The following is a 288,358-nucleotide window of genomic DNA, read 5'->3' on the forward strand; positions in this document are numbered from 1 at the left end:
TAGTTACGAAAAATGAACGAATTTGCTGAACACGTAATACACATTTTCAGCTCGATGTGCAATTCACGATCGCCCTCTGGCGGCGCGGTCCCGTACTGCGCCGGCAGTTTGGCAGCTGGCATATTTGCATATAATCTGGCAGAAGGGCTGACGCACAGCGGCGTGTGTCGCTGGTGCATAGCGAGCCTTGATCCGCCGACCAAGGTCTTCCGCGCCTCGCGCCGCCGCAACGGCACGGGAGAAAGGATAGACTAAGAGTCAGTGCACTAGGCTGCTTTGTTCCTGCGGGTGGCCACAATAGCGATATTTTAAAAATTCAACAACTGTACAATACCGTGTACTCTTCGTTACTGTGTTTTTATTTAAATAAAGCAAAGGGCGCGCGTCGAGGAATTTGTCTTCTGTACGTCTTAGTGCAAACAGGCACACTTCTCAAGCACCCTAACTAACACGCAGTTGGAACGGATCAGAAGTTCCATTACGATTGCGTTTCAAAGTTATACAATGACATTAATCAAATTACAAATGTATTTCTAGCAAATGAATACTACAGATAAAGAACATTGTCTAAGGTACTATACATGCTTACGGACCATCTGAGATAATAGATTCGATGGCAATAAAGTTTTTAAATCCGATCTAGCACACTGCAAAAGTGTATCAAGGTCTTATCGGGATTTTGTATTTTTTTTACATCATCACTTCTAATCCTATTTATCACTTTGATTTGAAAGGGCGAATACACCCAAAACAGAAACAAACAAGCATGATTGTCACATTCAAACATATAACTATTTTTAATTGTTCATCAGCATTCATATTTCATTCATTTACCGTAATTTTATTTTTTATATTTTAGTTTGAAAGGAATAAGAAACAAGCTTTAATTTACTTTTATTGCGTACTTTGACACTTAGCACTTACGACTGAATAAATGAAATATTTCTTTGGTTCAAATGGCTCTGAGCACTATGGGACTCAACAGCTGTGGTCATAAGTCCCCTACAACTTAGAACTACTTAAGCCTAACTAACCTAAGGACATCACACACATCGATGCCCGAGGCAGGATTCGAACCTGCGACCGTAGCAGTCGTGCGGTTCCTGACTGAGCGCCTAGAACCGCTAGACCACCGCGGCCGGCCAAATATTTCTTTTTTCGGCATTTTGAGTTAATGAAGAGGCAACCTCAAACTTCCGACAGTCTCATAAGAGCATATAAAATGTCGTTGATAATTACGGAGTTCGGCAACAGTTAGGTTATTTTACAAATGAGGCACTCGGGACTGCATAATGGTAAGCCGCTCACTAAGAAATATTGAGGTTTATATGCTTTTCGTATCTGCTAGAGAATGGCAACCCACTGGTGCAGTAGTGAAACTAAAAGATGACGGCATACAAATTTCCTCGGGCGACGATGACGTAATGTGTATTGTCAGCCAAATCCATATATTATTATAGCATCATTACAGGTAAGCAGCAACAAAATTTATATCTGTGGTATGCCGTATTATGCAGTAACATGTGACTATGTGGCTTACCATGAAAATGCAGTGCATGTGGTACTCTTAAATAATACTAATATTTAATGGAACAATGAACTATGGGGCAATATCTGAGACATTAATCTGGATCCCATTAATCATAAACGATTGTTATACTTGCGATGCACATCATTAGGCGTCTGTTATAGGGGTCATTGTGGCTCTCCATTATACAGCTGTTAAGTTACCGCACTGTACAGTGTAGTTTCATAAGTTCATGCGTTAGTAATTTTTGAATATTTTTTTCTCCTGTAAGGAGGAAGACTTACTCATTACACAACAAAGTTAAATTAGTAACGGTTGGACATTCTATTAACTTTTCAGAAGCTACAATGTTCAAATTCTTCGCCTTAAATCTTTAATCAGTTTTCCTGAAGCATGATGTTCACGGAGCCTCTCTGAAATTAATGTCAAGAAGCGTGACTGGCCTACACAGACATCATGGATTATGAACTTAACGTGGCCTATTCCTGTACAGCATAAGAAGCTGCTTCACATCACTGATCTGCTTCCCTATATCAGCGGTGCATCATAGAAATTACTTATCCCTTTCTCAGTACAAACCAGTACAGCAGATTGATGAACCTGAATTAACTGATGACAGTATTGTAGATTACGCTGAGAGCGACGTGAACTGCGATCAGTGAAGGCAATTGTTGGCACTGAATTTTTGATGATATACAATGACAAGCTACAAGATTACTTGTATTCTTTGCACATTATATTGTTTTTCGCTACGTGCAGTAGTTAAAAAGGTTTGAATTGAAGTTACAAGAATACCTTAATACACGGAGTACTTTATAATATCTCTAATGTCTATCACCTGATTACGAAATTTTTTGAACATTCATCTGTCTCTTCTATAAAATTTACTTAATGCGGTTCACCATCATGTAGCCCCAAGCGCTTGAAATATATTACTCTAAATTTAGTTCATTTTATAAGTCACAACTAACAAGCATAATAGCACTGTTTAAGTAATCTGGACACAGCAGCTTGGAGCCAGTCTGCCTTCAGCAAGTAAGTGACATGTAAGATCAAAAGATGATTACATGCTCAATGGTAGTACTATAATTCACTAAGCAGCCATATTTGACTGCCATGTCTAGAGATTGTTGAAGGCACTGTCAAGTATACGCAATTAAAAGCAGTAATAGTAAATTCGTCCTTGCTATTCCCACTGAAAACCCCCTTTAAACTAATGAAGAAATATGTTCTGGTAAAAAAAAAAAAACACATCGAACTGCAGTCTTGGGCTGAACTTAAGACGTCTTGTGGAATTTCTTGACAGCTGTAAAGTACAAATTGTCGGTATAGTAAGCATGAACACTTAACATCGATAATCTCATACCTTCAGCACAAACTGTATTTTTATATTTTTGGATACGAGGGTGAATAAAAATATAAAGCATCCTGTGCCATAACAATTTTTATAATGAACTTATAACAGTGGAATTAGTATTCATTATTTCCTGAATTGTGTTCTACAGAACTTCAACTTAGTCCTCATGCATTTGTACTCCCTAAACGAGGAAATCATTGTCCTGCCGAGCTCTGTCCAATGGCATTATCCCCATGCACGGAGCAAATGTGTCAGAAGACTACATGTAAACTCTAACAGCAATAGTGAACCACAAATAAAAAATGACAATCGATAAATAAACACACAGCACTCGGAATACCAACATGCGAAACAAAAACGCTACGAACCTATGCACTAACCTAATTTATTGGTCAATAATAGTAACGCATCATAAGCTCGCTATTCCATTAAAATCACTGAGCCTATTAGTAATTAACTAGTGTTTTCAATTAAAACTTAGTATTCACCGACACTGAAATATCTGAGATACAACAACACGGAGCATACTAAAATTCTAAAATGCTCTAACTTTCTCAAAATGTACCTTCTAAGCAGAAGAGTGCGGAAAAGTCACAAGACCACGCTTACCATCATCGACACGTTTGCGTTACAAAGAGCCCTTCAGAGTATAGCACTGCTCCAGACCAGAGTACAGCATCGGAACTTTCGGATATTTTCCTTCAGTTGCACTACGAAATTTTGTTTCTTGTCAAATTTGATGATTCTAGATCAACGGATTTGGCCGAGCGGCTCTAGGCGCTTTAGTCTGGAACCGCGCGACCGCTACGGTCGCAGGTCGAATCCTGCCTCGGGCATGGATGTGTGTGATGTCCATAGGTTAGTTAGGTTTAAGTAGTTCTAAGTTCTAGGCGACTGATGACCTCAGATGTTAAGTCCCAAAGTGCTCAGAGCCATCTGAGCCATTTTTTTCTAGATCAACGGAAGAGCCCTATCGGTTTTGATGAGTAAGTTTGCGAGTATCAAAATATGTTACATAACTGCCCATGTCATTGATAACATTGATTTAGCAGCTTACATTTATTATACCATCAAGCAACTGTAGACGTTAGTATGTGATATGAATTTCAACTTGATACGTCTACCCGACGCTGAAAAGGGGGTTTTAAGTATTTTTAACACTCGGACAGATAGATAGACGGACAACAAAATGACTCTATAAGGGTTCCAATTTTATTGACTGAGGCACAGAACCCTAAAAAATGGCTCTGAACACTATGGGACTTAACATATGTGGTCATCAGTCCCCTAGAACTTAGAACTACTTAAACCTAACTAACCTAAGGACATCACACACATCCATGCCCCAGGCATGATTCGAACCTGCCACCGTAGCGGTCACGCGATTCCAGACTGAAGCGCCTAGAACCGCACGGCCACACCAGCCGGCACAGAACCCTAAAATGTATCAGAAAAAAACACCACTGTTTTGAATACTTCATAATAACATCGTATGTTACAAACCCGTAGTAGCACTGTCTCTCAGTCTCTTGTTTACAAGGTATTGGTTTACAGAAAATTTCTTTTACAACTCTTTCACCTGTTTCTTCGAATCTCTGTCGGACATTTTATTTCACGAGAACGCAGAGAATCCGTAATAACCTCAATAAGCATAAACCGAAGGTACTGAATGAAATATCGTCTTGAAAATAACGAAAAAAAAAAACTTTACATTAAAGGAAAAGTCGGTTAATAGGTCGTGTTCGAGGAAAATCGGTTTGATGTTCCGAAGCCTGATAATTACGTAATTCGTATCACGCATGGAAACTGAAACTTTAGACTAGCTTGCCGCTGAATGTAATATTCGTGGTATAGTTGGATACAGTACAAGGAGACCGGTGACAAAAGAGCACATTGCATGTGTCATGTGAGCTCGCGCCGATGATAATGAACGCGGTGCACCAGCAGCGGCAGGCGCGGTTTATTGGGTTTCTGGCTCACGAGCTGTAGAGCAGTAGGTGAAGGTCTGCGGGCACTGCGATCCGCCTGCAGATCCCTCGTCGCCCAGACCCACTTCGCCAACGACCGCCAACTCTGCACACATCCCCCCTCGCCACGCGGTTACGTCACTCCGCGAATCAACGCTTGTCCAAGAAATAAGTATTAGCGGTTGTGGGCGTCGTAAATCGTAACGCGACGAGAAAAAAACAAACAGCAGGAACCGCTAACAAAAATATTTGTGAAGTAGGCCTCCGGTAACACCATTAATGGATCGGAGAATGTACGGTTTACAAAATGAGAGCTGGTAGCCTCAGAAACACTAGGAGAAGGAAAAATATAACTATCGATTGCTGACTTCAAGAGTACCATTTTAAAGGTCTGTGCAGAGAGAGAGAGAGAGAGAGAGGGGGGGGGGGAGGGAGAGAGGGAGGGGGGAGAGACAGAGCGAGAGTCCTCACATCTGCCTCTTCTGTGTCCATTCCATTCTGGTACTATTTTAACCCAGAGGAGGAGGAGGAGGAGGAGGAGGAGGAGGATCTTAGTGTTTAACGTCCCGTCGACAACGAGGTCATTAGAGACGGAGTGCAAGCTCGGGTGAGGGAAGGATGGGGAAGAAAATCGGCCGTGCCCTTTCAAAGGAACCATCCCGGCATTTGCCTGAAGCGATTTAGGGAAATCACGGAAAACCTAAATCAGGATGGCCGGAGACGGGATTGAACCGTCGTCCTCCCGAATGAGAGTCCAGTGTGCTAACCACTGCGCCACCTCGCTCGGTTTTAACCCAGCGTGAATGAGGTGAGAAACTGTTACACCAGCTATGAGGTGGATATGAGATACCCGAAACTCTGATGAATTTTCGACACTATAATCGTGTATTAAATATTGTTTTTCTTGGGATATTAATAATGGTGCCTATTAAACAAGATGAGTGAGTAAAATAAAATATTTAAGATGTAAAACCTTTTTTTCCTTGTGAAATAATGAAGTGTCCATATTTTCTCAGAAAAAGTACACGTTTCAAAAGTGTAATATTTTTTCATACAAAATTTTAACACAATTAAAATTCCCTTGATTAATTAACATAATGATATTATCTTCTAATACCTTTTACACCTGGAGAATTGGTAATAATATTCTCTGAACGAATACGAACACTTTGGCTAGAACAATCCTTCATCGATTTTGTACCATCTTTGGACGTATAAACATCCCACGTACCTCAGGTGACTGACTAGGAGCTGCTAAGGCAGATTTTGGCTATTCCAAATCATACAAATTGCCCTCTTGCTCTAAATCACTTTCTTCACATTTTTTGAGAAACTTTGCAATCTCTTCTTCGCCCTCGGAGTCACAGGATCTAGCATTTGAACAGTTTTCTAAAACTACTTCTAGCAGTTCTTGTAGCCGACGCTCATTTTCTTCATAAGGCATCTTCAGAAACATAAAATCTAAAAATATATCAAAGAATACTATAAATAACTATATCTCATAAACTTGCTGAATGCTCAAAACTGTAACAGCGACTACGAGGTCGGGTGTGACGTAGCCTAGCCATCTGCCACCTTTGTACACGTGTATCTCCCTCTGGCGCTGGCGCAACAGTAAACTCAACATTGCATCTTGCCCCTCTCTCCCTTACCTCCAGCTACTGAGACAGCAAGATTTGTGTGACAACAATGACACTCAATAATCAGTGCTTCAAAACACCTCGGGTATGACATACCCGACCTCACTCACGCCGGGTTAAAACTGCTGCTATTCGCTGAGCCTTATCGATTCTGACAAATATTGGTACATTCCCGTCTGTACATTCTTATTGTTTGTTGGAGACAGAAAAAAAACACACAAATTCATAAAGCAACCAGTTTACTGTAACTAAATATTTCTTTGTCACTGACAACCCTCGCTTAACGTCTAACGATGGGCGAGGTGGTTTGCGTGCTCTGGATCCTGAGGGCTATGACGGCGGTAGCGTAGCTACTAGAAGGGTCACCCATGCCGGATTGGCCGAGGGGAAGGAGCCAAACGAAGTGTGTCCCACAACGGCCAACTGGTCCTTTTCACCTATCCCAAGCCTGTCCTTACCCTGTCCTTTTCCTGCAATCTCAAATCATAATTAAGAGGAGGGGGGACTGTTAGGCGTAGGGAAGCCAGTCGCCCTAGGGGAGTAAACCCTTAAAAGAAAATCGGGCAAGTCTGGAGGCTCTTAGGTGGCAGGCCCACCATCAGGTTAGGCACTCCCAAAAACAAATGATTAAAGAAACAGCAAAAAAGAACAGCCGGACGGACTCATATATGACGACCTTTGGAATGCAAAGGACAGCAAAAATAGGTTTATGGACTATTATAACATTTAGAGAAGCCAGTAGACTGAAACAGGTTACAAAGGAGATGACGAGTTACAGGTTGGACATTCTCGGACTTAGTGAGGTGAGATGGCTAAATTTTGGAGAAATCCAAACACAAGATGGATACAACTTTTTATGCTCGGGACCCACTGGAAAGCATGCACAGCACAGAAATGGAGCTGGACTTCTCTTAACCAAAGGAGTGAAAAAGAGCCTTGTGGAATGGAAACCGATTTCAAAAAGACTACTGACAGCACGTTTTAAGACAAACATTCAAATGTCACAGTCATCCATTGCTATGCTCCTACGGAAACCTCAGATACTGAACAGAAAAAAAAAGACTTTTACCTCTCCTTAAGTGACACCATTAAAAGTACCAGTAAGAGAGACATGTTGATTATTGTGGGAGACATAAATGCAGAAGTCGGAAAGAACAATGAAGGCCTTGAATGAAAATGAGGATACGTTTTCAAATTTCTGTGCCAGTCACGATTTGGTGATTGGAGGTACATTATTCCCACACAAGAATTGCCATAATGTTACATGGGTATCCCCTGATCACAGAACGGAAAACCAAATTGATCATATAGCACTAAGCAAAAGATTTAGAAGGTCGCTGATGAACGTGAGAAGTAAAGGTGGGGCTGATGTTGGATAGTGATCACAACCTTATTTGTTGCAAATTTTAGACTAAAAATCATGGTTACAAATAGAAAGTTCGAACAACGGAACAAAAAATATGATGTGGGAAAACTCTGAAATACAGCAAAACAAGACGCTTTCTGTACTGAGCAGAGGAACCGCTACGAGGCACTCCAAGAAGCACAGGAAAATTATGAAAATAGTGTTGATGATACATGGACTCAGATTAACGACGTCTATTGCAATTTGAGCAAACAGGTTAAAAACCATTTGAAGAAAGATTGGATGTCTGAGCGTACATGGAATTTGATCAGTTGTAGGAAGGAGATTAATGCAAAAGTAAATATGAGTAAAACAAGACAGCAGAAAACTCTAATGCAAGCTGAGTATACAGCTACTGACTCTCAAATGAAGAGGAGTGTGAGGAATGATAAGAGAAAGTGGATGGATGAGCAAGCTCTGAGAGCAGAGGCAGCTGCAGCAAGGGGTGATGCAAAAGAACTGTACCACATCACTTGAATGTTGTCCAAAAAAGGTTTCAACGAGAACAGACCTGTAAAAAGCAAGGAGGGTCGTCTGCTGACGACAGAAAAAGACCAACTTAGCAGAAGGAGAAACATTTTTCTGAAGTCTTAAACAGAGAGCGATCTGAAGAGAGGGTGAGACAATGGAATTTTCCAGATGCCAATGACAGAATCAGTGTAAACACACCAACTAAGACTGAAATTAAAATAGCTCTCAAAAGGCTCCAGGAATGGATAATATTGCACCTGGGGTGCTAAGAGCAGACATTGACACCACCGTAAATCTACTGCATTCATTCTTTGAGAAGATATGGTCAGAAGAGAAAATACCGAAGGATTAGAAAGAAGAGATGATTATTAAGTTGCCAAAGAAAGGGGATACTACCAACTGTAATAACTGGCGAGGCATCACCCTCTTATCGGTACCAAGTAAAGTACTCTGTAGATTGATGCTAAATCGGATCAAGGACTCAGTCAAGGCACGACTGAGAAAAGAGCAACCTGGGTTTAGAGAGCACAGAAGTTGTGTCGATCTCATCAACACTCTGCGTATAATGCTTGAGCAGAGTGCAGGTGCAGAATGGCATAACATACTCTACCTTACATTTATTGGTTTTGAAAAGGCATTTGAGTCTCTTAATAGGAGAGTTACGTGGCATACTTTTGAAGAATATGGAATATCATCAAAGACAATAAATAATATTAAATCCATGTATGATGGATATGAATGTAGGATGCTACACAATGGGAAACGTACTGAATCTACCCAAACAAATGCTGGGGTGAGGCAGGGATGTATTCTGTCACCTAGCTTGTTCTTGTTGGTACTGGACAGCGTAATGAAAAGAGCTGTTGATGGTAGGAGAAGAAGTATTCAGTGGGGAATGCAAGACAGGCTTGAAGGCCTTGACTTTGCTGACAATATCTGTCTGCCCTCGCAAAGATTGCGTGACATGGATGAAAAGTTGAAAGGACTGAAATAGGAAGCAGAAATTGCAGGACTTAAAATAAATGTTAAGAAAACTAAGGAAATGAGAATGCGATCTGAAAAAGAAGCGAAGCTTACAGTGTATGGAAAGGAATTGGAACAAGTAGACTCCTTTGTATATCTAGGAAGTACCGTCTGTAAAGATGGAGGGGCCGAGGAGGATGTAGAGAGTCGGATACGGAAGACAAGTGGAGCCTTTGTACAACTGCACTTTGTGTGCGTAATGAGAATATCTCGAGGCGAACCAAGCTGCGCTTGTTCAATAGCAACGTAAAGTCAGTCCTCATGTATAGCTACGAAACATGGAACGTAACAAACATGAATGTATACCAGCTGCAAGTCTTCGGAAAATTATAAATGTGAGGTGGCCAGATGTTATATCAAATGACGAAATGTGGGAGATGACAAACCAGCGACCAATCCGTGAACAAATAAAGGAAAGAAAATGGAAGTGGACTGGTCACACAATACGCAAACAACAATGAGCTGTTGAAAATGCAGCATTGGATTGGAACCCACTAGGAACACGTAGACGTGGCCGCCCGAAAAAGGCATGAAAAATAACGGTGGAAGAAGACCTGAAAGCTGGTAAAACATGGAATGAAATGTTTGGCTGCAAACAGAACCAGATGGAAGGTCTTTACTGCTGCCCTATGATCAAACAGGACCAACAGGAAATAAGTCAAGTCTGCGAGTTTGTCGGAAATGATACATTCATCTTGAATACTTCAATCTGAATACACCATTACTTCTTCATAACAACTTGCGATGAGTGGACATAAAAACATCAGCCGCGAGGAAAACTGACGACATTTCGAGCCTGAAGCAAGATGTAGCTCATAAGAGGTGGACTACATGCAGATGCGTAGTCTTAAACTCAACAACTGAGGTAAGCTACGAAAATCTTAAAGTTTGTTACCACACCTTGTGTTTCAAAGAACAAAACATTCTTTCCTGACGTTCATACCATCGTACAGGCTACGGCGTTTCTCATCATTTGGCAAATTTATTTTATTTGACTTTGTAGCCGTACGCCCTTCCTCTCGCCACATCTTTCGCTAATCTGAGGGAGGGAAATAGTGTCCGACATCTGTCTATGAATCGTGTATAGTTTGTTCTATGTTACTATATTTAACTGTCTGTGAACCATGTACGCATTGTTCTGTGTGTTATCCTGTGTGAACTGTGTGTGTGTGTGTATCGTATTTTATGACGCGCACATTGAGGGAAAACCCAGCATTTGCCTAAATGGGCGTAAAAAACATTCTACACTCACACTCAGCACAGCCGCCGTATCAGTCCAGCGGTTGTTAATCCGCTGTGAGGACTCGATTCGAATCAGGCTCATAGCACCGTCTTAGAAAATAGCGCTTGTGTCTTAAGCTGTACGAGGAAGTCTTCCAACGAATAATACTGAACAACAGAAAACCTGTTTCATCGTCTCTCTCTTCTTTTTTTAATGTTACGATAACTTCTTTCAGAGACGGTCTTGCTTTGTGACATTAGTTGAAACTACTTCGAGAGCCCGGTTGCTGCTGATTTCCTTATCAGATACCTCAATAACTTCTTTTCTGGAGAAGAATTAACTGGGCTATGGAACAGGGATAATCTACATTATTTAAGACAAATATAGATGTCAGACGGACTGGGGCATTGGATTAAATTCAGTAGCTACAAGTGAAAGTGTGGCGGACCGGGACTCGAACCCCGCATTTCCTGTTTTACGCGAGCGGTCGCCTGAACGGCTTCGGTTATCCGGACACGCTTTCTGTCCAACCCAAATTTTCAACTTGTTGCACACTACACATGTAGCGTCCCCCGTCCACTGTTCTCACTGCTCCAGCTTTATCTGATTTCCTCAAGAGTTCGTGCATAGTGTGCGTCCGCAATGAAGCTATCATTACCGTCAAAGCGCACACATATCGGAAATGTCCGTCGGAACAGACACCACTCATATAATAATGATCGATATTGTCACTTGTAAACTGTCAAGCGACTTAAATTCTCTTCTATATTTCGCAAGCCACCTTGTGTGTGGTGCAACTTCTTAGACCATTATCAGTTCCTTCGTTTCATGCACCATTTCAGAACGGGGCGCGGGAAGAACGACTGTCTAAAAGTCTCAGTGTATACTCGAATTTGTCTGACATGGCCCTACCTTGCAGATTTCATTGCTAACTGACGATAGGTCGCAGTAGCGAAGGGTGACTAGATGAGCGGCAGGACGGACATACGGCCGGGCATCGGGATTAACAGAGCCACGGAAGGTAGGGTCAAGTGCAGGGCTGCTACAGACACGCCACACGGCCATGGTTCTCGTTTTGGTTCCCGACCAGGAGCTGTCTGCAGCGGCAGACGGACTCCATCAACATGCGCAAGGGCGATCACATCGGACAACTGTCAGCGTGCGGTTACTTTGTTTTCAACGACACGAGCAGAAGCGTTAATCTCTTCGTTGTGGGTAGAAAAAGGCGACTGGGCTTCGAAAAGCCGTTCTTACACTGACTTGAGCTCAGTAGTTATCCTGAAAAAGATAATGACTACCTTTGAATTGAAGATGGCGTAGTGAGATACCCAGCCTCAAAAGTTTCAACATAACCAAATTGTAGAAAAAAATGTGCTACTAACAAGACAAATACAATAATGTGCTAACCAGGCTGTATCTGCCACGTATCAATAAATAGCTCTTTTTATTTGTTTTCGTTACCCTTAATGAATATAGCACATATGTTTCCTCCAGCTCAAACAGCCAAAAGTGCTTCGCTCAAGAACTTCAATCACTACCGTCATACGCCTATACTACAGTTCCATTGACACTTCGCGTTACGAATAATGACTAAATAAACAGTTTATCACAAACATTGTGCCTTAGGACACAGCAGAAATCTCTGTATATAAAGGGAAATGTCCAGACTGACTGGCTCATCATAGTCCAAACCAAACTGCTAAATACGGAAACTTTATATTTGGAGAGGATGTTGGTCTTATACTGCAGGCATCGTTTAAGAAGGAATTTTCCGAATTACACACCTAAAGTGGTGAAAATAGAGGATGAAAATTTTTAAGGAAGTATTTCGTTATGTTAAAACATTTTTAAAGCTATATGTATGCAAATTGGTATTACATATCTTGATTAGAAACAAAGAAATGTGTTCGGGGGGCGAAAATGTCTACAGAAATATCACCATAACAACTCAAAAGGCAGGTTTAAGAAAAACATCCGACTATAGCTATAAGAATCGCTCTTTGGTCCGAAGTACATTCGGAAAAGACTATGCTTGTATGGCCTTAATGAACGTGATTAGTTTAGAAAGTGTTGCAGTTTGTGAACAACATAAAAATTCCATTAAAGGAAAAATCTGTGCACGCGACGAGAGTCTAAGCGATCGAAGCAGCGGGCGCAAGCTAGTATCTTCTAATGCTTGGAGTTGGCCAAATGAAATCTGACGAACTGCGACATTAACTTACCACTTACAACTTGGTTTCTGAGGACATAACAGCGTAACAGGTAAAGAAGGGCAGCGGAAAAGCCAGAGAAGAAGTCCTAACACTGCTCTAGCATGTAAGGAAGCAGTAATACAGCTAAACTGTTGGGGACTGCAAAAGATGGAGTAAGTGGCAAACGTTAACGCGTTAGTGGCCTCGGCTATGGAGGCTGCTACATTTAAAAAGAGCAGTATTACGAGGTTGCTGACTGTGGTCACCTACCACTCATATTAAGAGTCTACGCGTAATTTCCCATATATCAGTTTAAAATAATTTTCCGGACTGCAGGAAAAAAGTAATTTCTAAGAAGGGTCTATAGACAATTTTTAATATGGCAAACTGATAATATTTCAGCTACCAGCATTGGCAACTTTGCGTCACACAAAAAGACGAAAAATCTCGTCACCGGCTATTTTGACAGACGGCAGAGAGTATTTTGACGCGTTCAGCACGGATGATGATCGTTCTGGGATTTTGTGAAAAGGCTAACTTCGCGATAATTGTTAACTGCTACCTCCTGCACTGACTTCTTTAAGAGTACACATTCACGATTTTAACAATACCCGCGACATTATCCACCTTGCACTAGTCATAAAACACAAATAACGAGATGCCTTTAGAATAGTTCCGAAGGACCTTAAACATCGTACCACATAGTCGACAACTAGTCAAGAAGCGACCACACGAAGTACCTCGGCACATATGTGGCTGGCTAGAGGAATATTTGACTAACGCAACACAGCGAGTAATACTAGACGGCGAATGTTCCAAAGAAACGAAGGTAACATTGAGAGCGCCCCACGAAAACAGAATAGAATATAAACGGCTCATCCGATAGGTTGAACACCAGTTTAATACTGTTCGCTAACGATGTTGTTGTCTGCAGGAAAATATTGTAGCTGGGCGATAGTAAAGAAATGAAGAAAGACTTGGACAAAAATTTTAGATCCTTTAATAAATGGCAGCTCTCTTTAACTGTCGATAAACGTAAGATAATGCTTACAATAACGGGTAAGAACGGTGTAGTATCTGATTATAAGATTAGCATTGAACGTCTGACGTATGGCACATCGTAAAAGTATTTAAGAGAAATAACTAAAAACCATGTGGAATGCGAGCGACCAGCGCATAAAATCATGAACGCCTGACGTATGGCACATCGTAAAAGTATTTAAGAGAAATAACTAAAAAGCCGTGTGGAATGCGAGCGACCAGGGCATAAAATCAGTATAAGAAAAAGCGAATGGAAGACTCAGTTATGTTGGAAGGGTTCTAAAAAAAATAGAAGTAAATAAAATAAAAAAGGCTTTAAAGTAAATCTCACAAATTATGCTAATTTGATCAATTGTAGGATCTTGTTCAGGAGTTTCGACTACTCTTCAAGTAGCCATGACTATACACATCCAACTAATTCAGAGACGAGCTGTTCGGACACAAAAAGGACGGTTTAGATAGACTATATGAGAGTGTAACAGAGATGCGAGGCTGCTTTACCAGGAACCCTTGCAAGAAAGGTCCAGCAACGCTCGCGAAAGCCCGCAGCTACATCTGTTCCTACTTCGACATCTATCCATCGCAAGCAACCGTACTTCTCCCCGTTCCAGTTCCAGTCGCGAATGGTTCCCGGCAAGAACGACTGCTGGTACGCCTCTGTGTGAGCTCGACTCTGTCTAATTTTATGTTCACGGTCTTTTCACGATATTTACGTAGAAGGAAGCAGTATAGTGATTAACTTTTCTAGGAATGTACGCTTTCCGAATCTTAACAGTAAATCGCCCCGCGATATATACAGCCTCTCGTGCAGCGACTGCCACTTAAGTTGGTTGAGCATTTCCGTGGCGCTTTCGCGCTTAGTAAATAACACGAATTCTTTACAGACGAATGGAAAAATTAGTAGAAGCCGACCTTGGGGAAGATCAGTTTGGATTCCGTAGAAATACTGGAACACGTGAGGCAATACTGACCTTAAGACTTATCTTAGAAGAAAGATTAAGGAAAGGCAAACCTACGTTTCTAGCATTTGTAGACTTGGAGAAAGCTTTTGACAATGTTGACTGGAATTCTCTCTTTCAAATTCTAAAGGTGGCATGGGTAAAATACAGGGAGCGAAAGGCTATTTACAATTTGCACAGAAACCACATGGCAGTTATAAGAGTCGAGGGGTATGAAAGGGAAGCAGTGGTTGGGAAGGAAGTAAGACAGGGTTGTAGTCTGTCCTCGATGTTATTCAATCTGTATATTGAGCAAGCAGTAAAGGAAACAAAAGAAAAATTCTGAGTAGGTATTAAAATCCACGGAGAAGAAATAAAAACTTTGAGGTTCGCCGATGACATTGTAATTCCGTCAGAGACAGCAAAGGACTTGGAAGAGCAGTTGAACGGAATGGACAGTGTCTTGAAAGTAGGGTATAAGATGAACATCAACAAAAGCAAAACGAGGATAATGGAATGTAGTCAAATTAAGTCGGGTGATGCTGAGGGAATTAGATTAGGAAATGAGACACTTATAGTAGTAAAGGAGTTTTGTTATTTGGGCAAAATAACTGATGATGGTTGAAGTAGAGAGGATATGAAATATAGACTGGCAATGGCAAGGAAAGCGTTTCTGAAGAAGAGAAATTTGATAACATCGAGTATAGATTTAAGTGTCAGGAAGTCATTTCTGAAAGTATTTGTGTGGAGTGTAGCCATGTATGGAAGTGAAACGTGGACGATAAATAGTTTGGACAAGAAGAGAATAGAAGCTTTCGAAATGTGGTGCTACAGAAGAATGCTGAAGATTAGATGGGTAGATCACATAACTAATGAGGAAGTATTGAATAGGATTGTGGAGAAGAGAAGCTTGTGGCACAACTTGACCAGAAGAAGGGACCGGTTGGTAGGACATGTTCTGAGGCATCAAGGGATCACCAATTTAGTATTGAAGGGCAGCGTGGAGGGTAAAAATCGTAGAGGGAGACCAAGAGATGAATACACTAAGCAGATTCAGAAGGATGTAGGTTGCAGTAGGTACTGGGAGATGAAGAAGCTTGCACAGGATAGAGTAGCATGGAGAGCGGCATCAAACTAGTCTCAGGACTGAAGACCACAACAACAACAAATGATCCTGTAACGAAATCTGCTACTCTTCTTTGGATTTCACTGTTTCCTCTATCATATCTGGTATGGATCCGTGAATGGCAAATAATAAACAAGGGCTGGTCGAACGAGAGTTTTGTAAGCCGATTTCTTCATTGGTGTACTACACTTCCTAAGGATTCTTTGACTGAATCTCAGTCTGGCATCAGCGATTAATTTAATGTGATCGTTCTGCTTCATCCCTAGATTACTAAACACTCGTAATATTTATGATTGCAACTGGTACCAATACGCGGTTCCCGTCTGTGTGTCACTATAGTGCGTAAAATAGGAGATTTTATTTTATTTTGTACGTGACATACCACTGGTAATCTTATAACTGTAAATAAGTAGTACATAAAGTATAAACTATAACTTATTTTGAATAAAATAGGGTAGAAATATTTAGGGCGGTTTAGTAACAAAGTAACATCCTCCTCCTCTTTTTTAGTGTACTACTGTTAAATCGCTGTGTACGCCTACTCCTCGTTATTGTTTTCAGTGATTGCTCTGGAATCGCATGATCACACAAGAATGGGTCTTTGTGTTTGTTTACGGAAAATACAAAATGGCTCTGAGCACTTTCTGACTTAACATCTGTGGTCATCAGTCCCCTAGAACTTACAACTACTTAAATCTAACTAACCTAAGGACATCACACACATCCATGCCCGAGGCAGGATTCGAACCTGCGACCGTAGCGGTCACGCGGTTCTAGACTGAAGCTTCTAGAACCACACGGCCACACCGGCCGGTTGCAAAATACATTATATGTGTTTATGTTGAGGGTGCGGTCTTCCTGCATTTCGCCACCCAGCATTGCGACTTCTGTGTACAACAGCCTCATCCGCGAAAATCCTCATGGAACTTCTGTTGTTATCCACTAATCAAGTTGATTCTTATTAAAATTTAAGAAACCCCGAAGCGATGTAGATGACGATGAGACAAGTAATTTAATATAAGACACGTGGGGACGGAAATGTCGCGAAATATCCCAAAAGAGGATGACAAATGTCGAATATGTGACGTGCGCCGAAGACGCACGTCGCCGTACATACAGCGCTTGGGCTTGGGTGTGATGGGATAACTGAGCGACGCAACACTTCCATTCGAGAAAACGGTGTAAATTTCGAACACTTTTTGTAAATTTGGCCTGTTGCAAAACGTACAAGCTACAAAATTATTGTGCTCGTTATAACCAAGTAAAAGCTGTCCTTATATCGTGTTTCCTTCCTTTTGTCCATTCCCTTTTCGTTCAGAGATTTTATTTAGTAAAGAAAACGTAGGTTGTCAGGCGAGTAGCGTAGTCGTCTCGTAGCAACGTTTCGATGGAATGCGTCTCCATCATATTCGCCTGAAGACTTCATATATGAAATTCGCCGGGAAAGGCTGCAGTCCCATAAAACGTAGGTTGTTTACTGTTGCGACTGGTGCGGAAGCTTATACCCATTTACTTGTGACGCAATACAGTAATTTTTGTTGCGCTGTACTTTGCAATAAACCAGCGGATACCATGAGACCGGCAAATAAAATAATATATCTTACCTCAATGTAAACGCGTAACTGTCACAAGTAATAAAAAATTGCTGCCTGCCAGATGCAAGACTGGAACACTGAGCTCCACGCGCTAAAGTTGCGGACGTGGGTGCGCAGCCACACTGAGGCGGATACTTGGGTTGGGATAATCAGGTGCGACAGGCCGATAGGCTCAACCGCTGTACGTGCAGCGGGGTGCGTCATCTGGTGACGTCACATGTCCAACATTTGTCACCCACTTTTGAGGTATTTCCCGACATTTTCGACTGCGTGTGTCTTGCATTAAATTACTTGCCTCGGGGTCACGTCACTTCAGAGGCTTTTAAACTTTCAATAAGAATCACCCTGTATACAAATTTAGATAACCTGTTTTCGAGAAAACTTTACTTTCAGAACAGAATATCTCGCGTAGGGATCTCGAGAATAATATAAAACAGATTTCCCTCGTGCAGAGGCATGTGGTCACTTTCCCCCGGGCAATACGCGAATGGAATTAGGACGGAAAATCGATAATATTAGTACGATGTACCCTCCGCAATGTACTGCATGGGAATTAAATGGATAAATGTTCTTCTTTAGAATACTGTAGTCACTTTAGAGGAAAATTTGGCACACAGAAATACGGCAGTGTGTTCGGCCCTCGGCGGCATGTGGAGAGACTGCTGAGAGGAATCAGCCAGACGGCTGGCAGGCAGCTTGTCGGCGTAAGCGGCGAATGTTGGCGGCGGGCGTTGCGCAAGAGGCGGTGCGCGGCTGGGCACGCGAGCCGCAAGGCCGGCCGGCCTGCCTGCCTCCAGCGGCGCGCGGCACACTGCACTAGACCCACTAACACTCTTCCCGCCCCGCCCCGCCGCGGCACGGCACGACGCTGCTCACATTCTGCTAAATTAATTGCGCCCTACATATTGCTCAACCGCCTGCGTTAGTAGCGGTCGAGCAGGAAAATTAACATCACTTGCTCGCAAAGATTCGGCTCCCTATATACGAGAACTAATCTACAGTTAATTGTGATTGGCATCTAAGTAAAGCTTCAGGGGGATGAAAAACGAAAGCTGTACGAATATTTAGTCAAATGGTTCAAATGGCTTTGGGCACTATGGGACTTAACTGCTGTGGTCATCAGACCCCTAGAACTTAGAACTACTTAAACCTAACTAACCGAAGGACATCACACACATCCATGACCGAGGCGTAATTCGAACCTGCGACCGTAGCAGCAGCGCGGTTCCGGACTGAAGCGCCTAGAACCGCTCGGCCAGAGCGGTCGGCTATTTAGTCAGAACTTCATAATATATCAAAGTGATCTAAAGATTGGCGACTTGCCTAAAATGCGAAAAACATAAAACAATGTCTTCAAAAAACAAAAACAAAAAATGGCCAGGTGCTAGCAGCACTCGCGCATTGAGGGTTACCTAAAAACTTAATTATATACTGTATATAGGCAGTTCATCCATTCCGCGAATAGAGGAGATCCACGATTTTTGTCTGTTACCGACATTAGTAGTGGTAAGATATCGGTCCAAGACGTTCGAGAATGTTTTAATTTCAAATTTCCAGTCGCATAACGAATGACAAAAGAAACATTCTTTTTGTGTGATTTAATTGAGAAGTATTAATTTTCTGATTCTTTTCCTGTACCTGTACTGTGAAACAATTCTTCTTGCCAAATTTCCTGAGCCTAGACAAACGGTAAGTACCCTACTGGTTTTGGTGAGGGAGATTGCAAGAATCAAAATCTCTAACATAAATGGTCGGACCTTGATCTTTCACTGACTTAGAACTTGCATTTATTACACCGCGAAGTCACTATAAACCTAAGCATGTGCAATAAATTTCAACCTGATACGCCCACCCGTTCCTGAGTAAAAGAGTTTTTAACAGACGGTTGGACAAACGAACGGACACGACAGTTATCCATTGACGATTCCGTTTTTACACAGCGAGGCACGGAACCCTAAAACATGTGGTATTCTGTGATTACAACATCAATGAATCAAAAACGGAATCAGTTAACTTATATAAATATTTGAGTGCAACAATATGTAGTTGTCTGAAATGGAGTTACCAAATAGGCCGAATCAGAAGTACTGCAGGTGTCAGACTCCTGTCCGTTTATGGTGTACTAAGAAAATGCAATCAGTCTACATAGGATACAGCTTACAAAATATTCGTGCAATCCATTCTAGAATATCACGGAAGTGTGTTGGGCCCTTACCAGATACCACCAACAGGGATACCTAAACGTAGTCAAATAAGGGCAGCACCAGTAGTCACTGGTTTCTTTGGCCCTTGGGAGAGCGTCACGGGGACGCTTAAAAACAGCCAGGAGGATAAAAACATACGCCAACTATACAGCGAAAACTAACTTACAGAGGTTCAAGAAGTATGTTTCAGTGAGGAATCTAGAAACATACTACATTCCGGTATGTGTCGTTCATGTAAGGGCGCGAAGACAAAATTAGACTGATTACAGCTCGCACAGAGGTGTTTAAGCAATCATTATTTCCGCGCTCCGTACGCCGATGGAACGGTAAGAAGCCCTAATAACTGGTACAACGGGAAGTCTCCTCTGCCATTCACTGCACAGTCGTTTGTAATGTGCTGGTACAGACGCAGATGTACAACGCCAAGGGGTTGCTTTTAATAGGTCACAGCCGAATTCCCTCTTAAAAGCACTTTAGCGAATTGTCTCTAATGTGACTATCCGATGAGATCTTACTCGAACCTCTTTCCTGTCTATGACAAATGATTCAAGACGGCGTCCTATATTAAAGGTAAAATTCTGATAATCAGTTGTCAATAAACATACAGATAATCATCTAAGATCATTAAGAAATTGTTACTCGGGCATTTCAGTAAAATTGCGTATTTGCCTTGTACCGCTTGTGAATGCAATACATACAAAAGAAACATCTTTTGTGCAAGTAGGAGAATTAAATATACTTCGCAAGGTTATCAAAAGGGCATATAATAAGTAACTACGACAATGAAGGCACAATAAATTATACTGATCATTAATATTTCTCTAGCGCTGCCAACATCGCGGTTATACGGGACCTTACACAAAAATATTCCCAGACAAAGGTGATGAAATTTATCAATAAAATCCTACTAAACGTTTCGTTTCCTAGCTGCTAGACTCCCTTACTCTCACATTCTTTTTCCTCAAGCACACCAAATTAACTAGTCACACAGTCTTCCTACATCAGCTGCTCTACGGAGATACTCTGTTAGGAAGAATATTGTAACAATGTAAGACAGGAAAAGCAGTCCTTAGGATTCACTGTTACATAAGTTTTCAAATATGGCAGCAAATACCACCAACCCTACCCCTCACAAAGTGTCTGCTTCGTAACATCTGACCACTGTGCAGATACACGATGACTAGAGCATCCTGTTTTCTTCATGCATCACTTCTCTGTGCAAACCAGAAAGTTCGCATCTCGGGATGTGCTACGAAAGCAATCTTATAACTCATGCAAAAATTTACTTGCCCATCTTCTTTGTTTCACGGGTTCTGGCAAAGTGCGAGAAAGTGAAAGATGCACAAGTAATACCACTGTTATGGTCTTAAAATATAACTTCATTAATCACGTCACCGATCGGAATATTGTCAACCACCACAGAACACTTCGTTTATCCACTGTGTCAGGTAAGGAATATACGTATATCGTGCGCCTTGATTTCAACTACATATGAGGAAGGTAACATAAAACCCACACGTTCGTTATCGGAAAATTTAGGAATGACGTTCTGGTCTCCGCGCATTGATCCAACTTCACTAGGGCCACTCGATACGCATTTCAAATTGATTCATATCAACTACGACCTATTCTTTGCGTCCTCATACGCGAAAACCACTACTCCGTTTTCAAAGAAACTGGTAAAGAGACAAAATTGCAAACCGTAATAAAACGGAAAATAAAACCCTATTCTAGAGGCGTATCCTTTATTATGGTTCCAGAACGCACTGCAATGATATTGGACATTCTCTAGCAATATCCGACATGCGATTGATCTAAGTTTTGCAAAACTCTTTCTGAAGTTACCTTCCAAGTTTGCAGATTACAATGAGTACGTATAATATATTTCGAGACAGTTTTAGTGTAGTTTATGGAGATTTAGCCAGATATTACTGTGAAAATAACCGAATTGAGATACACAAGTTCTGACGCACAGATTCCATTCGAGACACCACGAATGTAAATTGCACCACGAATGTAAATTGCACCACGAATGTAAATTGCTTGTTTTCAGGATGTGTTTCTAAATACCGCCAATGTAATTTTTTGTTTCATTATTTACTGTTTTGATTAGCGACCTTGCTGTTTCGATGATTTCATCTCTTATCGGACTTGGACATTCAGATTTTCGTTTACTTTCTTGGTCCACTTGCTATAGCAGTGAAATTTGTGATCTATTCTTGAAATACTTCCGAATTGCATACTGCGTATTTGCATGTTGCGTATTTGAGTAAAAAGAGGGCTAAAACATGCAGCCTAAAACACCAGACATCTTGGCCAGTGAATCACATTAATCTGATTGAATTCCGTGGGAAGCGCTTGTACCAAGTGTATTTACTTTTATGCGAACGTTTTACATATGCATATCTTAAATCTTTAAGGATTTTTGGAGGTAAAGGACACAGAAGTGATGTTGGACTAACCTTGCAGTAAGCCTGATGTGACCTCCGCCGCAGACGAAGATTCGCCATCCATGACGAAGAACCGGCCCCGTCCTGTGAATAAACCAGTAATTAATTCGTGAACAACAACACATCCCTGCTACTTAGGGTATAGACCACTATTTAAAAGTCTGGTGGATTAAAGCATGCCGTAGCAATAATACTCACATTTACTATCACAATGTTCGAATTCATACCTGACATCACTCTATAAACTAGTATTGTGAGGAGATCGATACACCTCTGCATCATTTCAGCTATAGTCATACACTGCCCTGATATGTTACAGCAAAAAACAATGTACCAAACTGCTCCAGTACAGGTGATAAAACCTTACGAAGGTCCGTGGAAGTGACTTAGACCACTAGTCACCTGCTCCAATGGATCAATACATGTATATTTAATGGGATCATCACAAATGGTCGATGTCAACAAGCACGCGGTATTTGTTTCCGATATATCGGAAGAGAGAGACAGGGGAAAATCTTATTGCATTCTGACATTAGCGAAGTTTTAGTAGTTCATAGCTTTACTCCACTGGATGTAACAAAAATAATGAGTAACTGTGAGAGACTGTGCTGTCAACAAAGACTCTGACACCATTACACTGTGGTGTCTCTATCGTGGAAATCAGCAATCCGATAAATGAGATTGGGCCATGTGCAGAGGGATATCATTCGGTGTCAATGAATCGTAGGTGTTATGCTTCTGAATTTGTTTGTGCAGTCCGCGTGTATTCCGCGTAGTTGAGAATTTCCTCCTGCAAGTTAAGTGTGATACTTCGCTCGTTGTGATAGCTGTCTATCTGTCAGTCTTGTAATTAATGGAACAGTGCCGTCGGAATGTGATGATCTGGCTTGGGGTATCAGTTTTTCCTGCTCTGGCAAACGCCGACTATCGTGAAAGAACATATGTCACACAAATAAAAGACGCGAAGGCTATTTAACTGTAATTATACCCTTTATTCCTCGATCAATATGTGATAACGGCGACGTTGAGTGAAGCAACTCTTTAGTAGCGTAGTAACTGAAATATTTATTTTTATATAATTTGAGTTATTTAGATGAGTTATTATCTCAATTTTTGTTTGAAATTTATAAGTTTATTAATATAAGAAAATACCCCCCCCCCCCCCCCAAATAGTGCGTCCCCAGGTGGCGGATAGGGGAATGCCAGGCAGATTTGCAGGGTAGGCGGGAAATAAAATACCACCCTTGGACCAAATTGACAAACAAAATCAGTGCCGCGTCTGACTTGGAGTAAGTGGCAGTACAATCAGCATCTGTTCACCTTGAGGAATGACTGCAACGTGTGCTGCCGACCGACGTGGCCAAGCGGTTCTAGGCGCTACAGTCTGGAACCGCGCGACCACTACGGTCGCAGGTTCGAATCCTGCCTCGGGCATGGATGTTGTGATGTACTTAGGTTAGTTAGGTTTAAGTAGTTCTAAGTTCTAGGGGACTGATGACCTCAGAAGTTAAGTCCCATAGTGCTCAGAGCCATTTTTTTTGCAACAGCTGCTCCAAGAACTGACAATCCCTGGTTCTAAAAACCTAGTGGACACCCGCTGGACATCATTACTTACGAACAAACATCGCTTGTGCAAGTAATAACAGCAATACCCCAGGTGGTAAACAATCCAACTGCCAATAGACGGCAACCGGGCATTCGGATTCTGGGGGACCAGGGCTTCCACGAATACAAAGAAAATCAGAGCTCTCTGGCAAACTCCCAAATGATTCAAATGGCTCTAAGCACTACGGGACTTAACATTTGAGGTCAGCAGCCCCCGAGACTTAGAACTACTTAAACCTAACTACATCTGAGGTCAGCAGCCTCCTAGACTTAGAACTACTTAAACCTAACGAACCTAAGGACATCACACACATCCATGCCTGAGGCAGGATTCGAACCACACACATCCATGCCTGAGGCAGGATTCGAACCTACGACCGTAGCAGCAGTGCGGTTCCGGACTGAAGCGCCTAGAACCGCTTGGCCACACCGGCCGGCGCAAACTCCAGCTCAAGACAACAACACATTTTGGGACTCTCAACATAAACACTCTCATACAGCCTGGATAGCTGCACGACCTAGTGACAAAACTCGACAGGCAGAAGATTGTAATCCTTGCGCTTCAGGAGACACGTATTACAGACGAAGACACTAGGACTGCGGCAAATACCGCATCTGCAAAAGCAAAATTGGCATGCGCGTTGCCAAAGGCGCTCCACAACTGGGGATGGCCTTCATGCTTCACAAGACCATAGTCGAATGCATAAAAGAAGTTACACCAGTAAACAACCGACTGATGACTATGCGGGTTCAGTGCGCCGACAAAAAGTACACACTGACCAACGCACACAATCCAGCTAACCAGAGTAACAAGAAAAGACCCACAGGCCACAGAAGAATTCTGGTCGACCATCGAGAAAGTGATGTCCTGGGCAACTTTAATGCATAGATCAGCAGAGAAAAACGAAACAGGAATACAGTCGGAAAGTATCCAGCTCATAGATTTACTAACGAAAATGGCACACAGCTCATAAACTCTGCTAATGCAACAACCTCAAGCTCGTGTCGACATCCCTCAGAAAAGACCCCAGAAAACAGACAATGTGGCGCTCACCAGTTCAGCAGTTAGATGAGTTTCAAATCGGCCATGTAACAATCTCATACCCAGTACAGAAAGAGATCCCCAATGTGAGGTACGCAGGGGAGCCAGCATCGATTCGGATCATTACCTGACACGTATCAAAATCAAATTCATCCCAAAGAGAACTTTCAGCAAGAAAACCCTCTCACCAATATTTGACACAAAGGAGATCGCAGAATCATGAGTGAAATAAGCATGGGAAAAGAACATGCAAATGTCTGGCAAAATTTCCACCGAAAAATTACAGCAAAAGTACAAGCCCTCATTCCTCTGAAGAACACCAAACATCCTTGATGGGACACCGACTGCGGGAATGCATTCATCACTAGGAAAGTTGCATATCAGAAATACAACAGCAAAAAATCCCCAGAAGATTTACATGCTTTCAACGAAACAGAATAAACAACCGCTTAATTATCAGACAAACCAAGAGAATATTCATGAAAGAACAGTTGGACTCCATAGAGGACAACTTCTGTAACTATAACACAAGAGATTTATACAAGACGTTTGCAGGACAAATCCGAGGATACACACCACCGAACCTCTGCTTCGGAAAAATGATGGAAAATTGGCACTGAAGAATAAGGATAGCCGCAAGGTGCTGGCGCAGTATTTCTCAGAACTTCTGAATTTCCCATAACTCACACAGAGATTCCTAGAAGAAGAACCGACATAGAAGCACACAGACTCAGTGCCCCCGACATAAGAGGAGGTACACACACACTTCCTCATACTCAAAAACAACAGAACACCTGGTGAAGACAGTATAGTGACCGAGCTACTGAAAAACCTTGGACCAAACTCACTTAGAGAACTCACATAGATTATCACAGACATCTGGACATCAGAAAAGCTGCCAGATTACTGGAAACAGCACCGATTCACCCATTACATAAAAAAGGCGACCGCACAGATGTAAACATTTACAGGGGCATTTCCCTACTACAAATCACATACAAGATCCTTTCAGCATGCCTACTCAAAAGGACACAGGACCAGCTGTAACACAAAATCGGTGAGTACCAGGCCGGCTTCCGACCTCGACGCTCCCGCTCAGAGCAAATGATCAACTTGAAGGCTACGCTGAAAATCAAAGCCCTCAGAATTACGCCAGTCATATGCACTTTCGTTGACTTTAAGAAATCGTATGACTCCGTTGATCGCCAGTCATTGTTCAACATCCTACACGAACAAGGTCTGGACAACACGACACTGCGACTGATCAAACAGACACTGACAAACACGAAGTCAAAAGTTAAATTTAGGGGGGGGGGGGGGGATTTCTGAATCCTTTTAGATTAGGACAGGCATGCGTCAAGGTGATCGACTCTCAACATTCCTCTTCAACCTAGTGTTGGACAAAGTCATTGTGGAATGGGAGAAAGAGCTGAAATTATAAGGATGCTGGAAGCCAGTGCGACTACGACGGCCCAAGGATGAACTGGAAGTTGGCTATATAGCTTTCGCGGACGACCTGTCACTGCCCGCAGACAACGAAACCACAGCAACTAGGAAGGTAGAAGTACTCAAAGAGTGGGCAGAAAAAGTACGGCTATAGATCTCTGTCTTCAAATGAGAGTTCTTCTGCACGAAATTCAACACACTGTATTTAGACACAAAATATGGAAAATTCGTCACTACAATACTGTAACCAAACCTTAGATGCTTTTCGCTTGCGAGACACTGACACTACACACCACGGGCGACCTAGACAAGATCCTCACACAGGAAAGAAAAATTATCAGGAAGATTGTTGGACCAAAATTCACAGACGAAGGATACAGGCTTCACGCCAGAGACGCCACAGAGAAGTTGCCCTACCTCGCATCTGACATCAGAAAAAGGCGACCAGAATTTTACGGTCACATCAACAGACTCCCACAGACCAGACTCACCAACAGATTACTCAGATACATACAGAGGCTCAAAATCACTACACCTTGGATGGTACAAGCCAAATTCGATCTGGAAAAAGCATAGGAAGGTTCAGCGGACATCACATACATAAACGTCTGTAGGCACAAAGTACAAAAGTGGGAAGTATGCCAGAGAAGACAGCGTCCAAAGACCAAAGTGGACCGAAGAAAGGATGAGGGCCTTCAGCGAACGAATGAAAGAGTACTGGAAGAACAAGTAGTCACAAATGCTTCGCGTGGTTTGATAAAGGCCTGTAAGGTGTTTAATAATAATAATAATTATAATTTATCATACTAACAGAATCTTCCGTCGGTTCTTGGTAGAACAACATTATAGTAATAAATGAAAAGCACCAGTTCTACAGTATTGTAGAACAAAAGCAAACTGGTGCTTTTCATTTATTTCATTTATTTTCTCGAGGAAACATATTTGTAAATTCAAGAATTGATTTACCGGAGTGAATCCTCGAATTCTCTACAGCTACTTACGCAACGCTTTCACAATAATCCTTGATATAAAAATAGGGCTAATAATAGTTTACGCACAGACATGGAAGCAATCTCTGTTGTTCCACGCCCCATCTAACAATAGGACGGGGGAAAACATGAGTATCCGGTACAATAAAACATGACCTATATGACGTATTTAATTTTGGTTTTTAAAAGAGAAATATACGTGCAGACATGGTAATAAACAATGTTCAGACTCACATTTGATCTGTTTACTTTGATGACGAGTGTAGAACATAAAAGCAGCAGCCCAACGATTTACAGATCTACAGTAAGTGTCAATGGGAATATATTTATGTAAACTGTCAAAAATGACCCAAGCAATTATAAATTCCGCCTATTTTCCTCTGCACTATCATCCTCCTTTCATGGGAAGACTTTGAGGAACTTCGTCGATTTGCATATTGGTGGAATGAATAATCCAGCAAGTTTTGGACCATAGAGCAGCAAAAAGGAACAGCGTTCATGCGCCCGGCCCAGTTTGGACTGCGCCAATGTTTACCAGACGCTTCAGTCTTATGTGTGAAAATCAAATTGCCAGTTTTTACAAAACAACGTATCACTGGTCGTTACCCGCGCATATTTATGATATGGACTCGCCGTCAAGCGTCAGCACACGCGGAGGCTTTGAGAGAGACCACCACTCCGTTTCGCCGAAACGGCCGGCACGGTGACGAAACGCAGCAGACGGCGGCGGCGGCGGCGGCGGCGGCGGCGGCGGCGTACGACTCGCCCAGCGGCTCGCTCGCCGGCCTTGAACTGCTTTGCAGCCTGGCTTCGCGAAAGAAAAGAAAAAAAATGGCGCTCTGCGAACTGAGCAAGGACGCCGTTGGTGCTGATACCCGTCGCTAAAATTTAAACAATGCCGCTCTTCTGGGCGAAAAGCCTGGCTGTACACCACTCACGAACTAAACCGATCTGTATTTCCCTCTGTGGAAGGCCAAGCAGCTATTCCCTAAACTAGTAGCGGCAAATCCATATTTTAATCCTCTTAATTATAGCATCTTAAATCCTTTAAATCCAATAATCTCACCCCGGAACACCACGACACCAGTGCCTCATTCTAGTCCAAAATGTAGTCCCACTTAAAATGGATGATTTGATAATCTCTTACCACAGAATCCACTTCAAACATCCGCGAAACATAATTGGTAACGGCCTCACTGCCCTGTAGACTACCTGTTAAATTTATTATTATTATTATTATTTCTTTCTTTTCTCAGACGTTATGTCTGGTTAAAAATGGAAAGTGACGCGGACCTTGATCAAGCGTGACTTCCTTTTAACTGTACGGTATATGTTACATTGCATTTAGGAACTTTCGGGAAATTGAACATGTATCAATAATTACAGATTTCTGTAGTTGTATATATACGTTTCGATGTAGCTGTATTGCGTTGATGTACTGGTGGATAATGTGTGGTATGACCCCTGTAGTTGATAGTATAGTTGGTATAATGTCAACTTTATCCTGATGCCACATGTCCTTGACTTCCTCAGCCAGTTGGATGTATTTTTCAATTTTGTCTCCTGTTTTCTTCTGTATATTTGTTGTATTGGGTATGGATATTTCGATTAGTTGTGTTAATTTCTTCTTTTTATTGGTGAGTATGATGTCAGGTTTGTTATGTGGTGTTGTTTTATCTGTTATACTGCTTCTGTTCCAGTATAATTTGTATTCATCATTCTCCACTACATTTTGTGGTGCATACTTGTATGTGGGAACGTGTTCTTTTATTAGTTTATGTTGTATGGCAAGTTGTTGATGTATTATTTTTGGTAATTTGTCATGTCTTCTGGGGTATTCTGTATTTGCTAGTATTGTACATCCGCTTCTCATGTGATCTACTGTTTCTATCTGTTGCATTTATCTGTTGTGGTATTGGGATCTTTAATAATATGCTTGCTGTAATATCTGGTGTTTATTGTTTGATCCTGTATTGCAATCATGAATCCTTCCGTCTCACTGTATATATTGCCTATTCTTAGCCATGTGTTGGATGCGTCTTGATCGATGTGTGGCTGTGTTAGATGATACGGGTGCTTGCCATGTAGTGTTTTCTTTTTCCTATTTACTTTCTTCGTATCTGTTGATGTTATGTGATCTAAAGGGTTGTAGAAGTGGTTATGAAATTGCAATGGTGTAGCCGATGTATTTATATGAGTGATTGCTTTGTGTATTTTGCTAGTTTCTGTTCGTTCTATAAAGAATTTTTTTACATTGTCTACCTGTCCATAATGTAGGTTTTGTATGTCGATAAATCCCCTTCCTCCATTATTATTATTGTTGTTGTTGTTGTTGATATTATTACTTGTAACTACGTATGGTGTGACTGGACTGATTCGTAACAGGTTTCACATTCAAACCACTGAGAAATGTGATGCAATAGTTAGAAACACAACTGGACTTATCTTAGTGGGATATGATGTACAACGTACATTAACGGAAACATCCCTTAACGAACAGCGACAAGTGGAAGCGGAGTGCAACTTTCCAGCATTACATGTGACACATCTATCACCGTCTCTGTGCATTTCAACTGGAAGAAATCCACTTAAAACTTAACAAAAATATGTAAGCAATTCTAAACGGCGTTCGAAAAGACTAGTTTCAGTGGTTAATCTAGTTATTTAATTGTACGCAGCCACGCAGACAAACACACTTTCCCTGCTCCGCATCACAACGTACTAAGGACAGAAACAGTCGTCTCCGAAACAAAAATCCTACGTCACTTCGTTTTGCCATCAATATCAATGGATGTCTGTTATAATGTGATTATGGTTACATACAGAGTGCAATTTCAATATACAGGCATGTCTTTTCAGACCTCCTTATTAGAAGGTGCTCTAATTTGACCTTACAGAAAATTCTGTACGAGATAACGGAGAACATGTACTAGCACTCAGATCCAAACTTCAATATTACCTACACTAGTGATCAAACTGAAGAACGCTTCTTTTTATACCATATGGTTTAAGTTTAACTGTTTGTGCTGCAATAGACAGACGAGGTTTAGCATTTAATTTGTGTCACATGGACTCATTTCTGTATTCATAGAAAGCTCTAACAATCAAATACATCGAGACGACAGTATAGAACGTTCTCCATGGAAAGTATCCTCCTCCTTATATCAACAGAGGATTGTGGAGCCCTAGTAAGAATGTACACTGTGCAGTCACATTAATGCGACCACCTGTCAAAAGCTCGAGTAGTCACATTTTGCTGCAAGGACCGCTGCAAGATATGGAGGAAGAGAGTCAATGAGGTTCTGGAAGGTACCCATAGGGATGTGGAGTCATGCAGACTCGAGAGTCGCGGACAGCAGCGATACGTTTTTCGGTTGAGTGTTCATGGAGCAAACAGCCCGATAGAGATAGTCCCGCAAATTCTCGATTGCGTTTAAATTCGGGGAGATGGCTTGCCAACGGAGTACGGTCAACTCATCCACGTGCTCTTCGAAGCAGAACGTACACTACGAGCTGCGTGACATGGGCACTGACCTGCTGGTGGATGCCACCGTGCCGAGGAAAAACAAACTGCATGTTGGAGTGGACATGGTCCCCAAGGATAGATGCACTGGGCTTCCAGAAAGACGAGATCACCCAGAGAATGCCACTAGAACATTCCCCAGACCATAACACTCCCACCTCGAGCCTGCGCAATTCTCAAAATTGTTGTAGGGAGTTTGCTTTCTGACGTTTCAAGCCGTACTCTCCAACCGATACCTGTCCGATAATGCATAACACGTGATTCACCTGAAAAGGCCACCTGTCGCCACTCAGTATACGTCCAGTTGCATTCTTCCTCGATGAAAAGGTGTCATCATGGAAGGGGGAGGGGGGTGAACCAGGCGCCTGCTGCGAAGGCCCACACGCAATAAAGGTCGCTGAACAGTCGTTGAGGTGGCACTGCTGGTAGCCCCTCAGTTAATCTGGGCGACAGTTTGCTCACCAGCTGCACAACCACCCGAACCGTACGTATCTCCCCAGTCGTCGTTTACCTCTGTCATGTATGACCCTAGGTGCACCACTGCTGCCTCGGCATCGGTTGTCAACAGCGCCGTTTTGCCATGCATGGTATACACAGAGGTGTGAGATACCTCCTAATATTGTCACGGACATCCTTTTACACGACGTAATGCAACTACACGACGTAGCATGGAGTCACAAGTCGTTGGAAGTCCCCTGCATAAATAATGAGCCGTGCTGCCCCTATAGCCGTTCACAACCACGAAAATATTGCCGCTGCAGGATTTTGTGCACGTACTGACCTCTCGATTATGCTCCATAAATGTTCGATGGCATTCATGTCGGGTCATCTCGGTGGCCAAATCATTAATTCGAATTTCCCAGAATATTCTTCAAATAATCGCGAAAAATTGTGGCCCGCTGACAGGCGCATTGTCATCCATAAAAATTCCATCGTTGTTTGGGAACGTGAAGTACATGAATAACTGCAAATGATCTCCAAGTAGCAGAACAGACCAGAGGACCCAGTCCATTCCATGTAAACATAGCCCACGCCATTATGGCGCCAACACCAGCTTGCACTGTGCATTGTTGACAACCTGGGTCCATGGCTTCGTGGGGTCTGCGCCACACTCGATCCTTGACAACAGCACGTATCAACCGAAATCTGAGCTCATCTCAGCATCCCACGGTTTTCCAACCACGAGCCCAGGAAAGGCGCAGCAACGGATGATGTGCTGTTAGCAAAGGCACTCGCGTTGGTTGTCTGCAGCCATAGCCCATTAACGCCACATTTCGTCGTACTGTCCTAACGGACACGATCGTCGTACATTCCACACTGATTTGTGCGGTTATTTCACGCAGTGTTGCTTTTCTGTTGGCACTGAGAACTCTAAGCAACGACTGTAATTTGGTATTCTCGGCACACTCTTGACACTGTGGATCTTACAATATTGAATTTCATAACGATTTCCGAAACTGAATGTCCCATGCGTCTAGCTCGAACTACTATGCCGCGTTCAATGTCTGTTAATTCCCTTTGTACGGCCATAATAACGTCGGAAACCTTTTCACATGAATCAAATGTGTACAAATGAACAATCCCTCAATGATCTGCCGTTTCATACCTTATGTACGCGATGCTAGCGCCTTCTGTGTGTGTGCACGCGGTATCGCACGATTTTTGCCACTCAGTGTACTTTAAACACCGCCGCATGCGAAGTCTTTACAAAATTAGCGGTTTCGGAAATATTTCCACCGTTGGTCCGAAAGCCAATGGTCATGCTCTTTTGGACGTCAGATAAATCACTCCGTTTTCGCATTACGACAACAACTGCACTATTTTCCACTTTCCCCCGGCACGATTTTTATACCCTTCATTGCTAGTGCTGCCACCTCCCGTCTCTGTTATTGCACGTTGACGTCGGAACATAGGCGGTGGTCACATTAACGTGACTGGACCGTGTATATTTAAACGCTGAATATGGGCATATCAAGTTTCTCATTTCGTATGAATGACGAAACACGTCGGTTTGAACAAATTTACATCAGGATGAAGCTACGTGAATTATTTTTGGGCTTCATTCCTTATTTACGTATTATTCGCAATGTATTATTTCTCAGTTTTGTTAATTTAATCTTCTTTGTTTCCAGTCTGCACATGTACACTATCTGATCAAAAGAATCCGAACACCTATTATAGGACATAAATACGGCGCGTGTATACTTTCGCCTTTATGATGGCTTCAACTCTGCTGGGGACACTTTCAGCGAGGTGTCTGAATGTCTGAGGAGGGGTGGCAGCCCAATGTTTCTCAAGAACCGAAATCAGATAGTGGTGTTGGGCGTAGGTGTCCGGAGAGAAGTCGACTTTTTAACTCATCCCGAAGGCGTTCCATTCGCTTTAGGTCGGGACTCTTGGCAGGGCAGTTCATTACGGGAATTTGGTTGTCCACAAACTACACTCCTGGAAATGGAAAAAAGATCACATTGACACCGGTGTGTCAGACCCACCATACTTGCTCCGGACACTGCGAGAGGGCTGTACAAGCAATGATCACACGCACAGCACAGCGGACACACCAGGAACCGCGGTGTTGGCCGTCGAATGGCGCTAGCTGCGCAGCATTTGTGCACCGCCGCCGTCAGTGTCAGCCAGTTTGCCGTGGCATACGGAGCTCCATCGCAGTCTTTAACACTGGTAGCATGCCGCGACAGCGTGGACGTGAACCGTATGTGCAGTTGACGGACTTTGAGCGAGGGCGTATAGTGGGCATGCGGGAGGCCGGGTGGACGTACCGCCGAATTGCTCAACACGTGGGGCGTGAGGTCTCCACAGTACATCGATGTTGTCGCCAGTGGTCGGCGGAAGGTGCACGTGCCCGTCGACCTGGGACCGGACCGCAGCGACGCACGGATGCACGCCAAGACCGTAAGATCCTACGCAGTGCCGTAGGGGACCGCACCGCCACTTCCCAGCAAATAAGGGACACTGTTGCTCCTGGGGTATCGGCGAGGACCATTCGCAGCCGTCTCCATGAAGCTGGGCTACGGTCCCGCACACCGTTAGGCCGTCTTCCGCTCACGCCCCAACATCGTGCAGCCCGCCTCCAGTGGTGTCGCGACAGGCGTGAATGGAGGGACGAATGGAGACGTCTCGTCTTCAGCGATGAGAGTCGCTTCTACCTTGGTGCCAATGATGGTCGTATGCGTGTTTGGCGCCGTGCAGGTGAGCGCCACAATCAGGACTGCATACGACCGAGGCACACAGGGCCAACACCCGGCATCATGGTGTGGGGAGCGATCTCCTACACTGGCCGTACACCTCTGGTGATCGTCGAGGGGACACTGAATAGTGCACGGTACATCCAAACCGTCATCGAACCCATCGTTCTACCATTCCTAGACCGGCAAGGGAACTTGCTGTTCCAACAGGACAATGCACGTCCGCATGTATCCCGTGCCACCCAACGTGCTCTAGAAGGTGTAAGTCAACTACCCTGGCCAGCAAGATCTCCGGATATGTCCCCCATTGAGCATGTTTGGGACTGGATGAAGCGTCGTCTCACGCGGTCTGCACGTCCAGCACGAACGCTGGTCCAACTGAGGCGCCAGGTGGAAATGGCATGGCAAGCCGTTCCACAGGACTACATCCAGCATCTCTACGATCGTCTCCATGGGAGAATAGCAGCCTGCATTGCTGCGAAAGGTGGATATACACTGTACTAGTGCCGACATTGTGCATGCTCTGTTGCCTGTGTCTATGTGCCTGTTGTTCTGTCAGTGTGATCATGTGATGTATATCTGACTCCAGGAATGTGTCAATAAAGTTTCCCCTTCCTGGGACAATGAATTCACGGTGTTGTTATTTCAATTTCCAGGAGTGTATTTCCTCACACAGCCGACATTGCGACAGCATGAACTGCACGCTGATACGATCAGTCACCACCTTCGGACAGTTCCTCTACTGTATGTAGTACAAAATGGTGTAAAATGTGTTAATATCCTACTGCATTTCGCGTTTTCTTAACTACGAAAAACATCACCCTTCCGTAACATAACCTCCTCAATACTTCACTACTGGCACTATACATAATGGCAAGAAACGAATTTTTGTATGTTCCCTCCACAATGCCCTATGCTTATCGTCAACGGGCACATAAAGTCCGCTTGCTCTTGGTTCAGCTGTAGTGGCTCCTTGCAGTTTCCACGTCACTGCCACACCACCAACAGTCCACTTGCCGCGCGGGATTAGCCGAGCGATCTAAGGCGCTGCAGTCACGGACTGTGAGACCGATCCCGGCGGAGGTTCGAGTCGTCCCTGTGTGTGTGTTTGTTCTTAGGATAAATTAGGTTAAGTAGTGTGTAAGCAGAGGGAGTGATGACCTTAGCAGTCAAGTCCCATAAGATTTCACACACATTTTTGAACAGTCGACTTGGGCAGCTTTCAAGGGCTGAAACGTCCCTGATGGATTTTTCATTCAGGTGACATCCGGTGACTAGTCCACGTTCTAAGACTCTGAGCTCTCCTGCCCGTCCTATTCTGCCGCTACTGCTTCTCTGCTGACGACACAACATCCCCAGCTGCGGTTTGTACTGGCGCGAACACATGTTGTCGCAAGTGTTTCGAGAACACTGCAGAGGTTTCGCGGGGAAGCCCTTACACATCCTCCCTACAGTCCCGATCTCTCCCGATGCAGTTTCCATATTTTTGGAACCCCGAAGAAAGATATTCGTGGCGGTCGATTTGCTTCGAACGAAGGCAACCGAAAACATTTTTTTCATGAAGGCGACGACCTTCTTGCCACGCAGCACGACATTACTGAAAGGACTATATAGTATGCGGCTGACAAGTCACTACCTCAAAATTTCCATTTTGATGAATTGGGATTTGGAAAACTCACAGAATTCACTACCATACATGACAACACAACTTAAATGTCGACTTATATTGCGGATGTCTGAACTTTGAATCTTAAGGCAACACCCACAATTTCACATCTCTGAGTTCCCTAAACTAAGTCAGCTAAAATACAGGATGGTACACTATGAAAAATTATGCTACAAAACGTTCTTGACTTTCTGGCTTTGTTCAGTGATATTTATTTATTCTCTGACGCAAGTAGACGGCCGCACCCGGCGGTGGTTCGAGTCCCCCCTCGGGCATGGGTGTGTGTATGTTTGTCCTTAGGACAATTTAGGTTAAGTAGTGTGTAAGCTTAGGGACTGATGACCTTAGCAGTTAAGTCCCATAATATTGCACACACATTTGAAATTTTTTTGAACGCAAGTAGATGTTTCGGACGCTATCTGGTAATTGTAAATTTTCTACCTCTGATGAGATATTTTGCTCTCAGTAGTTTATTTACTAACTTACGTCATTCCTCACTCTGTGGTGTAAACTTTTGTGGTTAACAACAATTGGTTGCACGTGTCTCGCTGTACAACAAGCAGTTATAACCAACGCGAATGAGATACAAAGAATCTGGGAAAGTACAAAAAGTATTCATGCAGGAACAGCATGTCCTTATCTTGCGGCAATGACATGTCTGCATCATTTTACTAGCCACAGAAAAATGAAAGTAGGAGAATAAATAAGCAAGTTCTTTTGATCAAGAGATGCCGTAGCTCTGCGCACTGTGATAACTGTAGTGGTGGAATGGGGCGGTTGCAGGGCGAGGTTGCTGGAGTCACTCACTGCGGTACTGACGAATAAAAGCACAACTTCGACGGATGCTCTACTGATGTTAGATGAAGCTTGAAGCTATTCGAGGCAATTTGGTGGTGATAAAATGAAGTGTAGTGTTTCCCAATCTACTTTCAACATTACAGACAGAATGTATTAGGTTAGTTCTCCTATTATGATACTATTTCTGCCATACAAACAAACTTTTTATCAATATTATGCCCTTTTTAACAATATGGAATCAGTCGGAAATTGCTCAAATTATGCTAGTTCTTTTCCTGAGAACAGAAATGTATCAGTTCCTTTACCGCAGCAACGGAGTTGAACGAGTGGGACACGATTTTTTTCGGTTATGCATTAGCTTTACCGAAGAATGCCGAAGAAATAGGTAAAGTCGTTTACTGCGGAGCTAACTACTGAAATATTTTGTGAATAACTGGCGAATCTCGCAAGCTCATTGTGAGAATCAGTAGCATCGCTTAACTCGTTGAGGAAAAGGTATGGATTGTGCATTAGTGTACGGTACATTCTGGTACTAAAGAACTAGTTGCGTTATAATGTTAAATTACCGATCTAGGATATTGTTCGAAACAGTGGCTGAATATAAAGCAATTAAAGCTGTTGTTTTGCGCATATTAAGAGCGGCTCGAGGTGCCATCACCACAAGGACGGAATTTCCTAGTCATGGAATTCAATAGGAGCCATTTGGAAGAATTCTACACGAGAAAAATGCATTAGTGTGTAAGTTGTGTAATTCATTTGTCTGCATTCTTTATTATTCGGGGTGGACTTTCTCTAACCTGAGCTCGCTTGTGGGAAGCTTCTCAGTGCATCTTGGATGCTTCTATCAATGTTTCTGAGCTGGTCTAACTCTCGGAAGATTTCACTCTGTAGCAGTGTTGGAAAAGTATGTCACATGCCGCCTATCGGGAATCAGCACGATGTACAGATGTGAATTGGCAGAAGTTGTGCAGAACCATCATGAACGTCATTTAGTGGGGAAAAGACAGTCAGTCTGTAATCATTGCACGAATTGCTTCAAAATACTTCTGTTAAATAATTTCTAGTTTTATTCTGGACTGTTGCCATTGGAGAGTTCGTCGTGGACCCTCATGATCGACAGTAACTTCTGCCACACGATTCAGCACCATAAAATTTTACCGCGCGAATAATTCTTTCCAGTTATCTGAGGTTCGCACGACTAACTTCCTCAAAGTTTCAATCCATGACGATGAATCTCTTTCACTCACATAACGCCTGCTGTGAAACTTTTCTCCTGTGCTTCAGATTTACAGGTATGGCATCCTGCAGTACTAGACATTAAATGCATCACGAGGAGCTGCTGCCGGATGGTGAGTGGCGGTTCACCAGCCTCAACACAGAGACTGGTCTTATAAGCACCTGTGGCCAGCAGAATGCACCCATGGTGGACAGGGTCACTGATGTTCAAACAAGAAAGCCCCGTCGATCCACACACTGTGACTCACGTACGAAAGCCCTATAAAACTAGAACAGAGAAGCCCCTTCCGCTCCAAAAGACTGGTGGCTACGGCACTTCATGATATTTGGCACCTTGAGAGATCTGGCCTTCATATCTCTTACATGTGGTAACGACGATAATTTATGGTTAAAAATTAGGTCCAGAAACCTTATCGAGTCTATAACATGTAGGATGGTGTTCCTCAAATGCAGGTAAAGTACATTAAAATTACTACGAGAATGGTTAAAACGAACACACACACACACACACACACACACACACACACACACACACACACACACTTATCTGCAGAAAACTGAAATCCCGTCCTTGGAGCCCACTCCTCTAACCTCCGCGATGTAAGTTGTAACTGAGCACTGCAACACTGGAGGAGGAGAACAGCACCGCTGTAGTAGGCACAGTCCTAGCGGAGGTGGTTTGCCATTGCCTTCCTCCGACCGTAATGGGGATGGATGATGATGATGAAGACGACACAACAACACTCAGTCATACCGAGGCAGGTGAAAATCCCTAACCCCGCCGGGAATCGAAGCCGGGACCCCGTGCTCGGAAAGCAAGAAAGCTACCGCGAGACCACGAGCTGCGGACTATTCGCTCCGGGGTCTTGCCTATACACCTCGTTAAGGTGATACTCCTGTAACTACTCGGGCATGTGCGGTCTTTTCCTGGTTTGAGGACAGGTCACAAAACATTCGTGGAGGATTTCCTTTGACGCCGCTGACAAATGACGAAGCATGCAGTGCCAGATTTGGTTGTGACTGGGTGCAGTGTCATGAGCCTCTGGCAGTACTGACTCCAGCTCCAACATGGAGAGAGGGGAGTTGCCGGAATCGATACTGTCGGATCTTACGTCCAACTTGCCCCTCTCTATAGTCGCACGGTTTCGACGAAACGCTGGATTCGGGCTTGCATTGGCAGTAGGTTTTGTAAAATGCTCTGCCAGGATCTGTCTGATATCTCAAGGTGTTATTTGTAAACGACTGTTCTTACCTGAAATCCCCCAAAAACTTCCAATAATTTCGAGGGCAAGTGAGAAAGATTACAGAGTCGAGGAACGCTTGCCATGACCTTTTCTTGCACTCCGTAAAGATGCGTCGAGCCTTGACACGTGCGACTCGAAAAGCTCTGAGGTGGTCTGCTGTAGGAAGGGCTTTAAATCGTCGAAGAGCTGCACGTCTGTCACAGATTGCTGAACGCTCATCTGTCCACCTAGGTACAGGTCACCACCCAAGATGACCTGAGGACTTGGGGATGCTTAAGTCAGCGGTATGATGGAACTCAGGTGATGTGGTCCACCCATTCCTGAACACTGTTGCGATGTTCAAGCACAGGCAGCTGGCTGAATGGTTTCCAGTTAGTCCTGATGGCCATCCATTTTGGTGGGTTCTGTTGACGCAATCCTCCATCTAACAGGTTAAGAAAGAGTGGGAAGCTATCACTGGAATGAAGGTCATCAATGACTTCCCACTGAAAAGAGTCTTCAAAGGCTGGAGAGCAGAGAGAGAGAGGTCGTTAGCTGAGGATGACCCAGTAGCAGCACAGAAATTTGTGGGAGTACAAGTGTTTAGGATGAACAGTTCTTGGGATGTCATGAGGACCTCAAAAACTCGACTATGAGAACAAGTGGAGTTCGACCCTCACAAGACATGGTGAGAATTTAAGTCTCCCAAGAGGAGAAATGGCCGGAGGCATTGTTCCACAAGATCTGTGAGAGCCTCAGTGTCTACTGCATAAGATGGAGGTAAATACAGTGAACAAACTGTGATCCTCTGACACATGTGAATTTCAACTGCAACGCTTGCAGGTCAGTAGCCAGGGGGAGAGCAGATGAGTCGTCGTGTGCGTTATTTACAAACACAGCAACATCTCCCTTGGCCATTTCCCCAGTCAGGTCAACCTTGTGATTGACTGTATATCCCTGTTAGACAGGGGTGTCACACGCTTTAAAATGCATTTCCTGCATACAGATGCACACTGGGCGTTCCTGTGTGAGGAGCTTGAGTTCCTCCAGGTGTGTCTTGAATCCATTAACGTTCCACTGCAAGATGGGAGCCATTTATCATGGGGGTTGCACTTTCACTGTATCTTTCTGTCTGGGAGGGGAGCCTACCATATGAGGAGGTTCTTCTTTGGGGCGGGATGATTGCCCCAGTCAGACATCGAGTTCCATTAGCTCTAATGAAGAACCAGGAGATACATCAGAGAGGATGAGTTCGACATCTTTGGACAGTTGACTTCCTGGCTCTTTCAGTGGTTGACGCTTTGTCTTGGATTTTTTGACCTGAGGGGGCACAACCGTAGCCTAGGTAGTAGCAGCACTGGACTCCTCTGAAGGGGCAGCCTTGTCTGAAGTCTTCAGTGGAGGTAAGGGCTTAGAAATAACTGCAACATAACAAGGGCACTGGCAGAGGCAGGTACTACTGCCGCCGTCACTGGCAACCTCCGGCTGTGTAGCAGCATCAGATTTAGGGACTGGCTATTTTAGGAACAGACGCAAAGGAGGTAGCGAACATCGGGCGCTCTACGGTGCTATAATTGTTTCTGGGTTTGTTTTCTTCAACAAAGACAATGCAGTCCCTTCTCCAGAGGGGGAGATCCCTAGAGCAGTTGACACACTTCACAGGACATGGAAACCCAGCTCCTACATGGGCTGTCTTCCCACATTCGCCACAAGTGACTTTTCCCTTACATCCGACAGTAGTGTGTCCAGAGTGCCGGCACTTAAAATTGCGCATTGGGTTTGAGAAATAAGGCGCACACTGAGGCGAATGAAGCCAGGCCTAACGTGCTCTGGAAGTTCAGTGCTGCTGAAAAATCAGTATACACGAGTCTGAATTCACAAGAACCGAGGATGTGTTGTTGGTTTGGCGTAACGCGTAACGTTACTGACCTGTATTGAGTTGTTTGTTGGGGCGGTGGTTCGCGTTTTCCCACTTCCAAATTGTTTTTCCTAACATTTGCGTTTTATTAGGTTCTGATACTTTATTATTAGTTTAATATAAGTATATACTATAATATTTGACGTTATGTAAATACAAGGTTTTTTTTAAGGAGTGACTGGACAGCTTGCGCTACTTGTATAAAGATATTTCCTCGCTTCGTAGTTCACATGTTGCAAAGATTCTGCTGCTGGGCAGGAACAGTGATAAAGTAAGACTGAACTTGGGGTTTTACTGATACATAGGAATGACGAAATAATGTTTATTTTATGCGGAGAAGTATTCCAAAATTGTACCGCACTATTTGTAATGGCACTTTTATAAGCCTGTGTACTTATTGATTGGACATGGTATTTTCATTTCGTGGACGATGCAGGGAATGTGCGTTTTAATGGAGCTAAGGTGGGAATTTTACGCGCGCCCGTTGAGTAAACAGTGTGATTTACGAACTGGAAACATCCCTCAACTGCCGTTGGAGTGCGTAGCGATCGCGTATACCACGTTGGGGCCCACGTACCGTATGCACAAGTCGCATCGTTCCTGTGTATTCAGCAGCACGTTGAACTTCGCACGCTCAACGTTAACGTTCGACAGCACGGTCCGTGTGCCAGGGGCTTAAGGTAGGCCTGCGCTGCGAGAAATGAGGCTTTATTTCCCATTGAACCAACTTACGACCTAGATGCAGGTTCACCTACGAATGTTGTATATGGAAATACGACATCGACTAGAATCTATCATATCACAAATGGATTAGGAAAACTATTTCACATTTGTGTGTCCTCCCAACTTTCTGTGGGCTGAAAAAGAGAAATCAACTGCTCATTCTTCAAAAATAAAGAGTTATTACACACTGCAAAAAGCAACTACTCTATTAAATATATACATGCTAGAAGGCAGAACTAACCTTTTTTTGCAGTGCGTTGTGTGTTTCTTAGAGGTCAAATGCATGTCGTCGGGCAACTGTCTTTGCCTACATTGCTCTAAATTACATTATATAGGATACGTTCGTTGAACGAAAAATTTTATTAAAAATTATTTGGTGAGCCCTGTACAACGAAAAACAGATATTCTTCTTCACGAAACGTCACTTCATGCTGATCGTAAGCGCGTAATGACAGTGTTACCATCAATGTGCAATACACGCTGTCAAATTATTTGACACTACAGTCCAAATTCGCACACACGTAAATGAAAGAAACAATTTACTAACAATGATTTGTGGTAACCATCCAAATCGGATTCATAAATTTTGTCTTAAACAAAATTATCCTTTATTGAAATATTTGTTCAAACTGTTCACACTGGCTGAAAGACCACTTTTGCAATCGCTGTTCAAAAGATCGATGTACATATGTAACTGCACTGAATGATATGGTACAAGATGTACTGGAGGTTCGATGAGTCATATCGTCTGGCGTAGTTGGGGCTTCGTCATAGGGTGCATTTTTGTGCTCCCCTAAGAAAGAAATCGAGGAAAGTCAAATCGCTGGGGCCTCACAAGCCATTTGACAACAGAATTTCGCCGGCCGGAGTGGCCATGTGGTTCTAGGCGCTGCAGTCTGGAGTCGAGCGACTGCTACGGTCGCAGGTTCGAATAGTGCCTCAGGCATGGATGTGTGTGATGTCCTTCGATTAGTTAGGTTTAATTAGTTCTAAGTTCTAGGCGACTGATGACCTCAGAAGTTAAGTCGCATAGTGCTCAGAGCCATTTTGAAAGGAATTTCGTCCTATCCAACATCCAGGGAATTTCTCATTCAGCATTTGCATTGCAACATGCGACAAGTGAGCTGGACAACCGTCGTGTTGCAGCCACATACTGTCGAATACCCAGTGGTACGGCAGAATGTTCGTGAGACAGTGTGCTTACGAATGTCCATTTAGAACGCCCGAGGTGAAGTAAGTCCAACAGTGTAATCTCCTATGATGCCGCAATTTGTTTACGCGCACGGCCATTGCTGCTGCACCTGACGAAGCCAGTGTGGATTTTCGGCTGCCCAGTAGCGCATATTACGTGAATTTATATTAGCGTGGTTAGTAAACGTTGCTTCATCGGTAAAGAGCACACTCTTGAAAAACATAGGGGTGTCTCTCAGGGCAAACCGACAAACTTCTGTAGGAGGTTCGAAGTCACAATCGTCGAACGCCTGATGTCGTGACAGATGATAGTGATGGAAATTCTGTCGATGCAGGATGCGAATGACACTCGTCTGGCTGATTCCACATTCCCTGCAATGTGTCTCGTACCACTGCGCGAATTCATTAGCGTCGTGGCCAGGACAGCTTCTTCGTGTTCTGTCAGTTGCAGTACTTTTTTGTCCTCTTTTTGACGGTCACGTGGCCTGTCCGAACTAGCGTCTAATAATTCGTCAACCGGCTGGTGCGTCAGATATTAGCGATCCAGATAAATAGCCCTATACCGCTGTATTGTTTATGTGGCATTTCTTTTACATCCACCATATAAAAGTAGTATATCCAACTCCCCCTCATTGGTACACATGTCTGTACGCAACGCATGTTGAAACAGAAATGTGGAGCATGCAATGCAGACAAGTAAATTCGTAGACATTCTAACACAGCGTAGCACGAGAGCTCTGCCTGGCGGTGTTTGCACCACTAATGACCATTATGGCCACGACACTCTCAAATACTAGGACATTTCTCGAATTTTTTACGACAGATTTCAACATTAACATACGATGTATCGCTGTAATTGTCTTCTCAAAAGCTAACGAATACAGTTATAAAAGTATATGGTGCACTTAATACATATTTGTTTCAGTATCTCCATTGATACCAGCGCTAAAACATTAACCACATAAAAAATACGTGCCGCTTGACTATATAACATTTGCCAAAAACCGCGTTTCGATATGGGTATCGCTCACGAAATGAAAGATGTGTTAAGTCTTACGTAAGTCATCCTGTACATATAGCAGAGAAGACATTAGTTTGTTAGTTACGGCTTATCTGTTTATATCTGTATTGCGTTTAATTCATTTAGAATGTGTATATAAATTCAAGTCGCCTCCTGTCGCCCGTCTGTGCGCGCACGCTAATCTCAGGAATTGCTGTAGGAATTCTGATTGTTTTCACCAACAGATACTGATTCGCGAGGAGGGGTTTTGTACATAATTTATAAATATTTCGTACAGGTTATCTAATTATGAACAATTAAGGTTAAGTTGTGAAAACTATTCCAATGCCACCTACGTAAAAGCCGCCATAATCGAGTGAGCAAAAGTGACTTAAGACAGCAGAAAGCGTGACCGCCTTTGCAATTGGCGTGATGGTCTAGTGGTGTAGCTTAGATTTTTTTTTTTAGGATTAAACTTATCTAGAGATTTAGATAGCTAAATGAAAAAAAAATTAAAAAGGAGTCTCTAGAACAGAAAGGGTGGGGAGAATAAAGAAAAGTGGTAAGCGTCACGCAATGAAAAAAGGTCAAGAAAAAAAGACAAAACGTGGTAGAGCGTTTGGCTGGAATCCGAATGATTGTAAGATAGATTCCCAACTGATTCACTTCTTTTCACTCTACTGCTTAACCTAGTATTCGCCTCTCAATGATGTGGGGATCCAACAGAAACGAAACGTGGCTCGGATTGCACGTTACAATGTAGCTCCCGTTTACCTGGTTGATTAGGACGAGCGAGTCGCCTCCTCAGTGACGTATAATTGATTACAACTGCACAGCGAGAAAACATGATCGTAAAATGCAACGTGGGATGCAGCTTTCCGAGTACTTCGCTTACATAAAGTTTTGCAGCAGCGCAACAGACGACTGAACTTCCAGCTTTCTGCTTCCCTTACGTCAGACACAGACGCGAACGCGAGTCTCTGCTAGGTGGGGCGAAAGATCTTATTTGTTTGGACATTTTCAAATTACACAATAGACTGATAAACGACTCTCCACTGGCGAAAAGGAGATTTAGACCTTTTGCAAATCATTAAGACAATAACACCATCTTCTTGAATGGAGTTCAGAAATTTGTTGCGGATCACTACACAATATTTCGAAGTACAGTCAGGCAGCAGTAGCCGGCCGCGACACAAGCAGCAACAGGGAAGTAACTGATTTAGTGACTTTTACGAGATCCTAACCAGTGGCGAATTTTATAATGTCATCTGTGTGCTTCAACAGTTTGCTTTCTTGTGTTTCTGCATGTTCATGTTCATGTTTCAAAATGGCTCTGAGCACTATGGGACTTAATATCTTAGGTCAGCAGTCCCCTAGAACTTAGAACAACTTAAACCTAACTAACCTAAGGACACCACACACATCCATGCCCAATGCAGGATTCGAACCTGCGACCGTAGCGGTCGCGCGGTTCCAGACTGAAGCGCCTAGAACTGCTCGGCCACCCCGGACGGTTTCTGCGTGTTTGTTTAATATCTAATAGCCATTATTCTCGCGTTTTTGTTTGCGTCGGAAAGTAAATCGATTTGTGACATACCACAAGTTCCTAATTAGGGGCGAATTATTTCGTTTCACCTGATTGCTTCGGTAATTAGGTTTTTGAATCTCTGCGTGTTAATCTAATTTATTAGACACAGTTCCTGCGTTTTCGTCAGGGTCTACAGTAGAGTTGCGCAGCACGTGCCGATAGTCCGTTTATCAGCATAGTTTAATTTTCCACGGTCTTTAGTATGGACAAGGACTGCGATTGTTGTGTGCGGATGTGAGCCGAGTTGGTGACACTTTGCTCTCAGCTTCAGGCTGTGATGACTTCGGTTACACAGCTTGAGGCTGCAGTGGTTGGGCATCACTGTTGTGGGCCGGCTGTGGGAACCCAACGGACGTCCAGCAGGGCCGAGTCCTCAGATTGGTCCTCACTGGTGGACAGTCGAGTTACTGCTCGCACTAAGGTTGACCCCTCACCTGTGGTCCAGTGGGAGGTCGCCCCGGGACATAGCAGGCGGCGAAAGACTTCCCAGTGGCCGCTCCTAAGGCCTCCGCGCTGTTTGTCTGACAAACAGGTTCCAGGCGGTGTCTGTTGCCGACGCTTCGCTGAGCCAGATGTTGTCGCCTGTCCTGTTGCAGAGGAAACTTCTCAACCTGCAAGATCCGGACAACCGCAAAGGGTGGAATTATTAATAGTTGGGAGCTTCAATGTTAGGCGCGTTATGGGGCCGCTTAGGGACATGGCTGCCAAGAAGGAATGAAAACCAATGTGCACTCCGTATGCATACTGGGTGGAGTCATTCCAGATATGGAACGGGTCCTCACGGATGCCATAACGTGCACAGGAAGCAGCCAACTGCAAGTGGTTGATGGCACCGGTAGCAATGATGTCATTTTGGAGCATAAGACATTCTCTCTGGTTTCGAGCGGCTAACAGAAGGGGTAAAGGCTGCCAGTCTTGCTTCCAAGATGAAAGCAGAGCTGACCATTTGCAACACAGTCGACAGGACAGATTGCGGACCTCTGATACAGAGCCGAGTAGAGGGTCTGAATCAGAGGCTGACGGTTCTGACTACCGTGTAGGCTGCAAATTCCTCGACCTGCGACAGAGTGTAGTTGGGTTTAGAGTTCCGCTGAATAGGTCAGGTGTCCACTCTACGCAGGAGGCGGCTACACGGGTAGCAGGGGCTGTTTGGCGTGGACTGGGCGCTATTTTTCGGGCTTCAGTCACAAAGGGTGCAAGCCGAACACAGGAAGAACGTAGATACAGGAACCATCGGTATAACAGTTGTAAATTGTCGTAGCTATGCTGGGAAAGTACCAGGGCTCCAAGCGCTAATAGAAAGCACTGATGCTCAAATCCTTACAGGCATTGAAAGCTGGCTAAAGCCGGAAATAAGCTCAGCTGAAATTTTTGCGAACAGCCTCACGGTGTTCCGAAAGGATAGGCTAAACACAGTTGGCGGTGGCGTGTTTGTTGCTGCAAGAAGTAGTTTATCTTGTCGCGAAATTGAAGTAGATAGTTCCTGTGAGTTAGTACGGGCAGAGGCCATCGTTGGCAACCGGAATAAAATAATAATTGGATCCTTTTACCGGGCTCTCAGTTCAGATGATACAGTTGCTGAAAGGATCAAAGAAAACTTGAGTTTGATTTCAAACTCGTACTCGACTCATACGATTGTAGCTGGTGGCGACTTTAATTTAGCCTCGATATGTTTGGGAAAATACCTGTTTCATTTCGGAGGTACGCATAAAACCGCATCCGAAATAGTGCTAAACGCATTCTCTGAAAACTATTTCGAGTAAGTTTATGAGCCCTCGCGAATAGTAAACGGTTGTGAAAATGCACTTGACCTCTAAACAACAAATAATCCTGAGTTAATAAAGAGCATCACAACGGATACAGGGATTAGTGAACACAGGGTTTTCGTAGCGAGAATGAATATTGTAATCCCCAAATCCTCCAAAAATAACGAAAAATGTACCTTCTCAAAAAAAAAAAAAAATCAAAATTCACTTGACGCCTTCCTGAGAGACAATCTCCACTTCTTAAAAATTAATGACATAACTGTAGACCAGATCTGCTTGAATTCAGAGAAATAGTATCGGCAGCAATTGGAAGATTTATACTAAGTAAATAAATTAACGACGGAGCTGATCCTCCTTGGTACACAAAATGGGTCAGAAAACTGTTGCAGAAACAATGAAACAAACATGCCAGATTTAAACAGACACAAAATCCCCAAGACTGGGGATCTCTTACAGAAGCTCGAAATTTAACGCAGACTTCAATGAAAGATGTTCATAACAGATGCCACAACGAAACTTTCTCGAAACCAGGCAAAAAATCCAAAGAGATTCTTTTCGTTTGTGACGTATGTTAGCGGCAAGAAACAATCAATGCCTTCTCTGCGCGATAGCAATGGAGATACTATCCAAGACAGTGCTGCCAAAGCAGAGTTACTAAACAAAGCCTTCCGACATGCCTTCACAAAAGAAGAAGATGTAAATATTCCAGAATTCGAATCAAGAACAGCTGCCAACATGAGTGACGTAGAAGTAAATATCCTAGGAGTAGTGAAGCAACATAAATCACTTAATAAAAGCAAGTCTTGTGGTCCAGACTGTATACCAGTCAGGTTCCTTTAACATTAAGCTGATGCATTTTCTCCATACTTGATAATCATATACAACCGTTCGTTCGACGAAAGATCCGTACCCAAAGACTGTAAAGTCACAGAAATATTCTAGAAAGGTAGTAGGAGTAATCCACTTAATTACAGGCCCATGTCATTAACGTCAATATATTCTGGAACATATGTGTTGGAACATTACGCATTACCTCGAAGAAACGGTCTACTGACACACAGTCAACATGGGTTTAGAAAACATCGTTCTTGTGAAACACAACTAGCTCTTTATTCGCATGTAGTGTTGAGTGATATTGACAAGGGATTTCAGATTGATTCCGTATTTCTGGATTTCCAGAAGGCTTTTGCCACTGTATCACACAAGCGGCTTATAGTGAAATTGCGTGCTTGAGGAATATCGCCTCAGTTATGTGACTGGATTTGCGACTTCCTATCAGAGACGGAAAGTCTTCGAGTAAAACGGTAGTAGTTTCTGGTGTTCCACATGACAGTGATATAGGCCCTTTGCTGCTCCTTACCTACATAAACGATTTGAGGGACAATCTGAGTAGTCGTCTTAGGTTGCTTGCAGATGACGGCGTTGTTCATCGACTAATAAAGTCATCAGAAGATCAAAACAATCTGCAAAAGATTTAGAAAAGATAGCTAAATGGTAAGAAAATTGGCAGTTGATCCCAAATGACGAAAAGTGAGCTCGTCCACATGAGTGCTAAAAGAAATCCGTTTTACCTCGTTACACGATAAATCAGTCAAATATAAAGGCCGTAAATTCAACTAAATATCTAGTAGTTACAGTTATGAACAACTTAAGTTCGAAGGAACACACAGAAAATGCTGTGGGGACGCTAACCAAAGTCGGCGTTTTATTGGTATGACACTTAGAAAATGTAACAGATTTACTAAGGAGACTGCCTACACTACGCTTGTCCGTCCTGTTTTAGAATACTGCTGCGCGGTGTGGGATCCTTAACAAATTGGACTGACAGAGTACATCGAAAAAGATCAATGAAGGGCCGCACGTTTTGTACTATCGAGAAATATGGGAGTGTGTGTCACTGAAATGATACAAGATTTGGGCTGGACATCATTACAAGAAAGGCGGAATCTTCTCACGACATTCCAATCACCAACTTTCTCCCCCGAATGCGAAAATATTTTGTTGACACCGACCTACATACGGAGAAACGATCACCAGGGAAATCAGAGCTCGTACGGGAAGACATAGGTGTTCGTTCTTTCCGCGCGCTATACGAGATTGGAATAATAGAGAATTGTGAAGGTGGTTCGATGAACCCTCTGCCAGGCACTTAAATATGATTTTCAGAGTATCCATGTAGATGTACTTCTACAGCCGGTTGAGACACACATTTGGAAATATGACGACATTATTTCATACTTCCAAATTTTGCTTCTCCCAGATTACCAGTCACAATTTGCGCTCATAATTTACTGCAAATTCTACGAACAACGAGCAATCAGTAACTTAACTCTGAAGCCTCGTAATAAATATGACCAATAAGGAAAAGATGACCTCATCGTGTTAAAGCTGCGATGTGAGACTTATAAATTTAAACAGTCAAATAGTTTCCCTGTAATCGTTTGAGAACAATTACATAGCGAGAGAAGATGCGAATCCAAAATAGGTTGTGTTCTATTGTTTATGCCTCAAGTAAAATGTTCTTTCAGCATCTTCGCTTCGATTGCGTACAGTATGTTGTTTCAGTTTGCACAGAATTTGAATCATGAATTAAACCTGGATGTGAACACGGATTTTTTGAGTGGCACGGCGAAGTAGTCGGGCAATAAAGAGACAACAGCGATGAGTATTAGTAATGCATCACAATGCGTACTAAGCTTCACAAGAGGAGTGCTGTAATACGGACTTAAACATGTAGCTAATACTTGTTTCTTCCTATTTTTAATTGGTGCCACCTCAGACATCATTCATTTAATACATAACGGTACCATTCACACACACACACACACACACACACACACACACACACACACAAATATATATATAACTTAGATCACGATGCTCTCTCATCATTGCTATGAGATGTCACTCCAAATGCTAATTCAATATGGAACGCACGACGTTCCTGCCTCTAGACAACTTTCCTGGCACGCGTAACTCACATCGCGTAAGTTAGGTGAAAGCTCGCTGCACAACTGTACAGCTCTGTAGGTAGTGCTGACACATGCGTACACCAGTGGGGCTACTCAAAGGACTGTGCCGGCTGGTTTCCTCGCCACCTAACAGAAGACCGTAAAGAACAACCTAGAACTATCTGTGCGGAATTGGTTTCGCGTTACGTGGTTGGTGGTGAAATTTTTTTTGTCTAACATCGTCACAGGCGCTGAAACATGGGTCCATCATTTCGATCCGCAAAGAAAAAGGCAATCCATGCCACACTACCTTCCCTCCGAAGAAAAAGCTCAAAGCCGCATCCTCAACCGCTAAAGTCATGGGGACAGTCTTCTGGCACTCTGAAGACCTTATTCCGTTTGGTTTCCTACCCCATGGTACAACAATCAACTCAGAATTGCATTGTGCTACCCTCAGGAAATTGAAGAAACTAGTTGAATGTGTTCGTCGCCACAGAAATACAAACGTACTTCACCACCTCCATAACAACGCAAGGCCTAACAAGTCTGCGCACAAGAGAGGAACTCACAAAATTTCACTGGACTGTTCTTCCCTATCTACCCTACAGCCCAGATCTCGCACCTTCTGACTTCCATCTGTTTGGCCCAATGAGGATGCACTCCGCGGGAAGCAATACGTGGGTCATGGAGACGTTATTAATGCAGGAAGACGTTGGCTCCCAAGTCGAACAGTAGAGTGGTACCATACGGGAATACGGGCCCTCCTAGTAAGTGGCTTAAGGCTGTTTCATTGAACTGAGATTAGATTGAAAAATAGGGTTTTGTTGTCAGAAGAGTGAGAAATAATACGGTGAACTAGAAGCCTGAATAATTCTAACCTGCCTTCAGAATAAAAATGTGATGTATTTTTACTGAACACCCCTTGTATCTGAGCAGACTAAACATATGTCACACGTTTTGACTAAACAGAGACAGAAACGCACTGGATGCTCCGATAATAACATGTACAGTCAAGTCAACGTTCTCAAAAAGTGTGTTAAATCTTATGGGGCTTAAATGCTAAGGTGATCAGTCCCTAAGCTTACGCACTACTTAACCTAAATTATCCTTAGGGGGCGCCTTCCCCCCCCCCCCCCCCCAAACACACACACACACACACACACACACACACGAGGGAGGACTCGAACCGCCGGGAGCAGCCGCACAGTCCATGACTGCAGCGTCTTAGACCGTCAACGTTCTAAAATTACTGAAAGGACTAGAAAGGGTAGAGTATTGCTTCTCATCAAGACTGGATTCGCTAAGGAGTGAGGTACTATTAATGACAGAGTGCACCACTAAACTAATATCAACAACTATAAGCCAATAACTTTGAGAACCTGAGAGACAACAGCGTACGTAGATTCCTTTGTCTGTTTAGCCACTGTAATAGTCTAGTTCTTATTTATTGATAAAGTTGTGTCTGATGAGGTGAATATGGATTTTCGTGTCCTCTCTTTCTATAATGAGTACTGTTACTTCAATTGAAGCCCTTTTTTTACATTACGTAAACGATTCAGGACCGATATTAACACTCCATCTACGTGTGAGGGGCGAGACACCAATGAGAATGAAATGGTGATCTGCGTCAAATTTTTCCTTCGCCACTAGTGAATACATGTAGTGCTAAAGATTTTTTACAACTCTGGGTTAATCAGCTTTATTGTAAGCACTAATTACATGTTTTATAGTTTTCGAAGGAACGCAGTTTTTAATCAATTTGTTTACTTAGTTTTAATTTTTTTTGTGTCAGTCAGCGAATATTCATACTCGTCTTATTATCATGAAATTTACACCGTTTTACGATTGTATGTGAGTGTCAGTATTTTTACTTTTCAGAGTTTTCTTTACCGTGATTTATTTTTTTGGATTTTAATATAATTATTTGTTAAAATTTGTATTGTTTCTTAAGCTGATCGTTAGTTTTGATAAGGTAACTGATATTTTCACTTTACCGCCAACCTACATATCTCACGAGCAACAAATTTTTTCATATTTTATTTGCCAGCAGCAAGCGTAATCTGTCCGTTATGCGAAGTAATTGCTCATAACCTCAAATGGTTCGTCCATTTGCCATATGGTCGTTTATTTTTTTTATTTAGAGAACTAGCTACTTGAACCCACTGTCGTTTTACTATGAACACAGGCGAATAGAAAATTTACTCTATTCCAACTAAGGTCAGTTGTACACATAAAACACAGGTGCTGCTGCTTCCAGACTGCAAGACTGGCATTGTTGCAGCTTTCGGCCACGGGGAGATGGGGCGCGCCGTCCTTGGGAGGCGCAGCGCGCTGGGCGTGCCCGCGCCACAGATTCGCCGCAGCTGCAGGTAAACAAAGCCGCAAAGTGTGTCAAGGCCGCTCGGCGCGGCACGGCGCGAGCTATCTGCTGACCTCCGGCGCGGCGGCGCGGCTCGCACTTGCGCCACGCCACGCGAGTTTCCCACCCCGTCAGCGGCCTTGCCGTCTACTCGCTCTCTTCTTTGGCGCCTCTCTGACACATGCTCCCCTTCCGGCGCCACGTCATTTCACTAGAACCATCTCCAAAAGTGCAACTATTTCACGAGAATATCTCCACGGTCGAATGTTACCCGGCGAAAATACTGCACATCTAAACTACCTTTTCTGCGAAACTGAAGTTCGGCGCAAGACATCTGTAACAGTACAAAATAGGTAGTACACAAGCCGCTTTTTAAAAACTAAGAAAAATACTAAAATTGATTGCGAAAGCGTCCCGACGATTGTACGAAACACATAATGACGGGAAAAAATCGTCGAATGTAAACTTTCACGGCCGGAAATGTCACAATTAATAAGGAGCTGATATGCCGAAGTCGAATGGATTTCACATTTAAACCCTGTTTCGTCCCCATCTGGCTTACTTACGAATGTTATTCTTCCGCCTACGTACAAAGTGCAGAAATCACAGCGATGCAAAACCGCGTGTAAAATCCGAAGTTTCCCTGCCTTTCGTTAAGGACGTTCCAGGCCGCATAGGAAAAATCCTGAAAGAACAGAACATCCCTGTAATCTACAAACCCACCCGGAAGATACCAGAATACCTAAAATTGGACAAGGATGCTCGCAAACTGCTAGAAAAAGCAGGAATTTACAGGATTCCGTGTAGTTTATGTAGATGTACATGGGTACTACAATAAGAACAGTCAAAAAATGATTAGAAAGGCACAAGAGCAGTTTCAGAAAAGGGGAGACAGAAAGATCAGTTGTCGCGGTACATACTTTTCAGCCACGAGACCATTACAAACTTACGCACTTCAAACGAGGTCATGTAATAGGGCTACGAGGAGCTGGATGTTCTTCTGAGATTGTGCAGAAAGACTTAGCACAAACGTAGCGACCGTACATAAGTGCTGGTAGCGGTGGCCACGAGAATGTACGGTCACAAGATGACCGGACTGTGGACGGCCACGTGGATTTACCCAGAGGGAAGACCATCGGGTTCGGCTCATGGCTCTAGCGCATCTTACTTCATCTACAGCAGCAATTTTTGGCAGCAGTTGGCACAACAGTACCACAACAAACTATTAAAAAACAATTACTTCAAGGCAGCTCCGAGCCAGATGCCCTGTAGCGTGCAATCTGCTGACCTCAAACGAGTTCGGTGGAGGACTGTTTTGTTTCCTGATGAAAGCTGGTTCTGCCTCCGTGCCAGTGATGGCCGTGTGTTTGTTATGAGGAGACCAGATGAGGGCCTACAAACAACCTGGCTCTATGCTACACACACTGGACCTACAGTTTGCGTTATGGTCCGGGTTGCGATTTTGTATGACAGCAGGAGCACCCTCGTGATTGTCCCACGCACCCTGACTCCAAATCTCTTCGCCACCCTCGTGACTGGAGCTGTTATGCTTAACAGTATACCATGCAGTGTTTTCCAATACGATAACACTCACTCACATACCGCTGTTGTAAGCAAACATGCTCTACAGTGTATTGATATGTTGCCTTCACCTGCTCGAACACCAGATCTGTCTCCAGTCAGACACATATGCAAAATAATCGGTTGAAACCTCCTACGTTAACCACAATCAGAATTAACCGTCCCTGTATCGACCGATCAGTTGCAACAGAACTGAAATTCCATCCCACAAACTAACATTAGAGACCTGTACACCACAATGCATAAACGTTCGCATGTTTGCATTCAATATTCTGGTGGTTACATTGCGCGAAATTCACCATTTGCGTTCATATGAACCTATGATCTTGGAATGTTAATCACTTGCCGGCCGCGGTGGTCTCGCGGTTCTAGGCGCGCAGTCCGGAACCGTGCGACTGCTATGGTCGCAGGTTCGAATCCTGCCTCGGGTATGGATGTGTGTGATGTCGTTAGGTTAGTTAGGGTTAATAGTTCTAAGTTCTAGGGGACTAATGACCACAGCAGTTGAGTCCCACAGTGCTGATATTTCATTACTATAGATTAATTATTTTTGATGTTGAGATTTTTTTCTGTCCATGTACTTTAACGTATTCATGAAAAATCTGAATGGTGTGAAACAAGGAAATAAGAAAAATAGCCCACATTCCATACAATTCGGACAGCGTCCGGTAGATGGTTCAACAATTTGCTTTTTGCCATAGTTTCCCAGAAGAAATTATTAAAAGGAAAAACTTCTAAATATTAGTAGTTGTCGAAACGGAAACTAGCTTCAGGGATCTGAAACAGCATTAGATCTGTAAACTAACAGCATATCGTTACATATCTACATAAATATTCCGTAAGACTACCAACTCTCGAGTAGCCATGTCTGTGTATCTCTAAAAATATTCTAATTCGTTTTCCATTCTCTCCTAACACAGATTACTTTTCAGTCTGACTACAATACTCGTACCAAGTGTGGTGCTGTAGTAATTCAGACAATGAACTCGCAATTGGGAGGAACGGTGCTCAAATTCCCGTCTGACAATCCATATTTAGAATTTAAAGAATTCATAATGGTTTCACACAGGGACATTTATATTTTATGAACAAATATCCGTCGATTGTCTCGATTTCGGTTTCTTTACGTTTTTATTTCTGGTAAGTATTGCGGAGCGAAAGCCCCAAAGTCAGTGCTCCCAGGATTTACACCTGGTGAAGCAGTTGCACCTGAGGGATGTTATACAAACAGAAAAAAAGTATGAGCGCAATCAAAAAGAAACTATAGCGCTATAAAACACCCGCTTATAGGGAAAAATCTGCTCTACTGGTGTCGATATAGAAATTCCTCTAAGTTCTTATGTTTTCTTTGCACATATACCATCAACATAACATTGAAAATAAACATACTATGGTCTAAGGCGCTGCAGTCATGGACTGTGCGGCTGACCCCGTCGGAGGGATGTGTGGATGTGTGTGTGTGTGTGTGTGTGTGTGTGTGTGTGTGTTTTTGTTTGTTTGTTTTTGTCCTTACGATAATTTAGGTTAAGTAGTATGTAAGCTTAGGGACTGATGACCTTAGCAGTTAAGTCCCATAAGATTTCACACACATTTGAACAGTTTGAAACATACTATGTGAGCAAAGATATTCGCTTAAAGCAATTCTCCTCATACATACGATACAACGGAGAAACAAGACTGCTGTTAAATATTACAATTTTTTTTACTACTACGAGAAATTACGCAAATTCTAATAAGTGGTTTTGCAGAGCTGTCTGTGGCGATTTGATTTTTGAAGGAACGGGAGTGTCCTTTTTTCGTCTCATCTTCTTCCGTTCCTTCCGAAGTCTACTCATCAAAGTGTAAAAATACTGTAAGATCATGACTTGGCTGTACCAACCGGTTAAAAAACTAGCAGAAATCTTCTGAAATACTACAGCATACACTTCCACTGAAAAGGGCGAGGATCGCAAACACTCCAGCCGAGGGTTTTGCATAAATGAAAACAAATAACGAAACATCAACACAAATATTACAATCTAGTTGGCCATCTGCCGCACCGACATGTCACTTCACAGCGCAATATAAGACAGCACAATGAACTCCACAAAAGCGATCAGTATTACACAACGACGCAAGCCTGTCATTTAAACAGCTTACAAAAAATTTTGCATCACACAAACTATTTACAAAGATTGTGTTCTTTTGATCGGGAACCTCGTTCTCAATATGCTTTTCACCACAGAAAATAGCCACATGCACCGTGTAATAAAAGGAAAAGTGAGCCTGCATTCTCAGTGTACTTCATGAGGGCGTGCTGTCTCCAAGTGTAAAAGAGACACTGAGACATGCGTGCAATGCTCAATCTGTCAACACGCCTAGAGGTTTCATTTCAACTTTAGACGGAGCGAGCATCGTCACGTTTCGCAAAGAAGGATTTTCAGCACACGAAGTTGCCAGCCTAACTGCTCTACACCTTAACGAAGCTACTTGAACATTCAATCGCTGCATGATGATCCACGAAACACTGAAGATCTGCCTTGTAATCGTCGGTTGCACTCAACAACACTAGCTGATGACTGCTCCCTACATGTTATTCCCAACAGGTACCCTGAGGACAACGCAACGGAAGTGTGCACTCCCTTTTCGGAGGGAAATGGGAGTGCTGTGTCGAAGCAGACAGAACGCATGTCTCCACGCGATCAGTTTGGCCTAGGCATTCATTGCAGATAGTGGTACCAAACACCAGGACCGTGATGCGCGAAGTAGTTGGAAACCAATGATTCTGATTTTTATCCATTAATTATTATAAGTTTCATTTGACATCCGATGACCGTCACAGTGACGTTTTGGGCCAAAATCGTATACGGATGTCGACCGTTACTCACGGCTATAGAAGGTAATTTGAGGGCCTCGCACTACCAGGATAGGATATTACAACTTATCGCCCATCCTTACAGTAAATATTTAAGCGATGGGTTAACGTTCAAGATGACAATGCACGAGCATATTTCGACTGGCTCGTCAACACTTTCCTACAGGAGACAGGAATTAACTCAATCGAATGGGCTGCTATATCTGCTGAGGTGAAACCGACTCAGCGCGCTTGGGGGGCAGTTGGAATTCCTTCACACACAGCATGACCTGATGAGAGGCACCGTCGGAGAATGGGGCACACTGGGACAGCTACGTGCCAACCATCTTTTGGACAATATCTCAGAGTATGAACATGTTACAACGCACATGGTAGACCACCACCCTATTAAAAGTTACCCAGCAGCAGTTTTTAATTTGACAGAAGTGCATTTAAGAAAAGACTCTTTTTAATGTTTTGTCTTCATTTCACAGCAGAATTACTTTTTTAGTTTCATAAGACTTATTCCTTCATATTCTGCTCCCTTTGAATCTAAGCTCTCGCAAATTAATATAAAATACAGAGGTAGCAAACATTTTTGACAAGCTCATGGTTCCGCTGCAACTATATCCATATACAATGCGGGAACGGAACGGCATTGTCAGGCTAATGTAATCTGAAACAAATGACTTACACAAAACATGTTTCTTGAAATTTGCTCCGTAGGTTTTTCTCCAATGCTCTCAAAAGATTTAACAGTTTCATATCAAAGTTCAAATACCAAATTACTTCGACACAGACCGTAAGATATTATTCTAGATCAGTCAAGGAAAGCTAATCAAAGTAAAACACGAAGCGCAGCCAAATTTAAATATCTATCACCGCAGTAATTATATTGAAACTCAGAAGTATATGCAATCATGAGTACTTTTTGAAAAAGTAATTACTGACGTTGTATTCCCTTTTCTACATAAGTTGTCTATATTCAGAAAAAAATGTCCAGCATTATAATTTTTAAATACTACCACTAACCAAGTTTCGGTAAAATCTTATTACGGATAAAGCAGAATTCAAATTCAGATGGCTCTAAGCACTATGGGACTTAAAACTGCTTAAACCTAACTAACCTAAGGACATCACCCACAGCCATGCCCGAGGAAAGATTGGAACCTGCGACCGTAGCAGCAGCGCGGTTCCGGACTGAAGCGCCTAGAACCACTCGGTCACAGCGGCCGGCTAAAGCAGAATTTTTTGCTAAATCAGGAAGTTCAACATGAAACCAGCTGTGATATTACACTATGTGACATCATTTGAAGAATAGTGTGCTACTGCTCTGCTTATTTCTGTAGTTTTCGTTTCTTATATGAAACAGAATAATAATTTCGCCTAATTCAGTCTCTGAGAGTCGCAGGTTTCAGCGAGGTACTGAAAGTTTCAAAGCCATACCAACACTCTTAGACGTACTGCAGACGCTACAAGAAAATGCACATTGGAAACAAAAACCAATGTTCAGAAACGTCATTAAACGGCGCTGAAGAGGATCGAATATTAGGATACGCGACCTGGTCCCTTCGTTCCTCGCTAGAGAGCTTATCTATTTATCTTTATTATCTTGCTGAGCTCGACTTCATCTAATGATTCGAGATACTGTCACGGCTGCTATGATAAATGCCGTTTACGCTCAGAGTTACGTGTATGACAGCGACATTTCTCGATATTATTCTGAACACTTGGACGAGTATACGGCCAGAAATACAAAAAACAATGGCGGCAAAGAATTTTCTGATGTTAATCCAAAATATTTTTATGTATTTCTTTATTTACTGATTTAACCTACCAGACCTTCTCTTACGCCTAACTAGGCGTTACCATATTTTACATTGCGTATATTACAGTAAGCACGTTACACTAAATTTGGAAAATAAGAACTACCATGCTACAGATCAGAACAACATTCACACAGTTTATACTCGTGCATGGTAAATACAATAATAATTAGAGATATAAGGGGTCATCGATTCTGTGTCCTCGGCCGAGGGTCTCCCTTGCTTTTTGTCAGGATTATGTAGGCACTGGGTCCGGGAGGTATTGAAATACGCCAACACAGAGTTATTAACGTTTACCACTACATTTCCACAAGAACAGTTGTAATAACGTGCTTGCTACATCGACTCGTCGTAACTGTATCTGACGTCCTAAATAGTTCAAATGACTCTGAGAACTATGGGACTTAACATCGGAGGTCATCAGTCCCCTAGAACTTAGAACTACTTAAACCTAACTAACCTAAGGACGTCACACACATCCATGCCCGATGCAGGATTCGAACCTGAGACCGTAGCGGTCGCCCAGTTCCAGACTGAAGCGCCTAGAACCGCTCGGCCACTCCGGCCGTCTCTGACGTCCTAGACCCTGATAATATTTGTGAAGGCTCCATTTTGAGCTGAAAAAGACGTCTGTTGCGCATCGAAACCACGCGACTGAAAAACAGTTCAGTGGCACGACTCGGCTACGTGTCAGAAGTATACTGACACCGTACCAGGCAGCAATCTCTGTCCATGCCTGTAACCCTTACGGATATCATATAGTGCCATAAATCCGTGAATTCAATCGTTTCACTATTGCTTAATTTCGAAAGAAGCACTAATGAAACGACTGAGTTCACGAAACTGGGGGCTTTATGGCACTATATGACATTATCGTTTATCTGGAGAGATGCATATGGGGTCTGAAGATAGCATAGTCGAATGCCGAAACTGGTAGCCTTAAAAATACAATAAGATAACATCTTAGTTACACGACTGTTGGTAAATTTCGTTGATACTGACAATTACTTAACCAGCCGATGTCCCCTGTCCATGATGTACCAACAGAGATATGTTCAATGTTCCTACGCGTTATATAGCGCGATTTCAGCTTTGGAAGCTGCACAGAATAGGCCATGAATATTATATCGTGTGCTGAGAGGCCTGGAGCCGAGGTTTGACCTATATCTGTTACTGCGTCGATCTTTTTCTTTGCGATCACATCTATATGTGTGAGTGTGCGTCGTATGTTGTGTTGGTTCTAATGGAAGAATTTTCATGTTGCTGCAACTACACAATCTTCCTAAATTAACTGTTGAAGGAATGTCTGTCAACAAGTCTCTGTTCATGTTTCGTGTTCGTAATGACAGTGTAGAGAATGTAATTCCGACTGAAAAAGGTCTCTCAACTGGTTTTTGGCGGCTTGTAGACGACACCAGTTAAACACTTGTCTCTGTACACTTAATTCAATAAATTTGAATTCAGCTTGTTTTTTTCGGTATAGTTAGATTTGCTTAGGGCTTTGGGTTTGAGATCAGTTCGTACAAACGCCCCGACACCCCAGCCGCGTTTGATTGATCTGCCAGTCCTAAGAAATGTATACCCTGGGAAATGAACAGAGGCAGAGGATATGTGTGGTTTTCGCCATGTTTCGGACAGGAGATTTACGTGACAGTTAAGTTGGTGGAAGAGGAGACTCAGTTCTTTTTAATGTGAAGCTAAAAAATTGGATGTTGGAATGAGTTAGTAACAACTGTGCCGCATTTTGTTGGGCTGTTTGGAGAAGGCTGACTGTCAGGTAATTGCTTAAGTACGCGCCTACTTGTGAGATGGAGTAGTGGCCTGCATTTCCGTGAAGCCACATACCTCTGCCAACAGTGGTCAAGGTTTCTGCGAGCCGTAGCAATTCGTGAAGCAGCGAGGATCGCGAGGTCAAGATTTTCTGAGGTCATGGAGGAGTGGGAAGCAGGAAATATGGATGATCAGACAATTGTGAAAGCAACTAACCCTCCATATTAAAGGAATAAAATGTAGTTAATCTATTGGACAGTTCACGGTGGGAAGATAGAGGGGGTGATTTACAAGACCGACGCTGTCAGCAGAGAAACATATGTTCAATAAATACAAAATCAGCTCAGAAAACAATTAAACTAGAACTTACTACAATAGCACTGATTGTTATTTATTTCTTGGCAGTTTTCACATAGGTGAGTGAGGAATTTTATGAAAAAAGTAATAGTTACAGTGCTATAATAACAAACTGATAACGAAATCTCAGACAAACAGTATTAGCAGTAACTAAAATTAAGTAATACTGCAATTAAGGGTAATATAAGGATTGTAAGTGAAGGTACCAGTACATAGATAATAACAAAATTAATACAACCGCAAGGACAATAGGGAAGGCACAGAAAAATATAGTTACAGAGTTAATACAATTTCAAGATAGCATTTAGGCAGCATAAGGAATGTTGCACTACATCAGAATTAAACCAAAGCGAGATGTGTTAAGTTTTCACTTTTGTTCGCGTAGTTTCACTCAATGGTATTCAGTTCTGTCACGTTCGTAGTCTTTTTTCAGCTGAGGTCTTTATAATTACTCTGTCATCCTGAGTCTACACATTCTGAAGACCGAATGGGACATTGCATTGTTCAGACTCTTTAGCTGTTGTAGTGCAAGAACTCCTCTTCTGTACTTTATTCTTCTGTCTAAATATCTCTGCTCCTTTTCAGTATGAGACAAACTAGGTTTCGTAGTGCCTGACAGTCTTCGTCTCACCCGACGACTCCTGTTTCTGAGGTTCATTCAAATGAAATAGGGTCAGTGCGTCTACCTTTGCCTTACACGTAAGGTGGTACCACGTAACTGCGGGTATGGAGGCGCCATATATTGGTAGAGAGACTGACGCGTGCGCACCGTTTGATGTTGCATAGCGCCAGTGTGGTTTCACCCCGAAGAGAAGGTGGTCACATACTACTGAACATGCAGACGAGTAAGCAGAAACAACGAGGAATGATTCGATTTTTGGCGGCTGAGGGAGTTGGAGGCCGTGAAATATACTGTGAGTACAGTTTGAGTCTTTCTAGTGTTGTAGAATGGCGCAAGCGATTCCTTGAGGGGCGCGAGTCCCTGGAAGTCCATGTTCGTCCTGGACAGGCTCATCGTGTCATCACACCGGAAATGGTTGCGGAAGTGAATGCTTTAGTCTTGGACAACCGCAGAATCACCGTGGACGAGGTCCATCGGTTACTGGGTACTAGCGTGGGCACCGCCCACACCGAAATGCATCAGCACTTGAACTTTGGAAAAATCTGCAAATCTGTGCCAGTGGGTTCCCCACGAACTGACGGCCGAACAGCGCAATACTCGAAGGGCGATGTCTTTGAGTCATCTGCAACGTTATTATGAGAAGGAATAAGGCTTTCTGTCGCATACTGTCACAGGTGACGAAAACTGTTGTCACCATTTTGAACCAGAAAGCAAGCGTCCGAGCAGGCAGTGGAAACTTCACCACCTCCAAAGAAATCGAAGGCCATACACACCAGTTCTGGTAAGGTCATGAAGTCCTTTTTTTGACCACAAGAGCCCTCTATTTGTCGAGTTCTTGGAACCACCATCAATGCACAGCGTTATCAAGCCACTTTTCAGAACCTTAGACGAGCCATCAAGTCGAAACGCCGAGGCATGTTGTCCAATGGCGTTACGCTCCTGCATGATAGTGCCCGCCCACACACGACCAACGCAGTGAAGACGACATTGCAGCAGTTTCGGTGCGAAACGCTGGAGCATCAAGCTTACAGTCTCGGCCTTTAGTCGTGTGACTTTCATGTGTTTGGATCTCTAAAACAAGCTATTCGCGGACATCGATTCGCAACGGACGACGAAATATGAATGCGTCCGTGTCTGGATCCGACAGCAGCCGAGGATGGAATCGACCGGCTAGTGTTGCAAGGGGTAAACATGTCAACAGTTTTGGCGACTATTTTTAGTGCGTGTACTGTGTATAACTATATTTTTGCGTTAATAAAATTGTTACCTCTATTTTACACTAATGACCTGGTTTCATTTGAATGCCCCGTGTATGTCAGCCGTAATTACTTCAATGCCTAATTTTCACTTTCCACGTATATAAGCGGTTGCCCTCGTCTTCTGCTCATCTTCTTCTACGCCAAACAGCCGCAGACTATTTCGCCTTTGGGACTGTAACTCGTTCGTCGCAGCAGATAGCTTTTCTTCCAATTCATGTGTCTTTTTCTCATACGGAGATATAGACATTTTTAAAGCATAATTTCAACAATACCGCTCTCAAGAGTTGCACGAGTTTTGCCTAAGACTGCTGCCGCTACTGCATCTGAAATAGCGCCACCAATCAGATCAAGATCATCTTTATTGTGAAGTTGGCACTAACCTCAGACAGGACCAGTTTCGCTACACCGAGAACCCGGGCCTCACCTTCCGCCACAAAACGGATCGCCGCACCTGATACTACCTTCTTGCTGAACGTGCTGTCGTTTCCTTCTCTGATTACTAGTTTTCCATTGCTGATATTGATGAAGTACAGAAACTACAGCGCTACTGCGAAAAAAACTACTGTTTGCACGGGTGCCGTCTGTTCTGAACAACACCAGTGACAAGAATACCTTCTATTTCGACTAATATTTGCGAGCAAAACTTTAATCACGTTACGCTGCAGTCGCCATTTCACTCATATTATTGTATTATCTGAGACGGGAACACTAGAATTATGGTAAGCAGTCTTGCAGTTCGAAGCACAGAGAAAACAGCAATCTAAATCGATGTTTAAAAAGTAAAATAAATAAAAATATAAAAAAGCCACCATCTGTGGATTAGCCAATAAATGCTCGAGCAGGATTTTAAAAAATGCATAATGTTAACAATTTCATTCTTGCTAGGCGTTAATAAATTCCTGTATCATTGTGTTACGTTCTGGGACACTGATAGGTTTAATTCACTCCATTCGCAATAACAAGAAATGGCATTCTTCGAGTAAACAGTGCGAGAACTGGTAAGCTTTTGGATAGGTTGCAACAGAAAAATTGGCGAAGATAAAGAAACACTACAGAATTTCACTGTCAAACAGCGCTTACTTGGAGGCGGTTTAAGAGGGGAAAATAATGTCGGTAACTAGCTGACTATAAAGCTACAAAAACTATTTTCACTGCAATTGCACCTAATGACTAGTGCTCTTTGGATGCCGATTTAAGGTCTTAATAAAGTGCAATTTAAATTTATTCCGATATTTTAACGTTATTTAAGTTGTTATATTTTTAAGACTGCTGTTACGTTTTGAAAACAGGGTAGCTTTTATGTTCAATCATCGTTACGCATACAAAGTTTCAGAAACAAATAAGTAGAAAAAAAGGAATGCTTTCAAGAGAATAGGTAATACGTACGTCCACAATTTCGTAGCCGCGAGTACTATCTTTCTCTGCCTTGTGCTAAGCTGTAATGGGTGCAAGACAGTGTGAGCAACTTCTTTCAGCCGCAGTAAACGTTTTGGATGCTATCTTACTATTTCAAAAAAAAAAAGTTTAAACTGTACCAGATTGGAACTCACTGACTTACACGAGTCTTGGCGTCGATTACAAAGTTCTATGAATTTCAGTCATCCGATAACACCAAATAATCGACTCAGAGCTGTCTCCTTTTTAGAGTTTCCACAGAAGGCCCCCCCCCCCTCCCTTCCCCCCGCGCGCTATCTCCAATGTAAACAAATCTGAGTGACAGGAATTCTCAAGTCGTGTATTACGGTATTCTCAACGTTACCGCATTTGACTGTTGCTATACGAAATTTTTTTGGGGCGGAAATTGGGGGCCGGCCCAGCATTTGCCTAAACAATCGAGAAACATTGCATAAACAGCATTCATACTGGCCAGTGCAGGAAACCTACGGTCTTCAGCCCGCCGCGCGAATTCGATCCAGGTCCGGTTCACCTCCCTACGTCGCAAGCTAGCGTGCTGTGCGTTACTCTACACGAGCAAGTGCAGGGGTATATCCAAGTAACTGCTTGAAAGTTAAAAGCGGATATGCTAGTAAACTGCTCTTACTTGTACTTAGACCCCAATGAATCCGATTGTGAATCGACATATTCTACGTGTGAATAAGAAGAGAGAAAAATTAAGTTCACGGTCGTTGTGTTGTTACGTATGAAAGAAATAAGTAAATATGTAGGGAGATACTCAGCTAACTCCATGACATAATCGCGAGGAAATATTATGTCGAGCTTTTCTAACATCAAAAACAGTACAGTGATCCAGCGAGATATTTCCCAATGTTTAATTTCTCTGAGTCTCGAAATCGGTATAAATTAATTATTTCTAAGTGCAATGATTTGAGGGACGTCAATGATGGTGTAGAAGTACACTAACAAAGCTTTTTTTACGCAATTCGAAGGTCTGCATGCAAGCACGAAAAAGAAAACCTCCTTTTGCATCGTTTTAAACCAGAATAAGGTAGCTACGGTGCTCTAACTACTGTTGACCGACGAAGAACTTTAAACTAACGTTGGAAAAGGGCTCTAGCTCAGAACGTAGTGTAACAACATAGTACTGGTTGTGTTTTATTGTCAGGCGTTGTTCACGTTTTACGAAATAAATGCAATGAGCAGTTCATATATCAGCAGCGGTACTTTTATATAAAAAATGAAGTTTCCTGAAGAGTTTCTTGCAAGCCTGCCACAGCACGCTTTTTTTACTCCACAGCTCACAGTTAACACACGAAGTTGCGTTCCTTTAGAGATAATATTTATGATTGCAGCAAAGTCGGAAATGATTCACGAAGTAACAAATTAATTACTTCAATAAGTATTTAAGCCGCAACATATATTAAATTACTATTTCGTTGAGAAAAAGAAAATGAGGCCGGTTACTCAGTAAATGGTGATACCAATGTAAAATTATTTTCAGTCTCAGAATGTAGAGATTTCTTACTGTGATATACCGAGATTACAAACACCTATACACCTGAAAAAAGTGCAGCGTTTAAAGACTTCTTATTCTGATACACTAAGACTACAAGCACCTACGTACCTGAAAAAAGTGCAGCGATTCCATAGATTGTACGTCTACTCAACACCAGTTGTCGTCAGTCATCTTAACTAATTCAGATGATTTGAAATTGTTATCAAATATTTCCGACACATTCTGATTTTAATAGCGTCATTGCAATGCCATTAAAATCTACACTGTTGTTTATAAAATTATAACACACAGCAGCGCAACAAGTGGACAGCTACGTTAATATTAGACAGAGTTCGTTATGAGCGTGTAAAAATGTATTTATTTATTTATTTACACGTCAAGTTCCGTAGGACCAAATTGAGGAGCAAATCTCCAAGGTCATGGAACGTGTCAGTACATGAACTTACAACATAAAAGTAATAACAGATAAAAATAAATGTTCATGAACCTGAAAGAAAAACAGTCCAAAAGTTTAAGCAAACGCTATCAGCAATACAATGAGAATCAGCTTAATTTTTCAAGGAACTCCTCGACAGAATACAAGGAGTGACCCATGAGGAAATTCGTCAGTTTCAATTTGAAAGCGCGTGGATTGCTGCTAAGATTTTTGAATTCGAGTGGCAGCTTATTGAAAATGGATGCAGCAGTATACTGCACACCTTTTTGCACAAGAGTTAAGGAAGTCCGATCCAAATGGAATTTTGATTTCTGCCGAGTATTAACCGAGTGAAAGCTGCTTATTGTTGGAAATAAACTAATATTGGTAACAAGAAACGACAATAGGGAATATACATATTGAGAGGCCAATGTCAAAATACCCAGACTCGTGAACAGAGGTCGACAAGAGGTTCGTGAACTCACACCACTTATTGCCCGAACCGCCCGTTTCTGAGCCAATAATATCCTTCTAGAATGGGAAAAGTTACCCCAAAACATAATACCATACGACATAAGTGAATGAAAATAAGCAAAGTAGACTAATTTATGTGTCGACGTATCACTCACTTTCGATACCGTTCGAATAGTGAAAATGGCAGCATTAAGTCTTTGAACAAGATCCTGTACGCGGGCTTTCCATGACAGCTTACTGTCTATCTGAACACCTAGGAATTTGAACTGTTCAGTTTCACTAATCATATGCCCGTTCTAAGAGACTAAAACGTTAGGTTTTGTTGAATTGTGTGTTAGAAACTGTAAAAACTGAGTCTTACTGTGATTTAACGTTAGTTTATTTTCTACAAGCCATGAACTGACGTCATGTACAGCACTACTTGAAACAGAGTCAATGTTGCACACAACATCCTTTACTACCAAGCTAGTGTCATCAGCAAACAGAAATATTTTAGAGTTACCCATAATACTAGAGGGCATATCATTTATATAAATAAGGAACAGGAGCGGCCCCAACACTGATCCCTGGGGCACCCCCCACTTGACAGTACCCCACTCAGATCCCACATCGCAGCCGGTATCAACATTGTGAATAATGACCTTTGGCTGCCTGTTGCTAAAGTAAGAGGTGAACCAATTGTGACCTACTCCCCTTATTCCGCAATGGTGCAACTTCTGGAGCAATATTGTGAGATCAACACAGTCAAATGCCTTTGTTAAATCAAAAAATACGCCAAGCGTTCGAAACTTTTTATTTAGCACATCCAGTACCTCACAGAGAAAAGAGAATATAGCATTTTCAGTTCTCAAACGACTTCTAAAGCCGAACTGTACATTTGATAGCAAATCGTGTGATATAAAATGATCAATTAACCTTACATACACAGCTTTTTCGATACTTTTGCAAACACTGATGGCATAGAAATAGGTCTAAAATTATCTACATTATCCCTTTCTCCCTTTTTATAAAACGGCTTTACTACCGAGTATTTTAATCGCTCAGGAAACTGACCATTCCTAAAAGAAAAATTACAAATATGGCTAAATACAGGGCTAACATGTGCAGCACAGTACTTTAATATTCTACTAGACACTCCATCATAACCATGAGTCCTTAGTCTTCAGTGATTTAATTATTGACTCAATCTCCCTCTTGTCTGTATCACAGAGGAGTATTTCAGACGTCAATCTCGGAAAGGCATTTGCTAAGAAATTTATATTATTTCCTGTAGACACTAAAATGTTATGTAATTCACCAGCAATGCTCAGAAAATGGTTGTTAAATACTGTACATATATCTGATTTATCAGTAACAGAAATATTATTACTGCGAACTGACTTTATATCATCAACCTTGTGCTGCTGACCAGACACTTCCTTCACAACTGACCATATGGCTTTAATTTTATCCTGTGAATTAGCTATTTTATTTGCGTACCACATACTTTTTGCCTTGCTAATAACATTGTTTGTAATGGGCTACTGTAGCTTGATTGTGACTACTTCTAACATTTTGATATAATTCCCGCTTTGTTCTACATGATATCCTTATCCCATTAGTCAACAGTATAAAGAATGAATAAAAATATTGTCTGACTGTGCTACTGTTCGCCTGCACCCTAGTTGGAAAAAACACAGTTTGCATCAGATCATATGAATTTAGGAGATCTACCAACATCATTTTTCTTACACAATCACGTACAAAATTAATATTGAAGTCACCACATATAACTACTTTCTGGTACTTCTTACAAAGTGAATCAAGAACCCTCTCTAGCTTAAGCAAAAATGCTCTGAAGTCGGAGTTAGGGGACCTATAAACAACAGCAATTAGAAGTTTAGTTTCACTAAATTCAACTAATGCTGCACAACTTTCAAATATCTGTTGAGTGCAGAGTCTATGGACTCAAATGAAATACTGTTTTTTACGTACAGAGCCACTCCCCACCCCGCAAGGAACTCCTCGAGAAACAGCCAGCTAATCTGTAGCCTGGTAAAGGAAGCCTCTAAATTATCAAATTATTTAAGTGGTGCTCTGATATACCAACAATTTCAGAGTTAACATCTATTAGCAGTTCATTATCTTTATCTCTAATACCTCTTATATTTTGATGAAATATGCTAATTCCTTCTCTACTTGGAAGCATTACATCCTCTGGAGGTGAGCCCTTAGTTAGAGGCACTTCCTTTAAGCGGGTATACCTATCAGCTGACTTCAGTCTAAAAAATGTGCAGCTCTAACACCAACTACTACAGGAATTTTTCCATGAGTGATACCACTACACTGTCACCTATAAGCTTAGCCAGCCTCCCCTTCCCATACCTATTGAGGTGCAGGCCATGCCTAGTGAAACCCCATCTACTGATAGACCCAACTGGCACCACTGAGATGTGATCCATGCCCTCCGCCATCAGTGCCCTCCCCAGCCCCACATTAACGCGCCGAACAGCCGCATTAAGGTGAGGCCGATCATGACGCTGAAACAGTTGCACGAAATACACATTAGTTCCACCAGTTTGAGTAGCTCAAGTCACCACTGACATCACATTCCCCGTCCCTATCGAGTCTGTTCCCTGCTCCACCCACTATCACTACCTGATCCTCTTTCGTAAAATTCTTACATAACTCCCCTATGCTTTCAGTCATCTGAGCCAACCCTGCACTAGGCTTCACAATGCTGGTGACCTGGTACTCACTCCCAAGCACTTCCTGCAACTGCTGGCACACACCTCTACCGTGGGAACGACCTAGCAGCAGAACCTTCTTTCTGCTAGACTTTGCAACTAACCTAGGCCTCCTAATTGCTCAGGACTGCTGCAAGTTACCTTACCTACATCTACGGCTACACGAGGCTCCTCTCCATTCAACTATGACAGCTGGTTGTATCTTTGCATGTATGCAAAGTAAAAATGTCTGAGTACCTCCTCTTCCTAGCTACCTTCTTGCCAACTGCCAGTTCCCATTCCCCACCACTTTTTACCCTCCTCAACCTATCTAGTTCCTCCTTTGCGCATTGTAACTGCACCTGAAGGACGCAGATCTTACGCTCCTGCTCCTCTATTAACTTATTTCTACTACAGATTCTACATTCTCACGAGAGGATCTCCCTAAAATGACCACTGGCTTCCCCATTGCATACCCCCCAATGAAAATACTTTGAACAAATCCCACACCGTAATCCACTACTCACAAACCTACGACAGAGCCCACACTTTTCACTCATGATAAAATTTTACAGTTACTGAAAAAGCTATACGTCTACGTTACCAAAGTTCAGTTACACCAGTAGAACTATTTAAGAACTAACAATAATGACCTCAAAATTCTCTGCCTACTAAGAAAGCAGCTACTAGAATTAATACTACTACTACAACACAGCCGATTCCAATACCAGCAAAACTTCACAAAATTATTAGTTAAAACCAAAAAATTAAAACGACCACTGTAACACTAAGCGAAGTTAAAACACTAAATGAAAATTTTACTGAAATATTTCACTAGAAAGAATAATAGCAAACAGATATTTTCAACACCAGTGCACACTGAGCCCGAAACACGTATAGCAGTGCGAACTTAATGAATGAAAACATATGAACATTTATATTTGCGTCAATGATTGTGGCCGCATATTTGTCGCAGTAACTGCCATCAAACTACAATGAAGCTGACGAAGTATTCCAAAGAAATCAAAGTAGAAAAAAACGTGTGTGCTCTTTCTACAGTGTTTCTATAAACGATCTATAGTTGCACTGCCACGTTTCTTTAAAGACGAACAGATGTTAAAATTACTTCATACAGCCAATTCCAGTTTCGAATTTACTGCGTGACAGAAGGTCATAAGACTGTAAGATCAGTGGAATAACTACGGTAGAGCAAAGAAATAAAAAATGAAATAAAAGAAATTAAGTTCAGGGGTTCAGGTTTGTTCTCGATACAAAAGGCTGTGATACGAATCATAGAAGATCTAAAGACCAGATGCGAATGTTTGGCAAAATTTACAGCCGTGATGTGGTTTTTAACAGCAGTGTGCAGAAAATCTGGATGGTATGACGCTGTTTGTGAAGCCGCGATTCTATCGCACAATCAAGACTAGCTGAACACTTTCAGTTCATTGTTACAAAGAGTGACAGAAATGTCTTCCCAAATTTAATAGCAGCCGTCGAACTCACGTTGATGGTCGCTGTCTCCATCGCCAGCTTCGAGAGACACTTGAGCAAACGTATGCTCACACTTTCGTATCTCATATCATATATGGCACAAATTTGGCTTAATGAACTTGCTTCGCGAAGTACTGAATAGGATGAAACATAAAATTGTATTATGACAGACTAATTGCAGCACCGAAATAACGAGAATCACTTTTCTCAATAAATTAATAAAATCAGCACAAATATATTGAAGACCTGATTATATTTATTTTATTTTGTTAAAACAAACGTAATTCAACCTTAAGTTGTGGAAAAATCGCTTTCAGTCTTCCTTACGTTATTATACTGATTCCTGTTGAAAAAGATATGAAGACCGTTTCAGTTACCAAAATAGAGGATAACACTTTTTATGAGAGGAGGGCGGGAGGGAGGGGGAAGAAGGGAGGGTTGGTAGGGGGGATGGAGCAAGTAGAATTTCGTCTCCATGCTCCAGCCACCGTAGTTAGAACACTAATCTAGATGCCTCAGAAATATAAGGGAACAGTGGCGTGCTATGTCTTGTTTTCCCCCACATGCTACTAATGTTTTAATCTCTCTAACAGAATGCTGACTGCCAGTAGTTACAGCTGTAAAGCTCACACATATATTTTAATAAGTCACTACTCTACACGTTTGCAATTTTTTACTCAAGCAACCTGATTTGGGATAAGGGAGAACACCACGAAAAATATATATTGCAATTGCTTGGTCCTGCTTTTATATATAGCTAAGCGGAATAGTTTTTTATGCACTTTCAATTTAAAAAAAAAAGAATCTAAAAATACACTCAAGTTACAAAACGAGAGTACAGGAAAGCCAGTATCTTCCTTCTTGACGCAATACATCATTAGGAATTAGAGATCTAAAATCGAACAGAAAATACGTCTACGTTGTTTTATAATTCTCTGTGTCGATCTGCGAAGTTCATAAGCCTACCAGATTTAGAAAGAAAAATTTTAAAAGTGGGCTTCTTGGAGTATTTGCTCAAGAAATGTAATCAGTTATACGAAGCAAAATTAGGTTCGATGGATGAATATCAGATTCCATAGCAATAAGCTGGAAGCTATGGAAACAGATAATAGCACTGCTGCGCCGGACACATCAAAGCAATGAAGTTACGTACCGGATATCGCATGCAGAATCTTCCTATCGGCGGAGTTGAATTTTAATGGGTCCTCATCCACATCAGCTGAAACAGAGAAATACCTACGTTAAAAACTCATTAAATTTTCGCCATCAACAAACTGCCATTCATTCATTATTACTTTGCTCAATCAGTACTCAAGAAGCTAAAGGCATTTTCAGCGAGACAATCATATGACAAGTTACAGACGGCCTACAGTATTAAATTGTCACATTTTCATTTCAAATTTAAATTATATTGATCATGTAAACATTCAAACACAGTAAATCAAAATTCAATAAATTATTTGCTGAAGTGCGAAGCCCTGATATTCTCATCTTCGGATGAAGAGTCGCCTACAGCATATGCAGCAGCACACGGTTTGCTGCTTGGCATGACGCATACACGTACAGGGGCAAGCGGAATGCTATAAACGTTACGTGGCTTCTCACTTTCGCTGTCGCAGGACGATTGTATTGCTACACACTGCGTCTCTGACTTCATTTCGTATTGACCACTGGCCTGACTGAACTGGTGATAAGAGCACCATATTTTCCACTCCATAACAGAAAGATTCAGTATTCGACATACAACTACGTTAACTACACAAGACATCATTTTATGTTGCATACCTAGTCAGAAAAGGAGAGAAACTATTAAACCACGTAACATATTAAACTGTATTTGTATATTAATACTCTTTGTGCTAGTTCCCAACGTGGTTTCCGTTTGAGGAATACTCTGTAAGCTTCATTATGATATGAATAATGTAGGTAAATATACGAGAAGATTGACGTTTCTTAGAAGAAACTGGAATACTTCGACCAAACAGCTTCGCATCGTAACGTAGTCACTAGTTAAAGAGAGTGCCATGTCCTTTCGTGGCAAAAGTGAGAAATTTTATGATGTAAAGCATGAGAAATAGATTTCGGGAAAATTTTATCGGGTGTCGCTATAGTTGAAGAGTATGAATACATTGCAACAAGTTCAATTATGCACAATGATAGGATCGTATTGTCATTTTTACTTAATGCTCTTAGGCAGAAATATTCAGATTTAACCGCAAATTACCCAGTAATGAATTACAAAAAGTCTCGACCTCTGCTAAGTTCAAGCAACACTAAACGATAGCTCCATTAAATCTTGTGTATTATCAGTTTTTTTTCTTTTTTACTTTTATAACTAGAGGTAAGTGTACGAGTCTTTCATTAGCCCTTATACAGGGTGAACTAGAACTACACTGACAAACTTTCAGACGTTATTCAGAGATACCATCTGGTCCTCAAGGAATTTTTGTGTAGAGGACCTACAGTCGCCGGCGGCTAGTTACAAAGTAATAATGTAATTATGATTTATTCGGTTTCTTACTGCAGTCACCCTTGATTCTCTGAAAATACCTTCAAAAGAATGAAAAAGCCTGTAATATGCAACCGTCAAGACGTACATCAGCATAGCGTCGTCGTGCAGCTTCTCCACTGCATTCAGTGGGCCCATACACGAGGTGCACAGCAGCCAAATTCTCATCAGTTAACCTATCTCATCCATGCTCCCGCTGTGTATCACTGTTAAGGCACAAATAACACTGCCGGGAAACGAAACCCTAGACACACCCGAGCAGTACTGATTTGCAACGCGGTAAGGAGGCCAGCACAGCTGTCTACAAGAAGCGAATGGAAATACGACACAGCGCATACCATTGACGTTTCCACTCCTGTGACTATTTTTAATGCAACACAGATACAAAGCTAATTGGGCCAAGACTCGAAACGTAAATAAGCTCATGTATGCATCGGCTACCTATATATTTTAATCTTCCTCCGTCGTATGACGTGAAATATGTTCTATCATTGTCCAGCTTTCATAATCTCAACAGCTTCCTTTATCATCAGTGATCGTCACAGTTTATACAACGAACAGAGCTACATCAGTCTCTTCATTTCCGTAGTTAACTTATTTATTCAATGTTCTAACTTATCTATGTACAATGTAACTTCATCATATCAATGCACTATATCTCCTGGAGTTATTAGCTGATATTTCAGTCTACTGACTATCGAAGGTCATGAGACTGTGAAGTGTTGATCTTCAAAACAAGCGTAAATGACGTCTGAGATGATGTCGTAATAAATACCTGTCTCGGTCCTAAAATTTCGCATGATCGCGTAATGTTTAGAGTAGTGCCCTTTCACTAAGGTAAATTCTTCTGGTACACCTGAATAACAAATACACTTCTGAGAGGTGACACAAGAGCGACTTCGTTTCCTGTCACTGTATGACGATAATTCAGCGATCGACTGTCCTTTAAGTCGTTCTTGAAATCGTATTTAACTGTAGTCGGTCATCTCGTACACCGACTTAAACATTCGTTTGGAATCCAGAACGAATAATTCTATCAAAAATACTTCGCTAGAGGGCTCCCGCTGATAATATTGGCAGAGGGGAAATTACGAGTGTGAAATGTTTTACTCTCCTAGAAAGAATTGTTGGACAGAGAGAAAAGCGATAGTAACGAAACTTTTTCAGAAAAAACACTTTTTTGAGCAGGGGAGACCAATTTACGGGAAGGACCTCTGAGACGATAAAGAAAAAGTTGTCGCTTCACGTCAGTCAGGAAATGTAAAAATTACATAGTGGTGTTCAGTTCCTATGGGACCAAACTGCTAAGGTCATCGGTCCCTAGTCTTACATAATACTTAATCAAACTTAAACTAACTTACCCTAAGGACAACACACACACACACACACACACACACACACACACACACACACACACACACACACACACACGCACGCACGCACGCGTGCGCGCGCGCCCGAGAAAAAACTCGAACCTTCAACGGGGGAAGCCGCGCAAACCATGGCAAGGCGCCCAGGACCACGCGGCTACCCCGCGTTAGTAACATTTTCTACGAGTCATGCAGCACCCTGTGCAGCCCAGCCCGTTGCACGACTAATTGTGGTTCCTTGCTGAATGAGTAATGTCCCTCATGATGGTGGTGGTGGTGCAATCCACCAACTTACATCAATGCAGTCCACAATCGATATCATTTTGTATTTTTCTAAGAAAGACAGAATCTACCTCTTCAGTCACATTTAGTTTTGGAGATTTCGTTTATAGAGAGGAAATTAAGCTGTATTGCTTCTTTTCCTCTAAGAGTGTCATTATCTTTGAACCCAGAATACGCTCTAGGATCCTACAACAGTCTTATATCTTCCAAGTTATAGTGTTACGTAAGTGATGTTTTAGTTTTCTTTTTTGCAGCTCGATAGCTTTATCAATCACACTTGTGTACATATTCTCGACATTGGACTTCACTGATAACGGAGCATCGTATTTTGAAATAACTGAACAGCTGCCGTGAACACATCGAGTCGATAAATTTCAGAAGAAGCAATAGCACTGGGCTGACAGAGGAGATATTGGGAAGCTGGAAAGGAAAACCCATGCTGTGGGATATTGCCTTTTAGAGCCGGCGTGGGTTCCCTGGCGGCCTGACTCATATGCCAGCGTAATTGGCTGGGTGGCGGCGGGGAATGTGGGTCAGCGGTTACGCGAATACCCGCGCCAAGTGGGTCGAGTGCGCTCGCAGGCGGCGCGCAATTCGCGAGCGCCGTGGCATTGAGCGGGAGGGGAGGGGGATTCGCACTCTCCCCGCGCCGCGCCACGCCGCCGCTCGCGAATCTGAAACGGAAAGTGGTGCCACTGTCAGTGGGTAAGTGTGTCAGTGGGACGGCACACTCTCGGTTTCAGAGCTTATCGGATCGCCGCGCGGAGACATTCCGCGTGCGGGAAGTGGGTCACCAGCGCGGAGCGGCGTAATGAATCCGCACGTCAGGTGGCGCTCGATAACGCGGCCATCGAGCGGCCGCGATAAGCGCACCGCGCGCTCCACTACTCTGCCACTTCCATCCTTCTCTTCACTAAAACTTGTCCAAGGCGTTTTCTTTCAAGATCCACCCGATAGCTATGTTTTGAAGACCATCTAATTCATTTGAGGAACTGCACTGTGTGCACAACAGATGCACTTGTTTTTTTATTTATTATCAGCAATCCATGTCGGTCTATATCGCACTACCTTCAGGCTATCTGTATTACAAAGTAAATAACATTACAAAAAGTACACGTATGTGCTTATATATAAAGAAATGAAACCACGAAAACAAAGTTTTACTACCACATTGAAGATATATCTGTAAACTCTTTTGGTAATGTTACTTCAATGAGTGAGACTCCAGCGCTCGGGAGTTTGCTGCCCCCACCAGAATGGATTAAAGGATCAGCCTTAAGAATATCAAAGACCTGCTGTTAGAATTGTAACGGGATGAAGATAGCATAATGGAGATGCCCAGTGATCTTAAGGGTAAATATCTACTGGAAATAGCACGCCATTTCCGCGGAAAGCTGCTCAGCAGTTCTAAAAACACGATTATTCTATATAGATTATAAAACAATTTTATTCCCTTCACCGTAAATCCAAAATAAAAGGCATCACGACAGGATAAGGGAGATGACGGCGCACTGACGGACTTTTTACCAACTACCATTTGCAAGTGAAACAGGAAATAAAATGTAGGGACAAAGAAAAGTAAAAAGTACCAACCGCTACGCACTACACAGTGGCATATGTGAACGCAGATATTGCCGTACTAGACTAGCCGTTAGCACATTGCATCGGCGAAACCGAGATGGTGACGCTGCGCAGTCTAGAGCTAGCAGAAACTTCGCAGCTTTATTGGGGTACATATCAAGAGCATATTTAATTTTTTTGCCACACGACAGACATAAAATAGATGCCTCATTGGTATTCTTTACTTTTTCCATTAACATTTGTTCACACGAAGAGGAATGTTTTTGTACACTAAAGTTCTTAATTATTCGATCTCCCTTTTCCTTCGTTCAGCTTAGTTTCTTAGTCTCCATTCACTCCACCTCAGTCATTTAACTTTACTTACAAATGTATTTCGGAGGAATTCCACATGAACACCACAGTGCTTGGACACTGAAGCTTTCTTCAGATCCTGATGCTTTTTAGTCAACTCCGCGTTATGTAATAATACAAAATCTCTGTATTGTTGAGGTGCTGTGAACAACAGGGCTGAAGAGTCACAGCACACCAGCTACCTCTTCTTTCAAAATGTTCTTTCCTTTTATCGTTCCTCTGGCAGAATTCTTTTCTATTTTCAGGCTTTGGACTTAGATATGTGGAGCAAACGTAATAATTTGATATAAACCACTTCTTCAAAATGCTCAATAAGACAAACAAAGTGTCTCAGTTCTGTTAAAGCTCTGCATTGTCACTCGCGGCTTATAACAACACACATTTAGAACTTTTTGCGACTGGTTGTGTGTTCATGAGCAAAGAGGTCGTCTTTTCGATGCTCTCTGTCAGATTCTTTTGGAAACTTGTCATTAATGGTGCAAATTACGATTCGAGACGTAATTCAGATATCTCGTGGTTTATAAAGAGAACAGTTCCAAACGTGTTTTGCGCATTAACTATAGTTTGAGGTCAGCGTGGATGCGGATTTCGCGCGGATATCAGCAGTAATATTGACTTTGAGAATAGAAGCGCGTTCCCACGATGCGTATGTCAACGGGTATATAGCGGTTTCTCTATAATAATTACTTCCCAATTAAAGGTTGAAGGAGAGTGTTAATATTATGATATTCGTATATTTTGGCATTGTAATCGATCGATAATTATTATAACGGTTTCCCAAAATAACTGCAAGCAGTCGCCTAATTATTACCACCCAATGTAGGTGGAGAGTCACTATAGTGATTGGAATGCGAAATATCCTGGAGTAGAGGCGTTGTTGAGATCTGCAAGAGGAACAGATAGTCACACGGCGACCTTCCTCTTGCTTCCATCCTGTCGGTATCTACCTTACTTCCAAGTCATTTGTTTCGTTTGCATTAACAGAGGTCACTCACATAATTACAGAAAGCTACCACATAGCGAAATGACAGCTGTTCTAGAACACAACCATTGCAATCTTCGCTCCGTGGTCTTATTTCTGTATTACAGACGACAATTTTTTGAGTCACAAGTCTTCTGACTGGTTTGATGCGGCCCGCCACCGATTCCTCTCTAATGTCAACATCTTCATCTCAGAGGGGCACTTGAAGCTACATCATCAATTATCTGTTACATGTATTCCAAATTCCGTCTTTGACTGAAGTTTTTATCTTCCGCAGCTCCCTCCTGTATCATGAAAGTTATTCCCTAATGTATTAAGAGATGTCCTATCGTCCTGTACGTTCTTCTTCTTCTCAACGTTTTCTGTATGTTCCTTTCTTCGCTGATTCTGTGGAAAACCACCTCACCCCTTAACTTTACTCAATCAACATAATTTTCAACTCCCTTCTGTAGCACCACATCTCAAAAGTTTCAAATCTCCTCTGGTTTTCCGACAGGCCATGACCCACTACCATACAATGCTGTGCTGCAAACATAATTCTCAATACTTTCTTTCTCTATTTTGGGCCGATGTTTGATACTAGTCGACTTATCTTAGTAACGAATGTCCTTTTTTTACCTGCGCTAATCTGCTTTTCATATCCTCGTTATTTCATCGGTAGTTTGTTTTTGCTTCCAGGAAAGCTGAATTCCGTAACTTTGTCTACTTCGTGGCCCCAATTGTTTTGTTAAATTTATCGTTAACCTCATTTCTGACACTCTTTGTTACTTCCGTCTTTCTTCAGTTTAATCTAAATCCATATTCTGTACTCATTCCATTGAACACTCAACGTATATCTTCCTACCTTGCCATGAGAATTGCAATGTCGTCAGCGAACCCTACCATTGACATCCATTCACTCTGAATTTTAACTACAATCGTGAACTTTTGCTTTATTTCCACAACTGCTTCTTCGATGTATAGATTTAACAGTACGGGCGCAAGACTACATTTCTGTCTCCAGACTCACAGATACTAACACTGGCTTGAATAGTCAAATGGTTCACATGGCTCTGAGCACTATGGGACTTAACATCTATGGTCATCAGTGTCCTAGAACTTAGAACTACTTAAACCTAACTAACCTAAGGACAACACACAACACCCAGCCATCACGAGGCAGAGAAAATCCCTTACCCCCCGGGAATCGAACCCGGGAACCCGGGCGCGGGAAGCGAGAACGCTACCGCACGACCACGAGATGCGGGCCTTGAATAGTCGCCTGGCCACCAAGAGCTGTTGCAGGACGATTGATTCACGGATCCAGATATATGGCTCCTTCCGTGTATTGCGGTTTTACGACTATGACGAGTGGGGCCTGAAGATTGCATCAATGTAATGCCGAAACTGGCAGCACATAGATGTTCATAAAATAAAATAAACTTCTACAAATCATACAGCTGTTGGTAAATTTTTGCATCATGAAGTTTTCTTTACTATTCAACGACAATGACCATGAACCATAGGTCAGATGAATAACATTCTATATAAAATCTGTAAGTCTACCAACGTCTCTCTTACAAACATATTTATAAGTTCACAGTCCAATGCTTATTACATTGATACTGAGAACTGCAGGACACTAATACGATTTAACATTTCGATGGATTAGCGTACATGGGATAAACGAGCTATATGACTAACATTTAATAATATGCAAGATGTGATGAGAACTTTCAATACTTCATTTAACGAATCAGCAATATAACAGATGATATTCTATAAAAATTTGGTCAAGATAGGCATCTACGTTCACAGTCTATGGAATTTAAATTACGAGATACATCAGGTGACGAAAACTGCTACCAGGTGCAAGCCTATCGTCAGAGCTCAAGCGTACCGAACGGATTAAAACGGTTTTAGCAGATTTAATATCTGTGTGTGCGGATAGAAGACAAGCGATACAGATAACATTGTTATTGTCCCCGCAGACCTCTAACTAAAGTGAAATAGCTCGATTCGTGAATGGGTGAAAATGGAAATGCACATCAACTGAATGGACTTTTAGAAACTGGTAACCAGTAACACATTTGTAAAGGTGTCGAAAGAAGAATAGTACGGTTCCACCTGCTGTCGACATCGCGGTCACTAGAAACACACCATTAACTCCAGCTGGACAACGTTGGGAAAATGAATCACTGTGATATGAGATGAAGAGAGGATTAGCATTTGCCTGAAGTGGTTAAGGGGAGCCAAAGAAAACCTAAATAGGGATGACTGGACACTTAAATGTGTTACATCGTTCTATTATATTGTTCCTTTCAGTGGGACCTCGTCGTAATGACATCGTCATATCTCATACGTAAAAACATTGAATATACGTGGACCTACAGAACACCGGGGAGTCTGCTACGCTGCGCATTATCCACCGTTACACTAATCAACTCATAACGTAGCAAAAATAGTTGGGCAACACTACGAAATTCCTATGACCAAATGGCTAGTGCCCAAGCATCTACAGAGCACCACCGAAAAACGGGGTGAATTTTTGTTTCCAACATCACTGTCCAAATTGACTGTCCTCGGAGGAACAAACGCTAAAATCTTTGAGAGATACGCAGGCTTATGCAACGTGGGCCGAAGCCTTCAGAGCCGTGACGAAGTGCGCGCGGAATATTTTTCTGCAGGCTGACGCATGCGTATGGCGCCATTCCGCACCCTGTCCTTCACCCACATGTCGGAAAAAATGTTCGGCCCAAGTCAGCCACCATGCGAACATCGGCCTTCGCACTATCGTACTACGATTAGCAGTAGCACACTCCCGCTGCTCACGAGCCGGAGTGAAGCAACGTCTGGCTATATGAGACCGTCATTACTCGAACCATTAAGATTTCGTGCATTCTGAATGACAGAAAACTTGCACATCATTAAATCGTTAGGGGACTTCAGAAGGAACTTACAAATATTGATATGAACTAATAAGGTTTGCGGATTGATTGATATTTTGGCGCCATATATTAAGAAATATTTTCTGTTCTTCAGTAAGGAAAGCTTTTTTTTTTTTTTTAAGCTCCTGTTCGATAAACTCTCTCTCCTTTTTTAAGCCGGCCGGTGTGGCCGAGCGGTTCTAGGCGCTTCAGTCTGGAATCGCGCGACCGCTACGGTCGCCTCGGGCATGAATGTGTGTGATGTCCTTAGGTTAGTTAGGTTTAAGTAGTTCAACGGGACTGATGACAGTGTCGCCCTAACCGCCGTCTGCTTCACGTCTGCTGTGCAGCGAGCTACCTTAATTTAAGTATTAACTGTATTTTTCTTACTTGTCACTTCTTCTTCGGTGTGTTTTTGCTTTTAGGAAGCTTTAATTGTCGACTGCTAGTAATAGTATTACATAGATTTCGTGTTAGTTTTGAATACAGTCAGAAAGAGTCCCTTTAGTCAGCCATAGTGCCAGTAGTGCTAGTGTTTGTTTTGATTACAGTCCAGAGACAGGTAGTGCTATTTTCATTGTTTTCTACAATCACAGTTTAGTCAATAATCAGCCGCCTTTAGTGAATTAGCAGTCTAGTTAAAATTTATTAAGTCTCTTCAGTAAATTGATTCCTTAGGATGGATAGGATGTGTGACTGCTGTGCACGGACGCAGGAGGAGCTGGCCACTCTTCGCGAACAGCTAAGCGTGTTGATGGCCGCGGTCAGCCGTCTTCAGGCTGCTGCCTCGGAGTGTAGCGGCAGTGGGGAGTCTGGTGCGTCGCAAGGTACACCCCAGGTGTTACATGCTTCACCCACTGGCCCTGCTGTCGAGACATCTTCGCGGGTACCGGGCGCGGTTGGGCCACCCTCTCCCCAAGGGGAGTGGCGAGTTCAGCGGCGTTTACGGCGCACGAGGCGGAGGGTGGCCGTGTGGCATCGCCCGCTCTGCCTGTGAGTGGACATGTGGCCGCTCCTTCAGCAAGGTCCGGGCAGGCACAAGGGGGGAGGGGTTTATTAGTTATTGGGAGCTCCAACGTTAGGCGGGTGATGGAGCCCCTTAGGGAAATAGCGGAAAGGTCGGGGAAGAAGGCCAGTGTTCACTCTGTCTGCTTGCCGGGGGGTCTCATCCGAGATGTGGAGGAGGCACTACCGGCGGCGATAGAGAGCACTGGGTGCACCCGACTGCAAATTGTTGCTCATGTCGGCACCAATGACTCCTGCCATCTGGGTTCACAGGTCATCCTCAGTTCGTACAGGCGGATGCTGGAGTTGGTGAAGGCGGAAAGCCTCGCTCGCGAGGTGGAATCAGAGCTAACTATTTGTAGTATCGTTCCCAGAATCGATCGCGGTCCTCTGGTTTGGAGCCGAGTGGAAGGCTTAAACCAGAGGCTCAGACGATTCTGCGGAGAGCTGGGGGGCAAATTTCTCGACCTCCGCTATCGGGTGGAGAAATGTAGGGTCCCCCTGAATAGGTCAGGCGTGCACTACACGCCGGAAGCGGCTACAACGGTAGCGGAGTACACGTGGAGTGCACATGGGGTTGTTTAGGTTAGAGAATTCCCTCCCTAGGCCCGACAAGGCGCCTCCTGAGACGCGGCAAGGCAGGAGTAGGCAAAATGCAACAGGGAATAACAACATTAATGTGCTAATAGTAAACTGCAGGAGCGTCTATAGAAAGGTCCCAGAACTGCTCTCATTAATAAACGATCACTACGCCCATATAGTACTAGGGACAGAAGGTTGGCTGAAACCACATGTAAACAGTAATGAAATCCTAAACTCAGATTGGAATGTATACCGCAGAGACAGGCTGGACAGTGAAGGGGGAGGCGTGTTTATAGCGATAAGAAGTGCAATAGTATCGAAGGAAACTGACGGAGATTCGAATTGTGAAATGATTTGGGTGAAGGTCACGGTTAAAGCAGGCTCAGACACGGTAATTGGATGTCTCTATAGGCCCCCGGGCTCAGCAGCTGTTGTAGCTCAGCACCTGAAGAATAATTTGGAAAATATTTCGAGTAGATTTCCCCACCATGTTATAGTTCTGGGTGGAGATTTTAATTTGCCGGATATAGACTGGGAGACTCAAACGTTCATAACGGGTGGCAGGGACAAAGAATCCAGTGAAATATTTTAAGTGCTTTATCTGAAAACTACCTTGAGCAGTTAAACAGAGAACCGACTCGTGGCGATAACATATTAGACCTTCTGGTGACAAACAGACCAGAACTATTTGAATCAGTTAATGCAGAACAGGGAATCAGCGATCATAAAGCGTTTACTGCATCGATGATTTCAGCCGTAAATAGAAATATTAAAAAAGGTAGGAAGATTTTTCTGTTTAGCAAAAGTGACAAAAAGCAGATTACAGAGTACCTGACGGCTCAACACAAAAGTTTTGTCTCAAGTACAGATAGTGTTGAGGATCAGTGGACAAAGTTCAAAACCATCGTACAATATGCGTTAAATGAGTATGTGCCAAGCAAGATCGTAAGAGATGGAAAAGAGCCACCGTGGTACAACAAACGAGTTAGAAAACTGCTGCGGAAGCAAAGGGAACTTCACAGCAAACATAAACATAGCCAAAGCCTTGCAGACACAGTTCCCCACAGTCGTTTAATGAACAAAGTAAGAGCATACGGACTATCAGATCAATTGTGTGACTGGATTGAGGAGTTCCTAGATAACAGAACGCAGCATGTCATTCTCAATGGAGAGAAGTCTTCCGAAGTAAGAGTGATTTCAGGTGTGCCGCAGGGGAGTGTCATAGGACCGTTGCTATTTACAATATACATAAATGACTTGGTGGATGATATCGGAAGTTCACTGAGGCTTTTTGCAGATGATGCTGTGGTGTATCGAGAGGTTGCAACAATGGAAAATTGTACTGAAATGCAGGAGGATCTGCAGCGAATTGACGCATGGTGCAAGGAATGGCAATTGAATCTCAATGTAGACAAGTGTAATGTGATGTGAATACATAGAAATATAGGTCCCTTATCATTTAGCTACAAAATAGCAGGTCAGCAGCTGGAAGCAGTTAATTCCATAAATTATCTGGGAGTACGCATTAGGAGTGATTTAAAATGGAATGATCATATAAAGTTGATCGTCGGTAAAGCAGATGCCAAACTGAGATTCATTGGAAGAATCCTAAGGAAATGCAATCCGACAACAATGGAAGTAGGTTACAGTACGCTTGTTCGCCAACTGCTTGAATACTGCTCAGCAGTGTGGGATCCGCACCAGATAGGGTTGATAGAAGAGATAGAGAAGATCCAACGGAGAGCAGCGCGCTTCGTTACAGGATCATTTAGTAATCGCGAAAGCGTTACGGAGATGATAGATAAACTCCAGGGGAAGACTCTGCAGGAGAGACGCTCAGTAGCTCGGTACGGGCTTTTGTTAAAGCTCCGAGAACATACTTTCACCGAAGAGTCAAGCAGTATATTGCTCCCTCCTACGTATATCTCGCGAAAAGACCATGAGGATAAAATCAGAGAGATTAGAGCCCACACAGAATCATACCGACAATCCTTCTTTCCACGTACAATACGAGACTGGAATAGAAGGGAGAACCGATAGAGGTACTCAGGGTACCCTCCGCCACACACCGTCAGGTGGCTTGCGGAGTATGGATGTAGATGTAGATGTAGATGTTAAGTCCCATAGTTCTCAGAGCCATTTGAACCATTTTTGAGACACCTGTTAAACCTGAATAGGATCTCCTGGCAAGAATTTTCGTTGCATGCGAAACTGTTCAAACGACACCGGGAATATTAGAAAGGGCATGACAGAACTTTGTGCGACGATGCTACGCTTGCACTGAAGCTGGGAGACGCCATTCTGGGCAGCTGCTGCAAATGTAGCAAATTGTGACACTTGTGCAGGTAAATGAAATTCATTATTACTACACCGTAGACTTATGATTTTTGGTGTTTCTGACATCATATAACGTGCGCCGTTGTTAGTCCATCAATAGGGGAATTCATCTACGAGTTTTGGGGAGTATTCGGCGAAAATTCTGTACTTCACGCCAGAGTTCGAAGCTGGGGCCGTTAGTTTAAGCGCTGCGCGAGGCTAAGGCGGAACTTGAAGAGGTTTTCGCTTATACCTTCCGACTCGGTAGTTTCTGGACTAGGGTCCCGTACCTCAAAATGATGCATTTATTTGTCTCCATCATATCTGAAAGTCTGTAACATTATCACGGAATCACGCTGTACATCGACCCAAACGTGCGATGAGAACATAGCACGACGTAAAGAGTTAAAATGTCTCTCAAACTTTGTCACTATTGCAAACAATGTCTTATTCTTAGATGGATAGGATTAGAAAAGAATCAGACCAGCATTTGAACTGATTTAGTGGTAGCGCGGAGTAACTACATCAGGATGTTTAGATAGTGATTAAAAACTCCGTTCTCTTATAAAAGTTCTGTGAAAGAAAAGGGAAGATTATGGGTGAACACGACGTCGGTAACTACAATAAAGAAAAAAACCACAACATCAAGAAGGATTACATACACGATAACAGGTAGGCTTGTTCTGCCTCTGAAAGATGATACCTATTCAAATTTCGCGCCAGTCGTATAAGAGTGGCGCTAGCAGCGCCACTATGACGATACAAATTAGGTTTCCTTCAAATATACGCTGTAACAGTCGTGAGTGTTAGTTAACCTTTGAGGCTAGTGTTGAGTAGATATAAGTCAAGAATGCCTTTAAAGCGACAAAGACGCGCTTATCATCATTTCACTGAGGTTGAACGAGGTCGTGTAACAGGGCTACGACAGGCTGGATGTTCCTTCTGAGATATTGCAGAGAGACTTGGTAGGAGTGTAGGCACTCTATATGACTGCTGGCAGCATTGATCAAGGGAATGTATTGTCCTAAGAAGACCGGGCTCCGGCTGGTCACGTGGCACTGCCGAAAAGCAAGACCAGTGTGCTCGGCGTATGGTTCTAGCGCATCGTACTGCATCTGCAGCAGAAGTCTGAGCAGCACCACAGAAACTCAAGGAACTGTTACAAATCGGTTACTTCAAGGACAGCTCCGACCAGACGCTCTGTAGCGTGCATTCCATTAACCCCAAACCACCGCCATTTCCGACTTCAGTGGTGTCAAGCGAGAGCTCATTGGAGGGCAGGGTGGAGGTCTGTTGTTTTTTTCAACCAAAGCTGGTTCTGCCTCGGTGCCAGTGATGGCCGTGTGTTGGTTAGAAGGCGGTCAGTTGAGAGCCTGCTACCAGCCTGTCTGGCTGCTAGACACACAGAACGTACACCTGAGTGCGATTTCGTTTGACAGCAGGACTGCTCTCGTGGTTATTCCATGCACCATGATTGGAAAACTGTACCTCAGTCTGGTGATTCGACCCGTTGTTCTGCCATTCATGAACAACATTCCAAGGGATGTTTGCCACTAGGATAACGCTCGCCCACATAACGCTGTAGTAACCCAGCAAGATCTACAGTATGGCGGCAGGTTGCCTTCGCCTGGTCGGTCACCAGATCTGTCTCCAATCGATCACATGGGTCATCATCCAACGACAACTCCAACATCATCCTCCAACAGCATTAACCGTCCCTGTATTGACCGATCAAGTGCAACATGCATGGAACTCCATCCCACAAACTGACATCAGGCGCCTGTACAACATAATGCATGCTTCCATTAAGCATTTCGGCGGTTACACCGGTTATTAATGAACAAGCACTTCGCATTTGCAATGGCTTATCCTAGACAAATATTTTTCCGAAGTTTCATTACTCTACACTAATTATCTTTTGGTGATGCGTTTTTTTTCCGGCAGTGTATATTATTAGAGTCGCACCACAAGTTAAGAATGGAGAAGGATGCCGCAAGCAACCGGCTGTGTCATTTTCAAAGGAGCGATCTAAGCATTAGGGTCAAATTCTTCAAAGTAAACCCAGAGACCTAAATCGGGACAGGAGAACAGGGTTGACATATGACAAATAAAGGACATTCGCAATAGCGTATTCTGTGACATACTACGTATATGAACATCCATAGTTAAACACAGTTTGCCACCGCTTCATTAACGTATTTAACACTATTGGGGTTGTATCGCTCTGTACTAGGGTGAACGGATATTACTCCTAATTACCCCGAATGAGAAACGCTGATCACGAATTTTTAACAGGCTTATTATGTTACTTACTACGATCAACATGGACAACAAGGTTCTTGGGTAATTTATCACTTACGTTTTCATCCAACAGCTATACACATATGACGTGTCCGTACACGAGAATTTGTTAACTTCACACAAAAAATAGGTTCAAATGGCTCTGAACACTATGGGACTTAACATCTATGGTCATCAGTCCCCTAGAACTTAGAACTACTTAAACCTAACTAACCTAAGGACATAACACAACCCCCAACCATCACGAGGCAGAGAAAATTCCGCCCGGGTTCGATTCCCGGCGGGGTCAGAATTTTCTCTGCCTCGTGATAGCTGGGAGTTGTGTGATGTCCTTAGGTTAGTTAGGTTTTAAATTCTAGGGGACTGATGACCATAGATGTTGAGTCCCATAGTGCTCAGAGCCATTTTTTGTACTTAATTTACTACTGGGGCGTATGATAGTAATTCTCGAGCTGACAGTGCGACCACTTACTGTACAGATCTCTGCTACTGCGAGAAACTGAAAGATGTCAGGCAGTAATCTTGGAAGGGGGGTTTGTGGCAGAACATCAATGCCTTCATACGAGACGGTGGCCTGAGTCGCTGTCGCTGTAAATTTTCTGGTTACGGAAATAAAGACAGTCTGAAAGACGATGAGTGAGTAGTTACTTTTACTCGTTAAGGTCCCCGTGCAGTACTCTGCGATACTGGCTTTGTTATACTTGTCACTGACATACTAACGGTGATCCACAAAATTTCAGTTTCAGAAGGTGAAAGAATAAGGAAAGAAGATGACAGAACACTGAAAGCTATAGGAAAAGAAGGAGAAGACGATCTTGAAGCACTATTTTTCGTTGCAGATTATGACAAGACATTCTGTAAAATTCTAAAAACAGGAACGTTTTCGGAATTATTACTGCAATAATAATAGAATGAAGTAACATAACTGTACTGCGACGCTGTACGCGACAGTCGATGCTACATTTTGGAACGTGTCAGTCAAGCAGAGCGCTTCCAAATTCAGCAAGATCACACGTACAAAAACTGTAACCAGACAACGGTAAAGGCCAAAGTGAATTAAGAAATATCTAGGGAGGTCAGAAACAGTCTGAAAAGCTTGTAAGGGTATTGCAGAGAAACCATTCTTAAGAAAAAAATTCGATATGTTGCGTCGTTTCTGAGTTATTTAGCGTTTAAGTTAGCCTGTCAGGTCGTTGCGCGCACAAACTGAAGCACTTCCACGCGCTAAAATGCGGTAGTGCACAGACGTTTGTAGGCTCGTTCAAATTCTCATTACCACTTAACATGTGCCTGTTTCAGAAGTGATAAATTTAAGTTAGGTGAGCACAAGTTTACGTTCGTTCGGTTTGAGGAAACCAAACGAAGAACAGGTTTGGTAACACTGTCTCTGGCGGGCTGAGTGAATTGCGCGCGCGACGACTTGATTAGCTAACTTTAACACTAAATAATTCTCAAACATCCCAACGTATCGAATTTTTTTCTTAGTACGACCTCCCCTGTAACATCCTTACAAGCTTTTCAGTCTATTTCTGACCGACCTGTATATTTCTTTAGAGAACTGTGACGGGAGCTACTATCTGAAAAGATATTACGGACACCGAAACTTTTTTAGTTCTATGCTTAAAGTTTATTTAATTTCAATTACAATTACAATCCAACCTGCTGGGATCTCAGGAACTCGAGCAGTACTCAATAATGGGCCGCACCAGCGTTCTACACGGTCCAGTCCCACTAATGCTACCTTCACCTATGTTCGATGTCAGCCGGCCGGAGTGGCCGAGCGGTTCTAGGCGCTTCTGTCTGGAACCGCGCGACCGCTGCGGCCGCAGGTTCGAATCCTGCCTCTGGCATGGATGTGTGTGATGTCCTTAGGTTACTTAGGTTTAAGTAGTTCTAAGTTCTAGGGGACTGATGACCTCAGATGTTAAGTCCCATAGTGCTCAGAGCCTTTTGAACGATTTTTTGTTCGATGTCAACAAGCAATAATCACTCACAACGGCATCGCGAGCACCGGAGAATAATAAAGCATGTCGGGGAGAAGAAAAAATCAGAACTTAACCATGAAGGCACAGTTAGCCCATAGTACCTACATATCTACGAAGTACATTTGGCAGTCAATGCCACAAGGTAAACACTGCACCAAAATCTAGTGAATAAATGCGAGAAGTTCAAGATCGCGGAAAGCAGTGCAGTTGTTGTCATAATGCGGAAATGGAGCGATTTATAGAACTTCCAGAAGAGTGTGATGATTGGCTTTCAGGCCAAGCGTGAACGGCTACTTTTGTAAACAGTTCACATGCCGCCTTGGTTAAATTACATTGTACATGACAAAATGGTGGTATCTAAAACGGGCACCGAGGTAACTGTCATGCACCACGCGCCATACATTATAGGGCTTAACAACGGCTGCGGAGATGTATAACAGCGAATAGACTTTCAGCTGTAGAGCAACTGACCGCCCAGATAACCAAGGGGCTACCAACAGTCTCTCCTCAAAGACCGTTCAACAAACGTTGCCGCGTATGGGCCTCTGCAGCAGGCGGTTGGTTCATGCACTTACGCTGACTACAGTTCATCGACGACGAGACCTGGAATTTGCAACGCTAATACCGCAAATAGACGCCCACTGAGTGGCGACAGGCGGCCCTTTCAGATGAATCACGTTTTATGCTCCATCGGACATGGGGTCCTTGCCGTGTACGGTCCTGCAATAGTCGTCGAAAGGGTCCAGTTCGGAGGAAGGAGTGTTATGATCTGGGGAGTGTGTTCCTGGCATTGCCTGGGTGATCTCGTTATTCTGGAACGCACAATGAATTAACACAAGTATGCATCTGCGTACACGGTTATTACAAATGATTGAAGCGATTTCATAGCTCTACAATAACGTTAATATTTGAGATATTTTCACAATGATTCACACACAAATACAAAAATTCAAAAAGTTTTTTTTTTTTTTGCATTCACAAATGTTCGATATGTGCCCCTTTAGTGATTCGGCAGATATCAAGCCGATAATCAAGTTCCTCTCACACTCGGCGCAGCATGTCCCCATCAATGAGTTCGACAGCGTCGTTGATGCGAGCACGCAGTTCTGGCACGATTCTTGGTAGAGGATGTTTAAACACTGAATCTTTCACATAACCCCACAGAAAGAAATCGCATGGGGTTAAGTCAGGAGAGCGTGGAGGCCATGACATGAATTGCTGATCATGATCTCCACCACGACCGATCCATCGGTTTTCCAATCTCCTGTTTAAGAAATGCCGAACATCATGATGGAAGTGCGGTGGAGCACCATCCTGTTGAAAGATGAAGTCGGCGCTGTCGGTCTCCAGTTGTGGCATGAGCCAATTTACCAGCATGTCCAGATACACGTGTCCTGTAACGTTTTTTTCGCAGAAGAAAAAGGGGCCGTAAACTTTAAACCGTTAGATTGCACAAAACACGTTAACTTTTGGTGAATTGCGAATTTGCTGCACGAATGCGTGAGGATTCTCTACCGCCCAGATTCGCACATTGTGTCTGTTCACTCTCCACCATTAAGAAAAAATGTTGCTTCATCACTGAAAACAAGTTTCGCACAGAACGCATCCTCTTCCGTGATCTGTTGCAACAGCGCCGAAAATTCAAAGCGTTTGATTTGTCATCGGGTGTCAGGGCTTGTAGCAATTGTAAACGGTAAGGCTTCTGCTTTAGCCTTTTCCGTAAGATTTTCCAAACCGTCGGCTGTGGTACGTTTAGCTCCCTGCTTGCTTTATTCGTCGACTTCCGCGGGCTACGCGTGAAACTTGCCCGCACGCGTTCAACCGTTTCTTCGCTCACTGCAGGCCGACCCGTTGATTTCCCCTTACAGAGGCATCCAGAAGCTTTAAACTGCGCATACCATGGCCGAATGGGGTTAGCAGTTGGTGGATCTTTGTTGAACTTCGTCCTGAAGTGTCGTTGCACTGTTATGACTGACTGATGTGAGTGCATTTCAAGCACGATATACGCGTTCTCGGCCCCTGTCGCCATTTTGTCTCGCTGCGCTCTCGAGCGCTCTGGCGGCAGAAACCGGAAGTGCGGCTTCAGCCGAACAAAACTTTACGAGTTTTTCTACGTAGCTGTAGTGTGTCGTGACCATATGTCAATGAATGGAGCTACAGTGAATTTATGAAATCGCTTCAATCATGTGTAATAGCCATGAATATTTGGGGACTATGCCCACTCCTACATGCAGTTTGTTTTTGCTCGGCACAATGGCATCTATCAGCAGGACAATGTAGTGTGTCACTTAGTCGCAGTGTACGTTAGTGGTTCAGAGAGCACGTGGATGAGTTGACGGTACTCCCCTGGACACCAAACCCGTATTAAAACGCAGACGGGAATCTGTGGGACTATCTTAGTCAGTCTCTTCGCACCATGTACTATGAACTCTGAAACACAGCGCAGCTGACCACGGCACTTAAGTCGGCATGGCTCCGAATCCCTGTGGGTTCCTTCCAGAACCTCACTGAGTCTCTTCCTGTACGTCCGCGCTTCAAGGGGTGGTTCCAATTGCTCTGAGCACTATGGGACGTAATCTCTGAGGTCATCAGTCCCCTAGAACATAGAACTACTTAAACCTAACAAATCTAAGGACATCACACACATACATACAGGATTCGAACCTGCGACTGTAGCAGTCGCGCTGTTCCAGACTGAAGCGCCTAGAACCGCTTGGCCACAGCGGCAGGCCTCGAAGGTGGTTTCGACAGGTGGTTACATTACTCGCAATATGTCTGGGCCGTGTATATGCTGCCTCCTTTATAGATGTACTGTACCCTCCTAAAATTCTGCCAATAAACCAAAGTCGACTAGCCTTCCCCAGTACAATTCTTATATGCTTGTACCATTATTATTTTTTTTCCATATCGCTTTGCACCGTTACGCCTAGATATTTAATCGACTTTGTCAAGTAGCACATTAATAATCCTGTATTCGAACATTACGGGACTGGTTTTCCTACTCACCAGCATTAGCTTAAATTTTTTTTACGTTTAGAATTAGCTGCCATTCATCACACCAACTAGAAATTTTGTCATCTTGTACCTGGCTACAGTCACTCAGCGATGACACCTTCCCGTCCACGTCAGCATTGTCAGCAAACGGCCGCAGAATGCTGTTCATCCTGTCCGTCAGATCATTTATGCATACAGATAATAACAGCAGTCCTATCACTCTTCCCTGGGACACTCCTAACGATAACCTTGCTTAAGAAGTCTTAAAGCCACTCACATACCAGGGAACCTATTCCGTACGCTCGTACCTTCACCAACAGTCTGTAATTGGGCACGGTGTCAAACGCTATTAGGAAATCTAGGAATATGGAATCTGCCTGTTACCCTCCATGCAGAGTTCGCAGGTTCTCAGGCGTAAAAAGGGTAACTTTCGCACGAGCGATGATTTCTGAAAGAATGCTAATGGGCCAATGCTGCAGAATACTCTTTCTTAAACTGAATTGGGATCCCATCCGGACCTGGCTACTTACCTGTTTTCAACTTTTTCAATTGTTTTTCCTACGAGAGCGATGCGTATTACCATGTCCTCCAAAGCTGAAACCAGAGAATGTAGTGATGTTGGACGCTGTGAGTAAAATCGACGTTCTGACTCATCCCAGAATTATTCCATGACACATGGCCCGTCCATTTCAGGACTGTTAGTCTGTAAACCATTGCTTAACAGATGATGTTTTATGACAGGCTGCATTGTCACGCTGATTTTAAGTCGTCGTGTCTGAAGTATTCCTCTGCTGTACGTAGTGCACAACGCTGTAAAATGTTTTCGTATCCTTTCAAACCTAACGTTTTCTTAAACGCAATAAGAAAATACACCATAACCACAATAAACGCCACTTCCTCTGAAGTCCGTTGTTGTCACTAAACATGATAGCACTAACGTACCTGAGACACTCGCCAAATTGAAATCCTTCCACGAGATTACTTCAGCTGATGTTACCGTTTCTGTACTCGCAACACAAGACTCTCCAGGTTCTTATATACTGGCAAGTTCAGTTCTCGTGACAACTAGCAGTCAATTTCACATTACGTGGGCGTGTCCAGATACTTGTCATTAGACAGTGTATGCCTTAAACCAAACCATTTTCCATTGGCAAAATGACGATATATTTTTGTGAAGTGATGGACTGCAACAACTTTTAATATACCCTTGTCCCATGATTTATGCAGTAGTGCAAATCATTCGCTTTTTTCTTTTGTATAGGAAAGTAATCGAATTGATCATGCTCTTAGTTATGAATGCGGTATATTCTCATTTGTTGTTTCATTGAGATGGATAATATACTTGTGCGTGATTCAGGATGCTGTTTGTCCGTGATACGTAAAGCAAACGCTTGAGTCATATGACAACAAAAAGGGTAAATAATATGGAAAGTGTTGTTAATCATCCTCCTTGATGAGTTTTGTTTGGGAAATGAAATCGTTAATCTCTCAGTTGAAGGGGAATCTTGTTTCGATCGGTTCCTCATTTCATTACCAACTGAGGACGTAAATTAATTCCAGCAGAAAATGATGATCTCTCAACGTCGACAGATAGTAACACACATAAAAGTCCATTTATATCCCTAAAAAAAGAACAAAGCTCCTCGTTGAAATCCCAGTTCTGTTAATAAACGTAAAATGATTACGAGTGCACGATGTCAAGTTATTTCGAAAAGTTGCGGTCTAAAAATTATTCGTAATACTTACGATATCTTCTAAAACGAAGAAACTAGGATGAGCGATAATGATCCTGCACGTACAAAGGTACAAACTGGTTATCCAGGAAAAGAGAATAGAGGTCGGAGTATCAAAAAATTCCTTTCGCAGTGTGAAAATGTTACGAATATTGAACAGTCTATCGATATTACTGAATGACACATGTTACATGCAAATTTACCTTTTTAACAAGTCAGTCACGCAGAGTGTTTAAAGCTCACTATCAAAACTGGACAGCGTTGTAATGCCGAGTTATGCATGAGTCATTAGTGCTGCAAGCTATGCTAAAGTTGACACATAAGTTTCATCTTCTAGTGTGGTCATATGGACTTAATGTTGTCGAAAAAGTGGCATGTCAAGCCAATGCTTGTGCAGAGCTCATTGTAGATTGTGGAATAAACAATTTTCCGTGCTTGTTATAGGTGTGTAATCATGAAGAGTACTAGTTACGTGGAAGGATTAAAATACAGTTTATAGAATTGTACGCTCGGTACACCAGAGGAATATTTCGGAGATGATGACTGCTTAAATTAGCGTGACAGTGTAACCTGTCATAAAACAGTATCCTTAAAGCAATGGTTTGCGGAGTGTAACAATCCTGAAATGGGTAACCACGGAAGAGATCCGACCTAAACTCAATGGAACACCTCTGGGATTTGATAGAATGCTGACTTCACTCCCAAAGACCTACACACTCTGGTTTCACCTCTGAAGGACATAGTAATAGGCACCCCTGGTATAGAAAAGCAACTGGTAGCTGAAAACGTAAGTCGCCAGGTCCGGATGGAATGCCAATTCTGTTTTCAAACAGTACTCTACAGCAGTGGTACACAAACTTTTTTCCATCGTTCACCCCTTCTAAAACATAAATTATATCTCCCTCCCCCCCTCCCCCGCCCTATTTCTCTTTTTTCCTCAACAACAAAAAACGCATGCCAAGATTGGCGGTCTTCTACAGAAGCGCGAAATCCAGCTCGGACTTCAATACGAGATGATTATAATAGTTTCCACAACGAAACGTTGTCTCGAAACCTAGCAGAAAATCCAGAGAGATTCTGGTCGTATGTAAAATATGCTAGTGGCAAGACATAGTCAATGCCTGCTCTGAGCGATAGCAAAGGAAATACTATCGATGACAGTGCTTCCAAAGCAGAGTTGCTGAACACAGCCTTCCGAAATTCCTTCACCGAAGAAGACGTAGTAAATATTCCAGAATTCGAATCTAGTACAGCTGTCAACATCAGTAACTTCGAAGTAGATAGAATCGGAGTAGTGAAGTAACTAAATCACTTAATAAAAGCAAGTCTTCCAGACTGCATAGTTGTACACCAATTAGGTTCCTTTCAGAGTATGCTGATGCAATAGCTCCACACTTAACAATCATATACACCCACTCGCTTGACGAAAGATCCGTACCCAAAGACTGAAAAGTTGCACAGGTCATACCGAAATTCAAGAAAGGCACTAGGAGTACGCCACAATATTGAAACACACTTAACACGGATTTAGAAAACATCGTTCTTATGAAACACAACTAGCTCTTTACTCACACGAAGTGAATGCTATTGGCAAGGGATTTCAAATTGATTCCTTATTTCTAGATTTCCAAAAGGCTTTCGACAATGTACCTCACAAGCGGCTTGTAGTGAAGTTGTGTGCTTATGGAATATCGGCTCAGTTATGTAAGGATTCGTGATTTCATGTCAGAGAGGTAATTAGTTCGTAGTAACTGATGGCAAGTCATCGAGTAAAACAGAAGTGATTTGTGGCGTTCTCCATGGTAGTGTTATGGGCCCTTTGCTGTTCCGTATCCATATAAACGATTTGGGAGACAATCTGAGTAGCTGTCTTAGGTTTCTTGCAGATGGCGCTGTCGTATATCGACTAGTAAAGTCATCAAAACAAATTGCAAAACAGATTTACAAAAGGTATCTGAATGGTGTGGAAATTGGAAATTGATTCTAAATAAAGAAAAGTGTGAGTGCTAAAAGGAATCAATTGAACTTCGGTTACACGATAAATGAGTCTAATCTAATAGCAGTAAATTCAACTCAGTACCAGGAATTACAATTATGAACAACTTAAATTGGAAAGAACACGTAGGAAATGTTGTGGGGAAGGCGAACCAAAGACTGCGTTTTATTGTAAGAACACTCACAGGATGCAACATATCTGCAAGAGACTGCCTACACTACGCTTGACCGTTCTCTTTTGGAATATTGCTGCGCAGTGTGGGATCCTTACCAGATAGGATTAACGGATTACACCAAGAAAGATTAAAGAAAAGCAGCACGTTTTGTGTTATTGAGAAATCGGGGAAAGAGTGTCGTAGACATGACAGGATTTGAAGAGGACATCATTAAAACAAAGGCGGAATCTTCTCACGAAATATCAGCCACCAACTTTCTCCTCCAAATCAGAAAATATTCTGTTACGCCGACCTACATAGGAAGAAACGATAATCAAATAAAATAAGGGAAATAAGAACTCGTAATTAATGATATGGGTGATCGGTTTTTTTCGCGCGCTGTTCAAAATTGGAATAACACACTGAAGTCCCAAAGAAAATGGTAGAAGCATGCGTATTCAAATACAGAGTTATGTAAACAGGCAGAATACGGCGCTGCGGTCGGCAATGTCTATATAAGACAACAAGTGCCTGGCGCATTTGTTAGATCGGTTACTGTTGCTACAATGGCAGGTTACCACGATTTAAGCGAGTTTGAACATGGTGTTATAGTCGGCGCACGAGCGATGGGATACAGCATCCCTGAGGTAGCGATAAATTGGACATTTACCCGTACGAGCCTTTGACGAGTGTATCGTGAGTATCAGAAATCCGGTAAGACATCAAATCTCCCACGTCACTGTGGCCGGAAAAGGATCCTGCAAGAACTGGATCATCGACGAGTGAGGAGAATCGTTCAACGTGACAGAAGTGCAACACTTTCGCAAACTGCTACAGATTTCAATGCTTGGTCATCAACAAGTGTCAGCGTGCCAACCATTCAAAGGAAAATCGTCAATATGAGTTATCGGAGCCGAAGACCCATTCGTGCTCCCTTGATGACTATAGTACACAAAGCTTTACTCCTCACCTGGGCCCGTCAAAACCGAATTCGACTGTTGAGCGAAAACATATTACCTGGTCGGACGAGTTTTGTTTCAAATTGTATCGAGCCGATGGATGTGTACAAATGTGGAGGCAACCTCGTCAGCAGAGACTGTTCAACCTGGAGGCTCTGTAATTGTGTGGGGCGTGTGCAGTTGGAGTGATACGGGACCGGCGACATCCAGATACAACTCTGAGAGGTGACACGTACGTAAGCATCCTGGCTGATCACCTGCATCTGCTCATGTCCATTGTGTATCCCGACGGATTTGGGCAATTCCAGCCGGGCAATGCGACACTCCACACGTACAGAATTGCTACAGAGTGGCTCCAGAAACACTCTTCTGAGTTTAAACATCAAACTCCCCAGACATGAACATCACTGAGCATATGTGGGATGCCTTGCAACGTGCTGTTCAGAAGCGACCTCCACCCACTCATACTCTTACGGATTTATGGATAGCCCTGCAGGATTCATGGTGTCAATTCCATTCAGCACTGCTTCAGACGTTAGTCGAGTCTATTCCACGTCGTGTTGCGGCACTTGAGCGTACTCTTGGGGACTTTACACGATATTAGGGAGGTGTAAAAGTTTTTTTGGCTCTTCAGTGTAGATGATTGTTGTGAAGGTGGGTCCGATGAACCCTCTGCTAGGGACTTAAGGATGATTTGTAGAATATCCGTGTAAATGTAGATGTAGCTGAAAGAGATCGACCACAGGAAGATGATGTTAGCATGTGGTTCATTCGTGTTCTTCAAGAGGATACGGCTTTTTGCAGCATAAAAGTTTACTTTCTTTCTTTCTATCACACATAATTTAGCACTGTGTTACAGTTCACCAGTACTCGTAAAACGTGTTCTATATACCGCGAAAACAAATCTGGAACCTGCCAAGATATTCCCATCCGTAGGGGGAAAAGTATTATGCATGAGAACTTCCAATACTACCACAAGGTGCACTAATCAGGCATAACATTATGATCATTTAACAGCCGGTATGACCACCTTTGGAGCAGATAATAGCGGCGACGCGTCGCCGTATGAAAGCAGTGAGGACTTAGTAGGTCCCTGCAGGGAGTTGGCACCACACCTGCACAAACAAGTCACCTAATTCCCGTAAATTCCGGGGAGGGGGGCGATGAGCTCTGACGCCACGTTTAGTCGCATCACAGATGCATTCTGTCGGATTCAAATTTGGTTAGTTGGGGGGGGGGGGGGGGAAGCACATCAAATGGAGCTCACCACTGTGTTCCTCGAATCACCCCATCACACTCATCACAGCATGCAACGCTCTGTTACCCACATGCATGGGTCATCGGCTGCGGAAGTCTGTCGTTAGGAGTGTTTGGTGCACTGTGTGTTCAGACACACTTGTACGCTGTCAAGCATTAAAGTCTGTTGACAGTTCCGCTCATTTCGCCACGTGTCCTATTTTACCTGTCTGCCCAGCCTAGTGAGTCCACCATGTATAATGAGGGGAATCCACCCAATCCTACGACGTCTGGACGTAGTTTCAATCCGGTTTCGCCACGTGTTGAAGAGACTCACCAAAGTATTCCTCGAACATCCAAGTCGTGCAGTTTCCGAAATGCTCGCACCCAACCTCCGGGTCATCACAATCTGCCCCGTGTGAACTCAGAAAGATCGCACACCTCCCCCTTCTATACTAGGACAGCACGCTCTCTGTCACTATATACACCGTGTGTGTGTGTCTGACTAGCAGTCATTCCTCGCCAGGTGACGCTGCTATCACCTGGACGGGTTTATATAGATAGTAGGTCGGTGGTCATAATGTCCTAGCTGAACTCTGTATTACTACATGAAGACAATGAAGTTCGTTCTGCTTGTCTTTAGCTACAGCAAGAGAAGCGTGCCATATTTCAAAATGGCTCTCAATACTCACCTAAGAGAGTACATGCATTTCACGGACGTCTAGTGATTTATGTTTCAACAAAACTTTTAGGAGCTAATGATCAACGTACAAAGAAATAACCAAAATTTCTTGGAAATTAAAAATTAAATCATGATCATACGATGTTACCAAGAGCGCCCATACCCGGGTGCAGTGAGCGGGGGCACCGTCCCCATTATCTCTCAGGGAAAAGAAAAGATATAGTTTAGTCAGGCGTTTTCCTTTCAAGAAAATTATTTAAAAGTTGGTATAACGCTGTTACAAATACTCTAGACACCATATCTAGGCTTCCTTTCTCCACCTCCCCCCTTCCCCTCCTTTCCCCCACAATCCATCGTAAGGGTGCCCTTGGATGTTACGCTGGGTGATCTTCGAGGATTCAGAACGAAAATGCTAATTGGATCTTAGTGTACATAAAAGATTACGTTAAAATTGGATAGGTTAAGGATTATTGCAGTTCATATCGAAATAATCAAACAGCAATTTTCGTAGTCCTGTGTGAGTGCTTTATTTGTAACATATACTGGTACTGGTTTTCAGCGTCTTGAAGACGTATCAGGCCTAGGTCGACAGGAAGTTTACAGTTGAACTGATTGTTTTTGATAGTTTAAAATATAAATTACAAACAGGTCACACTCGGAATGTTCCCAATGTTTCATTCTCCATATTTATTATAATTACTTTTTCGGTGACCCAATAAGTTCAAAATGGTTCAAATGGGTCTGAGCACTATAGGACTTGGATTCTGAGTTCATCAGTTCCCTAGAACTTAGAACTACTTACACCTAACTATCCTAAGGACATCACACACATCCATGCCCGAGGCAGGATTCGAACCTGCGACCGTAGAGGTCGCGCGGTTCCAGACAGTAGCGCCTACAACAGATTGGCCACCCCGGCCGGAGGTCCAAGAAGATAAAAATGTAATTTACGAACGCTATTTCGCAGGGATGCATATTTTTACTGTGTTCTGTGCATAAAAACGTTTTCAGGGGACAAAAGATCAAGGATGCATAGTAATTGATGCATTATAAGCAGTTGATCCAGTCGAAAACATAAAAAACATGAAGTTCTGTTCCCTCGTTGCTGATAGTCTGCCTGTTTTCAGATTCATCTTTACAGTTAAGAAACGCGATAATGGTATTTAACATAAGTAAACTTCATGTGTTCCTATAAAGTGATTTTCCTTTTCCATACTAAACCTACTACTACTGGCGAGAATCTATTTAAAACAAAATGGACTGCAACTACACAAAAATAAAATTTTATCCTACTTTGCAACTTTCTGGATGTCAGGGTTATATCAGAGAGCTTCAATACTGGAAGATACTTTTGACACGGAAACTTGTTGAGTTCGTATTCCACGCGCGAGTTTATACCACGTCCCAAGGAGAAATTAGCGTAAGTTCTGTAATGATGTTAACAGGAGACGGCAATTCGCAATAATTTTGCAGTATTTTGTAAGTTTCAACACGAGTTTAGTCTGTTACTTTGTTTTCTCCGATGCGCATCGAACAGCTCAAGTAAGTCTTCCACGATTTGCTTGTCTGAGGATCGTATTTACGCTGGGTTATGTGGCCCCAATTGCGCCGCACATTGTAGACAGAACTGAGAGAGGACGCAGACCTATCTACCGTCAAACCCGCGAACTACGCGGAGCCACCTTGCGGGCAGCGGCGGCCAGCAACGCCTCCACTCAACAGCGATCGAGGTGGGAACTACGCGCCGGTTTGTGGGCGTGTGCGGTCTGCGTCGCATGCCTTCCACAGATGCCTTCACGCTCCGATTACGCACCTAATGTTTCTGTTTCAACAAGCCCATAAAGACCACTGCAACCAATGGAGGCGATAGAGTATGTACATGTGGCGATAAACGTGTATGGATCCATTCTGAATAAGCATGCTGCCTCAAATTTAACTAGCGTCCACGAATATGTAGCCATTGACGCATTTCAACCGATTCATTTAAGACATTCTGCGCTAATTAGCTAAAGTAGGTTTGCTCAAAGCAGTAAATGATTTTTCTTGTGAGCATTGAGCCCGAAATAATGATATATTTCGGCGCTACAGCAACACATGACTCCTCCAGAAATTTAGATATCTGTAAAAGCTGTGCAGGTAATTCTGTAAGAATTTTTAGGTAGACGAAGGGACGAAGAGAATGGGCACAAATTTTTGGTCTCAAAAATCAATCCGTTGCCCATTTCACAGTAACTGTAAATCAATGTTAAAGTTTCGTCGATGTAGGGCAAAGACCATAGAGGCATAGAAAACGGCCAGAGCTTATCACCTGACCTCTGTTGCGACGCGGGGATGACCGGTTTTACAACCATCCACTACACACTGCTAAAATAACAGTTTTTACTTAAACAGTTTTACTTCTCCTCTCGTCCACCTCTGGAGATTGCCCAGACTGCGAGAAATATGTATCTTTATAAGCTAATTCATAGACAACATTTTTAAAATGAACAGCATTAGTGCAATACAGGGACGAATGTTCGGTAAACCGACTCAGGTGTGGTGGCACGATTAATCAGGCGCAGTAGTGAAATACCACAAAATAATCTCCTGACAACTGCACATAAATTAAGATATAAGAGTGAAAAAATGATAAGTACTTGTTCTGATCAAGTGAAGATGATTTCCTATTCCTTGCAAAAGTACGGACGAACGGTGGATAATTTGTTACACTCTTTGTTACATTTTCAGACTGACGCGAAGGCAGTGGCAAGAACAGGAGAGGAAACTGCTACCCCACCACGATCACGCATTTCAGAGATCAGAACCCTCTAATGCTTCATTCAGAAGTACGACTGTTTTGGGGGGCCAATGTAAGAGTTGAAACTTCCTGGCAGATTAAAACTGCCTGTCAGACCGAGACTCGAAATCGGGATCTTTCCCTTTTGCGGGCAAATGTTCTACCTACACAGCTACCCAAGCACGATCCACGACCCGTGCTCACAGCTTTACTTCCGACCTCATCTCCTACTTATGGTAGAGCACTTGTCCGTGATAGGCAAAGATCCCGAGTTCGAGTCTCAGCCCGGCATACAGTTTTAATCTGCCACGAAGTTTCATATCAGCGCACACTCCATCGCAGAGTGAAAATTTCATAATGTAAGAGTTCCTGCTCGGATACTATTTAATCCCCTAGAGTATTCCAGCGCAGTTGGCAAAAATGTTCCTATCACCGACAGATCAATCTAAGATCAATTTACATCAACTAATTAACACAATGGGTCCGTGCAAGACTGTGCATTGTACTAATTTGTTCCGAAAAGCCGCTCGCGAAAATGCAGATTTCCAGAAAGTCACATCTCGGGCTCTATTGACCACACAGATGAAGGGTCAAGTGTCTCAGACAGCTCTTAGCCTAACGATCAATTGCGTCTCAGACAGCTCTTAATCTAACGATCAATTGCACACTAATCGGAAGAACAGGCTTACTGTGGCTATTCAACAGCACTGGGTCAAAATTTAAACATTACACTCTTCCTCCATTCCAGGTAAATTGAGGAAATTGGTTGCTCTTTTGGATTAGGTGTGGACCAGCTTCGACCTTAGGCAGAATACAAAAGCGTCATTTGTTTACGGACAGTTCATGACTAAACACCCCAAAATAAACATTATTTTTGGATACTGAAAGTATAAATTGAGGGGAAGGCCACTTCCGTAATTTCTATTAATGGCAAATCCACGAATTCTTTTACCTTTTGTTCTTAAAATGATATTCTCGGGGATCTTCGAAACGTTTTTCGACATAATTATCCTTTACGGGGATCGAGAGGTTCAAACTTAACGTATGTATGCAGAACCCCGCAAAAACCGGTTTTTAGCCGTTTCTGCTTCGTGAGCCGCAATTATCTACGTAACTAATCATAGCAAAATGGCTCAGTTATTAACTGCACGTTCTTCAGACACTCATCTAGAAAGGCAGTTTTCCCGTTTTGGAAAATCTGTATCCGTTATAAAGATATATCTGGGAAAACCATGATTTTTTGGATACGATAAATACCAAATGTGGGGATGTCCACACCTATAATTTCTATTCATGGCAGATTGTGAAAATTTTTATAATATGGTCTTATGATGAACTCGGGGAACCTTGACTCTTCTTTCGATATCATTATTCGTTACCAAACCATATTTTAGTCAGAATTTTTCCACCAATAAAAGCTTATGAAGCTCTGTTTCGGTATGATGCCCGCTTTAGACCTACACAAATATGCCGACAATGGCACAGCAGTGACAGAAAAAAAGGGTTGAAAAGGGTTGAAAAGGGTCTTAACAGGCATGAAAAAACTTAGAATAACTGCCCAAAGTTAAATAAAACTGGAAAGATTGCAGGTTCAGTAAAATATTTCTTACAAAATTTATAATCTTTTAAAATACAAATCACAAGCCGGGAGTTTCGATGATGACCGATCGATAAGCGAAGTGTCCACAAAAAAAAGTAAAGCAAACGATTTTGTATTAACCTTATATTATGCATAGCGCTGCTTATTTGCTTATTTGTGTCATTATATAAAAGTTTCAAAATATGTAAATAAACTGTCAAAACTTTCTGACCTATAGAATTCGTTTTATATAAGTAACGTGACAATGCTCTTACCGGAGCATAAAAAGGCGAATATGTATATCTTCAAAATAATCTGACCGGCTAAAATTTTGAGAGCTGCTGAGGCACTGTGGAGAGAGTGCCAGTGGGAAAGACAAATAAACGGAGACAGTGTAAATGACGGCGGAGACATCGTCAATGGAATTTACTATAAATCAATCAGAGAAAAAGGAGAAGCTGGGAGAGAGACTTATACAGACAGTGGCGGTGAGAGGGGTCTGCTCAGAATGAAGGGTTAGCTACAAAGCGAAACTGGGTATAACGATATGAAATGTTTTGTGTTAAAAGAGGTCGAATATGCTCACACGCCAAAATGTTTGGTGAGGAAGAGGATGAGGGTTGAGGCAGCTTGCTCCTCAACTTCTCTGTCAGAGTCTTTTAAAAAGGAACATATTTGCCTTTTTTGTGCTCCGACATGAGCTGGTCATTTCAAGCACAAATACCTCATAGTCTGCAGACTTTCAGAGGGTATTGTAAATGATGTAACGCTTAAATAAGCAATAACTAAATTTCAGTAAAATATACCAGGAAAGACTAACCACGTTCTTCATAGTTGGCGAGTTGATGCTCGGTGCATCATTCTTCCATGGTGCGTGTAGTGTGGCCTATACAAGGCATACCATACTGGCAATATATTTTATAAATTTCAGCCTTTCTTGGAAACACGCTTGGCGGAAAGTCTGATGAATCATGACAGTCGCTATCAACTGGATAGCGCGTGCAATAATATGATCTCCACGAGTTGCTCAAGTTCCGCAGTTCCACCAGCGGCGACGTTCCCCCAGTAAGTGTGGTCCGTATGTCAACTTCATTTTGAAGCATACGCCGAAGACTCACAGCGCGCTGTACATTGCGGATCGGTGGTGGTCTTTGTCAGTCTTCGTCGGTTCACCTGAGGATGTCCGGCATGTACTCAGTTCAAATATTGTGGAGTGTTGTTGACGACGACCGGCTGCAAGCCAGGAAATTTCTTCCAACAGTTCTGATATGACGTTTCATCCGTAGAGGAGGTGGGAGGAGGTGAGGTGCTCCACAAAGACAGTGACGTGACAATTTTATAGCAAGTTCCAGAAGATCAGATGAAGGCAACATCAGACTCCTGAAGCCGGCCATCTTGGGGCAGCAAAAGTATCTACACTGCGATGTGGCATATGAAGTGTGTTCATTTTCAACGATATATCAGTTTACCTCTTTAAAGCCTGGTTGATTTTCTATCAAACTTGGCACACTTGCCATTTGCTAACTGGAAAAAAAAATTCTTTGACAGGAAGACACCCCTCGCAACCTTATTGCTGAGGATAAGAGTGAAAAGGGGTGACATACAAGCGTGACTCAGGAATGCTTGAAGCTATTTCCACATAATTTGGTACATAAATTACCCACTATTTGAATAAAAAACTTATATTGTAAGACAGCCCTACTACTTCAAAGGTAATGAGTGGAAATAGAAAGAGGTGAACGTAAAAACGTTCGTAAACGACCTGTTGGTACTTCTTTCCTGTATTTAGTTACTCTGGAATACTTTTAAAAAATGAAGCGTAATTTGCCTCTTATTTCTGTTGTTCAGTGTGACAACTAGGTCGTGACAATGAGTACTACAGCAAGCCAATTATTTTGTTTGCGTATTTCGGAGCCAAAGATCATGCCACACGGTTGGGTACCGCAGATATATTTGACGTCGTCTCTGGAACCGCACGATGTAAAAGAGCAGATTATCAGACTATTGGCAGCGATATGTGAAAAGAGAGACAGAGAGAGAGAGAGAGAGAGAGAGAGAGAGAGAGAGAGAGAGAGAGAGAGAGAGAGAGAGAGAGACTGTTCGCGGACAAAGAGGGGTAATAAGCCAGTATTGAAAATGTGATTTACAGTAAGTCGCTAAAACTGAAGACTGGAAGAAGAGAAAGGTGGTCCGAGTCGATAACAATGGCCTCACAACTGGTGCACGGAACTACGGAACTTTCTCACTGACGTCAATCCGTTGTATAATAATGGGATATATATTATTCTCCTCTATAACATGTTTCGTGTAGACCGAACAACTCCTTTGTCTGAATCATCACGGTTTCCGCAAGCATCCATTGTTTGAAACTTAGCGTGCCGTGTTCGTTCACGAGATCCAGAAAGCAGCAGACAGCGTAGTCCACGTGCTGCTATGTTTACTTCCAGAAAGCCTTCTTTGAAGTTCTCTATTGTCGCCCACTAAACAGAATAACTGCATAATGAATAACCGAATGATATGCGACTGGATTGAAGACTTACCACAACTCAGAGTGTCGTTTTTAATCAGGAGGCATCGTAAGAAACTATGGTAGCAAAATGCGCTTCCAGGTATTGTGACAGAGTCGCTGCTGTTTACGAAATGTATAGAAATAATTTGCTGGTGGAGGTCTATAAGTTGTGTAGGACATAGTTTAAAAAAAAAAAAAAAAACACAGAAAGACTCTTAGATAATCAGCATCTAGTGGTTACATTGGCAATTGATCATTACGATAAGTAAATTTAATACGTTGTCGGAAGTAAATGGTAAGATCTGATATCTTTTGAATATACGACAGGAAATGAATCAGTGGTAGCACAATCGTCACATACAACGCTTGAAAAGAAAGGGAAGCACCCAGATGACATGGTCGGTTGTCAGTTTAACTTCGTACACGAATATAGCACCGACGGCTGCGTAAATGATTTCGAGTTGCAATTCCCTGTGACTTTCTCCTAAGTGCATTAGTGTCTTTCGCGTGTAGTGTTGTTACAAGGCCTGTTGGGGTATATAAGGGGGATGTACAGAGACCGATATTGAGTGAGCAGAGTGAAGGACTCGGAGATAACGCTACTGGTGTGAGACGGCGTTGTCGGCACCTGAGAGTTTGAAAGGGGCCTCATTATTGGTCTCCATTTGGCCAGCTGGTCGAACAGCGCAATATCCAGATTTGTAGGGCATTCGGATGCGATAGTGCCTCCATGTTGGACAGCATGCGAACGTGAGGCCAGGCATATTCGTCGTCAAGGTTTAGGTCGACCACGTCTAACGCCTTCACAACTGCGTCTGCCATCCAAGAAAAAGCAACAGACTCCCTGCAACATCTTGTGTCATTCCGCATCTCTGGTCGGAAACTAGCAGAATTACCGTCCTATGCGTAGACTACCGTTAAACCAACAAACAAGCGGCTGCGTTTGGAGTGGTGCGGTGACCGAGGAGCATGTGCAGCTAATGAATCGAGTTTTCAGACATAAACTGTGGTTATTCCCTACTCCAGATGACCACCGTCCGCGAGTATGGCGGCAAACTGAGAAAGGTCTCATCCTTTCAGTGTTTTGAAGAGTCACAGCGGTGTTACTCCTGGCGTCGTGATGGGGGGAGACATCGGGTATGGCTTCAGATCACGCCTAGTAGTGACCGAGGGAAATCTGACGACACAGCAATACGTCTCGGGCATCCTGTGTAAAAATGTGTTGCCTCTCACGCGACAGCATCGTGGTGCCACTTTTCAAAACGACAATGAGAGTCCACATATATCATGTTTCTGTCGTCTACGTGATGTTGAGATACTCCTGTGGCCAGGAAGATTCCCAGATCTGTCCCAGATACCCCGTACATCATGTGTGGGACCAGTTCGGAAGTCAAATCCGTCCCAGTGCCAATGTCCTGAATATCAAGGACCAGTCTCACTTAGGAGAGGATACGCCGGTTTTATGATAGCGATCCCAACCGAATCAGTGCATGCATTCACACCAAAGGTGTCATAGTAATAAGTAAGTTCACGCTGCCACATTCTTTGTAAATTTTACTCAATCTTGTAATCATGGAAATAATATTACGCATCATCTCAAACCGTGAAGTTTCCTCGTCCTGTTATAGGCGCTTCACTTTTTCACATTTTTTGTCAGTCAGTGAGTCTAGGAGTATGTGTCTGGAGTGATTCAAGGTGAAAAGATGAAACAAATCTAGCCCTGAAAAAGAAAATCCCGTGAAAGGAATGAGAAAATTCACCAATGATTCTGGTACACTACGTACCATTCGCCACTTACCGCATGGTAACTTCCTGAGTATAGGTGTCACTGTAGATGAAGATGAAGCATCGCCCATTGTGTGAAAATCACGGAGTGTAATTGGAGAAAGATAAAGTTTCTTTTACAATCGCTAGTGACATATTTAAACCCGTGGTGTCGAACAGAAAAAGCCATTTGGGAGTTATGCTGCAAAAAATGTTGTGCTTCGACTACGAGAGACGGTTACGTGCAGGTGTAGAAGTCTGAGCCTAGACAGTTCGTCATCCTCTTGACTACAGTCTAGTATAATGATGTACTGTTCGCTCAGTTCGACTGTCAAAATTCTTGAGCTCAATGCTTACCGCCCCTGTTTCTATGCATTAGATATTTGCCCTTTAGTTATAAGACTCGGCCAAAAGGACTGTCTTCACAATAACGACCAACTGCTGAAAAATAGCTGCAAGTCCCTACTTAGAAATATGATGAAATGTGCCGAAATAAGCTGAAGTTAAGAAAGTAAAATTTGTGGGCTATTCTTGAAAAATCTTCTATTAAATTTTATACACCGAACAAAGTAGTTAGACCTTTCCGAGTCTCCTACGTGTAAATGTAAGCAGTTTATTCTTTTCGATATGCATACCAATCAGATATCGTATCACCTTCGACCTTCGGAAAGCGGTCGCAACTGCAGCTTACAGCTCCAGGATAACTTGCTGTTGGGCGCCAATCAGTAAACGCGTAACTAAAAAAAAAAAATATAAAAAACACTAGTATTTGCATCCTTCTTTCTTCCTTTACGTTTACTCTACGAAGAAAAACACTGTACTACACTTAACTGCATGCACACACAGCTAACAAATTACTGCCACTTTTTCAAGAGTACGACTCCAATAACATCATGAATCGTTATAGGTACTAGCAAGGTATGATGGTGCAAGTGAATACAGTCAATGAAGTTTAATACAGTTAGATACTGGCGTAAAACTTCAATGGCTACACCTGTTTCGACGGATAAATCATTTTCAATAACCAACTAAGAATTCATGGTATCAAGGCTGTATATAGATATGCAGGAGGACACCATTTGTGAGGCGCCAAGCAGAAGACTGTTCGAAATGGGGAGAAGGAGCTGATTACACGATAACAATTTGCATTTTCTTACGAGGCAATTATTCATTCTTGTCTATGTCACATTCAGTCAGGAGACCAGTTTGATGCCGTTTTCCGTGTTGGTCTATTCCATACAACAGAATCATCTTTATCTCTTCAGAGCTACTGCAACCTTTATAGAATCATTTTCAACCGCTAACTGCAGTCAAAGCTGCACCTTCCTCTACAAATTTTATGCCTCACACTTCTCTCCATTACCAAACTGAAGAGTCTTTTATGTCTCCTGGCAGCTGATACCTTCTTCTACTCAAGCAGAGCCATAAATTTTTCTTGTCCGCTATCTGATCCAGTCCCTTCTCATTAGTTACTCCATCTAAGCATCTAAATTTCATCATTATTCTTCTGTAACACCACGTTCCAAAAGCTTCTAGTCTCTTCTTGTCACAGCTGTTTATCGTCCACATCTCACTTCCGTACAAGGAAACTGTTTGTAACATTCACATTTATGTTCTAAGATAAAAAAAACTCTTCTTCCGGAATGCTTTTCTTGCTACTGTCACTCTGCTTTTTATTTTCTCTCTACTTGGGGCATCGTCAGTTATCTGCTACCCAAATTCAAATACCGATTTACCACTTTTAGTGCCTCATTTCCTAATCTAATTTTCAGAGCATGGCATCATTTAATTCGATAATACTTTACTACTCTTGTTTCATCACATAACTTCTTTTCAAACCACTATCCACTTCGCAAAAACGGTCTTCCAAGTCCTTTGCCGTCTCTGGCAGTGCCATAATATCATCGGCAAGCTTCAAACTTGTAAATTCTTCTTCGTAATTTTAATTTATATTCAAAATGTCACCTTGGCTTCCTTCACGGCTTCCTCAATGTACAGATTAAATAAAATCTGGGATAGGCAACAATCCTTTCTCATTATGAACGTTGAACTCCGGAGAAAGTACTGATGAAACAGTGAAACACTGTACAACACAAGAGTCTTAATTGTTGCATTCGTACACTTTTCCAAGCGTTTTCATTCGCAACGTAGAAGACGAGGAAGAATACAGCGGAACAATGAGGATAATTGTTCGTGCTAACGCTTGTTGACCCTTGCCTCCTGGAATGATAAATGGCAGCCGAAGTGCACGTCGCACTTTCGCGCCAGATAAGAGCTGCATAGCTGGCATTCTTGGCGGCGGTACTGCGCGGAGGCCGCGGGGTGTGCTCCAGACGCCACTTCCGCGGCCGAGCAAATCTTGGTGAGGCACGGCAAGGCGCTGCGCCGCGCTGCCGCCCGTCCAGAAGCGGGCCGCTTGCCGCGCCGACATTAAATTACATCCCACTTGCTCTCAATAAAGCGACGGCCGCAAAAAAGCGGCGCGGCCAACAACCCGGCCCTGGGTCACGCCACCTCCCGCCCTCCCCGTACGTGTTTTCGCGAGCCGGCCGCGTTCGTCTGCGGAAGTTCGCACCGTGACGACGCGTTATAATCCACGCCGTCACCTGGACCAAAGAAAGACCGCGCAAACCGACATCGGTGTGTGTCCCTTGATATACGAGGATTATTCTAAAAGTAAATAACGTTTGTCTCCCGAGATATCATTATTCTAGATGGTGAAAGAAAACTTATTTTACGACACGTGTATGTTTTCTTATTTTAGTTTTTTTTTTGACGTAGGCACCGTTCAAATTTGTCTTAACGCTCCGCAAGCTTTCCTAAGCCTTCTACACACCCAGCTGCCCCCCAAGTCGTTAAACTAGTCGCAGACGTCTTCCTCCATCTCGTTGTCATTTTCCGAGTGCTTTCCGCGCTAAAAGTCGTTCAGTTTGAGAAAAAGATGGCAATCACTCGGAGCTAAGTCCGGGTTATAGCGCGTATGTTCAAAACGTTCTACCTAAACGCCGAAATAAATTCGTCAGCGATGCACAATGCGAGCCGGCGTTGGGATGCAGGGCTAAGCCATTGGATAATAGTCCACGACGTAGTCAGTGAAGTGTGACAGTATGCCGCTGCTTTAATGATCTCTCCTCTAGGCATAAAATCCATGAACAGGACGCCCTTTCGATCCCAAAACAGCGTAGCCATAACCACCTTCGTGCTGAGAATTAATGTGACATTTTTTATTTCGATGGGGTTGGGAATGCCATTCCACTGACTGGCGGTTTGTTTCGGAGCTTTTATTTGAAACCCCGGCCTCGTCAGCAGTAACAATATGGTTCAAAAACTCCTCGCCATCTTTGACGTACCGAACGACAGAAATTAGTGCACAGCTGTCTTCTTTTTTTTTTTAATGTCTAACGTCGATGAACACAGCTGGCACACACTTTTCTATAGCTCAAATCACCAATAGCAATATGATTAAGAACAGATCATGAAACTACAGGAAAGCACAAGCTCACTCCATCAAAAGTGAAACGTCTGTCTGATGAATGTTTACCTCAATCCTTGATTAATGATCGTTAGTAACGAACCCAACTTGATCATTCTTCTTCATGAGTTTTCGTTCGTCCGCCATTAAAGAAGATGCACCATTTTCTAGCTGAGGCTTCATTCATCACATTTCCATAAAGTTTGGTAATCTGTCTGCAAATTTTGATAGGGCAGACTTCCTTTCCATTCAGATTGCACTACGAACCTCACGCTTCTCGGGTCATTAATTTTGTCACCCATTTAAAAATGTCACAAATAAAGAGTAAACGACCGTTCCTACTCACTGTTGGAGTTACAGTGGCACCAACGATTTAATAGTCTATTACAAGGCGGCGCGGTTGGGGCAAGGGTGCGGGGCAGCTGTGTGGTTCAACAAATCAAAATGTTCTTTAATTTTAGAATGACCTCATTAGTTTCATCTTCACAGTAATCTTACATCTTGACAACAGCGTTCCCTTGTGCAGTGTGGAAGCGGAATTTGCCAACAAACTCTGAGATGTGAAGACAAATGATGGCTGGTCTTTCGATAAGCAGCTCGTATTATAAGTTCGTGTTACGTATTAACTTTATGTCAAAGTGTTACGTACATATTACATCATTTAAGTGCGTGGGACATATTAAGAGAGTTACACCAAAAATGAAATCTCTAATTCAAGCCTGGTGGGACATGTAGAGTTATTGATCAGCACCTACCTATGGGTTTCATGCAAACAACACCACCTTCAACTACCTTGCACATGACTTTCATACTCTCTTCCTCTTCTACTCCTACAGAAAAAATGAACACAACATTTTTCTAGGAAATGTAATGTAGATAAAATCTGTACTCATTTCGCTAGAGGCCGTAGCTTTGTTCAAATGTTCAAATGTGTGTGAAATCTTATGGGACTTAACTGATAAGGTCACCAGTCCCTAAGCTTACACACTATTTAATCTAAATTATTCTAAGAACAAACACACACACACCCATGCCCGAGGGAGGACTCGAACCACCGCCGGGACCAGCCGCACAGTCCATGACTGCAGCGCCCTAGACCGCCCGGCTAATCCAGCGCAGAGGCCGTAGCTTTCGAATTATTCAAGAAAAACGTAAAAAAGTGACCTTCCAACATGTTTTTCACGAATAACTCTAAGACTATGATCTCTAGCGTTAACGTATCACATTTCCTAGAAACAGGTTCTGCTCATTTTTTCTGTAGCACTAAAAGTTTGTGTGTAGTGAGCGAGAGAGTATGAAAATCTCGAGCGTTGTTTTTGTTGGTGTTGTGGGCTGCATAAAACGCACAGATAGGGGCAGATGAATCACCCTCTATACAGGAGGTCTACACAAAAACAGAAAAAGATGTAAATAAGCGTATGGCATCGTTGGCCAGGAGGCCCCACCGGGGAAGTTTGGGCGCCACGTACAAGTCTTATTTTAGTCGACGCCATAATGGGCGATTTGCACGCCGATAAGGAGGATGAAATGATGATGAGGACAGCACAACACCCAGTTCCCGAGCGGAGAAAATCTCCAACCAGGCCGGGAATCGAACCTAAGCCAGATTGCTTGGGAGGAGAGCACGTTACCACCCAGATAAGCAGGCGGGCACGAAGACAGAATTTTAGGATAACTTCTAGCTAAAAGTATACCATGGCGCCAGTTGTAAATTGCGATCCATGAGGTTAACGGCAGTGGTCTCCTTGGTATAACACATTATGACTTTTTCCTAATTGCAAGAATGTGCCGAAATTTCATTTTTCAACGGAGTCCCCTGCAGTGGCAGCTGCACACAGGAGAAGTTCTTGACAGCGAGCTGCCCCAACAATAGACTGGTCGTGAGGTTGCCACATCTCACCTTCCAACAATGGATGAACTGTGGTGCCGCAGAGCAATAGTAATGAATGCAGTATTCCAGACATGCTTGGAGAACTATGGGACGGGATGAGTTTGACAAGCGTCTGTATGTTTGTCATGCATCCCTTGGACAGCACACTAAACATTTGTGAAAGGCAAATAAAAACAAAACGAAGTTTTAAAAATCACACCAATGATGTACGTGCATGCATGTAAAAGATATATTCTTCCAACATCGGGTGGCTGTTTTCAAATAAAAGAACTTCGTAGTCGTACTTCAAAATTAACTTCACCCCAAGTGTCTGTCTTCAGTCATGTAGGAGATGTAGTACTCTAAAGTTGAATGAATCTTCGTGAAACACTCAGTACTGTACAAAAGAGAAAGAAAAAAAGAAAAAAAATATCCCTAGGTAACATCTACAGAAACCTAATAAATTCTGAAATCATGAATATATTCCTATAACATAAATTGCTGTGAAAATACAGTCGAAACGACTCTTTCCTTTACGGAAACCATTCAATAACACATACGTTAGACACCTTCAGCAGCAACCCCTTAGATTGTGGCATTTCAGCAGTTGTGATGATCCTATAAATCATTTATTATATGAGTACACTGGACGAACGATGAATCTTGGAAACGAATCCATCCTCATGGTCCCAGAAGGAAAACTCAGTTGGCGTCGTATTTGTGATTGAGTTAGAACGAGACAAACAATCAAATTCGGTCGAAACCATTCATCAAAGCGCCATAATGGCTCAAAAGTGTTGCGGTGCCCTAACATTTTCTTTAAAGGGCAAATCTTTTCAGTCCGTCAGAAAGAGAATAAAGTTCAATCTCTAAATCTTGCACAATACCAATGACCAGGAGGGGTTGTACAGTATTCAGCTCACTGGACTCGCATTCGGGAGGACGTCGTTTCAAGTTCGCGTCCGCCTATCCACGTTTAGGATTTCCGTGATTTTCCTAAATCGCTCCAGCTAAATGCCGGGATGTTTCTGTGAAAGGGCACGACCGATTTCCTTCCACACCCTTGTGCTTCGCAGTAATGACCTCGACGTCGATGTGAAGTTTAATTATGATCTTCATTTTTTTCACTGCGAATATCAGCTGGAATGCTCTGCATACCATTGTGTTTCGTGAAACAGTAGTAGAAAATAAATTAAGTTTTGCTCCAACAGGCTTTCGAAGTGTAGAGTATTCGTGTATGTCCTTACCGTCTTTGATTGCATGTTCCTACGTTGTTTACAGAAGAGATAGGGAAACCTGCTGGTGACAGTATAGTGACTGGTTGCCATCATCGTCGCTCAATCCAGTGATCGGACTTAGAAGCTTCAGAAGGTAGTCAGATGGCTTTAGGACACTGAGTAATGGTATGGAGGAAGTTACTGTTTTAACCCTGTCTCGCCGGTCGAAGCGAGGCTGGCGGCCCTGATTAAACGCGATACAAACGCCTACAAACGTTTCGGAAAGAGTCTACGCAGCAATACGACGCGCGATTAGCCTCGCGCTCAGCATGGTGCTAAGAGAGTGTGAGCTCTGGCCGTAGGCACGAGGAGACTTCAGAAGACGCTACAGAAACTCCGAGGTAACGGACGATGAGGAACGTTTCAAGTCTTGCCAACATTTTAAATCATTGCTTAAAGGGCGCCAAGAAAACGAAAGAAAGAATAGGGTTTAAGTTCCTGCCGACGACAAAGTCATGAGGTGCGGCGCACAAACCAGACTAGGATAAGAATGAGGAAGGGGATGGACCGATGCCTACTCAATGAAACCATCCCGTCGTTTACCTTAACCGATGCGGGGGAAACCACGGAAAACCTGAATCTGGTGCGCTGCACTGAGATCTGAGTACTGCCTCGCCTGAACCAGTTCAAATGGCTTAAATGGCTCTCTGCACTATGAGACTTACCATCTGAGGTAATCAGGCAGGATTCGAACCTGCGACCGTAGCGGTCGCGAGATTCCAGACTGAAGCACCTAGAAGCGCTCTGCCACAGCGGCCGGCTCCTGAACCAGTGTTCAGTGCATTAACCGCTGCGCCACCTCACTTTGTGGGCGTCAGAAAAGATCTAAATTTGATTACAGATAATAAATTCTGACATTTTTCTTAGTTTTTACAACTAATGACACATATGAGAACACGTCACAACAATAACGGATTTAAAAGCTCAGTTTCAATGACTATGTATCACGATTCATTCAATGGGCGGTGTCAAACGTCATCTGAGTGTTTTGTCTTTCACACGTCGTTTTCACAACATTTCAGTATCAGTGTCACTTAAGTAACTAGAACAGTCAGTGATGTCGAATATTATAAGTGCTATTTGTTTCATACAGTCAATCTGTGATTAAAGTTGAAATATTAGTTCTTCGCATACAGGAAGAAAAATCTGCGTGAACATGAACTCAAGCAATGAAGATGTAAATACCGTAGTAGTCGAAATATCAAGAATGGGGGCAAAAAGGAGCCAGAATCTTATAATGGGTCATTAGCCTGTTCCGCTGACGCGCTAAGCGCTGAAACAAGGGGGCGAAAGATCAAATGTTTCATAAAAAAAAATTCTTCGCGCTGTATCCGTTCAATACAGATGTCTTCTTTAGCTGTTTGGATTGACCTCATGCAATTACAACATTTCCGCTGCTGCTGGAAACAAATGACGTACGATGCTCGACTTTACCAATGTGCAACACGACTTTATGTAGGCTCCTCTAGTGGCGTGCTACTGTTCTGTAGCGCGGGGATTTCAAGGCATACCTGGACATGTATCTGGAAACAAACAAAACGTTAACTGCTACATTAACTATTTTTTTGTTTTGTTTTGTTTTGCAGACGATATTTGAAACTTTATAACTATCCCCCACATCCAGTGTTGGGAAGAAACGCAAATAAACAACGTAGTTTGACAATGGCGATCACCAGAAGTCGTCACGCGCGCGGCTGCCTAGCGCGTGCCGTGCAGCTTTTCGCGCGGTGGCGTAGCGGCACTGACCACTGGCAAGAGCGCCCCTTATTGTGCTATCGCGTGACGTCAGCGCCGCGATGGTTAGCACCTGTTGGCTGCGCTTGCTCAACTCTTCAGACTGTCCTTACCTGCGCCAAACTATATCAATAACCACACACGTACTCTGAACCGTCAACGCACGTAAAAGGCAGTCGTAACGAGCCTCGTCTTAGTTTCGGCCTCACCTGAACATATAACCCCAAATTATCTATGCTGCAGCTCCGCCAGCCGCGGTACACAACGGTAGCATTACAGGGTGTCAAAAGACAGTCTCATCGTGGTGACATTAAAAGTGCGGTCAGCCGTTTTCTAGATGGCGCTCATACCAGGAACTATTTTACGCTTCCGCACAATACGTTCACAAGTAGATCATTCATCCACCAATAGCTACGTTTGCCATCACAGAGAGCTCTGAAAACCCGGGGCTATTTGATAAATCCGCCAAATAGTTCGCAAGATGACACTCATATGCCGAGCGCATGATTTAAGCGACGCGCCAGTAATTGTTCAGTTATTGGCCACTTCCAGCAGTTCTTCAGTTCTACAGTCGCGTACAACTTATCTACAGCATCGACCAGCCTAGTCGTCGGACAGTTTACGCTGAGTGTCTAACATTGTTCACGGTGATAGTCGAAGTGTTTACTTACTTGAGAGACAGAACTTACTCTCTGAACTGCAGTCCATTCCGAACTGCAATTATATTAGTCAGCAATCATCTACTGTGTTTGACTATCTTAGGTGCAGAACGTTATTTCTGTGCCACGCCTTCTCGCGAAGGCATAGCTGAGTATATTTTCACGTATGTCACTTATTTCAATAAAAGATAGTTATTGTTTCTCATGTGCTGCCCGGTGGTTTTGTTTTAGATATACTGTCCTGTGAGAAGTTCGTAGGTAGCGAGCAAGAAGACCACTTCCATTTACCTACGGATATCTGTGGCATAAGGGGGGGGGGGGGGGGTCGCTTGCTGCTACCTTTATGTTGGGTACCTATTTAAGTTGAACACAACACTTTTTTATACATGTTGGGCCTTGTTGAGCTCTTTCGCTGTTATTCAGTTAAGGACTGTTACGGGAGATAGCAACAAGACGCAGATACGTTTAAGAAACTTCATTTTACTGCCACTGCTGGTATCAGACCAGTTTTCAATGGCTATACTTGTTTGTTTACAGTATTAGAATCGTCATTTGCATGTCTTCTGCTTCTGTACAGCATAATACTATTTACGGGGTTAGCGCCATATTATGTGGGGTATGGATGACAGTAGAAAATGGGTTAACATTAATAAAAATTTTAATAAAAACGCATCCGGACTAAAAGAAACAAAAATGTACTAACATAAAATGTATAACGCTTAGGAGAACTACAGTTTTTTTGTGGAAAAAAATTTACGGACATAATGGCATTCAGCACAGCAACAAGACGATTTTCTGTAATATGTAAGAACCTCTACGTGCTGCTAAAAAGTAGAGTGAGGCGTTTAGCTTGAGACATTCTAATATACCGATAAATACTGAGCCTCCGAAAATGACGTTATACATCAAAGATTGTTTGTCACTGGGTTGTAGAGTTCGTAAAATTTATCCCGTCTCCTTCGCAAAAAAATGGTTGAAATGGTTCTAAACACTATGGGACTTAACATCTGAGGTCATCAGTCCTCTAGAACTTAGAACTACTTAAACCTAAAAACCTATGGACATCACACACATCCATGCCCGAGGCAGGATTCGGACCTGCGACCGTAGCGGTCACGCGTTTCCAGACTCAAGCGCCTAGAACCGCACGGCCACAGAGCCCGGCCGTCTCCTCCCTCCTTCAATAGCGTTGCATAGGGCAGTTTCTAATTTTGACTACAGATCAAATTCAATTACATTTTAAACCACTATCCAAATGTGAAGTACCAGTTACAAGTAGTATCTAGAAATGTGTTAGTTCTCTGCAATGATAAAGAATGAAAAACATTTTTAAGAAATCATTATAAGAATCGTTCTGATCGCACCAGCAGTTTTCTCAATACAACGAATGAAACCAACATTAGTGGGCCAAGATTCCTGAAATTCTTAGAAGCCAGTGACAAGTACATAGGTTATCGCTGACGTTGCTTGCTGCACACGTATCCCGTAAGTAGCTGGCCAGACAAATAGTAGCTCTCTACATGGTTCCGCTCGTTTCAGCCAACACTGCATCATAAGTATTGTAAAAACGCTTCATACACACATTTGTATGTAAAGAAACTACGGTAATACCTCAGCAGTTTCTCACTTCAATATCACTGCTAGAATATACAAAATTACATGAAATGTTTCCGCCGTATCTAACTTAATTACCACCACGATTATTTTCTTATTTCCATTGTACTGGACTTCTACGGAATCACTTGAAACCACGGAGAATGTCTAGATTATCTAGCAGAGTATCAAGTAATTAACCAAGTAGTCTTTTAGCGAACGAAAACTAAAATACTTATGCTTGCACACATATTCATGCAACTTATTCAGTTTCCATTACTTGATCTTTGTTACAGAATCAAATATATTATGTTATTTTTTATCACAGCACTATCGGCGCAATGTCATGCCTTTTTAGGAAGTCTTTTCTAAAGGTATTTGTTTGGAGTACAGCCTTGTACGTAAGTGAAACGTATACGATAAATGGTTCAGACGAGAAGAGAAGTTTTTGAAACGTGGTGCTATAGAAGTATGTTGAAAATTCGATGGGTAGATAGAGTAACTGATAAGGAAGGTACTGAATCGAACTGGGGGAAAGAGAAATTTACGTCACACTCTGACTAAAAGGAGGGGTCGGGTGAGGCATCAAATAGTTAAATTGGCACTGGAAGGAAGTGTGGCGAAGAAACTAGGCTTGTGTACACCATATGTAGACGGCAGCAGTTACGCAGATATGAAGAAGCATGCGCACGATAGAGTAGGGCGGAGAACTGCATCAAACTAGGCGTCAGACTGAGGACGACAGCGGCGACAACCACAGAAACAACGTTGGAGTCGCGTTTGGAAGAACTGAAGCTAAAATCCAATTCTGGCCAGCAGGAGGAATTTATCATCCTTTCCCAGCATCACTGAATGCAAATGATAGGAACGATTCTTTCAGTAAGGCAATGGGTGGAGGTCTGCGCCGTTGCGGATAACCGCGGGTGTACACATCGATACCCGCAACAATGATTACTTGTGGTTAAAACTTAAAAGAAGAATTTTAGCCTATTTGCATTACATGTGATCGACAACAACAATAACTATTGTTTTAAGTCACTATAACTACACATATGGGACGGTGTGCACAGGGCTTACCTTTGCAATGTCACGGAAAGAGTAGATATGTTTCTGACATGTGCAAGGCCCATCTTTCTACTTTTCCGTACAATTACAGGAGTTTCCTGTTTCCACTGTACTAACCGTTGCCTTATGTTTCAGACAATACGGTTTCGTCTGCAGAAACAGGTTGTATTCAGTTACAGAAAACGACCACAAAGCCACTTGAAGGTTCTTCTAGCGCACTCCATCCGTTGCAATCTTTGCTTCAAGATCTTACTCATGTTTCTGTATCACATACCGCACAATTAATGAACCGAATATAATCAGTGAATCTATCAACATTCCTCTTCAAACATATTTACAAATACTCAATGCAACGTTTATTAAATTAGGAACTTTCGCACGTTAACATGATTCAGTATTACAATGCAATATGTGGCTAACTTTAAATATAATGCAGCATGAATATATTTAACAGTCCAATGTTGTGAAAATGTTACGTAAAAAATTTCGCAAAACCACTTTCCTTAATTACGACAGGCTATGTTACGTCAAAATGTGGTTATGATCGGCCTCTGTGTTCTTACTGAATGGAATGCTAATTATGAGGTCCGACTTTTCTCACATGGTTTCCTCATTGCTCTCAATGAAGAAAAATGTACATTAATGCGGATGAGTAAGAGAAACAATCCTATAACGTTCGAAAACAGCATTAGCAGGATGCAGATAGACGCAGACATATCAATTAAATATGTGGACGTAACGTTGCAAACCGATATGGAATGAGCACATCAAGTTCGTAATAGGGAAGGCGAATGCTTTGCTTCCTTTTATTGAGAGAATTTCGGGGAAGTGTAACTCAACAACAAAGAAGACGGCGTATAGAACGCTAGTGCGACCAATTCTTGAGTACTGTTAGAGTATTTGGGATCCCTACCAGGTCAGATTAAAGAAAGTAACGAAGCAATTCAGGGACAGGCTGCTACATTTGTTACCGGTAAATACGATCAACACGCAATCATTACGCAGATATTTCGCGAGCTCAAATGGGAATCCCTCGAGGATTTGCTGAAATTTAAGAGAACCGGGATTTGAGGGCGACTGTAAGACAAGTCTGTTGCCGCCACCGTACATTTCGCCTATGGACCATACAGTAAAACCAACATGGATTTCGAAAAACAGAGATCATGTGAAACCCATCTCACACTTTTCTCACATAAGATCCTGCCACGGATGAAGGCAGCCAGGTAGTTGCAGTATTTCTCGATTTCCGGAAAGCATTTGACTCAGCAGCGCACTTATCTTTATTATCGCATGGGATACCAGACGAAATATGTGACTGGAATGACGATTTCTTGTTTGGGAGGACACAGCATGTTACCTTGCTTGGACAGTCATCAACAGATGTAGAAGTAACTTCGGGTACCCCAGGGAAGTGTGTTGGGTATACCTTGCTGTTCATCTTATATCTTAATGATCTTGCGGACAGCATTAATAGCAACCTCTGACATTTCACAGATGATGCAGTTGTCTACAACGAAGTACAGTCTGAACGAAGCTGTACAAATATTGAGTTAGACATTGATAAGATTTCAAAGTGGTGCAAAGGCCGGCAATTGCTTTAAATGTTCACATTTGTAAAAGTGTACACTTCACAAAACGAAAAACTTAGTGTCCTAAGAATATAATATTACTGTGTTACAATTGGAATCTGTAAACTCATACAAATATTTGGACGTAAAACTTAGTACGGACATGAAAAGGAAAGACCACATAGGCCTAAACGTGGGTAACGCTGGTAGCATACTTTGGTTTATTGGTAGAATAATATGGAATGTAGTCGAAATAAGTCGCGAGATGCTGAGGGTATTATATTAGGAAATGAGACACTTAAAGTAGTAAAAGAGTTTTGCTATTTGGAGAGCAAAATAACTGATGATAGTCGAAGTACAGAGGATATAAAATGTAGACTGGAAATGGCAAGGAAAGCGTTTCTGAAGAAGAGAAATTTGTTAACATCGAGTATAGATTTAAGTGTCTGGAAGTCGTTTCTGAAAGTATTTGTATGGAGTGTAGCCATGTATGGAAGTGAAACATGGACGATAAATAGTTTAGACAAGAATAGAAGCTTTCGAAATGTGGTGCTACACAAGAATGGGTAGATCACATCACTAATGAGGAGGTATTGAATAGTATTGGGGAGAAGATTGTGGCACAACTTGACTAGAAGAAGGGATCGATTGGTAGGACATGTTCTGAGGCATCAAGGGATCACCAATTTAGCATTGGAGGGCAGCGTGGAGGGTAAAACTCGTAGAGGTAGACCAAGCAGATTCAGAAGAATGTAGGTTGCAGTACGTACTGGGAGATGAAGAAGCTTGCACAGGATAGAGTAGCATGGAGAGCTGCATCAAACCAGTCTCAGGACTGAAGACCACAACAACAACAACAACAACAACAACAACAATATGGAATTGCGTTCAGTGTACAAAAGGAATTGCTTGCAAGTCACTCGTGCGACCCGTCCTAGAATCTTGATCAGGCTGTGCACAAATGGTCACAGGTTTGTTTGACCTGAAGGAGAATGTCACTGAGATGTTAAAAGAACTGAACTGGCACATTTTTGAAGACAGACGGAAAATATCCCCAGAAATATTTGTTTTGTAAATAAAAATTGTCGTTTCTTGATACACTGTATTTTATTTCCCCCAAATACGTTTCACCTTTTCGACTTTAAGGCATCATCATTGGGCTCTAGAATGATACAGTTTTGTTTTGATATATGTTATTTGTAGTTTGTAAAACAATTCACGTCTCGTTTTTTATGTAAATAAGTGATTACTTATAGTTTTTCGCGTTTTTTGTTGGCATTTGTGTTTCCTGTCATCTGGTCACATGCTGGACGCCGCACTACAGCACTATTTATGAAACATACGCATGTTGTTACGTTCCGAAATTTTTGTTTCCACTTTTCACCTAGTTTGCCCTTACTGTTGTGATGCACTATCAGTCTTCTGTCACTATGTATACATAATTTGATTGAGAAATGAGATTTCAAGAGTAAGTACTGTGAGTTCACTATGTGTCTCATCCTGTTTAGTTTGTTTACAAACATGTTGCCAACCTAAGGAAGTATATGCTGAAAACTAACGTCTAGTGTGTGTCTGAGTGTGTGTGTGTGTGTGTGTGTGTGTGTGTGTGTGTGTGTGTGTGTGTGTGTGTGTGTGTATGTGTTGGTGGTTATTCAGCGCGACTTGTAAAATGTTAGATATGAACATAACATCTGTCAGATATTGTGTAAAGTTTGGTGTTCAGCCGATTTGAGTTCGGATTTACCTGTTTTGTGGGGAGCTTCATGGACAAGTAAATGGAAAGGGGTGAATGATATTATTATTATTAATAATTATTATCATTATTATTATTGTCCTCTGCTGTAGTGTTGCTCTATTATTTTATCTGTTATTGTAAACAATGAGTTGTTTGCCAAGTGGTTCTTTTCAGGCCTGGTTTTCTGTATGGGATAACCTTCTTGCGAGGTTAGGAGGTGTTTTTTATTGTTGATTCTAATTTCTTTCATGTCTTCTTCTCGAGTGGTTGGTTTGTGGCTGTTTTCTATTAAGGGCTTCTGAGAATGTGGAGTGGCTTGCCCCATACTTCCAGAACCTCATGAGTTCTTTGTATCGGACATCGAATGTTCCGCCTTTTCGTCCTATGTATCTGCAATCACACATGTTACACGGTAAGCTATATTCCTGCTTTTTGGTATATATCTCTGTTCTTTGCAGCTTTGGGGTGTATTCTTGGATAGAATTGTCTGCTGTGTGTGCCATGTTTATTCCCAGTCTTTTGAAAATGTTGGTGATTTTATGTAGGAGTTTGTGTTTGTACGTCACTGTGTAGCATCTTGTGTTTTCTCTTATACTGTCCTGATAATTCTGTGTAGTTGTTATGATGCTGGGTGTTTGTGATTGTGTTTGGTTCTGTTGTGATGTTGGCAGTAGTTTTGTGCTTTCTGCTTTTATTATCCTCTTTAATTTTGTTGTATCTTCATTATTATATCAACCTCTTTTTGGTAGTTTTCTTTGTTGAGTGGCACTGTGTTGAATCATGTGTCGAAGTGCTGCTTGCTTTTGCGAGTTTGGGTGGTTTGAGGACGGGGGAATGCTTGCGTGGCCATCCTCGGCAGCAAGTACAGAAATATTTGTTTTGTAAATAAAAACCGCCTATTCTTGCTGCACTGTATTTTCTCTCTTCCATCTATATCAGAAATTCAGAAGATATCAGAAATCATAGCTAAGAACCTGAAAACAGATAGTCAACTCAATGGTGAAGAGATTAATGAAATTCTTATATTAATAAAGCTCATAAGAGAAAAAAATTACTTCGAATTAAGTAATGTATTTTATTTAAAAGAAAATGGTTTACCAGTGGCGTCCCCAGTGTCATGAGCCATTGTAAATATTTTTACAAACGGCACTGAATAGATTATTTTCACAAAAACAATATCAAAAGAATGGGACATATTATATCGACTCAGCTATATGGATAACATCCTCTGCTTAACAGGTGAACCAGAAACAAAAATTGAAAAATTGCATACTGACATCGACAAGGTACATAAAAATATAAAATCACAATGGAAAGAGAAAAGAATAACCAACTTAACTTTCAGGATATAACAATAAAAAAAGAAACAATAAGCATATTTTTAAGTTTCCTGTAAACCCACAGCAACTGACGTTATCATTCCCCAGTCCTCAAACCACCCAAATTCACAAAAGGCAGCAGCAATCTGTCACATGCTCAATAGACTCAACACAGTGCCACTCAACAAAGAAAACTGCCTAAGAGAGGTTGACATAATAATGAAGATACCTCAAAACAATGTTTACAGTAGCAACATAGTTGCAAAGCTAAACAACAAAATTAAAATAAAAATAAAAGCAGAAAGCACAAAAATATTGCCAACATCACAACAGAACCAAACACAATCACAAATACCCAGCAACATAACAACTACGCAGAATAATCTGGAAAATATAAGAGAAAACACAAGATGGTACACAATGAGATACAAACACATACTCATACATAAAATCACCAACGTTTTCAAAAGACAGGGAATAAACATAACATACAAAACAGACAATTCTATCCAAAAATGCACCCCACAACTGACAAAAAACAGACATATACCTAAAATCAGGTATATATCAATTACAGTGAAACACCTGTGAAAAGGTGAAAAGTGGGAACAAAAAGTTCGGATAGCTCATCATAACAGTAAGGGCAAACAAGGCGAAAAGTGGGGAAAAAAGTTCGGAACATAACAACAAGCTTGTTTCGTAAACAGTGCTGTAGTGCAAACTTCAGCATGCGATCAGATGAGAGAAAACAAAGACGCCAACTAAAAAAGAGAATAACTGTAAATAATCACTTATTTACATAAAAAACGAGACGTGAACTGTTTTGCGATATATAAATAACACATATCAAAATAAAACTGTATCATTCTAGATCCCGCTGATGGTGTCTTAAAGCTGAAAAAGCGAAACACCTTTGAGAGAAATAAAATAAAGTGTAGCAAGAAAAGCAGTTTTTATTTACAAAACAAATATATCTGTGCTTGCTGCGGAGGATGGCCACGCGAACAAACTCGTAATTCCGAGAATGTCTAATTACAAAGTTTCAAGAACGGGCTTTAAATGTCGACTCTAGGAATATACTACAATCCTCAACATATCGCTCCCATAGGGATCATGAGGATAAAAATTAGATTAATTACAAGAACCACGAAGCATTTAAACAATCATTTTTCCCACGCTCAATGCGTAAATGGAACGGGGAAAAGCCATAACTGGTACAGTGGGACGTACCTTCTGACATGCACATCGAGTGGTTCGCATAATGCAGATGTACACGTTAATGTAGATATAGAAGACGTAAGAAATTAGTGCACTTACGGTGGCTTTTAGACAGTCGTTTGTCTGTCGCTTTATTTGCGAGTGGAACAGGAAGGGGAATGACTAGTGGTGGAACACAGCGCACTCCGCCATGCACAATATGGGTTTTCGGAATATGTATAAAGATGGAGATGTAGCTGTAGGTGTGGTCTGTTAATGTCAATTAAACCACGAAAACAATTCCGGCTCCTCTCTTTCTCAGATGCGCTTCATTTTTCTCTCTCGGCGTACAAATAATTAGTGACTTTTAAAAGTTAAACCACAAGACAGAATTTGATACAGGCTCTTTGACAGGAAACTGTAAACCGAATAAGTAAAACGTATTTATTTAAGCTGTTCCTTCTGGCGTCAGTGATCGTGATTCCCTACCAAAATTTATCAGTAAGGCACAGAGCACAATATTACTGTGGAAAAACCTCGCATTGCGTTTGGTTTCCGAATAATTCTGTACATTGGATGATGTAAGTGATGTACGACAAAGCAACGAGCAACAGTGTAGAATTTGTAAACACACATTTTCTTCCGTCACATACCTGTCGAGCCGGCCGCGGTGGTCCAGCGGTTCTAGGCGATCAGTCCGGAACCGCTCGACTGCTAAGATCGCAGGTTCGAATCCTGCCTCGGGCATGGATGTGTGTGATGTCCTTAGGTTAGTTAGGTTTAAGTAGTTCTAAGTTCTAGGGGACTTATGACCACAGCAGTTGAGTCACATAGTGCTCAGAGCCATTTGAACAATTTTTGCTAGATTGACAAAAAACACTGTACTGTAGTTGGGTTGGGAAGTCATTCCATGCCCACCTTTTTTAGCGGGTCTTTCGCCCCCAGATTTTCACATTTTCCTCTGTCTATCGATCAATTTTCAAGGAACATACTTTCCGGATGAAAATGTGCTCCGAACATGGCTCCAGGTATTCTACGCTCAAAGCCACGTGATTTCTTGAGTCGCGGAATCGAAAAGTTACTTCAGCATTGGAACACCGTTGTAAATAGTATAGGAGAATACATTATTGATGATTAAAGTCCCAGTTATATGTATCTGTTGTGTTCGTTAAACTTATGGAAAAACGCTACAGATTTATACACCAACCTAATAAATTTAACTGAATCGGAAATCTGTCGACGAAAGGGCAAAATAATTGGACAAGTTGTAACGGAGAGAACTCAAATTACTAAAAATGGGACATAATAGTATCACACTCTAACTGGATTTTCGCTGTGAAGGCATCAGTAGGATGAGCTTTCTGGAGCACATCGCAGTCTTCAGTACGGTGGGTCTCACAGAAAAACAATCTTTCTGCTAACGAAATTAATCAAGTTCAAAGGAAAACTGCAGTGTACGCCCTGTAAGCCGGTAAAACAGCTAAAACAACGGAAATGTTACAAAAGAAATACCACGAATTATTACACTATACAAACCTATTCAGTCATGACTTTCTTCTTCTATTAACAGCGATATTAAACCGATGTACTACGTACTGCATCAGTTCATCAAATATGTTCTTTACTACACGTGAACTAGATGTTTACTGCTCCATCCTTCAGGTTATTTAGCGACGTCTTGAAGTAACTTTAGGTTGCACATCGCCAGTGGCAGCCATTGTGGTAGCACAACATCCGAAGATCCACCTAAACTGCATTTGTCCGTGGCAGCGCAAAACAAGACCGACTTATGAGACAAGAATGACGCGATCCGTGAACACTGTGCCCACATCTAAGGTATTCGGATTAATTTTAACATAAGAGACAGAAAATGCATGAAATTACAGGGGACATGCAACTAGAAACGAGACATATGGAAGAAATAAACTATTATTTTAATAGTACTCCTTATAACTTTTAATACTTTTATCCCACTGTGAGACAAGACGATCAATGCCTTCACTGAAAAATGTTTGTTGTTTCCTGCAGAAACATAACTGTACCGTGGCTTGTACTTCTTCGTTCGAAGCAAACCGACGGCCACGAATGTCTTTCTTCAGGGCTTCAAAAATATAGAAAACGTATGGGGAGAGAAGGGAGCACGTGTAGACATTTCGCAAGAACCCGAAGCGCGCCATCAAGTCCAAACGCTCAAAAATGTTGACGGATGGCATTATTCTGATGCAGGATAGTGGCCGCCCCCATGTTGCCAGGGTTGTTTCAACTACGCTGCAGAAGTTTCGCTGGGAAGCCCTTTCACATCCTCCATACAGCCTCAATCTCTTCTCATGCAATTTCTATATTTTTGGTGCCCTGAAGGAAGACATTCACGGCCGTCGATTTGCTTCGGACGACGAGGTGCACAGATAGATACAATTATGGTTCCGTAGGCAACCACAAACGGTTTTTTTGTCTCACAATGTGATGAATGTATTACGAGTTATGTCGATTATTTTTGAAATAATACACAGTTTACTTACTTTTTCCATCTGCCTCGTTTTCATTTGACTGCCCACTATAATTAATAAAAAGAATTGCGCAGCAAAACTCAAATAATATTTGCGGTGCGAAAACAGGCTCAAAGTGTTCCTTCAAAATTTATCGCAGCAATATTCCACGCGACTTGCATTTTTAGAAAATTACGTCTCATCAACATGAGATTATCGGCACCTTTTATTACTGTTTTGTCGAGGCAAACAGAGCACGGTTTGAAATTCTTCAGCGGTTGATACATTTTACCTGAACAATATTTAGGTATTACTTAAAACAGTATAGCAACTTACGGTCCACATAGGTATTTATATTCGCCCTAGTTTCAAAGGGAATTCTACTGATTACGATCGTCCATAAGAGATACTGCAGCTCCATCTGTATGATTGTATACTCCCACCCTTCGCTAGCAGAATTCTTTATTCTTGGCCAACATTAGATCAAGTGATCCTGATATCTGGTTTAACACTTTTTCTTGTTCTGACCTACAGAGTTAAAAAAAAAAGTGTGTGAAATCTTATGGGACTTAACTGCTACGGTCATCAGTCCCTAAGTTTACGCACTACTTAACCTAAATTATCCTAAGGACAAACACACACACCCATGCCCGAGGGAGGACTCGAACCTCCGCCGGGACCCCTATAGAGTGAATGTGTCTTGCTGCTACATGGTAATGTGTCACTTTTGTACCATCAAGTCCCAGTGGTTTGATCTGTATCTAAATGGCAGACGATAAGAGACTGCATTAGTAAGTTATTTTACTACCAAATAAGCAGCAGCCAGTCGCAAAATTTGGTAATTTTATGGTTTACGGTCGCTGCACAACTTGGGAACCACATGGAGCCCACCATTCAGAAGTTATTTTATGGTTCAGGCACAGCTGAAAAAATTAATGCTGAACTTCTATTACTTAGTTTCAATAGGCAAATGCAGTGCATAACTGCATTGCTTTCAATCCAGGCGCACTAGTCTAACTGCTTGTAAGCTTGTTAGAAGAGCTTGTCTTAAAGCACGGTTAATTACTCCGTGTGTCTTGAATGTTCTTTGGAACATTACGTGACACACGTAGTGCGTTGAAAGCGGCTTACTGTACGCCAACTACAATGAAGCGCTAATGAAACAGGTATAGGCATGCGTATTCAAATACAGAGATATGTAAACAGATTACGTCGCTGCAGTCGGCAACGCCTATATAAGACAAGTGTCTGCCGCAGTTGTTACATCGATTACTGCTGCTATAATGGCAGGTTATGAAGACTTAAGTGAGTCGGATCGTAGTGTTATAATCGGCGCACGAGCGATGGGACACAGCATCTCCGAGATAGCGATGAATTGGGGATTTTCCCGTGCGACCATTGCACGAGTCTACCGTGAATATCAGGAATCCGCAAAACATATCTCCGACATCGCTGCGGCCGGGAAAAGATCCTGCAAGAACCGGAACAACAACGACTGAAGAGAATCGTTCAACGTGACAAAAGTGCAACCATTCTCCAGATTTCTGCAGATTTCAATTATGAGCCATCAACAAGTGCCAGCGTGCGAACCATTCAACGAAACATCATCGATATGGGTTTCCGGAACCGAAGGCCCACCCTTGCACCCTGGATGACTACGCGACACAAAGCTTTACGCCTCGCCCTCCGTCCGTCAACATCGACATTGGACTGTTGATGACTGGAAACATGTTGCCTGGTCGGACGAGTCTCTCAAATTGCATCCAGCGGATGGACGTGTACGGATATGGAGACAACTCCATGACTCCATGGACCCTGTATGTCAGTAGGGGACCGTTCAAGCTGGTGGAGTGTCTGTAATGGTGTGAGGCGTGTGCAGTTGGAGTGATATGGAACCCCTGATAGTCTAGATACGAGTCTGACAGATGACACACGTGAGCATCCTGTCTGGTCACCTGCATTCATTCATGTCCATACGGTGAAATGGAGGCTCCAGAAGAAGAGGAAAGGCGTGTAGACCGTTTCCTGATATCGGAAGGAGTGCGGGGAACGGAAATTTATCGAAGAATGACATACGTGTCCAAAGAGCACTGCGTTTCCTTTGCAACTTTCAAGGGATGGCAAAAGCGATCCAAGGGCGAACGGATGTTGTTGATCGATGACGTACAATCTGGAACGCCACACAGCATTATCGATACCACTGTCCAGCAGGTGAATGCCCTCATTATTGAAGACTGGTGAATTACGGTACATTCATTGCCCAAGAAGTCGGACTGAACAGTTTTATACCTCTTTGCTCTACTTTTGAAGCCTCAATTTATTTATCTATTTTCAGCAGCCACGTGCTACCTCTCTCGTCAAGTCGGTGTGACCCATGACCCTCTAGCGGCGAGTTTTGAGCCTGAGCGCTCTTATAGCGACCACACCTACTTCCGTGTCCAATGACATTGCGATCACTTCTGCGGTTTTCATTTAACAGCCTTTAACTTGTTTCTTTTGTATAGCTATATCTCATAGTGTGCCGGTTAAGTATTTCTGTAAAATGTAACACTGACTAAAATAATCTATGTCTGCTGCCATCATGAAGAATGCTGGTGGAGTCACGAAAGAAAAATGAGTCGCAACCAGCTAATAATGGAACACCAGGGTATTCGTATCGCATCATTTGCATAAAGGCTACCTCAGAAGGGAGGAGCGTTGATACACATATGCATAATTGGTGTGCTAGTAACATGAGATATATCGTCTTCATACAAACATTTTATTGCTATTTTGAAGCAACACAGAGATACCATATTTTATAAACGCCGCTACAAACAGAAAAACAGCTCAAAAATGTCAACCAGTCGATGTTCCCTTCCTCTGCAGAGCAGACAGTTGCTGCGGGGAGTCGGCTACACGTGTTGGGAATAATTTAGATGGCCTCATATCTCTTCTTCCTTATCTCGCTGTCACAATCACTGTACTGTTACTCCGCTCTTGAACGAAGCAGTGCAGACAGATATTCCGAGTAAACAGTCCGGTTCGTCACTTGCACTTGGGTTCTCCAAGAAAATACTTACACCAAACAAATAACTATTGTACTTTCCCAGACTTTAAGGTTTGTGGATGACATTTTAATTTTGTCAGACGGCGTAGGACTTGGAAGATTAGTTGAAAGGAGTGGACATTGTCTTGAATACAGGTTATAAATGAAAATCAGCAAAACGGAAAAGAAACGTGTTTAGCAGATTTAAATTGGGCGATACTGAGAGAATTAGATTAGATGATGAGATATCGTTTAAGAAGCAAATTAACTGACGATGGTCGATGTGAATCACATATAAAATGTGACACGGCAACAGCAAGAATATCGTTTCTGAAAAAGAGAAATATATTAATATCGGATTCAGATTAAAGTGTTAAAAAGCATTTTTCTAGTTGTTGTTGTTGTCTTCAGTCCTGAGACTGGTTTGATGCAGCTCTCCATGCTACTCTATCCTGTGCAAGCTTCTTCATCTCCCAGTACCTACTGCAACCTACATCCTTCCGAATCTGCTTAGTGTAGTCATCTCTTGGTCTCCCTCTACGATTTTTACCCTCCACGCTGCCCTCCAATACTAAATTTATGATCCCTTGATGCCTCAAAACATGTCCTACCAACCGATCCCTTCTTCTAGTCAGGTTGTGCCACAAACTTCTGTTCTCCCCAATCCTATTCACTACCTCTTCATTAGTTACGTGATCTATCCACCTCATATTCAGCATTCTTCTGTAGCACCACATTTCGAAAGCTTCTATTTTCTTCTTGTCCAAACTAGTTATCGTCCATGTTTCACTTCCATAAATGGTTACACTCCAAACAAATACTTTCAGAAACGACTTCCTGATACATAAATCTATATTCGATGTTAACAAATTTATTTTCTGCAGAAACGCTTTTCTTGCCATTGCCAGTCTATATTTTATATCCTCTCTACTTCGACCATCATCAGTTATTTTACTTCCTAAATAGCAAAACTCCTTTACTACTTTAAGTGTCTCATTTCCTAATCTAATTCCCTCAGCATCACTCGATTTAATTTGACTACATTCCATTATCCTCGTTTTGCTTTTGTTGATGTTCATCTTATATCCTCCTTTCAAGACACTGTCCATTCCATGCAACTGCTCTTCCAAGTCCTTTGCCGTCTCAGACAGAATTACAATGTCATCGGCGAACTTCGAAGTTTTTACTTCTTCTCCATGAATTTTAATACCTACTCCGAATTTTTCTTTTGTTTCCTTCACTGCTTGCTCAATATACAGATTGAATAACATCGGGGAGAGGCTACAACACTGTCTTACTCCTTTCCCAACCATTGCTTCCCTTTCATGCTCCTCGACTCTTATGACTGCCATCTGGTTTCTGTACATATTGTAAGTAGCCTTTCGCTCCCTGTATTTTACGCCTGCCACCATCAGAATTTGAAAGAGTATTCCAGTCAACATTGTCAAAAGCTTTCTCTAAGTCTACAAATGCTAGAAACGTAGGTTTGCCTTTCGTTAATCTTTCTTCTAAGATAAGTCGTAAGGTCAGTATTGCCTCACGTGTTCCAGCATTTATACGGAATCCAAACTGATCTTCCCCGAGGTCAGCTTCTACCAGTTTTTCCATTCGTCTGTAAAAAATTCGCGTCAGTATTTTGCAGCTGTGACTTATTAAACTGATAGTTCGGTAATTTTAACATCTGTCAGCACCTGCTTTCTTTGGGATTGGAATTATTATATTCTTCTTGAAGTCTGAAGGTATTTCGCCCGACTCGTACATCTTGCTCACCAGATGGTAGAGTTTTGCCATGACTTGCTCTCCCAAGGCCGTCAGTAGTTCTAATGGAATTTCGTCTACTCCGGGGGCCTTGTTTCGACTCAGGTCTTTCAGTGCTCTGTCAAACTCTTCACGCAGTATCTTATCTCCCATTTCGTCTTCATCTACATCCTCTTCCATTTCCATAATATTGTCCTCAGATACATCGCCCTTGTATAAACCTTCTATATACTCCTTCCACCTTTCTGCCTTCCCTTCTTTGCTTAGAACTGGGTTGGCATCTGAGCTCTTGATATTCATAAACGTGGTTCTCTTCTCTCCAAAGGTTTCTTTAATTTTCCTGTAGACAGTATCTATCTTACCCCTAGTGAGATAAGCTTCTACATCCTTACATTTGTCCTCTAGCCATCCCTGATTAGCCATTTTGCACTTCCTGTCGATCTCATTTTTGAGACGTTTATATTCATTTTTTCCTGCTTCATTTACTGCATTTTTATATTTTCTCCTTTCATCAATTAAATTCAATATTTCTTCTGTTACCCACGGATTTCTAGCTGCCCTCTTCTTTTTACCTACTTTATCCTCTGCTGCCTTCACTACTTCATCCCTCAGAGCTACTCATTCTTCTACTACTGTGTTTCTTTCCCCCATTCCTGTCAATTGTTCCCTTATGCTCTCCTTGAAACTCTGTACAACCTCTGGTTCTTTCAGCTTATCCAGATGCCATGTCCTTAAATTCCCAACTTCTTGCAGTTTCTTCAGTTTTAACCTGCAGGTCATAACCAATAGATTGTGGTCAGAGTCCACATCTGCCCCTGGAAATGTCCTACAATTTAAAACCTGATTCCTAAATCTCTGTCTAACCATTATGTAATCTATCTGATACCTTTTAGTATCTCCAAGATTCCTCCATGTATACAACCTTCTTTTATGGTTCTTGAACCAAGTGTTAGCTATGATTAAGTTACGCTCTGTCTAAAATTCTACCAGACGGCTTCCTCTTTCATTTCTTAGCCCCAATCCATAATCACCTACTATGTTTCCTTCTCTCCCTTTTCCTACTGACGAAGTCCAGTCACCCATGACTATTAAATTTTCGTCTCCCTTCACTACCTGAATAATTTCTTTTATCTCATCATACATTTCATCAATTTCTTCATCATCTGCAGAGCTAGTTGGCATATAAACTTGTACTACTGTAGTAGGCATGGGCTTTGTGTCTATCTTGGCCACAATAATGCGTTCACTATGCTGTTTGTAGTAGCTTACCCGCACTCCTATTTTTTATTCATTATTAAACCTACTCCTGCATTACCCCTATTTGATTTTGTATTTATAACCCTGTATTCACCTGACCAAAAGTCTTGTTCCTCCTGCCACCGAACTTCACTAATTCCCACTATATCTAACTTTAACCTACCCATTTCCCTTTTTAAATTTTCTAACCTACCTGCCCGATTAAGGGATCTGACATTCCACGCTCCGACCCGTAGAACGCCAGTTTTCTTTCTCCTGATAACGACGTCCTCCTGAGTAGTCCCCGCCAGGAGATCCGAATGGGGGACTATTTTACCTCCGGAATATTTTACCCAAGAGAACGCCATCATCATTTAATCATACAGTAAAGCTGAATGTCCTCGGGAAAAATTACGGCTGTAGTTTCCCCTTGCTTTCAGCCGTTCGCAGTATCAGCACAGCAAGGCCGTTTTGGTTAATGTTGCAAGGCCAGATCAGTCAATCATCCAGACTGCTGCTCCTGCAACTACTGAAAAGGCTGCTGCCCCTCTTCAGGAACCACATGTTTGTCTGGCCTCTTAACAGATACCCCTCCGTTGTGGTTGCACCTACGGTACGGCTATCTGCATCGCTGAGGCACGCAAGCCTCCCCACCAACGGCAAGGTCCATGGTTCATGGAGCGTACGTTTATTTTCAAGTGAAACGTAGGCCAAGACACAACAGGAGCCTACGAAAGACGGCGCTGCAGAGGAAGATTGAAGATTAAATGGGTGTAATGGACACCTGATGAAAAGATACTGAAGAGCAAAGAGCGCTATGATACAACTTCAATAAAACGAGGGATAGGATGGCAGGACACAGCCTGCTGCATCCAGGAAAATTACATTGGTAATGGAGGAAGTGTGGGGGAAATTGCTGAGGGAGACCATGACTGCAATACAGCAAGCGTGTTCGGAACGATACAATAATAACGCATATACAAAAAATCTAGTACCGAATAGTTTAGGTGGAAAGCTGTATCGAACGAGCCTTCTCAATGAAAAACGTAACAACAAACTGAACGTTGTTATTCCAAGGAATCTACGCATGGTTCTGTTAGAATACTAAGTTATTTCATCGGAACTGAAAACAAAACTTGGCAGTCTGACATCAAAGACTATCATTGTCCTTTCTTCGTTTACACTTTTTCCTCCATGTTGGAATTCATATTCACTATACAGTGGTAATCAGGGTCCACGAAATATTTCAGAAGTTTAGTGAGGGTAAAAAAACGAAGTGCCAATAGGAAGCAAAATGCTACAATAATGTTACAAAGCTGATTAAACGCTCTGAACAGTCGTAGTTTGGCTTTATGAAGTATCAGTCACAAATGTAGGATTCAGCAAAAATAACAAACAATTTTTTGTTCCATAATACACACTTACGCTATCCTTTGTGTGACAATAAAGAGAAGATTTCGAACAGTTAGAAAACAGACGTTATTCAACAGAATTGTGATGTCGTATACGAGCTTATGTGACGAAATTTTCTTGAGCATCGCTATTCGCGTGTGACGGCCAGAACCACCCGACGAAACCGTGGAGTATACCTTAAAATTTCAAAAATCACCATAATTGAAATATACAAATAACTATAGCCAGTCATTCTTAATTTATCCTTCGTTTACGCGTTTCGGAAGACCATTTCTCCACTATTATATGGATTCACTTAACTTAACGCAGGTGGTAAAAATGTAAGAATTTCTGTAAAACAGGTGGTACGGTCTGGCGAGAGACTGCGAAAAAAAAAACGTTAATAGACACCTATAAAACTAAGAGTCATCTTCATAAAATACAAGAAATTCACTTAAACTTGTGCAAATACACTCCGAAAAAAACGACGCACCATGAACAAATTAACCGGTAGATGTGATGTTTATGGTCAGACAAATGATTATAGCTTCAGAAAAATTCTATAATTTTCTTTCAAAACAAGGAGCTTCACATACTGAGCAAATCAACAACGCGTTGGTCCACCTCTGTCTGTTATCCAAGCAGTTATTCGGCTTAGTACTGTTTAATAGAATTGTTGGATGTCCTCCTGAGGGATATAATGTCAGATTCTGTCAAGTGGGCGCATTTGATCGTGGAAATGTCGAGATTGTTGGAGGGCTCTGCCCGTAATGCTCCACTACATAAAGAACCGGCGACATAGCTGGCTACTGTTGGGATTTGACAAGCGCGAAAACAAGCAACGGAATGTTTCGCCGTGTGCGGGCGGGCATTATCGTGCACAAATGTAAGCCCAGGATAGCTTGCCGTTAAGGGCAACAAAAGGGGGCGTACCGCTGTCTCGTCAGGCTGGCGCGGATGACAAACGAAGGGATCCTGCTGTGACAAGAAATTACACTTAGACCATCACACCTGTTTCTCCCGTCTTTTGTCGTGCGACGATCAGGTTGGAATGCAATCTCTGCCAGGGGCGTCTACAGACACCTCTTCGCTGCTCATACATACAGGAATACACAAAGGAGGGACCTCATTATCAAAAATCTCAAAACCTTCTTGACAGATTTGTATCAAATTTTTACATATTCTAATAAACATTTGGACAGATACAGTTAACATATTTTAATATATATAATATATAAATATATTCGTATATATAATAGATAAAGGGTAAACATTTTTACCAAAAATCTCAAATGTTCTTGATAGATTTCCTCAAAATTTTTAACGAAACTCTAATGAACATTCAGACAAACACAGGATTTATATTTTATATATATATATATATATATATATATATATATATATATATATATATATATATATATATATATATATATATTGCTGTAGTAATATATATTTCCAATTCCTGTATACAAGGCTCTAAATCACAGATAGGGGAGAGGAAGAGATGGCCAGAGGGATGGGTATGGAAATAGAAAGCGGGAAGAAGAAGCTGGACAGAGAGAGGGGTCAGAGGAGATGGAGATAGATGGGGGAGGAAGAGATGGCAGACGCTGAGGGAGAACGATATCCAATTTCCAGATATTTAGCAATTTTCCATTTCACCCTAGATTAGTAAAGCCTCGTAAAATAAACTATTGCTATAGGTTATAAAACAGGACATTTTGTACTATATTTGGTATACCATTACAGATCTAATAACTGTAATTAACTAATGCATAAACTATATGCCTATATTATGACTTCATTTGAGAAAAATGTGTAGCAGTAAACTTTCCGATGGTTTAGTAGCAATGTAACATTCCCAACCACCACCACCCCTCCACCTTTAGTGTTCTTGGGTTAAGTAGACTGACCCACAGCAACGCTTGGCTAGGTACAGCTAATCAGTTCATAAAAGAATGAAGTAAAGTAAAAACAATCTGAAAAAAGATCCAGTGATCACTGACAGACAATTATATTGCTATCTGCATCTGCGACGAAAGAAACCAAACAAACATGAAGTTTCTGAGCCTTGTATAGAACGCTTTCTTTAAGTCTTCTGCTGGCAGACAGTATATCAGATCGTCTAGCAAATTTAAGAACTCAACATTTATGACACGACAATTTGTGAAAATTCACTTGTGTAGATAGAAGTTTCTGAAAAGAATAGAGGCAAGATAAATTAAAAGTATCTGCTTACAGTTGCTTGTGAATTGCAACTGATATTCATAAAACTCATAGTTAAGCTTTACCTAAAACATTAGCATCCATCCATCCTTCAGAATCTTACATCGAAGAGCAAATAGGCGCTTTCTTATGTTCTGCATTGAAATGTAAGAGGTTTAACACCGCTCTGGTAGTTAATTCATCTATAGCGACGAAATAACGTTTCCTCTGCCTCGAAAGATAAATCGGCACAATTTGCACATCATTCCTAGAATTTGTGCGAGACCACCGCCATCTAAAAATAAGCTCGTTGGGTCTCTTTCTTTCATGAGTCTAAGATCAGACGATTTATTTCGAGCCGGCCGGAGTGGCCAGCGGTTCTAGGCGCTACGGTCGCAGGTTCGAATCCTGCCTCGGGCATGGATGTTTGTGATGTCCTTAGGTTAGTTAGGTTTAATTAGTTCTAAGTTATAGGCGACTGATGACCTCAGAAGTTAAGTCGCATAGTGCTCAGAGCTAGCCATTTATTTCGAAATACTGGATATATGACTAATACTAAAGTAGAATAAAGATACCTGCTTTGGAAACACATGCAGGCAAAATGAATACTTGTAAAATAAATTACACAACTTTCGGTCAATTGCATTGTTTCTATCGTATTAATCGTTTAAGCTTTTGACAGACTTGGGAGTAACTCAGCGCAACAAGTTCAATAGAAAAAGAAGTGGGACGAAAAGGGGAAGGTGATGAAGGATACGATAGCGACATATATATTCGCAGGTGGAAAATATAGGACATACATACTCTCAGGTGGTAAATATAGCCTACAACAAAGCAACATTTGCTTCCCGTGACGGTAACATTTGGCTGGTGACGTAGTGCCCGTTGACTAAGGGCCGTCGGGACGGGACACCGGCCACTGGGTCATCGGGCCAGCGCCAAGGCCGAGTGGCTCCTGACGTCACCTGCTCGGCGCACCGCGCATGCGCGCTTCTGCCTGCTTCCTCACCCACCAATTTCGTCCTTAATGTGCTGCTCCTCATGGAAGAATTTCAAGTATTGAAATAGCACTGACATATGATAAATTCATGCATAATTCTGATTACCGTGCAGAGACCTGAGGCACTTTTATATCAAATCAATGTATAAAAGTATAACCCTCGGTCCAGAAGTGCCTATCACTGTTTTATCGGTCTTTATTTTCAAAAAACTCATTCGTTATGATATTTGGTTGGTTCCTTCAATTCATCCAATGAATCTATGTCCAGTTTTTATACCGATTTTCTCACGTTGCAGTCTATACCGCGGCTGTGGTTTACATTTCTTCACAACTATATCCGTTAGCATTCATAACTGAGAAAACAGCTGACACGGATCAAATGAATTATTTTGGTTAAAATATGGTAAGAAGGTTCGTAAAAGGCTACGGTCAGTCGAGGAGGAATTTGAATAGTAGCTGAAAATGTTATACAATCAACACAAGGCCGGTACACTTTAAAAGCGGTTCAACAATAGGTACTTAATCAGCTCATCATAAACCACAAAGTAGGGTTTAATTGGAAAAGAATAATACAAAACGTATCTAACTGAAGATGCAATTAATATCTGAATCTAGTATTGACCACTAGTAGGATAAAACTGAAATGCACGAAGAAAAAAGGGAAACGTACAAGGAATTGGAATTCTATTAAATTACGGAAGGATGAGACGAGGCACAAATTTTCTAAGGCACGGAGTTAACAATAAGAATTTTTGATAATTCATTGAAGAAGGAATGAAACATAATGAAGAAATAATTAAAGAAGGAAAGCACAACCACAGTCGAAAATGTCATATATAACTGATTAACTGACAAAAGTTTTCTGGGTTTGGTAACGCGTCATAACGTAAAAACTACTGCTGCTAGAGAAAAGCCAACGTTTCGGCCGCGATTGCAGCGGCCTTCTTCTGGGTCTAGACACAGAGGAAGGCCGCTGCAATCGTGGCCGAAACGTTAGTTTTTCTATAGCAGCAGTAGTTTTTACATTATGACGCGGTACCAAACCCAGAAAACTTTTATGTCGACTGACTCTGCCCGCGGAACCCCACACAATTATAAACTGATTAACTGTTTCAGTCTGTCGATGAGAGAACGAAATTTAAGAATGTAAGGAATTAGACGGGTAATTAACAATATGAGAAACAGGCTTCTACAGAAAGAGACCAAAAACAAAATTAACAAGCACGATAGACACGAACGAATAATCACACTGATCAGCCAGAACCTCACGACCACCTACCTAACAGCCGGTATGTCCACCTTTGGCATGGATATCAGCGGCGACGCATCGTGGCATGGAAGCAGTGAGGCCCTGGTAGATCGCTGGAGGAGCTGGCACCGCATCGCCACACACAAGTCACTTAGTTCCAATAAATTTCGGGGAGGGGGCTGATGAACTCTGACGCCACGTACAATCACACCCCAGATGTGTTCCATCTGGTTCAGATGTGACAAGTTGGGAGGCCAGCACATCAATTGCAACCCGCCACTGTATTCCTTGAACGACTCCAGCATACTCCTGGCCATGTGGCATGGCGCATTATCTTGACGAAAAATGCAACTGCCGTCGGAAATCGTGATAGTCATGAAGAGGTGTACGCGGTCTGCAACCAGTGTACGATACTCATTGGCCATCATGATGCCCTGCACTATCTCTACTGGACCCATGGATGCCCAAGCGAATGTTGCCCAGAACATAATAGAGCAGCCGAAAAATCGTCTCCGTCCCGCCGTACAGGTGTAAAGGAGCCGTTCCCCTAGAGGACTACGGATTCACGCCCTCCCACGGCATGATGAAGAAGATATTGTGATTCATCAGACCATGCAACGCTTGGCCACTTCGACAACACCCAGTCCCAAAAGTCACATGCCCACTTCAGTAGTAGTTGCCGATGTCATGGTGTTAACATTGGCACACGCATGGGTCGTCGGATGCGGAGGTCGATCGTTAAGGACTGTGTGGTGCACTGTGTGTTCAGACACACTTGTACTCTGTCCAGCTTTGAAGTCTGATGTTAGTTCCGCCACAGTTCGCCGCCGTCCTGTTTTACCAGTTTGCCCAGACTATGTCGTCCAACATCTGCAATGAGGAGTGGTCGCCCAACCCAACGGCGTCTGGGGATGGTTTCACGTTGGTTTCGCCACGTGTTGAAGAAACGCACCACAGCACTCCTCGAACACGCGACAAGTCGTGCAGTTTCTGAAAGGCTCGTACCGAGCCTCTGGTTCATCACAATGAGCCCCCGGTCAAACTCAGATAGATCGCGCGCCTTCCCCATTCTATACACGAACATCACGCTCACTGATATAACTTACACCGTACGTGTGTCTGACTAGCAGTCATCCCTAGCTGGTTATGCATAATTATAAAGTGACATAGGTGCAAGAAGCTGTCGACAAGATTATAGGGCATTTGCGGATATAAAATGAAAATGTGTTAATCTACGAAGTCCACATGGAATGACACTGGGTAACACAGAAGAAACGTTTGATTAACAGCGAATATAGATGTGTAAGAAATAACTTTTACAGTAATTCTAACACAGACCAACAACAAAATGATCGATCTGTGAATAAATCACGAAGAATTTCACCAAGAACATTGGTGTCGTTATAATACGCTTTCCGTTCATCGCCACCGCCTGCCATCGTGGTATGAGGGTCTGAAGATGGTCAAAAACTGACCGAAACCGGTTACCACAAAATAAATGTTCATTTTTAAAGTCACCAAGAGTTAATCAGTTTTGTTTGGGGTTACGAGAATTCACTGAACTTGAATGAAATGGAATAAAACGTTCGAGGATTTGTTTGGGCACGTGACCAGTGAGTCCCAGTACAGGAAGTGTTCAGTTAAGCGAAAACCAAAAGCTTGTTGCTGTGTGATAGAATCAACTGTCTCCTCATAATTGTGAGGTATTATCGGATATGAATGTCAGTCCACTTTGGAGAAGCGATAAGATAATTGTAATTATTACGTCCGGGTTAGGGTAACATAGGAGCACAATCATTAGCGCCCTTGATAAATTAGTATCTAGTCACTGTAAAATAAAATTCACAGAAAGAAAATAGTGAAGTGAAAATACTGCGAGAGTGGCTAAAAAGGAAAGGATTACTGGCTAAAACCAATTTGATGATGGACGTGTTTTTTTTCCAACATACTTGATAAACGCTGGAAAAAAAATAGCTCTGAGCACTATGGGACTTAACAGCTATGGTCATCAGTCCCCTAGAACTTAGAACTACTTAAACCTAACTAACCTAACGACATCACACAACACCCAGTCATCACGAGGCAGAGAAAACGCTGGAAAGAAGAACAAACGTTTACGTTACGTTTGATATTGTGCCTCTTCCATTAAAATATTAATCAAGCCCCGTCTTAATTATGGCCTGCCGTCTTGTATTCAAATTGAGCGAAATCTTGGAAACAGAACGCATATAATCGTACTCAATATGAGTGGCAATGGCAGTCCAAAACCTCTGCAAAAGTAAGTCAATCCTCAAATATTATTGTTATGTTCATGTGTTGGTCTCGACTGACAAATAGAAAAAACCGATAACTGTTGCATGACAGACTGCTTTCGGGATATTAATACGCTGCTTTGGTCTAAACACTGTGGTTGGAAGCTATCTGACGGTCATTTGTATGGTCTTCCATTTGAGCGCATCAGAAATCTCGACCCTTACCTCCATCGCCGCTGATCCCTTTACGAGGAGCAATGTGCCGTCACATTAGTCACATCATTAAACTGTAAGTAGATGTAGAATATATGATTGCTTAGTTTCATGCTGTAGTGGGTCACTGGCGTTATTACATTCAACAATGAGAAAGAGCAGAAACGTATAGCTTGATTCTACGACCGGCGAAAAGAGTTAACAACTTCGTCAATGTTCCTTGATGTCGTTAACACCAAAATATTCATCTACATCTACAGCCATACTCCGCAAGCCACCTGTCGGTGTGTGGCGGAGGGTACCCTGAGTACCTCTATCGGTTCTCCCTTCTATTCCAGTCTCGTATTGTACGTGGAAAGAAGGATTGTCGGTATGCTTCTGTGTGGGCTCTAATCTCTCTGATTTTATCCTCATGGTCTCTTCGCGAGATGTACGTAGGAGGGAGCAATATACTGCTTGACTCTTCGGTGAAGGTATGTTCTCGAAACTTTAACAAAAGCCCTTACCGAGCTACTGAGCGTCTGAGAAGTTATGAGGGTAAGTGGCTGAAATCACATACGAATTATAGGCGTCCGCAGAAATTTATCTGGGAGCTCTCCCGGAACCCCATCAACTTGCGGACGCCTTTAACAGGAAGCGTGAGCAGACAGAATTTTTTTGTGAGTGTAGTAGTTCCACTGGCACCGTAATACGGCGGTTATGATACTGATGGATGAAGGCTCTACTGGACCCTGGCAAAGCAGAGTAGAGTTATTCTACTGGGACTTCCACGTCCTTCCAGAGGCCTACAAGTGGACGAGGTCCTGAAAGATGGTTAACGCTGCCAACTGTCGACAGGGCGTAGATCGTCAGAAGAAACACTAAATGACTAACATCCTCCAGGATGCAAAACCGCCGGCCGAAATGGCCGTGCGGTTCCAGGCGCTGCAGTCTGGATCCGCGAGACCGCTACGGTCGCAGGTTCGAATCCTGCCTCGGGCATGGATGTGTGTGATGTCCTTAGGTTACTTAGGTTTTACTAGTTCTACGTTCTAGGGGAATAATGACCTCAGAAGTTGAGTCCCATAGTGCTCAGAGCCATTTGAACCATTTTTTTTTTTTGTGCAAAACCATATAACTTGGATGAAATGAGAAAGCAACAGTAATCTTTCTTCCGTTCGTCAGTCGAGACCAACACATGAACATAATAATACGACATAAGACCCCAACAACTTTACACAGAGGGAGACAGTTCATTCCTATCCTGGGGTCTATTAAAAATATATCTTATTCACAAAAGTGCAAATGTGTTAACAAATGCCTGTGTGTGCCTCTCTTCATTTATAGTTTCATATGGAAGAAGCCTGGAGATACTGACAGGTTTCAGATAGATTATATAATGGTATGACAGAGATTTAGGAACCAGGTTTTAAATTGTAAGACATTTCCAGGTGCAGATGTGGACTCCGATCACAATCTATTGGTTATGACCTGTAGGTTAAAACTGAAGAAACTGCAAAAAGGTTGGAATTTAAGGGGATGGGACCTGGATAAACTAAAAGAACCAGAGATTGTAAGGAGTTTCAAGGAGAGCATAAGAGAGCAATTGACAGGAATGGAGGAAAGAAATACAATAGAAGAAGAATGGGTAGCTTTGAGGGATGAAGTAGTGAAGGCAGCAGAGGATCAAGTAGGTAAAAAGACGAGGGCTAGTAGAAATCCTTGGGTAACAGAAGAAATATTGGATTTAATTGACGAAAGGAGAAAATATAAAAATGCAGTAAATGAAGCAGGAAAAAAGGAATACAAGCGTCTCAAAAATGAGATCGACAGTAAGCGCAAAATGGCTAAGCAGGGAAGGATAGAGGACAAATGTAAGGATGTAGAGGCTTATCTCACTAGGGGTAAGATAGATACTGCCTACAAGAAAATTAAAGAGACCTTTGGAAAAAAGAGGACCACTTGTATGAATATTAAGAGCTCAGATGGAAACCCAGGTCTAAGCAAAGAAAGGAAAGCAGAAAGGTGGAAGGAATATATAGAGAGTCTATACAAGGGCGATGTACTTGAGGACAATATTATGGAAATGGAAGAGGATGTCGATGAAGACGAAATGGGAGATACGATACTGCGTGAAGAGTTCGACAGAGCACTGAAAGACCTGAGTCGAAACAAGGCCCCCGGAGTAGACAACATTCCATTGGAACTACTGACAGCCTTGGAAGAGCCAGTCTTGACAAAACTCTACCATCTGGTGACCAAGATGTATGAGACAGGCGAAATACCCTCAGACTTCAAGAAGAATATCATAATTCCAATCCCAAAGAAAACAGGTGTTGACAGATTCGAAAATTACCGAACTATCAGTTTAATAAGTCATAGCTGCAAAATACTAACGCGAATTTTTTACAGACGAATGGAAAAACTAGTAGAAGCCGACCTCAGGGAAGATCAGTTTGAATTACGTGAAAATGAAGGAACACGCAAGGTAATACTGGCCCTACGACTTATGTTAGAAGATAGGGTAAGGAAAGGCAAACCTACGTCTATAGCATTTGTAGACTTAGAGAAAGCTTTTGACAATGTTGACTGGAATACTCTCTTTCAAATTCTGAAGGTGGCAGGGGTAAAATACAGGGAGCGAAAGGGTATTTACAATTTGTACAGAAACCAGATGGTAGTATAAGAGTCGAGGGACATGAAAGGGAAGCAGTGGTTGGGAAGGGAGTGAGACAGGGCTGTAGTCTCTCCCCGATGTTATTCAATCTGTATATTGAGCAAGCAGTGAAGGAAACAAAAGAAAAACTCGGAGTAGGTATTAAAATCCATGGAGAAGAAAGAAAAACTTTGAGGTTCGCCGATGACATCCTAATTCTGTCAGAGACAGCAAAGGAGTTGGAAGAGCAGTTGAACGGAATGGATAGTGTCTTGAAAGGAGGATATAAGATGAACATCAACAAAAGCAAAACGAGGATAATGGAATGTAGTCGAATTAAATCGGGTGATGCTGAGGGAATTAGTAAAGCAGTTTTGCTATTTGGGGAGCAAAATAACTGATGATGGTCGAAGCAGAGAGGATGTAAAATGTAGACTGGCAATAGCAAGGAAAGCGTTTCTGAAGAAGAGAAATTTGTTAACATCGAGTGTAGATTTAAGTGTCAGGAAGTCATTTCTGAAAGTATTTGTATGGATGGTAGCCATGTATGGAAGTGAATCATGGACGATCAATAGTTTGCACAAGTAGAGAATAGAAGCTTTCGAAATGTGGTGCTACAGAAGAATGCTGAAGATTAGATGGGTAGATCACATAACTAATGAGGAAGTATTGAATAGGATTGGGGAGAAGTTTGTGGCACAACTTGACCAGAGGAAGGGACCGGTTGGTAGGACATGTTCTGAGGCATCAAGGGATCACCAATTTCTTATTGGAGGGCAGCGTGGAGGGTAAAAATCGTAGAGGGAGACGAAGAGATGACTACACTAAGCAGATTCAGAAGGATGTAGGTTGCAGTAGGTACTGGGAAATGAAGAAGCTTGCACAGGATAGAGTAGCATGGAGAGCTGCATCAAACCAGTCTCAGGACTGAAGACCACAACAACAACAACAACAACAATGGCTGTTATATTTCAAAACTCGAGTTACAATAACTTCTCGTTTATTCACAGGAGCAACAACCAAAATTTGTTATCATACGTATGAAAAGCAGTGTTTAAAAAGAACGAACTTATTCAATCGTCTTTCAAACTTCGCTTTAGCCGTTTCACATGCGGTGATGATTGACGTACAACGCAGGAAATTAATGTCAATCAAAACCTACGTTTCTGTTACGTGACGGTTTCTAACTTGTGCAGATGCAGGAGGATAATGTTTCAGTTTCTCGTTATTGCAGTTAGAACACGTTTGCTGACTGGAAGTAAATCTCGAAGGCGTGCTCTGTGTCTTCACGCTTAAACAGAAACTCCGAAATTCCCAAGAGCCATGAGGTTTGAAGACAGCACGCGACATCGATAACACTGCGTGTGCAGCAGACGGCAAGGCAGGCGGCAGTTCCTGGCTCGTCCTATATCGGTAACGGGGCCAGGGTTGAGCTAAATGAGAAACTCATGCCGCAAGTCTGCACAACAAGGACGTCGTGCCAAAAATTTGCGCGCGTGTGTTTCGCGTTCCGTGTCGTGGAAATGAAATACATATATTGAGGCAAGCGGATTATTATAAATACAAACGTCGATGAAGAGCTTAGCTTGGCTGTTGCGTGTAAGCAGCAGCTTTCACCCACAACTTAACATGGTGCAAAACCTGTCTGTCTTGCATTTGTTACAGACAGAATAAGTTCGACAGGACAGAATATGAGTTATTGAGTTTAGCATCCATGTTACTCACATTGTTTGGCACTGATCTTGCAACACCGAAACGTTCTACGCTTCTAGTGTTAGTGACCAACAAGCAGAACAACCATGATCTGCCATAACATGCGAGAAGATTTTATTTAAGTCCATATTGGCAACGAGAACTTTCGAACTTGTGTACCCTAACTGATTCGTTTACACTTCCAGCCACAAAATGTCGCGTAACCTAGCAGCTTCAAAATATAATAGGCAGTAATTTTCATCAACAATATTTTACTGATTACAAGTTAATGAATCCATACGTCGTAAAAAGTTCCTTGGTTTCGATCTTCATGGGAGTGTGTCATCTTATACGTCCATGGCAGAGACCATATCGCATGTGGCAACAACTGCTTAGTGCTGTTCACGATGAATGACAATGCGCGAACCACTAATTGAATATACAACGGCGAATCATTACATGAGCATAGAAAACCCAGCTGTTACTCGAGCATCTCGCAGAACCCGCCTCACGCACCCTTAGGTAGCGCTCTAAGTGTAGCCATTAAGTCCCAAATCTCGGTGCGGTAGAAATTTCGATTATCCATATTTGACCGAAAATGGAGCTCAAGGCGCTGATGTTCGATATATGGTGCTGATGCTCGATACGCAACACTGAAACTGTGCGCCAGTGACCTGCTCTATGTATTACTACTCTACGTCGTGTCACGTGGAGTGATCGGAGGCGACATTGTTGATGGTGTTTCGTCCGTTGAACAGGAGTTTGGATGTACGGCCGTTTTGTAGGAAATCCTGCCTTTTTCCTTGCTACTTGTGCTAAAATCGAATCTCTGTTGACATTCACTTTAACATACTCTGGAATTGCATTATTTAACTGACCTTATGTTGCGGGTGCAACTGTACAACTGCAGTTTTTTCTTAATCATTACAGAAATTCATGGGGAATACTCGAAATGACGAGTAGCAAAAAAGAAAGGCAGAAATCAAAAACAAATTCGCAGAAGACGCTTTTCAATAGTAAAGGTGAATAACAACAGGCCACCTTGTAAAACCCACGCTGCAAATGTTGCACTTCCAAGTGAGCGGACACATCAAAGCAAATGCACGTACTTAAGTTTAGCCCAAAACCAGAATCCTAATTTAAGATTCTGCAATATTTTTGCTGAAATAATAACGACTCTCAAGACACAGAGGTGTTGAAATGTGAATTGGAAAACATGGTAGACAATAAGATAAACAAAAACTGCGTTTTTCAGAAGATGGGGAGTCTTTTAAAAGCCATATTTAAAGTATAGCACTGATGACTGAACTATTTTTCTGTAGTGGGCGCGACCATTTGATGGAATTTATTAACTATTAATTATACTGAAAGTGGAAGTTCAAAAACACAATCAGCCGTATTGAATCTGTTATGCGTTTAAAATATTCAACAAAAGTTGAGAATGTTACAATGGAGCCCACGATGAATTTTAATTACATTCTTTTTATTCACAAATGTCTTCATAGCATTTGATTAATATATTGCAATTAACCAGTTTATAATCTAATGAGCCATCATCAGAAATAAATATCTAGAAATTCCGCGGCCTCTCCCGCCGGAGGTTCGAGTCCTCCGTCGGGCATTGGTGTGTTTGTTGTCCTGAGCATAAGTAAGTTTAAGTAGTGTGTAAGTATAAGGACCGATGACCTCAGAAGATTGATCCCTTAGGTTCAAATGGCTCTGAGCACTATGGGACTCATCTTCTGAGGTCATTAGTCCCCTAGAACTTAGAACTAGTTAAACCTAACTAACCTAAGACATCTCACACATCCATGCCCGAGGCAAGATTCGAACCTGCGACCGTAGCAGTCACGCGGTTCCACACTGTAGCGGAGAGAACCCTTAGGAATTCACACTTAAAATCTAGAAACAGACAGACATGGTTTATTATGAAAATATGAAAGTATGAAAATATTAAAAGTCCTTGTTGAACTCAAAAAAATTGTATCCAGTATCGTTAAATCATCAACAAGCACACATTGTGGCCTGTTCAAATCAATCGCCGCAACTGCTCGTGTGTCGCATTTCAAAACTAGAACTGTTATATTCGTAGAGGGAGCTCGAGCATTTTTGGCTTACATGTGCCAGAAATATAAAACAAAAACTATTTACATTTAAAGAAACTGTAATATAATTATTTCTCCTTGAAATATTATCACCCATAACTCAGAGTACTGAATGAAGATAAACGAGGACCACGTGTCTGATAAAACGAAACGAAGATATTACTTCGTTTCCGTAATTAGCTAGAACACTGAGGTGACAAAAGTCATGGGATAGCGAAACGCACATATACAGATGGCGATAGCATCGCGTACACAAGTTATAAAAGGGCAGTGCATTGGTGGAGCCGTCATTTGTGCTCAGATGATTCATGTGAAATGATTTCCGAAGTGAATAAGGTCGCACGACCGGAATCAACAGATTTTGAACGCGGAATGGTAGTTAGAGCTTGACGCATGGGACGTTCCAATTTGGAAATCGTTAGGGAATTCAAAATTCCGAGATTCTCAGTGTGAAGAATGTGCCGAGAACAGCACATTTCGGCATAAGCTCTCGCCACGGATAACACAGTAGTCGACTGCCTTCCTTTAACGACAGAGTAGCGGCGTGTGCGTAGTCAGTGCTAACATGCAAGCAACACTGCGTGAAATAACAGAAGAAATCAATGTGGTACGTAAGACGAACTCAATTAGGGCAGTGCGGCAAAATTTGGCTTTAACGCCTGACGCGAGTGCCTTTGCTAAAAGCACAACATCGCTTTCAGCGCCTCTCCCGGGTTCGTGACCATGCCGGTTGGACGCTAGACCTGGAAAACTGTGGCCTTGTCAGAAGAGTCCTGATTTCAGTTGGTAAGAGCTGATGGTAGGAGGAGAAGGAAGAGGAGGATATTACTGGTTAACTTCTGGCCGGACGCGGGTTCGAACCGTCGTCCACCCGAATGAGTCCAGTGTGCGATGCTTTGCTTGGTCTAATGGTAGTTCTCGAGTGTGGCACAGACTCCACACAGCCATGGACCCATGTTGTCAACAAGGCACTGTGCGAACTGCTGGTGGCTCCATTATGGTGTTGGCTGTGTTTACATGGAAAGAACTGGGTTCTCTGGTCCAACTGAACTTATTATTGACTGGAAATGGTTATGTTCGTCTACGTGAAGACCATTTGCAGCCATTCATGGCTTCATGTTCCCCAAAAACTATGGAATTCTTATGGATGACAACGCGCCATTTCACCAGGCCACAATTGTTTGCGATTGGGTTGAAAAACATACTACCCAAGTCCAGCGAACGATTTGGCCACCAAGATCGCCCAATGTGAATCCCATCGAACATGAATGGGACATAATCGAGACGTCGGTTCATGCAAAATCCTGAACCGGTAACACTTTCGCAATTATGGACGGCTACAGAGGCACCGGCAAGGCTCAGTAACTCTGCAGGGGACTTCCAACGACCTGCCGAGTCCATGCCACGTCGAGTTGCTGCACTACGCCGGGAAAAAGGAGGCTCGATACCGTATCACTTCATGATACAATTAAAAGAAAAGGAACCTAATTTAAGTAAAAGCGTAATTCTTACAGACATAGAATTTTTCAGGAAAGGACTGTAGAATAAAATGTGAATCAAATGACATATTTTCATTGTAGCCAGCAGTCTTAGCTATCTGCAGGTAGCTAGTTACTGCTTGCAATTTATGTGAGTCGGAAGTTTATGGATAGGAAGAACGGCTAAGTAACGACCTGGGCGCCCGCGGAACGTGCAGGCAAATGGGAACTACCTATTTTCATTTAACAGAAATTATTTTATTTTCCAAATGTTTAGTTCTACCTAAGCTCATTAGAGTCGAGACCGGTTAAGTGTAATACATGTACCAAGAAGATCACTATGTTCGTGAATAAAATAATGTAGACTACTTCAAAATATTCATTACAGTTGATTAACTGTCTCCTCTGCTGCATTCTATCAAAACCAAATAGACAAGTATTCACAATATATTTGTCTAGTAATGTTCATTCTTTATTGATCACACAATACCGAAAATAATATAACAAAAGGATAAGTCAATGACTTTTGCATTAATTTTCTTATAACATGCAGCTCAGCCTTTTCCTGTTCCACATAAACAAACCGAAGATGTCATTGTGTTACATGGAGATATCTTACGTAACTAAACTGCTTCTTTCAGTGGAGAAGGGTGATGTGTTTACTGCTAAACTGACAACTGACACGTTTTTCTCGTCTATATACTTCTCGATATGTTTGGCTCGATAATTTTTGCAAACACTTGTAACCGTTTTTATCTTTATGCTGCTACTACTGCTGTTCTACATGGATTGCATTTTCGCATATTTCTGTTATTATCTAAGTGACACGACAGCGCTTACATCTATGGAGGGTTGCGGTTATGAGCTATCATATTATAGCACATGCAGGTCTTGAAAACATATCACGGCATAATCAATGCGGCGTTGCTACGTGCATACTACGCGCTAAGAGAACTGCAGCGTCTGCTGTGCGGTCAAACACAGCATTTAATGACCTATCAGTTAAAATCAACTCTAAATACAATAATGCTTTTCGATATTTCTTACATATTTTAACGTTCGTGCACGCATCGTCAATATTTCTCTTATAAATGAGTAGTGTTATACCTTTTTCGATAATCTGTGCACCGTTTCTCATCGGTAGATGAATTATTCTGAAAACTAAGTCATTCATCGTCAAATGTTCAGAACGGTCAATTGTGTCACATGTGGAGCGACAGCGCCCTGGTTATGAAATGTGAGTGCCATCAGCTCTGTGATTTCCCTAAATCGCTTCAGGCAAATGCCGGGATGATTCCTTTGAAAGGGCACGGCCGATTTCCTTCCCCATCCTTCCCTCACCCGAGCTTGCGCTCCGTCTCTAATGACCTCGTTGTCGACGGGACGTTAAACACTAAGATCCTCCTCTTCCATCAGGTCTGACCGCATATAACACTTTCCTGCAATGTGTAAAAAAGGAGGTCTGTACGAATTTGTCGGCAGTATTTCTGATGAAGCTTAGTATGATGAACATATGGGAGCCGTAGGTCCAGCGGACAAAGCTGTAAACTCGATTATGCCCATTTTGCCGAAATAACGGCCAACCCGAACTGCGAGGTCCAGCAGCATGCAGCCCATTCATATCCACTAGTTTCACGCATGCATCACTCGCGTAACAGCACACCCCGTACGTGTCTAACTGCATGGTATGATAAAGCACTTTCCCAGAAAGCGAACATTCTACAACATTCCAACCTATATATTTATTTTAAATGTGAAATTTTCGAGTTTCTATAAATAGTTCATAAAGGGTGTATGTTATATAACTACAACTGGAAAAGTAGCCTGTGATCAATGACAGACAGTGTAACATGTTTCCCAGAGAAGAACAAATCACTAGTACAGCAGGTTAGGGATAGGCAACCCTCTCGTCGGTGATCTGATGACGCTCTAACTGATAAGCAGTAAGTTACTAGTGCTGCTTCCACCCGAGATTACAATCTTATCTCAACGTCACTGATGAGGTTTCCAATGTCAGGTTAAACAATTGAGTGGCTTATATTTAAATTTACTACCATCCCCTGCTCCCCCCCCCCCCCTCCCCAGGGAATAACAGTTCAGTCATCGAAGTCTTCCAGCTGAACCCAACCCCCCTTCTTACCACTCCTCGCACAACCTCCTGGACCAATGAATGAGAGCCAAGTAGCCCCTCTCCATCTTCATCTTTTATATCTGGACACAAGAGAGGGTAGCTTCACTACGGAGCAGGGCAGGATCAAGCTATGTTTATTTTTTGTAACAAATCATTATAATTACATTAAGTCATTTCACATGAGGCCTGTTTGTTAATAATAATTTAATATTTCGTTATCGAAGACAACAGCAGAGACCACACTCAGGCAGATACGTAGGTTCTATTTCTCCTTTTTTCTTACAATTTTACGTATTTTTCGACATTTTTCATATTTTTTCGTGTCGTCCCCATTCTACATATTTTCCACAATTTATCCAACTACTTGTTTCCGTTCCACTAACCCCGACATCACGTCAACACTGCATCGCGTAGACGTCATGATGCTCTCAGCCAACCACAATGCAGCATATGCATGAATTATTTATCATTGTTAAGCCACAACTTCATTACTAGTGTGTGTGTGTGTGTGTGTGTGTGTGTGTGTGTGTGTGTGTGTGTGCGCGTTAAAACAAGCTCGTTCTCACATTGGTAGAAATAATGATGTCACGGCATATTTCGGTAACTATTAACAAAACTAGTGTGTGAGAACGCAGCAAAATTCTGCACGAACCTCATTTTCACTGGTATACAACACCGTCAATTAAAGACATGTATAAATACCGTATATGTAACAATTAGAGCACGGCTGAAAATAGAAACCTGAATTATGGCGAACTCCTAATTCATTAGATAACGCTGATTGAATGAGCCAAGTAAGATGCCTGCAGGATGTGGAACTCTTCAAGCACAGCGCCGCCACCAAATCCATGGCCGAGAACGAGAGAGCTCCAAATGACTGTCTAACACTACACCAAACCATATCCCCAGAAATGGTAAAGATACCTGCATTATTTAATCAATATGTATGTGCAATCAACTCCGACACAACCCACCTGGCGGCTTGGCACAAAAGGCACTCCAGCGAAATCAGGTATTGTGGGATAGCGCATCCCGCCACAGGAAACCAGTCGGAACTCGCCGATGTCTACTAGTTCACCAACAGAAATCTGTGGGCGACTTTACAGGTAAATGTTGCTAAAAGTGTAAGCGCCAAGCACTAACCTCCCCCCCCCCCCTCCCCCCCCTTTGTCTCTGCATCAATAAGAACAAGCTCTTCCTCCTCCAACTATCATGTTTTTAATAGTAGAGCCTATATGCGGATGTCATCTTTATTGTTCTCTTCACCGTAGGGAGCGGATCATTATGAAATGCCAAGAACAGCAGGGAACAGCCAGAGCTCCCAGGAGGAATTAAGACACGTAACAGGATATAAACTATTGTATTAATATTAGAGAATGTGTGACATTGCTAGAAGACACGTAAAAATGTTTGTAGGCGAGCTAACATCCTTCTCTGCCCATCCATCACATTGCTAAGATGTGTTCCCTCCACAAGTCGGCCGGAGTGTCGCAATACGACGAAACTACTATGTTCCCTCATACTCGTGATCCATACTATGCATATTGGGAAAAAGTTAGGGACAAAATACAATCCTGCAAGCACACTAACAGTGAGCAAGATCTGCCATTGCTCCCAGGTAGAATAAAAAGACAAGTAACACTAAATAGACTCTAGCAATATGAGTGAGCAACGTGACTACAAGACTCGTAAATAGATATAGAGTAGATAGACAGATAGGATCCAAAATGAGAATATGATTGATCAACATGCTAGTATTAGCTGAAGTCAAATTGGACAATGGTCTTTTAGCGAAAACCCTATTGAGCGCTGACATTTATAGCCAACTTACTCGTACAGTTCATGTAAGACAATAGAAATTATGACTCATACAGAGAAACGTTCTCTATGGCATAATACACAATATGGCGTGTGTGTGTTTGTGTTTGAGTTTTCTAAAAAAAATTTAGGAAGAGGCTTCACCACAATTGCGTGTTCATCTAATAAGCACTAAGTGGCCCAGAATTTGGACAAGCATTAAAAACACCATGAATCTGCGTGCAAGTGTAAGTAATATTTGTTCGAAAATATTTGCATGTAAACACTGCACTGGCGGTAAACTAGGCTTCTATACAAGAACTACAATATTGTTTTCCTGATAATTATAGCACTCCAACTTCTTGTGGGTCACAGACTGACGAGAAAATCTCGTAGTGTGGGTTATACGGTTGTTGACACTAGGTGTATCTGACTGACGAGCAAATTCCATATCTTGTAGTAACACACCACAAATATCCTAAACATTGTATGTTCATGATAAATAATTGTAGATTCGATGGGTAATCGTAGAAATTTATTTACAACACAATATTGGCATTAGCGCTGTGTGGTGAAACCGTAACAAAGTTTTAAGTATGTAACTATCTGTTGTAAGTTAGAAGGTGATTTTTACGCCAGCCATAGCTGTAAGTACATAATAAAGCGTGGTTCTATAGGAGGTAGCTGACTCAAGTGACGTGGGAGATGAATTGATTTCAGTCATCCGGTAGCGTAACTTTGAATTGCACCATTAGATCACCTGCAAAACAACTGTCAGCATCGCTTTTTTTTGTGTAATCGACTTCCATGTTACAAAATTAAAACTATAGGCATACAGTGCATAGTTTTATAACCCATTATAGATCCTGATTTATTAGAGTATCGTATGGTACTATATTCTGCCATTACCGAATAATCCATTAAAACTACAGTCTTCCACAACATGTATACATCCATTTACAGTATAACGTATACGTATTGCCAGAAAAGACTTATCCAAATGATCAGTAACATACAAGCTCGTATTGCTTCCCAGAAGACAAACCACACAACAACATCAGAATTACATTTCTGAAAACTTTGATGGTTCAAGTCTACTCGACTTATTTCCTCCTTTACGTATCAGGAAGGTATAATTTGTTTCATATTTCCGCTAGAAAGACAGTCAGGCTTATAGCTGTCCCAGTAAGAGCATTTAAACACTTTCACATTTAGAAACAGAATACGAAAAATATGGAAAACAAGAAAAATATGGAAAACAAGGAATAACGTATAAAATTTTGAAAAACGGTAAAAATGTAAAAAAAAATGCGATAAAATATGGATACGACACATCGTACATGACATCTGTATTCACTTCTGACATCTGTTGGACACTTTCCAAAAAAGCTAGAAGATTGGTACCACAGAAGAGAAATATTAGAATCATATTACCATCTGGTTCCAAATTGACTGAGAGGTCTGCGTTGTAGGTTGAGAGACAGCTTGTAGACCCTTTGTAAAAAATATACATATGGAGTTGGTTATTTATACAAAGGGAGGGAGGGAGGTAGACACATGCCACCACACAAACACTTGCGAATAAAAAAGCATTATAAAGTTGGAGTAATCAGTGCAGAGAGGGGCTGTAACGACATATAAGAGACGGAATGACACCATAAATGTTTTAATACTAGAAGGACACTGCACTTCATTTGGCTTTTCTACACCAGTTTACATGACAACAATGTGCTGTATGCATCTTATTGTCGACACTCGCAAATAATGCGAGATTCGTAACTTTCTCAAGAAGGGTGCTAACCGATTAAGGAATTAAAATTTCTTTTATGCAACTTGTCGCTGATGATTTCGGTATATACAACTACAGTTGCTGAAGATGGATAAAATATTAAATTCTAGAAAGGCGTGGTGAAAAGACGAAACTGTCATACTCCCACTAGTTCTGTGCGCGTGAGAATACGGTAATGTTATTTTATTCTGAATGTTGCGGTATTTTCTCCCACTATATGTGAGCTGCAGGTCATATGTATTTGGAGTCACACAAAACATTTAGATGAAATGTGAAGTGACATGATTCCAAAAGCGATACACATGGATTGTGTACTGACTTTCCTGTAAGTGAAATCATGAGGCGTTTTCTGATAGAGGATAAAAGGGGCTCTCTGCGCAACATGGATATGACTTTCATTAGAAACCAATACTACTGCTCAAAGTTTGCCTAATTTTTAAAATCGTTTATCCTACATTTATCCATTTTTTCGATTTTTCCCTCTGGTAGTATCAGTTGCGGGAAATTTAATGCTTTCGGCACATACTCAACTGAGTATTTTAGAGGAAAGTACATGCGTGTCGAAGAGAGAAAGTCGAATATGCAGTTGGCGTAGATACTGCTCATATCTCATCGTCATGGTATGGTAGGTTACGTTTCTCTGCAGCTGAATCACCAGGGTCGCCAACCTTTACCATCATACATTATTATTGTTTAACATAAGCAATTACTCTCTTCATAAGAAATGGTTCTCGGTGACTTTGAAGTGAACTTCCTCCAATAGTATGCATTTTGAGTAAAACCAGTAAAATACATCCACCCTACATCTACCCTATCCTATCCACATTACAGCACCTACATACACGAAATAGTTAGTCATTACGTCCACAGTTAGAGGGTATAACTGACAGCACTGTCTTCTTGAGTCTTTATCTAATTTTTTTTCTAACTAAATGAATAATCAACTAAACTGTAACTGGCATGTGGGGATCTACTGTAAAATATTCTATATTTATCTATAAATTTAATAGTTTAACGTGGAATTTGTTGCACATATCCATGCTGTTGGTGTGTGCTCATATAAAATAATGTATTCGAAGACAATACTACAAAGGGTGTACAAGAGCTGCACTGAGGATCTAAGTCTAGATTACGCATATTAGTTTATGAAAACATATCTGATAGCTCTACTTAAAACGATATCAAAGTGCTGCTTTTAGTTGCTGGAGCCACGTCAGACTCCATGGTCCTGGGGTATCCACATCTCAACACACACAAAGTAATGTAATTGCATTGCAAGTCCAATCACATTTAGGAGGTATGGCCAGAAGATCAAGTGACTGGAAGTATTGTCATCATGATATTTACCTGAAGGTTTTTGCTAATAGTATCAATAATCATCACCATCAGTAGGAAAAACATTTGCTGTCGGCGATCATTCTGATCTGAATTAAAGTACTATAGACTGTTGACTTGTTTGGATAGTATACACTCCAGTTAATCAAGGCTGATAACTGGTTGTGGAACCTATTCTATATGTCTACAGTTTTAATTGTTTAATCTGGAAATCGAGTACATGAATTACCAAACAGCGATGCTGACAGTTCTACTGTGGATTATCTCTTGGTCGATGAATGTCTATTTGTCGTAAGCAGATCAGTATGGGATACAATATCTTCCAAGAGTTTTTTTGCTAGAGTTAAGACCATGGAAAATTCTAAAGACAGTAAATCTGCCGAATGCAAAGAACAGCTGTATATCTCTAGAGCCTGATTTTCTAACTGGCAGAGATCAACAACAAATTATACCCTCCTAATATGTAAAGGACACAATACGTCGAACAGACTTAGAACATTACCCGTTAGGGTTTTCGAATATGTAGTACCAATGTCATTCTGCAATTACCTACTGGGAAATAACACAAGCTTATATGCTGCTAATCTAATGATCATCACTTCTTTTCTGGTCACTACTCCCGAAATTAGAATACATAAACTTTATATTTTAGCTGGTTGTGTAAATATTGTGGAAGACTGTAATTTTATTGGAATATTCGGTAATGGCAGGATGCAGTACAACACATTGATACTATTAGAAATCAGAACCTATAATAGGTTATAAACTATTCACTGTACGTCTATAGTTGTAATTATTTAACATGGTAATCGATTACATAAAACAGCGTTGCTGACAGTTGTTTTGTATGTGATCTATTGGTACAATTAAAAGTTACTCTACCGGATGACTGAAATAAGTTCGTCTGCCACGTTACTGGAGTCGGCTACCTCCTACAGAACCAAGAATGTGAAACACGCTTTAATAGGCACTCGCAGCTATAGCTGGTAGAAACATCACATTGGTTCAAATGGCTCTGAGCACTATCGGATTCGACCTCTGAGGTCACCAGTCCCCTAGAACTTAGAAGTACTTAAACCTAACTAACCTAAGGACATCACACACATCCATGCGCGAGGCAGGATTCGAACCTGCGACCGTAGCGGTCGCGCGGTTCCAGACTGTAGCGCCTAGAACCACTCGGCCACTCCGTCCGGCAAACATCCCATTCCCCGATGTGTTGCTCCACCGCTATAACAGATAGTTGCATATGTTACAATTTGTTACGGTTATATCACGCAGCGCTAATGTTAGTATGGTGTTGTAAATAAATACCTGCGATTAGCCTTCGAATGTATAATTTTTTCTGGATGAGCAGACGTTATTGATGACTGGCAGCCATGCGAAATTAGTTCGAAATAAATTCACTGAATGAAAATATCTTTGCATCGCCTGTGATAGGTATGTATTGGCTATTAGTAACATATGAAAATTTGTGCCGGACTAAGCCGGATTTCTCTTTTATCGCTAGAGGTCGTCTTAATCCCTTCAACTAGTACGTGTATATAGTACACAACTGATACCAAGACATTTGCATTCGCCGGCCGCAGTGGTCTCGCGGTTCTAGGCACGAAGTCCGGAACCGTGCGACCTCTAAGGTCGCAGGTTCGAATCCTGCCTCGGGCATGGATGTGTGTGATGTCCTTAGGATAGTTAGGTGTAAGTAGTTTTAAGTTCTAGGGGACTAATGACCACAGCAGTTGAGTCCCATAGTGCTCAGAGCCATTTGAACCATTTTGAACATTTGCATTCAGCTAATTTATTTCGAATTAATTTCTGACGACTGTCAGTATTCATTAATGGCTGTTCATCTGGAAACGCAAATAATACTACATGCTGAGGTGGTTACAAGATGGGCCTCGACTCCTAATAGTCTCGTTCTTACTGGCGCTGGAAGACAACAGAGTAAAGCTGTGAGCATTAAGTGATGAATGTAGGGGACTATGATATAGGGATGTACTCAGTGTGACATGGAAGTTTGGGTCAGTTCGGCAGACATGCACCACTAGCTTAGATGGTTAAGGCCCTTCTGGCGATAAGCGGGAAATCAGAGTTACAGTCCTGGTCCGGCAAGAATTTTTATGTTACTAGTAGGTAGTACATCTGTAGCTGTGACAGCTGATGCCAAGATATTCGCTTTCAGAAAATTTATTTACAATGAATCTATATTTACTTTCCAAACAAATGTTTACAATTTTTATGATGTATTACTTCAATATACGGTATCTGATCATCATTTTAAGACACTAACCAGGAGATTCATTGCTACGAAGTGTGATCAGCAACCTTGTAAACTACACTGTGGGACTTTCTCTTCCACAACAGGTTAGATTAGTAGCGTCGGTTATATCATCGCGGTGGCCGTGCGGTTCTAGGCGCTGCAGTCCGGAACCGTGGGGCTGCTACGGTCGCAGGTTCGAATCCTGCCTCGGGCATGGATGTGTGTGATGTACTTAGGTTAGTTAGGTTTAAGTAGTTCTAAGTTCTAGGGGACTCATGACCTAAGATGTTAAGTCTCATAGCGCTCAGAGCCATTTGAACCATTTTATAATCATCGCGAGAACTATATTGTAGGTCTTCCATAGAAGCCTATTTTACGGCCAGTCCAATGTTAACGTACATATTTATAGTTCCGGTCGAATATTGGACATACGCTTGCACACAGATTCATCGTGGTTTTTAATACTTGTCCCAATTTTAGGTTGCTTATTGTTTATAAGAGGACCACGTGATCATGACGTATCTCCCTAATTTTTCTTAGAAAACACACACACACACACACACACACACACACATACACACACACACATATATACCGTATGATAGCGTACATCACTCACAAAAATGGAGCCACAGAGAAAAATGTGGACTGTGGCCGTCAGTTCTCAATTATGTTTTCGCAGAAAGGAGGTTGTCCAATTTTTCGTTCACACAATACTAGCATGCTGATCGCTCCTACTGTGACAAGTCAAGTATTAAGCCATACACGTTGGTCATAACATTTTTAAATCTCGATCATCGTTTTTCTTCTTCTTCGTGGGAAACAATGTGTGAACTTGTCTTGTGAAACATCGATCATTGTTTACAATTGCATAAGTAACCAAAATTTATATTTAATGACACCATCACGAAGGCCAACATGATGTAAGTTACAGTATATTTGTCTCAGCACGTTTCTTCTTAGTAAGATCAACTTAACAAATTCCTACAGCAAGGAATAACTCTGCTACCGTCAGTATGTCATTAAGGAATTGTTCTCGGTATTTAGAGAGATGTATAATACGGAACAGGTTCAGAACGCTTTACGGGTTCCTGTGCCCGCAGGCACGTCTTCGGCAGGTGGCGCGTACTGTCCGCCTTATCCAAGCACTGGCTTCCTGCAGTAGATTACGCCACCAATAGTGCGTGGGCACTCCTGAGCTGCTGTTTCTTTACTGGTCGCGCAGCAGCCTCTCCGGGATGGACAGTGCAATTGAGATTCGTGGGCTGGAAGGAAGGAATTCAGCCGTTACCTCGAACGGCACACACGGTGAGTATTCTCTAACGAATTGAGTAACTTATCGTGGTTACTTGGAGCCAGTGACCTGGCAGTACTCTCCTGGACTAGCGGCTGCATGTGCTTGTTCAAAGTACAGACATGTTCTCCTTTTCAGAAAGATGGTAGCGTACCACAAGAAATGATGGTGGTTCTACTGATATCAGGTACGTGCAGACCGTTTTTCCATCGGTCAATGAGCGTGCAATTTTTTTCGTGTTTGTGGAAGATTAATTGTGCTTACGTGTGTGTCTTTGGACAACTGGCGTATCAAAAGACGGTGCACAAAATCTGCAGCTCTCTAGAGTCAAATTTTATCGCAGAGTGAGAGAGGTACCGCGTCCTCTGTGTGTCGGTGCCTTCACATGCAGAAAAAGTTTATTTTTGCTGCACTGTGGCCATTGCTCAGTCTCATTTTGGGTGGTGGGGACATGTTACTTAGTGTTTATTTCTGAGTCTTTTACAGACGTAGTACACTCATATTGCGACAGTTTATTTCGTGTTTCTTGTCTTTTTCTTCTACCTGCGAGCATTAGCAGATCTCGCCCATCGTCAGAGCGCTTGCAGAGTTGTAATTTTTCGCTACATTTTTCACGATATGCATAGTATGGTTCATGTTATGGCGGAATATAGCAGTTTTGACTTTGCATTTATTTCATTGCATTTTACCTGTGTGAAAAATTTCAGGGAAGGATTCGATATGTCGAAGATTGGACCGTTCCTTTGTAAGTGACGCTATGGTGTCCTTTCTAGCCGACCACAAAAATTCCCAAGTCTGAGAACAACGGAAGCCGTCTGAAAAGCTGTCTGACAACGCTTATTCCCCAAACAAGTGAACAACGCCAGAGAATGAGCGAAAACATACGACCTGATTTCCCCCCTGAATAGCCAGAAAAGCGAAATGTCGTCTGTACCGGTCTCCATAGTCGCACACGTCAATACAATCATTAGCGTTTACTCAGCCTTAAGCATGAAACCAGCAGAACCTATCCCTGAGTATGAATGCACTGTTTGCTATTTCCAGACATGAACCTATAGAGTAAATAAGTATTACACTTCGACTCAAAGAGCCCAGTTGAGCTTCTTGTTTCTTTTAAAAAAAAAAAAAAAAAAAGTGTGCTTCGCTTTCTTGAAGCAATCATTTAATGTGGCTCTCTCTTAGGCAACGAATTCCTGGATGCAAAGCATTTACCATTACTAAGATACACTTCTGTCACATTTACTTTACTTTAGTTTGAGTTTTGGTTTCACCTGTTCTCGGTCCGCCCATTGAAACGTCTTGAGCAAAATGTCTCTCTCTACTGCAGTTATTCCTTAGTTGCTTCCCTAGGGAAGCTTAACAGCCACATCTTCCATCGTATTTTTTAAGCAGCGTGTCTCGGATTAGTTCCAGAGTGTTCTCTCCGTGGACCATTGCTTTGAGATCATTACCCTGTTAACACAGCATTCAGAATTACGAGAACTACGAAAAAACATGCTTCGATTATATAAAAAAATATGACCCCATTGAAAACAGCACGTAATGATGTGGAACTTCCGCATTAACAACAGTGTGACGAATACGTAGACGCGGGTTGTGACTCATTGGAAGCATGCTGTCGTCACTTGTTTGGAGACGAAAACACAGATGGAAGTAATGAGTCATGGAAACAGTAGTAAAGCAACAGCACCGAAAATACTTATGAAACACCAGGTATAGCACTACACAAAAAGTAACAACAGCGAATGAAAGAGTGATAAGTATGGGACGATGTGGGAAACAAGATTTAGCAAATCATAACCACGTAAAATATCGCAAAACCCAAGCTGTATCGTACTGTATCCAATACTGTGTGATGAGAATTAGCCAGACTAATAAGTAGAGTGTGGAATTTTGCGTAAGTGTATATACGTGATGTACTACTTTTGAGTGTTTAATCTTTCTTAAATATGTATAAACTGATTAATCCACCAAACCTGCCTCATTTTCAGGATGAAAAAGAGGCGCATTTTATGAACAATACGGTTGACGTGGTCGTATATTTACGTCTAAAGTACTTGAAGTCTCGCACTTTTATAGGACTTAATGTGGTCCTTTTGAGAACAACCCTTCCGTACTGTGGAACTGAAGAAGACAGTGGCGGAGCAGAGAGAGAGCTCTTATAGCCTGAGTTGGATGCTACATTATCACTGTCATGGATACGTGATATTTATTCAGCAGATGAATGAATACCGTGGTGCAGGGTAATGCTAGCAGCTACAGTCGTACTTCCTCTTTACTATGTTGCAGTTTTTAGGGATACTGAAAACACTCCAGAAAACAGTATGTACAGTAAGAGCCTGTGCAGCGCTCCTTTGCCGGCAAACATAGTCTGGAAGAAGCTGGTCAATTCGGTACTGACAGGAAAACAGGAAAATTCCCACCACCGAGCCGACATTTAAAAAAGAACAACTTTGAGTCATTTTATTTAGAGATGAATGCAAAAATACAGTAGAAATACAGGGTGAGACAAAGAGGACTATACAACTTTGGAACGATATAGTAATTTATTGAGATAACTTAGAGAATTGGTAGACGTGTCACTTTGTAGTTAACCACCTCAAGTTTGATTCGCTACTAGCACGACGGTGCACCACCTCATTTCCTCACGGAAGTTCGAGATTTCCTCGATATTCGCTTCCTAGATCGGTGGATTGGTCGTTAAGGGCCCGTCACTTGGCCACATCTATCGCCAATTGACACCATGGAGATTTTTTTCTGGGGTTTCATTAATAACCGTGTTTATGATCCTCCCCTATCAGACAATTTAGTCGACCTGAAAAATCGAATCTACGGTGACGTTGCACAAGTTACGCCCGATTTGCTGTAACGAGTGTGGTAAGAAATTGATTACCGGTGGGGTGCTTGCCGCATCACAAATGTCAGTCACATCGAACCAAAATGACACTTCACACTTTTATGTGAAAGACACATCTACCGAGTCTTTAAGTTATCTCAGAAAATTTCTATGTTATTCCGAAGGTGGAATGTTCTTTTCGATTATTACTGTATATAAACAACATGCTGACTGCATGTGCATCTGGGATGCCACCGAAGTGCTCCCATTTCGCTTTCTTTTGACCAGACTAGCGGTTCTTTAGAAAATATATTGACGGGAAAAAATCGCATCACCAAAACGGAGTTGTGCGCCATAAATGATAGTTGGTTGGCGTGATTCTACATCAGAAAGATGATGTCTATTCAAATTTCGCAGCCAGTCGCGTATGAGTGGCGCCAGCAGCGCCACTCTGATGTGTTTTCTGATGAAAGCTGGTTCTATCTCTGTGTCAGTGATGGCCTAGCGTTGGTTTGAAGGAAACCAGATGAGAACTTACAAACAACGTTTGTCTGCATGCTAGACACACTGCACCTACCCTTGGAAATATGGCCTGGGGTGTGATTTTATATGACAGCAGGAGCACTATCGAGTTTATCCCACCCTGAATGCAAATTTGTTTAACATTCTGCTGATTTGACTTGTTGTGCTGCCATTCATGAACAGCATTCCAGGGGGTGTTTCCTAACAGGATAACGCTCGCCCACATACTGCTGTTGTAACCCAACATGCCCTACCGAGTATCGACATGTTGCCTTGACCTGCTCGATCACCAAATCTATCTCCAATAGAGCACATATAAGAGATAATCGGATGACAACTCCACGTCATCAAGAGTCAGCATAAACCGTCACTGTATCAACCGACCAACTGCAACGGGCACGAAACTCTTTCCCACAAACTGACACCACCTGTACAACACAATTCATGCACGTTTACATTCAACATTCTAGCGATTACATCGGTTATTGAAGTACCAGCATTTCAATTTTGCAATGGCTTATCTCGCGCTTACATTAACCTGCTATCCAGCAGCGTTAATCACTTATATATGTTACCTAGACAAATGTATTCACAAAATTTCGTTATTCTATATGAATTATTTTTTGGTATTGCAGTACGTAACTTATGTGGAGGAACTGAGATCCCTGCATCCTGGTGTGAAATCTTTAAAGAATGTATCAGCTGAAACTACTTTGAGACCACAACAGTTCAAGATGTTACCGGAAACACCGCTGACCATGTGAAACTGACATAATGAAATGGTGCAGGTGGTCTCAGTCTGCTTTATACTATTGTGATTATTTGGAACGTGTTAACAAGACACGTTTCTCGTGTTGCGATGGAATATTTAAGCATCCAACTTAGATTGTTCAAGCCTAATGTCTTCCAAAATTCACACTATAAAATCAGAATTTACATTAGAGCTAGAACTCAAATCTGTCCACAGCTGAGGAAAATTAAGAAAAAGCCTTTCATGTTCGTCGACGTGAAAAGCGAACAAACCTGTGCCTAATCAAAAGCGCGAAATTATCTTGAAACTAACCAACCTCGCACACAGTGGTTTCCGTTAACTTTGACGTATTTTGATGGCAGTATAGATAAGTATTATTTTATAATTTTAGACGCGTTTTTGTTGATCTCAACCACAATCATCATGCACCGTCAAAGTTACTATTAAAGCAAACAGGAAACAAGAAACAAGAAATCTGAGCCAGGTGGCACACACCAAACCACAGTTCACTACTGTCGGCAGCAATTAAACAGCTGGGGGAAAATAACTTCCTGCTGCCTCTAAAAGATTTCCTTCCAACAATCATCGATCTGGCGAAGTCAGGCTCAATTTGTGTTAGAACAAATAAGATGATGCCAAGGAATGAGGGGTTACGTTTCATTAGTGACGTCAGTTCGGTATCAGCCCGGAACCATTTGGTGGACAATTCTCGTACTAGCCTCTCTACACTGAAGTAGTGTCCTTTAGCGTAGTGCGAAATATTCAAACTAAAAAAAAAAGTTTTCACAAGTTAAAGGAATGTACTTTGTCTAGAAAATACAGAAAAACGTTCAGTCACTAAACAACTTACTTGTGATGTGAGAAATTACAAGTAAAGCATCTGAGTCTGTAAGAAGTTTTTATTTGCTATTGGGTCAAACGTCTTAAGTGCATGGTTGAAGTTACTTACTACATATATTCCATATTGTAGCGTGTATCTCTGAAAATTTAGTGTACTTTCCTTCCATTTTAATGCAAAATAACAGGCATATCAATCCACCAACTACTAGCAAGTCTATCTCCTAAGATGGATTTCGAATTCATCGGCTGTGTCGACAGATATCAATGAGATGGGAACACTGGAACCAGTTAAACCTGTCACTGAATGAAAAATTTGAGGCTTGCACAAGAAACATAGGCTGCTGTCTGAAGATGCGATTACGCCTGAAAGTAGTTACGGAAAAAAATATCTCGCTCATTCAACGAAAAATGAACGATTGCAGTGGTTTTTTTTCCCTCACTAAAGACTGTAATGAATGAGCAGATGCATGAGTTTTCAAGTTTTTCAAACTTCACAGTTATGGAACTTCACTGTCGTTCATCATGCATATATCAGTGAGCTTGATAAGTTGGTTTTTTTGTGCGTATAATTTTCATTCCTTAGGTACAGCGGTCTGTTCAAGTAATGACATTCTGCAGTCAGGGGCTCTTCGACCAAATATGAGACGAGCTAGTGAAGTTTGGAAAGGAAAAATATGGAAATTTCCCGTAAACCTTTGTCACAATCGGGGAATGTGAGCTATTTTTAATTTAATTCTCGGCAATATGTCCCACACTCAAAAGTTTTAAGTCTTAGTGTATGTGAACGTGTGTATTGTTCTGCGTATGTAAAGTAGATAATTTCTTCGACTTTCAAAAAACCCATGCTGATTCTTTATTCATCTATCGAAACATAGACATTTCATGTATTATCACTTACACGAGATAAATCTTGACAATGCAAATTTACCTGCCTCACTGAAGAGATACTGTTGGCAACGAAACAGCTTTTGCCATCTACTTCAATTGCGAATGCCTGAATTGGATTTACTGGAGGAACGTAGTTCCATACACTATTCTAAACAACAAAGCAAAATGTGTGTGTACGTAATACCATACAAATTATGTGAAGCAGGATTGCTTCAGATGGTCTACTCTGCTTTATACTACACTTTTCTACAAAATGTGTAAAAATCGCAAAAAAACTAGCGAGAAGTTATGTGTCACATGTGATGAAACTTGTGCAAACTATAGAAAAACTACGCAGCACAACTATACATGGAAGCACTGCTCAACAAAGAATTTTTGTTCGAACTTAGACCCCATCTGCGATAAAGGAAATATATGTGTTAGTTTGGTACAGTAAATGTATCGTGAATATGGAGTGCTATTATCCCGAGTAGCAACACATAGTGATGCAGTTGATCATGGCATGTACGAGCTCTAGGGAAGACGAATTACTCTCAGCGTGTAAGGATCTGGGGAGGAGTATTACAAGTAAAATCCGCGGACAGCTTTCCATGTACAGGAGTTGGACAAAATTATCGAGACACGGCGAGAAATGCATGCTTGAATATAAATAGAGATGCTAGCCAAACCTGCAGGTTGCGATCTTGTATTTGACTACGAACGACACCGGAGCATTGTCCTCAACGTCAGTTGCGGTCAAGAAAGCAATCGGCGTAGTTGTGTGTGCATTATATCGGATAAGTGAATTCGAACGAGGGCAAATAATTTTTGGTGCTCTAATGGTGGGTGCTTCCATAATCAAGGCAGACGAAGTGTTTGGCGTTTCAAGAGGCACCGCACTTAAGTTTTGTACCGCTTACAAGGAGAGCGGGAAAACATCATCCGCCAAGTCACAACGAGGACAAAAGTGTGTGTTGAATAATTGTGACGGACGGTCACTGAAGAAGAATCTGATAATAATAAGAAGACGACATCTGCAAAAGTCACTGCAGAACTTAATGCCGCATTCACGAATCCTATCACTATGAAAAGAACAAGGAAGGAGCTCCATAAGCAGGGAATTTCAGGGTGAGCTGGAATTTCAAAACCACTCATCAGCAATGCAAATTCTCATAACAAGAAAACTTTGGAGTCTGAGCCATAAAACTTGGCAATGGAAGGAAGCCATTTCGTCGGATGTGTCATGTCCAACTTCTGGCTGAGTATAGGTCGTAAGACTGAAACATACCGGGGACTCGGTGGTGATAAGACAGCCATATCGTGGTATTCCAAGGCCCCATGGTTACTATGCAAGATCGTATTTCTACCATAGTTTATGTGACCATTTTGGCTAATCAGATCGATCCCTTAGTCAAAGTTTGTTTTGTTCCCCAGTGTTGACGCTGCGTCCCGAGACGACAGGGCCCTGTTCATACAGCTCGCATCCTCTAGGACTCATTTTGTGCGCGCGAGGATGAACTGTCGCATCAGACTTGGTCCTAAGAACAAAGGGTTGTACATTGACTGCTTGTCCTTTGCGGATGGCCGGCCTCTGTGGCCGAGCGGTTCTAGGCGCTTCAGTCCGGATCCGCGCTACTGCTACGGTTGCAGGTTCGAATCCTGCTTCGAGCATGGATGTGTGTGATGTCCTTAGGTTAGTTACGTTTAAGTATTTCTAAGTTCTAGCGGACGGATGACCTCAGATGTTAAGTCCCATAGTGCTCAGAGCCATTTAGAAAAGCGAGAGCGTAGGATATTAAGGAAAATCCTAGGTAATAGATGGGTTGATGGACAATCGCGAATGAGAGCAAATGAGGACTTGTACAGCAAGACAGACAGTCCAACAAAATGTCCAATAAGAAGAGACGATTGTTATTTTACCGTCATCTCATAAGGATGGACGGTGACCGACTAACTAAAAGAATATGGAGTTTCATCCAATCTAAGTAAACAAGGTCAAGATGGTTCGATGAACATGAAAAAGATCTTAGGCAGATTGGTATCTCAGAAAGATAAATTTCTGACAGGAACAAATTTAGAAGTTTGGTGAACACTACCAAGCTTTTATAATGGCATCAACGTCCAAAAGACGGAGAGGACTATTATCGGAAGAGCATAAACAGGCAATTCTTGGTGGTCTCAGAAGATACTGGCAGGAAGTCAAAGCTTGAGCAAGAAGAAGACCTAGACACTAAAATGAATTTGGTTGTTGCCACGCAGTCCATAGAGGCTCAACTAGATGATGAGAATAATAATAATAATAATAATAATAATAATAATAATAATAATAATAATATATACTCTAAAAATACGAGCTCGGTGAAATTATTTTCTCTACTCACGAAGAGAACTGGACAGTGAATGCTTTGGGGTACGATCTGTCTGTAAACTTAAATTCGAGCAGCGCTCGCTACAGACGTTGCCTCTTCCGGAAGAATACTACAGTTGTACAGGGTGACAGTGAATTTGCCCTCTACCATAGATTTGCCAAGAATCTGAACATATACATGTTAACGCACTTTCAGGACAATAAGTATCCCCTGTGCATGTCTGCAGAAGAGTTGGCACAATTTTGTGAAATATCTTGTGCTTCTTTCTTGTGATGTAGTGGTGTAGAAAAAAATGGGGAATCACATCCTCGTTCTTCAGTTTTCTGACTTACGTAGGAGGAAATTGTACGAACAAAACTGGCGACCTGCTTACCCTCCCCTCCACCCTGTTACAACCCAGAAACCTAATTTTCCTTCACTATGGTTCTACTGCATTTATTGTTAGATGTGTTACACACGTTTAATATTTCTTCTTCACCAATCTTGGTTAACAGTAAACATTAATTTTATACAATTAGACAATATTTTTTATAACTGCGATTTCTCCATCCCCTGCAACGCGGAAACTGTTAGTCCTAATTGACATTTTTTTTTTAGGAAATCTAACGTAGTTTAATTTTACGACGAGAAAGATTTAAACTAGAAGCCGAGTTATTTGAATTATTTAAGAGAAAAGAAAAAAAATAATCTTTTTTACGCCCCCAACGCCAATCCCAACCCCTCGCCAGCCCACCCAACAGGCTTACATCCCACCGGTCAGGATTTTTAGTGTTGTTCGCGGCACTACCTCCTACCACTGTACAAAAATCTGCGACTACACAAATTTTTCCCGCATTCGTTCTTTTGGTCTTTGTTGACTGGGCTATAATAGCAGATATGTCGTCTGTGTGCATCAAAGACATTTAGCATTGAATCAAAGAGTTGAAAATTTTTCGTCGATTTTTACAGTTTGCGTTCCATCTGTCCAGAAAACGGGGGACACTTCTATGAGCAAGAAAGAATGTGTAAGGTTTTTACATCCCATTTTTATAAATAATATTTCTGTATTGTGACACCTCATGGATCTGAAATAGAGGTCTGGCGAAACGTTTAATACCCTAAAGTAAGCTATTTTAAAACGCTTTCGTGCGGGCCAAGCATGAGTGCGGGTGTCGGGTACCAGGATAGGAAAAGGCAACATTTAAGTATCATAGACGCTATCAACGGCGAGAGATTTCGTCTGACCACGAGCGTCAATAAGACCAGTCCCACACACAGGCGCGATCCTGAGGCTGGTGCCTCGCTGTGAACCACACTGTCGTAGCTGCTCTAGTGCGGCAGGCAAACAAATTCTTCTCTCGTGCGCTAGCATTGTTATTCTACTTCGAACAGCACGTTCCTATGAAAAAAGATATTAAAAAATCCGTCATAGGCAACATACTTATTTGGACTGCAGATGGATGGAAAATCAACCACTTTGCTACCTGTAAACGTACCTTTATAGTCCGCAGGCCGCCTCCCGCAGACGTCGCAGAGAATACTTCTGGTTGCGTTACCTTTATGGAACTTTGCGAACATAACTGGCACGTCTCCGTGTGTCATCTGACTGCGGGATGAGTGATTTGGTCAGTTGTTGCTGAGAATTGAAGTTTTGCTTTAACCGTGGGAAAACAGCTGCAGAAACGTTGGTTGGTTTGTGGGATTAAAGGGACCAGACTACTATGGTCATCGGTCCCTTTTTCCAAAAAAACTAAAACCACCCAAAGAGAATAAAAAACGAACAACAGGAAAGACAGCAGACGAAACAGGACAAGAAATACTCTGACAGAGACCAGACAAAACAAATTAAAGCACACAGTGTGACGGTGGTTGGCCGACCATAGAGAGAAAAAAAAGAGGAAAAGCCAATCACCAAGAACACATTAAAACTCAGTTCAAAATCAGAATCAACACTAAAAAACAAACACTCAGATTAAATGATAAAAAAAACCTGCCCGAATAAAACGCAAAACCAAGTCCACCATGGCAGAGTCATCTAATAAAAGAGCAGAGAACGTGTCAGGCAGCGTAAACGTCTGCTGGAGCACAGATAAAAGTGGACAGTCCAACAAAATGTGGACCACTGTCAACGCCAAGCCGCAGCGGCAAAGAGGGGAGTCCACTCGGCGCAATAAGTGGCCGTGGGTCATCCGTGTGTGTCCAATGCGCAGTCGGCAGAGGATGACCGACTCCTTGCGAGAGACTCGCAAGGAGGAGTGCCTCACAGTCGTCGTGTCCTTGACGGCACGGAGTTTGTTAGGGGTGACCAGACCGCGCCATTCAGGATCCCAAAGCGAGATAACTTTGCGGCGTAAGACTGCCCTCAAATCAGTCTCCAGGAGGCCAATGTCTAGAGTGGGTTCACTGGTGGCCTGTTTGGCCAGGCGGCCATTGCCCGGGATACCGACATGACCGGGGGTCCACACAAAGACCACAGAGCGGCCGCAACGGGCAAGAGTATGTAGGGACTCATGGATGGCCATCACCAGACGAGAACGAGGGGAACACTGGTCGAAAGCTCGTAAACCGCTCAGGGAATCGCTACCGATAACGAAGGACTCACCTGAGCAGGAGCGGATATACTCTAGGGCGCGAAAGATGGCGACCAGCTCAGCAGTGTAAACACTGGAGCCAGCCGGCAACGAACGTTGTTCAGAATGGTCCCCTAGAGTTAGTGCATAACCGACACGACCACCAACCATCGAACCGTCGGTGTAGACAACGCCAGAGCCTGATACGTGGCCAGGATGGAATAAAAGCGGCGTCGGAAGGCCTCCAGAGGGACTGAGTCCTTCGGGCCCTGTGCCAAGTCGAGCCGAAAGCAAGGGCGAGGCACACACCATGGGGGTGTGGGCAGAGGTGCCCGGAAAGGAGGTGGAACAGGGAAACACCCAAGCCCGTAGAGAAGCTCTTTGACGCGTACGGCGATCGGACAACCCGACCGGGCCGACGTTCCGACAGATGGATGACTGACTGCGGGAACAGGAAACGATAATTTGGACGCCCGGGCGAGCTAAAAACATGAGCAGCATAAGCAGCCAGTAATTGTTGGCGTCGTAACCGCAGGGGAGAGACACCTGCATCCACTAGTATGCTGTCCACAGGGCTGGTCCGGAAGGCACCAGTGGCAAGTCGTACCCCGATGTGTAGTATTTGAGTCCAGTACCCGCAACGCAGATGAGGATGCTGAGCCATAAGCCAGACTCCCATAGTCCAGACGGGACTGGATTAACGCCTGGTAAATCCGTAGGAGAGTAGATCGGTCGGCTCCCCACCAGGTATGGCTCAGGCATCGCAGAGCATTTAGATGCCGCCAACATGCCTGTTTAAGCTGCCGAATATGAGGCAGCCAAGTCAACCGGGCATCAAAAACCACCCCCAAAAACCTATGTGACTCCACCACTGTAAGAGGCTCGCCGTCAAGATAAAGCCGCGGCTCCGGGTGAACTGTGCGTCGCCGGCAGAAATGCATAACGCAGGTCTTGGCTGCCGAAAACTGAAAACCATGCGTTACAGCCCAAGACTGCGCCTTGCGGATTGCGCCCTGTAGCTGACGTTCAGCAGCTGCAATGCCAAAAGAGCTGTAGTAAAGGCAGAAGTCGTCAGCATACAGGGAACCGGAGACAGAATTTCCCACGGCCGCAGCGAGCCCGTTAATGGCTATTAAAAGCAGGCAGACGCTTAAAACTGAACCCTGTGGCACACCGTTCCCCTGGACTTGGGAGGAACTATATGAGGCCGCGATGTGCACGCGGAAGGTACGATACGACAGAAAATTGCGGATAAAGATCGGCAGATGGCCCCGAAGACCCCACCCATGAAGCGTAGAAAGGATGTGATGACGCCATGTCGTATCATACGCCTTCCGCATGTCGAAAAAGACAGCGACCAGATGCTGACGGCGGGCAAAGGCAGTACGGATGGCCGACTCCAGGCTCACCAGATTGTCGGCGGCGGAGCGGCCTTTACGGAACCCACCCTGAGACGGAGCCAGAAGGCATCGAGACTCCAGTACCCAATTCAAGCGTCGGCTCACCATCCGTTCAAGCGACTTGCAGAGAACGTTGCTAATGGAACGGTAGCTGTCCACCTCCAAAGGGTTCCTCCCTGGTTTCAGAATGGGGACAACAACACTTTCCCGCCATTGCGATGGAAACTCACCCTCGGCCCAAATACGGTTGTAAAGGTCGAGGAGCCGTCGCTGGCAGTCCACTGAAAGGTGTATCAGCATCTGACAGTGGATGCTATCTGGCCCAGGAGCGGTATCAGGGCAAACGGCTAGGGCACTGCGAAATTCCCACTCACTGAATGGAACATTGTACGATTCTGGATGGCGGGTGTGAAACGAAAGGCTCCGACGTTCCGTCCGCTCTTTAATGGAGCGGAAGGCCAGGGGTAATTCGCAGAAGCGGAACTCATTGCAAAATGCTCTGCCAAGCGGTTTACAATGACGTCGGAGTCAGTACAAACTGCTCCATTCAATGAGAGCGCAGGGACGCTGACAGGGGTCCGATAGCCGTAGACGCGTCGAATCTTGGCCCAGACCTGAGGTGGAGTGACATGGAGGCCAATGGTAGACACATACCGCTCCCAGGACCCCCGCTTGCTTTGGCGGATAAGGAGGCGGGCTCGCGCACGCAGCCGTTTGAAGGCGATAAGGTGCTCTATGGATCGATGGCACTTGTGACGATGGAGCGCCCGCCGTCGATCTTTAATCGCTTCAGCGATCGCAGGCGACCACCAAGGCACAGTCCGCCGCCGAGGGGACCCAGAAGAACGGGGAATGGCAGATTCGGCGGTACTAACGACGCCGGTGGTGACCGATTGAACCACTGGATCAATTTCATCGTTAGAGAGAGGCTCAATAGCGGCAGTGGAGGAGAACAAGTCCTAGTCGGCCTTATTCAGAGCCCATCTGCTAGAGCGCCCAGAAGACTGACGCTGTGGCAGTGACAGAAAGATCGGAAAGTGGTCACTACCACAAAGGTCGTCATGCACTCTCCATTGGACAGACGGTAAGAAGCTAGGGCTACAGATCGAAAGGTCAATGGCGGAGTACGTGCCACGCGCGTGTGAAGGCACCATCATTTAAGATCGAGAGATCGAACTGCGCCAATAAATGCTCAACGGTGGCGCCTCGACCTGTTGCCACTGACCCACCCCAGAGAGGGTTATGGGCGTTAAAGTCGCCCAGTAACAAGAAAGGTGGCGCCAATTGGGCTATCAGAGCAGCCAGGACATGCTGCGCGACATCACCATCCGGTGGAAGGTAAAGACTGCAGACGGTAACAGCCTGTGGCGTCCACACCCGAACAGCGACAGCCTCTAAAGGTGTTTGTAGAGGGACAGACTCGCTGTGAAGAGAGTTGAGGATATATATGCAGACGCCACCAGACACCCTTTCATAAGCTGCCCGGTTCTTAAAATAACCCCAGTAGCCACGGAGGGCGGGGGTTCGCATTGCCGGAAACCAAGTTTCCTGCAGAGCAATGCAGAGGAAAGGGTGAAGGCTGATAAGTTGGCGGAGCTCAGCTAGATGGTGGAAGAAACCGCTGCAGTTTCAGTGGGGGATGTTGTTGTCCATGGCTGAGAAAGGCGTGACAGGACTGGGAAGGAAGATTACGCCACTGGGTCACCTGCTGCCTCCGATTGAGCACCTGGGATAGTGCTTTCCATGGCGTCTGAGGGACCGCCGAGATCGAGTTCCTCAGCGGACGCCAGAATCTCCACCTCGTCCTCAGACGCAGAGCTGGAAGGTTGCGGTGGGATGGCTGCCACCACGAGTTCCTTGGGCTTAGAGCTCTTCTTCTTGGGTTTCTCACGCCGTTCCTTGGGTCGCACTGTATGGGAGGGCTTCACCGATTCAGTCTCTGGGACAGAGGAGGATTGTGAAGCCCTACGACCAGCTGATTGTGGGCACTTACGCCACTGTCGGTCGTCAGCGTTCTCGCTGATAGAAACCTGGGAAGGGAGGGACCCAAGGGACCCCTTTCGAGCGTGAGAAGCCGAAGAAGTTGGACACTTCTCCGGCTTAGAAGTGGGGACGGACGTCCCCGATGGGTGGTATGGTGTTGCTCCTTAGGTAGGTGGCGCAGGAGCAACCCGGTGGGTAGAGCCCCCCCACTGGCGAGGGGGCAGGAGGAGTTGTACTACTCGTCGATCCGGCCACAATTGGAGAAACAGACGGGGCTAGCACAGGTGTTGTAGCAGCAACGTAGGAAGATGTCATACTCACAGGATGGAGTCGGTCGTATTTCCTTTTGGCCTCAGTATAGGTCAGTCGGTCCAGGGTCTTGCATTCCATGATTTTACGCTCTTTCTGGAAAATTCGGCAGTCTGGCGAGCAAGGTGAATGGTGCTCCCCGCAGTTGACACAGATGGGAGGCGGGGCACATGGAGTATTGGGATGTGCTGGGTGTCCGCAATCTCGACATGTGAGCCTGGAAGTGCAGCGAGAAGACATATGGCCGAACTTCCAGCACTTAAAGCACCGCATCGGGGGAGGGATATAGGGCTTAACGTCACATCGGTAGACCATCACCTTGACCTTTTCCGGTAATGTATCCCCTTCGAAGGCCAAGATGAAGGCACCGGTAGCAATCTGATTTTCCTTAGGACCCCGATGAACGCGCCGGACGAAATGTACACCTCGGCGCTCTAAATTGGCGCGCAGCTCTTCATCAGACTGCAAAAGAAGATCCCTATGGTAAATAACTCCCTGGACCATATTTAAACTCTTATGGGGTGTGATCGTAACGGCAACATCCCCCAACTTGTCACAAGCGAGTAGCCGTCGTGACTGGGCAGAGGATGCCGTTTGTATCCGGACTGACCCAGAGTGCATTTTTGACAAGCCCTCCACCTCCCCAAACTGGTCCTCTAAATGCTCGACGAAGAACTGAGGCTTTGTGGAGAGAAAAGACTCCCCATCAGCTCTCGTACATACTAAGAATCGGGGAGAATAACTGCTACTTCCATCCTGAGACTTACGTTCCTCCCACGGTGTGGCCAGGGAGGGGAACGTTTTCGGATCGTACTTCTCAGCGTTAAACTGAGCCCGAGAACGCTTAGAGACTGCTGGCAGCTGGCCACCAGCGGGAGACGATGTACCACGCTTCATTGCGGGTCATCCGCCCTGATGCCACCTACTCCGACCAAGGGCCCTCGCGACGGGCGCCACCCAGCCACGGCAAGAGCCACCTGGCAGGATGGCCGTTGCCGGGAGTCCCGATACCCCAGGAGGATAGGCATCTACTCCTTGGCATACGTAGGGAGTTAACGGCGCAGGTATCAGTAGAGCGATCCCTGCGTTGTCAGGGGGCTACAACCAACAGGGTACATGGCGGCCCCACCACAACGGACTGGCTACTGTGCTGGATGTTAGGTAACATGTGGTCCATGGTCGCCGTCAGTGCAGAAAGAGGCACTGCACAGTCAAGGTATAATCTGCACGCAGAAACAGAGTCAGGCCCAAGAGATGGAGAGCGGGTAGGACTGCAATTCAACGGCGTATAAGCTGGCGAAAGGTCTGATCGCAAGATGACGCAATGCACCAAGTAAGGCGCCCTTCCCCAATCGGCTCGCTCTTCAGAAAATTTTGAGTGGTGGAGGTCAAACCGAACAGGGGACCATCACATAAAACCGAAAAGTTGGCGACTCCTTTTAGTCGCCTCTCACGACAGGCAGGAATACCGCGGGCCTATTCTAACCCCCGAACCCGGAGGGGGATGCAGAAACGTACCAAACATTGAAACAAGATTCGGAGACGAAGCTTTCGGCAAGACACAGACCTGCGTCAGGTATAAGCTTCTCTAACACGAACGAACATCGAGTGGTGTTGACATCACACCGCAAAACGTTGAAGAAGTGGGGGATCTGTTTCTGCAGGTAATTAGTGTCCATTCAAGACCTCTGCAGCATCTTGGGAATAAGTTTAAGAACACGAAAGCTATCGAATTGAGCATGAGGACTGCGCGAAGTTTGTGCCACGTCTGCTCCATAACAACGAGAAGCAATCTTGCGCGGAAGTCTGCAGAGATAGCTAGTTAATTAGTTAATTGTTTATTAATTAGTTAATTATCTATCCAGTCACTGATCATTTACAAAATGATGTCGGGTACATTATGTTAAATGAAAAAGGATACTTTTTTTGAAAGAATTAACTAATTCATGCATGCAGTAATATTATCTTAGCAGTACTCAAACAACAACTTCAAGGCAAACTAAATGCACTTTCAGAGATTGGCACTGATGACGGAAGTTGGGTTGATGCCAATGAATCTGAACTTAAGCAACAAAAAACGGTTCAAATGGCTCTGAGCACTATGGGACTTAACATCTAAGGTTATCAGTCCCCTAGAACGTAGAACTACTTAAACATAACTAACCTAAGGACATCACACACGTCCATGCCCGAGGCAGGATTCGAACCTGCGACCGTAGACTGAAGCGCCTAGAACCGCTCGGCAACTCCGGCTGGCACTTAAGCAACAATTGCCGTAACGAAAAAGCCGTCAACTCGCCGAAGTAAGCTCGCCTGGTAAAGACGAACATTAAGTCCTCTTTGATCTACATCTAAATAGATACTCTTTATATACCTCCGCATGAGCCCTAATTTTCCGTATCGTATCTTTGAGGTCCAAACGCGCGAAGTACTTTGGCGGCAGTAGGATCGTTCGTCAGTCAGCTTCAAATGCCGGTTCTCTAAATTTTCTCCTTAGTGGTTCTCGAAAAGTATGTCCCCTTTCCTCCAGGGATTCCCATTTGAGTTCCTGGAGCATCTCCGTAATACTTACATGTTGTTCGAACCCACCTGGTAACAAATGTAGCAGCCCGCCTCTGAATTGCTTCGATGCCCTGGTACGGACCTCAAACACTGGAACAGTACTTAAGAATAGCTAGCGTCAGCGTCCTATAAGCACTCTCCTTCACAGGTGAACCATTCTTTCCTAAAATTCTTCCAATAAACCACGTCTACCATTCGCCTCCCGCACCACAGTTCTCATAATCTGGTTCCATTTCATAGCGCTCTGCAACATTACGACCAGACATTTAAACGACTTGATTCTGTCAAGCAGAACACTAGTAATGCTGTATCCGAACAATCCGCAATAACTTACATTTTCACACATTTAGGTCTAGCTGCCATTCAACTGAAAATTTTGTCTAAGTCGACTTTTATCTTCCTACAGTCACTCAACCTCGACACTTTAACGTCTACCACGGCATCATGAGCAAACAACCGCAAATTACTGCCCATCCTGTCCGCCAAATAATTTATGTACGGATATATAGAGACCAACAGCGGTCCTATCACACTTCCCATGGCACTCCTAGTCTCTGATGACCACTCGCCGTCGATTATATACACTTGTGTGCAAAACTTAAGGACAAAAGTGACTTTCGCATCATGTGTCACTGCTAAGTAACACAGCTCGCTCAAAGTTGGACCATACACGGAAAGAACTGCTACAAAATAGTACAGAAGTTAACTGAAAGAAATACACGATGAGACAAACGGAAGTGATATCTTCATTCAAAGCCAGTACTTACACTGAATCCGCCGCAATTTGTAAAGGTCCGCTGGACATTACGAAATGCGGGACATGGTTCTTAATAAATTTTGCGATCTCGACGGTCAGCAGTGCATGCCCTGCAACGTGCTCCCATGGTGATCACCTGGTCGGTAAGGAATTCTTGGGGCAGGGCGTTACATTCCGCTCCCAGCAAGGCTGATAAATGATAGATGGTTGTCGATGGATGCGGACGTGCTGCAATATGTCTCCTCAGCGCATCCGACTCTCGCTCGATGGGATTTAAGTTGGGAGAATGGGTAGGCAGTTCATTCGTCAAATGTCCTCTCGTTCCAAGGGCTCCTCATCTGCGCTGTTCCATGCAGTCACGCACTTTCATCCATAAAAATGAAGTTAGGACCAAAAACATCCCTGAAAAGACGCAAATGTCGAAGGTGTTCATTACCACAATAACGTTGATTGGCGAAGACATCACATTCTTAGATTTGGAGGTCAGTACACCCATCCAACATTATGCACCCCACACCGTAACACATCACCCACCAAAACGATCATGTTTGATAATGTTCTTGCGTGCCTTAAGTGTTCCCATCTCTCGCCATATGAGGGCACGTCCAATGTTGACGAGCATGATCACTTTGGGGTCCAGCTGTTATAATGAGGGGAGGCATAATGTTACATGGCCGTACTGACCTCCAGATCTTTCAACAAGGTACACTCACCGGCCAGCTTTATTGTAACACGGTACTCCTTCTCCAGGTGCGTCCTTTAAAAGATTTAATTTGTGGGTATGAGAATGCACGACTGCACCGAACAGCGCGGCCGGAGGAACTCACAGAAAGAGTGGATATTCGGCGAATGGACTGGCCTGCCAATTTCTCCGATTTAAATCCAATCGAAAACATGAGGGATGCGTTGGGGAGACGTACCGCAGGAAGTCCAAATGCACTAGCGACCACCCAGCAGTTGTCACCCGCGCTGGGGAAGGGATGGAACGCCCCTATTTACCAACTTTATGGCGAGCATGAGAGTACGTTGCAGAATATACATACTGACCGTGGTGACCGCACACCCTATTAACACCCGTGTCCCGCGTTTTTTATGTCCAAGGGACTGTTGCGACCCGGAGGCTGGGCTCAGATTGTGTGTGAGGGGCCCAGTTCAAGCTCGGAGGCATCAGTGTCAGAGTAGTATCTGCAATAACGTTTATTTTTCGTGTTGAGTATACAGAGTGTCTTTACAGAGCCGGCCGCTGTGGCCGTGCGGTTCTAGGCGCTTCAGTCTGGAACCGCGTGACCGCTACGGTCGCAGGTTCGAATACTGCCTCGGGCATGGATGCGGATCATGTCGTTAGGTTAGTTGGGTTTAAGTAGTTCTAAGTTCTAGGGGACTGATGACCACAGATGTTAAGTCCCATAGTGCTCAGAGCCATTTGAACCATTTGTCTTTACAGAGGTGGTCGGCGGCCGGGCATAAGTGTGTGCCGCAGCCTCATCAAAGTGACGCAACAGAACCATCATAAATCGCGATGACTAAAGTGTAATTATTGTCTCTGAATGAAAGTGTCACTTCTATTGGTCTCATCGCTTATATCCTTGAATTATCTTACGTACTGTACTGTAGCAGCACTTTCTATGTACTCATATGATTCAAGTTTCATCCAGACATGTTACTTGCCAGTGACACATCATGCAAAAGCTACTTTCATCCTTAAGTTTTGCACACCAATGTATAATACGTGCACACTAAGGGACATTAGAGTTAATGATTCAATTCTCACGGTCGTCGGCGATCAGAAGGCACTCAAGATCCCTTTCTGTGCACACTATGTTTTGACTCTGCAGCCAGTACGTGTGCTGAATCGGGAGGTGAACGGTGTTTGGAGCACACAAGCTGAGTATGTACCCCGCTATCCAACAGTTACGCCATTTGAAGGGCGTCGCATTGTGGGGGGAAGGAAATCGGCCGTGCCATTTCAAAGGAATCATCCCGGAATTTACCTGAAGCGATTTAGGGAAATCACGGGAAACCTAAATCAGGATGGCCGGACGTGAGTCACGCATGACAGTCCAGTATGCTGACCACTGCGCCACCTCGCTCGGTATTTCTCACTAGTACCATTGAGAACTGCAACAGGACTATGATCGCATGCCCCTCTGGCCAGACTACTACCGACACCACGACACCGCCATGTAAGGCTGCTCTCGTGTCGTGAAATAGTGCACTAGAAAAAGGAATGGCTCTCTGATGTCTTACGTGACAAGAATAGTTTGTCTGCATGTGAGGGATGGATGTACACGTATACAGAATAGAACTGGTGAGTGGCATATTCTGAAATGAATTCATTCATAGCGGAAAGGTTCGATAGCAGGCTTTATAGTGTGAGTTACGAGTCGTGGTCTCAAAGGTGTCACTTCCATTTTTACGACGGGAAGACGATGGGCTTTTTTAACAGGGTAACTAAAGTCCACACACGGCTGCTGCGAGGCAACGTGCTGTTCACCTTGTACTGCCCTGGTCAGCAAATCACCATATCTCTCTTCAATTGCACACATACTGGACAAGATGCAGCAGGGACTTACTCGTTCTCCAGAGCTTGCAAGAACCATTGGTGAATTTCTCAAAAAGGTGCAAGACGCTTTGGCCAATCTACTGCAAGATGGCACTTGGCACGTTTATGAACGTTGGCATGCAAGAATACACGCCTGGAGGGGGGGGGGGGGGGGAGGGTATACACTGTGTACTGATGTGACAGTCCCCCCCCCCCCTTCTTATTATGACATCTGTCTTTCATTCGATCTGAACTTATCATATACTTCTACAATGATGAAGTACCTGTGACATCACTTGTCAATTAAATGACATTTTCCTTGAAAGTATTGCATTTCATAAAGAGTTATATCGTGATGTTCTAATATATTTGAGGAAGTAAACGCGAAGAAAACTTCCACATAAGAGGGGAGGAGGGAGGGGAGGTAAGACTGACTGGGTACGCACCATGACAATGAAAAGCTGCATACGGCTTTCATGATTCACGAAATATTCACCAAAAACAATGTTTTCTCAACCCTCGCACTCAACAGACTTAGTTCTAGGTGATTCATAAGGGGATTTCTCTTAAGATGAGGTGGAAAATAAGGTCAAGTTAATACGTAATAATTTTAATTAACATATTTTGGGAATTGTTGAATGCCACCGCCTGTAATTTGGGAAACAGCCAACGACTGAAATGAATGCTGCAAGCAGTGTGTGGCGGCGCTGGACGGAACGGCCACTGTATTTTTTAGTGTGCGAGGCAGAGCAGGGCGGTGGGCTGGGAGCCCCACAGAGGCCTGAGTTAAGCAGGTCGGCTGCCAGGGCGGTCGATGTGGCGTGGCGTGGCGTGCGAGGGTGGCGGCGGCCTACTGACCCACAGCCAGGCCCGCCCCCGCCTACCCCAGCCGGCGGAGCCTTGTGCGCCGGGGAGCCAAGCCCGCCCGCTGGGAGCACCGCTTTAAGGCCTACCACTGTCGGAAACTGGGTAACCCATGCGCATTACCAATGACGGGCGTAGACGCTGAAGTAAGCGACAGTAGGCAACTAGGACAACTTATTATTATTGTTACTCTTTATGGGAGGTGTGTGTGTGTGTGTGTGTGTGTGTGTGTGTGTGTGTGTGTGTGTGTGTGTGTGTGTGTATCATTACTAAGCATAAAAGCGAGTTCCGTTTAGCGTACTAAGTGATACTTACTGACATCTTCACGTCCAAAACTCACGCACGGTCTCGTCTTGATAGTGAATAGCTTTTCAGTCTGAATATCGTAATGATGAAGTAAAGATGGAATTTTCCATGCGGCGGTAAAATTCAAATACACGTATTTGTTTCGGACACCGAGGACAAACTGCGGGAAATTATCTCTCAAAGAATAAGGAAGAAACAAGGTAAAATTGGTCGTCGTGCAGTGCCAAAAAGCCGTTTGCGAAGACGCGATGTCCGGAACCGTGGGACTGCTACGGTTGCAGGTTCGAATCCTGCCTCGGGCATGGATGTGTGTGATGTCCTTAGGTTAGTTAGGTTTCAGTAGTTCTAAGTTCGAGGGGACTGATGACCTAAGATGTTAAGTCCCATAGTGCTCAGAACCACTTGAAGATGCGATTTTTCAAGGGGTCTTATCGCGGATTCTACTGATCACACAATAAGAGGTCAAGTGTTTGGATAGCTCTTAGCCTAAGACCACTTCGACACCTGTTGGAAGAATGGGCATACTGTAGCTATCCTAAAGCACAGGGTCAAAACTTAAACATTACATAATTTCTCCAACTCAGGCGAATTTTCATTAGGTGTGGTCTAGGGAGTACCATAGGTGACTTATAAAAAGACCATCTGTTAATTGGGATACCTAGGGAAAGCCCGGAAAACCACAATTTTTGGGTACGGAAAATATCAACTGTCAGGATGGCCATATCTATAATTTCTATTCATGGTAGATTGTCAAAGTTTTTACCATGTGTTCCTAAGATGAAGTTCTCGGGGGAACTTGAAACTTTATTCCACATCTTATCCGTTATGCAGATCCAGCGGTTCAAAGTTACCATAGTGATGCACGTAAAATACCAACGTAGTACTCGGTCTGAGGCGTAACTGTAGTTTTAACTGACGTAGTGAACATGTGACAAGAGTGCTAGGGTCATTGCAAGAGTTCTGAGGGCTCCAGACTATGTTTTTCGTCAGCAATTTTTCACCAACGAAACTTTATGGCGCACTTTCGCTGCATAATGGGCACTTCACGTCTATACTAATAAATCAAAAGTGGTACTGCAGTGACAAAATTGGACTAAAAAGTGCCTAAGAAGAACTTAAAATTATTATAAAAATGATGTACAACTAGAAAGACAGCAAATTCAGTAAAATATTTCTAATGACGTTTTTACTCTTTCACGGTACAAATCATAAGCCGTGAGTTTTCGATGAACTGCGATCGATGAGCGAAGTTCCCAGAAAAATGTAAAGCAAACCATTTTCCGTTACCCTTAGATTATGGCTACTTCTTTGTTGCTTATATGTGTCAAAGTATTTAAATGTATCGAAGTATATAAATAAACTATAAAAACTTTACTGGCCTACAGTGTTCGTTTCACATAAGCAGCACACCCACTGCAGCAGGGAAAAGAAGGGAACGACAAGAAAAATGCACCTGCGGGAGAAAAAAAAAAGGCGTTACGTTCCTCTTTAAAAGACTGATGGAAAATTGAAGAACCTGCTGCCTCAGTCCACATTCCACCTCATTCACCAAAAGTTTTGGCATGGGAACATATTCGCTCTTTTTGTACACAAAGACAGTGGCAGAGAAACAGTGACGGTGGAATACAGAGGAGACAGTGGCAGTAAGAGAGAAAGAGAGAGGTGACAGTGATGGTGGAAGAAAGCAAGTGGCAGTGAAAGGGAAAGAGAGATGCATGAACACAACAGCAGTGCGAACCAAAGAGAGAGGAGACGTTGATGGTCAGTGACAGACAGTGGCAGTAAAAGAGAAAGAGACACGAGTGGAAATAGAAACAATGGGACCAAAAAAGGAGACAGTGGAAATGAAAAAATAGATGAGTGGGGACCATGCAAAGGCTTAAGGCTTCCGGAACTTTCCAGAACGGTAAAATTTAACTCGTAGATGCAGCAAATGGCTCATTTTCGACTGAAATTTTAAACAAGTTTGTACGGGAGAAAACGTAAGTTGGACCACCCCCCAGAAATTTTGAGCTGCCGAGGTATCATGGAGACGGTGACAGTGGGAAAGGTAAACAAAAGGAGACAGCGTCAGTGAGAGAGGAGATAATGGTAGCGGGATATATTGTGAATCAGTGGGAGAAAAAGGAGAGAGTGAAGAGGGGCAGATATTCGACTGTGGCAGTGAGAGGAATGTGAAGACTTAACTACAAAGAGGAACTCGGTAAAAGGATTTGAAATGTTTTGTGTTAAAAGAGCTCATATAATTGCATGCCAAAAGTTGTGGTGAAGAATTCGGAATGAGGACTGGGGCAGCTTGCTCCCCCCCCCCCCCCCTCCCCTCCCCACAACCACTGTCGGAGCTTTTGAAAGACGAACATACTGGCATTTTTGTGTACCGACAGGAGCATTTTTCCTCTGGTGAACGCAAGTCCGATTTGCGTGTTGTCCTAACTTTCGCTAACCAGTGTAAAAAGCCCCGTGGGGCGATAGTAACGAACTATCAGAGCCTATCCAGCGTCATTGTATTGAATGGAATTATTCGCAACGGCTTCGTGTGTCCGATCGCCTTTCCATCTCACAGGTATCTCTAATTTCACTTTCTGTGAGATGTACAGGGACGTGAAAAAAGTATTCTGTGAAAAATATCCAGTGAACATGGACTGACAGTACGAACATTGCGGGGCGGTACTTCTCACCGCATACGTACTGCTCTTATTATCACTTGGCAACATACATAAATGAATATGTTATGAGCTCCCAATAAACCAGCTATACTAAGGGCGGGGTTGGTGGTGGTCGGACACCAAGTACTGATCGTTAAAAGTCGGCACTATATGGGATATTTATTGTTGATTGTGCTCCGTTTCAGAGTGCTGTCAGCCCCAGCGATCTAACAGTTGTGACACTAAAGTAGCGTGGTAAAGTGTTGTTGGTTTTACTTGGAGCGTGAATGACTCTGATTAATAATAATATTTGCATTTTAAATGCACTATTGAATATGAGACACCATAGCAAAAGTTTCACAAATACTTAAATACCAGTTTTCCTCCACTCCCTGCGTGGTTTTACAACGTAATTATTGTACCTTGATAGATTTAAGTACCGCATTTGAATAATAAATGAAAAGCACCAGTTTGGTTTTGTTCTACAATATTACTTTTATTGTTACCGGTTTTCGGCTTACAAGGCCATCTTCAGACATTTACTGAGTCTGAAGATGGCCTTGTAAGCCGAAAACCGGTTAACAATAAAAGTAATATTGTAGGACAAAAGCAAACTGGTGCTTTTCATTTATTATAATGTTGTTCTACCAAGAATCGACGGAAGATTCTGTTAACCGCATTTGAACATGACCGTCTTTGTAAGGCGCACTCACGGATCTACGTTACTGCTGTGTCAAAATTTATATCGTAGCATTTTATTGGTAATAATCGCGCCCGTGCCTGAGTTGTCAGTACTGGAATACAAACAGTAAAACATTCCCTCTCTCACATCGTCTAACCCTGCAGTGGCCGCGTCATTTACCCCTTCTCTCTGAAGTAAGCGGCCAACCGCTTAGCACGCGGCCAAATTCAACAATGTCGATTACAATTTAACATCGAAAAATAATACTGTCTCTTTTAATTATTTTCGTTTGTTACTGATGAGGAAAACTACACTCTTAAGAATCTCTTAACGTTAGTTCATATCTCTGGATTTGATTTTTAATCGCTAGATGCATATCGTTATAAAATAGGATGATAACCGCTGACAGCACGAATGCTTCAAATGGTTCAAATGGCTCTGAGCACTACGGGACTTAACATCTGAGGTCATCAGTCCCCTAGAACTTAGAACTACTTAAACCTAACTAACCTAAGCACATCACACACATCCATGCCCGAGGCAGGATTCGAACCTGCGACCGTAGCAGTCACGTGGTTCCGGACTGACGCGTCTAGAACCGCACGGCCACCGTGGCCGGCCATGAATGCTTAATTTGGGCCACAAGTGATGATCGGAATGTAGTTTGACGACCACTGGCCTACAGTAAACAAATTAGGACACATTTCTCTGTTATTGACCATGGAAACAACATGTAGGCGAACATACTGTAGTGTTGTTGCCGTAAATCGTATTCTCAATTCTGGTAAGTGCAGCATGTACACTAGTCCCAATGAAACCTGTTTGTCTTGCAGCTAGGGAGCCAGAGTCCGCTAGGCGCTGAAAAGACGTTTGAATATCTGTGTAGATGGTACTGAGCGTTCCAGATATTTTACAACATACTGGACAGGGGCTCGACGTTTGCTTCCATTGGCCCAAACTTTACTGAGAATCATGGCTACTATTTCCCGTGTAGAATAATGGATTTCTTTTATACTTTTAGGCTCAAAGATAAAACTACAATGTAAAAATATTTTGCAAACTTATCAAATCACAAACTGTTTCGATTAGAACTAATTTATGTGCTGCATTATTCAAAACGGAGAATAGGGTTTACAGTAACAACACATGTTTATTGCATGTCGTATCCATGGACAATAGCAGAGGAATGTGTTCTCATTTGTTTACGGCGTTCTGTATGTCGTTAGTAGTGGCAAGAAGCTTGCAGCAGAAGAAACATTTTAGAGTCCATGTTTATTTGTTTAGTTACATACTATCACTTCCCAAAAAACGGAATGCGTTTTTTTTAACACCATGTATATCGTCTCCCTAGCTGTGAGAAGAAGCTTCTGCAGTGCAGACTCTTACGTGGTTGCAATATGATGGAATCCCAGTGGATTTCCATGTAACGATGCGGAGGCAACTGCACAACGCTTTCTCCGGTCGATGGGTCGGACGAGGCGCTCTCGCAGCATAGCCCCCTGATCGCCAAACCCGGGCCCTAAGGACGTTTACTATGGGGAAGACGGTTGTAAATGTCGGGGATAGGATCCGCATACAACGTACACAGAGTGCTCCCTGGAGCACCATTCGGATGCGGGCTGTTGCATATGAAAAAGTTTAGCGCCCCATTTCGTTGCGGTGATGTAGATACCACTTCGCACACCATGTTGAAGCACCATGGCAGTGTCTCGTCTTCCGAAATGAAATGTACAGGATGCGCCATGGTATGAATTATACAGGATGCTCCATGGTACGAATGAAATGATTTCTACCTGCTTGAAAATATTTCCTTTGCGTAAGTGTGTTTGTTAGACTTTTATACCTGATCTTTGCACGGATCATCTCTCTGAATTCGTCCCCAGCATTCAAAATCGACAGGTATAAATACGGAAATTACTGTTCACACACCAGACACATCACGAAGGACGCACAAAATGGTTCAAATGGCTCTGAGCACTATGGGACTTAACATCTGAGGTCATCAGTCCCATAGACTTAGAACTTCTTAAACCTAACTAATCTAAGGGCAGCACACACGTCCATTCCCGAGGCAGGATTCTAATCTGCGACCGTAGCAACAGCGCGGTTCCGGACTAAAGCGCCTAGAACCGCTAAGCCACAACGCTCGGCTACGGACGCCTGTGATCTGCGTACACCTGGCAATTGCAAATAGGTATTCTGTTAGCAAGTTAAACAATATTCTGGAAAATGTAGTAGAAGTAAAGTGAAGAGTACGTGTTGTGTGTAATTTGTATATTGATAAACAGATGTATTACAATTGAAAAAACAGGAGCTTCCAAAATCCACTTTGCTCCTATTCTGCACAGTTAAGAAGCGGGAAAAAACTGTTCATCGTATCAGATATCTAGTGTTACTGGTGTATGTAAGGGTAACTTCCACAACAAAACGAACGGACTTAACAATAATTTCTCATTGAAGGAACTGATTTAAAACAAATACAGAGCAGGCCAGGCGACGCTATTTTGTTTGCTATTTCATATGAATTTGAAATACAATGCCTCCCAATAGAGAGCCAACTAAAATTGAGCTCTGGTTCAGTTGAAACCTAAACTAGAATGTTGTGTGTAGGTTCCATATGTAGCTATAACCAGACACTGAGTCGTCTTTAAATTTGTCTAATCGTACGGCTACTTAAAGTACATGACAACGAAATTTTCGCGTATTTTTGCTCTCGTCTCCAATAACCATTAGGACCATGTGTTTCGACCTCGACTAAACAAGGAACACGATCCTCCTCCGATAATTATTGGAACACCTACGCCAAATTAAAAAGAAAATTACTCCGTCTGTTAACAAATTAACTGATGCGGAATACGCATATCGCCAAACGGCAGTACAATATTACTGGAAGAACAGCGGAAACCTCATTCGCGCCGCCCGCAACCTGGCCGAATCAGGGCCATCGATCCGAACTCTTATTTACGTCACAGTTCTTCCACGCCACGAAAAGAACACGTTGCACGTTCCGCTTGTATACTGGCTCGTTAATAAAGGAGCATCTGCAGTAACTGTCTTATGTTGTCCTAGAACCTGATCCAAGAGCTTTGAGTGCCCAGCTTCGACCGCTACGGTCGCAGGTTCGAATCCTGCCTCGGGCATGGATGTGTGTGATGTCCTTAGGTTAGTTAGGTTTAAGTAGTTCTACGTTCTAGGGGGCTGATGACCTCAGAAGTTAAGTCCCATAGTGTTCAGAGCCATTTGAACCATTTTTGCCCAGCTTCCTTAAACATTTGTCATTTATGAAGATCTTGCCCCCTTACGAGTATTCTGTGTGTGTGTGTGTGTGTGTGTGTGTGTGTGTGTGTGTGTGTGTGTGTGTGTCCATTACACTCGTACGGTAGTCCATTTAACACTGTCTCACCACAGGTACAGTAAGATATTTGAAGTCTAGGGCTGTGTACCTAATTTACATGGAAACTATCACGTTATTTATCTACACGCCAATTCAACATTTGCCTTGGCTATATGAACAAAAGATCAAATACCAACTAAGTATTCGTTGGCATGTTCGGTTGTTGTGGTGGGTTTGAGCGATAAGAATTAGCGAGATGGGGCAGTGATGAAGGCTCATTGTGAATTAGCGGTGCTCAGTTCCGCGCCTATCATCCAGATTTAGGTTTTAATCAATAGAGTAAGACGAGCGGCTCATGATTCCATTGAAGGCGACACCGCCGTCTAACGGCATCTCCGATGGAACTTCAAATCCTTCAATTCCTTCCATCCTTCCTTCTTCTGCAAGAGGTATAGAACAAGTAGTACTATATAGACGTGACAGTTTACAGAATCAATATTCACTATGTGCGACAGGGTCGACTGATAGATGATACCGTTTTATTACAACAATAATAATAGTATTGTCCGATGTTTATAGGCCATAAGCTACCTTATCAGTTTTGAGTCTGAGTCCTCTTCTGGGTACGCGTCGCCTGCGCATTCATTGGTTACTAAATTAGATACACATAATTATTAGCGTGTAGCACTCCACTTCACCTTGATGACAGTGGCGTCACATCATGAAGTCGAAAATATAGACCCATGAACCCTCGATCGCAGTCCATAACTCACTTGAAACTGGATGGAAATGGGCCTAAGGCACGTACATCTCACTAAAAGTCGTCCCTGATTTACTCACAAGATCGTCAGGCGACTCGCGCGGAGTACAAGCAGCAGCTTGTGTGGAGTGTTTCTCAGTGTGGAAGTGACAAACGGCTGCAGAGTCTTCTTTGATAGTACATTAGCCTGTGTCGCGCTATAGGTGAACAAGCGGAAGCACTTGATCGGACAAGAAGTTCCTCTTATGTTCACTGGTGAGAGATGAGGAAAGATCTATCAAAGCTATGTAAGCGTCCGCCATACGTGAATACCTCCACGACCTGCGTAAACAATGCCCTGCTGGTAAACGTGATACATTGGCTCTAATGACCTTCTACGTACTGTGTCGGCGAGTACTAACGTGTATTGCCACTCATCGATTCAGACGACTTGTTTCTGTGCTTCTAACAGCCAATGACGAAGTTTCTTTACTTAAGAATATCTCTGTTGCGTGTCGTGAGAGGAATCTTAGCTTGCGTGTCCCAAGTGATAGGGCAGCTGTGGATGGTAGGGCTGCACATCGGTTGTTATTGTCCAGCGGTGTATTAGCGATTTATTTGCGTTCCTAGATTAGCTGTCAGAATCCCCGACAGTATAAAGTGATCTCTATCGTCAAGATGTTCTTACCTGTGGAAGCTGACTCTGATAGTGGAAGTTTTCATCTAATACACATAGATACATAGATAGCCCACTGTCCCAAGCGCCGGGCATTTAAGATACCGCCGTTACCAAATGCACTGATGCCGCACGCCCTGCGCAACCTGCGCTCTATTAATGATCATTACAAGGTATGATGACATTCCAGTCACGCGACAATTTAGCAACTCCGTTTGTCATAGGCACAGGAGCACACATTCTGCAACACGGCACTTACCTCAAATTCTGTATGATAGTATTTATTCGCTGCAGAGGATTTACTGTGTTAAATTTCCAAACACTGTACTTTCATGCCTCCGCAGTTCTTTCTTGTGTTTCTATACATACACATGATACATACAGTAATGGCATACTGAAAAATTCACACCGAAACTCGAGGCGCTTAACATACCCACAACCTACTGCCTACGATGGTCACAACGTTACACCGAGACCTTGGAGGCCAGTTTCCACGGCTTTAGTACACAGGTGAAGCGTAAAGCTGAACTGTACAGTAGAACAGAGATTCGAAGTAGAACTAATAATAAAACGATTTACATAAGAAAAATTCCTAGCATATTTAGGATAGCCTCAGTGTCGAAAACCATGCATACGTACACAATTTCAGTGCTGTTACTCACTGTGGAGCTACTAATATCAGTGCACCGGAAAAATATTAACAAAATATTTAAAAAATCTGCAACTCATGATCCCCTCACAACTAGTAATTTTTTGGAAAAGAAAGGCCATGTCTATTTAAACTTACATAACTTACCAGCAACCATTCAACATATTATAAATTACAGTGTGGCTCCACAATTATGACGTCCATTTTCGTAATTTGTAATATATGTAATCTATATGCGTAATATCTCTGCACTTGTTTGATCTTAGCTCTTTGGCTATAACTTCTGTTTCCGAATGTAAACACGTTCAATGTTGTGAGTGCATGTGCTTCTGAAGTTACTAACGAAGTAAAGTGCCACTACTTCTTCTTCAGAGAAATAATATGGGAGCAATAATAATTAGCGTCGTGACTAATATACAGTTAACCCCTAAAAAACGGAATGTTTGTGTAAAAAATGTACATAATGTGAAAACGATATGGACACATCAGCTATATGTAAGTACCAATTTATTTCAGACCACATATCGCTAAGCCATTTCCAAATGTTTCATTCGCGCTCATTTAGTCATCACCACATTACCTGCTTTTGAATTAAACTGCGATCTCCATCGCTGAGAATGGAAACATGTTCGTGAATCTAACCCATCGTAAAAAGACACTGCACTATTTGAAACAGAGCCAGTGTTGCACACAACATCCTTTACTACCAAGCAAGTGTCATCAGCAAACAGAAATATTCAAGGAGATGAAAAGCTAGTTCTTTTTCATGCTGATGCAAGTATGGTAATTACACTCAAAAACAAGAATCACCAGAGGAAATTGTAAATAGTATCTTTCACAAAATTATTAAGTGGTTTTCTGCAAATTGCCTCTCAGTAAATTTTGAAAAAACACAGTATATACAATTCTGTACAGTAAATGGCATAAGCAGGCCGGGTTTGCCCGAGAGGTTCTAGGCGCTTCAGTTTGGAACCGCGCGACCGCAACGGTCGCAGATTCGAATCCTGCCTCGGACATGGATGTGTGTGATGTCCTTACGTTAGTTAGGTTTAAGTAGTTCTAAGTTCTAGGGGACTGATGACCTCAGATGTTAAGTCCCATAGTGCTCAGAGCCATTTGAAACAAATGGCCCGTTGCTAAGACGGAATATTCAAAATTTCTTGGTGTGTGCACTGATGACGAATTCGAAGAAACACATTGATGATGTGCTGAAACTGTTAGGTTCAGCTACTTAATCTGTTAATGTTATTGCAAATTTTGATGATAAACATATCAGTAAATAAGCCTACAATGGCTATTTTCATCCACTGCTTTCATATGGCATCATATTTTGGGGTAATTCGTCATTAAAAGAAAAAGTATTGATTGCACAAAGGCGTGAAATCAGAATAACGGCTGGAGCCCACCCAAGATCACCTTGCAGACATTTATTTAAGGAATTCGGGGTATTCACATTACCTTCACAATACATAAATTCACTTATGAAATTTGTAATTAATACCCCATCTCAATTCAAAAATAACAATGTAGTGCTTAGGTACAACACTAGAAGGAAGGATGATCTTCACTATTCTGGGTTAAATCTGACTTTAACACAGAAAGGGATGAATTACGCTCTCACAAAAATCATTGTCTTTTGCCAAATAACTTTAAAAGTCTGACAAGTATCCAACCAACATTTAAAAACAAATTAAAAGAATTTCTGAAAGGTAACTACTTCTATACAATGGACGAATTTTTATATATGAAGTAGTATCAGTTTAGGAAAATATATATTTTTTGGGTATAGAAAACTTATGTTGAAGTGACACATTCCACATCTTTACTAAATGTCGTATTCACGATCTATGAAACAAGTATTAATGTATGCATATGATTGTACAGTGTAGTTCAGGGCAGAGGTGATACTGAGATGTTCTAGAAGTATTTTCCGTATCATGATTTGGCCCAATTCATTCTGGTTACCGTGAACATGAACCAGGGTGCTCATTTCACCTTTCTCGGTGACCAAGCGTTGCCTTTCTTCTACACCCTTATAATGAGTATCAGCATGTCTTCTAAAACAACAGGCATATTCACAGAGCTATTCGCCTTCTTTTCTGGTTCGACACCCACTCTAGCACCCTGCATCATCTCGACAAGCCCCTCAAATCACCAGATCTTAACCCCACGCTAAATATCTGGAACTTATGGAATAGCGGATGAAACTGGGCAAACAACGTCCCCGCAAACTGGTAGCACGGCTCCTAATCATGAATGAGTGGTTTCGGGAGACTGTCTTCCTCATCTAGTTAAGCCCATTATCAAGGTCGGAGTCGGTGCTACACGGAATTAGCGTGGTGTCTCCTGTCAGCCCCTCCCCCTTAAGCTGAGACCGGTGCGGTGTTGAAGCAGCGTGACCCTGCAGGCTGCGGGCTGGCGGACCGCGGCACGCGATGCCACGCCACGCCACACCGCGTCGCTCCCATCGATCGGTCCGGGCTGTGCCGGCCGACCTGCCCCAGCCTACACGCCTACCAGCGCCGAACTCTTTACTCCTCCCAAATCTTGCGTCTCACCTTGGCTGTAGCGCCAGCGTTCAGTTTCACCTCGCATCGCTAACCCTGCCGGTGCTGACGCCGCAATGATTTCTTTCACAAATAACAGCAGTTGCAATCTCAAGTGTAACCTAAGAAACCCTTAACGTTCGATCGGTTATTGTGCATAAAAATGCCTGCTAGAATGGAAAAAGGCATCGATAACGACATGGATAAAAAAACTACTTTGATTCGGAAAGTGCGAAACAAAATTAGCAAATTTAAATCAGCTACTGAAATTACACCTCTACTACGACAGAAAGCGATGTTTCGGAAATTGAATAACGACACAAAAATAAACATTGTATGCACTGTCGCCAGTCCATATATTGACAAAGTAATCAACATGTGAGCGACTCGGAGGATACCATCGAGCGACTGAATAATGGTCCCGATACAGTCCACAAAATGGTTAAATTTAGGCTGAAACAGTTCAGCAAAGCAGCACAAATAAAAAGATAAACTCCTCCCGAACAGGCCATGAAGGCCCAAAGGTACGGACCGGCCGCCGTGTCATCCTCAGACCACAGGCATCACTGGATGCGGATATGGAGGGGCATGTGGTCAGCATACTGTTCTCCCGGCTGTATGTCAGTTTCCGAGACTGGAATCGCTACTTCTCAATCAAGTAGCTCCTGAGTTTGCCTCACAAAGGCTGAGTGCACCCCGCTTGCCAACTGCGCCCGACAGAGCTTAACTTAGGTGATCTGACGGGAACCGGTGTTACCACTGCGGCAAGGCCGTTGGCAAATCAGCACAAATACTAAGTACTAAATAAGTACCAAATCCTGACGACCTCGTATCTGTGTAAGGCTATTTCCCTCAGTGTAACCCTTACTTCAATCAGATGTTACATATTCCGCTGCCGAAAATGGTGACACCGCTTTCTGTAAACAATGTACACAAACAGAGGAATTCTGGTAAGACACTGGAACACGACGATCGCGGAAAATAAAAACATACATATGAATAAATAAATACGTATAGATTACGAGGAACGCGAACTTAACCAGGTGTTGTCACCTGCTAGTGCCGTCTGAATTCCAATTTTTCTTCATAGTAATTTAAAATTCGGTGCATAAGAATAACGAACAGACAAAAAAAAGAACAAAAATTACAGTTACCTGACCCTGTTATTTTCTTTACAACACTGCCTTCCATTATATGGAAACAAACGTGTATTTACAACATATTTTCCTAAAAAATAAAGGGATATCATTATGGTTCCCACATGCCTACTGATTACACCCATAGCAAAATTTGCATTGTTAATATGTTGTGCCAAGTGAAAATTTTTATCAGCCCAGGACTCCATCCCACAATTCTTTGCTTTTTTAGACCTATCGCTTTAACCATTAGGTTATGTGAACAGACTTCCAGTCATGATTCAAACTTTCATTGTCACTCCTCCTTCCACCATTCAGAATTCTCTTCCTGTTCAAAAATAATTCGTCTTTTTCACATGGGCGCTTATGTATAACACATCAACGAATCTCAAACAGAACATTCTGCTTATACGTAGCGTTCCATAGAGGATGCACCAATTCCCCCCATGACAATGGTAGCAGGAACCGCTTGACCTGACTGTTGTAAAAGGTGGGCGCCTTACAATACACAGGGGTCAGCCAGACTACAGATCATAGATAAAGTCTTTTTCCGGAAAGCAACACAGAAGCTCTTTCAGATTACTGCGAATCCTCTCAAAGACACTAAGTGCTTTCCCCGGATGGGAAGTGTCCTTAGGAGTATTGCAGTTTAAGTAAGCGTTTTCAGGTAAATGAATAAATTCTGAAACAACTGACCGAAATGGTGCTGTAAGTGTAAGCCGAATTACGGATTCCTATTAAAAAAAATCCTAACGGCATCCGAAGAACGATACACACTATCGAAGTATTTCAGAATCGAATACAAAACATAAGTAGTAGGGCAATGGGGGTGTGGGGCTATTTTATTAGCGCACGTTGCCTACACCAGGGGCAAGCATACATTCTAGCGCAAACCTATTTTTCTGCTCTCCATCACCCTTAACCTTTTGTTCTCTTTTGATTGACTGGTTCTATTGTTCTGCCCCACTTATGATTTCAAATCAATTAAATTGTGACAGCTCATTGATTTATAACCCACTCCCTTTCACCTATTCTTCTGCTAGGCGGTTTGTGACCCTCTGGTGATAATCCATCCTTCCAAAGAACCCTCCCCTCCTGCTCCCCCGCCAATACAAGTACACTTTCAGGCCTCAGTGACTCGAATGGCCCCATTCCACTCTATCAATTTGATTGATTAATTAATTGAATCGAAAAGTTAATTAATCCCTCCCTATCTGGGAGACCTCCAGCTGATCCCCTACCCTCTCCCACCTGGAAATTGGCGGGAAAAAGACTCAACTGAATGGCTGTTTGGTGGGGGAGTCGATTGCAGTGGGTGGAATATTTGTAAATAACTTCTAGTAAACAAGGCAATGTGTGGAATATTGTTTGTTAAACAGTTTATGGGCTACAAGGAAGTGTTTGGAATATAGTTTATTTGTTTATTTAAAGAATTTGTCAGGAAATTGGTTGCAGTGTATGGAATACTGTTTATTTAAACACTTTGGGAATGACAAAGCAGCATGGAATATTTAAACAGTCGCTGCGCTTTTTTATTCCGAATGTGCAAGGGATTTATCGACATAACTGACTGTATACAATTCCACTGTTAAAAATCATTCACACCGACTGCAGGTAACTGAGCTCCCACACCCCGACTGCTTTGCCGATCCACCACTTTGCATATTCCCACACTTGGAGGCTGCACTATGCCTGCTCGGACCCCATGACTGCTGTCATGTTGGCTGCTGCAATGCCAAACACCTCGTACAACATGCATGCTGGAAGTCACGCTAATCACTGAACAAAGTGTCAGGTGGCGGGTACCCTTTGATATTTGATACCTGAGAAGTTCCTGTCAGTCTCTCTCTCTCTCTCTCTCTCTCTCTCTCTCTCTCTCTCTCTCTCTCTCTCTCTCTCTAAGTAGCCACATCATGTCGCATGCCACTGCCGGATCTGCTTGCACCATAAGTTGCGGTCAGATAAAACCGCAAACAATGCAGAGCTTTCCTGGTAAACTGCCAGCAGTCGATGTCTTGGAAATATTCCTTCACTCTATCACACTGACTGACTAATTAAATCGACACCCTTTGTTTGTAACAGTTTTTCCTTGCTTCCTATTGGTGGACACTAGGACTGAAATATTGGCAGGATTCGATCCTGCAACTACCCAGTTTAAAAACCTCACTGGACTCTTTTCTTTCTCTTGCCTCGTATAAGTGGATACTGATACAGTCAGGTCTTTTGGTTGGGAGTCAGTTACGTTGAGGTAACTGAAACTTTCAAATTTCAGCTCAGTTGCATGCTATGTCCTAAAACATTCTGCACGAGGGCTGGACTGGTGTGTGTGCTGACAATACCAGTATTTGAAACAATAAGTTCATCAATTGGGAATTTGATGTTGTGATTGGGTTTTTAAAGCACTATAAGTTGGTTCTCTCAGCTACACCAGGATGAAGGATGATGATGAGGAGGAGGAGGAGGAGGGTCTACCACGTGACGGGAAAGTAACAACAAGTACCACTGCAAGACAGAATCCACTGTGATGTATTGAGAAGGAGTCTGGATCCATTCCATAGTAGTAGTTGAGATGGTTAGATGTTGGAGGTCGCATGCTCATGTCTTGATGTCCGCGTGCAGTGCCCCAGGCCAGAGAGTCACACAGTGCTAGTTGCCGTAGTGTACACAAACCTCGGTCTCGACCCACCAGAGACGACCACCTGTGCGTGGAGGGCGTCTGGGGATGACTGGAGTGGCAGGAATTCAGGCATTGTCAATATGTTCAGTGCCAGCACTTACCAGTGATAGAGACTGAATCTTCTGAAATTTCCACATAAAAATCGGAGAACAGTCGCAACACACGTGATCACGACAGTTGCTCAACACCCAACAAGAGGGCGACAAAGTTATACCTCACCTTTCTGGTTCAGGAGACTCAAACTTCCCACGCCCAGGTTCCCGGGTTCGATTTCCGGCGGGGTCAGGGATTTTCTCTGCCTCATGATGGCTGGGTGTTGTGTGTTGTCCTTAGGTTAGTTAGGTTTAAGTAGTTCTAAGTTCTAGGGGACTGATGACCATAGATGCTAAGTCCCATAGTGCTCAGAGCCATTCGAACCATTTTTAGACTCAGAAACGGCTCGTGCTTTAAGCCGGAAATGTACATTTGTTCCGAGCACTGGATATCACCATCACCCACCCGCTTGCCATGCAGAATCCTAGGAAACTAGCCAGACATTATCACTGTAATTATAATTAAATATTATAATTGTAGCGCCAATTTGGTGGGATTCGACAATGACCCAGGATCAGAAATACCACCTACTGATGACTGTGGCTCTGGAAATATCAGCATCTATATCTGTCTTGGGAGTGGATATAATTTTCCCTGTAAAATCTTTCATCCCCCTTATAACTATTGAAGTTTGAAAATTGCAGTTTTCAAAGTCAAATCCTTACTGGCCTTATGAACAAACATAATCATTTTCTTTGCACATGCTGGAACAATGACTGCAGTAAATTTACACCCAAACACAACTTCATGAGCCTGCAGATCGCAGGGAATCTATCGCAAATCCCCTATTACGAGGGTTATTTACAGCTTGTACAAAATAGATACGTGCTTCGAAGTTTTACTTAGCTTCAAAGTAGTCACCAGCATTGTGTATAACCCGTTGCCAGCGATGTGGAAGTTGTAGGATACCCTTAGCAGTGCCAGTTGTGTTGACAGTTCGAGCGTCGCGGTCTATTGCCTGATGAATTTGTAGCAGTTCTGAAGCGAATGCCGTGAAGTGTTTCCTTCAGTTTAGAAATCGAGCTGAACTTATGAGAGCTTAAATCAGGGGAGTGCAGTAGGTGGTATATAGCACTTAGCAGCCCCAGCAGGCCCATCACTCAGACAAAACAGTAACAGCTTGCACTATACATGTTTCAGCATTGTCCTGCAAAATGATGGTCAGGTCTTACAGAAAGTGCCATACTTTTGTCTCTAAGCTAATCGTAGGTTGTGTTCCAAAAATGAACAGCATAAAAACAGAAGTGATGACACTTTCTGCTGAACCTGGCCATCATTTTGCCGGGCAATGCTCAAGCATGTACAGTGCAAGCTGTTACTGATTTGAAACTTCCTGGCAGATTAAAACTGTATGCCCGACCGAGACTCGAACTCGGGACCTTTGCCTTTCGCGGGCAAGTGCTCTACCATCTGAGCAACCGAAGCCTGAGTCGTGCTTCGGTAGCTCAGATGGTAGAGCACTTGCCCGCGAAAGGCAAAGGTCCCGAGTTCGAGTCTCGGTCGGTCACACAGTTTTAATCTGCCAGGAAGTTTCATATCAGCGCACACTCCGCTGCAGAGTGAAAATCTCATTCTGTTACTGATTTGTTTGACTGATGGGGCTGCTAAGTGCTATACCACCTACTGCACTCCCCTGACTTAAGCCCTCATGAGTTCAACTCGATTTCTAAACTGAAGGAAACACTTCACGACATTCGCTTCAGAGCTGCTGCAAACTCATCAGGCAACAGACCGCGCCGCTCGAACAGTCAACACAACTGGCACTGCTAAGAGTATCCTACGACATCCACATCGCTGGCAACGGGTTACACACAATGCTGGTGACTACTTTGAAGGTCGGTAAAACTTTGAGACACATCTATTTTGTATGAGCTATTAAAGTTCCAACCCTCGTATGTACAATACTTCACCAATAAAACAATGCTGGTGGCAGCAAACAATGCTGAGCGAAAATCCGCGATGGATGGACATGGGTCATTTGTTTTTCTTGTGAGTAGTACCACTGTGTCTTAGGAAGAGAGACGTAGTCGTGTTGTAAGTGACGATATCGCAACGACCATGTTACTGTCACCCTGCATAAAACCGGTCTTGATTTTATAGGCACATACAAGTATTGCTGATATATCCATGTTAAAACTAGACGTTATTTATAAATTAACGTATGGTATTGCTTCCAAATGAAGCGGTCTTCCAAACAAATACTACTACACTGAATATAGACGGTGTTCGCAGGGTGTGTATCAACAGACGAAAAGTATAGGTGCATGTCGCCAGTGGAATAAGCTCGTAATAAAATCATCCTTACCACCGAATTTAGAAAGTGATTCAGCAGAGGAACATGGCATCAAGCTGATATTTGCAACTCCATCTTGCCGCCATTAGTCAATGCTAATAAATAATATTTGTAGCACATTCTATCTCAATACCATGTAGACAGTGTACCAAGAGGTTTTGTGATATATTCACAGGGTTATATGTGAGGGAGTGTGATTGTTGATTGAGAATGATCACATACAGTAGATGGTGTGCAATGTGAGTAATCACTTAAAAAATACAAAACTAGACTGAAGTCATATGAAATGTACAAAATCCTATCATCAATACACTACTTTTTCAGATCTATAGTGTAACACTTCCTGGTACATATGCTATCTGCAATTTGGAATCAAGTCTTCCGATTCAGCCACACACTTGCGTTTGATCCTTTGGAGATGTATTTTAATGATTACAGTCACTGGTGATCATACCTGTGGCACTCTCATATCTCGAAACGAGTCATTTTTTCAAACCTATCTGCTAAGGACCCCATAAAGCAAAACTCCACTGTCTTTTTAGACAGCCCCTCTGCATCTTGTAACTGTTCCTTAATCTTTGTCCCACCCTCCCTGCAGCTTTGACCATGTGATCAGTCCAGTTTAAGTCGTAACCGAGCAGAAGTGGGAGCACGCTATAACTAAGACATTCTGCACCCCATGGAGAAACAGGGTGAGCTGAGTAATGCGACAGGTCTGTGTTTTGACCACTCACTGGAAATTGAACATGTTGTCATAGCCTTGCCAACCATGTACAATTTGTAAGGCGAGTGTCAAACGAAGCTTTCTCCTGCAACAACATGTAGCAGAAAGAAAGTACAGGCAATTACAGTGGTGTTTCTTACCGGGAAAACCAGGAACACTCCACGTCATATTGGAACTGGATGGAGGATGAAGATTTTGCTACTGCACTGCGATGCGTTTCCAAACTAGATACAGGTACTGCAGTCCAAAGGAGATTTGCATCCCTCACAGTGCATTCATATCTGTCACCCAAACACTTTCTCTATCCTCATTATTTTGTACCATCCAACAGAGGAAAGCTACAAACTATAAAAACTCCTCTAACATCATCTGATAGAGAACATTATGAGATATTACCACATCTTTCTCTCCTGATACATCGAAAACAAATACCGTCTGTATGTTGACATCAATCATATGTGACAATCCTATTAAAAATACAAGTACACGTCCACTAGAGCAGGCGGCCAGTGATCGTAGTAGCTTGCTCAGACCTCTGTAAAGTTTCGTCACCTGCACTGTAGGAGGACCATATCCCACAGACTATCAATCGCCAGAAAGGGTCCCTGTGTTGTTCTTTCATAGGCAGTTTGATACACTGTTTTTATCTGCTGTAAAACATCCAGGCAACAAATGACTACAGCTTTGTACACCGCCACACATTTTTTCACCACGACGTCGAGGTCTGTGTTAGGTGTTAAACTAACATTAACTGTTTTGATCGATTGGCTCTCACAGAAAGCTGGATATCACATGGTGTAAACTATGCTGCTCCCACAATATACAGGATGCTTTAAACACAAGACAGAGGCGGCATCTCTTATTGGCAAAAATGTGGAAGACATCACAATGTATGGAAACTGCAAAAATTTGCAGCATTGTGGAGCAGTTTCAAAAAGCTGCCAGAAGGTGATTACCTCTACATTTAATCTCATCTTTCATTGTGATGGGGACAAGATATCTAGGTGTTCCATCTAGAGGAGGCCGAGAGCATTGATCCCTTATACTGCAGCCATAAACACGATCACTGTTTCAGTGCTGGCCATCCATGGAAGATGTTGCTTCCACCAAGACTCTCTAGATTTCAAACATGTGGTGTCACGTGGTAATCAGCATCATGCCAGTTGATGGATGGGATGGAAAGGACACCACAGTTGACAGTATGATCAATTTTAGCAATTTTACCAGTTTTTCCATAATTTCACTGCCAACCAGCGACACAGCAGCATGCCTCCCAATTTCCGCATCATCGCTAAACCTCCCCTCCACTACTTTGCACGTACCATATACTAGATTCTGAAAGTAGATAGATGACTGTGCAGTACATCCATTTATGGTCAATTCTCCAAAATATACACCAAAATATACCAGACAGCATCCTACACTGATGCAGTTAGGTTACCTAGATATTTCTAGCACTTCGATCATAGTGTGTAATTTATCATTATGATTGCACATCTTTCTCTATAAGGATGGGAAACACAAAGAATTCTGCAGTCTCAGGATAAATTTGAAGATCCAAAAATCTCCTCACATTGTCTTTGACCGACCCTCCCTACAACACTGTCACTGATTTACTATGCAGCTGACCAGAAACAGAAGGGTACTATACCTACTACATCTCGTGAAGGAACAGAGTGAGCCGAGTGCATAATTATTGTTCATCAAAGATTGTTCCGCACCAATATTACTCACAGCACCCATCCAAATGCACAAGATCTCTACAGACGTACACATGTCAAGGATGTTAGCACCCCTTATTGGTGTATAGCAGATTGAGAGTGTTGTTGTAATAATAAGAGATAGTTAAGAAGAAACATGCATGATGGACCTTCAGATAGAGTTTGACGCATTTTACAAAACATAACTGTGCTATTAATGCAAAAGTATTGTTCGAAGTCTGAGGTCAGTACCAAGAAGTGGCAAGAGCAAAATCATTACAGAACATAAACACATGCACTCCTAAGGCTGCACAGTTCTGCACTTAAACATGATATAATGGTAAAGAAAGGTGGTTACCAAAATATTAGCAATACGGAGTGCAATGCTCTGAATACTCTAATGTAGGACACAAACGTCCAACACCTGACATACATCCACCCTGCAAGTTTTCCATCCCACTCATTACGCTGACAAACTTTAAGACGATAATACTACTTCCTTCTACACCAAAGAAAAACATAAGAGTCTTGCGGAAGGCTGTCATGACTCCGGGTAGAGCCGAGCTAGTGCTCGATAATACGTCTGGAGTGGGATCTCAATGGAGGCATGTCGTGACTACTCTGTGTGAGATTCTTGTTTTCCTGCCGGGGAACTTATAATAGACTATCGAATTTTTAATTTTCAGTTAATACACACTGTTTTGTTGTAGTAATTGAGCTGTCAGGCAGGAACCCAGATAACCGCTATTTATCTCACTATTAATGTCTCTGACTCTTTTACAATGATTAAAATGTACATGAAGCACATGGACTTCAAGGAGTAACAAATTTATTTACTACTGAACAACACTGAAACAGACCTCAGATTGTTTTTTACTCACGTTTCAAGAATGATGGAAAGACGTCTTGCCGCACGTACCTGAAATGAAAGTTATGTACTTAGTGAGACACATAGCACACAAATTTCTATGAACACACATTAAAAAATAGATCTGTATCTCAGTTCTGTGAAAATCCATATATGGAGGAAAGAAATTCCGTCACTACGTTTACGAGTCAGATTATTCTAATAATGTCGATCAACAACAAAATTTACTTCAAGTACGAAACAAACATGTCAACAATATAACAAAACTGGAACAGTACATGGAATTCACACACTTAAAAGAAATACCAAATACTCTTACTTCTTACGAAACAAATTCGTGTAGATGAGAGACGCTTGTCACAAATATTATGATGCGATCTAATGGTAGGTTGACAGATACTGAAATAAATATCCAGCTGCCGCTAAACTAATTTGACATATTCAAGTTTTAGAATCTCAAGGTAGTAGTTACCCACAGCTCAACTTGGTGGTCATTCTGAGTTACAAGTAACGATAATTTATCGTGTTACACTGTTCAACGTCCATGGAAAGAATTTGCCTTCACTCAGTAGTTGAGGCACAAACTACTTATTGAAGCAACACGACGAAAATGTTATTTTAACAGCTGTAACGCGATTGAGTAGAGTAAAATCTAAATATCTATTATTATATCTCCATGACACTATTTAAAGACACCAATCGTTAATGATGATAACAGTTTACTTTTATACCAGAAGAGAATAATCGTCTTCTCCCATCGTCGAGAGAAAGAGCGACGTTTTCCAGATTCATTACAAAATGAATGTTTCATTTCACCTGGTGATAAGTGAGCATCATCCTCCAATGCACACAGATCCTGAGAAATCAGTACCCAGAATAACCACCTCTAGCTATAATAACGGCCCTGATACGCCTAGGCATTGAGTCAAACAGAGCTTGGATGGCGTGTACAGGTACAGCTGCCCATGCAACTTCAACACGATACCACATTTCATCAAGAGAAGTGACTGGCGTATTGTGACGAGCCAGTTACTAGGCCACCATTGACCAGACGTTTTATATTGGTGAGAGATCTGGAGAATGTGCTGGCCATGGCAGTAGTCGAACATTTTCAGTATCCAGAAAGGCCCGTACAGGACCTGCAACATGCGGTCGTGCATTATCCTGCTGAAATGTAGGGTTTCGCAGGGATCGAATGAAAGGTAGAGCCACGGGTCGTAACACATCTGAAATGTAACGTCCACTGTTCAAAGTGCTGTCAATGCGGACACGAGGTGACCGCGACATATAACCAAGGCACCCCATACCATCACGCCGGATAATACGCCAGTATGGCGATGACGAATACACGCTTCCAATGTGCGTTCACCGCGATATCGCCAAACACGGATGCGACCATCATTATGCTGTAAACAGAACCTGGATTCACCTGAAAAAATGTCGTTTTGCCACTCGTGCACCCAGGTTCGACGTTGAGCACACAAATCGCAGGCGCTCCTATCTGTGATGCAGCGTCAAGGGTAACCGCAGCCATGGTCTCCGAGCTGATAGTCCATTCTGCTGCAAACGTCGTCGAACTGTTTGTGCAGATGGTTGTTGCCTTGCAAACGTCCCCATTTGTTGACTGAGGAATCGAGACGTGGCTGCACGATCCGTTACAGCCATGCGGATAAGATGCCTGTCGTCTCGACTGCTAGTGATACGAGGCCGTTGGGATCCAGCATGGCGTTCCGTGTTACCCTCCTGAACCCAACGATTCCACATTCTGCTAACAGTCATTCGATCTCGATCAACGCGAGCAGCAATGTCGCGATACGATAAACCGCAACCGCAATCAGGATAGGCTACAATCCGACCTTTATCAAAGTCGGAAACGGTACGCATTTCTCCTCCTTACACGAGGCATCACAACAACGTTTCACCAGGCAACGCCGGGCAGCTGCTGTTTGCGTTTGAGAAATCGGTTGGAAAGTTTCCTCATGTCATCACTTTGTAGGTGTCGCCACCGACGCCAACCTCGTGTGAATGCTCTGAAAAACTAATCGTTTGCATATCAAAGCATCTTCTTCCTGTCGGTTAAATTTCGCGTCTGTAGCACGTCATCTTAGTGGTGTAGCAATTTTAATGGTCAGTAGTGTAGGTAGTGATTTCATCAACACTGTTTTACACTACCTAGCGTTTATCTACTACTGCAGAGTGAAGGGACGTCGGAAGGAAGAAATATAGAGGTAGGTGAACTATTCGATGATAGTGACAGAGAGAGAGTAAGGAGACGAAGGAGAACGACAGAACGACCCCGCCCCACCGCAACCTGCCTTTCCAATCATTTAGCTATAAGGGGACCAACAGATGAACGTGATGATTTCCCTAAATCATTCCAGTCCAATGCCGGGATGGTTCCCCTGAAAGGGCACGGCCGACTTCCTTCCCCGTCCTTCCCTAATCCGACGAGACCGATGACCAAGCTGTCTGGTTTCCTTCCCCAAACCAACCAACCAACCAACAAACCAACCAACAGATGATCGTGGACTACCGGACAGCTACGCATTTTTCGCATTTCAAAACCGTGCCCAGTTTTTTAATAAGCGGCCGATAACTCAAAATCTTAGCATCAGCTGAGAATAGACTCCAGGATGTTTGGACTTGTAGGGTGGTAATCACCCACACCATCATATCGTCATTCTCTACATTTCTGCTTTCAGCTAATGCGTCATGGTTCAATTTTATTCTTACTCTGCTTCTTCGTAGCCTATGATTATTTCAAATTCTAAACTGGTTCAGCAAGATCACAGCCTGTATAATTACTCGATTGTAGAAAGAAATACAGTAAGTTCTCTTTGTAGTTCCATTTGATCCTAGGTATGGCTTCTTACGAATGCGTAGATCTAAAAGTGAAGTGTGTATACCTGAAAGGACAGCGATGCACTTTAGAGAAAAGTGTTAGTTTATTCACCCCAGCCTTATTCCTCATTTATTTGAAATGCCTCTCCAGAGGCAAGCATGCCAAGGACTGAATAACGTCACAATAAGGTTCCATTTTTCACTAGCCTCAATAACATGAACAGGTTCATCTGTCTCTCTCTGGAGAAAAACACGGCATTACGCTATCCCTAGCCCCCCACAAGAAAATTTCTCTTGCTTATGGCGGGGAGGATGATTATAAACAATGAGGACACACTCTGGAGACGATCCTTGCGGCCATGAAGAACATACAAAACTGGTATATTCATACCATACAGCATCAAGTACATTACAATGCAGGGTGGTAAGCTAGGCAGAATTCCCGTGGCAAGGTGGCAAGGAACAGCCATGACGGTTCATATTGGCGACTGCTTTGTGGAGCCGATCACACGCGAAGCGTATATGCACTTCTCGCAGGACAATCTGCCTCCCCTGCGGGAAGAGCTACTTTGCTAGTACAAAGAGTCACTAATTCCTGCGGCCTCATCTGTAACATATTACGTTCATTATATTTGCAAACTGCAGCTCTCCGTGAAATCAGTCAACAATCAGGGGTTTACTTGATAGAATGTAATAATTTTGAACAGGGAAAAGTCTGTCCCAGCAACAATGCACTGAGCGAGGTGGTGCAGTGGTCAAGAAACTGAACTTGTGTCGGGAAAGAGCAGACCTCAAACCCTCGTCACAGATCCAGATTTATGATTTCCGTGCTTTCGCTAAAACAATTAAGGTGAATGACGGTATGGTTCCTGTGATTTGGACACTGCTGATTTCTTTCCCAACATCATCCAATCCTGGACTGTATCCCCTAACTGATGGGCTCTCTGTCTTCCTCTCTCCTACTTTTCCCTCCGAGAGCTATCTTCTTTCAAGGCGCCAGGAGCTTGTTTTCGTGGGCTGTAGCAGCTGCGTCCGGACGGGCTTATCGTAAAGCAGAAGTAGGCCGCGAGCAATGGGAGGACGCAATGAAGCGCTGTGCTTCCCGCTTCCGCTGACGACCGCCAGGCACCCGATAGCCCAGGCAATGCCTCTTTCGGTGGTCTAAAACTACGAGCCAACTATTTCCATAAGTCACATGTACCTTATGTGCGAGCGTTTAGGAATTCAATATTCGCTGTATTTCCTTAGACGACCTATTTTGTCAGAAACAGACGTCATAAATCATGATTAAGGGTTTCAGATGTGGATTCTTTATTCAGGTCTATCCACCTTGTCTTTTAGAGGTAAGAAGCAATGAGTATGTTCCTGGGCGAAGCAGTCGTCTTATCTTACGGATACAGCTTTTAAGAATAAAGACTGACACAAGTTAACTAAATGTGTTTTTGGATTTAACGTAAAAATGATAAAACTAAACTCCGTCCGAAAAGGCCTTGGAATGCCCAACGTAAAAATGATGCAAGAGAAAAATTTGGTTTCTAGGGCACACCACACGCTATTCGACACATTATGTTCCAACTTCACATACCAAACGAAACAAATGATTATCTTTAACACCTGCGCATCAAAATACATTCTGAAGAGACAATTCAACAACCACCTTTATCGGACTGTTTTCAAATAAGAAAGAGACAAAACTAAAATACAACAATAGTTCTTCACTATTACGTATTTGACAAGCACTGATGGAGGAGGATATAGGCTTTCTTCGCACTTTTCCATGCGTTACAAGTGTTGCACATTCCTAACGTCGTCTACTAACCTTCCATTAGCTCATCTTCTGTCTTCCTTCACCTTTTGGAGCCGTGCAAAGAATCTTCTTGGTCAGTTTACCATCCATTCGCCTGGCTACACGTTTTATCGACCTACAGTTTATATGAATTACGAACATCGACAGTTTCCTGATGCATTTGTCAGTTTTCCTCCGTATTCGAGTAATACCCAACACGCATCTATCCGTTACTCACCACTGGGAGAACCGTAGTTTTTAAACAGTTTTCACATTAAAAACCCACTCTTAAAAATTTATTCAATTAAATTTATATGGCATAAATGCAAATAGCATTAATCACTATAGTGACTATTGTTAATGCTATGTACAATTAAAGGAATAGTCCTCATTGATAATTTCAAAAAAAAATTTTTCCTTAATATGTTCTTCCGGATGTCTACGCCACTGTAATGTTCATCAGAAACTCCGTTATCGAGTTACAAGTCGATTTGTGAATAAGTTTTTCCGAAACCCACACAGCGGGAAAACAACGATCGACATCGTGGCCAGTATAGTAGCATGTAATTTCAACGGAAACCTAACAGCCACTATGGAAATTATGAAAGTGCTCGAACTGACGATCGGATCAGCTTGTTACATTTTCTGCAGAAAAACGGAAGAAAAGCGTTTAGAGCGAGCAGAGCGGCGGACGGCATAAGCTGCCAAAGACGCTTGCAGGACCACCATGGCCACGAAAAAGATGGAGAACGGCCTTCTTTTGGATCTGGAAAGAATGATGTATGGTCCAGGTATACCTGATTAGAGGTATCCTTATCTTAACTATAAGAAATGTAACCCAAAACTTAAAAAGCGTTAATCTCGAAACCGTATTTTTCAAATTGGCGGAAAACTTAACTTGGGAATGGTACCTACGATATTCATCTGAATTTGATTTCAGCATTCTAAATTGGATTATATACCATTGTACGTAGCCGTTTTGCAGTATAAAGTCTATTTTCGGTATACGCTTTTGTCTCGAGTTTTTGGGCGAAGGAAATTCCATTTATTTTAACACGTCACCATTTTGTTACAACTTAATATTTTGTAATTATCGTTAGTCTGCTGATAGAAAATATAGTGAAACGAAACAAAATTATTTTGTTACAGGCCTAGTAGTCCCTCCGACGAAAATCTTCCGTGGTCCTTCTACCTAGTGCAGCGGTTACAGGAAGTTTCAGGTGGGCAAATAAAATGACATCTTGAAGATAAAAGTTTTATTTCTTAAACTATACCATCAGATTTAGTATTACGTTTTATTTTACTTGAAAAAAATTACGAAAATTAGCTATTTTTCATACCTCCTTAATTTCTATAAGGTTTTTGTCTGATGACGATGTATACCTTTACTCATTCCATATATCTGAATGTTTTCCGACTTAATGGGATCTACGGAACACAAATAATGAATGAATGAATTAATGAATGAATTAATTAATTAATGACTTACTGCCAGAAGATGAAACTGGTACAAGAAAGTAGTCATGTATTGTTTGTTTCACACAAATCGGTAGCTGAATTTTAAAAAGCCTACATATTTAGCAAAAGCACTTCAGTCCATTTTATCTATTTTGTCTCTTTTGTTGTCCATCCACCAGTTGTCTTCTATAGTCGAAATACTAGAATGCATCGACTACTTTCGTCGTTAATTTGTTCTATTTTCTTATCGAATGTTAACTGCATAATATTTTAATCTCATTATAAACGTTTATACGGTTGCCTGAATTCATGACATGGGATTTCATTCGGCGTCTGTTAGTGAAACACTCCATCCGTGTGCCATCACTTAGAACAACTTCCGGTGATGCGCGACGTCACACAGCAACAGCGGTTAATGCAGGAACTCCAGACATGCTCGCAAAAATAAGGCACGAGTTTCGTGCGTCCGGTGGACTGCACACTGCACGTTTGCCAAAGATAATTGAATACTACGATTCTAAACGTAATTATAAAATGTATCCTTATGTTATATGTACGTGCATGTAAAATCAGATGATCCTTTTGAAAATAAAAACCTTGTAGTTCTACATATAAATTATAATTTACTCAAAGATTCTGTTTTCATTCATGTAGAAATCGGACGAATCTTTTCGAAATACCCTGTATTTCTTCGTACACTATCATGACTGAATCATTGCACTGTTTCTCAAGAGCTATTAGAAAAAAATGTTACTGAATGCGTTTCAAATCTTCCTTATAATTGTGAACTCTATCAAAGTTGTAATTCGTATTTATTGGTTCATTTTACAATGTCATTCACGATATGTACACGATTCATCGTCCTACATGAAAGGGCACACCAGATTTAGAAATCAGTACATAATTTAAACTATCTAATACATTTACACATGCAACTGTCAAACTGTGATTATTGTATGACGAAAACTGTGTATATCTACATCTACTACATCTATCTACATCCAAACTCTGCAAGCCACCTGACGGTGTGTGGCGGAGGGTACCCTGAGTACCTCTATCGGTTCTCCCTTCTATCCCAGTCTCGTATTGTTCGTGGAAAGGATTGTCGGTATGCTTCTGTGTGGGCTCTAATCTCTCTCATTTTATCCTCATGGTCTCTTCTCGAGATATACGTAGGAGGGAGCAATATACTGCTTGACTCTTCGGTGAAGGTATGTTCTCGAAACTTTAACAAAAGCCCGTACCGAGCTACTGAGCGTCTCTCCTGCAGAGTCTTCCACTGGAGTTTATCTATCATCTCCGTACCGTTTTCGCGATCACTAAATGATCCTGTAACGAAGCGCGCTGCTCTCCGTTGGATCTTCTCTATCTCTTCTATCAACCCTATCTGGTGCGGATTCCACACTGCCGAGCAGTATTCAAACAGTGTGCGAACAAGTGTACTGTAACCTACTTCCTTTGTTTTCGGATTGCATTTCCTTAGGATTCTTCCAATGAATCTCAGTCTGGCATCTGCTTTACCGACGATCAACTTTATATGATCATTCCATTTTAAATCACTCCTAATGCGTACTCCCAGATAATTTATGGAATTAACTGCTTCCAGTTGCTGACCTGCTATTTTGTAGCTAAATGATAAGGGATCTATCTTTTTATGTATTCGCAGCACATTACACTTGTCTACATTGAGATTCAATTGCCATTCCCTGCACCATGTGTCAATTCGCTGCAGATCCTCCTGCATTTCAGTACACTTTTCCATTGTTACAACCTCACGATACACATGTTGGTATGAGCATTACTATCATGGAAAGATTCATACAATTCAGTCCTAGCCAACTAGTTTTGTAATAAACACAATAGTAGTTATTGTAAAATTTGTCTATAAATAACTGGAACTATTATTACACCCATGGCACCAAAGCAAAGTTGTCCTTAAGCTAGAGACTAATTTGCAACTGCTGTGCTTTACTAGATACGGACTTAAGGAGGTGTTATTTCTTTGCCTTCCTCCGAGCTTTGAATAGACTTACCCAGCCAAATATAGCGGAACCCACGGTTTAAACAAGACGCCTAACAACAGTGTAAGACGGTATGTCTGACACTAACAAATTACTGTTAAAGAAGACAGGAAAATCGGAAATCGAACCCTGAACCTTTTGCTTTTATAGTCTGCCAGTTATCCACTAAGCCACCGAGTCATACAAGCGGGCATATAATGCAAAATGTCGAAAGCATCGCTGTGCGTCGCGAACACCAGCTTCTCTACAGCAGCATACTTTCAGATTGTTTCGCGTCGACACTGACGCGCGTACTTCCTGACAGTAACTTTTCCTTTCTATATTGGCAGCCCTTCGCCGTCCACCGAAAAGGACTACGAGCTATGGCATTAGTTTCGTCACATTACCCTACGGACAACGCCGTCACTGTCCACAGTATACGATATCGCGCATTCCATTAGCTCATTTTCTGAGCGTATGTCTTTTTACACTCTACGAAAAAATGGCTCTGAGCACTATGGGACTCAACAGCTGAGGTCATCAGTCCCCTAGAACTTAGAACTACTTAAACCTAACTAACCTTATGACAGCATACGCATCCATGTCCGAGGCAGGATTCGAACCTGCGACCGTAGCAGTCAGAACCTGCGACCGTAGCAGTCACGAGGTTCCGGACTGAAATGCCTAGAACCGCACGGCCACCGCGACCGGCACACTCTACGAAAGCGCTGCTCCATTTAGGAAGAGTAGTAGCTGTAGCGTAGTATTGCCTCTGCCCTCAAAGTTCATTGTTCCGGATTTTATGCAAAGACTGGCAGCTCTACGGTAGTGGGGTGCTATAAACACGTTAGGCGACGGAGATGATGTTCCGTAACTCACGTACTTCGCACACTGATACACTTCTTGTTAAGCCTGCCGTAATCACTGGTAGTCAACAGAGCGCATACGAAAGAGAAGAGTGGAGCTCTGATGCTACAAACATCACTTCTGGTGAACAGTGAGACGTTTACCTTCTTTCGGGTGTGTTGGTTCTCTCCCGTAGCGGGTGTAGCGACGTCATGCCGCTTGGGTTACTTCAACTTTCCGCGGTGACCGAGCGGTTCTAGGCGCTTCAGTCCGGAACCGCGCGACTACTAAGGTTGCAAGTTCGAATCCTGCCTCGGGCATGGATGTGTGTCATGTCCTTAGGTAAGTTAGGTTTAAGTAATTCTAAGTTCTAGGGGACTGATGACCACAGATGTTAAGTCACATAGTGCTCAGAGCCATTTTTTTTTTTTTTTTTTTTTTTTTTTACTTCAGCTTTGGTGCAAAATGCGAAGTTACTCTCGTGTCTAGAGGCAATGCTGCTGAACAGACATCTTAACTCTGACGACCTGTAATAGACGCTTTAGAACGAGTCATTATACCACCAGTAGATTTCACACGTTGTGTGTAAAAGAACTGTTAAATGATCATTGGAAGGAATAGAGAAACAGAAGCAATTTTTAAACCTTCATCATCTCGCGCAAATCTCGTGAATGTCATGAAAATGGATATTTGTACTTACGTTGTAGTATATACTCTTACTGGTACTTGCACATACAGTTACAAAAATGTTGAACGTTTGCATTTCTACTTACTCATTTTGCAGTTATTCTTTTATTGTGTTGGTTTTCTAAATTTTAAATTACTTTAATTTATTTTAAAAATGCATATACAAAATAGCTATTGTGGTTTCTTTCCGGACGATCGTGGTAAATATTTTTATCTTTTTAAAGACTTCTTCATTTTACAGAATTTTTCAAATTAGAAATCACAGTAATTGTAAAGCACGGTAGGTTCTGGCATGTCGGCTTTTGATAATTTTTTCATGCATTTACGGAAGTACATTTTCATTTTCATTTTCAAGTTTCGGAAAGGAAGAGAAACTTTTCTTCATTTCTTTCTTTCTTTCTCCCTCCTTTCCTTCTCCAAATGACACAGTACTCGTTTCCGAGGAAGTGTGTGATCGTGAGTGACATTCCTGCTCACGCGATGTTCAGTTGTTTGAAGTGACTGATTTCTTGCAATTTCATAACAATTCTTGTTTAACACTTTGTCTCGGCGACTTCGTCAGAGATGGAGCACCAGGTCGGATTAGGAAGGATGGAGAATGAAATAGTGTTCTGTAAACTGTGCCGGGTGCGATACACCCTTAGAAAAAGTCGAAGAAAGGTCCACTAATTCATCTGTCCGAACTTCGCAAGTTACCCGGCATGTAAAAGAGCCGACGGTTCTTCAATGGTGTTTTACTTTATTATTTTCTGACGAAAAGAAATGGAGATGTTCGCGTAAGTAAAGCAACGCTAAAACTTTTCCAGTTAAATATTTTCATGCTCTGAGGAGAAAGATGGTGGCTGAAATTTCATGAGAAGACACTGCCGCGACGAAAACCGTATTTGTTTTAATGATTGCCACCCCAATTGAATCATCATATTCGTGTCGCTCTCTACCCTATTTCGCGATAATACAAAACGAGATGCCCTTCTTTGAACTTTTCGACGTCTTCCGTCGATCCTATCTGATGCGGATCCAACACCGCACAGCAACACCTCAGAAGGCGACGTACAATCGCAGTGTAGGCAGTCTCTCTGGCAGACCTGTTGCATTTTCTCTGTGTTCTGCCAATAAATCGTAGTCTTCGGTTTGCTTCACCCACAACCTTACCTGTGTAGTCGTTCTAGCTTAAGTCATTCGTAATTGTAATCCCCTCAGTATTTAGTTGAATTTACAGCCTCTATATTTGTGTGATTTATAGTGTAACCCAAATTTCACGTATTCTCTTTGTTACTCATGTGGATGACTTCACATTATTCATTATCTAGAGTCAACCGTCACTTTTCGCACAACACGGACATCTTGTCTAAATCTTTTTTGCAGTTTGTTCTAATTATCTGATGACTTTATAAGACAGTAAATGACAGCATTATCTGCAAACAATCAGAGTGCTGCTCAGACTGCCTCCTAAATCGCTTGTGTACATCAGGAAAAGCAGACGACCTGCAACACTTCCTAGGGGAACGCCAGATATTACTTCTGTTTCATTCGATGATTTTTCCGACAGTTATTACGAACGGTGACATTTCTCACAGGAAATTACGATACCAGTTGCTCAACTAAGACGAAAGTCGACAGGCATGCAATTTGATTAGAAGTCGCTTGTCAGGTACGGTGTCAAAGGCCTTCTGGAAATCTACAAATATGGAATAAGTTTGACATCCTCAGTCGATAGCACTCATCACTTCGCGAGAATAAAGAGCAAGTTGTTTTTCACAATAACGATATTTTCGGAATCCGTTTTAGCTATTTGTCAATAAATCGTTTGGTTCGAAATAACTCATAACGTTCGAACACAGTATATGCTCCAAAATCCTGATGCACATCGACGTTAATGATACGGTCCGGTAATTTAGTGGATTACTCGTACTACCTTTCTTGAATATTGGTGTGACCTGTCTTTAGGTACGGGCTTTCGACGAGCGATCGGTTGTACATGATTTCTAAATATGGAGCTATCGTATCGGCATATACTCTGAGAGATACCTGACTGGTACACAGTCAGGACCGGAGACCTTGCCTTCATGAAGTGGTTTAAGCTGCTTTGATACACCGAGGATATCTACTTCTAAGAAAGGAAACTTCCCATCACACCTCCCTCAGATCTAGTACTAAGATGGCCCCGTGGATAGTCCGACACAAACTGAACACAGATCAAGAGTGAAAACAGGAAGAAGGTGTACTGAACTGTGAAGAAGAAGAAAAAAGCAAAATAGAAACAGTAAAAGGTCCAATCTTAACAAATGCAATACTGAGCAACGATGTATAGCCGTGGCGCAATGTTTAAGCGGTCGCGGTATTGGACTGTAAAGCCAACGAGCCGTGTTCGAATCTCCCTCCTGCCCTTCTCCCCTCCCCCCCCCCCCCCCAACATTATGAACTGCTCGTCCTGTCATTGAATGTTTGAAGTCTTGGCAGTTGTCACACAATACATTTGTTATAGAATATGAGTCATGCGGTAAGAATACGTTACCGTCGCAAGTAGTAAGCGTGATGAATAGTGAGAGCACGCGAGATACCACATAAACGTCTCACAGAAATGGAAACAACAAATCAACGGTTGTGAACAATGTTACAACAGAGGAATTCAAAAGTCAAAACTTCCAAAACATAACGCAATTTCAAAAACGTGAAAAACGTTACGTTAAAGCACAGAGAAACTGTATGATTGGAAAGTCTCATTCATTTGTTGCAGCTTATGTGACAAACAATTAAGTTTTGATCATTTCCTTGGGAATGATCACATTCACATTTATACGAAGATCTAAATCGGGCAAGGAGGCAACCTCACTCACTTACCAGCCATACAAATTAGATGCGTCGATAAGAGATTACTATCATATGACACACATACTGTCACTATTGCCGTGTATGACATTAGACGCGTTTCCAGAGGGGGGGGGGGGGGGCATTCGTCTGACTTGTCGCCTTGTCATCAAACGTTTGCTGTTCCCACTTCATTTCGACAATAGAGTAGTTAGGCGGCATCAACTGTCGTTATAGGTCCCTTCCTTACACCTCGATGTTGCAAATGGACGTTACTCAGCGAGACAGATTCAAATTTGAACATAGCGGAAAAAAAAGACAAGTGGGACGTTTGAACACGACTCGCCTGGGTGGCAGTCCAACATCGTGACCACTTAACCACGGCGCCGTTGTTCTAAAAAATGGCTCTGAGCACTATGGGACTCAACTGCTGTGGTCATTAGTCCCCTAGAACTTAGAACTACTTAAACCTAACTAACCTAAGGACATCACACACATCCATGCCCGAGGCAGGATTCGAACCTGCGACCGTAGCAGTCGCACGGTTCCGGACTGTGAGCCTGGAACCGCGAGACCACCGCGGCTGGCCGCCGTTGTTCTTACAGGCCGCTCTGTATTGCACTTCTTGTCCTTGGACCGTTCACAGCTTCTATTTTCCTTTGTTTAGCAGTGCAGTATACATTCCCACTCTTTTCCTACTTGATCTGTGTTCAGTTTTTGACGGGCTGTCCACGGGGGATGGTATGGGGAGTATCCCTTTAAGTTGCTCATGTTGGAAGTTGCTCTTGGTTCGAATTCTGGAATATTTACTTCGTCTTCTTTGGTAAAGGAATTTCGGAACCCGTATTTAGTAACTGCGCTTCAGTGGCACTAACATCAGCAACATCATCACTGTCGTCGCGCAGTGATGACATTGATCGTGTTTTTCCGCTGGTGTACTTTACATACGACTAGCATCTCTTTGGATTTCCTGCCAGACTTCAAGACTAAGTTTCATTGTGGAAAGTATTACAAGCATCTCGCATTGAAGTTCGTGCTTCTTTTCGAACTTATGTAAAACTTCGCCAATCTTTAGGGTTTTGCTTTCTTTTCAGTTTGGGATCCTTTTTTCGTTGCTTCTGCAACAGAATTCTGATCTTTTTTTATTAATTTATTTGGTTTACGTATCTCAACAGCCGTCGATGCTATTTCTTTGAATTACAACCTCCGTGGGCTACGTTTATACAGTACTATTCATAAACAAACAACAGGTTTCAAACATTTGTCGCTTCCAAACTGCGTAAGACAGAAACACAAATCCGACGTTACTGAAAAGAGGAAAGTTCAAATTTCTATGCATTCAACGTGAACAACATGTGGTACACGACAAATATCAAAAAGGTGGCTCATTTTCTTCGACACACTAAGCAGATGGTCTCTCGTTATCGAATCACAGTTTCAACAATGCGATGTCACATACTTTCAAGAGTGTCGGGCTCTTTTTTCCCCATCAGTATTCTGACTGGTTTGATGCGGCCCGCCACGAATTACTCTCCTGTGCTAATCTCTTCATCTCAGAGTAGCACTTGCAGCCTATGTCCTTTATTATTGTATTCCAATCTCTGTCTTCCTCTACAGCTTTTCCCTTCAACAAGTCCCTCTAGTACCATGGAAGCCATTCCCTCACGTCTTAATAGATGTCCTATCATCCTGGCCCTTCTCCTTATCATTGTTTTTCACACATTCCTTTCCTCTCCGATTCTGCACAGAACCTCCTCATTCCTTACCTTATCAGGCATAGTGGCGATAAAAACGCGGTCTTTTATGTATCCCCTACAGATAAAAGACACAAGGTGTGAGGTCTGCAGACCTGGGAGGCCACCTGCTCCTCCTTTTCCAATCGAATATCCTTGAATTGTGTGATTCAGGTAATGTCCGACATGCTCAGAGAAATTTGGCCTCTAGGCGTCCATTACGAGCAACAGGACGAGACCCCAGGCACTGCTGTGCGCTACTAAGTACGTAAGCCTGCACTGCACTGAGAAACCAACGTTACTGATCTAAGTTCCATTCCACGAGTTCAAGATCCTCCAGCCTATAGTTCAGCCCTATAATCGACATTTCAGTGACGGGTTCGTCATTTCAGCCGATATTGCACAGGTACATCAGGCCCACTTCGTCACCGCATTCCTCGAGGAGGCAGGAATCAACCGCACTGAACAGCCTAAAGTATCTGCTGACATGAACCCGATTGAGTTACCTTAGCACCATTTGAAATTTGCTGCGTATCCCCGTAGGAACCCTCTTCATACATCGGAACACTTCAGGAGGAACTCCGACGAAGAGTGCAACAGGACTCAGCGACGGAGTCGCGACCACCTCGTTAAGAGTATTCCAAGGATAATCCAAGCATGTTAAAATGCTTTGAGCATAACATGATGCTACTGAACGTTACTCAGAAGCAGATTTTGATTTCACGATGTGCAGTTTCGACCAAAATACCCTTAACTTGGCTACCGGTTTACTTTTATTTCACAGGATAGGTTTTTTGTTTTTTTTTCTGCGTATTTTTTTTATTTCCTGCTACCGTTGAGTCAACGTCCACAAAAGTTTGCAGATATCCGGTTAGTGGAAACCGTTTTTGACAATTTAATAGCCGCGCCGAGTGGCCGCGTGGTTAGAGGCGCCATGTCACGGAATGCACGGCCTCTCCCTCCGGAGGTTCGAGTCCTCCCTCGGGCATAGGTGTGTGTGTGTGTGTGTGTGTGTGTGTGTGTGTGTGTGTGTGTGTGTGTGTGTGTGTTATTCTTAGCATAAGTTAGTTTAAGTAGTAGCAAGTCTAGGGACCGATGACCTCAGCAGTTTGGTCTCGTAGAAATTCACACACATTTGAACACACACAGTTTAATACACTCCTGGAAATGGAAAAAAGAACACATTGACACCGGTGTGTCAGACCCACCATACTTGCTCCGGACACTGCGAGAGACCTGTACAAGCAATGATCACACGCACGGCACAGCGGACACACCAGGAACCGCGGTGTTGGCCGTCGAATGGCGCTAGCTGCGCAGCATTTGTGCACCGCCGCCGTCAGTGTCAGCCAGTTTGCCGTGGCATACGGAGCTCCATCGCAGTCTTTAACACTGGTAGCATGCCGCGACAGCGTGGACGTGAACCGTATGTGCAGTTGACGGACTTTGAGCGAGGGCATATAGTGGGCATGCGGGAGGCCGGGTGGACGTACCGCCGAATTGCTCAACACGTGGGGCGTGAGGTCTCCACAGTACATCGATGTTGTCGCCAGTGGTCGGCGGAAGGTGCACGTGCCCGTCGACCTGGGACCGGACCGCAGCGACGCACGGATGCACGCCAAGACCGTAGGATCCTACGCAGTGTCGTAGGGGACCGCACCGCCACTTCCCAGCAAATTAGGGACACTGTTGCTCCTGGGGTATCGGCGAGGACCATTCGCAACCGTCTCCATGAAGCTGGGCTACGGTCCCGCACACCGTTAGGCCGTCTTCCGCTCACGCCCCAATATCGTGCAGCCCGCCTCCAGTGGTGTCGCGACAGGCGTGAATGGAGGGACGAATGGAGACGTGTCGTCTTCAGCGATGAGAGTCGCTTCTGCCTTGGTGCCAATGATGGTCGTATGCGTGTTTGGCGCCGTGCAGGTGAGCGCCACAATCAGGACTGCATACGACCGAGGCACACAGGGCCAACACCCGGCATCATGGTGAGGGGAGCGATCTCCTACACTGGCCGTACACCTCTGGTGATCCTCGAGGGGACACTGAATAGTGCACGGTACATCCAAACCGCCATCGAATCCATCGTTCTACCATTCCTAGACCGGCAAGGGAACTTGCTGTTCCAACAGGACAAAGCACGTCCACATGTATCCCGTGCCACCCAACGTGCTCTAGAAGGTGTAAGTCAACTACCCTGGCCAGCAAGATCTCCGGATCTGTCCCCCATTGAGCATGTTTGGGACTGGATGAAGCGTCGTCTCACGCGGTCTGCACGTCCAGCACGAACGCTGGTCCAACTGAGGCGCCAGGTGGAAATTGCATGGCAAGCCGTTCCACAGGACTACATCCAGCATCTCTACGATCGTCTCCATGGGAGAATAGCAGCCTGCATTGCTGCGAAAGGTGGATATACATTGTACTAGTGCCGACATTGTGCATGCTCTGTTGCCTGTGTCTATGTGCCTGTGGTTCTGTCAGTGTGATCATGTGATGTATCTGACCCCAGGAATGTGTCAATAAAGTTTCCCCTTCCTGGGACAATGAATTCACGGTGTTCTTATTTCAATTTCCAGGAGTGTATAAACGCTAAACAGTTTTCTCCAAGCACTAATTGCATATTTCTAATTAGTCCGTGTCTTGACATTGACAGTGACTGTATGAATTACACACCGTAGAGACCATTTTCTCATTCTAGTTGATGTAAACAGCATGTGTATACGGAGTCAGAAAGAATCCAAAAAGCTTGTAAGGGTGTTGCAAGGTAGGTTGTGCTGCGAAGGAATTGTTAATCAAAACATTCGATACGTTGCACCGTTTACCCGTCAGTTAGAATTGAAGTTAGCCAATCACGCCGTTGCGCGCACAAATTCAAGCGGTCCGCCAAATACAGTGTGACTCAGGAGGAAACGTACATACTTTGAGGGCTGATAGTATTAGTGAGTCTGAACAACAAAATTCGTATGGACGTACGCCCTATTCGAATGGTTTCCGAGATAGGACACATTTAATATCACTTTTGGCCAATTTGAGGTTTACACTGTACCACAGTAGTGTAGAGCAAGTTGGGACAAACAGTTTGATATGGGACACTTGTAATTTATCAAGTCGGGAAACTACCTCAAATTGGCGTACAAAAATTGCATAAGCTGCAGCGCAAGCGCGTCGAGCGAGTTTTTCAACATTCTCCCGCTCTATTCGCACAAACCATTAGTTATAGAGAAAAAATGAATAGGACCTTTTTTGTACTAAATTTAATATAGTTTAATTTTGTACTGCGACACGTTTCCGCTGGAGGGCGCGGGTTTCGAGTTATTCAAGAAAAACATACAAAAGTGATATATAATATGTTCTATCTCGGAAACCATTCGGAATAGCATGTACCTTTCCTCCTGATTCACCCTGTATAAATGTCAGTTATTCTCATAGCGTAGATGATAGCGGACCAAATTTCTTAGCTTTTGGCATGGGGTCGATTCTTACTATCGTCTCATGTCCAGTTTTTCTATCGCTATCTTGTTCGGTTTTTGGAAACCAAACGAAGAATACGTTCGGTGACACAATCTCTGGCGGGCAGCCTGAATTTGCGCGCGCGACGGAATGATTAGCTACCTTCAATGCTAATTAACTCTGAAACGGCATAACTTATCGAATTTTTTTCTTAACAGATATTTCTCAACACAACTTATTCATCAGACCTAGTATCGGGAGTTTGTATGAGTCACACATAATACCCGTAAGATACACGATTTAACCTATTCTGGGCCATGAAGGATGCATGGGAAAACCATCGGTTATTAAAAATGAACTATCCCAAAAAAAAAAAAAATCGGATTCCATCTCTCATGTGGCAACAAACAATCATTCCTTCATAAATCTCCTACATTTATGATAAACGTTAACAGCAGCCACAGTAATTAAGCATGGGGTTAATACACTATCTTTATATTAAAGAATAGTAGAAAAGCAAAACATTATGAAAATAGAGAAGGCAGTATTTACAACATGCTTCTACGTTCGGTTGCACATACCGTTGTATTTTCATTTTGCACGAAAATCGTAAAATTCTCCGCCCCTATTATCGTACAGAACGGGTTACTTAAAGCTTTCCAAGTTAGCAGACTAGGTTTATAACAATGAGATTCTCCACTCGCTTATTTCATCCACTTTAGTAAGAACTCACTACAGATAGAACATTAACATAAGCTCAAGAGATTGAATTATGGTGACGTGAGTGTTGCACAATTACTGTACTTGAACAGTGAACCTAAAATTTTATATTAAAATACTAAAAACCGGCCTCGATTGCGAAAAAAGCACCTAGTGTGCAATCGAGGCGGGTTTTTAGTTTTTTAATATATTAACCAACGATTGCTGACGCGCTGCGGTGTTGAAGGTTCTTAAACATAAAAGTTCAGTGTCATTTTACACAGATTACGAAATAAAGACCGCACTCTATGACAATTATCAATGTTGGGTAATCTAATCGTAATATAATTAAATTGAAAGTCGGTAAAGAAACACCGTCGTAAACTGTCAGTCTTTCTCCGCTTGGACGAATATGGCAAAAGAAGTCATACTCGTACACCGGAGGCTCACTTAGCAGATGTGAAACAGGAGGTTGCACGTTACCTGCCACCACAGTACGCAGGTTTATCTGATATTGTAGTCTGTCTTGATCGTTAATGAGAACAAACGACAGGTGATTAATAGCTGAGGTGCTCTAGCGGCGCCAATTATGTATTGTGATAAAAGTCTTATGATACCACAGATGCCTGCTAGGATGGCAGTGACTAGTGTGGTTTTCAAAGTAAGCAGAAGTCAACAGAAGGCTGTAAAAATTCTCAAAAATTAAAATGTACAGTAGGGCGCCCATCCTCGAGGATTACATGTTTGGAATCTTTAACTGTGTTTATCGCGAAACACTAATGGCAATGATGCATATAGAGCGCACTCATCGTCTCCATGTGGCGCCATTGGTCGCGAAGTGCTATCAGTATAGGAGGAATGGGAATAATGCTGTGTAGCGTGGAAACTACGCAGCAGCTACGTAACTGGGCGAGGAAGCCACAGAAGCTACCGTAGCGAGAATGTCACGGCTGTCAAGAGATGAGTGGCCAACAGTACTTGTGCCTTGGAAACTTGTGCAGCATGCAATAAGATGTGTCTAATATACCCTTTGTTCAGTGATTACTTTTTCTTAGCAATTACTCATGAGATTTTTCACAAGATAACGTATCAATATAGACGCTACAGCAATGTCATTACTGCGGCACGATAGGATAAATGCGTGTGTCGAAGGTAATCTAAGGGTTTGTTGTATCAAGCCTCAACGGGATTAGGAAAGTGAGCTGAATTGCTGTAATTTAGGAAGATGAATAGTAACTAACTATGGGTTATATCATACGGTGTTTTTGGTCACCTCTTATGTTTTCGTATCGTTGTTGGTAATTCATTCTTCGGGCAAGTCCCTTTAGTTGGATTATGTATCGATCACACACTAACTTGAAAGTGGGATTTGCTTCATTAAATAATTTTACAAACCCAGCAAACGGCGTTATGTCGCACTCGTTGGACGATAATTTCATACGCCGCGATATTATTAGATTGATGTTCACGTACAGATTTCTCTTCTCTCTACAATCCTTGTTTAGGCCCCCAGACTATTTTTCATCAAATTCAAGACCGTTTCAAATAACGCACGAAAATTCAGGACAAATGAGTAAAAATCAGGAAACCATAGAAGTCCGTCAATATAAGATCATTTTCACACTATCTACCATACCACTTATTAGACGTAAACAACACTATTGTATAAACAAAATTGGATTTAATTATAGACACAAATTTCACACATCTTATATTGAAAATGATGCTGCAGGCACAACTGTATATGAGTAATACTTCTTAGTGGTGTATATCTGCTGTAGAAGTTTATTTCCATTATTTATCAAATTTTAGAAGCCCAGACAAGAGAGGCTAACAAATTTGGTTTTATCATTATCCGAGCTTTTACTGTTTCTAATCCGATTCTGTTTTGTTTTTTTCACCTGCCCACAAAGTTTTAATTATTGAAAGCTCACTTTCGATAAACGCATTATGGATAGCTAGTGAAAATTCAACCAAGCCTCTAATATGTTTTAGACACAGTCATTCATTGCGAAAAGGGCCAGTTTTCACTGGCACTAACGTTTGATTTCATCTCCCAGTCCAGCTGTTTACCTTAACAGTGTTTACATACACAGCTGTACTCGACAAACAGTTGTTCATCATTTACAATGAAGTTCAAGATCCTAGATTTTCCAGAACTATAAAAATTCTTGATGGTTTTATCTATGGCAATTCACCCCATTGGCTGTAGAATTTCCAGAAATGGTTCACAACATTCTCGAATACACCCAATGCAGGTATCCTAGAAAGCTGTTGCGATACCGTCAAACTGATATTGTCACTAGTTCCTCACGTTCCAACTCACGTAATGCTGTTTAACAACATATTTCAAAATTCTTTCGGATTTTCTGGCTTCCAATTTGTTTAGCAAGTTCAATTATATTTTCTTTTTCAGTGCACAAAATACTGTTGGAGAAAATACCTAACTGGACTGAACGGAACTGAAGGGTTGTGAAGGCGAACGGATTTCCATGGTATGCATTGTGTGGTATGCAAATGTGGCTTCTTGCGCCGCAAGTTGATTATTCATGTCTGAAACCGGCCAGCCGAAGTGGCCGAGCGGTTCTAGGCGCTATAGTCTGGAACCGCGCGACCGCTACGGTCGCAGGTTCGAATCCTGCCTCGGGCATGGATGTGTGTGATGTTCATAGGTAAGTTAGGTTTAAGTAGTTCTAAGTTCTAGGGGACTGATGACGTAAGATGTTAAGTCCCATAGTGCTCAGAGCCATTTGAACCATTTTGAACACCGAACCATTTTGAACACCGAAGTCGTAACACATGACATTGTTCACAAGATCGCACTGGTAGCGGAAGTCGCCAAGTGAGGAACTTGGCCGCGTAGCAAGCCCATAGTGCTCAGAGCCATTTGAACCATTTTGAACACCGAAGTCGTAACACATGACATTGTTTACAAGATCGCACTGGTAGCGGAAGTCGCGAAGTGAGGAACTTGGCCGCGTAGCAAGGGGTGTCGTAAGTTGGCTGCTAGAGACAAGAGTTAGCCGCAACAGGACCGAGGAGTTCACAGGCTAAGACCGTTTTCATGATCCCGTTCCATCCTAATGTCAGCGCCCGATCTCTGCACGGAAGCTTCAGAGACAAGCGTCGCACAGATGTTGCTGGTTGTCCGAGTAATCATCGCCTCCGTCTGCAAATCGTCGGCAGTGGTCGCCATTTCGTCTGCGTTGGACGTTTAGAGTTCTCCTTTCTATAAGTCATTCCACAACTCCAAATGCGTGCAAGCAACTAAGGTTTTTTGTGAACCAATTTTCCCATCGTACTATTAAGTAAGTAAATGAAAAGCTAATTTTGATATTTTAATTTGGTTATTGTGAACTGTCCATGTTCAAAACAAGGTACCAGTCAGATTACAAAAAGTCGAACTGGACGAATTCCCAGGTAAATCGTAAGTCTTAATACATATACAACTAGTATTAAATTATACTTTACGGGAATGGATAATATTGTATCACATGAAAGCACCAAATTTCAAATTCGTGTTCACTGGAGAAACTGCTGGTATAAATCCAGAAAAGAACAATAATTATACAGGTGCCACTGCACCATTTTTATCATTAAAATAGTTGACCAACCCAACATTGCATGAGTGTTCATTTTGAAAGTTTCCTATTAGAAAAAAATTCGTTTCCATGTATTCGTGAAAAGACCTTTGAAATTATGTAACAGTCCTACAAAGAAACATGCATAATGTACCAAATGTGAGTTTAATATCCAAGTTAGGAAACATGGTCCCAAACAGTTTCTGTACGTTAGGCACAGCTGCTTCGCCTGTGTACAACGGGATTTTGTAAACGTCTCTATGGCAATGCCTCTTCATAGCTCTGAAGGGTGCTATTGTTTTGAGCTACAGACGTTGGTGAGCTTCGCAATTGAAAGCCATGAAAAGCGCTGCAAGGTGTCAAAGATCTACTTAATTTGACTCGACTGTACGAGTGTCTTAGTAGCAAGGAATAATGAATTAGAACTTCATGTAAGATGCGGGAATTTTTCACGCATCTCAATGTTCATAACGTTATATCCCCCTGAGTTACCTTATGTATCGAAAACTGCACATTGGTCACACCAATTTACCAAGGATATATATATATTACACTCATTAGTAGATTAACACCATGTATACGTTATTGCAAAATTAACATGCGCTATTTACATAGTCTATCACACAAAGAGTTTGAAATAACACCATTAATTATAGTATTAGAAATTATATCTGATGTGTTTAGTTTTGCTTAATACACATTGATTACTGACCATGATTGTTTCGTTTAATTGGTTGCTGCGTCAATAACCAAACAGTATGCAACAGACTTCGAGAGGCCTGTTTAACACTAAAAAGACCTCATCACGTCAATCGATTAATTACTCGGCACGTGAGAGATAGACTTCGATTTGCTGAGGAACACAAGAGCAGGGACGGCAAAGCCGATATGAGCACAGTTCGCATTGTTGTCAAATTCTTTCCCCCTCCTTCAGTGTGTTACAGGGTTCTAGTGGTAGATGTGGCAACACTGCAATTTAATTATACAAATTTACAAATGTAATTATGGAAATTTACAAATGTAATTATGGAAATTAGCCATCCCCCCTCAACCATCCCCACCCCTCGCCCTATTGCCTATCGTTGGCATTTCGAATTTTGGCGGGAAATTCAAAAAATGGGTGGATTTTCTTTGTCTCGAGGCTATGCTAATGTCCCACCCCCACAAAAGACTTGACAGGAAATTCAAAATGGCGGGTGCCCTTTCCGGAACGCGAACCCCGATCGTTCTGGGCAGAAAACCAACGTGCAACCCCTTACACAGCGGAAATGGTCAGTCTCTGTCAAGCTGTAGGAGAGGAAGGTTAGGTAAGAGTTCTTTATTTATTTTATGTGGTAAACTGATGTAAAGGTCGGTCCTAATTACATAATTATCATAAAGATCAGTCCTTATTTCACATCTGTATGCGTAGTGCTACACAAGGAGCGCCTAAAATCCCAATACAGTTGAAAAATTGACGATGTTATACAACTGGTGTTATCCTGCTGGAAAAAATCACAATACTAGTACTAGATGTACTCAGAATAAAAGGTAAGTCAACATAGTAAGACCCCTTCACGTACAAGTCGACATAAATCTTCTGCCCCACTTGAAAATTTGCAGGGAAAAGGCTGGAGTGGGAGGTACAATCACTTTTTGCCGGGAAATGTGTTCAAAAAATGGTACAAATGGCTCTGAGCACTACGGGATTTAACTTCTCATCAGTGCCCTAGAACTTAGAACTACTAAAACCAAACTAACCTAGGGACATCACACACATCCATGCCCGAGGCAGGATTCGAACCTGCGACCGTAGCAGTCGCACGGTTCCGGACTGCGCGCCTAGAACCGCGAGAGGACCCCGGCCGGCAAACTGCACTACAGAATACACACTTTCACATTATCTGTTCGCATGTCCGACAACACAATCAGCTTACCTTCCGCAAAAACAGGATGTAATTCAAAAAGACTTTGTCGTTTTGTATGCTGCGGCACATCCAGTTTTACAATGCAGTGGTATACCGTTCTGGCGTTTATAAAATATATAAAAAAAAAAGGGTCGTGAGAGCATGGCTTGTAACGGAACCACCTAACGTCACGTAGTAGAGAACCCTTTAAGATTCCGCTGATACATCGAAAACAAATACTGTCTGCAAATTGACCTCTGACATTCTTGCCCCGTAACTCGTCTCTACCGACCTCTGTGTAAAGCTTCTGTCACCTATATTTGATGAAGAAGATCGCATCCAGCACACCATCATTGACAATAGCAGCAAATTCTTGTTTCGTAATCAATTTGGTCATCACAGAACAGCCTATTTCTCTCGCGGTAGCGTTCTCGCTTCCCGAGCTCGGGGTCCCGGGTTCGATTCCCGGCGGGGTCAGGGATTTTTCCTGCCTCGAGATGACTGGGTGTTGTTGTGTCGTCTTCATCATCATCATTCATTCCCATTACGGTCGGAGGAAGGCAATGGCAAACCACCTCCACTAGGACCTTGCCTAGTACGGCGGTGCGGGTATCCCGCATCGTTCCCCTACGCTCTGTCGAGGAGTATGGGACTTCATCATCATCATCATCATCATCATCATCATCACTCACATGTCGGAAAAAACACTATCATTTCTAGGTTCCAAAACGGGCTATAGCCAAGTGGTGGCTACTTTTATAACAACAGGTTATGAAGTATGAGATAACGCAGGACTTACGCTAAACATATTGTTAAATTCACGATTGTGACGACAATAATAAAAACAGTCATGATTCCACCAGAATAGATTAAGTCGACTTCTGTTACGTTTTATGGCCAAAATCGGTATAGTTTGAGAACAATCCGCATAATCAAATTACAAATTGCCATGTACGACAGCATTACATTCAATTGAGGTATATGAAATACTGATACAGATCAACATCTGTGCAGTCATTTATTGCGTTTGAGATCACTTCTCTTCCTTATTTTGTAATATTCTTAGTGGATAAAGGAATAAAAAAATGAACACAGTAAACTATCTACAGCCAAACTTCAAACTGCCATACCTCTCCTTGTAATAGCGTCTCCTAACGTCACCCTATTTGGGTGTCTCTCTTCCGATATAGGACCTGTGGTGTGTGTGTGTGTGTGTGTGTGTGTGTGTGTGTGTGTGTGTGTGTGTGTTAGGATTTGCCACTTGTGCAGGAAAGAAGGCCATATCCAGTAGGCCATCACTCGCAATAGATGATTCTTCTTCGAAGGAATACATCATTCACATTCGCTTGATTCGACGATAATAGTGTTACAGCTTCTATTAGTGTTGGATTGCGAAACAGTCGAATGGTTTTTACACCTCAGTGGTACGTTAGATGGAAACACCGTATTCGCGGAATATTTATTATTATCAAAGCATGTTCTCCGATAAGTGCCAAAGTGATAAGGAATACCTCTCAATCCACGATAAGAAGATTGCAGCTCTGCATTCATACCAATGATCATCACTTTGAACACCTTCTGTGAATGGACTTCATGCCACCTTTTTGACCTTCGTAGACTTTCAAAGACCTTACTGTTACACATAATTGGACTTGTCTCGATAGCCGCTATCAGAAAATAAGTACCAAACTATAACATCCCATTTAAAAAAAAAAGTTGACCTTAATAACTCTGACGCGACCCCACCTTGCAGCAAAAATCAACGTCACATTATGGCCCCTTTTGTCCCATGCAACATTTGTCCCATAAACATTTCAGCCACTATCATACTTTCGGAGTTATTCTAGGAGGCAGTAGTTAGTGACTCACCCCGTATATGTCATGCATTAGGATACAAAAGCGTTGCATTCTGCACGACTAATACTTTGGAAACCATATGGCCTTAACATTGTAGCGTTTTTAGGTGTAGAACTGTGTAGCTTCAGCAGTGTCTGTCTTTGTGCTCTACGACCATTTCTCTCTTGCCGGTACCTTTTTTGAACTGACTGTAGACACTGAAATAATACTCCAGAACTGATAGCGCAATTGATTTATGTACGATGTCTTAACTCCATCCGTCCGGAGCTCAATAATGCAAAAACCAAATGTTTCTTCTTATCCATGTGTTATATCACCACAACACTTTCACCTCTACTCGTACACCGAGAAGTGGTGCTAAACTCCTCTACATGCATGCATCTGGAGAGTATTGTGCATTGGGTGGGTCCTGTGAGGAAGACTGCCGTGAGGAAGATTGGCGTGGAGCAGTCTTTGCTGAACGGCAGTTATGGACTCATTCTGTTCTTACACGAGATGTGGAATGTAGGGGGTATAGTACCCTCCTGTTTCTGGTCAGTTGCAAATTAAATCAGAGATCGCGTTGCAAGGAAGGCTGATCAAGGAAAATGTGAGGAGACCTTTCAATCTCCGGACTTTATACTGTGAATGCAAGATCACCTTGTCACCCCAATCCACATAGGAAAAGCTGGCCAGTGATAATCTAAATTCCGCTCTGTGGACAATCTGCTAGAAAAATGTAGATAACGTAACTGCATCGATATAGGGTGCCGTCTGGTATACATTGGAGTATATGTCCAAACTTGCATGCTGCACAGTCATATATCTACATTCGAAGTCTAGTCTATGGTACTCGCAAAGTAGTAGAGGGGTGGTTTATGGAAGATACTAAAATCGGGAATCATTCGGCTGTGTCATTAGCTGGTGTTGAAATTACGGAAAAACCGGTAAAATTGCTCAAACTGATCATACTATCAACTATGCTGCTTATTACAATACACCGCCCATATCAATAGTGCCTTTTTCATCCCATCCGTCAACTGGTACACTGTTGATTACCACATAATGAATGACTAACAATACTTGCTTGAGAAAAAGAGAGACTTGGATAAACACATGGACATCTGCTACTTGTCACTGTGGAACTTGGGATTAAATGTAGATGTCATCACCTTCAGACACCTGTTTCCAAACATTCCTCAATGTTGTAGTCCTATTTCGATATGTTGAGATGCCTGCCACATCTTTTTTAATAATAAAAGTGCCTCATTTTGTTTCTACTACCCCATACGTATTGAGAGCAGCACCGACAGCGGATGGTCAACACCAGAACAGTGATCATGTACATGTCTAATAAGAGTATGTAGTAGTGCTCTTGGCCTCTTTGAGACGGCACATTTGGATATTCGTTGCCTGTCGCTGTAAAACAAGAATCATCTACTTCGAGTGATGGTCTACTGGATATGCCCGTCTTTCCTTCACAAGTGGCAAAGCTTAAAACACACACACACACACACACACACACACACACACACACACACACACACACACAGTTCATATATCGGAAGAGGGACACGCCAAAATTTTATAGGGTGACGTTAGGAGACGCTACTACACGGACAGGTATGACAGGTTGAAGTTTGGCTGTAGATAGTTCACTGTGTTCTTCCTTTTATTTCTTTACCTACTCAGGATGTTACAAAATAAGGAAGAGGGATGATCTCAAACGTAATTCATTACTACACAGATGTTGGTCAGTATCAGTATTTGATATAGCTAAACTGAATGTAATGCTATCGTGCATGGCATTTTGTAATTTGATGATGCGGAATGTTCTCAAACTATACCTATTTTCTTCCAGTAACTTTCGGGTTTGCAGCAGGACCCCATCAACATTCTGTCATCCTCAGGTAGGTAGACGAAGTACTAAAGACAGCTGATGCAGTCATGGTATTTATAGCGAATTCCGCGCATGCGAATCGTACTGTCGGGTTTACGGCACATGTGTTAGGAGGTGACATGGAGCGAGGCAGCCAAGTTGTGTGTGCTGCCCTCAGCGTGAAGTAAGTACAATAGAATCGCTGAGTTATCGACTGAGCATGTCGATTCCTTTGTGACCGCATTATTTTAATGATTGGATTCCACTTTTTATCCAGCCGAAAGCCGTTATCACGATTCATTAAATTATCAGCAAGACGCATTTCCACGTCTTTAATGGATCCGACTAAAACCCTGCTCATTGTTGGTGGGCGGAAAATGGCGTTAATTTTTCCTAAGCAGTCTGCCTATTTTAGAAGACACTATCCCGGCATGTGGAAGGAACGCAGTTGATTATAGTCGTCATCCGTCTCCTCAGAGCTTTGCTTCTTGTTATTATAATTGTGCACGACCTTCCGTATTTGACGCGAAGTACAGCTATTCTCTTTAAAAACCTTCTCCAGGTGCAGAAATTCTTCGTGAAGGCTATCAGCATCCGCTATTACATACGCCGATGAATTAAAGTACTAAGAACACCGGCGGTTTGTGCGGGATGATGGCAGCTGGACGCCTGAAGATATACACTCCTGGAAATGGAAAAAAGAACACATTGACACCGGTGTGTCAGACCCACCATACGTGCTCCTGACACTGCGAGAGGGCTGTACAAGCAATGATCACACGCACGGCACAGCGGACACACTAGGAACCGCGGTGTTGGCCGTCGAATGGCGCTAGCTGCGCAGCATTTGTGCATCGCCGCCGTCAGTGTCAGCCAGTTTGCCTTGGCATACGGAGCTCCATCGCAGTCTTTAACACTGGTAGCATGCCGCGACAGCGTGGACGTGAACCGTATGTGCAGTTGACGGACTTTGAGCGAGGGCGTATAGTGGGCATGCGGGAGGCCGGGTGGACGTACCGCCGAATTGCTCAACACGTGGGGCGTGAGGTCTCCACAGTACATCGATGTTGTCGCCAGTGGTCGGCGGAAGGTGCACGTGCCCGTCGACCTGGGACCGGACCGCAGCGACGCACGGATGCACGCCAAGACCGTAGGATCGTACGCAGTGCCGTAGGGGACCGCACCGCCACTTCCCAGCAAATTAGGGACACTGTTGCTCCTGGGGTATCGGCGAGGACCATTCGCAACCGTCTCCATGAAGCTGGGCTACGGTCCCGCACACCGTCAGGCCGTCTTCCGCTCACGCCCCAACATCGTGCAGCCCGCCTCCAGTGGTGTCGCGACAGGCGTGAATGGAGGGACGAATGGAGACGTGTAGTCTTCAGCGATGAGAGTCGCTTCTGCCTTGGTGCCAATGATGGTCGTATGCGTGTTTGGCGCCGTGCAGGTGAGCGCCACAATCAGGACTGCATGCGACCGAGGCACACAGGGACAACACCCGGCATCATGGTGTGGGGAGCGATCTGCTACATTGGCCGTACACCTCTGGTGATCGTCGAGGGGACACTGAACAGTGCACGGTACATCCAAACCGTCATAGAACCCATCGTTCTACCATTCCTAGACCGGCAAGGGAACTTGCTGTTCCAACAGGACAATGCACGTCCGCATGTATCCCGTGCCACCCAACGTGCTCTAGAAGGTGTAAGTCAACTACCCTGGCCAGCAAGATCTCCGGATCTGTCCCCCATTGAGCATGTTTGGGACTGGATGAAGCGTCGTCTCACGCGGTCTGCACGTCCAGCACGAACGCTGGTCCAACTGAGGCGCCAGGTGGAAATTGCATGGCAAGCCGTTCCACAGGACTACATCCAGCATCTCTACGATCGTCTCCATGGGAGAATAGCAGCCTGCATTGCTGCGAAAGGTGGATATACATTGTACTAGTGCCGACATTGTGCATGCTCTGTTGCCTGTGTCTATGTGCCTGTGGTTCTGTCAGTGTGATCATGTGATGTATCTAACCCCAGGAATGTGTCAATAAAGTTTCCCCTTCCTGGGACAATGAATTCACGGTGTTCTTATTTCAATTTCCAGGGGTGTAGATCTGTATGTGTGGGTTTTCTGTACACCGAATGTCCCAATGACCCAGCATTCTTAAGGCACACTAACGCGTCTAGAAAGAGTGAAGTCCCATCTTTCTCAATCTTCATAGCAAAAGAGTTTAAATGATAAAGGAATTTCCGCAGTTCTTGTCTGCCATGAGCCCATACAACGGGTGTTGTCTACGTAACGCCAGAAAACATCCCTCCAGCGGAAACAGCTGCTCTTCGCAATCTCCGAGAAAATATTGGTACGGTCGTACTTCCTGCTGTTAGGGGTAATGCTACGGTCCTTTTGACAAGCGAAGCCTACAATGACAAGATATACAGTCAACTAAGTGATTCTATGTACGGCAAAACCGATAAGGACCCAACGAATCGTACATACACAAAAGCTGCTACTCTTTTGAGACTGAGACCACACAATGCTGTTCCACCAAGACTGTCTGGGCTGCCCAAGATTCACAAGGATGGAGTCCCACTACGATTGATAGTGAGTAATATTAGTGCTTCTATTTATTCGACTGCAAAATATCTGGCCTCCTTGCACAAGCCGTATGTGGGTAAGTGCTGCCACCGTATACGTAGTTCCAAGAATTTTATCAGTCGTTTGAAGACTGTTAAGTTGAGCAGCTCGGATTTACTAGTTAGCTTTGATGTAGTCTCACTTTCTACCAAAGTGCCTTCATTTGACTCGTTACATCTTATTGGTAACTTATTCAATTATGATTCGACGGCTTTCTTGAATATACTTTCTCCTCACCTTATATTTTTATTTAATAATGAATTTTTTTACCAAACTGGCGGGATCGTCCTTGTCCCATCTGATGGGCAATCTTTTTATGGAAGACTTTGAGGAGAAGGCTCTTGAGTGGGCCTACGGTTTTGTGGCGTTACGTAGATGACACTTCCGTAGTATGGCCATGCGACGTAAGAAAGCTGGGTCTTTGGGACATTCGGTGTAAAGAAAACCCACAAATACAGATCTATATCTTCAGGCGTCCAGCTGCCATCACCCAGCACAAACCGCCGGTGTTCTTAGTGTTCTTAGTATTTTAATTCATCCGGCGTATGTAATATCGGATGCTGCTAGCCTTCACAAAGAATTACTGCACATGGAGAAGGTTTTTAAAAAGAATGGCTGTACTTCGCGTCAAATACGGAAGGTCATGCACAATTATAATAAAAAGAAGCAACGCTCTGAGGAGACTGCTGACGACTATAATCACCTGCATCCCTTCCATATGCCGGGAACATGTCTTCTAAAATAGGCAGATTGCTTAGGAAAAATAATATTAACGCCATTTTCCGTCCACCAGCAAAGAGCAGGGCCTTAGTCAGATCCGCTAAAGACGGTTTACAATTGAGGAAGGCGGGTGTTTATAAAATTCCCTGTGAGTGTGGCTCTGCATATATACGGCAGGCGATACGGCCAGGAACGCTGTATAGAACACAAAAGACACTCCCGTCTGCGGCAACCTTTAAAATCAGCAGTAGCAGAACATTGCATTTCCATGGGACATTCTATGGAATACAATAATACCACAATTTTAGCACCGGTTCCCAGATTTTGTGAGACTGTAATTAAAGAATCCGTGGAAATACGTCTTGCTGATAATTTAATGATCGTGAAAACGTCTTTCAGCTGGATAAAAATTGAAATCCAATTATTAAAATAATGCTGTCACAACGGACTCGTCATGCTCGGTCGATACTCGGCGATTAGATTGTACTTACTTCACCACTGAAGGCAGCATACACAACTTGGCTGCCTCGCGCATGTCACCTCCTAACGCATATGCCGTAAACCACCAGTACTATTCGCATGCGCGGAATTCACTATAAATACCATGACTGCATCAGGTCTCTTCAGTATTTCGTCTACTCACCTGAGGATGTCCGGACGTCTCTGGGCCAAAATATCGTGGTAGAAAGTTGATGGGATCCGGTTGCAAACCCGAAAATTACTGGAAGAAGAAATAAGCCAGGAAAATTTCTCATAAAACTAACAGAAATGGACTTTATCTATTGTCGTAGAATCATAACTGTTTTTATTATTGTCGTCACAATCGTGAGTCTAACAATATGTTTAGCGTAAGTCGTGTGTTATCTCGTACTTCATAACCTGTTTTTGCCGGCCGCGGTTGTCTTGCGGTTCTAGGCGCTACAGTCCGGAACCGCGGGACTGCTACGGTCGCAGGTTCGAATCCTGCCGCGGGCATGGATGTGTGTGATGTCCTTAGGTTAGTTAGGTTTAAGTAGTTCTAGGTTCTCGGGGACTGATGACCACAGATGTTAAGTCCCACAGTGCTCAGAGCCATTTGAACCATACCTGTTGGTATAAAATACCCACCACTTGAGTTATAGCTCGTTGTGGAACCTAGAAATGATAGCGTCTTTTTCCGACACGTAAGTAGGTTCCATGAAATAGGCTGTTCTGTGATGAGCAAATTGTTTACGAAAAAAGAATTTACTGCTATTGTCAATGATAGTGTGCCGGATGCGGTCTTCTTCGTCAAGTATAGGTGACAGAAGCTTTACACAGCGGTCGGTAGAGGCGAGTTATGGGGCAAGAATGTCAGAGGTCAATATGCAGACAGCATTTGTTTTCGATGTATCAGCGGAATCTTATATGATTCTCTACTACGTGTCGTTAGGAGGTCCCATTACAAGCCATGCTCTAACGACCTGTTTTTTTTTTATTTTATAAACGCCGGAACGGTATACCATTGCATTGGTAAAACGGGATGTGCCGCTGCATACAAAACGACAAAGTCATTTTGTATTACAGTTTGTTTTTGCGGAACGTAAACTGATTGTGTTGTCGGACATGCGAACAGATAGTGTGAAAGTATGTATTCTGCAGTGTAATGTTATTTGATGTGTATGAAAGGTGTGTAATACACACATGCATGTCAGTTTATTTACAGGCACTGATTAACGCCTGGGATGCTCTCAATCCATGTAATTTTGTCCATCTAACTGAAAGAAATCGCTTAACATAGTTGTTTCGCTAGATTGTATGTTTCTTTAATTCAGGGTTTTAATTCTCGTTTTTTCGTTACTCAGGTGAAAGTTTCGAAATAACGAGGATGTTCTGTGGTGATTAGTAGTTTTCGTAGCAAAATAGTGGAGGTTTTTTCGATTTTATGCGAGACGGAAATATTTTATCCGACATGCGAACGGATAGTGTGGACGGGTGTATTCTGCAACATTATTTCACGTGTATCAAATGTTTGTAATAAACATTTGCACTACAGTTTATTTACAGACACTGATTAGAACGAAAGGAACACTCTCAAGCCACGTAATTTTGTCCAACAAACTGAAAGATATCTGTCAGATGTATCGCTATAAAACTCCGACCTCAGCAGTTTGCCCATCTGTAATCGGCGGCAGTGCTGTAGTTTTTTTTTTTTCACTTTGGACATTGGTGGATGTAACAAAATAATGTGAAGCGGGCAGAGGGGAAGGGGCGCAGAGAGAGAAAGAGAGAAAGAGAGAGAGAGAGAGAGAGAGAGAGAGAGAGAGAGAGAGAGACGTAAATTGTTAATTGCAGTTGAACTATATTGGTCATGAAACTATAAGGAAATAGATTGCACCTATTTTCGTGGGAACAGACATTTTTTTATCATCACGGCTGTGTTTTTTATTTAACAGATGCTCACTTATAACAGATGCACTGACGTCAAATACATCTCTTACCGACATGTTTTGTCTCTCAGCAAGGCGTCCACTTGCGGGGGCTGCTACTAGCGCCGTGGGGCGTGCCTCATAAGAAGCAACTGCTGCATTTTGGACAAAAAACACACGGTCGTCTTTGTCCGGTGTAGCCGTCATTTATCTGGCTTTGTTCTGTTGCCCACTGGAGTCGTGGCATATTCTTGTGTATGTATAGCATTCGTCGGCATTGATACTGCTGGTTGCCACCAACCATGTGCTGGGCCGGAGACATTGCCTTTGGCTATGGCTGGCCGAAGACTGTGCTCAAAGCTACGGTTTTCGGCGATGGATGGTGGCGGCTGGCGGTGTGATCTTTTGCGGTCCGTTTTTTGGTAGTTGTGTTATTATAATTTTTTTTCTCAATTTTCAGTACGTGTTGCATTGTGACCCGTTGTTTATGAGTGCTTTTTTTAACAATAATTTCGATTTGTCATTAGAACAGTGAAGCATTTTCTATCAGTTGCATTAGAATGTATTGGCCTTTCTACAGCTCTGTAATGGTTTGCTGCCCTATCCCCTCTTACTATGTATCAGTGTACACGTAACTCAGCATCTATACCAAGGTGACCTCTCAGGGACAGTGGAATAGGACAAAGTTATCGAGAAATGTAGAGAGCACTGTTTATGTCAATTTCGAGAACCAGGGATGCAGGCTATTTGTCAAGCAATGCAGCGGGAGACATCTGCAGTGAACTCCGATGTCAAACAGTGAGACACACACGCAGTTGGTAAAAAGAGATGGTGGTGGGCGTGCGAAGTTGTCTCCTGCAATGTGGTTTGACCAGCCATTTCCGAAACACGAATAGCTCCAACACAAGCAATAGTCTCTATGAGCTTTGAAACGTATTTGCAACCCATCCCGCTGTATCATCGTTAATTGCTGAAAAGTATTCCCCCTACACTCGTCCATTATGACCTCCGACCATTCCTCATACAAGAGCCTATAGAGAAAGACCTCAGCTGTATGCTTACAGGTAATACGCTTATTTAAACTCCTCTCTGTCCAACACCAACATCTCATCAATTGAACACATTTCTCGCCAAAAATAAAGATAGCACCTTCCGTGCCAGCATTTCTCCTGCCAATTGACAAGTGGAGTAGAGAGATTTATTTCGACTTGTAGGTGAAGGTGTCATCCTATGTAGTGTTACTATTTATTCTGAGTACGTCTGCTACTAGTTTCCAGTGGTATTGTGAGTTTTCCAGCAATATAACATCAATTGCATTTTTGAACTATATAGCGATTTCAGGCGCTCCTTGTGTAGCACTATAAATATAGATGTGTAATTAGGGCCGATTTTTATGATTAATTATGTAATTAGAACCGATCTTTGCCTCAGTTTCCCACCCGAAATAAAATACACTAGCCTAACCTTCCTCGGCTGCAGTTTGAAAACGACTGACCGTTTCCCTGTGTAGGAAGGTGCACTTGGGCTTCTGCTCAGAACGACTGGGGTACTAGTTCCAGAAATAGCACCTGCCATTTTCAGTTTTACATCAGTTCCCCAGTGGGGAGGTGGGATGGTACGTCAGCACAGCCTTCGGACAAAGAAAGTCCAGCCATTTTCAAAACTCCCACAATTTTTTTGCGTTTCCCACCAAAATTCGAAATTCCCTCCAAAATTCGAAATTACTAAAAATGTCAATAAGGCAGGTGAGGGGACATTGCCACATCTACCACTACAACCTTGTACCAGTCTGGGGGAGGGGGACGAAATTTGTAACAATGCAAACTGTGCTGGTATCGTATTTGGTTTCCTGCTCATAGGCACTGGCAGCCGCTTCAGTGGTGCAGTGTATGGTTTACATACAAGGACCGTTTTCGTCTAACACAGTGTGACGGACGTATATGCATATGTCGTCGTCATATCATGGACGTTACAGTGAAGCAACAGTCCAGGAAATGGGCAGATTTGGCTGCAGCTCAGTCAAGGTATGGGACGGCATCACAATTTGTGGCCAATCGGACATTCCATACTCAAGATGCCGACCTAATGCTCGGAGTTACAAAAGGCGTTCGAAAAATTTTGCACAGTCGTCTCTACTTTTTTTTATTTTTTGCGGGAGGAGAATGAAATTTTTTGTGAACATACTTGGAACATTTAACTTTAAGTAGGTATGTAGAAGTACAGGGTGTCCGTAAAGTCCCTTTACAACTTCAAAATTTTATTACAACGACAGTTGTTGAAATATTTTAACAACATTTCTTTTATGGTAATCAGTGTTTATAAAAGTTTTTTGACAGTGATTAATAGACCTCTATATGGGCGCCTTTAGTTGCACGAAGCACATCAAGAGGTACTCGATTTCCTGCCATATTCGCTATAACATAGCGTCATCAATGGTGGCAATGGCATTACGAATCCTTGGCTTCAAGTCAGCAATGTCCCGCATCTGTGTTTGATACAAGAAATCTTTTACATACCCCCATAAAAAAAGCCCAAGGGAGTGATATCTGGCGAACACCGTGGCCAAGTAATTGGCCCATCCTTCCCAATCCATCTGCCTGGATATGTTTCATTGAGGAACCGACGAACATGCAGTCCCCAATGTGGTGGTGCACCATCTTGCTGGAAAATGATAGTTAGTTGTAAGTCAATCAATTGTGGTGCTACATATTCTGTCAGAAGGTCGAGGTAAACTTCTGCACTAATTGTTGACTCTCTGAAGAAAAATGGACCAATTATTTGGTTGCATAAGATTTCTCAGCACACATTCACTTTTGGACTATCCCGATGAAGTTCCCTAGTCACCTGGGGGGTGTTCAGATTCACAGATTATCACATTGTATCTGTTTAATGTCCCAGAAACATGAAAAGTTGCCTCGTCACTGAAACAAACTCACTTGAGGAATGCTTCATCTTCCGAAAGGCGTTCCAGCATGTTGAGTGCAAACTCTGTCCGTTGTCAGCTTACAGCCTTAAGTTCTTGTCGAGGACCTTACGCACACTTGAACGTGGTAGATACAACTGTCTGGAAGCAGTGGGGATGGACTTCGTAGCTGAACGAGTGAAGACGTTTAAAACGCGATCGATATTTTCCTCGGATGTTCTTAGTCGCCCGCTCCTCCCTTTATCCAGCACTGTCACTGTCTCCATAATTTTTTTGTGCCATGCACGAATTGAAGGGCGCGATGGTGGATCTCTTCCATAATACGTTCTGAAGTTTCGTTAAGTCTGCACATCCGATTTTGTCTCAATAAACCAGGACACGCATTGTGCCTTCTCTAGTTGCCGTTTTATAGAGGTTTAGTTCCTTCCATCAACAGAGTATCTGAAACACAACATTTTAGTATATATCAAAACTTTATTAAACAGTGATCACAATAAAAGAAATTTTGTTAAAATATTTTAACAACTGACGTCGTAATAAAATTTTCAAGTTGTTGAGGGACTTTATGGACACCCTGTATTTAATTTTATTTACAGGTGAGCCGTAATGGACCGTGAAGTAGGTGTCAGGTTGCGACAAGTTCGGTGACGGATTTCCTCTTCAAGAGCGGCGATGACTCTGCCACAGCGATTCACAGGAAGTTGCTCCCGGTTTATGGGAAGGACACAGTGGATCGCAGCAGTATCCAGCGGTGGTTGCAGAGGTTTAAAGAAGGTGATTCATCTCTACTGGACAATCCACGATGCGGTAGGCAATCGACGGCAGTGAGTGATGTCAATTAGTCGACCATTGATCAATTCATCCAAAATGACAGATGTGTGACGACACGACAGCTTGCTAAAATGACTCATTTGTCATTGGGTAGTGTGGTATCACTGGTACGTACAGTCATTAGGGTACAGAAAAATCTGTGCATGCTGGGTGTCTAGATTATTGACAAGAAAAATGAAAAAGATGAGGAAGAATGTGTGCGAGGGTCTCATGACAACCTTTGCTGAAGAGTGAAAACACTGTTTTGACGGCGTCATTACCCAGGATAAGACATGGTTGTTTTCGTCTGAAAATGAGAGCAAAACCCAATATATGGAAAGGCGTCAGCCGGGTTCCCCTCGAAAGAAGAAACCAAGACTTTCACGAACATCAGACCGAAAGGTGATGGCCTCCTTCTTCTGGGATCAGTGCGGTGTCATTTTCATTGACTTTTTGGAATCTGGCTCCACAATTAACAGGGACCGTTACTGTTTGACACTTGACAAACTGCGACGTTCCATCAAGACCCACAAACCACAGCTTCAGTGTCAGCTCATCAGACTACACCATGATAATGCCAAATCCCATACAGCCCTTATGACGCAGGAGAAAATCAGAAAAATGGGTTGGAAAATTGTTCCTCATCCTCTCTACAGTCCGGACTCGGCTCTTCTGATTTTTACCATTTTGGTCGTCTGAAGGCCCACCTGCGTTGTAAAACATTTGATAGTGAGAAAGACATTATTTACTGTGTCAAGCGATGGTGTAAAAGTCAATCCCCAAATTTTACCAAAATGCATTTACATCATGGAAAGAACGTTGGGCCAGATGCGTCACAGCTGATGGAGACTACAATGAGTAGGCTCAATATATAGCTAAATGTTCCAAGTATCTTCACAAAAAATTCCATTCTCCTCCAGCAAAAAATAAAATATTGGAGATGACTTTGCAAAACTTTTTGAACTCCCTTTGTACATCGACGAGAAGATACTGGGTCCCCAGCTTGGCCTGCAGCAAGACAATGCAAGACCGTATTCAGCAGCAGTCACCACTGAAATGAAACAGGACCTCCGATTCAAACATCAGGATGGAATGTTCTGAGTCCTGATCTCATACTTAATGAGCATTTATGAGATGGAAAGGACAGAACACTTCCGAGCCTGCCCTGTAGCACATCAGACTCTTGAACAACTTGCAGACTTCCGTACTGAGTAATGGGAAAAAAATTCAGATATTCACAGAATTGTCAGGAACATGCCTCATAGATGTGAGGCAGCAATACAGACACATAGAGGGCGTACTAGTTTTTAAAATGTTTCCACTTTGGTTTACGACGCAGTGTTGAATTTCTCGTCATATCATCAACATGTGTGATGAGAAGAGAACAGGATACGTACATTTCTGTTAAATGAAGAACTGATTTTCGAAGAAGAGCCCGATTCACTCCAAATATTCCTGAAATATAATGCACCTGTTTAAAATATTGTCTCTCTAATTTTATCGCACAGGTGATTCCAACTAAATATATAGGTCTTAAGGCAACTTGTAATTATAAATAATGCATCAAATGGATGTAGCAACTCAAACAGATTTTCTTACATGTGTTCAACGTGAGTGCTTTTCGTCACACAAGTCGATAGGCAATTTCTTTCGAAACCTTTATAATTGTGTCTGGGATACTTGTTGCAACAATGCTGTTTCTAAAGTCAGGTAAATCAGCTGGTAGCAGAGGCTCATACACACAACATTTTAAGAATGTCCAAGATAAAAATCGCATGGCATCAGATCGTGCAAGAACTTGGAGGTCATCAAAATACAGATGGGCAGTCCACTCCTGAATTGATTCAAAAAGCCTTCAAAGAGCCAGATCCTTCTCCGGAGAGGGTGATGAGTGACTCGGAAAAAATAAATGGTAGCTCATCTAATTTCAAAATGCGTCTCTGGTGGCTGCAATGAGAAGAATGAAAAATTCTCCGGTAGGTTGCTGCAAAGGCACCCCATGCCACATCCTTAGGAAAACGTTTCCCAAGCTACAAAAAATGTGTTATAGACCATGTCAGTAAGTGGAGCTTTTCTCGTCCATGAAAGCAACAGAAAATAAAGAAAGCTCTTTTTTAAAAAAATTTACTGGCTGTCAGCCCATTCCAATTCAATCTTCTCAATAGTAATACCAATTATGATGGTACGAAAGTAAGCGCAACACAGCACCCAGTCCCCGAGCGGAAAAAAATTTTGATCCAGCCCAGAATCGAACATGGGTCCCTTCACTGGGTAACCTACCGCCTTGACAGCGCAGCTATCGAGGCTAACGACGGAAAGGCTCTTCAGAACAGTACATTAACGTAGAAAACACTTGCAGCATCATGTTTCCGTACTTTATTCTAAAAGAAAACCGCAAATTACTTAAGTTCAATAAGCGTTTGAGTGGGTTGTTACTTCTTACCTTTTGGCTTAACATCGCACTCGGAATGACTTTCCAGCGATCATATAAGTTGCGGTCTTCAGCCACCATGTGGAAGGAGCGTATCGGAAGCTGTCCAGTCACCACTCTCCTCCCAATAGCATGACGCTCCCACTTTTCCCACCAATCGGATCATAATCTCTACACTAGCGCACTGCACCCCACCACTCTCAGCGATCGAATCATAAGGCAGCTCACTAGCTCTCTGCTTCCCCACAATTCTCACAGATCGCATCATAAGGTAGCTCACTAGCTCACTTCTCCCCACCACTCTTAAGGATGGGACTGTAAGGATGAGTTCGGAGGGAGCAATTCATACGTTGACTTGAGGCATCACTTTGCTCTCTGCGCCCTTGGCACAGTGATACAGCTTACAACTCACATTCCTGATAGAACATTTCTCCATAAAAATAACTATATGGGTAACAAATAATTATTTTAACATTTATGAGACTCCATGTACACCGGTTGTATCAGGAGGAATGCTTAATAATCAGGGATATGACAGGAACACTCATTTGAAGCATAAAACTAAATGTGAACATCCCTATTGAAAAGTGTTTCTGAGATGGAACACGTTTAAAATCACTTTTGTATGTAGTTCTTAAATAACTTGAAATCCACAGCCTGTAGCGAAAACATGTCACAGTACAAAATTAAACTACATTAAATGTCCTATAAAGAAGGTCCTTATTTATTCTTACTCTAGGACTTATGGTTTGTGTGAAGAGACCGAGAAAGTAATATAAATCTCACATGGCGTGCATGCACTGAGCTGTAGGTAGGTTTTGTAAGCCAATCTAGTTTCCAAACTTGATAGCCCACATGTACTATATCAAATTGTTATCCTCAATTTCGTCTACACTACTGTGGTACACTGTAAACAATGACAATCGACTTAATCATTAAAATCACCGTTACTTAAAAAGATCATAAAACACGCACCAAAAGAAGTTTTGCATTACCTCGGTTCCAAGAGTTCCGGAACCTGCACAGAAAATTGCAATAGAGATCAAGATAAACAACATTTCCGCCCTTTTTATTGCTCATGAAAACCACACATTGGATGTTGTACCACCATACAGCGAGGCAATTGTCGACTTGGAGAAATATTTAGCCGAGGGATATTTGTCTAGAAACAACGATCCCTTAAAATGGTGGGAAACAAGAAAATTGCTGTGACTAACGCTGTATCAAATGATTCTAAAAGTGTTACGTATCACAGCATCACAGTTCTGTAAACAAATATTTTCAAAAGTGGGACAAATATGCACTAGACGAGAAACAGACTCACATCGGCTAAAATGAGTCAGATTTTATTTATAAATGACAATGTTGATTAATTTTTCCATTTTGGGTAGACAGATGGTATTACAGACTGAATGATAACTGCCAAAAATTTCCGATGCAAGTATCAAAATATAACAAGGATCAGTCTTCATTCTTAAAATTTTCCACTTGATGAAACATTTACGATTTTGTTATAATTTTTACAGCAGCCAGCCGAGACAGACGCAGCAGCAGGGAAGTAACCGATTTTGTGACTTTTACGAGTTCCTATCCAGGAATTAATTTTATAATATCACCTGTGTGCTTTAATGGTTCAGTTTCTTGAGTTTATGCGTGTTAATGTAATATCCAATAGATACAGTCTTCGCGTTTTCGTCTGTATCAAAAAGTAAATAGACTTAGTAGCATATTACAGGTTCCTAATCAGAGGCGAATTATTTAGTTTCACCTGAGTGCTTCGGCAGTTAAGTTTTTGAATCTCTGCTTATTAATCTAATTTATTAGACACAGTTCCTGCGTTTTTGACAGTGTCTACAGCAGAGTTCCGCAGCACGTACCTATAGTCCGTTTATCTGGGTAGTTTAGTTTTCCACATCATGTATAGGGACTGTGATTGTTGTGTGTCACCGAATTGGTGACACTTTGCTCTCAGCTCCAGGCTGTGATAGTTTCGGTTACACAGCTTGAGGCTGCAGTGGATGGGCTCCATTGTTGTGGGCCAGCTGTGGGGATCCAACGGAGTCCTCCAATCGCTCCTTACTGGTGACCAGCCCAGTTACTGCTCGCACTGAGGATGACCTCTCACCTGCGGTCGAGGTTCCACGTGCTGTCTGTGGCTGAGCCGGATGCTGTCGCCTGTCCTGTATCAAAGGAAACCTCTCAGCCTGCAAGATCTGGACAATCACAGAGGTTGGGATTATTGATAATTGGGAGAGACCAATGTTAGGCGCGTTATGGGGCACATCAGGGAGATGGCTGCCAAGAAAAAAAGAAAACCAATTTGCACTCCGTGTGCATACTGGGTGGAGTAATTCTAGACATGGAATGGGTCCTCCCGGATGCTGTGAAGAGCACAAGGTGCAGCCAACTGCAGGTGGTGGCTCACTTTGGTACCAATGATGTGTGTCATTTTGGATCAGAAGAGATTTTCTCTGGTTTCGAGTGGCTAACGGCGGTGGTAAAGGCTGCTAGGCTTGCTTGCGAGATGAAAGCAGAGCTGACCATGTGCAGCATAGTCAACAGGACCGACTGCGGACCTCTGGTACAAAGCCAAGTGGAGGGTCTGAATCAGAGAACCAGGCGGTTCTGCGACAGTGAAGGCTGCAGATTCCTCGACTTGCGACAAAGGGTGGTTGGGTTTCGGGTTACACTTCATAGGTCAGGAGTCCACTAACTACACGCAGGAGGCGGCTACACAGGTAACAGGGGCTGTTTGGGGTTGACTGGGCGGTATTTTAGGTTACAGGGTCTCGGGAACACACACAAAGGGCTTCAGTCGCAAAAGGTGCAGGCCGAATACAGGAACCATTGGTATAACAATTCTAAATTGTCGTATCTGTGTTGGGAAAGAACCAGAGCACCAGGCGCTAATAGAAAGCATTGACGCTGAAATCGTTACAGGCACTGGAAGCTGGCAGAAACCGTAGATAATCTATGCCGAAATTCTTGCGAAGAACCTAACGGTGTTCCGAAAGGAAAGGCTAAACACCATTGGCGATGGACTGTTTGTTGCTGTTTGAAGTAGTTTATCTTGTCGTTAAATTGAAGTAGATAGTTCGTGTGAGTTAGTATGGGTAGACGTCATTGTTGGCAATCGGAATAAAATAATATTTGGATCCTTTTACCGACCTCGCAATTCAGATGAAACAACTGCCAAGGTTTAAAGAAAACTAGAGATTGATTTCAAACACGTACCCAACTCTTACAATTATAAGTAGTGACTTTAATTTAATCCCAATATGTTGGCGAGAATACATGTTCAGTTCCGAAGGTACGCATAAAACATCATCCGAAATTGTGCTAAACGCATTCTCCAAAAATTATTTTGAGCATTGATTCCTGAGACCACGTGAATAGTAAACGGTTGTGGAAACACGCCTGACTTCCTAGCAACAAATATTCCTGAGTTAAGAACGAGCATCAAAAGGGATACCAGGGTTAGTGAACGCAGGGCTGTCGTACCGAAATTGAATATTGTAACCCCAAATACTCCAAAAATAAACGGAAAATATAAGTATTCAAAAAACCAGATAAAAATTCACTTGACGCCTTCCTGAAAGACAATCTCCACTCCTTCCACAATAATAATATAAGTGTAGACCAATGTGTCATAAATTCAAAGAAATAGTATCGGCAGAAATTGAGATATTTATACCAAATACATTAACAAACGACGGAGCTGATCCTCCTTGGTACACAAAAAGGGTCAGAAAACTGTTGGAGAAACAACAAAACAAACGTGCCAAATTTAAACAGACGCAAAATCCCCAAGACTGGCGATCTTTTACAGAAGCTCGATATTTAACGCGGACTTCAATGAAAGATGTTCATAACAGATTCCACAACGAAAATTTCTCGAAACCTGGCAAAAAATCCAAAGAGATGCATTTCGTTTGTGAAGTATGTTAGCGGCACGAAACATCAGTGCCTTCTCTGCGCGATAGCAATGGAGATACTATCCAAGACAGTGTTGGCAAAGCAGAGTTACAAAACAAAGCCTTCCGAAATGCCTTCGCAACAGAAGACTAAGTAAATATTCCAGAATTCGAATTAAGAACAGCTGCCAGCATGAGTAACGTAGAAGTAAATATCCTCGGAGTAGTGAAGCAACTTAAATCACTGAATAAAAGCAAGTCTTCTCGTCCAGACTGTATACCAGTCAGGTTCCTTTCACACTATGCTGATGCATTAGCTCCATACATGACAATCATATACAACCGTTCGCTCGACGAAAGATCCGTACCCAAAGACTGGAAAGTTGCACAGGTCACAGCAATATTCTAGAAAGGTAGTAGGAGTAATCCACCAAATTACAGGCCCATATCTTTAACGTCGATATATAGGAGGATTCTGGAACATAAGTGTTGGAACATTACGAATTACCTTGAAGAAAACGGTCTATTGACAAACAGTCAACATGGGTTTAAAAAACATCGTTCTTGTGAAACACAACAAGCCCTTTATTCGCATGTAGTGTTGAGTGCTATTGACAAGCGATATCAGATGGATTCCGTATTTCTGAATTTCCAGAAGGCTTCTGACACTGTACCACACAAGCAGCTTGTAGGAAAATTGCGTACTTATGGAATATCCTCTCAATTCGTAGTAACTGACGGAAAGTCATCGAGTAAAGCAGAAATGATTTCTAACGTTCCTCAGGGTAGTGTTATAGGCCATCTGCTGTTTCTTACCTATACAAAAGATTTGAGAGACAATATGAGCAGCCGTCTTCGGTTGTTTGCAGATGACGCTGCCGTTTATTAACTAATGGAGTCGTCAGAAAATCAAAACAAATTGCAAAACGATTTAGAAAAAATATCTGTGTGATGCAAAAATTGGCAATTGAACCCAAATAACGAAAAGTGTGAGGTCATCCTCATGAGTGCTAAAAGCAATCCGTTAAACATCAATTACATGATAAATCAGTCAAATCTAGAGGCTGTAAATTTAACTAAATACCTAGGAATTACAGTTATGAACAACTTGAATTGGAAGGAACACGCAGAAAATATTGTGAGGAAGGCTAACCAAAGACTGCGTTTTATTGGCAGGACACTTAGAAAATGTAACAGATCTACTAAGGAGAATGCTTATTTTACACTTGTTCGTCCTCTTCTAGAATACTGCTGCGCAGTGTGGGCACCTTACCAGATTTGGTTGACGGAGTACATCGAAAAAGTTCAAAGAAGGGCAGCACGTTTTGTATTAACGGGAAATAGGGGAGAGAGTGTCACTGAAATTATACAGGATTTGGAGAGGACTTCATCACTTCTGTCTCTAAGCTGATCGCAGCTTGTGTTCCAAAAATGAACAGCGTAGACACAGATGTGATGGCACTTTCTGCAGGACTTTACCATCATTTTGCAGGACAATGCTCAAGCACGTACAGTGCAAGCTGTTACTGATTTGTTTGACTGATGGGGCTGCTAAGTGCTATACTACCTACTGCACTCCCCTGACTTAAGCCCTCGTGAGTTCAACCCGATTTCTAAACTCAAGGAAACACTTCACGGCATTCGCTTCAGAACTGCTACAAATTCATCAGGCAATAGTCCGCGCCACTCGAACTGTCAACACAACTGGCACTGCTTAGAGTATCCTACGACTTCCACATCGCTGGCAACGGGTTGTACACAATGTTGGTGACTACTTTGAAGGTCAGTACAACTTTGAGACACATATCTATTTGTATGAGCTGTAAATAAATAGTTGCCCCTATTTAAGTTCGAACCCTCGTACTGGAACAGATATTTAGGAACCAGGTTTTAAATTGTAAAACGCTGACCACAATTTATTGATTATGAATTGTAAATTAAAACCTAAGAAACTGTAAAAAGCTAGGAATTTAAGTAATTGGAACCTGAAAGAACCAAAGGTTGTAGAGAGTTTGAGAGGAAGCATTTGGGAACGATTGACAAGAACAGGGGAAATGAATACACAAGAAGAAGAATGGGTAGCTTAGAGATATGAAATAGTAAAGACAGCAGAGGATCATGTAGACAAAAAGAAGAAATCTAGTAGATACTGAATTTAATTGATGAAAGGAGAACATATAAAAATGCAGTAAATGAGGCAGGCGAAAAGCAAAACAAACTCCTAAAAATGAGATCGACAGGAAGTGCAAAATGGCTAAGCACGAATGGCTAGAGGACAAATGTGGTGTAATATAGATGTCACCTACAGGAAAATTAAAGACACCTTTGAAGAAATTACCTGTAAGAATATAACGAGCTCACTAGGAAAAACAGTCCCAAGCTAAGAATGGAAAGCAGAAAGATACAAGGGGTATATAGAGGGTCTATGCAAGGGCGATGTACTTGAGGGCAATATTATGGAAATGGAAGAGGACTTAGATGAAGATGAGATGGGATATATGATACTGTGTTAGGAATTTGAAGTCGAAACGAATAACATTCCATTAAAATTACTGACAGCCTTCGGAGTGTCAGCCATGACAAAATTCTTCCATCTGGTGAGCAAGATATATGGGACAGGTGAAATACCCTCAGACTCAAGAAGATTACAATAATTAAAATTCGAAAGAAAGCAGTTGCTAACAGGTGCGAAAATTACTGAACTACAGTTTAATGAGTCACGGTTGCATAATACTAACACGTATTCTTTACAGAGGAATGGAAAAACTAGTAGAAGCCGACCTCAGGGAAGATCTGTTTGAATTACGTGAAAATGAAGGAACACGCAAGGTAATACTGGCCCTACGACTTATGTTAGAAGATAGGGTAAGGAAAGGCAAACCTACGTCTATAGCATTTGTAGACTTAGAGAAAGCTTTTGACAATGTTGACTGGAATACTCTCAAATTCTGAAGGTGGCAGGGGTAAAATACAGGGAGCGAAATGCTATTTACAATTTGTACAGAAACCAGATACCAGTTATAAGAGTCGAGGGGTATGAAAGGGAAGCAATGGTTGGGAAAGGAGTGAGACAGGGATGTAGTCTATCCCCGATGTTATTCAATCTGTATGTTGAGCAAGCAGTAAAGGAAGCAAAAGAAAAATTTGGTGTAGGTATTAAAATCCATGGAGAAGAAATAAAAACTTTGAGGTTCGCCGATGACATTGTAATTCTGTCAGAGACAGCAAAGGACTTGGAAGAGCAGTTGAACGGAATGGACAGTGTCTTGAAAGGAGGATATAATATGAACATCGACAAAAGCAAAACGAGGATAATGGAATGTAGTCGAATTAAGTCAGGCGATGCTGAGGGAATGAGATTAGGAAATGAGACACTTAAAGTAGTAAAGGAGTTTTGCTATTTGAGCAACAAAATAACTTATGATTGTTTAAGTAGAGACGATATAACATGTAGTCTGGCAAGGGCAAGGAAAGCGTTTCTGAAGAAGATAAATTTGTTAACATCGATTATAGATTTAAGTGTCACGAAGTCTTTTCTGAAATTATCTGTATGGAGTGTACCCGTGTATGGAAGTGAGACATGGACGACAAACAGAAGGGATCGGTTGCTAGGACATGTTCTGAGGCATCAGGGGCTCACGAATTTAGTTTTGGAGGGTAGAGTGGAGGGTAAAAATCGTAGAAATGAATACACTAAGCAGGTTCAGAAGAATGTAGGTTGTAGCAGTTACTCAGAGATGAAGAGTCTTGCACAGGATAGAGCTAGCATGGAGAGCTGCATCAAACCTCTCTTTGGACTGAACTACAACAATAAGAAAACTTTTGTGTGGAAAACTTTGTTGGTTGCTCTTCCGTCGACGTCATCATTATCGCCTAGAGTCAGCATCACCTTGTTGCTTTCGCCTGTTGCCAGCTAAAAATTTACTTTGATGTAATGTTCATCATCCCCTAGAAAGTCATCACCAATTCCATTGATGGAAACCAGAAGCAAAACTCTCACCTACACACCGCCTTGCCTGTTGTAACTACGATCACTGGGTCATATAGTGGTTAGGGAGGTAGATAATGTGAACTGTTCACAGCTGACATACTTATGCTAATTCACATTTAGCTTTATTCGAAATTGTAATGCCAGAAACACAGGCAGGTATGAATGTGTGTGGCTTAAGAAACGTTGTGGAATTTCTGGAACACTGACTCAAGGTTAATTCCTTTGGATTTTGGTGTACAGCTCGATATTTGCCTCGTCAATCCAACAATGTACAACAATGCCAGCGTGGCTGCACCAGCTATTCTCTCTTTATGTTCACTTCTTCTACGCATGTCCTCATCACAATGGAATGTGCAGATTAGGACATAGGTCAGTAGGAGAAGGGAAACGTGCGACTTCCACCGTAGTTGGACAAAGACAGCATCGCCCCACATTGCACTGTTGCCAAATTTATTCAACATCGCGGATCCAAGATGGCGGCCTCAGATGTGGCAACATCGCAGTGACGTGACGGCAGAAACTTCCAATTTTGGCAGGAAATTAGTTCAATTGGGCTACCTACACTTACCTAACCCCTCCCCTCTCCCGCCCCTCTCTCATCTGGAAATTGGTGGGGAAAGAACTCAGTCTGTGCTGGGCTGCCATGTGGGATGGATGTAACTCTTTTTTTGTATGCTTTGTTTATTTAAACAATTTGAATTGTCATCGACAGCTCCATCCAGTACATTCACCAACTGACTTAGTTCACAACACCACCACAGGGGGCACTGTTGGCCCTCCATCTCCCACCTCCCATGACATGCTCCAAGATGGCAGCTGGAAAAAAAATTCAGGAAAAGGACTAAGTCTCTGTCTAGCTGCTGGATTGAGAAGACAAATGCATTGTTTACTGTGTTCAACGGATGAGATGTTTGTGCTGGAGGAGCTTTAACGGATATAGTCTATTAACTGTAATCATGCAGCTGAGGACTGTCTTGATAGCAATGATATTTAGTGAAGATGAATACGCTTGATCAAATAATGAAGATGCACCAGGGTGGGGCTAAGTTACGCTTCGCAACTCATGCTGATAAATGCGTGTAACTGTAGATCATTCGATAAAAGTCCAGTCAGTCTGCCGAAGTGTAAGAGGCAAGACATTCAATCCGGTGCGTGTGCTCCCTGCCCCCCAGAGGCCACGCGGTAGTCGCAGGGGTGGCCGTGTGGTTCCTGTCGCGTTGGAAATCCCCGCAGCCTTTGTCCTTCCCAGCAGTTACACTCGACTCATATTTGTGAGGATCGTGATATAAAGCCACACAAAGCCATTCCAAATACAAACAGGCAAATGCCAGGACGGTTCTTTTGAAATGGATGCAGCAGATTGCTTTCACCACCTTAGCTCGTTTACTATTTTTAATAAACTGTATTGAGAAGGACACTAAACATTCCTTCTTTTCAAACAGTGCCAGCGACTTCTCCAATACTGTAACCAATCAACTAGTACCGCAAGAAACTTCTCCTGCACGTCACAACCAGCCACCATCTCCAGCATGCCACAACCGGCCAACCTCTTCAGCCATCCCTCAAACGAAGAACAATTCTGTCAGCACCGCCAGCGCCACTAACAAGCTCCCCAGCACTTCCCATTGAATGAACAATGCAGTCAGCACCACCTACAGCTTCATTTCAACAAGATGAGGTTGCACAGCGTAAGTCATTTCTTCGACAGCAGCTCTCTTGATCATCTCACAAACACTCTCAGCCAGAAAAGTACGTAAAAGAGTAAGGACGGCCAAAAAGCTTCAAAACAGGGCGAACAATAGAGGACTCTGCACCCGTCCCTCGCATAAAAAGAATTCTGCAATAAAACTTGTCGTTACTTTGCTTTCATAATTCCTCACTTTTCATTCCAAACAGAAATAATAGTTCCTATCAACTAGCAGTTAACTGCGAGACATTTGTCCAAATTACTACTTCATTCCCTGTAGACCAAGGACTGTAATATTGCACTCCAATATAACTGTTGGCATCTTAGTAGCTTGTTTTAATTTTGTTTTTATTGTTTTTGCGGTCCTAAAGACATCGATGTGATGTCATAAATAGGTGAATGAAGTATACTGATAATAGGTAGTGTCACATAAACAGGTCTTTGTGCATTCGTTGTGAAGCACACAATATGTTTTCTATTCATTCCAGATACCTCCCATATCTTACGAGCCATTTGTTAGCTTTTTATACGACTTGTGTTTTAGAACTCAAACGAAGTAACTAGGCCATAATCATTATCGTCTCGCTTATCGACACTTAACAACTCAGTTGTTAAGCCACTGTACCTCTTGCGTCTGAAAATAGGCGATTACTGAGCTTATTTGATACAGTAAATTACTAGAGTTTTGTTGCTAGCAAAAGACAATTTTCTACCTCGTGTTCACATCAGCAGAACAATTTTTCATGCATTAGATTAAAAGCCAAAAAAATACAATTTGCAATATTGTGAAGCCATTTCGTTCTCGAAGGCTTATTAACTTATCCCAGAAACATCCATACACCCAAAAAAATACAGACGACCTAATATTTTCTTTGTGCGTGTCTGAATAGCATCTTCCTCGCCAGAGAAAATGTAAAGCTATAATTTTATTTGATGCAACGTGTACAGTAGTTTTAGCAGATGATACTTATGGTATGATTGTATAGTGTTATTGGCCGGGAGAAAACATCTGGGGTTGTTCGGCTGCCTCATGCAAATCTCTCTATTTGGTGCCGCTTCGGCGACTTGTGTGTCTATGAAGATGAGACGAAATGAAATGATTAGCACAACACAAAAACGCAGTTCCCGAGCGAAGAAAATGTTCGACCCGGCAGGGAATCGAAACCCGGATCTACGGATCTAGGGTCAATGACAAATTAGTACATACGGAAGTGCCTGAAACGATTCATTTCCAGGTAATTTTCATACCCAAAAAATCTAATCAAGAAGTCCGAATGCTTTTTAGGTGCAACCTTTCTTTCGGTTACTGTCTTTAAATATTAACACTATGTAATATGAATTTCGCATTAGTTCAACAAACTCAACAATATTTGGCATGTTGTTTGGTACTACAAAGGAGCACCTTCCGTAGAACTACCCACCTTCAACAGCCGCTACAACATAAGAGCAGAATTATTCCGAACAGTGTTATAGAACATTCTACTTGAACGTCTAACGTTATATTACATCCTTATTAATTTCAAAAAAAAATGGCTCTGAGCACTATGGGACTTAACATCTGTGGTCATCAGTCCCCTAGAACTTAGAACTACTTAAACCTAACTAACCTAAGGACATCACACACATCCATGCCCGAGACAGGATTCGAACCTGCGACCGTAGCGGTCACGCGATTCCAGACTGTAGCGCCTAGAGCCGCTCGGCCAAATCGGCCGACCTTATTAATGTATTACATTAACAACAACAAATATGTGATAAAAGTCAAGTTTTCTCGATGTCCAACCAGGCAATCAATCCCATTTTTCAAGCAATTTTTCGAAGATTGGTCTAGTCGAATTCTTCAGGTGCGGGGAACAATGACTTCAGTGAGCTCGCTGTATCGATCCACACCAAATTGTGAAGAACTAAAGACAACTTACGGCTCTTTATAGTCCAGTTAGATTCTCCTCTTTTTTTGTACGCAAATTTGTTACTTGTAGCGGCGTTCCGTAATACTCCCATTGTCAGAAAACTTCGGGACTTTTTTTTTTTTTAAGAAAAAGGAAACTGCACTTCCAAACAATGATCCTAACTCCCATCGAAGTAGTCCCCTGGGCTATCTATACACAGTTGCCAACGTTTTCGGAAGTCTTGGAAGCAAGCAGGGAAATTTTCACCTGCGATGCCTGTCAGTCCATTCGTCACAGTCCGTTGGAGGTCTGCAATATCTTGATGAAGCTTTCCTTTCAGTCGAATTTTCACTCACGGAAACAAGAAAAAATCGCAAGGCGAGAGGCTGGGCGAACATGGCGAATGTGGGATGGCAATAACAGAATGTCTGGTCGTGCAGTAAGAGGAAGTCCTGAGAATGCCACAAATCAGGCCGGCGACTTCGAATTGCTTGTCGCAAACGTTCGATGTAAAGAAATTAGTTCACTGATCGACCTGGAGAAACATATTCATGGTGTACTAATCCTTTACTATCAAAGAACGCGATCAGCATTACCTCTGACCTCGAGGGTTGTCGTTTTGACTTGTTTCGAGGCTGGTAATCCAGGACTCCGCCAATCAGCACTTCGACGCTTCGTGTGAGTATCATACTGGTAGCACCAACTTTCATCCCGTGCCAAAATCTTTGACAGAAATGTGAGATCACGTCTGGCCCTCTCAGCAAAAATTCTTCGTATTTCCTCTTTCTGTTCGGCTGTTAGTGTGTGACAGTCGAGTTTTGCATTAGGTTTCCGTTTCCCTAAATTTTCGCGTAAATCTTATGACACACATCAGGATTCCAATGACGTTCTTCTGATATCACATGCACAACTACATGATGGTCTTCTTGCATTAACTGTCTCACACGCTTCACGTTTGCATCGGTATGTGCTGTAGACGGGCGACCAGCTCGTACTGAATCTCAGCCTTAACGAAACCTTTTCAGCCACTCTAAAACACTACTTCTTGAAAGTGCTTCGCCTGCATACGTTATCTTAATCACTGTCCACGTTTCACTAGACGTTTTCCTGAGATTAGCACAGAACTAAATGTCACTCACAGCTCATAATCAGCTTCCGTTGTGTCAACGTAACTAATGCGCTAAGAACCATGACACCTAGTGAGTTTGAACGGAACATGGCCGAGGTCATTTCAAGGACGCACAAATACAAGGTAACATAAACTCAACATGTTCCTTTTTAAGTATTGCAGGCTCAGAAAATAAAAAAAATCTGTCCTGGAGCTTTACTGATAAAGGGAGTATTTCCGTTTCCTTGATATCAACCGTGAAGTATCCATCGTTTACTAGATTTTCAGAAGTCCTGGTATTGTGAGAGTCCTTATTTCCGTTGAGCCAGACACTTGGAGTCTGAACGACAATGATATTGGTCTTCCGTACTCATTTAATAATCAGACAGATTTAAGAATCAGAAAATGGAGTGCCAAACGGAGAAATTGGAGCACTCCAGACATATTGTTATTTGAGTTCAGTAGAGGGGTGACAGCAGCGGAGGCAGCCAAAAACATCTGCACGTGTACAGGGATAATGCCATCGGACAGAGCACAGCAGGATAATGGTTAGAAAGTTGAGTTGTTGCTGTATAGGAAAAATAATAGTGGCCCTGACAGTTACCCGTGAGGGAATGCATTGTCCCATTGTATGTGGACTCCAAGTAATCTGCAGAAGAAATGAAAACTATGTAATGAGGATTTGCAAAGTTGTATGATGTCTTCTGATTTCAAAGATTACATATCCTACTTGTGATATGAGTAGACCAAATATTCGAACAACAATGACAACTTAAGAACGTGACTGAAGGTTTCAGCATTTGCAGTTCATCACACGGGCTTATTTCAAAATATCGTAACACTCGTTACTCCACACCCAAGACGTGGAGTGCGCGATCTCAAATCTTTGCATTGTTTTGAATGCTCTAACGTATGCAAGTCGCTGAAGTTTCCTATCGAATATTCTTTTCTCAGATGTACTGCAGCGTTGTGGTTGTCATTCCGTGTTCATGATCCAGATAAGCTGATTAATTCCATTGGTTAAAGTGCCTTTTATCCACGTCATTGTTTACGTTATTTACACGGTTCATAATCGCTAATGTCGTTGTGAAAGCTGCACAACCTGAATACGGGACATACTGAATGTCTTACGTAGCTGACAATTGCAGCTGGCATGACTGCAACAGCACAACCATCAATGGCTACATTCTTTACCTAGACAAACGCAACAAATGACAAATGAGCAATGAATTTCAACAAACAAATGTCTCCCGCACCGCTGAGTGCTGAACGTATTCAACACTATTAATACTGCCCATGTCTGAAGAGATGCTCTTTTATATATTTCCTTTCTCTAGTTTTTATACTGTATGAGAATAGGACACTAACATTAAATACAATCTAGCTGTCAAAATTATGTTCTGTGAAATAATTAATATTCCTGCACAAAGCAGTTTTTATTTTAAGCCGGCCGCGGTGGTCTCGCGGTTCTAGGCGCGCAGTCCGGAACCGTGCGACTGCTACGGTCGCAGGTTCGAATCCTGCCTCGGGCATGGGTGTGTGTGATGTCCTTAGGTTAGTTAGGTTTAAGTAGTTCTAAGTTCTAGGGGACTAATGACCACAGCAGTTGAGTCCCATAGTGCTCAGAGCCATTTGAACCATTTTTTTATTTTAAACCTTACATTAATACAGATAAACCGTAAATGTGCGGAATCCCACGCAAAACTGCGTTTGTGTAAAACTTTTAGTAGTACAAGAGTTTAGGTGTACATAGAAATCGACGCCTAAACAAATGTAGTTCAAATAGCACAATTTCACTCAATACGTTATTAACGAATTCCATTCACGTGATAAGGAGGGCACGAACTACCATCTCAACTGAATACGCGTGAGGGCACGAAGTGGGGCTACATGTAATCAGGTACGTAACAGGAACCGGCAGTCACACGAGAAGAAAACGATTTTAGATGTAAGTAGAAAGGAGACATATTTCATTCTCGTTATTGTGCACGATGCAGTTGTTGTTAGTATCGTCTTCTAGTGTAGAATAAACCTGCTGTAAACAGTGACTATGTACACAATATGCAAAGTTTTACGGTGGTTCTGAGGTTCAAGTTGAACTATGCGGCATCCCATAATGACTAGAGGCCCCGCAAACAGCGGAGAAAGGGCCTTACCGACCAAACAGCTATGGATTTGAACAAACGCTCAAGCAGATTACTAGCCGACTCGTTACTGTGTATCGATGAAGTAATGAAGTTGATTTTAATTTCAAGAAATACCGACGAGACATAGTTTTAACTACGATATATTTTAGTGTTGGCATGAGAAAGTAGGTTGCTCCACATCTATATAGGCAGAGAGAGAAACCGGAAAATATGAAAATCGTTGTTCCCATGTTTAAACCTTGATGATCCCAGACTGCAAAACATGGGATTGTTTAAGTAGTTATTATAATATGCTATATATACTACAGTCACTCCTGTCAAGTGACACTCATTCTGCAGAGATTTATCAAAAATGGAGAGGATGCCGCAATTGTATGAGTAATGGATAAAAAGTTATCATTGGCAACATTAGAAAAAAATGGTTCAAATGGCTTTAAGCACTATGGGACTTAACATCTGAAGTCATCAGTCCCCTAGTAGAACTTAGAACGAACTAACCCAAGGACATCACACACATCCATGCCCGAGGCAGGATTCGAACCTGCGACCGTAGCAGCCGCGCGGTTCCGGACTGAAGCGCCTAGAACCACTCGGCCACAGCAGCCGGCAACATTAGAAACAAATTACAAACTAGAAAATCTCAGGACATTTTCAGACTGTTTACAAACTATATAACAGGCAATTTGTTCGGAGCATAGCCACAAAAGTGGTAAACGCGACATCTTAAGCCGATGCACTCGTTACACAAAGCCAACGCATGCGACCATTCTAAAGAACGTGACAAGTTCTAAACAATCTCGCAGGCACAAAATGGTAGTTATTCACTCTTTTTAGATGCTCTGTAATAGTATTGTCGCATTATACTGCATATGGCAGAATGAAAACGCTAGCAACGCATTCTTGCTTCAAAATAATAGACTTGCTTCGAATTTACAAAAGAACCAGCAGAATGTAAGTAAAAGATACTGAACAATTCAGTGCTTGTAACTTTAACAGCGTTCACGTCACATGCCAAACACTTACGTCTCTTCACCAGATGTACTGGATTATTCATCACGAAATACAACAATTAACAATGTAGCTAAACAAAAATCCCTTATCTTACGCAAACAGAGATCGAGAGATAAATGGAGTTATTTGATATTAATTGCCAAATACGTAAACCATCAACAGTTTTCGTGGTCTGGCATATACGATATCCTTTTCTCTGTTATAGGAAGTGCAGGAATTTTGCCTGCAGAAATTGCTCAGTTCTGACAAGGATGCGTGAAGCAGCCCGCTACCGTCTTGTGTAAAGAATCTCGTTGAATGTGAACTTCCGTTATTCAGGGGAATCAGAGAATATATAAATTGGCATTCCAGACCAGGATTTGAAAACACTTAATCCGAATGCGAGGTTTTAACGGTAACACTGCAACATCTCGCTAGTTACGCTCAAGTTTACTTACTGTCAAACTTCTGTCCAGTATCCGATGCGCTGGCAGACTCATTCCCCCCCCCCCCCCCCCCCCCTCTCTCTCTCTCTCTCTCTCTCTCTCTCTCTCTCTCTCTCTCTCTCTCACTCACTCACACACACACACACATACACACACACAAACTCGGTAAAAATCAAGAGAGACAGCACTCACCGTTTCACAGCCATTACTGGCGAATTTACAAGTTTAGAGGTCGCCCGAACCGGCGAGCTTGAAGTTCCTAAGGCAGCGCACACCATAAACAAAGAAGTGTCGAGCGGCCTAGTTAAGCAGTGGCCGCCCACTCGCCACACACTACACGCAGCACATACGCAAAGCGACTGGTTTTGCGTATGTGCGTGACCGGAGCGCGCCGGCAGTCAGCAGCGCGCCTTTGTTGTGTCTAACGCACGTGCACGCCACGCGAGAAGTGGGTCAGGCGGGAACCGTCTCCAAGGCGGCGCGCGGCAAGCGCCCACTTCCCATTGTGTCGGCACACAGGAAACCTAACTGCCAGGTGCGCACCCAAATTAAAGCTGGGCAGACGGTGCGGAAAACATGGACGCGATTGACATCACGTGACTGCACGTGTGTGACAATAGCCAACTGTTGCACCAGAGAACAGGGACAGCATGTGCGTACTGCACTTCACTGTCCTAACGACAGTTTGTGGTACAATAGCAAAATGTAGCTCATCGCCGAAGCTTGCAGCTCCCGACTCCACACTCTAAAATTCCACAGGTAAGAATGACGGTTTTCTGAGAGGAAGAAGGAATGGTTGTCGGCGAAGGTATTATGTGTTGCCATCAAACGTCCTCAGTTGTCTTCGTTGCCGCCACTGCTCAACAGATTGTGTACGAAGCGGCTCAGCAATATCTGTGCATCACTCTCGACAGGCTGCAGCTCCGATATCAAACGTGCAGCTGACATGAAACATTGTACAAGAAGACAATATTTATCACTGCATGCCGGCTACTCAGTTGTGAAAGCTGAGGGGACATTGAGAAGCCGCCAATCTTCTTCTACGAAGGCTGAAAACGATCCAATTTCACGAGTGAGCCATGGAATAACTTACAGTGCTATACACAGAAGTCATTGATGTTGGACAAAAATTATACTACACTCTATTCTTCTCCTATACATCGTAAGAGATCAGGCAAGCAATTGAAGTCCTTCCCTTTATCTGTACAAGCAGGAGTGCGCAAAGCAGTATTTAGTTAAAATATTATGTTTCTTTCTGTTTTTGTCAGAGGGCATATGTAAGTACCTACTACTCCATAGATAATATCTGTATAAATACCGTGAAAATAATCAGAAGAAGACACCGAAACCATCTTATTAATCTCATGTGTATACAAGCTGCCACGGCCGCGGGGGGTAGCCGAGCAGTCTTGGGAGTCTTGCCACGGTTCGAGCGGCTCCCCCCTTCGGAGGTTCGAGTCCTCCCTCTGGCAAGGGTGTGTGTGTGTGTTGTCGTTAGTTTAAGTTAGGTTAAATAATGCGTAAGCCTAGGGACCGATGATCTCGGCTAGGGACCGATGATCTCAGCAAATTCGTCCAACATGAACTTACCACCACCAGCTGCCACGGGTTTTACGCATTGAAATACCACGAGGAAAATGTTCATGTTGTCTCCCTCTCCACGTGTAAACAGTTGGTCCTACAGAAAAAATGAATAGGATCTTTTTTTGTAGAGCATTTAATGTAGTTAAATTCTGTACTAGTATACGTTTTGATTAGAGTTTGTACTTTAAGAATTATTTCAGAAAAACGTACAGAGGTGATCTTCAGACGCGTTTTTCTTGAGTATCTCCAAAACCATTGCCTTCACAACGAAAACCTATCCCAGTACAAAATGTAACTATTTTAAGTGTCCTACAAAGAGCTCCGGTTCATTTTTTTCTGGAACTAATGGTTTGCACGTAGCGTGTGAAAGAGTATGAAAATCTCACGTATGGGTTTTGAAGGCATTGTGGATTGCATAAAAATCATAACTAGCGGCAGCTGAATAACCCTGTATAAAACCAAGGAGTTATGGAAGAGTCTCGTATACTCCAAATACTGTTCATCACCTATGTAGAAGATATAAGAAACTAAGAGCAATAAAACATTCTTACAGGTTTAACAATTTGGAACCTGAGACATTGAAACATTCTCGTGTATGCTGATGATAAAGTAATAAAATAAAGCTCCAATTTAGAAATTTTAACGAATGAAGGTTAAGTAATGGTATTCTTAGCAACTAGTTGAGTAAGCGTATAAAAATGTCATAAAAGTGGCTGGTGGGGTAGGAGGAGGGGGTGGGGGGGGGGGGAGGAGGAGGGGTTATACTCAAATCGTGGAGATGTGGAAAGGGCTTAAGCATTTAGTTGATGGTTAGTGATAGTGATAATGTCATGGCACAGTGTTACAAAGTGTTACTGGAATATTCCTGTAAGCTACTAACTGCCTTTCATTGAAGGAAAACACCTCTGTGAGCATTTCTCTTTTCAATATGAAAATATATTTGTTCGTACTGCATCATTTCGACAGAAGTAGCACCACTAAATAGAAATTGACCATTTTGGGCTGAACTGCCAACAATTGTGGCACGTAAGTGAATACTTGGTCAAGTGCGAAAGGTGATTTAGAGATAATGGACAAAATGCGTGAAGTGACAATTATACAAAAGCAGTAGCAAAGTTGGGGATCACGACACAAGCACAAAAACTGAACAGGTTTCTTGTGATATATGTGACTTTATTCTACTTTAGTAGATTTGAGAAAATAATGATACAAAATCTGAAGAAAATAAAACGTTCTGTTTACAATAGTTTTACTATAAATCAGGACAGAGGTATCACCATGCTCATTTTCAGTCATTTCACAAGGTTTTCATAAACCCACTTATTCTCCTCATTACAAATGGAACCATTAGCTAAATCCCTTGTCTTTTCCTTCAAACGATCTAGGTTCACAGTGTCGTGTTTCCAGCTGCACCTGTTAAAGATCAGAAATCTTCACTTTCCTCTTCAAGATGTAAAATCCTCGAACTCTTCAATTTCATTGAAAGCTGATCAAACTTGCAGTACCTGTAGCTGTTCAGCAATCGGTCTGATTCACTGTGCTTTGAAATACGCACATTGCTGAAATTTTATATTATTCAACAGCTGAATTAAAGTCGTAAAAATCTGTTTGTTGCCTAACACTCTCTGTGAATGGTGGTGTATGCGTAGCTTAAGTGACGAGGCGAACTAAAGCTTTCGAAACTTCACACACAGTTAGCCTCTTTTTGTTCTCAATTTGTGCAAAATCATAATCGCAAGACACAAAAGTGTGTCCTTTTACCAAAAACTTGTGTATTGTTTCCGTAAGGTAACTCTCTGCAGTTAAGTAAAGCCACAGAAACATCATCATCTTATTTTTGTTCTGCCCACAGCAGTTGTCATTCCACATTATCAGTTTCTTTTTACAGATAAGTTTCGGTGTAAAGGTTTAGTGCGCACAGGAAGCAATTTCATTCTCATCAATGCTACATACAGCCTCTTTCCAGAGAAATGCGTGACCGATTTGATTATCACCAACATGAACGCAAAAACTGTAATTTGACGGTTGTCATAAACAGCCTTAACGAAGGAATAGTATATTCCTTTGCTTCGCTGCGTAAATTCTTCTTTTCACTACCTTCCCCTCTCTTCCTCCGTTTTCTTTCCGTTTTGCAATGTTGTGTATTATTTTATCTGTAATAATTGCTTAGCAATGCTCTCTTGTTGCCAAAAAAATAAAAATAAATAAGTAAATCACAGAGCTACTACAATTGTCAACAACTCTCACAAGTGCACGACAATACATTAACAGAGACTTGGTGCGTGACTCACTATTTGAGCATCGGTGTTGGTGTTACACACGAGTGTCATTTTGTGACACCTGTAAACACTGTTTCCCACTGACCTGGGGCTTGTATCAGAATATGTTATTGGCCTTGGCGTTTACAGCGTAATTTTACCATTAACTAATTTTCATTTTTTGGCCCTTGACCCTTATTTACTTACATGTCGCAATTATGGTTTCCAATCTGCTGAATATTGACAGTATGTTACCGAATGCCAGCCTCATGGCAGATTACGAAATACTGTACTGAATCATGTCTTCACTGTAATTCTCCACGAAGAATGGGGGCATTCATTCTCCGCAAAATATTACCCAGCATTCTTGCGGGGCTGGAGACAATCACAAAATTAAACGACGGAGACGTGAGCGCTACACGTCGCAACTCTGACTGCCGTTCCATTACCGTCGTGACTCAGCAGAGGTGTACAGCAGCGAAAGGCCGGACCCACGGCGCACGCCGCCGAGTGCCGACACTTTCTCTGGCCGAGCCGCCACCCTCCCGACGCCACCGGACGCCCACCGCCCGCTCCTCGCCCGGCGCGCCTTCCCACGCAACTCACGTCCCTTGGCTGCCCTGCTTTCTGGAGACTACTCTACCTTTACACCAAAGTACGCTCTACAGCTCCCAGCTACCAACAACGGCTACTCAAAATATAGCCATCAGTCCTATTTATACCCACAGCAATCCACCGTTTTCTTTCCTCCAATTGTCTGCCTCTTCATTTTAGAACCACGTTGTCTAGTTGAAGAACCTTCTCTTTTACTTCATTCATCTACAGTCCAAACACTGCTGCGTTCCATTTCTTCAGTATCTTATTACCCACTGATTGCTACAGGTTTGTTTTTTGTGAAGTATTTTTCTAGGCATAAAACCAACACTAATCACAGTCTCACGAGTTTATGCGCCTACTAGCTCCTCAGATGATGAATACACTGAAATATTGTACGACGAAATAACAGAAATGATTCATATCGTTAAGCGAGACGAAAATTTTGTGATGGAGACTCGAATTCGATGCTAGGAAAAAATAGCAGCAGAATACAGGAACGAATGGAAGGAGAAACGGATGTAAGGGAAAGTCGCATGGTTGAATTTTGCACAAAGCACAATTGAATCATTGCGAACACTTGGTTTAAGAATCATGAAAGAAGGTTTTGTACACAGAAGAGATTTGGAGGCACAGAAATATCTCAGACAGACTGCACAGTGTGATGCAGCTGGCTCTACATGTGGTTTTATGCAACCCACAATGTTATATCTGGCCTTCAAAAGCTATGCGTGAGATTTTTAAACCAAACCCCGACCGAACAGACCACGGAAGGCCCAACGGCACCTACCGATTGCCATGCCTAACTTAGCCGACAAGCGTCACTGGATGTGCATGAGGGGGGTCACATGGTCAGCACACCGCTCTCCCGGCCGTTGTCAGTTTTCGGGCTGGAGTTGCTACTTCTGAATAAATAGCTACTAGCTGGCCTCACAAGGGCTGAGTTCACCCTGTAGTTACATTTTGTACTGGGGTAACGTTTCGCTAGAGGCCATAGTTTTCGAGATATTCACGAAAAACGTACAAAACTGACCTTCAAACGTACGCCCGCTCCCATTCTTAGCCCCATATGCCAGGATTTCGAGTATGTTGTTCATAACTCTCCCTCCCATCACTCTAAAAAAAATTGCGACTGCACGAATTATTTCCCACATTCTGCGTTACTTTGTCTCCATTGATAGACCTTATTACGCCACCGGCTTAGTTGAATACTGAGCAAATTTTAAAACTGACGTTTGCGTGAATTTTACGTAATTTTTTATAAAATTTTAACATCATAAAATAAACAATCAAATCGTTGTATTCGTCATGCCTTCTCACATAGGAACTACTATTCTTGTAAGGGTTTAGTTTGGATCGAATTGTCAATGTAAATAGTTTTAGTGCAACGGTTACGAAAGTCGGTATTTGTTCATTACCCTCACGGGCACATTTAAATCAATAATGTTTATGAAATCGGACCAGTCTTTTGACTGAAAATCACAACAACATATATTTCATTCTAGAGCGACTTCTATATCTACAACTACATGGATACTCTGCAAATCACATTTAAGAGGCTGGCAGAGGGTTCATCGAACCACCTTCACAATTCTTTATTATTCCAAACGCGTATTTCGCGAGAAAAATACGAACACCTATATCTTTCCGTACGGGCTCCGATTTCCCTTATTTTATCGTGGTGATCGTTTCTCCCTAAGTAGGTAGGTGCCAAAAAAATATTTTCGCATTCGGAGGAGGAAGTTGGTGATTGGAAATTCGTGAGAAGATTCCGTCGCAACGAAAAACGCTTTTGTTTTAATTATGTTCAGCCTAAATCCTGCATCATTTCAGTGACACTCTCTCCCATATTTCGCTATAATACAAAACGTGCTGCCCATCTTTGAATTTTTTCGATGCTCTCCGTCAGTCCTATGTGATAAGGATTCCATACAGCGCAGAGGTATTCAAAAAGAGGACGGACATGTGTAGTGTAAGCAGTCTCCTTAGTAGATCTGTTACATTTTCTAAGTGTCCTGCCAACAAAACGCAGTCTTTGGTTAGCCTTCCCACAACATTTTCTCTGTGTTCTTTCCAATTTAAGTTGTTCGTAATTGTGATTCCTAGGTATTTAATACGGAAAAACACTTCTGTTCACACAGATGTGCTAATTACACACTTACCTCTAAGTCATGGACTTCTCAAATACTGAAATTCCAGGAGTCTTCGGCGTTTGATGATAGTATTTACTTCAATCAGTGTCTTATATCTCAAACGGTGAGGCGTTCGTATGATAGTCACAGCGAGAGACAGTGAATGTGTTTCGAGATTACCATAGAGTACTTTCACGACTGTTGAAGCTCAATCAAACAAGGGGAGATATTCAGAGATGATCAAAGTAGGGTCGCCCACGAGGAATTACACCCATAGAAGATTGTTATCTCTTGTTCACAGGTCGCTGATTAAGGAGGTAGAAGTCAAACTAGATGCCGCGTATCTTGAAATCAGCAACAGGACAGCGTCTTCGATATCTCTGCAAAAGACTAGCTCACAATGTTTGCTTCACTAACACCATGATATCGTAGTGACTGATCACAATGGGTGTAATAGAGTAGTGGATGGGATCCTCTAATGGAGCTGTATTTTCCAAGACAATTCTTTCACGGCACACAAGTATAGGATAGGAATGTACCTATACGATAAGGACGGAAGATACTTCCTTCTCTACTGCCATACGGTGGTATAGTGACTACAACTGACTGCATTCGCGATTATAGACAACCAATTCCTCTTGTTCAGCCGGCCGTAGTGGTCAAGCGGTTCTAGGCGCAGTCTTGTCAACAGACAAGCGTGCTACGCTTTCACTAATACCAGCATAGCAGCAAGAGGTTACCCAAATATTACGTGTGAGTTGCGTCAACAGTTGCACAACGACGAAGAAGAGTTGTTTTCGAGCTATGCACATTTATGAAAACGCAAAACTATAAACATACACCAAAGGGAGGACATGTTCGTGCAAAATATAAGCTTTATTGGATAAAATTTTAAAACGTGCCATAGTTTTATTTTACTGGTATCAGTGGGTAAATGATTCTCGTATATTCCAGAATGTCTATATTTAAAATATTTATTATGAGCGAATATTGCACACATTTCTGATAAAATCCAGAGTGTGTTCCAGATGGATCAACAACTATTCTAAACTTACGTATTATCGTTATACGAGGGGGCTTCAGAAAGTACGTAACACACTATTACGGCGGCCAAGTAACTTCTGTTCAAATGGCTCTGAGCACTATGAGACTCAACAGCTGAGGTCATCAGTCCCCTAGAACTTAGAACTACTTAAACCTAACTAACCGAAGGAGACCCTACACATCCATGCCCGAGGCAGGATTCTAACCTGCGACCGTAGCGGTCGCGCGGATCCAGACTGTAGCGTCTAGAAACTCTCGGCCACACCGACCAGCAGTAACTTTTGAAGAATGCTACACTACACTTCAAAGTGACGCAGGTACATGACAATATTTTTTCAAATTTAGCTATAAAGTCTCAGTAAACATCGGTCGCAACGTTCTACAAATTGCTGACGATCGTGGGAAAACCTTTAACTGCTGCGAATCAGTTCCTCGATTGCCTGGACTTATCGCCTGTGGTCGATCTCGATAGCTTTCCTTCCCGATCAGCATCACCCACGTCTGTGCGGCCATGGTCAAATTGTTGGCAGCATTCCACTAAGGCTAGAGGCGACATTGCATTTGATCCATATACCACCAGAATTTCAGATGAATCTGTGTAGAATGTAACGTTTTGCCACAAGAGTCGCATTGCCGGCCTACGTTTCCAGTTGCCGCGCCACTTCAGCCGCACCTGTTATCTGTACCGCAACAGTACTGTCTCAGCAGGAAGCTCGCCACATATACTTTCTTCTGACAACGTTCCACTTTGTTGTTCAAGCGAAATTGGATGGGATGTCATATGTAACTTTCTTTCTGAATTTACTAATAACAGTAATTAAAGTTGCGTTTATGTGTCGTCTTTACCGACCGGTCTTGGTACACTGTATTTCGGCTATCTCGATGCAAACTGCATACGGATACATAATTAAACTTGGCTGAAGAAACAATGAGCTTTAACAGCTTTCATCCAAACCGCCTTCGATTTGCAGAAATCGATTTGTTTGCTTCGGACCCAGCAGAACTTCAGTAAAGAGTGAATGCACTGGTCAGAGAAAGTATTACAGCACCCGTGATGATTAATTACAGTCAGATAAAGATAATGTAAAATCAATACGCCGACAGGAAACTTATGAAGTTAAACAGCTGACGAAACTGTATGCTTGGATCAACTTAAAACACGTGGGGTAACCGGAGGGTAAAAACGGCTTTCGAGCTCATTTGGCAAACTGACTGCCGTTTTGTGAAGTAAATTACCAATATGCCTCAAAAGGAAAGTCTATAACGGGTGTTTACTGCCAGCGCTAACTTACGGAAGTGAGACATGGACGTTAAACGCGCCAACAGTTAAAAAACTGCGGACTGCCGAACGACCAGTGAAAAGATGCGTGATGGACATAAGAAAAAAGGACACAAAAACAAATAAATCGATAGTAAAAACACTGGGATACTGTGGACTTCATAACGAATGTTACGGAAGTGAAATGGAGATGGGCTATGTGTAAGTGAGACGAAATTTTGGAAAATACCCTAAGGAGATTCTCTGTTAGATTTCTCATTATCAGAAAAGACCTTGAGGACAACCTAAAGAAAGATGGACTGCCAACATAAAGAAACAAACAGGACTCACTTGGAACCCAAGAGATTGTCTGTACATTGCGTATCTTTCTGTCAAATGTATTTTCTTCTCGGATATTAGCAGACGTAACGCCTTGACAAAGAAAAATGAGTATACCTAAGATTCTGTAAACAACGGAAGGACAAGTACACGCGCAGCGGAGTCTTGAAGAGCAGCAAGCCCAGTAATCGAGCGGCGGGTTTCCACTATCGCTGCCCGACGCACCGATATCGCACGACCTTCCGCCTGGCCGGATGTTTGCTGCTGTTCACGCTAACACTTCTCTCAGCAGAGCCACCCACTCCCAATACAAGACAACTGTCTTGCTGGCAACCAGTGACTTCAGCATCACGCAAATCTGCCTTCCTCAAGGTAGCATCCTACGTATTTAACAGTCGTGGTTCTCCAAACGACGATAACATGTCAACATAAAAATGTTCTACACATAGAACCTGGTCATGATGTAAAGATTTAATGTCACTGATATTTCGGCCACGGTTGTGGTGGTCTTCCCATGTGTCTTTTTTTTTAACTGTCTATGGTCACGAACGACTACGCACTTGTGTTTCATTAAATTCTCCATCTTACTGCATTTAAAAGCAATAAAAAACTTAGTTTCAGCACAGCAGCCTTGTGAGACCTAGTCCCACTGGAGTGATATGCTTTCTCATCCTGAGGACTGATTCACCCAGTCAGTTATACCTGGACTTTGTGACATAATTGCAATTGTCCTCTGGCTTTCGTTCGTAACAGATGGACTGCATGTATTAGGTCGAGGGCTGACTGACTGGAATGCTTCTGGTTCATAACGGAACTGTGCATAATAATCTCAGTTCGATTGTGATTGCGTCCAACATAACTCTGACACCACCTTAATTTTTCCAGGAATTTTCCCATTTATTTGATACTAGACACTCATCATACGTGATGTCTGATGATGCGCATCAGTACTACTGCATTACTTTCATTTACCAGTGTGTTTGAGCTCTTGCAGACAAGGCAATGTGTCAGAGTACCTCGCCACAGACAATCATGTGCAAGTAAAAGGCTACATTATAAACTTTATATCCACATCAAATCTTGAATACTTCATGAACATTCATCACTGGCAGATTTTAATGATGGAGCCGACAGCATAATGTTTGAACCTAGTCTTTAGTCAACAATAATGTTAATAAAAAATGGTTCAAATGGCTCTGAGTACTATTGGACTCAACTGCTGTGGTCATCAGTCCCCTAGAACTTAGAACTACTTAAACCTAACTAACCTACGGACATCACACACATCCATGCCCGAGGCAGGATTCGAACCTGCGACCGTAGCAGTCGCACGGTTCCGGACTGCGCGCCTAGAACCGCGAGACCACCGCGGCCGGCAATGTTAATAAAATTGTCTTTTAATTTGTAAATGATAAAAAAGCATATTTTAAACAGAACATCTTCGCAAGGAAAAGTGAGGCTGTTACTAAGTTCTGCTATTGCTGGATCATATATCTCAATAGATTGGCATCCCAGTAATTTTCGATCGGCGAACCAGTGGACTTTCAGCCATGGTCTGTGTAATCGAGCATCAGGGAAGTATCGTCATCTTGTACAGGTGGACAATCCTGCATATGTGGCGTGTATTTTATACGAGTATTTCAATATGTACCTAAATATGTGTCAGAATGCCCGAGAACTTGAGAACCTACATTTCAACATCGAATATTAACTACGCTGGAAGCTGACATTTTTGACGTACACAGTGCACTGACAAAGATGAGAGATACTTAAAGAACTAGTAAAACCATACAACAGAGATCAAAGCTCGAAATGTGGCGACTAAGGTGGTGCAATAGTTAATGCACTGAAGTAGAATCCGGGAGGACTGAAATTCAGGTCACCCTAAGATAACCCACGCTTAGGTTTTCCGTGGTATATCTCCGTTGATTAAGATGAATACGAGGATGGTTCCTTTGAACAGGCCTCGGCTGATTTTTCTCAATCGTTTTCCAATCCTAGGTACAGTTTATCAGTAGGATATTAACCCCTATTTTTTTTCTTTTTCTCGAACCTTGGATTTGTAATTATATCTTTTAATCATTTGAGACACTTCTAGCAAATTCATAAGATTCAAGGAAGTCTAAGAAGACCGTAAAGACACAATCAATTTTCAACGCCACTATAATCAAATACATGATGCAGTATATCGGTCCCAACTGGATGCTGAAAGAACGACGAATTATTATATTATTTAGCTGCCACTTAACTGGTTTTAGGCGCAGTTGACACTCATACGATGCTATATGCGACACGACACGTTGCAATGTAGATCGTCAGACACGAGGCTTGTCGGTGCGGCACTAGCGTTCCCACGGCAAAACGATACGCGATGCGACTTGCCATATTACAAGCAACGAGACAGCACTAACCACGTTTCTGTTTCAGTTTCAGCTGCGATTATGAACTATTCTGAAGAGGACTTAATACTGACTATCATTATTTAAAGGACAAAAAATTGAAAAAGAAAAATAAGTACTACGTGCACTCTTACAACTATTAAACACAGTCGGACGTTGTTTCTCATGACACGAAAAAATCCACAAATTGCTCGGAATTAGATACAGATAGTTTATCGATTTTGGAGAAATGAGTATCAGATGCTCTGGCAGAAAGGACACAAATTGCCGGCTCGACATTCCTACTGCTGAAAAGGTACTCATTTACGATAATGTAAGTTGGTAAAGTGTGAAGTTAAAATGCCATTACGAAAAGTTTATTTCTTGTAAATCCACCTAGTATAGCACTTTATTCTATATGGTGCATATGCAAATGATGATTAAAAATTAATAAACCTAGGATAGAATTTCTACAACTGCCTAATTTCGCAAAATAGTACGTGATTCGTCTTATTCAGAAGACACGTTGTTGGATTTGAAGTGAGATCAGTCAACACCGACTGTGTAGCAGTGGGTGGTGAACTCTGTGTTGGGGGAGACAATGTGTTTGAATCAATGGAAGAAGCCCATGGTGATAAGAAAAATCCCGACGTGTCCTTCTCGGCTTCATCCAGCTGCTCATTCAGGAGTAACAGGAATTGGCTTTCAGATCTCTTCACGCCTATCGCAATGTTTCTTAAAATTAGGGAGCACAGTCTGAAGAAATATTTAGCCATTATCATCAGCTGATAACTCCCGATGTCTTTTTATTTCAATAAGTTTATCGCTTCCAGCTTCTCAGACACTAACAAATTCCCTTCCTGGACAAGAGCTAGCCTGCTGAAGATGAGATATAGCTCATGAATAAAGAGGCTAGACACGGTGCGAAGAGATCCAGGAATCTGATTTCCAATCCTGTACTGGCTATCACAGAAGGACTGATACGCTTACATATACATACGTAATTCATCGCGTTACCTTGTCACGCTATTCACCAGGACAATCTCTCCTAAATGATATTTCATAGGAGTTAGGTGACCCTGTTAAGAATTCAAGCACTTTCATATCTCCACATCTGTTCAGAAAGACCACTATCGCAAAAGCAAAAATTCTGAATTCATACACAACATTGATGTTCTGCGTCAGTGACTTGTAACGTTCCTTAGACGTTTCAAAAGCAATGGTATTTTTTTACATTACGTCATTATGGACACATGAAACATATGCAAAAGGTCTGAGGTACTATCAGTATTGACTATCATAACATTAAAATACAATGTAAACAGCAAGGGTCCCAAAACATTACTCTAGCAGAACCCGATGTTACTTCTACATCTGTCAATGACTCTCCTTCCTACTTTCTGCATCCTCCCTAGCAAGAAATCACTAATCCAGTCAAAGATATAATTTGATAACCCGTATGATAGGGATGATGAAGAGACCGAAGAACTGTATGATGAGATAAACGAAATATAGATTCAGGTAGTTAAAGGAGACTAAAAATTGTAGGTAAATATGGACTGAAGAAAAGGAATAAAATATGAAACCACCTGGTAGAATTTTGCACAGAACACAGTTTAATTATCGCTAACAACTGGTTCAAGGACTATGTACACATGGAAGAGACCTGGAGACACCGGAAGGTTTCAGATTGATTGTATAATGGTAAGTCAGACATTTAGCAGGCAGATTCTACATTTTAAGACTTTTCCAAGGTCAGATGTCGATTCTGAGCAAAGTTTATTGTTTATAAACTGTAGATTAAAACTGAAGAAAATTGCAAAGAGACAGGATGTTAAGGAGAGGCGCCTGGATAGGTTGAAAGAACCAGTGGCTGTTGAGAGCTTCAAAGGGAGCATTAGGCAACTATTGACGAAGAACAGGTGAAAGGAATACTGTCGAAGATGAATATGTACCTTTGCGACATGAAATAGTGAAGACAGCCGAGGATCAAACAGGTAAAAAGACAAGCCTTAGTAGAAGTCCGTGGATATCACAGGAGATATTGAATTCAATTGATGAAAGGAGAAAATATACATATGTAGCACATGAAGAAGACGAAATGGAATACAAACGCTTAAAAACTGAAATTGACAGCAAGTCCAAAATGACTAAGCAGGAATGCCTGAAGGATACACGTAAGGATTTGGAAGCAAATATCACTAGGGAAAAAATAGATACTGTCTAGAGACTTTTGGAGAACAGAAAAGCAGCTGTACGAATATCAAGAGCTCAGACGGAAAACCAGTCCTAAGCAAAGAAGGGAAAGCTGAAATGTGGAAGGAGTATACAGAGGGGTCTGTACAATGGAAATGAACTTGTAGGCAATATTATAGAAAAAGAAGACGACGTAGATGAAGGTGAGATGGGGGAGACGATACTGTGAGAAGAATTTGACAGAGCACTGACAGACCTAACAGGCGAAATACCCTTAGACTTCAAGAAGAATACAGTGATTCCAATTCCAACGAAAGCAATGCTGACAGGTGCAAATCATGGGTGCAGTATACTAACACGAATTCTCTACAGAAGAATGGAAGAACTGGTACAAGCCGACCTTGGGGATGATTAGCCTGAATTCCACTGAAATGTAAGAACACACGACGCAATACCAGCCCATTGACACCATGAATCCTGCAGGAATGTTCATAAATCCGAAAGAGTACGAGGCGGTGGAGATCTCCTCTGAACAGCACTTTGCAAGGCATCCGAGATACGATCGATATTGTTCATGACTGGGGAGTTTGGTGGCCAGCGGAAGTGTTTAAACTCAGAAGTGTGTTCCTGGAGCCACTTTGTAGCAATTCTGGACGTGTGGAGTGTTGCACTGTCCTACTAGAATTGCACAAGTCTGTCGGAATGTACAGTGGACAGGAATGGATGCAGGTGATATGACAGGACGCTTAAGTACGTTTCACCTGTCAGTGTCGTATATAGACGCAACAGGGGTCGCATATCACTCCAACTACACACGCCCCACACCGTTACAGAGTCTTCATCAGTTTGAACATTTCCCTGCTGACATGCAGGGTCCATGGATTCATGAGGTTGTCTCCATACCAGTACACTTCCATCCGCTCGATACAATTTGAAACGCTCAGTCCGGAACCGCGTGACTGCTACGGTCGCAGGTTCGAATCCTGCCTCGGGCATGGATGTGTGTGATGTCCTCAGGTTAGTTAGGTTTAAGTAGTTCTAAGTTCTAGGGGACTGATGAACACAGATGTTAAGTCCCATAGTGCTCAGAGCCATTTGAACCATTTGAACAATTTGAAATGAAACTCGTCCGACCAGACAGTATGTTTCCGCTCATCAACAGTCCAATGTCGGTGGTGTCGGGCCGAGGCGAGACGTAAAGCTTTGTCTTGTGCAGTCATCAAGGGTACACGAACGGGTCTTCGGCTCCGAAAACCCATACTGACGATGTTTTCGTTGAATGGTTCGCACGACAACACTTGCTGATGGCCCAGCATTGAAATCAGCAGCAATTTACGGAAGGGTTGCACTTCTGTCACGTTCAACGATTCTCGTCAGTTATCGTTGGTCCCGTTCTTGCAGGACGTTTTTCCGGCCACAGCGATGTCGGACATTTGATGTTTTACCGGTTTCCTGATATTCACGGTACACTCGTGAAATGGTCGTGCGGGAAAATCCCCACGTCATTGCTACCTCAGAGATGCTGTGTCCCACCGCTCGTGCGCCGACTATAGCACCAAGTTCAATCTCGCTTAAATCTTGATAACCTGCCATTGTAGCAGCAGTAACCGATCCAACAACTGCGCCAGACGCTTACTGACTTATACAGGCGTTGCCGACGCAGCGCCATATTCTGCCTGCATGCCTATACCATTTTCTTTGGCTCTTCAGTGTAGATTTAAGCGTTAGGAAGTGTTTTATGAAGGTATTTATCTGAAGTGTAGCTATTTATGGAGGTGAACATGGATGATAAACAATTCAGACACATAGAGAAGAGAAGCTTTTGAAATGTGGTGCAACAGCAGAATGCTGAAACTTGGGTGGGTATATCATGTAACTAATGGGCCGGTACTGAATAGAATTGGGAAGAAATTATTGGTCAATTTCACTCAAAGAAGAGATCCAGTTGATAGGACACATTCTAAGAGATCAAATGATCACCAGTTTAGTATTGGAGGGAAATGTTGTAGAAAGACACCAAGAGATGAACACAGTAAGCAGATTCAACAGGACGTATGTAGTTTGCAGTAACTATTCGGAGATAAAGAGGCTTGCACAGGATAGGGATGCATGGATAACTGCATCCAGTCTTCGGACACAAGATCACCACAACGACGAGGACAACAACATAAACATCAACAACAACAACCACACATATGATCGTATAAGGAGCAATCAAGTGAAAACGTAATAGCTGGATAAAAGTAAATAAAAAAGTAGTCGTCTTAAATAATACATTTACCAACCGTGTACCTTCAACGAAAAATGTTTGCGGTTGTCTACCGAAGCATTTTTGTACCTAGGTGTGCATCTTCTCGGCCGAAGCAAATCGACGGTCACAATGTCTTTCTTAAGCACTCTAAATAGATGTAAATTGTATGGCGAGAGACCGGACTCTATGGAGGATGAGCAAGGGCTCCCAGCGAAACATCTGCAGCGTAGTCAAAACAACCTTGGCATCTGCAGCGTAGTCAAAACAACCTTGGCAATATGTGGGCGTACATTATCCTGCAACAGAATGATGGCGTCCGCCGCATTCCTGAGCGTCTGGACTTGATGGCGCGCTTCAGTATTATTCAAGGGGTTCATGTACCACTATCCGTTAATAGTGGCGCGGTGTTCCAGAAAGTCAATGAGCAGCAGGCGATCCGAGTCAAAGAAAAAGATCATCGTGACTTTTCCGGAGCTGATGTGTACGGCTTTGTATCTTCCCGGCAAGGGTGTACCCTTTGTTAGCTCTCATGCTCGCTCTACGTTTCAAACTGATGACACTAGGTTTCATCCACCGCGACAATACGGGACAGGAAACGATACTTTTCTCCGCTATACTGTTAGAAGTGCTGCAGTGATGTTGAAATTCTGGTTCAAATAGCTCTGAGCACCGTGGGACTGAGCTGCTGCGGTCATCAGTCCACTAGAACTTATAACTACTTAAACCTAACTAACCTGTTAGACATCGAACGCTCCGTCAGGCTGTGGGAAATCTATTGCGCACAGATTTTCCATAAATTCATATGCCCAACGTGAGCCAAATGTCATCCGCTGTCCAACGTCTGTCATTTCTGACAGCAGCATCCACCGCAGCAACGGAAGAAGGGGTTGCGGCACGATGAGCATATCCTGGCCAACTACTGTCTTAATGACACCAGACTTCCACGAAATTGTTTATTCTACGCAAACTCACGCACACGTGACATACTTTGTTCGCCATACACAGAAGATATTCGAACATGAACTTCACTTCCTAGCAATCTTTCCGCAGTAAAAAACCGCACTACACCTCGCCGTTCCTCTTTGTTTGGTGAAGTTGGACGCACACGCAATTCGCTAACCTCAAGTAGAGTACGTTAACAGACAAACGGCACAGTGGTGAACGTCCGCCCTGTTCCTCCCTGATTTCCCATGAACCCTTTCTCTACGGTGAACTTCTGTAGAAGTCGGGAGCGAATGTGGACTGTTGCAGCAGTCGAGTGCGACCCGTGCCGCCCCGCCGGTGGAGTGCTGTAGCAGTTCTCAAAATGTTCAAATGTGTGTGAAATCTTATGGGACTTGACTGCTAAGGTCATTAGTCCCTCGGCTTACACACTACTTAACCTAAATTCGTAAGGACAAACACATACACCCATGCCCGTGGGAGGACTCGAACCTCCGACGGGATCAGCCGCACAGTCCATGACTGCAGCGCCTAAGACCGCTCGGCTAATCCCGCGCGGCTGTAGCAGTTCTGCCTCGAGTCTTATTTCTCCGCTTCACTACGGTCGACTTGTGTGGAAGCTTCCTATGCACCAAGAGTTGTTAACTGTAGTTAACAGCAGTCACTAGGTACAGTTGCATTCAATTTCAAAGCGTTTGTTTCGCTCATTTTCCGCCTTGTCTCCAATCTGAAGTGACGTTTTGTTAACCTTACTTTCTACTAGAAGTGAGATGGCAGATAAGCGATATATTGTGGATGAACCTCTTTCTCTCATATTGGGTAGTGACACGGAAGATGAATGGAAATCATCGTCCAAATCTGACGATGAATACGAATCACTTATTGCAGCTGTTTCTACATAAGGTACACGTGCCACTCCAGCTGTTCCATTTGACATCCTCAGACTTGGATTTGTCCACAGACACAGACAATATCAAAAACATGTGTGATTTGTATAAACATTTTCCCTAATAAATATATAGTGAAAAGTCCAACAACTGCGATAACACTACGAGTGCCAAAGCAAGACATAGTAGCGACGTGGGGAGCGCGAAAACTGCGCCGTACAGCGGACACGTCCGGGCGGGATTGGCGCTCGTCCACAGCGCACGACGCAACAACCACGGCGCCGTAGTGAAAGGGTTAAGTGCACGCCTATATACACACTACCTGTGTTACCAGCGGACCGCAGCTCGTGGTCGTGTGGTAGCGTTCTCGCTTCCCGCGCCCGGGTTCCCGGGTTTGACTCCCGGCGGGGTCAGGGATTTTATCTGCCTCGTGATGACTGGGTGTTGTGTGATGTCCTTAAGTTAGCTAGGTTTAAGTAGTTCTAAGTTCTAGGGGACTGATGACTATAGATGTTAAGTCCCATAGTGCTCAGAGCCATTTGAACCATTTTTTTGTTACCAGCGTCCGCGCCATGCTAGTTACACTTTCCAATCATATTAATGCGATCACCTATCAAAAGCCTCAATAACTACAGGGATGTGGACCTTTGCCGACGGCAGTGCCGTGGCCATCTGAGCTAAATTTCTCGGTTGAGGATCGATCCATGGTACGAACAGCCCGATCGAGGTGGTCGCATAAATTCTCGATTGAATTTAAATCCGGGGAATTTGGTGGGCAGCGGAGAACGGTAAACTCCTCACGGTGCTCTTCGAACCAAGCACGCACACTGCGAGCTGTGTGACATGTTACATTGCCCTGCTGGTAGATGCCATAGTGCCGAGGAAGAACAAATTTGATGTAGGGATGGACATGGTCCCAACGATAGATGTAGACTACTGTTGATGCATTGCGCCTTTCAGAATGACGAGATGACCCATGGAGTGCCACGAAAACATTTTCCACACTATATCGTTCTCTCCTCCGGCCTGGATCCTTCCGACTATTGTTTCAGAGCGTACACGCCAATTGCCATCTGTCCGATGCAGCATAAAATTCATCTGAAAATGGCATCGGCTACCAATCAGTAAATGTTCAGTTGCTGTATTGGAGTGCAAAGTCCAGCCTTCGTCGCCGATGAACAGCAGTCAGCATGGATGCATGAAGCAGGCGCCTGTTGCGGTGGTCCAAACGCAGCGAAGTTCGCATAACAGTCATTGAGGAGACACTGCTGGTACCAACTTGGTTCATGAGGGCGGTTACTTGCTCAACTGTTGCTCCTCTATTCACCCATACACATCTTCGTTGCCGTCGTTGACCTTCCTTCGCCTAAGCTCCGTGGCGCACCACAGTTGCCTCGGCACCGGATTTAGACAGCGCCATTTTGACACGCAAGGTATACTTTAACCACCGCGGCACGCGAACAGTTTGCAAACTTAGCCGTTTCGGAAATGTTTCTACCATTGACCCGAAACGCAATTATCATGCCTGTTTCCGACTTCAGATAAATCTGCCCGTTTGCGCATTACAACAAGGACTGCACTGTTTGCCACGTCCCCCCGACACGTTTTATATGCCCTCCACTGCTAGTGCTGCCATCGGCCGACTGTAAGGTTAATGCACGTTGAAGTACAATACAGGTGGTGTTCACATTAAAGTGACTGGATAACGAATATAGTTCGTCTCGTTTTCGTTTGACTGCCGCTTATACAGGGTGCGGCAGCGATCATAGCGTAATTTGACTTGCGTAGTACAATGACGTACTGCAGGAATGCACGCCAGCTCGTGCCGCATTCCTGTACTAATGAGCTGCCATTTCGAGTGTGACAGTGACATGGAGCGGTGGACTGCACAGCATCGTGCCTATGGTACGTGCATTTCGAACAACAGGTTCTGTTTGCAATGGCAAGCCGGGAAGAAGTGAAAGAACTGAGCGGACACCAGAAGCCGTGGAAAATGTTCGTGCTGCACTATTGCGTAGCCCAAAAAGATCTGCTAGTCGTCATACGCACATTGTACATATGTCCGATCGCTCATTCAGTAGAATACTGCACGAAGACCTCCATTTTCACCCATATTAGCTGCAGATTGTTCAGGAAATTAGGCCTCGCGATTGGGTTTCACGCGAAACATTCTGCTTAATCATACGTGATCTCCTTCGCGAAAATCCACAAATGTTGCACACCATACTGATGTCAGATGAAGCTCATTTCGAGTTATTTGGTTCAATGAATAAACAGAATATGGGTTATTGGAGTGATGTAAACCCGCATCAACTGCACTTGAAGCCCTTGCACAGTTCTCGTGTCACAGTGTGGTGTGGGGTTGCTTCCTTTGGGATTATTGGCCCTCACTTCTTTGAGAATGACAGCTGTAACTGTCACCAGTGAACGCTAACTAAAGACGCTGCAAGGCTTCGTTCTTCCCCAATTAGGAATGGTCGATGTGGATGTGGAACAGTTATGGTTTCAACAAGACGGAGCGACCTCGCATACAGCCAGAATTTGCATGGATTTCTTGCGACAGACATTTCCCGGTAGAGTAATTTCCCGTTCTGGTGACATTTCCTGGCCGCCTCGCTCACCTGACCTTCCATGTGCAGACTTTTTCCTTTGTGGCCACGTGAAGCAAGAAGTGTTCCGAACACGTTGTGCCACCATTCCTGAGTTGAAGGATCGCATCAGAACTGCCGTCGCCAATGTCCCAGGGAATACGTTACGCCGAGTTATGGAAAGCTTCCAACGCCGCCTAGATGAATGCGTTGTGCAGAGGGGGCATGATTTGACAGGAATCATATTCAAAAAGTAATTCACGCAATGGACAACGACTCACACATTAGTAAATGGCATTCCTTTAATTATTTATTGACATAAGAGGTAATAAATAAATTACAGTTGCTGCCAGATGGTGTGTTTTTAATACCCTACTACGAACGCCGCCGCACCCTGTAGTTTCGTTAATATTCGTTTCTAGCGTACTAAGTTAGGTGCTTTTTAAAAGTCAAGAAATACTGCAGCCTTATTCCACGGCCTTCAGAAAGTGACGTGAAATAGGCGCGAGTTCGGTTTTGCGCGACTGATATTATAGGATTCTTTGCTGGCTGGCATGGAGTGAGTCATTCTGTTAGAATATATTCTGAACGCAAATGTAATGGGATATCTCTAAGACTGTATAACAGACAAATATCAGCTTGTATAACAGGGGGATGTCAGCTACAATGGATAGATAGGTTTGTCTATCACTTCTGTTACCATTCTTGACGACGAATTTCTTCCAATTACTGGGCACAGTTTTTTGTTCCCAATTACTGGGCACAGTTTTTTGTTCGAGGGCTCTGCGGTATATTATGAGTAAAAGCTAACTCAGCCACAATTTCAGTTTTAACAATTTTAGCTATTTCTCATCGCCACTGACATTAATACTTACATCACTAAACTCTCGAGTGAAAGAAAATTTGAAAAAGAAGTCTGTCAGCCGCCAGACACTATTAGTTCCTTCTCGAGCGCCACTTGCTCAGGTTTACTGCTTGGTAAGTATATATACAAGTGAATGCAACACTGTGCTGGATACTAAACTGGGACTACTCCATGATGCCAAGCCGTAAAGCAATATGTCACAGCCGTCGTGATAGCTTGGGGCAAGCTGTCAAATCGTTCAACTAAACAGGAGAAATTACTGTTCACTGATACTAAGTTACGCCACCTAGGTTTAGTTAGTACTTGAATGAGAGAATCCTGGAAAGTCGCAAACACACGCAGTACTAACAACTCCGAATGCCCTCGCCAACCGCCGAACGCCGTCACGGTTTTCTATGCCAAGACGGCTTTGAATGGTTTCTCCAGTGTAATCTGATCTCCCTGCCACGCACAGTATTTTAGGCGCAACTAGCTGCACGTCAGCGACACTACACTCGCAAATGAAATCTGTCAGTTACAAAGTTATTTAATTCGAGCTGTAATAACATCGTTATTTCAAATGATAATTATTATTATTATTAATTATTAAACAGTGACATGCAAACTACAATGAGTGCTATATGAAGGAATACCCCCAAAACATCAAAAATGGATGCTGTAGGAAAAAGGGCTAAACGCAATTAGTGGTAATTAAAAACAGTAAAAAGATGGCCAGGGCGGGTTGCGAAGGAGGCAGGGTCCCAATTTGCGGCGGGAGACACCTTTCTACCAGCTAACCCTACCCTGACCCAACTACAGTTTAAAAGATTAGGTCTGAGAATAAAAACCACTTCCTCGGCGGAAACAAACAGCCATTTCAACTGTTCATAGCTCGTCCACCAATATTAAATGTCAAGAATCTGGAAGGCTATGCTTGGTGTGGAGACCCAAGAACCCCTTCAGGGGGAGGGGTTATTCCACCAGGAAGTGAACTGCTGTCTGTAAGGCTCCCAACATGGCAGTGGCTCATTACTTATGACAACACTATGAGTGAGTTCGGTATGACCGATGCTAAGACGACAAGGGAAGACGTGTTCCTTCTGGGAGGAACGTCATGCAAACATCGTCTGCTTGATAGATCGGAAACTGGTGGTAATCCATCAAATGTTGTTGCGTCTCCAAGTGAGAAGAGGCCTTATCTGCATCTGAAATTTCGGGACTGGGATCGTCAAAGCAAAAATTGGGCTAATAAGTGCTTCAAGTGCTTCTTTAGCCAAACGCTCCTCCAGTTCATTCCTCAGGATGTACAAGTGTCTTGGGATCCAGAGGAAAACAACTGAGCAGGTAGTATAGCTAAGCTCAGAGAGAAGATCGTGAATAGCAGATATCACAGGGTGACAGGAACAACTTCGACCAGTATCCTGGAGTCACTACAAATTAATAATTGGTCGAGTTCGGTCTGTTTAATAAAGTGTAGGGCTCTGTTACTGGCTATCCGCACCGCCGTAAAAACAATACACGTTACTGAGAACGAATGTTGTTCCTGACTGGTGGGAAAACTAAAAGCATATTTCGTCCTATTCATGGTCTTACAGCCGTTGATGAAATAGATGGTAGCACCGTGAAGTACTGTCTGAACATTTGAGAGGAACAGATGCCAAAAATCCCTACACACTTGAAATAGATTGGTCCTTATTCGTGGATACTAACTGGTCGGCCAGAGTGGCCGAGCGGTTCTAGGCGCATCAGTCTGGAACCGCGCGACCGCTACGGTCGCAGGTTCGAATCCTCCCTCGGGCATGGATGTGTGTGATGTCCTTAGGTTATTTGGTTTAAGTAGTTCTTAAGTTCTAGGGGACTGATGACATGAGCTATTAAGTCCCATAGTGCTCAGAGCCATTTGAACCACTTTTTTAAATGCTAACTAAGGAGGAGTGCACGGAATTACTCGGGAATACACTCTAAGGGGGATAGGTAGAGTTCTCAGCAAAAGGTCTCGAGGTACGTTCCGACTGGGAGATCTACCATAAGGCGAGCGTCAGGAGTCGATACTCCTTATACAAAAACAAAATCGGTAAGTTGGATGATTAGGAAATGGTCGTATGGTAGCCACGTCAGCTTCTTATGAAAGATGGGGAAAAAAAAGTGGTACTGTTTATCATCATCTACACACTGGGTACCCGAGGAGTGTTAGGTCAGGATGAACCGCCAGAAATGCACGCTTCTCATTTTCGTAGGAGAAAACTGGATGCCACTGGAAAGGGCCCAAGAGGAGGCTAAAACATGCCATGAGTGGCATTAAAGTGAGTGGGAGTACCGGCACATAGGAGAGACAGGTCAAGATAAGAAAAAAGTTAGTCAATCATTCGGCCCATATCAGGTGACATGGTACTCACAGAGATTGGTGTGCACTGAAATCTGCAAGTAGGAGAAAAGAGGGAGAGTTCTTGAAATAAGGAGCCATCCCAAAGTAAGTAACTGCCCTGCCTAGTCTGGAAAGGGAGTGGGGGGGGGGGGGGGGGGGAGGAGAACAGACATTGTAGATAGTGATCGCTGGAGAATTTTTGCACTTGCGCTGTTATCCGTTTCTATATGGCATGGAGGGGAATTCGCCAACAGAAGACATCCGTGTGAAGCTACGAACAAACCCATCCAGATATGCTCTTAGGCCCAGTATGGTAACATCACACAACTGGAGAATGCTCATGCATTTCTTGGAGAGCAATGCAAGTCCGGAACAGTATGATATTAGTTGTTGCATATCAGCATTGACAGTAATGTCCATTGCAGATCCACTGAATTATCATGTTAAGGGTGTTACGGAGTGAAGTCAGCGGCGGCACGCCATTCGGGAACGACAGAGAAGAGAAGGCTGTGAGAATAGGTCAGCCAATCGCACGCTAAACGACCTCCCTGAAGGACGATAACGCGACAACAGCGGCCCCTAGATGAAGACGACATGCAGTAAGGGCCGCGCCCGATGGTGGGAGCCCACTTCGATAGCAGCTTCAACGTTAGCTACTTCGTTAACTGACGCATTGTAGCCTCTATCATTAGCAATCTCTACGTAGCTCAGTTACAGATCAGCAGTCACTACAGTTCAGTTGACAGACTTTTATTAGTAGCTGTAGCTAGGATCAGAAGTGTTACATGTGTTTGTCTGTTCTGAAGAAGACTGATTATTTTGTATGTCGCCCTTTGCTTGTGACACATCTGTGTAATTGAACTTGTGGATGGTCATGTATAAAGAACCACAAGAATTCCCAGATCAAAGTTAAGTACTTGTCTTCTTGTAACAAAACTCATTAATACGAGTTGTTTGATTGGTAGTCTAGCGAACAGAGTATGCAGGATTCCTAGACACAACAAAGGGCATCCTGGTTAGGTGTAAAGGTGCCAAGAGGAAAGGTCGAGCCTTTGGATCACTGAGTGGAGGTGTAACATTGACAAACATACGTTGAGAGTCCGATGGCGTGGTAGGATCTGGCACCTCTTCAGTCGCTGGAGTAGACTTCTCCTGAGATATCATCTTTTCCCTTTAACTGCCTAGACGGCCTATCCTCTGTTGCGATGGGAATCATAGTAGGTTGCCATGGGGCTCACAGTCTATTGGGCCTTCAGTCACTGGCTCGTGTTTGGTCACTGGCCTGCATGAAGATTTCTGGATATAGGGAACTGTAAAGGAAGCATTGCTATGTAGATACCAGAAGAGCAAGCTGCTTCTCTGGTTGTGTGCACCACAAGAGGGGAGACCCTCTCTCTGCCACAGGCTAATTTACTTGCACGACTACAGAGGTCAGCAATGAGGGAAAGCAGGGAATAAGTAGTTGATGACCTGGAGGGAGAGTGGCAAAGTTTGTTACCAATGGACTGATATAAGCGATGGTACTTTTTCCAGGCTTCAGAATAGACAGGTCCTCAAAGATCCTAAGTCCCTGTATTATGTGTTGCTTAACTAAGGCGTCAGACATCAGGAATAGGAAAGGGTTACGGTCTCCACAACAGACGCGGAACAGTGGTTGCTCTTCTGGCGAGTTTTCATGAAGAAGCTGACCATTAGCCTTCACAAACTGGGTTGTTTGTACATCAGAAAGACATATGCCCAAAGTGTAGAAACACAGCTCCACGTCACATCAGTGACTATTCCAGTTTTTTAATGAGGATGAATGCCCTTTGTCAACCTTGTTGCCTGGCATATGAATTTGATCCCATGCTTCTGCAAGTTTTCACGTAATTCCTCATCCATTTACAGCGTTAAGTCCCAGAGAAAAATACAACACTGACCAATGATCAGGCTCTTACAGGATTTTAAGGTGGCAAGTGAACTTCCAAATTTGTTGCAAAAGAATAATGATCAGGACTTGGTAGGATACGCTGTTTTGCTGTTTTAATTATGACAGAACAACTTCATAGTCTGTTAAGGAAAAGATTTCTCCAAATATATTTGTGCTGTTATTTACAAAGAATCGCCTAGATGTTTGCGTGCAAACCAGGAGCTAAGGGGAAAGCTTTTGCACTTCGTTTAAACTTACTTTCCTCCCACGGCGTAGCCAAGGTAGAAAAGTTCTTAAGGTCATAACGACCTGCACTGAAGCATTTAAGTCTGTCTGAAGGGATCGTCGTAGCCTTCTCTGCCTAGATATCCACCATGATGCTGCCTCCTCCAACGACGCGGCCACTGTCTAAGGGTGCCACCCAGCCAGAGCTATGTCCACATGGCTTGATGGCCAATACCCAGAGTTTGTGCTCCCAAACGGACAGGCACCTACATCTCGGCATGTGTAGGGAGGTAATGACTCCGGCATCAATAGTGCGATCCCTTCATCGGCCGAGGTTGACCTCCACGTCGACTGGCAACCATGCTGGGTACTGGGCGACCTTGCCCACACGGCTGAAAAGTGGAGATCGAACCCGGACTGTGGGGGGGGGGGGGGGGGCATTTATTATGAGTAAAATAAATCAACAAAGTGGGAAATGCTGTTATTGAAGTCCAACAGAGAAGCTAGGTTGTCACCAAGACATCTGTCCTACAGACGAAATGTGTCCCACAGACAGTCTGAGAAAGATATAGTCAGAAAGTAAGATTGAAGCACAGGAAAGGAAGAGGTACTGCAGTGGCTCAGGGGCCCGTCCAGTCAACGCATGTTCTCAATAACTAGTTGTGAGCCGCCGAAGATTAGCTGCATAAAACAGTTATTGATCACTGTGACCCTGATGTATATTTTGTTTGTCGGTTTCAGAGGTGTACGGTACTAAGCTTAAGACATCAGGATTAACATAGGTCCAGATATGTTCTAAATAACATAAGAGGTTGAGAGTTATACAGACGTTCTGTAAAGTGACACATTTAGCAGTTTCACTGAACAGACTGAACAACCCCAACGTTATCTGTAATATAACGGGCTATAAAAGAGTTTTCGTGTGAGGACGTTGCTCTAAGGTAATGCAACACAGCACGAGCTCGATGCGCGTACCGGGCATCCACATGTAGACAAGGGATTAGTGTGACGTTCGAACGGAAACTTTTTGATCGTCCCTTATATATATATATATATATATATATATATATATATATATATATATATATGTGTGTGTGTGTGTGTGTGTGTGTGTGTGTGTGTGTGTGTGTGTTAACTCACAAGCAGATGAAAGCACATTTCCTTATTTGGACAGTAAGTAGGCTAAAAATGTGAGAATTAGTATTGTAAAACAACCGGAAAGTTACGTTCGTTGTGCAGTACAGGAAGGGAGAATGCAGGGGTTAGACAAAGGAGGAAACAGCTCTAGGGCCTTGACACGGTTACTAATGAATGCGGAGGAACTTGGAATCTGAACGAAAGCTGTCGCTAGTGCGCCCAACAGGGAAGACCAGCGCAGGCCGCCGCGTGAGGGTATGCGTGCCAGGCGGAGGTGCATCGAGTCAGTTGGCAACACTGCTCAGCAGACAAAAAGTGCAACAGGCGGGCGAGCAGGTAGCTGGGCTGTGGCTAGGGCCTGAGTGGGCGCCGCCACAAAGAGTGAGACGGGGAGGAGGGGAGGGGACGCCGCAGGAACAGAACCGGACCCGCCTCACCCTGCCGCAGGAAATTCCACGCCGCCGCCTCCCCGCATCTGCATAGCGCGTCTGCGGCAGGCGGCTAATTTGGCACGAGGAAGCTGGCGGCCCGGCCTGCAGTCGCCTCTGTCGTGCCGGGCGTTTCACTGCCGCGCGCCGCAAGCGGAAAGAACAATACACCTAGCGAAAGAAACGTCAAGGCACACTCACTCCTGCCATCCAAACTGACGACTGACAATATTTCGATGCATCTTACTCCGTTGTGAGCATATTTCTTACGAGCGTAAATACATTGGGTGACGAAAGTCATTGTATGCGGTCACACCTCTTGAAGTCACACTGCTCCTTACATATTACTTCTGCACCCAGTTATGAGTGCTAACAGAAAAATAATGAAACAGAAGACGAAAGAATGGAAACGGAGTAGCTGGTGACATTAGAAAAATGTTGGACGTCAAGAACACCAAGCTTCTAAACGATAGCCAAACACAAACCGAAAAATGAATTTGTTGCTCTGTCAATTTGTTGTTAGATAGTAGACGATAACTAAGTAGCAGTTACAGCTGCTTAGATTACGAAATTTAGTAAAAGTATACTGTCACTGTTTGTTGTTACGATCATATCCGAAGCTTTTCTGTGACAAACTCCATTATCTTTTGCTACATATATATTTCGCAACATTACAATTCAAGTTTCCAGTTTAGTTCTGCAATAGCTTTCCACATGTTATAAACAGATGGTAATAGTTGTCTATTTTAACAGAATAACATCTTGAACGAATAATAATTGTGAATATGTATTTCCGGTATGTACCTTTATTGGTTCAAATGGATCTGAGCACTATGGGACTTAACATCTGAGGTCATCAGTCCCCTAGACTTAGAACTACTTAAACCTAACTAACCTAAGGACATCACACACATCCATGCCCATAGCAAGATTCGAACCTGAAACCGTAGCAGCAGAGCGGTTCCGGACTGAAGCGCCTAGAGACACTCAGCCACAACGGCCGGCTATGTAACTTTATTATACCATTGAATAATAGTATCCTGAAGCTGAAAAATACACATTTGCATTCACGCTTCATGAAAGTTACCGTATTCATTAGGTACTGGCCAAACTCAAGCGCCAGCTCACAACCGTTGTTTCTAATTCCACTTTTTTATGGACGAGTTAAAAAATAAATGTCAAATTATTTCATTTACGTATAGAGATGAAACAGGGATGGAGTGTTAGGCTGCCTTGTGAGGAGGGTTTGTGAATCCGTGCTCACACTCACGAGAAAATGGCTCAAAGTCTTCCACTTATTTGCGTACAATACAACTTTGAATCGTGATGGCGATGGCAGCGGGTCATGCTCCTAATAAGACAGCGAAAGAAGTATTCAGACATTATCATCCATGAGTCCACAGGCGCTACTCAATGTTCAAGAAAATTGATCGGTGAAGGGTACAACTCACGCAAATCTCGTTCGATGGCGTCCCAGACGTGCCCAACATAACTGGGAGACAGGTGACCTGGTGTTCGGAACTAGGGTGGGGGGTGAGGGCGACTTGATGAAACACAATACCCTTAGCTGTTACTGAGTGTTTTGCTAATAATTCTCACACAAAATGTGAGCGATGAGTTACTGAACTGTCTCTCTGACGGTACAGATTACTTGCGGAGTGATGCAGACCAAGAGCGGCCAATATTTCACTCGCAGGCCTTGCCCTTGCACGAGTGCCATAGCGCTCACGCTCAGCCTCGCTTCACACTTCCCTCACCGCTGTTCTGTGCGTGTGGAGGGGGCACAGGGGAAAACTGTAAACGCGTCGCATTTACACTGTAGTGCAGTCGCACTGCATGCGACTTGCTTTTGTATTCCACATTTCTCAACAACACAGATCACAAATAAAACAAACTGCAGTACTTTTGGTGCGCTGAAGACAATTTTTATCTGGTACAGATGTCGGCATATGGGCAGATGCTGACATATTTTCGAATTACGTTGTCACGTAAACGTGACTTATTTAGTTTCATCGTCGAAAAACGGCCTTTCACACAAACGTGTCGATGGAGATACTGTAGCAGTTTTGCAAACTATTTTGGGAAATTAAAAACTCTACCTGAGGAAGCAATTAGACGTCCTTGACAGTTTTAATATAAAAGAATTTGTCATTAAAATAGGTATTACCTTGGAAGTCAATCAGTTACGTCTGCACATTCATAGGGGCGCTTTCATCAGAAACGGTAAACGGTACCGAAAACAGCTCCAAAGTGTATGTCAGATTTATAATGTCCTCAAAACGTTAGGAAACTATCGTTGTAATTCTTGCAAGAGCACAATGAATTCTTCAAATCTCGCGTTTTCTTTACCGATAGAGAGCTTAGGGAACTGAACTGTATCGGAATGTGTCCCTTCCATAACGCTATTTTCTTAATAAATGCTTCCCTTTCGAATCAGAAAGTTGTTGTTTCTCATCTTCCACTGTCATAGTGTGGGCAGTGTGCAGTCAAGTTAGTTGGACTTGACTGCGCACTGCCCACACTAAGACAGTGGAAGATGAGAAACAACAACTTTCTGATTCGATACGAGGTCTGCATTCCATTCCGAATGTTCTAATTTTAGTTCCTGCACTCATTTTGCCTTCATAAATTCTACAATAGTAACTTTTAAATCGAAAAATCGTTTCAGGCATGCCCCTTGAATTGACTAAAGTAGTTTGCAGCAAAATACAGTCTCTATAATACATCTCGTTCAATTCCATGAAGAACTGTTGCAACTGCGATATAAGATATTTTACTACTCGTACCACCAATTTCTTCACGTGATCCGCGCCTACAAATTTAGCAGAAAGTGCTTCTTGATTTACAGAAAAATGAATTCCGTCTATCGATCGTTGCAACTTTTTGCTCTTTCATTGTCAACGAAATCTTTAAACTTGTTCTGCATGGTATTGTAATATCGCTTCATAGTAACTTCGCAGTACCCGTCTCTTACGCGACTGCATAATAGATACTGTAAATTCTCGTCCCCCTCTTCTGTCTTTCCCATTCATTTTTAAAGGCTTGTGGCGAGATGTCGCTAGACTGCCTCTTTTCGTGCAAACTTCCAGTGGACCTGTGAACGTCCTTCAGACCAAGAGCAAATAGCGAAAGGTACAGAATGAGTTTTGTGCCGGTCGAAAAATTTCAAACCGCAATACCAAATGAAATGTCACGCTCTATGGAGTA

This window comes from Schistocerca gregaria, chromosome 1 (assembly GCF_023897955.1).
Source record: "Schistocerca gregaria isolate iqSchGreg1 chromosome 1, iqSchGreg1.2, whole genome shotgun sequence".
Classification (NCBI taxonomy): domain Eukaryota; kingdom Metazoa; phylum Arthropoda; class Insecta; order Orthoptera; family Acrididae; genus Schistocerca; species Schistocerca gregaria.